The following is a 288,358-nucleotide window of genomic DNA, read 5'->3' on the forward strand; positions in this document are numbered from 1 at the left end:
AAAGTCTTATGCTCTCTCTGGAGCTACCATAAGAAATGAACACCCCAGGCTTATGTTATATATGGAGGTGGGGTCAAAATTTACCCTCTTGTGTGCTATGGAAACCACATGCGGAAAAATTAAAGTGAAAATGGGAGCAGAACCATTCAAATCTCTAGAACCCCAGCGAGAGAAAATGTACATTTTTATAATCCAGGGCACATGGAACCTCACAGAAAAAGACAATATCTGCTGAATATGGGTTCAGAAACGAACAATAGAAATATACTTGCAAAAGAAATGATACACCATGAAGGAGAGTCACCAGGTGGCACAAGGAATAGAATTAGTATCCCCAAGAAATACTGATGAGAACTACTAGTCTTTTCTTGAGAGTGAAATAAGGACATTTTCAGAAAAAACAAACCTAAGAAAGTGTAGCAATAATAGACTGTCACTAGAATAACTATTGAAAGATATACTCTAGGAAGAAGGTAATTGAAATCAGGAAGAAGGGGTGAACAGGAGGCAAGGAAGAGTGGACAAAAACTGACAAATGTCGGGAAATCGAAGTAGGTGTTAAGTATATAAAACAATAACATGGAGGTATAAAAACAAGCTGGGACCAAACAATGGAGCACAAAAACATCTAAGACAGTGGGAGACTATTAATATTTAAAGCATTCTGAAGCTCTTGTGTTGTTTGGAAGAAGGGTAGGGATATTTGACCTGAATTTGGACCTAGTTAAGTCAAGTATAAATGTTTAAACATTTAAGAATATGGGCTTCTAGTTTCTGGCAATGGCAGGCTTGGTTATTTGATTCAACTTCTCTATTGAAGTAATGAAGTATGCTGGATAAAATCCTTCAAAACCACTTTTTAAAAAAAAATATTTACTTTTGAGAGAGAGAGTGCACGTGAGTGGGGAAAAGAGGCAGAGAGAGAGAGGGACAGAGAGAACCCCAAGCTCCACTAACAGCACAGAGCCTGACTCTTGGGGCTCTATCTCACCAACCCTGAGATCATGACCTGAGCTGAAATCAAGAGTCAGACACTTAATTGACTGAGCCACCCAGGCGCCCTGTAAACTTTTTTAAATAATTTTTTTCAATGTTTATTTTCGAGAAAGAGAGGGAGAGAGAGAGAGAGAGAGAGAGAGGGAGTACATGTGTGCACACACAAGTAGGGGAGGGGCAGAGAGAGAGGGGACAAAGGATCTGAAGCAGGCTCTGGGCTGACAGCCCAGAGCTGGATGCGGGACTCGAACTCATGAACTGTGAGATCATGACCTCAGCCAAAGTCAGACGCATAACTGACTGAGCCACCCAGGTGCCCCTCAAAACCACTTTAAAAGGACTGAAGAGCCAAGAGGACAGAGGAAAATGTCCAGGCCAAATTTGGATGAAAGCTTGTAACCAGACAGGTAAGCAGAATATTGGTGCACCAAAGCAATTTGCTCTGAGCATATTTGCCTACATTGCCCACCTGAGCATTGATTCAATGGCCACATAGGGCTAGAGAGAGAGAAGTTAAGGCTTAGGGGCAGCCCAAGGTAGGAGTTTAATAAAAGAACCTCTCCACATTGAGCTGAGACCCCAATGGGCTACATCCACTGCATAAGGGCCAACCAGAATGAACATGCCTATTCCCAGCAATCCCAGAGAACTGTACTGAACGGCTGCCTTGACACCAAGCAGAACTCTCTTGCTTAAAATAAAAGGGGGGGGGGTAAAAGGAGGGAGTGCATATACCTTTTTGAATTAGTGTTTTCATTTTCTTTGGGCAAATGCCCAGCAGTGCCATAGCATCCTATGGTATCTTTATTTTTAAGTTTTTGAGGCACCTCCGTACTATTTTCCACAGTGGCTGTACCAATTTACAATCCCACCAATTTACAGTTTACATCCCCACCATGAGGGTTCCTTTTACTCCACATTCTCACCAATACCTGTTGTTTCTTGTGTTTTTGAGTCTGGCCACTCTGGCAAGTGTGAGGTAATATCTTATGGTTTTGATTTGCATTTCCCTGATGATGAGTGATGTTGAGCATCTTTTCATGTGTCTGTTGGCCATCTGTATGTCTTCTTTGGAGAAAGGTTTATTCATGTCCTCTGCCCATTTTTAATTTTTAATTTATTTTTTTATGTTTATTTTTTAAAAAAGATTCTCCATTAAGTTTATTTTGCAAACATTTTGTATTTTATATTTTATTGGCTTACATGGTTATAAGGAGAAAAATGTATGCAATTTTAAACACTGAACTATTTATCATTGTAATATGAATTCATATATACTTTATGTTTATTTCTTTTTAATTTATTTATTTAAACTTTATTTTTTAAATTTACATCCAAATTAGCATATATCATATAACAATGATTCCAGGAGTAGATTCCTTAGTGCCCCTTACCCATTTAGCCCATCCCTCCTCCCACAACCCCTCCAGTAACCCTCTGTTTGTTCTCCATATTTAAGAGTCTCTTATGTTTTGTCCCCCTCCCTGTTTTTATATTAGTTTTGCTTCTCTTCCTTTGTGTTCATCTGTTCCAGGTCTTAAAGTCCTCATATGAGTGAAGTCATATGATATTTGTCTTTCTCTGACTAATTTTGCTTAGTGTAATACTTTCCTGTTCCATCCACGTAGTTGTAAATGACAAGATTTCATTCTTTTTGATTGCTGAGTAATACTCCATTGTATATATATACCATATCTTCTTTATCCATTCATCCGTCAATAGACATTTGTACTCTTTCCATACTTTGGCTATTGTTGATAGTGCTGCTATAAACATTGGGGTGCATGTGTCCCTTTGAAACAGCACACCTGTATCCCTTGGATAAATGCCTAGTAGTGCAATTGCTGGGTCTAGGGTAGTTCTATTTTTAGTTTTTTGAGGAACCTCCATACTGTTTTCCAAAGTGGCTGCACCAGCTTGCATTGCCACCAACAATGCAAAAGAGATCCTCTTTCTCCACATCCTCGCCAACATCTGTTGTTGCCTGAGTTAATGTTAGCCATCCTGACAGGTGTAAGGTGGTATCTCATTGTGGTTTTGATTTGTATTTCCCTGATGATGAGTGATGTTGAGCATCTTTTCATGTGTCTGTTGGCCATCTGTATGTCTTCTTTGGAAAAAGGTTTATTCACGTCCTCTGCCCATTTTTAATTTTTAATTTATTTTTTATGTTTATTTTTTAAAAAAAGATTCTCCAGTAATTTTATTTTGCAAACATTGTGTATTTTATGTTTTATTGGCTTACACTGTTTTAAGGAGAAAAGTGTATACAATTTTGAACACTGAACTACTTATCATTTTAATATGAATTCAGATATACTTTATGTTTATTTCTAGTTGACCTTCAAGTTGCAGCAGCTCATGAGTTTAGCATAAGTATTCTTTATTTTGTATTTTTTTATTCTTTTATTTTTTAATTTTAATTTTATTTTTATTATTTTTAAAGATAATTTATTGTCAAGGTAGCTAACATACAGTGTATACAGTGTGCTCTTGGTTTCAGGGGTAGATTCCCGTGAAGTATAGGTATTCTTGCCATCCCATCCCACTTAGTCAAAGAGTTCAAGATACATATACAAAACACACATGTAAACAGACAAAAGCCTTTGTAAAGTAAACAAATCTTTTATAATGTAAATAACTGTTCCTTTTTGGAACTTTCTACATGCAGTTCATGTCTTTTCTGAAACTGAGATAGTCACACTTATTTGACACAATCTTTATAAAGCAAAGTGTTTATCACTTTGCAAACTCAAGTAATTCTTGAGAGCAACATTTTTTTTATTGATCTAAAAAGAATGGAGTGTGGAAGGCCAAAGAGGAAAAATCACTTCAAATGATCAAAACAGAAGAGGACTGAAAATAATATACCTAATCGTGTAGGGAGTAAAATTTTAGGTATAGATTCTATTGAAAATATTGATATTCAAAGGAATAGCTTTGGACCCATTGCCAACACTTAGATTTTTTTCAGTTAATTAAAACCAAGCGTGTTGTTTTTATTTAGGAAGATACATTAAGTCTTTTTAAAAAATATATATTTTTTTATTTTTGAGAGAGACAGAGAGTGTGAGCAGGGGAGGGGCAGAGAGAGAGAGAGAGAGAGAGAGAGAGAGAGAGAGGGAGACAGAGTATCCAATTGGCTGGGTCTCCACACTGACAGCAGTGAACCTGTTGCAGGAATTGCAAGATCACTACCTGAGCCAGAGTCAGTCACTCAAAGGACTTAGCCACCCAGGTACCACAGGAAGATACATTAAGTCTTTGAAGTAAGAATGAAAGGGTTGTACAATTTAATTTCTACATAAACGATTGTTTGAATATACAAAGTATCAAATATAAACAGTAGTGTAGCAAGAAAATAAATTGGCAGAAATAATTACTCAGCCAGTAGCAATAATTAAGACCACCATTTGAAAGATCTTCTATACACAAAGAATGAAGGAATATTGTTATAAGATTTTACAGCACACAACTGAATTCAATCTTAATTCATTCCTATTATGCTTCTTTCTTCTTCAGTATTAGTGGACACCCACATTACCTCCTGTCAATACATTGTGTTTATTATGTGAACTATCGCAGGCAGGTAACATCTTAGAATGTGAACACCTACAATAAGCTGCTTTAGTGAGACCCAAATCTTCAATGTTTATTTCATTCACCACTTTGAGATTTTCCTTTTGTATTTTAAGGTTAATCAAGCTGTCCTGTTGTTTTTCCTTCTGGAGAAATGGGCGAATTGCAAGGTAGCCAAGTAGTACAAGTATACCAAGGAAAGGCAATAACCAAAGCCATTCTGAAACTGTGAGCTGAGTGAACTCGGTAATGCTCTCGGGGACAGGGCCGCTCTAGATACACGGAGAGCTGCACCTTCCTGATGTGGGCCACACTCTCCAGTGCTATCCTTGCCAGCAGCGTCCACTCCTTCCAGAGGCGCCCCCCCCCCTCCCAGTTGAGTTGCTGCATCTGCTGCCCAAGAGCAGAAGTGGTGGGCGGGATGCATCGTAGCCTAGGTCCCACCACTGGGCAGGCCTCTGCCCATTTTTAAATCAGATTATATGTTTTTTTAAAATGTTTATTTATTTTGAGAAAGAGAGAGAGGGCAGGAGGAGGGTCAGAGAGAGGAAGAGGAGAGAGACAATCTCAAGCAGGTTCCAAGCTTTCAGTGTGGAGCCCCACACGGGCCTTGATTCCACATATTGTGAGATCATGACCTGAGTTGAAGAGTCAGACGCTTAACCAACTGAGCCACCCAGGCGCCCCAGATTATTTCTTTATTTTGGTGTTGAGTTGTATAAGTTCTTTATATATTTTAGGTATTAACCCCTTATCAGATCTATGATTTGCAAACATCTTTTCCCATTCAGTAGGTTGCTTCCATGTTTTGTTGATAGTTTCTTTCTCTGTGCAGAAGCTTTTTACTATATGCATTGCAGCGCTATTTATAAGAGCCAAGATATGGAAGCAGTCCAAGACCATTGATAGATTAATGAAAAAAGAAGATGAGGTATATATGTATGTACATATATGATGGAATATTACACAGCCATAAAAAAGGATGAGGTCTTGCTATTTGCAACAACATGGATGTACCTAGGGGATATTATGCCAAATGAAGTAAGTCAGAGAAAGACAAATACCATATGATTTCACTTATATGTGGAATCTAAAAAACACAACAAATGAATAAACAACAGAAGCAGACATATAAACCCAGAGAACTAACTGATGTTTGCCAGAGGAGAGGAGTGTGGGGGATGGGCAAAAAGGGTGACAGGGAGAGGGACATACAGGCTTCCAGTTGTGGGATGAATAATTCATGGAATAAAAGGTACAGCATAGGGAATATAGTCAATGGTATTGTACACAGACACACATATATATTTCCTTCACCTAAGTATTAATACACTTTTTTTATAACATAGTTAGAAATAATGACCACAGTCTATAAAACAAGTCTCAATAAATACCACAGCATTAGTTTCATTCAGACTACCTTCCCTGATTATGATTAAGTTCTAAATAACAAACAATAAATAAAAAACCACAAAAATGTTAAAAGAGGTTTTTTTGGAATGTTTAAAAAACACTTTTATATAACTCATAGATTAAAGGTAAATCATAATGTGAATTAAAAAGTATTTAGAACTGAATGATCATATACATATCAAAACTTGTGGGATATAGTTGAAGCAGAACTTAAAGGGAACCGTATAGCCTTGAAATCTTTTTATTAGAACAGAAGTCTAAAGAGTTGGTCACTTAACTGACTGAGCCACCCAGGCGCCCCTAAAAAAAGTTTTCTAAGGTAAGATCTACCTACTTAGAAACCTACTTAATACAAACTGTTTCAGGAAATGTAAAAAGAGGAAACACTCCCATATCATTGTATGCAATTGATATATAGTCTTTATGGAGAATAACCAATCTCACTTACAAACTTAGATACAAAAATCCTTAAAATGCTAGCAAACCAAACTAGCAATGCATATGAAAAAGATACATCATGACCAAATTTAATTTTTCTCAAGAAAGCAAGTATGGCTTAATATTAGAAAATTGATTGAGACTTCTGGTCAAAGATGGAGGGTTGAATCTCACATTAGTTTTTCCTCCCTCCTGAGACATTACTAAATGGATAGCAAAGGGATTTTAGAAAGCAAAAAATCCACAAAGACAAGGAGAGAGTATGCAAGAGCAATAAAATTGGGGGACCTAGAAAGCTCAGTTTTCAACTCCAACATGTAAAAAATTTAGAAGTTATTGCTCCCATGCTTACAATAAGAATGCTGGGCCAACTGAAAAATAGATGATTTTCTTAGACCCATTGGAGAACTGAAGTCACAGGGCAACCTGCCACCTTGAAATCTGGAGACACAGGCAGATACAAAGAAATTCGGTACCTGAGTTGTGCTTATCTGGAATGGAAGCCAGTATAAGCAATAGAGCTAAGACCACGTATTTTGTAATTACGGAGTAATTTGGACATATTGCTGGAAACTGTGGGCTGGTGCACACACACACACACACACACACAGGGAATATATCATTATATCTCTATATATCTATCATTATGTCTATATATAGAGAGAGGGATAGCCTGTTGACCCTGATTCTTTGAATAACCCTACTAATACAAAAACAGAAGAAATAGTTGAAGCTATTTGAAGCAGTAATGGCAAAAATGGTCCCAAGTTAATGACTGACACAAAACCACAAGTCTGGAAAGCTCAGAGAACACCAAGGAAGATAAACACCAAACAAAACAAAATAAAACACAAAATAAAACAAACAAAATAAAAAGTTAGCCCACACCTAACTTCAGAAAACTAAAGACAGAGAAAATCTTAAAGGAATACAGAGAAAGCAGATAACTGACTTAGTAGTCCCAAGAAAGCTGAATCCTAAAATGGTAGTGGACCAAATAGAGAGGCAGTCCCATTTTACACAATGAGATTCTCAAAAACTTTTAGGAATTGATGGCATCAATAACTTCTGAAGGTAGGGGTGATGGTGAGACTAAAAATGGTAGGCTTGGTTAAAAAATTATTATTTAAGAAGCAGTGCACAAAGAAAAGCCGGGAAGCCAATGATTTCACTGGCAAATTTTACCAGATGTTCAAAAGAGAATTAGGAACAATCTTTTACAAGTCTCCCACAAAGTACAAGAGGATGGAACACTTCCCAGCTGATTATATGAAGCTTAATGTTACCTTCATACCAATGCCAGACAAAAACATTATAACAAAACTATAGACCAATATATTTTATGAAAATAGATGTGAAACTCCTCAACGAAATGCTAATAAACTGAGTACAGCAGCATATTAAAAGGATTATAAACCATGACAAAGTCGGATTCGTCCCATGGTGCAAGATTGAGTCAACGTATGAAAATCAAACAATGAAGGCACCTGGGTGGCTCAGTCGGTTAAGTGTCCAACTTTGGTACACGTCATGGTCTCAGAGTTTGTGAGTTCGAGCCCCGCATAGGGCTCTATGCTGACAGCTCAGAGCCTGGAGCCTGCCTCAGATCTGTGTCTCCCTCTCTCTCTTCCCCTTCCCCACTTGCTGTCTCTCCCTCTCAAAAAATTGAATAAACATTAAAAATTGAAAAAAAATCAATGTAATACACCCTATTGATAGAATGAAGTGAAAAAACTCCATGATAATTTCAGCAGATTTAATAAAAAACAGACAATATCAAGAGTTGGCAAAGATATGGAGAAATTGGAATTCTTGAACATTGCTGCTTGGAATATAAAATGATGCAGCTGCTTTGGAAAACAGTTTGGCAGTTCCTCAAAAAGTTGAAGACAGAGTTATCATATGACCTAGCAATTCCACTCCTAGGAATATACCCAAGAAATATGAAAACATGCACACACAAAAACTCATATATATACGTTTATGGCAGAATTATTCATAATAGCCCAAATCCAGAAAGAACCCAAATGACCCTAAACTGGTGAATGGAAAACAAAATCTGGCATATCTATACAATGGAATATTCAGCTACAAGAGGAATGAAGTATGTGCTACAACACATGTGCTACAACGTAGGTGAATCTTGAAAACATTACGAAGTGAAAGAAGCCAGACACAAAGTACCATGCATTGTATGATTCCATGTATAGGAGATGCTCATGATAGGCAAATCCATAGAGCCAGAAATTAGATTAGTGGTCACTTGGGGCTGAGGGGAAGGGGGAATGTCAGTGACTGCTAAGGGACAGGGTTTCCTTTTGGGTTGATAAAAATGTTCTGGAATTAGAAAATGGTGATTATTGCATAATCCTGTGAATATACTAAAATCCACCAAATTGTACACTTTAAAAGTGTGAGTTTTAGCTTCTGCACAGCAAAGGAAACAATCAACAAAACTAAAAGGCAACCAATGGAATGGGAAAAGATATTTGCAAATGACATATTGGACAAAGGGCTAGTATCCAAAATCTATAAAGAGCTCACCAAACTCCACACCCGAAAAACAAATAATCCAGTGAAGAAATGGGCAGAAAACATGAATAGACACTTCTCTAAAGAAGACATCCAGATGGCCAACAGGCACATGAAAAGATGCTCAACGTCGCTCCTCATCAGGGAAATACAAATCAAAACCACACTCAGATATCACCTCACGCCAGTCAGAGTGGTCAAAATGAACAAATCAGGAGACTATAGATGCTGGAGAGGATGTGGAGAAATGGGAACCCTCCTGCACTGTTGGTGGGAATGCAAACTGGTGCAGCCACTCTGAAAAACAGTGTGGAGGTTCCTCAAAAAATTAAAAATAGACCTACCCTATGACCCAGCAGTAGCACTGCTAGGAATTTACCCAAGGGATACAAGAGTACTGATGCATAGAGGCACTTGTACCCCAATGTTTATAGCAACACTCTCAACAATAGTCAAGTTGTGGAAAGAGCCAAATTGTGGAAATGTCCATCAACTGATGAATGGATAAGGAAATTGTAGTTTATATACACAATGGAGTACTACATGACAATGAGAAAGAATGAAATATGGCCCTTTGTAGCCACGTGGATGGAACTGGAGAGTGTGATGCTAAGTGAAATAAGCCATACAGAGACAGATACCATGTTTTCACTCTTATGTGGATCCTGAGAAACTTAACAGAAACCCATGGGGGAGGGGAAGGAAAAAAAAAAAGAGGTTAGAGTGGGAGAGAGCCAAAGCATAGGAGACTCTTAAAAACTGAGAAGAAACTGAGGGTTGATGGGGGGTGGGAGGGAGGGGAAGGTAGGTGATGGGTATTGAAGAGGGCATCTTTTGGGATGAGCACTGGGTGTTGTATGGAAACCAACTTGACAATAAATTTCATATATTAAAAAATAAATAAAAGTGTGAGTTTTATAGTATGTGAATTTTATCTCAATTTAAAAATGTAGATTATGGGGCGCCTGGGTGGCTCAGTCGGTTGAGCGCCGACTTCGGCTCAGGTCACGATCTCGCGGTCCGTGAGTTCGAGCCCCGCATCGGGCCCCTGTGCTGACAGCTCAGAGCCCGGAGCCTGTTTCGGATTCTGTGTCTCCCTCTCTCTGACCCTCCCCCATTCATGCTCTGTCTCTCTCTGTCTCAAAAATAAATAAACGTTAAAAAAAAAATTTAAAAAAAAAAATAAAAATAAAAAAAAAATAAAAATGTAGATTATAATAATAGAATCTTTCTCAAATTGTTGTTGTGAGGAGTCAAAGAGATGATGCATGCATATATAGTCTTTAGTACAATTCTTGACATTTCATAAGTGCTCAATAAAGTGTCAGTTATTTCCAAAAAAAGAAGCAGAAGCAGTTAGACTCAGAACCTCCCTTGTCTCCCCATCTTCAGCCATACAACTTCCTCTCTCCCACCTCAGCAGAAGACTTGAAGATTTACTCTTTGGAAAGGATTGAAAAATGGTCTCTAAACTAGGAGTCAAAACAGAGTTGAGGGTGGGGCGGATATTCTGAAAGCAGAGGGTTAAGTGAAATTTGACAAAACAAATGACCCCCTTAATTGCAAGGGAAGCTGCAAAAATGCTGTGTGCCCACTTATATTTGGATGAACCAAACAGCCTCTGCCACAAGGTCAAAACTCACAAAGACCTCTCCTTAACTAAACTGTAGTCAGCCTTTTCTGAGACCTCTTTCTGACTAGGCCTCATCCTTGGGCCCTGTCTTGGTAGTCCACTTTTAGAAAGAATCCCACTAAGTCAGTTCAGAGAGAATCCCTCACCCCGCATATCTGATCACTTTGGCTTACCTTCAGCAAGAATCCTGTTATGTCAGTTTAGCAAGAATCCCCCATGCTTGGTCTCCTTTTAGTAATTTTCCATCTACTGTTCCCTCATTCTCTCCTTGCCTATAAGTCCCCCTTTTCCTTGCTGTATTCAGAGTTAGGCCCAATCTCTCTTCCATATTGCAGTATTCTTGACACTATCACAATAGCCCTGAATAGCCTTCATTACCATATAGCAAATGTCAGAATAATTTTGCTTTAACAATATCAAAATAAAATAACATGAGTTGAAAGTGGTTACTTCTGGGGAGTGGGAAGTGGGTGAAATCTAGAGAGGAATGTAATTTTTCATAAGAAGTCTTATAGACTTAATTAAATGCCTGTATAATTTTGATGAGACACAAAGATAAATTTAAAAATTATTTAAAAGAAGGGGCTCCTGGGTGGCTTAGTTGGTTAAGTGACCAACTCTTGGTTTCAGCTCAGGTCATGCATGATCTCATGGTTTTGTGAGTTTGAGCCCTGAGTTTGGGATTCCCTCTCTCTCTCCCTCTCTGCCCCTCCCACACTTGCACTGTTTCTGTCTGTCTCAAAATAAATAAACTTAAAGAATTATTTAAAAGAAATCTGTAACAATTCATCACGTTAACAAATGAAAGAAAAATAAATGAATAATTACATTAAAATATTTAATAAAATATGATACCATTCATGGTTTTTTAAAAATTTCAAAGAGTAGAGGAATTTTCCTTAACCTGATAGGGTACCCAAAATTTACAGCAGAAATTGTACTTGGAAATAAAATGTTAATAGCATTTTCTTTAACGTCAGAAGTGAGAGTACGATGCTTTTATCACTCTATTTTATATTTACATTGCACTGGAGGGTTCTAACCAGTGTAATAAGACCAGGAGAAAAAGATGTAAGGGTTGGAAAAGAGGAAACAAAACTCTCATTATTTAAAGATTAACTAGATTAACCACTAGTCTTAGTGTTCCCCTAAAAGCAGACTCTACAGGATTTAAAAGCAGGTAGTGTATTTGAGAGCTAATCCAAAGAAGCACAAGTGAGGGAGTGAGGCTGTTATATAAGAATGAGAGAAAAGCCAGTGTAAGATGTATTAATGAGCTGGTTAGCACTGTGCATATCTGGGGATCAGGTTCACCAGGACCCTCTGAGAAACCATGTGGCACATGTGTCAGACCATCCTGCTGAAGGACAGGGAGACTAGAGCATTTCTCTACTGTCTCCTCCTACTCATTGGTTCAATCTTAACACCCCCGCCTCCAGGAAGAAGTGTTATCCCCTCTACAACCTTTCCAGTGGTGCCTCCAAGATCTTGTATTGCTGGAAAAAGCTGCCAAGCAGAGACGCAGAGAAGCTCATACCCTTCAGGTGGGAAGCAGTCATCCTGACAAAAACTTTCTACCACAGTTGTAGATGAACTCAGAGATGGGCCAAGTGGTATGGGACAGGCATTAACATTACCCCATTCAAGAGAGTTTACAACAGACTATTAGAACTAATGAAAGAGAGTTCAACAGTGTGGCTGGAGATAAGATCAGTATACAAAAATTAAGCATGCCTACATACCAACAACCTATTAGAAATTTTTTTTTAAATTTTCACAATAGCAACAAAATGTATAAGGTTCCTAGGAATATCTAACCAAAGATGCAAAACGTATATGGAAGACGGTAATATTTTCACTGTAACACAAATTACCTAAAAAAATAGAGCATGTTCATGGATTTTTTAAAAAATCTCACTAATGTAAAATTCAAAGCAAATTAATAAAAATTCCCAAAGGTTTTTTCATGTAACTAGAAAAACAAATTTTTGGATTTATATGGAAAAATAAACAACCAAGGATAGCCAAAATAATTTTGAAGGAGAAGAAGGTATAGGACATAGACACAGATCAATGGAGCAGAATAAATAATCCAGAAAAAAAAATCCACATATATATGGAAACTTGGGTATTCAACAGGGGTAGCATTACAAATTAGTGGGTAAAGATAGATCATTTAATAAATCAGATGGGGCAATTGGCTACCTACATGGAAAATTTTTAATTCAGCCAGTACTCAATGTCATAACACTCCAAAAGACTTCCAGATAAAGACCTATCTGTGAAAAACAGAATTTTAAAACTTTCAAAAGGAAATATAGGAGAATATTATAACCTCAGGACCTCCTAAACAGAAAATAACTGCAAAAAACACAAAGAAAAATATTTTAGATATAACTTGAAGCCAACAAAATCTTATTTTATATATGAATTCTACATACATTTTCTCTATACATTTATATATAAATTCTATCAGTTCCTTGAATAAAGTTTTATTATTGCAAGAGCAAATTCTGTTAATTTCATGTAAAGTGTGAATTTTATGTCAAAACCAATTAAGAAATTTCAAATAGTTAAGTGGGACATAGGTTGGCCTTTAATGTCAATATTAAGAGAACATATTAGCTAGACAATTTTAGGAAAGGCATTATATGCTTTTTGAACAGATGTATATGTTATTTTACATAATAATCCAAGGTACAATAACAGATAATTGATTATATAATAATTTTATTATACAAAGATAAGAGGTGTTTACCTATAGAACATTCATGTTAAACAAAGTAATTTTAAGTTATATTTAATATTAAGTTGCCGAATTCCATTTAGACTATAAATCTTTTAAGAAAAAGCCTTGAGAATTCCTCATATCTTGTGAAGTTTCCATCTTTTTATGCCATAAAAGCAAAATGTTAAAATTTCATGTGATGGAAAAATTCCAAAATGTTGTACAACTTTCATGATAAATCTTTAGTTCAGACTTAATAAAGATTATAAACAGTTCAAAGAAAGGGAAAAGGTTTAGAGAAAAATGAGAAACCCCTGCCCCAAATATCTCATTCTTTCATTGAACTCAATTGAAAGTGAGTAGGGGCTCCTGGGTGGCTCAGTCGGTTGAACGTCCTACTTCAGCTCGGGTCATGGTCTCGCCGTTTGTGAATTTGAGCTCTGTGTCGGGTTCTGTGCTGACAGCTCAGAGCCTGGAGCCTGCTTCGGATTCTGTGTCTCCCTCTCTCTCTCTGCCCCTCCCCTGCCCATAGTCTGTCTGTCTCTCTCTCAAAAATAAATAAACTTAAAATTTAAAAAAAGAAAGTATTTAGTACTGAACATATGCACTCTAGCGAGCATAGGAGTCCAGCTGCTGACGGTGCTGAGAAATTCATATTCTTGCATTGTGTCAAATTGTTAAAATCCCGTAATAAAATTGTGATTGTAAAAATGCTTACTGATAAAATTTCAGAATTATTCTTGCATTCCAAGAGTCTATTCTATAATAATTATATTCAGCTTTGGCCTTGACTTTGACTGAATGTCATTCATATGTGCTCTGTGTACCACTATTGTCCAGAATATAAAAATCTCACTCCCTTTTAAAAAATGTTTATTGAGAGAGAGAGAGAGAGAGAATATGTGCTAGCAAGGATAGAAGCAGAGAGACAGAGAGAGAATCCCAAACAGGCTCCTCGTTGTCAGTGCAGAGCCTGACTCAAGGCTCGAGCACACGAACCGGGATGACCTGAGCTGAAACCAAGAGTTGGTCGCTTAACTGACTGAGCCATCCAGGCACCCCTTAAAATCTCTTTTATAAAACAATAAGGATGCACAAGCCAATGGAAAAAATGAGCAACAGATGAATAGGTAATTTGCATAAGAGGAAACCCAGATGGATGATATTCAATTTTACTAGCAGTTAGGAAATGTACATTAAACAATATTGATTTACCATTCTCATACTCATCAGATTGGAAAATTTTAAAAGTCCGAAAATACCAACTTGGCGCTGGCAAGGATGTTAGAGTAACTAGGATTTTCATATACTGCTGGTTGTATATATTGGTACCACTTTAGAGAGCAGTTTGGAGGTTTTTTATTTTTTTCTCTCTCACAGGTTGTGAAAGGGATGTGGTACCATCCAGCTACTGCACTTCTAGGCATAAACCCCAGAGAACTCTTGCACAGACAGTATTGCTTTTTACAGTAAAATTTCCACCAGTGAGGGAAGGGATGAACAAATGTTGATATGTTAACACAATGGAATGCTTTATAGAAATGAAAATCAATTAACTTGATCTATATGTACCACCTGTATAAGCCCTACAAACATAATATTGAGTAACAAAAAACAAGTTTGGAGGTGATACATGGAGTTTGATGTCATTTATGTAGATTTAATTTTTTAATGTTTATTTCCTTTTGAGAGAGAGAGACAGACAGACAGAGCGCAAGCAGGGGAGGGGCAGAGAGAAAGGGGGACAAGAATCTGAGGCAGGCTCCAGGCTGTCAGCACAGAGCCCGAAGCAGAGCTCGAATTCACGAACCGCGAGATCATGACCTGAACCAAAGTCGGGTGTTAAACTGACTGGGCCACCCAGGCACCCCTGTAGATTTTAAAAATATACCAAACAGTACAGTTTTTATGGACACATCCATATAGTAGAAGTATAGAAACATTAATAGGAAGAATACAAATTAATTTCAGAATAATGGTTACCTTGGGGAAGGGACAGAGGGGAAGGGATCTGAAAGGAGTACAGTACAGAGGGAACTTCATCTGTATCTGGAAATTTTATGTCTTTAAAAAATTTTTTTTAATGTTTATTTTTGAGAGACAGAGAGACAGAGTATGAGCTGGGGAGGGGCAGAGAGAGAGGGAGACACAGAATCTAAAGCAGGCTCCAGGCTCTGAGCTGTCATCACAGAGCCAGACATGGGGCTTGAACCCACGAACTGTGAGATCATGACCTGAACCAAAGTCGGACGCTCAACTGACTGAGCCACCCAGGCGCCCATGGCACATTTTATTTAAAAAAAAAACTTTATGCAAACATGCCCCAAATAACAAAATTTAGGGTATATAGGTATTTGTTCTAGCATTCTGTGCACTTTCTATGTGTTTGAAATATTTAGTAATAAAAGCATGATTTATTGCTCTAATCCACCATAAGCAATGCCAAAAGACTGATAACAAACTGAAAAATAGTTACAACTCATATCACACTGGGTTTCTTTTTCTAAAATACAAAGAACTCCTACGAATCTATATGAAAAAGACCACAATAAATATGTGGGCAAAGAATATTGACAGTTCAGAGAGAAAAATTTGCTTTTACACATCAATGATTCTCAACCTCAATCATAATAACAGAAATGCAAATTAAGACTAAGTTGAAATGCCATATTATATATATCAGATTAACAAAGATGAAAATAAAAAAGTCTGCTAACTCACCAAATTGGTGAGGATGTAAAGAGACAAGACAGAGAGATGTTGGTAACTATTAAACTGGTGCAGCTTCTGTGTACAGAAACTAGTCACTTCCATTTGTAGGAATTTATCCTACATATATGCTTGCACACATGCAAAATGATGTATAAAGTTATTTACTGAACCATTGGAGACAACCTAAATGTCTATCAACAGAGATCTGGTTAAATAATTTATGGCACCTCTATACAATAGTCTAAAATGCAGCTATTAAAAAACAAATAAATTCTTGATGTGTTCACGTGGAATAATTGGCAAGACACAGCAAGTGAAAAAAAGCAAAGTACAGAATAATAAGCATGAAATGCCACCATCACATGTGAATGTATTATCTATCCCAGAGATATGGTTTCAATTATGTAAGCCATGTATGTTTACCTTGTATTAATCTCTGTCCACAAACACATGTGAAATAAATATAACCATATATATATATATATTTATAATATATGAAATTTATTGTCAAGTTGGTTTCCATACAACACCCAGTGCTCATCCCAAAAGATGCCCTCTTCAATACACATCACCTACCCTACCCTCCCTCCCACCCCCCATCAACCCTCAGTTTCTTCTCAGTTTTTTTTTTTTATTTTTTTTTATTTTTTTATTTTTTTATTTTTTTTTTATTTTTTATTTTTATTTATTTATTTATTTATTTATTTATTTTTTAATATATGAAATTTACTGTCAAATTGGTTTCCATACAACACCCAGTGCTCATCCCAAAAGGTGCCCTCCTCAATACCCATCACCCACCCTGCCCTCCCTCCCACCCCCCATCAACCCTCAGTTTGTTCTCAGTTTTTAACAGTCTCTTATGCTTTGGCTCTCTCCCACTCTAACCTCTTTTTTTTTTTTTTTCCCTTCCCCTCCCCCATGGGTTTCTGTTACGTTTCTCAGGATCCACATAAGAGTGAAACCATATGGTATCTGTCTTTCTCTGTATGGCTTATTTCACTTAGTATCACACTCTTCGGTTCCATCCACGTTGCTACAAAAGGCCATATTTCATTCTTTCCCATTGCCATGTAGTACTCCATTGTGTATATAAACCACAATTTCTTTATCCATTCATCAGTTGATGGACATTTAGGCTCTTTCCATAATTTGGCTATTGTTGAGAGTGCTGCTATAAACATTGGGGTACAATTGCCCCTATGCATGAGTACTCCTGTATCCCTTGGGTAAATTCCTAGCAGTGCTACTGCTGGGTCATAGGGTAGGTCTATTTTTAATTTTTTGAGGAACCTCCACACTGTTTTCCAGAGTGGCTGCACCAGTTTGCCTTCCCACCAACAGTGCAAGAAGGTTCCCGTTTCTCCACATCCTCTCCAGCATCTATAGTCTCCTGATTTGTTCATTTTGGCCACTCTGACTGGCGTGAGGTGATATCTGAGTGTGGTTTTGATTTGTATTTCCCTGATGAGGAGCGACGTTGAGCATCTTTTCATGTGCCTGTTGGCCATCTGGATGTCTTCTTTAGAGAAGTGTCTATTCATGTTTTCTGCCCATTTCTTCACTGGATTATTTGTTTTTCGGGTGTGGAGTTTGGTGAGCTCTTTATAGATTTTGGATACTAGCCCTTTGTCCGATATGTCATTTGCAAATATCTTTTCCCATTCCGTTGGAATATAACCATATTTTCAATAATTCAATCTAATTTGTGTCTCTGAGCCTTCATTTCACCAGTGATACTATTTCAGACCTATCCCCATCTACCACCGAAATCCAGATATTTTAGATAGTGCCAGGATATTGGAGATTGGCGGTTGGTCCTCAATCATCTGTCTACATAGTTTGCCACTAAGTAAATCTTGGGCCTCACAGTCCCATGAAGTCTGGTGGCTATCTGATGAATCTATGCCATGTTGGGAACATGTAATTTTCATAATGCTGCCTATGGTGCCATCTGTTGAGTTGTGCCACATAGCAATACAGAAAAATGTATGATCATGGCTGATTAGATAGATAGATAAATAGACGCATGGTACATAGATAACTACTATGTGCCAGACACTGTAATGAATGCTGGGTATATAGCAGTGAACAAAACATGTGAAAATCCCTGATTTAAAGAGTCTATATTCTAGAGGAAAAGGAGAAGACTAGCTCTGCAGTAGTTTTATGAGGAGGTTGGAATGGAGGTTGAAGCCTATCTTGCCAGTGGAATACCAGACAGGATTTGGGGGTTGGTAGGAATGAGAAAGGAGATGGAAAATAGAGGAATGAATGATAGATCTGTGTACAGAACAGCTTAGTCTGTTGTCCTCCCCCACGCTACCACAAATACACATAAGCAACCCAGCAAAAACCTCTTTTATAAAGATATTGTATCATAAAGGGCTTGAATCACATGAATCTGATGAATCAGTGGCAGGGGCAGGGAAGAGGTTGGTGGGGGGGAGAGCAATGGGAGCATTCCCTGGAGGGAGCAGTATTTTATCACTGATATTATTTAGAATTGCTCATACTTGGTGATAAAAAGCAGACTGACTTTTAGTTGATTATTATTATTTTATTTACTTCTTAATGTTTATTTATTTATTTTGAGAAACAGAGAGCGAGCAGGGGAAGGGCAGAGAGAGAGGGAGAAAGAAAATCCCAAGCAGGTTGTGTTCAGTGCAGAGTCTGACTTGGGGCTTGATCTCAACGAACTGTGAGATCATGACCTGAGCTGAAATCAAGAGTCAAGACGCTTAACCAACTGAGCCACCCAGGCACCCCTATTATTATTTTAAAATTATCTAAAGGTAATATACCCATTTAATGTCCTGCCACCCGGTGCGGAAAGCTATTCCCACCACGTTTGCCCTTGGTAAGGAATGACAAAGATAGAGGAGAGATGTTCTCCTAGAACAAATAAGCTGACATGATTTGAGATAGAGTATTTGATTCACTATACCTTTGTCAAGGATGTGGGCTGCTTTATAGTGTCTTCAACAGGTAGCCAGCCCATCAAAATATGAATGGTAATCAAAAAGGAACCAGTTTAAGACCTATGGGTAGAAACCAGCGGGGGAAATGAGGAAGAGAAAGGAACATAAGGAAAAGGCAAAAAACAAACAAACAAAACCCACAAACAAACAAAAAACAAAAAAAGGAAAAAGGCAAATGAAGAGCATACACAATTAGAAGGTTGACCAAGGAGGGGATCCCAGGTGGTTCAGTTGGTTGTGTCCTACTTTGGCTCAGGTCATGATATCACAGCTTGTTAGTTAGAGCTCCACGTCAGGCTCTGTACTGACAGCTCAGAGCCTGGAGCCTGCTTCAGATTCTGTGTCTCCCTCTCTTTCTGCCCCTCCCCCGATCACTCTTTGTCTCTCAAAAAAAGAAAAAAAAACTTAAAGAAAAGAAAGACGGTTGACCAAGGAAACACTGGAAGTATTACAGATATCATGATCGTGTATAGATATTATAAATATCATGATGGTATGTGGTTATTATAGGTATCACGACGGCTCTTTAAAAGGGAAGCAGAAATAAGGAAAAAACAGAGAGGGAGACAAACCATAAGACTTAAATACAGTGAACAAACGGAGGGTTGCTGGAGGGGCGTTGGATGGGGGGACCGCTAAATGCGCAATGGGCATTAAGGAGGACACTTGCTGGGATGAGCACTAGGCGCTATATGTAAATGATGAATCACTAAATTCTACTCCTGAAATCATTATTACACTATATGTTAACTAACTGGGATTTAAATTTAAAAAAATAACAAATTAAAAAAATAAAACAATAAAAAGAGCACAGTTAAGAAATAACAGAGTTTAAAGAAGATATGTAAGACAGTAGGAGATTAAGAAAACACGTTATACAGCTCAAAACAAAATAGAAAAGAAAAATAAATTACAAAGCCACATTAGAAGCAAGCAAGCAAGCAAACTCCACAACTGAAAATTTAGAAACATTGTGGAAAGGCTCAAGGAAATCACATGGAACAAAATAGAAAATATCAATAACATCATGATGATAGAACGTCTTCATTCAACTTCAGATACATAAGTGCTGGATAAATGGAAATAAAATGGATATACCCATGTTTAGAATTAAGAAGCAGAAATCTCCAAGTACCAGAGACAAAAAGGGAAGGCAAAGTTAGATCAGTGACCCTGAGCTGAAGAGGAAAATTAGTTAAGAGGGTATCAGATTTTGGCATACACTAGCAGCAATAATGGAAGGGGGGTCTGGTGACCTCTGTGGATCTCCATGATCTTTTCCAGGGTCCACAAAGTCAAAACTATTTTCACAATAATATGGAGATTTTATTTGAACTGATCACTCTCTCTGTCAAGTAAAACTAGAGTTTTCCTGAAGCTACTTGACCTATGATATTATAACAGATTGAATGGAAATAGACTCCAGCTGTCTTCTATTAAGCCAGACTTGAAAGAGATTTGCAAAAATGTAAAACAATGAGATTATATGTTTTGCACATTTTGAAATATATGGTTATTTTTTATTATAAGTAGGTTATTTATGTAACATGTTTTCAGTATTGTTTTTAAATGAACTAACAAATTAATATATTTTTTTATCACTTTTAACTTCCATTATGGCAAAACTGATAGATATAACCCATATAAACTGATACTATTTGGATTTTTAATAATTTTTTTATTTTTATTTTAAAATTAACATATAGTAAATGTACTTTGTTGGCATACAGTTTGGTGAATTTTAACACTTGTGTAGGTTCATGTAAACATCACCATAACCAGAATAAAAAACAATTCTATTACTCAGAAAACTCCCTTGTGCTAAAAAAAGACTCTTTTTAAAAAGATTTTACTTTTATGTAATCTCTATACTCAATGTTGGGCTCAAACTTACATCCCTGAGATCAAGAGTTACATGCTCCATTGACTGGGCCAGCCAGGTTCCCCCCAAACAGACTCTTAACTATAGAGAACAAACTGATGGTTACTGGAGGGGTGGTGGGTGGGGGTATGGGTGAAATGTGAGATGTGGATTAAGGAGGGCACTTGTGATGATGAGTGATGTATGGAAGTGTTGAATCACTATACTGTACACCTGAAACTAATATAACACTGTATGTTAAGTATACTGAAATTAAAAAATGAGTGATGTATGGAAGTGTTGAATCACTATACTGTACACCTGAAACTAATATAACACTGTATGTTAAGTATACTGAAATTAAAAAACCCTCCCGTATGCTATCCCTTTGTAATACTCCCTGCCCCCAACTCTGAAGCCCTGATAACTACTGATCTATTCCCTGTCACTATTGTTACATTTTTTGAGAATGGAACCATATAATATATAACCTCTGAGGCTTAATTCTTTCAGCACAATGCCTTTGAGATCCATTCAGGTTGAGATCCTTCAATAATAGTTCATTCTTTTTTATTGCCGAGTAGTACCAAAGTTTGTTTACCCATTCACCCGCTGAAGAACATTTGGGTTGTTTCCACCTTGGGGCTATTACAAATCAAGCTACTATGAACATTTGTGTACATGTTTCTTGTGAATATTTCACTAAGGTAAATATCCAGGAATGAGACTGTAGGATTATATGGTGAGTATATGTTTAACTTTATTAAAAAAAAAAAAACAAACCTTCAAACTGTTTTCCAAAGTTTCTAGAACATTTTACAGTCTGAAAAGCAATGTAAAAGAGCACCAGTTGCTCTACATTATTTGTTTAAAAGTTTATTTATTTATTTTGAGAGGGAGAGAGGAGAGTGTGCACAGAGTGGGAGAAGGGCAGAGATAGAATCCCAAGCAGGCCCCATGCTGTCAGTGCAGAGCCCACCAAAAGGGGCTCATGAACCGTGAGGTCACGACCTGAGCTAAAATGAAGAGTTGGACACTCAGCCACCTGAGCAGTTGGTTTTGCCCATACTTTTTATTTTAGCCATTCTAGTAAATATGTAGTTGTAGCTCATCATGGTTTTAATACGTATTTTCCTAATGGCTAATGGTGTTGAACATCTTTTTATGTGCTTATTTTCATCCACATATCATCTTTGTTGGTGTAATTGTTTAAGTCTTTTGGTCATTTTTTAAAATGGTGTTTTAATTTTCTCACTGAGTTATCAGCATTCTTTATACATGCTGGATACAAGTCTTTTGTCAGATGTGAGAATTGCAAATATTTCCTCCTGGTCTGGAGCTCCTCTAGCCATTCTTTTAATAGTGTCTTTTACAGAACAAAACACTGATTTTAATGAGGTTCAACCTATCATCTTTTTTTTTCTTTTATGGGTCCCACTATAGTGTCATGTGAAAAAAGCTTTACCTAACCCCAGGTCATGAAGCTATTTCTCCTATGCTTTCTGTTAGAAGTTTCATAGTTTTATATTTACATTTACATCTATTTATGATTTTTAGTTACTTTTTGTATAAAGTGTGAGGTTCAGGTTGAGGTCATTTTTTTAGTACATGGAAATCTAGTTTTTGCAATGTCCTTTGTTGAAAATCTATTTTTTCTCAGGGCACTTGTTGTGATGAGCACCGGGTATCGTATGGAAGTGGTGAATCACTAAATTCCATACCTGAAAATAATATTACACTGTATGTTAACTGGAATTTAAAGAAAAACTTGGAAGGAATGAAAAGACTATCTTTTCTCATTCGACTTGCTTAACACCTTTGTCAACAATTGCTCTTATTGGTATGGTTCTATTTCTGGACTCTCTATTCTGCATTGATCTATGTGTGTGTCCCTACACCAATACCACACTGTCTTGATTTCTCTAACTTCATAGTAAGTCTTAAAATCAAGCAGTGTGAGGGGTGTCTGGCTGACTCCGTTGGTGGAGCATGCAACTCTTGATCTCGGGGTCATGAGTTTGAGCCCCATGGTAGGTGTAGAGATTACTTAAAAAAATACTTTAAAATATCAGCATGATACCTTGAGTTTTTATCTTTTCAAAATTATTTTAGCTATCCAATTCCTTTGTCTTTTCTTATAACTGTTGGTATCAGCTTGTCAATATTAAAAAAAATATATTGCTTGGAGTTTGATTGTGTTGTGTTGCATTGAATGTATGAATTAATTTGGGGAAAACTGATATCTTTACTATGCTGAGACTTCCAGTCTGTGAACATATGTTCCTCCATTATTTAAGCCTTCACTGGTTTGTTCCACCAGCATTTTATAAACACTCTTGGTTTTAGACTTCCATGGGTCCATGCCAGGTTATACCAGAAGAAAGAAAGTGGTAAACTTACTCAAAATTTAGTGATACTACAAGATCTGGTCTTCTTCCCCAATACACTCTCTATTGTTTACTTTCCGAGTCCTAAAATAGCTGTTCCATACATTCTGTCCAAGTTTTACAGTTGTATTTGATGGGAGAGACAGTTTGGAGTTTGGAGTGCTTCTTACCAGAATGAAACCATAATTTTTAAGAGTATATGGGGTCCTGAGATGAAAGTTTGAGACCTGTGGCATTTTAGGGACTGGCATTTTAATATTTTCACAGAGACTGAAGATGAGGCCATGAAGCAGGAACTTATTTCCATCCATTAAGCCATGAGCCCCCTTTCACACAAAGGGAACTAGTAAAATTTCACCTACAGGACCAGAAATATGGCAAGGAAGCTCACCATTTGTTCAGGAAGATAGGTGGAAAATAGTCAACTCTAAAATAAAAGGCTATATAATGAACAACTTCGAAATCATTAGAGAAATAAAGATTTTTTTAAAAAGTGATTAATCCAAGGGAGGCAGGAATAGAGGGGGTGGGAAGAGGAAATATGGTTCAAAGAAAACACAGGGGCTTGTTTTTTTCTGATCATGATGAAGTAAAAGGGACAGGGTTTACCTTTTTGCCTTAAACAACTAAAAAGAATGGATAAACTATGTGAAACAATGGTTTTCGGACACTGGACACCAGGCAGCAAAGGACACTGGTCCTTGAGAGAAAGGAAACAACCAAAGCAAACCCTATGATTACCTCAGCTTACTGCTTAGAGACTTTTCAGGTCAGAGCACAGGCAGGGAGAATCTAAAGACAGTCTGGCAGTCTCTCTGAGTCAAGAACAGAGTTGAAAATTCAAGGAGCACAAGGCGATTAGATTCACAGCACAGAGTTGCATGTGTGCGTGAGAGAGAGAGCGAGAGAGAGAGAAGAAGAAGAAGAAGAAGAAGAAGAAGAAGAAGAAGAAGAAGAGAGGGAGAGAGAGAGAGAGAGAGGGAGAGAGAGAGAGTGGGGGAGAGAGAGAGGGCCACAGGCTCAAGCTCTCTGGAAGTATGCAGAGGGTTCTCCTAGAGTCTCCAGATAGTACTGATCAGCACATGTATATGAGGAAACTACCCAAGGCCAGTTAATGAATCACAAGAAATGAATATGGAGAACAAATGCTGGAGCTGAAACAGGGCTGGGAAGAGTTCATACCCCCAATATCTAGAGTGGAGAAATCTTGTAATACACAGGGCTTTGGGTAGAGTGCTGAGAAGAATAGTGCCTCGGTAGAGAACAATATTCACCATAAATTGCTGCTATGATCTATCGAGAGAAAATTAGAAATAAAATTTCCTGCCAATCCAGGAAATCCTCTTGTTGAATACAAAAAAGATAGAAAGCAGTTTTACTATTGAATATGCATTAAACCAGACTGTGATGCATTACAGACAATCTGCTAATGAGACTGCAAAGACAGAAATAAATCCCATTCTTATGGATGTAATTTATCCATTACATACATGTTCTTAAAGCACTGTTCTTGAAAGCACTGTTTGCTATACACTCTTTCATAGTTCATCCTAAGTTCACCTGGTAATTGGAATGGCCATCTGTGCTGGTTAATTGTCTTTATCCAAAGGGAAAACAAAACTTTTCATATCTCTACAACAAGCAGGTGGTTACAGCTTAGAGCAAGGTGCTTAGGCTAAAATCCCAGGATGATAGAGATATATAGGGGCACTATCCTCCTTAATGTTAACATTTCAAAGTGATGGCTCCCAGTCCCTTAACAAAAGCATTTTGGGTTACAAGGCTGGCAAGAGGCTTATTTAGTTCTCAAAAAGATTTATGTATATATCAGAGGGACAGAGGAAGGGTTCACAAATACTAGATTTCTTAGGAAATACTCTAAGAAAGAGGAGAGAGAAAAGTGCTCTTTCCTTTTTGGCAAGTTCTAAAGGGGAAGAGCAATTTTATTTTGATTGACCCTTCCAGATTTTACCTTACAAATGTTAGAAGCAAGCCTCAAAAGGATCAAAGTTTTGCCAAGTGACTTAACTTCCTCCCCCCAAAAAGCTAAAAATTATGAAAAGAAATACAGAAAATTTAGTACCAAACAACATAAAACTCACAATTTTGGCACCCAATAAAAAGTTACCAGGTATACAAAGAAGCAGGTATAAGAAGAAAAAGATAATCAATAGTAATAGACCCCAAAATGGCACAGATGATAAAGTTAGTGGAAAAAGCCATTAAAACAACTGTTAAAACATATTTCAGGGGCACTTGGGGTGGCTCAGTCAGTTGAGCATTCCACTTCAGCTCAGGTCATGATCTCACGGTTCATGAGTTCGAGCCCCACCTCAGGCTCTGTGCTGACAACTTGGAGCCTGGAACCTGCTTTGGATTCTGTGTCTTCCGCTTTCTCTTCCCCTCCGCAGATCTCTCTCTCTCTCAAAAATAAATAAACATTAAAAAAATAAAAATAATAAAAACATATTTCATATATTGAAAGCATATAGGAAAGCATGAATGCATTAAGGCGATAAACAGAAAATATAAATAAAAATCCACATGACTTTGTAGAGATGAAAATATATGTCTATAATATAAAATACATTGGATGAGATCAAGAGCAGATTAGATACGCCAATAGAAAATATTATTGAACTTGAGTATACAGCAATAAATATGATTCAAACAGAAACACACAGAAGAAAAGTCTGAATGGGTCACCTGGCTGGCTGAGTTAGTAGAGCCTGCAACTCTTGATCTTGAGGTTGTGAGTTGAAGCCCCACGTTGGGTGTAGAGATTACTTAAAAAATAAAACTTTAAAATCTCACAGTTCATGAGTTCGAGCCCCAAGTCGGGCTCTGTGCTGACAGCTCAGAGCCTGAAGCCTGCTTCGGATTCTGTGTCTCCCTCTCTCTCTGCACCTCCCCCACTTGCTATCTGTGTCTCTCTCAAAAATAAATAAACATTAACAAAACAAAATAAAATTTTAAAAAAGAAGAAATGTCTGAGAATAAATGAACACAACATTAGTGAGCTGTGCGACAACTACAGACAACCTAATACATGTATGATTCCCAGGAATGGAGAGAGAGAAGGGCAAAGAAAAATTATTAGGAGAAATAATGGCTGAAATTACACCAAATATGATAAATCCATAAACTCACAAATCTAAGAAACAAGAAACTCTAGGTGCAAGAAACATAAAGAAAACTACATTAAGGCACACTAAAATCAAATTGCTCAAAAAAAATTAGTGATAAAGAAAAAAAGAATCCTAAAAGGGACCAGAAAAAAGACATATTATACACAGAGGAACAAAAATAAAAATGATTCATATTTTTCAGCAGAAACCATGTAAGGCAGAAAATGGTGATGTAACATCTTTAAAGAACTGAAAGAAATTCTATTGTCACCCTAGAATTGTATGCCTACCCGGCAATAATATTTCAAAAAGAAGGAAAAATAAAGACCTGTGCAGACACACAGAAGCTGAAATAATTCATCACCAGCAGCAGCAGTACTACAAAAAATGCTAAAGGAAGTCTTTCAGGCAGAAAGACAATACCAGGTGGAAACTACGTGGGTAAATACAGTTTCTTTTCTTTATTTTTAAAATCTCTTGAATAGATGATTGCCAGCTTAAAGCAAAACAAAGAAGCAATGTATTATGGGGTCGATAACATAGGTAGAAACAAAACATATGAAAACAATGGCACAAAAGGCAAGGAGAAGGAACATGGAAGAATACTGTTGTAAGGTTCTTCTGCTACATGTGAACTGTTACAATTGATTGTGATTGGTGAAAGATCTATACTGTGTACATATACCATATAAATTAAAGATGTATACTGTAAATCCTAAAACAATCACTAAAGTAATACAGCAGAAAGTTATTAAAAAGGAGATAACGTGTAATCCAAAAAAATACCCATTAATCCGAAAAGAAGACAATAAAAGAGCAAAATGGGAATAAAGAACAGATGAAATTAAGAGAAAATAAATAGCAAGATGGCAGATTTAAATGCAACCATATCAACAATCACATTAAAGTCCAGGCAGAGACTGTCAGATTGGATGAAAAGGCATGACCCAACTATATGCTACCTATAAGATATCCACTTTAAAAATTTTTTTAATATTTATTTATTTTTGAGAGAGACAGAGCATAAGTGGGGGAGGGCAGAGATAGAGGAAGACACAGAATTGGAAGCAGGCTCCAAGCTCTGAGCTATCAGCACAGAGCTTGATGTGGGGCTCAAACTCATGGGCTGTGAGATCATGACCTGAGCCGAAGTTGGATGCCCAACTGACTGAGGCACCCAGGTGCCCCTAAGATGTCCACTTAGATATAAAACCACAAATAGACTAAAAACAAAAGGATAGATATTCCATGTTTATCATAAGGAAGCTGGAGCGGCTATATTAACAAAGGATAAAACAGATTTCAGGGCAAAGAATATTACCAGAGATCGGTGCTGTTTCATAATAATAAAGTAGTCAATTCATCAGATAACTGAACTTTAAAATGCATGAAGTAAAAACTGACAGATCTTCAGGGAGAAATAGACAAATTCATAAGTATGACATTTTTAACACCCTCTTCTCAATAATCAATAGAACAAGTCGAAAATCAGTAAGGATACAGAACACTTAAACAAAACTATCAACTAATATGTCCTAATTCACATTTATAGAACACTTCCCCCATAACAACAGAATATGCATTATTTTCAAGGGTCACACAGAATATTTACCAAGACCCCAAATTTTGAGCCAGAAAACAAGTCTCAGTCCATTTAAATGGATTCAAGTAAGACAAAGTATGTTCTCTGGTCCCAAAAGAATTAAATCGCAAATCAACAACAAGAAACCTGTCTGGATAATCTCAAATTATTTGGAAAGTAACGCATTCATAAATAGAGAAGAGAAATCACAGGGGGTGCTAGAAAGTATTTTAAGCTTAATGAAAATGAAAATATGACGTATCAGATTAGGAGGGTGACAACTAGGGCAGCACTTTGCGGGGATCTTATAGCACTAAACACATTAGAAAAGAAGAAAGGTCTCAAATAAATAACCCAAGCTTCCATCTTAGGAAACTAGAAGAAGAGAAGCAAATCAAACACGCTAAATAGAATAATAGAAATAATAAATATTAGAGAAGAAATCACTTAATATAAAATAAAAAATTAGGAAAAATATCAGTGAAACCAAAAGCAGTCTTTTTCAAAAAATCAATATAATTAATAAGGTTCTATTCATACCGACTAGAAAAAAAGAGAAGATACAATTTACTGGTATCAGGAATGAAACAAGCAAACACTACAGATTCTAAACGTATTACAGGGATAATGAAGGAATATTATGAACAACTTAATGCCAATAAATCCAGCAACGTAGATAAAATGGGAAAATAATATGAAAGATACAAACCACCAAAGTCCATGCTAGATGAAATAGATCATCAAAACTGACCCATAACTAATAAAGAAATTGAATTTTTGTTTACAAACTTCTCTACAAAGTAAACTCCTGGCACAGATGGCTTCAAGGATGAATTCTACCAAACATTTCTGGGAAAAATAATAAAAATTCTATATAAACTCTTCCAGAATATAGAAAAGGAATACTCTCTCTCTAATAGTATGTATGTGGCCAGCATTACTCTAATACCCAAACAAGACAAAACAAAAACAAAAGCTTTTAAAAACAGACTACAGACCAATACTTCTTCTGAACATAGATGCAAAAATTTTTAGCAGAATTTTTGCCAATAATCAAATATATCATGAATAAGTCATTCATTTCAAGAATACAAGAAGAGTTTAATTTTTGAAAACCAACTGATGTAATTCACAATATTAAATGATGAAAAATAACAAACCATGTGATCACAGTAGATTCAGAAAAAAGTATTTTACTTTCTCTGTATGACTTACTTCACTAGCATAACACTCTCCAGATACCATATGTTTTCACTCCTATGTGGATCCTGGGAAAATTAACAGAAGACCATGGGGGAGGGGAAGGGAAAAAAAAGGTTAGAGAGGGAGGGAGCCAAAACATAAGAGACTCTTAAAAACTGAGAACAAACTGAGGGTTGATGGGGGGTGGATGAGGGGAATTGAGGAGGGCACCTGTTGGGATGAGCATTAGGTGTTGTATGGAAACCAATTTGACAATAAATTTCATATTAAAAAAATAAAGATAAAAATAAGAAAAAAGTATTTTACAAAATCTAACATCCCTTCCTGATAAAAAAAAAAAGTCTCAGCAAATTAGGAAAAGAAGGGAACCTCCCCAATCTGTTAAGGAATGTCCACAAAAAACCTACATGTAACATCATACTTGTGATGAAAAACGTAATGCTTTGACCTGAAGATTGGGAAGAAGAGAAGAATATCTGCTCTCCACATATATTCATTATTCTATTGGGGGTCTTTGCTGATACAAGAAGAAACAAAGGGTATACAGAGTAGAAAGAAAGAGGCAAAACTCTCTTTTTATTCAGATGACATGATATAGTCTATGTAGAGAATGCAAAGGAATTCACAAAAGAGGCTATTAGGACTAATAAAGGAGTTTAGCTATGTTGCAGGCTACAAGATCAATATACAAAAATCACTTGCATTTCTTAATATTAGCTGTAATATCAATATCAATCAGGAACTAAATTTAAAAATCTATACCATTAACTATGGCACAAAACACTTAGTGATACAAATCTAACAAAATATGTGCCAGTTCTGTGCATTGAAAATGGGAAAACATAAGTGACAGAAATTACAAAATACTTAAATAAATTGAGAAGTATATTATGATTGTAGATATGAAGACTCAATATTGTTAGGATGTCAGTTGTCCCCAAATTGATCTAAATATTCAGTGTAATTTCAACCAAAATCCTACTGGAATTTTTTAGAAACTGAAAAGCTGATTCTAAACTTCACATTAATTCCCAGAACTCTGAATAGTCAAATATGTTTTTGGTTTTGTTTTGTTTTGTTTTTAGGGAAAATGCAATTGATAGATTGCAGGGTCAGATCCTGTCTTTATTTAAAATTTTATATTTTGTTCAATATGGATTTTTAGCATTAATTTTGATTTAAAAATACTGCATGAATCTATTATTTTATTACTGAGGTTTTGGTTCCTGATGAAATCTTTTTCCAGCTTTGAGATGTAATTGATATATAACATGGTGTACGTTTAGGGTGAACAATGTAATGACTTGATACACACAATTTTGGAAGAGGAGAATACAGTAGGAATAATTGCAACAACTGACTTCAGGACTTATTATAAAAGTACAGTAATCAAGACAGTGTGGTATTGGCATGAATATAGGTAAATAGATCAATGGAAAAGAACACAGAGTCCAAAACTAGGCCCACAGAAATGACTTTTGACAAAGATGGAAAGGCATTTCATTACAGAAAGGACAGCATTTTCAATCAATGGTGTTCAAATTATTAGATTTCCACATGCAAAAAATAAACTTTGATGTGTGCCTCTTTCCATTTATAAAAATGAACTCAAAATCTCCAAATGGTCATAAACCTAAATGAAAAACCTAAAGTTTTAGCAAAACCTAAAAAAAAAAAAACAACCAGAAGTTATAAAACTTCAGGAAGAAAACATAGTAGAAAAAATATTTTTACCTTGAGTCAGGCACATATTTCTCATATATAACATTGAAAGTAAATTGGACTCCATTAAATTTAAAGCTGTGCTTAGATAAATGCTGTCAGGAAAATGGAAAGACAAACCTCAGACTGGAATAAAATATTTGCAAATCTATATTTAACAAAAGACTTGTATCTAAAATACATAACTTTCAAAAGCTGAATAGACCAGTAACCATTAAATAAGTCAAACTGGTAGTAAAAGAAAAAAAAAAAAAAAGAAACTCCTCTTACAGAAAGGCACCAGATCAAAATGACTTTACCATAGTTTTTTGGGGGGGCGGGGTAGAGGGAGAGATTGAATCTTAAGCAGGCTCCATACCCAGCATGGAGCCCTATGCAGGGCTCAATCTCACAATCATGAGATAGTGACCTGAGCTGAAATCAAGAGTTGGGCACTTAACTGACTGAGCCACTCAGATGCCCCATAGTTTTGTTTTGTTTTTTTAAACTAACCTTCAAAATTATAACTTCAACTTTACTGGTGAATAAGAAAACCTAATCTATTAAAATTTTTTAAAATGTTTATTTATTTTTGAAAGAGAGAGAGAGAGAGAGAGAGAGAGAGAGAGAGAGACAGAGCACGAGTGGGGGAAGGGCAGAGAGAGGGGGAGACACAGAAATCAAAGCAGGCTCCAGGCTCTGAGCTGTCAGCACAAGCCCGACACAGGGCTTGAACCCATATACCATGAGATCATGGCCTGAGCTGAAGTCTGGCACTCAACCAACTGAGCCACCCAGGTGCCCCAACCATTTTTTAGCCTAGAATAATCTTGAAGCACAAGCCTGAACAAGACAGTGCATAAAAGTTTTTTTATATATTTTTTTCATACACACACACACACACACACACACACACACACACATATATAAGTAGGGTTTGTCCCATTATTTCAAAAGTAGCTTAATTGAAGAGTCTGTTACTGTAATTCACCACATTAACAGATAAAAAGGAGAAAAACCATGTGACCATCTTCATTGTAGAAAAAGCAAATGATAAAACTAAACACCCATTCCTAGTTTAAAAACAACAAAATACAACAGATACAGAGGTGGACAAGGGTATCTACCCAAAACTTACATCAAACCTAGTGCCATTGTTATCCAACATTATACTGGAGGTTTTAACAAATGCACTGAAATAATAAAAAGAAAGAAAACAGAAAGATTGGAAAAGAAGATAAAAATATAATTCACATGATATGGCTGTCTATGTAAAAAAATCTGAGATACTCTTGTATCTAGCAACCTTGTTGAATTCTTTTTTAAATTTTTTAAACATGTATTTATTTTTGAGAAACAGAGTGCAAGTGGGGGAGGGGCAGAGAGAGAGGGAGACACAGAATCCGAAGCAGGCTCCAGGCTCTGAGCTGTCAGCACAGAACCCGACTTGAGGCTCGAACTCACGAGATCATGACCTGAGCTGAAGTTGGACTGAGTCACCCAGGCACCCCAAGATAAGTGTGTTCTTAATAGGCTTCACCTATTTCATCCATTCCCCTCACCCACCTCCCCTCTGGCAACACCAGTTTGTTGTCTACAGTTAAGAGTCTGGTTGTTTTTTTTTTTTTTTTTTTACTCTTTTTTTCTTTGTTCATTTGTTTTGCTTCTTAACTTATACATATGAGTGAAATCGTATGGTATTTGTCTTTCCATAGAGCCTTTCTTGTAAGCCATGATAAGGGGTATAGATTTTCGTTTGAGTGAGATGGGGAAGCCATTTAAAGGGTTTTGAACACAGGAGGAGGATAATTTGGTTTGTGTTATAAAAGGATCATTTTGACTTCTGTGTTGTGAATAGAATATAAGGTGGCAAGGGCAGAATCAGGGAGACTAGTTAGGAGGATATTACAGTAATCTGAGTGGGAGATCATGGCGTTTAGGAATAGTGAGGTACTGGTGGAGAAGGTGAGAAGTAGTACAATTCTTGGTATATTTTGGAAAGAAAGCCAAAAGGATTTGCTAGTAGATGGGATGTGGGGTGTGAGAAAAACACACATACCAAAGAGAATCAGGGATAGAATTAGGGTTAAGGTTATGGCCAAAGTATTTTTACTTGAGTAACTGGAAGGATAGTTTTCCATCAGCTGAGGTGGGGCATGCTGGGGGTAGCACAACTTTTTTTTTAAGATTTTATTTATCTATTTTTAAAGTTTATTTATTTTTAAACAATGTTTCTTTTTTTAATCTTTATTTATTTTTGAGAGAGAGAAAGAGCGCAAGCAGGGGATGGGCAGAGAGAGAGGGGGAGACACAGAATCTGAAACAGGCTTCAGGCTCTGACCTGTCAGCACAGAGCCCGATGCGGGGCTTGAACTCACCAATGGTGAGATCATGACCTGAGCCGAAGTCGGCTGCTTAATGGACTGAGCCACCCAGGCACCCTGGGGATAAGAACAAATTTTTAAGGAAAAATCAGGGGCTGAGGGTTGAACGTACTAAGTTTGAAACATCTGTTAAACGTCTGAGTTCAGATGTCGAGAAGGCAGTTGGATTGTGATCTGGAATTTAGGTGAGACATGAGATTTAGAGTGATAAGTTTGGAAGTCATCAGCATATTGATGGTGAATAATGCCATGAGACTGGATGAACCCACCTGGGGAATGAACACAGACAGAATAGAGGAATAAGAGCCTTTGAGTAGTTAAGCACCACCTTAACCATTTTGTTCTAGCACAGTTAGGTTTGGGGATCTAAATGGTCATGGACTCTATATATTTTTCCCCCCTTCACCTTGGTATCTTCTACATTTATCAGTGTCAATGTGTTTCCCTATGGTTTCTGTTGGCAACACCACTGAGCCCCTTGTGTCTGCCATCCGTAGCTTCTCACAGCTGGGTCAGTTAATTTCCCTACCTGCAATCAGTCCAGTTCCAGCTCCTGAAATATTTTGTACTGGATGCATGAAGAGTTTCGGAAATATCAGGATCTTCCTCGGTGGGGCTTAGGATTGAGGTGCTTCCCTGTTGGTTAGGAATAAAATGTCCTTCTCTGGGACTCTGCATCTCCATGAGCAGGAGTGAAGGAGATCGCCTAAACACTCACCCATTTCTCCCTCTCAACACTCACAGACTTGCCACCACTAGGTGCCTCAATAGTACCAGAACCAAGCTCTTTATGCCCTTCAACTTTTTGTCAGTCATCACAAGAACCCTGGGACCCCTTGGTCACTACCTGCACATCTCATGTTATAATCCCATACAATTTTGTGTATTTACTTAACTTATCCCCACTTCTTAGCCCCATCCAGATCCTGAAATCCTCCTACTGTGCGCTCTAGAATCATAATCCTGGTTTGCCCAGGACAATTCCGGTTTACGCATGTTGTGCCACTGTCCTTCCCAGTTTTAATATTTGTCATTCTCAAGTGTCCTGGATCAGATAGTAAATTATATAGTCACCTTATCTTGAACCCAAAATCTTAAAAAATTTTAACTTTATTTATTTGAGAGAGAGAGAGAGAGAGAGAGAGAGAGAGAGAGAGTGAGAGGGCAGGGGAAGAGAGAGAGAGAGGGAGAGAGAATCTCAAGCAGGCTCCGGGCTGTCAGCGCAGAGCCCAATGCAGGGCTGGAACTCATGAACTGTGAGATCATGACCTGAGCTGAAATCAAGAGTCTGACGCTTAACTGACCAAGTCACCCAGGTGCCCCTGAACTCAAAATCTTTAGCAAAGTTCCCTATATTCTTTCCCGGTTTGCTGAAGGTTTCCCTCACCTTCTTGATCTGACTGAAATCTGGATCTACCCAAGGACTTTACAGCCCTCACCCGCAGCTTGAGGTCCCTCATGGCCACTTCAAAATCATTCTCCCTTTCCTCTAATTAAAAATTCCCATCTTTAGGAGCACCTGGGTGGCTTAGTTGTTTAAGCATCTGACTCTTGATTTCAGCTCAGGTCAAGATCTCACAGTTGTGAGATTGAGCCCTGAGCTGGGTGTGGACCCTGCTTGGGAATCTCTCTCTCCCCTCCCACCTCTCTCTGCACCCCTCCCACACTTGCACACATACTCTCTCTCTTTCAAAATAAAAAAAATTCCCATCTTTGAATTCTCTGTCACAGAATATATTATATATTATTTGATATAATATATCTGTATTTTTGTATAGACATATAACTATATTTTTGTATCCTACCTATGGTAGTTACCTATAGACCCTCAGGTTCCCCTCCAGTTTCTCAAAGATTTTAATTTCTGTCTCACTGTCACTCTTTCCAATTAATCCTGTCTTAATTCTTTGTGATTTCAATATCTCAATAGCTGATCCTTCCAACACCCTAGCCTCCAGTTTTTTGAAATCCTCTCTTCCAGTTTTGTCTTACACCTAATCATGGTCATTTGCCTCCATCATGTCATTACCAATAATTCCTACTCCTCTCCTGTATCCCCAGAGCTGAACATTGCTGGAGAAAAACACAAAATGACACTTTCACTTTAAATTCAAGACCACGAACCTGAAGTGGGCACTTAATGTTGCCAGGAAATCACATAATATTATCCTGGTCCATTTGCTCTCCCGGTTTCCTAGACAACTATTTCATATCTTCTCGTCTCCCTTCAAACCTCTACCACCTCCACACCCATCCTCGCTCTCAGCTCATGACCTTGCTTCTAATCTCACTGAGAAAACAGAGACAATTAGAAAACAAAGCCCACTACTCATTGTGATGAACACTGGGTGTTATATGTAAGTGATGAATCACCAAATTCTACTCCTGAAACCAATTTTACCTTATATGTTAGCTAACTAGAATTTAAATAAATACTTGAAATTAAAACAAAAGAAAGAGGGGCGCCTGGGTGGCGCAGTCGGTTGAGCGTCCGACTTCAGCCAGGTCACGATCTCGCGGTCCGTGAGTTCGAGCCCCGCGTCAGGCTCTGGGCTGATGGCTCGGAGCCTGGAGCCTGTTTCCGATTCTGTGTCTCCCTCTCTCTCTGCCCCTCCCCCGTTCATGCTCTGTCTCTCTCTGTCCCAAAAATAAATAAAAAACGTTGAAAAAAAAAATTAAAAAAAAAAATAAAACAAAAGAAAGAAAACAAAGCTCACAAATTTCAACCACTGCATCTACCCAGCTACCTAAATCTATGTGTATATCCTACCCTTCCTCCTGTGACTACGGATAAACTGTCCTGCTCCCAGCTCAGCCAACCCCTCCACCTTTTTGCTAGACTCCATCCTCTCTGGCAATTCCCTCCTCTGTTGCCCCCTTTTCTCCTCTACAGGTTCTTTCCCATCAGCTTCACCATGGTATTATTGCTCCCACTAAAAAACGTAAGGGGTGCCTGGGTGGTTCAGTGGTTAGTTAAGCATCTGACTCTTGATTTCAGTTCAGCTCATGATCTCACAGTTCGTGCGTTTGAGTCCCACATCGGGCTCTGTGCTGACAGTGTGTAGCCTGCTTGGGATTCCCTCCCTCCCCCTCTGACTCTCCCCCGCCCTTCCTCTCAAAAAACAAATAAACATCTAAAAAAATTAAAACATATTCTTTTGAGCCACTTTTCCTTGCTTAGAATCAACCCCATTTTTCTATTCCTCTTTACTAGAATTGTCTATACTTGACGTCTACAATTCTTCTTTTCCAGTTCTTTTAAAACAGTTTTATTATTTTGAAATAATTATAGATTTACAGGAAGTTGTAAAAATACTACAGAGAGGTCCTTTGTAAATGTTTATTTATTTTTGAGAGAGAAAGAGAGGGGTGGAGGGGCAGAGAGAGGGGGAGAGAGGATCTGAAGTGGGGTCTGTGCTAATACCAGTGAGCCAGATGTGGGGATTGAACTCACCAACCAAGAGATCATGGCCTGGGGCAAAGTCCGATGCTCAGCCGAGTGAGCCGCCAGGCACCCCAAGAGGTCTTTTGTAAACTTCATCCAGATTCTCCCGAGTTATATCTTACAAACTATAGTATAATATATAATCCAGGAAACCGACATTGGGATAAAGTATGTGAATAATTCTATGTCATCTTATCACAAGTGTAGATTCGTGTATCCACCACTGCAATCAGGATACAGAACTGTTCCATCATCATGAAGATCTCTCTCCGGCTTCTCCTTTACAGTCACACCCATTCCCTTCTCTCCACCATCCCTAAGTCCTGGAAATTACTAATCTGTTCTCCATCTCTATATTAATTAAGTAAATAAATAAATTAATTAAGTAAACAGAATCCTATAAGACCCCTTGAGATTGCATTTTTATGCTCACCATAATGTCCTTGAGATCCATTTAAGTTATTACATGCATCAATCTTTTTTTCCTCCCCTCTTGTTTCCATGTGTGTTACATAAAAAGGAGATGGGAGGGGCGCCTGGGTGGCGCAGTCGGTTAAGCGTCCGACTTCAGCCAGGTCACGATCTCGCAGTCCGTGAGTTTGAGCCCCGCGTCAGGCTCTGGGCTGATGGCTCGGAGCCTGGAGCCTGTTTCCGATTCTGTGTCTCCCTCTCTCTCTGCCCCTCCCCCGTTCATGCTCTGTCTCTCTCTGTCCCAAAAATAAATAAAAAATGTTAAAAAAAAAAAAAAAAGGAGATGGGAGGTAGTGCACCAGGGCAGTGGTGACAGCATTCATAGGTGCTGGATTAAATGGGTGGTGCCGTTGTGAGTCTCCATCAGGTGGTCCAGGATTAAGTTGGGCTTGGTGCTGATCTTTCTGTCCAGCTTGCAGTGCTCCACAGGGGAGAAGTGAAGACTGAAGTTTGGGCGAGGTTAGTCTACACGGAGTTCTGTGGGACATCACAGTCCACATGCCACATCTGTCCAGCAAGGGGGTTTGGGCCAGCAGCACTGTGGCCTGCGCATTCTGCAGTATCAGGAGTCACCAGTAGGTCTTGTCCTGCATGGGCAGTGAGGGCCCGATGCTGCTTTCCAGTGTGATGAACCATGAGATGTGCTTCTCCCACACCACTGACTTTTTGCTGGGCCCCTCAGTGCCCACTCTCCCTCCCTGCAGAGATCCTCTAGAACATGTTCATGTGGGTGCCCACGTGGAATTCTGCCCAGTATGGCAGGCACATGCCCCTAAACTTCCTAAGCTCCCAACAGGTACATGTGGACCATGAAGTTACTGTTTCAAGCAGACACCTTGAAGCCCAGATGGGCTTTGTCCACCAGGAAGTCCACGCTGAACACTGCAAGGGGCTTGGGGTCCCAGGACTGGAGGTTCAGCATCTTGCTGTCTTCTTGGTAGCATAGCAAGGAGATGCTCTTCATGACAGCCTCGGCCCGGATGGAGTGCTTCATGCTGATCAGCTGGTGGATGTATAGCTAGTTTTCAATGAAGCCCAAGTCCCTCAGCTCACTGGCCTGCAAGCTCCATGGGAAGCTCTTCTGGCTGATGGCCATCAGGTGTCAGTTGACACAGAGTAATTACGGCCCCTTCTCTTACTTCTCGTACAGGACCTTGAACTTCTTCTAGGTCATATGGTATGTGTATATTTAGTTTATTAAGACACTGCTATTTTCCACAGTGGCTGGACCATTTTACATTCCAACAGAAATATATGAAACATTGTTTCTACATATCCTTGCCAGCACTTAGTATTTTCACTGTATTTTACTTAGTTTAGCAGTCCTAGTAGGTATGTAGTCTTAATTTGCATTATGTCTTAATTTGCATTTCCCTAAAGGCTAGTACTATTGAGCATCTTTTTGTATGTTTGTATACCCTCTGTATATCCTCTTCAGTGAAATGCTTCTTGGTGTCTTTTGCTCATTTTCGAATTGGATTTTTTGTTTTCTTTTAATGTCCAACTTTGAGTGTTCTTTATATATTCCATTCTTTTAGGCCTTGGAAAATGCTGTGCCACTTCCTTCTGGCCTCCATGGTTTCTGATGAGAAACAATGGCTTCATTCAAATAATTTTGTCTCCCTGAGTAAGGTGTCATTTATCACTTGATTCAAGATTTTTACTCTCTCTTCACTTTTGAAAAGTTTGATTACAATGTGTCTTGGCATGGATTTATTTGGGTTTATTTTGTTTGTGGTTTGCTCAGCCATTGAGTCTGTAGGTTGATGTCTATTTATTTATTTGAGAGAGAGATAAAGAGAGAGAGACAGAGAGAGAGAGAGACAGAGAGAGATTGAGAGAGAGCAGGGGAGAGGGGCAGAGGAGAGAGAGAGAGAGAGAGAGAGAGAGAGAGAGAGAGAGAGAGAGAGAGAATCTTAAGTAGGCTCTTTGTTCAGCATGGAGCTCAATGCAGGGCTCAATCCCACAACCCTGGGATCATGACCTGAGTTGAAATCAAGAGTCAGATGTTCAACCGACTGAGTCACCTAGGCGCCCCTGTAGGTTGATATCTTTTCCCAAATTTTGGAAACTTTTAGTTATTGTAGCTTTTGGTCCCCAAATTTCCATTTGGTTCTCCTTTATGTCATCTATTTCTTTGTTGAGACTTTATACTTTTTCATTTATTTCAAACCTGTTCTGAACTACTCTTTGAAGCATTTTTATGTTGAATGTTTAAAATCTTTGTAATGTCATTCCAACATCTGTGTTGGATAGGTCTTGGTGTCTGTTGAGTGATTTTTATTAGTAAGATTTTCCTGTTTCTTGTTATGAGAAGTGATTTTCATTTGTGACCTGGACATTTTAGATGTTATGTGATGAGTCTTTGGATCTTATTTAAGTCTTCTGTTTAGCTGATCTTTTCTGATACCATGTGAAGAAGGGTGTGCCACATTGTTACTGCCAGCTGGAAGTGGAAGACCATGTTTCCTACCTTGTTTTCCCTATGGTGCAGGAAAGGCACGTGCATACAATTGGGAAGAGGTGAAAATTCAAGTTCCACACTAGGCCTCCAATGACACCACTCAAGCACTGTGTCATTCCTCAGGCTCCAAGGTCCCTAGCTGGTTTTATTTCTCTTTTTCTTTCAAAATCTTAGATTTATTTTATATCTAATGTCCAGGATTTTTGCTTAGTGAGAGGAGTAGGGATAAGTGTGTTTGCTTCATCATATCAACTGGAAGTTCCTCCTTTTCCATTTTTCTCCTAAATCCATTTGTACCAAGCTTCCATCTTCCATGGCTCTACCAAAACTGGCCTTGTCAAGGTCACCAGCAATTTTAACATTGCCAAATCCAATGTTGTCCTCATTTTACTTGACCCATCAGTTACCTACTTCGATCCTTCTTCTTAAAACTTTCTTCACTTGTTTCCAGGACACCATACCACTCTGGATTTTCTTCTATGATGTGGCTTCTCTTTCTTAGTTTTTTTTTCAGTTCCTTCTTGGCTTCCTGATTTTTTCATGTAGCAGTACTCCAGGGTTCAGTCTTATCCTATTCTCTCCTATATCTCTGCTTTCTCTCTTGGTCATCTTACCTGATTTCATGGCTTTAAACGCCATCTACTGTCAGCCTTTAAATTTGTATCTTTGGTCCAAACCTCTGCCCTAAGCTACATAGTAGTATATCCAGCTGCCTATTTAATATTTCCACTTGGATATATAATATGTATTTCAAAATGTAAAATATAAAAAACTAAATTTCTGATTTCTACCCTCTCCAAACCAGCTTGTACTTCATTATTCCCAATGGCTCAGGCCACAAACTTTGGGATCATTCTTGACTTCCCTCTTTCTCTAACACCTCACATCCAATCCATTACCAAATCCTGATGGTGCTACCTTGAAAATAAATGCACAATCTGACCAATTCTGATCATCCCCACTGCTATCACTTTGGTCCAAGCTACCATTATCTCTTGTCTGGATTGTTGAAAGAGCCTCCTAACTTGTGCTTCTCCCTCCCACATAACACAGTAACCAGAGCGATCTTTTTAAGAGAGCAGTCAATCAAATCACCCCTCTTCTGAAACCCTCCCATAATTCCCAAGCCATGGCTCAAGCAAGAGCAAAATCAAAGTCCTTATGCTAGCCTACATAATCTGGCCCACGGTGAGTTCTCTGACCTCATCACCAACTAGTGTCTCTCTTCCACCACACTAGCCTCCTCACTGTCCCCAGTCACATCAGGTATGCTCCCATCTAAGAGCCTCACACTTGCTTTCCCTCTGCTGGAAAAACTCCTTTTTTATGTTCCAGCATGAGCTATTCTCTCACTTACTTCAAGTTCTTCTCAAGTGTCACCTCTTCTCAAAATCTTCTCTGACAACTCTATTTTAAATTGTAACCCACCCTCCAGATCTCTGCATACCCTTTTGCAGATTCTTTTTTTAATGTTTATTTATTTATTTTGAGAGAGAGAGAGAGAGAGAGAGAGAGAGAGAGAGAGAGAGAGAGAAGGGTGGCGGGGGGAGAGAGAATCCCAAACGGGCTCTGCATTGTCAACACAGCCCGATGTGGGGCTTGATTCCACGACCATGGGATCATGACCTAAGCTGAAATCAAGAGTTGGACACTTAACCAACTGAGCCACCCAGGTGCCCTGAAGATTCTTTTTCACCTTACCTCCTACATATACCACATAGTATTCTTATTTATCTTGTTCACCATGTGTCTTCACCTCCTTCCAAAAAGTATAAGCTAACTGAGGGTATGGACTTTTGTTTTTCTGTTCAGTGCTGTACTTTCTGTACCTGGAACAGTATGGCACATGGTAAGTACTCAGTTTACAAACAAATGAATATATCACCGAACTTTGGCTGTAGCATCCCAGTTCTAATGGGTAATGGCCATTTCATGTTTTGCAGGCTTAGAGTCTTAAAGTTTTGTTTTAAATTTGAATTATTAGGGGCACCTGGGTGGCTCAGTCGGTTGAGCGTCCGACTTCAGCTTAGGTCATGATCTCATGGCTCATGGGTTCGAGCCCTGCATCGGGTTCTGTTCTGACAGCTCAGAGCCTGGAGCCTGTTTCAGATTCTTCGTTTCCCTCTCTATCTGCCCCTCCCTTGCTTGTGCTGTCTCTCTCTGAAAAATAAACATTAAAAATAAATAAATTCAAATTATTAGTATTATTTGTTTTTACCTCCATTATATCTTAGAGTCAACTTATCTATTTTTGTAACTATTGTTAGATTCTGGAGGTTGCCAGGATAATGGACCAATAGTAACGAAAAATAGAATGTATTTTTGTCATATTTTTATATTTTTATCTACATTAATAAATCACCATTCTGCATATTCTTTTTTAATGTTTATTTATTTTTAATGTTTATTTATTATTGAGAGAGAGAGAGCGAGCGCAAGTGGGGGAGGGGCATTGAGAGAGGGAGACAGAATCTGAAGCAGGCTTCAGGCTCTGAGCTGTCAGCACAGAGGCCAACATGGGGCTTGGACCCATGAACTGCAAGATCATGACCTGAACAGAAGTCAGACATTTAATCAACTGAGCCACCCAGGCATCCCAATGTTTATTTATTTTTTTGAGAGAGGGAGTGGGGGGGTGCGCAGAGAGAGAGAGGGAGACAGAGGATCCCAAGCAGGTTCCGTGCTGATAGCAGAGAGCTTGACTCAGGATTTGAACTCACAACCATAGGATCAGGATCATAGCCGAAGTCAGACACTTAAACGACTGAGCCACCCAAGTCCCCCAATAAATCACCATTCTGCATATTCTAAAGTGAAGTAAGTCAGAGAAAGACAAATAGTACATAATTTCACTCATATGTAGAAGTTAAGAAACAAAACAAATGAGCAAAGTGAAGTAAAGAGACAAAGCAAAAACAGACTCTTAACTATAGAGAACAAACAGGTGGTTATGGGGCGGGGGGGGGGGGGGTGCGGGGGTCAGTGAAACAGGTGATGAGGATTAAGGAATGCACTTATCTTGATGAGCACTGAGTAATAGATGGAACTGTTGAATCACTATGTTGTACACTGAAAACTAATATAACACCGTATGTTAACTATACTGGAATTACATAAAAAATAAAATGGCCTACAAAAAAATATAAAAAATGAGATAATGAAGGGAACATACAGACAGGAAAAATAGAACATAGCTCAAGGTGAGGTTAACACAAAATACAATCTATAAAGTTCTGTTCACTTACTAGGGTGGGCCAAACATTTGGCTCCGGGCTATCTAGTAGCCAAGGCAAAAAGAGAAAGACAAAAAGGGCACCATTCACGCTGGTCCCATTCCTGAGAGCAATGTTGCCTGGTCCACCAGTAGATGGCGTACACTTCACGTGATTAGATTACAGAGCAAGCCCTTTAATAGGGGCCTTCTAAACTCAGCCTGATATAGATAACAACAACCATTCTTTCTGAATTACATGCCTGGCTATTTACATACACCATTTACTTCTTAGTGCGGTTTTGGGGAGAAGCTGTTATTATCCCCGCTTTAGAGATACGGAGACAGTCTCAGAAGTAAAATCTCTTGCTCAAGCCTGGATTCCAAACTAGCTCTTATTCCAGAGTCTCTCTGCTTTTTCTATCATGCCACCCTGTCAACCTGCTGTCATTTGAAGAGCCTAAGGCAGATTTTCTTTTATCTAATGGGTGGAGCTCTTGGGAAGCTGTCTTTGACTGGAGGGCTTTCTTGTTTTAATTTTTAAATATTTATTTTTGAGAGAGAGACAGAGTGCAAGTGGGGAAGGGACAGAGAGAGAGAGGGAGACACAGAATCCGAAGCAGACTCCAGGCTCTGAGCTCTCAACGCAGAGCCCAACGTGGGGCTCGAACTCACGAACCGTGAGATCATGACCCGAGATGAAGTTGGACACTCAACTGAGTGAGCCACCTAGGCGCCCCTAGGCTCATTTATAATTGCCCTGTGTATGGACAGCTAGGTATCAAAATTAACAAATGGCGTCTATGCCAATAATGGTAACTAACCTCATGACTGGAGAAACACTAATGAATATTACAGTGGGATACCATTGGTTAAGTATAAAAACATTGATAATACACTGTGTTGATAAAGCCAGGATGAGGGAGAGCCCTCTCATAAATTGCTGGTGGGAGTGTAACTAACCAATCAAGGGCAATTTTGCAATAACTATAAAAAGTACACATACATGAGACTTTCATACCAAGATTCCATTTCTAGGAATTTCTTCTCCAGTTATGTTTGCATAGGTATAAACTGTTGTGTGTACAAGGTTATTCACTGTAGCATTGTGTGTAATAACAAAAAATGAGAAACAACCAGATGTCCATCAATGGAGGACTGACCAAATAAATACTGGTACATCCATCCAATGAGAAAACTCTTTATGTACTTATATGTAAAAGTCTATGAAAAAGCAAGATGTGGGAGCTGTGTACTTTCTCAATTTTATGCCATGGAAGTGTTTTAACTATTCAATGACATATCTGAAAGGTAATGTAGAAAAACAATGTGGATAGCCTGTCAACAAATAGTTTTTAGATTGAAAAGCCAGTTAGTCAGCGTACTGCCTTAGTATCAGTTAAAGAAAGATCCCATTAGCCTGTGAGCATATACTGGAAAGTCTATGATATGCAAAAACCCAGTTTTTACTGTTCTCTAATTGGTTCCAGCATAATTTTTCACAGATGGTTTCCCTGAGAAATTTTACTTTTACTTTTTAAAATTTTTTAATGTTTATTTTTGAGAGAGAGAGAGAGAGAGAGAGAGAGAGAGAGGCAGAGTGCAAATGGGGGAGGGGCAGATAGAGAGGGAGACACGGAATCCACATGGAATCTGTCAGCACAGAGCCCAAAGTGGGGCTCGAACCCGTTAGTCGTGAGATCATGACCTGATCTGAAGTCGGATGCTCAACCGACTGAGCCACCCAGGCGCCCCAAGAAATTTTACTTTTAGAAAATCACATGTCAGGGGCACCTGGGTGGCTGGTCGGTTAAGCGTCCGACTTCGGCTCAGGTCATGATCTCACGGTCCGTGAGTTCGAGCCCCGCATCAGGCTCTGTGCTGACAGCTCAGAGCCTGGAGCCTGTTTCAGATTCTGTGTCTCCCTCTCTCTCTGCGCCTCTCCTGTTCATGCTCTGTCTCTCTCTGTCTCAAAAATAAATAAACGTTAAAAAAAATTAAAAAAAAAGAAAAAAAAAAGAAAATCACATGTCAAATTGCCCTCAATCGGAGAGAAGTCCAATTCTATGTAGATTAGAGATGCTAGTATTCTGAGGGGGGGCAAATATGAAAGTTTGTTTCCTTTGAGTATTTGCAGGTCTCTAATCTGTAAATTCATCCAGTTCTGTATAGCCCACCGTTCCGTGAGGGAATTGGAGCACATGAAATAGTAGCAGTGATTTCTCAGAACCACTGTGATACCTGTTCACCCACTAGCATGAGAGCTCCCTGAGGGCATGGCCCGTGTCCCATATATCCTTTATATTCGTCACAGCTATGCTTTTCAAACCATTTGTGACAGGAAGGACCATTTTCCCCCAAATCCATCGTGTACTAACACTTTTATAAAATACAATACAAATGAATTACTAGAAAACTCAAATCAAAACAAACACAGACAAAATATAAGCTCAATGTTTTGATGATTATATCCAACAGACATAGAATTACTCTGTCAAATTGTTAAGGTTTTGAAACATTTACTCTCAATTTCTTGTTGTGAACCAGCAATAAACAGTTTGTGGACTGGCACTGAGCCATGGACCACACTTTTAAGTAGTATTGCCTTACAGCACTACCACGGCGCCCAGCTCATAGTAGGCATTCGATAAATGCCAGGTTCCATACATCATTCTTATGGTGTTTCCTATTTTGCAGAGTGTTTTCACATCCCTTTCCCCCTTCTATTCTCATACCACCTTCAGGATTCAGTGGAACAGATATTATCATTTCCATTTGGCAGAAGAGGAAGTTGAGGCATGCAGATTAAGTGATTTGCCTGGTGTGAAACAGCTTCTTAGTGTCAGAGCCCAAATTTGGTCTGTGACTCCTACCGCATTTTGGGGCAACAGCACTAAGAAAGCCCTCTGGTCAGGGCAGGGGTGGCTCAGTCGGTTTAAGGCTCTGACTTGGGCTCGGGTCACGATCTCACGGTTTGTGGGTTTGGGCCCTGCGTCGGGTTCTGTGCTGACAGCTCGGAGCCTGGAGCCTGCTTCAGATTCTGTATCTCCCTCTCTCTCCGCCCCTCCCCTGCTCGCGCTCTGTCTCTCAAAAATGAATAAATGTTAAAAAAAATTAAAAACAAAAACAAATGATCCTAGATCACTCTCTTTTCAGAATTTCCTAACCTGTTTCATTCAGTAGGGCCCCTAAACTAGAGAATTTTGTTCATTTCCTTTGATTCTGCCCCCATTTTTCTAGAATGATCCCACATATTTCTTGGGCACCCCAGATATTTTATTTTAAAACCAGTATCCCTATGGGCTAACACAGTGCCTGGCACAATAGGAAGGGTTCAAACAAAATGTGGAACAAATACATAAGAACAATACCATAATCATCCACTCGCTACTTCATATGGCTATGTACTCATGTAATTATTTGTCTACATTTGCAATGACAATTTCAAAATTAAAGATAAAGCTGCTTTAGACATTCTAGGTGCCACAGTGAGCTATTGCTCTGGGGCCTTTGCTTTTGCGAAATTCACATTCAAGTGCTACCTTTTATTATATAGAGAAGTTTACAGTTTTATTCTTTCGTTATAGTTAACTTTTAAGAGCACATTGTGTTTACTCTTTGCTTTATAAGACCTGAAATGGCTTTTGATCAAAAGTCTGTTGACCATTGTGGGAGGTAGGGTGGGAACATTTTTTTTCAATTTCTTCCACGCAAGGGGGGGGGGGTGGCGGAAAGCAGAGGACGTATTTATGTTGATTTATCTACACTCTTTTGGCCAGATTCGCTTGTGACCATGTACACACACTTGTAGGACGCCTGGCTAAGGATAAGGGTAAGAGAACACAGAGTTAACAGAATCTGTAACTTTTTTAAAAAAGGTGTTTAGCTATTTACTTTGAGAGTGGGGGGAAGAGGAGCAGAGAGAGAGGGATAGAGAGAATCCTAAGCAGGGCACTGGCAGTGCAGAGCCTGACGCAGGGCTTGATTGCACAACTGTGAGATCATGACCTGAGCCGAAATCAAGAGTCGGATGCTTAACTGACTGAGCCACCTAGGTGCCCCAGAATCTATAACTCTTGACTAAATTATTAACTTTGCTTCATGAGCACCACATTCTAACCACTTCACTCGGCAAGGTACTGTATAGGCATTTATTACTCACCACGTGAATAGCTCCTGCAAAACTCGGGGATCCAAAGGCTGAAAGAGAATTCATCATTATCATCATCAATAGTAATACTAGCTGACATTTACTGAGTGTTAATCTTCTCTATTTTGCATCTTTGAGTACATTTTACCCTATTATCCCATTTTACAAGTAAGAAACCCACAGCAGAGTGAAATTAGGTAATTTGAACGAGATGACACAGCTATTAAGTGTCTGAGTCTGGTTAGTTCTGAGCTCAGGAAGTCTGGGTCCAGGGCCCACTGCTATTACTATTTTGTTTTGCATTTCACAAAAGGTGAAATATTCTTTTTTTGAAATGTGCTCCTAAAGTCCCCAGTGGGAGCCCTCCAACCTGTCGGCGGCCAGTGGCGACACCAAGTGGTAATATGCATGTACTGCAGCCTTCTCCAACTCCAACGTAATTATCACTCTTGCTCAAGCTCTCCCAAATAAATTTATGTTCTAAGGTAGCTTCATGACAAGTCTGCTTCCAACCAGATTGCTATCCCTCAACCTCTCTTTTTATGGTCTCAGAGGAAAATACATCTTTTCCAAGGTTAGCTTCTCTTTTGCATTTCATTTCTATATCCCATGTATTTTACTCCATTATCTATCTATCCCCTCCTTTTGTCTCTTCAATTTCTGTTTCACCAGGGGCTCTTCCTGCTAAACCTGCAAATAAACTCTGGTTTCTTCTATCCTGCAATGACAAAAACAATAATGAACATTTCTCTGAATAATCACCCCATTACAATTTTTTAATGTTTATTTATTTTTGAGGGAGAGCGAGAGAGCGAGTGGGAGCGGGGGAGGGGCAGAGAGAGAGGGAGACAGAATTCGAAGCAGGCTCCAGGCTCTGAGTTGTCAGCACAGAGCCCGATGTGGGGCTTGGACCCACAAACAGATCATGACCTGAGCCAAAGTCGGATGCTTAATCGACTGAGCCACCCAGGAACCCCACCCCAGGTTCACCCTTTTAAAGAGGAGTTCCAATAACGGGGTTCCCTTGCTCAAAAACCTTAATACTTTTTCAATCACTTTCTTTTTTTTTTTTTTTTTTTTCCTTTTTTTTTTTTTTTTTTTTTTTTTTAATTTATTTATTTATTTATTTTTTAATATATGAAATTTACTGTCAAATTGGTTTCCATACAACACCCAGTGCTCATCCCAAAAGGTGCCCTCCTCAATACCCATCACCCACCCTGCCCTCCCTCCCACCCCCCATCAACCCTCAGTTTGTTCTCAGTTTTTAACAGTCTCTTATGCTTTGGCTCTCTCCCACTCTAACCTCTTTTTTTTTTTTTTTCCCTTCCCCTCCCCCATGGGTTTCTGTTACGTTTCTCAGGATCCACATAAGAGTGAAACCATATGGTATCTGTCTTTCTCTGTATGGCTTATTTCACTTAGCATCACACTCTCCAGTTCCATCCACGTTGCTACAAAAGGCCATATTTCATTCTTTCTCATTGCCACGTAGTATTCCATTGTGTATATAAACCACAATTTCTTTATCCATTCGTCAGTTGATGGACATTTAGGCTCTTTCCATAATTTGGCGATTGTTGAGAGTGCTGCTATAAACATTGGGGTACAAGTGCCCCTATGCATCAGTACTCCTGTATCCCTTGGATAAATTCCTAGCAGTGCTATTGCTGGGTCATAGGGTAGGTCTATTTTTAATTTTCTGAGGAACCTCCACACTGCTTTCCAGAGCGGCTGCACCAATTTGCATTCCCACCAACAGTGCAAGAGGGTTCCCGTTTCTCCACATCCTCTCCAGCATCTATAGTCTCCTGATTTCTTCATTTTGGCCACTCTGACTGGCGTGAGGTGGTATCTGAGTGTGGTTTTGATTTGTATTTCCCTGATGAGGAGCGACGTTGAACATCTTTTCATGTGCCTGTTGGCCATCCAGATGTCTTCTTTAGAGAAGTGTCTATTCATGTTTTCTGCCCATTTCTTCACTAGGTTATTTGTTTTTCGGGTGTGGAGTTTGATGAGCTCTTTATAGATTTTGGATACTAGCCCTTTGTCCGATGTGTCATTTGCAAATATCTTTTCCCATTCCGTTGGTTGCCTTTTAGTTTTGTTGGTTGTTTCCTTTGCTGTGCAGAAGCTTTTTATCTTCATAAGGTCCCAGTAATTCACTTTTGCTTTTAATTCCCTTGCCTTTGGGGATGTGCCGAGTAAGAGATTGCTATGGCTGAGGTCAGAGAGGTCTTTTCCTGCTTTCTCCTCTAAGGTTTTGATGGTTTCCTGTCTCACATTCAGGTCCTTTATCCATTTTGAGTTTATTTTTGTGAATGGTGTGAGAAAGTGGTCTAGTTTCAACCTTCTGCATGTTGCTGTCCAGTTCTCCCAGCACCATTTGTTAAAGAGACTGTCTTTTTTCCATTGGATGTTCTTTCCTGCTTTGTCAAAAATGAGTTGGCCATACGTTTGTGGGTCTAATTCTGGGGTTTCTATTCGATTCCATTGGTCTATGTGTCTGTTTTTATGCCAATACCATGCTGTCTTGATGATGACAGCTTTGTAGTAGAGGCTAAAGTCTGGGATTGTGATGCCTCCTGCTTTGGTCTTCTTCTTCAAAATTACTTTGGCTATTCGGGGCCTTTTGTGGTTCCATATGAATTTTAGGATTGCTTGTTCTAGTTTCGAGAAGAATGCTGGTGCAATTTTGATTGGGATTGCATTGAATGTGTAGATAGCTTTGGGTAGTATTGACATTTTGACAATATTTATTCTTCCAATCCATGAGCAGGGAATGTCTTTCCATTTCTTTATATCTTCTTCAATTACCTGCATAAGCTTTCTATAGTTTTCAGCATACAGATCTTTTACATCTTTGGTTAGATTTATTCCTAGGTATTTTATGCTTCTTGGTGCAATTGTGAATGGGATCAGTTTCTTTATTTGTCTTTCTGTTGCTTCATTGTTAGTGTATAAGAATGCAACTGATTTCTGTACATTGATTTTGTATCCGGCAACTTTGCTGAATTCATGTATCAGTTCTAGCAGACTTTTGGTGGAGTCTATCGGATTTTCCATGTATAATATCATGTCATCTGCAAAAAGCGAAAGCTTGACTTCATCTTTGCCAATTTGGATGCCTTTGATTTCCTTTTGTTGTCTGATTGCTGATGCTAGAACTTCCAGCACTATATTAAACAGCAGCGGTGAGAGTGGGCATCCCTGTCGTGTTCCTGATCTCAGGGAAAAAGCTCTCAGTTTTTCCCCATTGAGGATGATGTTAGCTGTGGGCTTTTCATAAATGGCTTTTATGATCTTTAAGTATGTTCCTTCTATCCCGACTTTCTCAAGGGTTTTTATTAAGAAAGGGTGCTGGATTTTGTCAAAGGCCTTTTCTGCATCGATTGACAGGATCATATGGTTCTTCTCTTTTTTTTTGTTAATGTGATGTATCACGTTGATCGATTTGCGAATGTTGAACCAGCCCTGCATCCCAGGAATGAATCCCACTTGATCATGGTGAATAATTCTTTTTATATGCTGTTGAATTCGATTTGCTAGTATCTTATTGAGAATTTTTGCATCCATATTCATCAGGGATATTGGCCTGTAGTTCTCTTTTTTTACTGGGTCTCTGTCTGGTTTAGGAATCAAAGTAATACTGGCTTCATAGAATGAGTCTGGAAGTTTTCCTTCCCTTTCTATTTCTTGGAATAGCTTGAGAAGGATAGGTATTATCTCTGCTTTAAACGTCTGGTAGAACTCCCCTGGGAAGCCATCTGGTCCTGGACTCTTATTTGTTGGGAGATTTTTGATAACCGATTCAATTTCTTCGCTGGTTATGGGTCTGTTCAAGCTTTCTATTTCCTCCTGATTGAGTTTTGGAAGAGTGTGGGTGTTTAGGAATTTGTCCATTTCTTCAAGGTTGTCCAATTTGTTGGCATATAATTTTTCATAGTATTCCCTGATAATTGTTTGTATCTCTGAGGGATTGGTTGTAATCATTCCATTTTCATTCATGATTTTATCTATTTGGGTCATCTCCCTTTTCTTTTTGAGAAGCCTGGCTAGAGGTTTGTCAATTTTGTTTATTTTTTCAAAAAACCAACTCTTGGTTTCGTTGATCTGCTCTACAGTTTTTTTAGATTCTATATTGTTTATTTCTGCTCTGATCTTTATGATTTCTCTTCTTCTGCTGGGTTTAGGCTGCCTTTGCTGTTCTGCTTCTATTTCCTTTAGGTGTGCTGTTAGATTTTGTATTTGGGATTTTTCTTGTTTCTTGAGATAGGCCTGGATTGCAATGTATTTCCCTCTCAGGACTGCCTTCGCTGCGTCCCAAAGCGTTTGGATTGTTGTATTTTCATTTTCGTTTGTTTCCATATATTTTTTAATTTCTTCTCTAATTGCCTGGTTGACCCACTCATTCGTTAGTAGGGTGTTCTTTAACCTCCACGCTTTTGGAGGTTTTCCAGACTTTTTCCTGTGGTTGATTTCAAGCTTCATAGCATTGTGGTCTGAAAGTATGCATGGTATAATTTCAATTCTTGTAAACTTATGAAGGGCTGTTTTGTGACCCAGTATATGATCTATCTTGGAGAATGTTCCATGTGCACTCGAGAAGAAAGTATATTCTGTTGCTTTGGGATGCAGAGTTCTAAATATATCTGTCAAGTCCATCTGATCCAATGTATCATTCAGGGCCCTTGTTTCTTTATTGACTGTGTGTCTAGATGATCTATCCATTTCTGTAAGTGGTGTGTTAAAGTCCCCTGCAATGACCACATTCTTATCAATAAGGTTGCTTATGTTTATGAGTAACTGTTTTATATATCTGGGGGCTCCGGTATTTGGCGCATAGACATTTATAATTGTTAGCTCTTCCTGATGGATAGACCCTGTAATTATTATATAATGCCCTTCTTCATCTCTTGTTACAGCCTTTAATTTAAAGTCTAGTTTGTCTGATATAAGTATGGCTACTCCAGCTTTCTTTTGGCTTCCAGTAGCATGATAAATAGTTCTCCATCCCCTCACTCTCAATCTAAAGGTGTCCTCAGATCTAAAATGAGTCTCTTGTAGACAGCAAATAGATGGGTCTTGTTTTTTTATCCATTCTGATACCCTATGTCTTTTGGTTGGCGCATTTAATCCATTTACATTCAGTGTTATTATAGAAAGATACGGGTTTAGAGTCATTGTGATGTCTGTATGTTTTATGCTTGTAGTGATGTCTCTGGTACTTTGTCTCACAGGATCCCCCTTAGGATCTCTTGTAGGGCTGGTTTCGTGGTGACAAATTCCTTCAGTTTTTGTTTGTTTGGGAAGACCTTTATCTCTCCTTCTATTCTAAATGACAGACTTGCTGGATAAAGGATTCTCGGCTGCATATTTTTTCTGTTTAGCACACTGAAGATATCGTGCCAAGCCTTTCTGGCCTGCCAAGTTTCAAAGGAGAGATCAGTCACGAGTCTTATAGGTCTCCCTTTATATGTGAGGGCACGTTTATCCCTTGCTGCTTTCAGAATTTTCTCTTTATCCTTGTATTTTGCCAGTTTCACTATGATATGTCGTGCAGAAGATCGATTCAAGTTACGTCTGAAGGGAGTTCTCTGTGCCTCTTGGATTTCAATGCCTTTTTCCTTCCCCAGTTCAGGGAAGTTCTCAGCTATAATTTCTTCAAGTACCCCTTCAGCACCTTTCCCTCTCTCTTCCTCCTCTGGGATACCAATTATGCGTATATTATTTCTTTTTAGTGTATCACTTAGTTCTCTAATTTTCCCCTCATACTCCTGGATTTTTTTATCTCTCTTTCTTTCAGCTTCCTCTTTCTCCATAACTTTATCTTCTAGTTCACCTATTCTCTCCTCTGCCTCTTCAATCCGAGCCGTGGTGGTTTCCATTTTGTTTTGCATTTCGTTTAAAGCGTTTTTCAGCTCCTCGTGACTGTTCCTTAGTCCCTTGATCTCTGTAGCAAGAGATTCTCTGCTGTCCTGTATACTGTTTTCAAGCCCAGCGATTAATTTTATGACTATTATTCTAAATTCACTTTCTGTTATATTATTTAAATCCTTTTTGATCAGTTCATTAGCTGTTGTTATTTCCTGGAGATTCTTCTGAGGGGAATTCTTCCGTTTGGTCATTTTGGACAGTCCCTGGAGTGGTGAGGACCCGCAGGGCACTTCCCCCGTGCTGTGGTGTATAACTGGAGTTGGTGGGCGGGGCCGCAGTCCGACCTGATGTCTGCCCCCAGCCCACCGCTGGGGCCACAGTCAGACTGGTGAGTGCCTTCTCTTCCCCTCTCCTAGGGGCGGGATTCACTGTGGGGTGGTGTGGCCCGTCTGGTCTACTTGCACACTGCCAGGCTTGTGGTGCTGGGGAGCTGGCGTATTAGCTGGGGTGGGTAGGCAAGGTGCACGGGGGCGGGAGGGGCAGGCTTAGCTCGCTTCTCCTTAGGTGATCCACTTCAGGAGGGGCCCTGTGGCAGCGGGAGGGAGTCAGATCCGCTGCCGGAGGTTTGGCTCCGCAGAAGCACAGAGTTGGGTGTTTGCGCGGAGCGAGCAAGTTCCCTGGCAGGAACTGGTTCTCTTTGGGATTTTGGCTGGGGGATGGGCGGGGGAGATGGCGCTGGCGAGCGCCTTTGTTCCCCGCCAAGCTGAGCTCTGCCGTCCGGGGGCTCAGCAGCTCTCCCTCCCTTTGTCCTCCAGCCTTCCCGCTTTCTGAGCAGAGCTGTTAACTTCTGACCTCCCAGACGCTAAGTCGCGCTTGCTGTCGGAACACAGTCCGTCCGGCCCCTCCGCTTTTGCCAGCCCGACTCGGGGGCTCTGCTTGGCCGGCGAGCCGCCCCTCCGCCCCGGCTCCCTCCCGCCAGTCCGTGGAGCGCGCACCGCCTCGCCGCCCTTCCTACCCTCTTCCGTGGGCCTCTCGTCTGCGCTTGGCTCCGGAGACTCCGTTCTGCTAATCCTCTGGCGGTTTTCTGGGTTCTTTAGGCAGGTGTAGGTGGAATCTAAGTGATCAGCAGGACGCGCGGTGAGCCCAGCGTCCTCCTACGCCGCCATCTTCCCTGTTTCCCGCATCCCGACCGCGAACCCGGCTCCGGCCTGGCTGCAGGCCCCGCGTGCGAGTCGTCTGCCGGCCCTGAACTTGGGGAGGGTAGCCCGGCGGGGGCGGCGGGGCGGCGTTGCTTCCGCTCCCGGGGGGCTTCGGTGCGCGATAAGCTCTTTGTTAGTTCAACCCCGGCTGCTGGCCGGCGTCGGGACGCCCGGCTCCCTTCTGCCCCTGTGCCCGCAGCATCTGCCTCAATCACTTTCTGAATGAAGGACAAATCTCAGTATGACATTCAGGATCTTCCAAAATTCGGCGTGAATTTCTGGTTGTATCCCCCATACACTTCCCTTCCGTAAGCTTCAATCACACAGGAGTACTCACACTAAGTCCTCATAGGTGATTTCCTTTGCACAAGGCATTATTTCCACTTGGATTTACCTTTATCAGAGGAGTCCGCATAACTTTCCTTGGATTTTTTCTAGTTAACTTGTGGCTGTCTCCCACCCTCCCACCCATTACACTATGAGTGCCTGAAGGCAAGGAGGGACTAAATGTTACCAGATAAAGTAAAAATAAGCTTGGACTGAGAAAGCAAAAATCTGGCCATTCATCAGGCTGGAGTATCAGACACAGATAACGCCAGCTGCAAATATAACAGGGAACAGTATTTCTCTCAAAGACACGCTGCAGCTATAAAATGATAACAACTCCCTTTGAGTGACCACCACTTTTCTTTATTCCCTGAGAAACTTTGTTCTCTACAAACATAGACTATCAGAGACTTTGCTGCTTGAAATCATGCCAGTGAGAATAAAACATCCCGCATTTGTGTGGAGGACATAAGGTTCTTGGAAACAAAGAAGCAGCCTGGAATTCCTATCCAGGTGCAGAACTTCGGATAAGGGCTATCTGGACACGACATTCCACCATCTATTTTTTACTTTGGGTTCCCAAGGAAACCAGTGTCTGGGTTCATTTCACAGCCCAGACTCGATGTTGTTGACCCCTTCACACAGTGCTGCTTTGAGCTTACGGAAAACAGTCCTTCATTAAAATTTATTTAAACTCCACCCTTCCCTCAAATTCTGTAATGATTGTTTTTTTTTTTTTTTTTTTTTTGGTTAGATGTCCCATGGTTTCTCTTGTGCATGGCCTTCTTCATTGCAATGGTCAAAAAGCCTGACTTTTAGATTGCCTGGATTGACTACATGGATTCTGGTCTCAGTTCTGCTGATAACTAATTAGGATCATCTTAAATAAGTCAGTGCACTCCATTGGCCTATTTCCTCTTCTATAAAATGAGGGGCCATTTCTTCCAATTCTACGGTAAGCACTTTGGCGTCAGGAAGGTCTATTTTGGACTCTCAGTTCTACCACTTACTAAAACCTATGATTTTTGCTTTTCCGAGCCTCTGTTTAGTAATTATTAAAATGGTGAGATAATACTGGGGCGCCTGGGCGGCTCAGTTGGTTAAGTGTGGGACTCTTGATTTAGGCTCAGTTCATGATGTCACAGTTTGATATCCAAAGCCTTGCGTTGGCCACAGGGAGCCTGCTTGGGATTCTCCCCCTCCCTCCTTCTCTCTCTCTCTCTGCCCCTCCCCTGCTCACGCACTCTCTCTCTCTCTCACAATAAACTTTAAAAAATGGTGATAATGGGGAAAACTGCTATGTAGATTATCCAGTGCTGCAAAATAAATAAATAAACTTAAAAAAAATGGTGATCATAGGGAAAACTGCCGTGTAGATTATCCAGTGCTGCAACGAGGCCCAAGTAGACTGTTATAAGCATCACTATATTTGATCACTATTCCTACTCCTGTTATGTGAGCTCAGAGAAGTTACCTAATCTGTCTGTGCGTCTGTTTTCTCATGAATTAAAGCGTAGAATGATAGTATGTACCCCAGTGCGATTATTGTGGGCACTAAATGAGATGAAAGTGAGTTAAGGGCTTAGCACAGTGCCTGGCACGTAATTAGAGGCTCAAAATATGTCAGCTAATGTAATTAGTATTAGATTACTACTAGCTATTCTGTCGGCCAGAAGCTCGGCATAAACAGTTTCATTCTAAGGACAAAACCCCAAAGAATCGTACTCCAGGTTATTAACAGTGAAGCATAATGGGAGCATTTCCTTTTCAAAAGCAATCGGCACGCCCAACACGGGGTTAGGGCCCGCCCAGTCCTCATTAAATATGGCAGCGAGCAGGGCCGACTTACTGCGGTTGCGCACGCGGAAACTCCTCCTACGTCGCTTTCTCCGCCCGGCCTCCTTCCCACCTCGCCTCACCCCCGCCCCGCCAGGGCCGAGGTGTCGGGAGAAGGCCGGGTAGGGCGCGCAAGCGCAGACTTTGGCTGTGTTTGGCCGATACTTGTGAGGCGCCTGTCACATGAGCCGCGCGCCCGCTCCGCTCCCCCTCCTCCCGTCTGGGCTGTGAATGAAGCTCTGCCGGCTACGTGGGGCGCTAGCTCGGCTTGGTGTACTGGACGCCAGAGCCGACTGAGCGCTCGGCCCGCCGGCGGCCGAGACGGGCTCCGCCGCCCCTGACCTCGGCGACAGGTAAAGAGAGATGGGCTGTCGCTTCCCCAACAGGTCCTTGGCGGGCCTCCGGCCCCCGACCCACCCGCGGAGCACCCCGTGGGCGCAGCGACACAGGGGAAGCGCTACCCCGATGGCTCGGTCCCCCGGAGAGGGGGGGTTCCCCTTGCCCGGACGCCGCCGCCTGGCACTCGGAAGAGTTAGACCGGCTAGTTCCAGCCAGTGCAGGGCGGCATCTTCCCGGGAGCCCTGCCCTATTCTCTGAGCCAGGGTCCTTGCGCTGTCCCAGCGAAGTTTTCTCGCGGAGCGGCGCCAAGCCCGTCCCGCTTTTGAATGGGGGGGGGGGGAGGCTGGCTGCAGGCGTCCCCTTTCCAGGACTGGGGCAGAGTGGTTTTGGCTGGTGAAGCTCTTTCGAGGCCCCGCTGTTCTTCCTCCCGCTCTGGACTCGCAGGTTGGTGTGGGTCTTAGCGAAGTGTACTGCAGACTCTCAGAAAAGTCGTTGTGGCGAGTTTTCCTTTTTCCCACTTAGCGCGGGTGGCTGGTTCTCTCCAGACATTCCAGGCTTGCGCTTGAGCGCCTTCACCCTGAAGGGGAAAGCTTTACCTTCACATTGATGCACGTTTACGTTTCTTAACATCTCAGAGCAAATCAGTTTCCTGGAGTGCTAAGCGAAATTGTACGTGTGCCCGTGTGATAACGTCAGTGTAAGCTACCCCGAGTAAGTGAGGGAAATCCTGAAGTGTGGAGCATAAAAAGCCAGTAAGAATCTGCTTTACATAAACTTCATACATTTATTAGCAACTACCCGGGTTTGACTTCAGAGATGTTAAATTTCTCCTGGTCCCACGAGGCGCGGACCACTACTTAACGCGAAATAAGAGAGAGAGAGAGAGAGAGAGAGAGAGAGAGAGAGAGAGAAACAGAGAAAGAAAGAAAGAAAGAGAAAGAAAGAAAGAGAAAGAAAGAAAGAAAAGGGCAAACCAAAACAAACTGTCCAGGGTTCTAGACAAGTCATCGGAGCGCTTTTTCCTGGTGAATTCATCCTTGGACTTGGGACTTCCTAAGTTTTCTTGGACTTTCGCAAACCTTTGCTTATCCAACGCATTGGTTCCCCCCCTCTATTGGTGCTGTTGGGGCTAGTGTCCACATTTACGCTCTTTTCCTTAAACAAAAGTCATCAAGGAAGACCCAAATGATGACTCTCAAGTTCGTGTTAGTCTTCACGCATGCATTAGAGCTTTCATTTCGCAGGTGGAGGTGCTGCTTGTGTAAAAGCTATGGAAATAGCAACCTACTTTCATGTTGACCAAGTCAAAAACTTGAGGTCTTTTGCTTAGAAAAAGCTGATGACTTGGGTGCTAAATAAGGAAGACCAATTTATTAAGAACTGGTTTAAATGGGCAGCACAGCGTTTAATATATTAAGCCCCTGAATCAAACGAAGTAGTCAGACATTATGTTTTTGTCCCTCTGATTCCTAGCTCCTTTCATATCCTTGCAAATAGTATTGCCCTAAGACCGAATTTGACTTTTTAAGTTTAGGAATTAGCTGAATTAATTGGTAGTACTTAAATTAGTATTCTATTTTTATTTTTTTTTCTTTTCTTCTTCTTACCCCTGATTATAAAAGCAATATATGCTTCTTTTAGGACATTGGCAAAGTGCGGGGAAGTATAGTGAAGCAGAGAGAAAGAACCACGACCCAAAGGGCATTGCTCTTAACTTTTTATTATGCTTGCTTGCTTCTCCATTCCTATACAAGATCTATTTTAAAACTTTAAATATTACAAAAGTTGTTCTCCTTTCTACTAAGTTTTAAATGGCAAGTTGGGTGCTGGGGTGGGTGGTAGGAGAGGGCAATGGATATTATGCTGTTCTTCATTCCCCAAACTGTGGAATGTGAATATAGGGAAGACATTTAATGGTTATCTCATCCAACCACGCATCCTTTGAGATTCTGAAACCCATTTACTGAAGATCCAGTGATTCACGCAGAATTGGACAGCACTCAGTGGCAATAGTAACTAACTCTGGATCTTACCATTCTATCTTTCTAAAGCAGTACTTCGCTGGGAAAAACTCGGCACTACCCATGTCTGCATGTCTTTGAAGGAGAGGTTCAAAGAGGGACAGGAGGTAATTCTTAAAGATTTGAATTTTTTTTTCATTTAGATATTCATTTTGCTATTCACATTTTTAGGTTGAGGGCTTGAACTTCTTGCAGAAAACAAGGCCACACAGCGGCTGGTCTGTCTACATCCCATTCAAGCCTTCTTATAAAACTGGAGGGCTTTGGGAAACCAAGTGTGTGACCCCAGCGTGGGAGAAGAAAAGCTGAAGATGGCCATGTGGCAGGGTAAGAAATCAGAACTTATTTCTCTAACTGGTTTTTCCTCCATCCCAACCCAACCCCCCAAGCCGGTGGCAGGCAGCCAACCAGTCCTTTCTTTAACCCTTTGTCTCCACAAAGACAAAAGTATATTAATTTAAAAGAAGATCAGGTGAACATAAGGGAAGCAAAACAAAAATAATATAAAAACGGAGGAGCACAAAACAGAAGAGACTCATAAATATGGAGAACAAACTGAGGGTTGCTGGAGGGGTTGTGGGAGGGCAGATGGGCTAAATGGGTAAGGGGCATTAAGGAATGATCTCCTGAAATCACTGTTTCACTATATGCTAACTAATTTGGATGTAAATTTTAAAAAATAAAAAATAAAATTAAAAAGAAGTTGCTGCTACCTAGAAGTTTCACCTGTTTTAAAGTAGGGGTGGAGAGGTAGGGGGACGGTGGTAGCAAGAAAATGTAATGCCAGAAGCCTTTTGAAAGAACTCCCTTCTTTCGAACATGTGCTTGTAGGGGTTATGTGTGAGGAAACAGGATTTTTTTTTTCATAGTTGTGTTTTTTATTTGTTTCTTGCAAATTCCTTATCATAAGGTTCTCAATGGTGGGGGAGACAGATGTCAGCACCTCCCTGGCTTCTTCTTCCCCGTAAAGACTTTAAAGCATATTTAATGTTATAGTGTTTATATTTGGTGATGGAAGAAAATGCCCGTTTTAATAGTTTGAACTACCCAAGAGCAAAACTCAACGGTGGTGTCTTACCTGATGGATTTACATCTCTTGTGAACCTAGGAATTCCTACCACCTGCAAAGTTATTTTTTATTTTTGGTGGGGTTCAGGGTCGTGTCCTTGGGGGAGTATCAGAATTTCTGGGGCTGTGTGGGATTTTTATGTTTTTCAAAAAGGAGTGTGGGTTTAAGAAATGATAGACAAACACTACCCAGACTGGTCTGTGACCCAGAAACGGTTAAGAACCACTTGGAGTCGAATGCAAGAAGTTATATAGCTATAGGTATTCATCAGGTAGGTTTGTTGGTTGCTAATGTATCTGTTAAAACTTTCTCCTGTTGGTTATGGCTTCAAATACGAAGGCACACAAATGCAACATGTATTTTTGATGTATGAGGATTGTTACTTTGAAGATGTTTGTTGAAATGGGAATTGGCTTGTATCACTCGCTTTGGGCGTTTATCAGGAGCAGTTTGGCAATTCTTGTTTATTTATTTATTTTTTTTGGCAATTCTTGTTTAAATCGTGAGGTATTCTTTCATTCAACAAACATAATACAGAGGTGAATAAGACACAGAGCCCTAGAGGGTTCTTTCTCTTATGGGAAAGGCAGACATATAGACAAATGATTGCATTAGGTTGAATTAAGTGTTAGAATAGGGAGAGGTGCAAAATGTGATGGAAGCCCAGAGAAAGGCATGATGAATTCTGAGTTTTGACCTGGTCTAAAAAAAAAAAAATGAGTGGGAGTTTGCCAGATGGGCGAATGAGAGAATTGCATTCTGGGCAGACAGAGAAGCACTGTTTGGGAACTTCCAAGTTGCTCCGTTTGCCTCGTGTGAGATGTGTGGGCCACGACCTCGGATGAAGCTGGGAAGGTAGTTGGAGGCCGGATAATAAAGGACCTTGTATGTTCTAGGAAGGATTTTACACTTTATCCGGGAGACAAAGATTCTAAACAGGGAAGTAACATAATCAGATTTTGTTTCAGAAAGATTACTTTGGCTGCAGTGTTGAGGTGGAGTTGGAGCTGGAGAGAAAGAAAGCCAAGAGCTAGTTGGGAGCTGGTTGGGAGGTTTCTGGTAGAGCACTTGAGGGAAGGAGTTGGGAGTCTGAGCAGAAGCGGGGGCAGCAAGGATAGAGAGCACAGGGTGAATTCTACAAATGTTCTGTGACCAGATGTGGGGGGAACAGGGCCTGGGTTGACACCCAGTTTGAGTGCTTGCGGCGGGTGGTGCCAGTCCCCGAGACTGGGGACCTAGCCTCGGGAAGATGTGAGAAGAGCATATGGGGATGGATGGTGGGGAGTTAGTGTACTAACTTTGGTTTGGCTTCTTTTGCTTGAGACACCTATGGGCTGTTAGGTTCATGATTAAAAGGTGGTGCTGGAAGTTTGTGAAGGTGGGGATCTAAAGTTTTGTTCCTAATGATGCATAAAGAGCTTGTGTTTTTTCTCTTTAGTGGAAACACCATTAGTAGTTAATGATTTATTTTCTAATAAAAACGTTCTAGTGAATACCAATTCTTAATAAAATGTCATAGTTTCTTCTTTTTTAACGTTTATTTATTTTGAGAGAGAATGATAGAGTGAGAATGTGTGAGCCAGGAGGGGCAGAGAGAGAGGGAGAGAGAGAGTCCCAAGCAGGTTCTGTGCTCTCAGCAAATGGAGCTCGATGCAGGGCTCAATCACATGTACTGTGAGATCATAACTGGGACCAAATCAAGAGTCAGACACTTAACGGACTGAGCCACCTAGGTATCCCTGTCATATATATTTTTTGCCCCTGTCGTATTTTCTTAATCATATATTTTGTTCTCTCAGGCCCTAAAATCGGGTCTGCTTAAAATGACATTGGAGTAAAACCAAATTTTCTTAGCATTAGTGAATAGGGGAGTATTCCATATAAGTAATTGCAACTTATTTTTTGTTATGTGCAACATCTAAAGTGACAAGCAATAGTGACAATGATAGTTTGGCTGGCACTATGGTAGAATAGTTAAAAATACAGATTTGGGTTCAACTCTGATGGGTCCATCACTTGGTAGCTGTGAGACCTGGGGCAAGTCCCTTACCCTCTCTGTGTCTCAGTTTCCTCCTCTGTAAAATGAGGATAATAATAGAACTCACCTTATAGGGTCATTTTGAAGATTAATATATACAAAGCACTTAGGACATAGTACGTGCCATGTAAATGTGTGCCTTTATTATTAGTAAGACATTTAGAATATTGCCCAGCATATAATACGTGCTCATTAAAATTTATCAGTAGCTGCTGTTGTTACTACTATGACTACTGCTACTACTTATACAACCACCATTATTGTTGTCACTATTACTTTGCTATATCCTGGGGTGACCCTGGAACCCTGTTCTGTTGAGGGAATTTCAGGTTGTCCTTGGAAGCCCTACCCTGTAGTAGTCTATTTGAGTCTTTAGGTAGAGGCTTAGATCTGAAGAGATCCTTAGAAAACATCTAGCCCAACCCCTAGAAGTGAAGTGACATGCCCATGCTCAAACAGGTTGATGGTGGTGACAGGACTAAAACCCAGGTGTCCTGGTTCCCTATTCCAGTTTTTCCATGGGCTCGGAGGAGGGAATGGGTGGGTCTATCCTCAGCTCAAGGAAGCTTGGAGTCAGTTTCTGGAGGTAGTTAAGGAACTCTAAGAGCTAGAAGAAGCCAATCCTCCTTAGTCTCTTGGGTCAGTGGTATCTAGTTCCTCCACAGAGAGTTTTATCAGAACTCCCATACCCCTCAAACATGGCCAACATTATTATTTTGACTTCATTTGATGAAGCCCTGTAACATATTTCCTGGCCGCTTTAAACATAGCCTCCTGGGCATAATTTAGTATTTTTGATAACTCAGGGTCATCATTAATACCATCAGATTTATTGATCTAATTGTCAAGAAGTTATTGACAAGAGAACTAGCCAGTTTGGGGTTGGATGAGGTTGGACACATATTGTCAGGTATTATTTATTCATTTATCATTAAAAATTTTTTAATGTTTATTTTTGAGCGAGAGAGAGAGAGCAAGTGAGCATGAGCAGGGGAGGAACAGAGAGAAAGGGAGACAGAACCCGAAGCAGGTTCCAGGCTCTGAGCTGTCAGCACAGAGCCCAATGTGGGGCTGGAACCCAAGAACCATAAGATCATGACCTGAGCCAAAGTCGGATGCTTAACTGACTGAGCCACCCAGGTGCTCCCCAATTATCATTTATTAGGTACCAGTTTTGCACCAGGCACAGTGCTGAGCCCTAGAGGTGCAATGGTTAGTAAAAATAGGTATGGTCTCTACTCTCATGGAGCTTGCCAACTAGGATAAAGGTAGCATTTCAAATTCATAAAATCATTTATTTAACAAATGTGCTGAAGTAATTTGGAAAAAAATGACAACAATATAAATTTAGAAGATTAAACTACTGTTTCTTAATAAAGGAGAGGGTGCATCAGAGTTGTCCAGGGTGCTTTAAAAACTATTCCTACTCAGGTCTCAGACTCCCCAAATTGGAATTCAGTCTTAGGACCTGCACATTAAAAAAACAAAAAACAAAAAACAAAAAAACAAAACTCTGTAAGCAGTTCTGATGTGTAATCCTTTTTGGATTACATGTACACTGCTACATTAAAGAATGAAAACTTTGAAAAAGAGAGATGATAGGAGAGTATATAGTGTTGGGGTAGGGAAGGTATTTGTATGCATAATATCAAAGGTAAAGTAATAAATAAAATATTAATATAATCAACTATATGCAAATTTAAAATCCTGCAAAACCCGTGAAGTTAATGACAAAACTGGAAGCAGTTGCAACAAGACTCATTATTCAGAGCAATAAGAAAAATACAAGTATCTGACTAGAAAAATGTGCCAAGGTTGGGAATAGGAAAATACGTAAAAGAAGAAATCTAAATGGCCAATAAATGTGAAAAAATGTTCTATCTCAGTGGTAGTCAAAGAAAGGAGATTTAAGATGGCATACCATTTTCTCCAATATAATTTGCAAAGATTAAAAAGGAATGACAGGGGCGCCTGGGTGGCTTAGTTGGTTAAGCCTCCAACTTCAGCTTAGGTCATGATCTCATGGTTCATGGGTTTGAGTCCCGTGTCAGGCTCTGTGCTGATAGCTGGAGCCTGGAGCCTGCTTCAGATTCTTTGTCTCCCTTTTCTGTCCCTCCCCTGCTCATGCTCTGTCTCTCTCTCTCTCAAAAATAAACATTAAAAGAAATAATAAATAAATAAATAAATAAATAAAATAAATAAAAGGAATGACAAAACTCAGTGTTGGCAAGGACATGAGGAAGCAGGCATTCTCTTGCACTTCTGGTGGGAATGTCCTTTTGGCATTATCAAAAGCTTTAAAAAACACGTTTACCTTTTGACCCAGCATTTTTTTTTTTTTAATTTATCCCAAGGAAGTAATTAAGGACGTACACAAAAGTGTGTCAATAAGGGTATTCATGGCAGCATTTTCTATAGTGGGAAAAATTGGTAACACTTGCATTCTGATGTAGTAATACAGTGGAATAGTATATCACTACTACAAATGATTATAAATGTATCATTCCTATAAATGTATAATCATTCCTAAAAATGATTAGTGCCGAGTTCTACATAGAAATAGGTTCAGGGGTGCCTGGGTGGCTCAGTTTGTTAAGTGTCTGACTTCAGCTCGGGTTATAATCTTGTAGTCTGTGAATTTGAAGCTCGCATCAGGCTCTGTGCTAACAGCTCAGAGCCTGGAGCCTGCTTCCGATTCTGTGTGTGTGTGTCTCTCTCTCTCTCTGCCCCTCCTGTGCTCACACTCTGTCTCTCAAAAATGTATAAATGTTAAAAAAAATAATAGGTTCATAATATGATGTTATATGAGTGGTGGGCAGGGGGAATCATATCCCAGATTATCGGTAGTTAAAAGCCTGGGATCTGGGGATGAAAGGTACATTGTAGGGAATATAGTCAATGGTATCGTAATAGCATTGCATGGTGACAGATGGTAACTACACTTATGTTGAGCACAGCATAATGTATAGACTTGTGGAATCACTGTAATGTACACCTGAAACTAATGTAACATTTTGTGTCAGCTATACTCAAATAGGAAAAAAAGTCTGGGAGGGGCCCTTGGGTGGCTCATTTGGTTAAGTGTCCGACTTTTGGTTTCGGCTCAGGTCATGATCTCCTAACAGTTACAGTGGGAAGCCTGCTTAGGATTTCTCTCTTCCTCTCTCTCTCCCCTGCTTAAGCTCTGACTCTCTCAAAAAATAAAGAAACATAAAAAAGTTAAAAAAGAAAAGAAAAAAGTCTGGGCTCTGGGCTTAGGGTTAGATCGAAATCCTAGCCTTATCAGCTGGGTAATGTTGGGAAGTTATTACCTGAGTGTTCCTCAGCTTCAATGTTAGTAAGAGAGGGATAAAATAGCAACAAACCTGATAGTTCCCAACACCCAGTCGGATCACCTGGGGATCTCTTAAACCCTCCCAAGGCCAGGCCTCACCCAGTCGATTAGAATCCTCAGTCCTTAGGGATTGGATGCAGCCCTCAGAGTTTTTGAAGCTCCCTGGGTGACTTCAGTGTGTAGACAAGTTTGGGAACCATTGAGCTAACATATAAGCTGGTTATAAATATGAGAAAATCATGTGGTAAGTAGTCAATATGTGGTAACTATTATTAGTGACTGTTATTTTTTTTATTAATAATATGACCCCATTTTAATATATGTGTTTGTGTCCATGTATGTATAATAAGAAAAACCTGAGGGGATGTGCACAAAAGTATTTAAAAAAAGAAATTAGAATTGACTTTATTTTTGCTTACTTGTATCTTCCAATTTCTCTGTAAATACCATGGATTCCTCACTAATTTTTGAAAAGTGTAACTTCTGAAGGAAATATCCAATATATGTGCATAGCTTTTATATGCTATTGTGTTTATAATAGTGAAAAACTGAAGACACAGTTTCTATAGTAGGGGAATGTAAGTAAATTATGGAAGGTCCATATAGTAAAATATGGGGCCATTAAATATGAAGACCAATGCTGAGGAAAATCATTATGATACAGTGTGAGAGTATATGGGATGGTGCCATTTCCATCTTTGTAATTTAAGTGTGCAGTTCTTTGTGTCTCTGTGTTTACATGTTACATATATATCTGTGGATGTGATGATAAATATGGAATGGAAGGAAAGGAACCAAAGTTGTTTTTGAGAGAGAGAGAGAGAGAGAGAGAGAGAGAGAGAGAGAGAGAGAGAGAATATATGAACGGGGGAGGGGCAGAGAAAGAGGGAAACACAGAATCCGAAGCAGGCTCCAGGCTCCAGGCTCCACGTTTTGAGCTGTCAGCACAGAGCCCGACTTAGGGGTCAAACTCAGGAACCATGAGGTCATGACCTGAGTCAGGCACTTAACTGATTGAGCCACACAGGTGCCCCTGGAAAGGAACCAAAGTTGTTAAAGTGGCTATCTCCAGACAGTAGGATGCCTTTCTGTTTTTTCCCCTTTTCATTCTTTTATTTTCCAAATTTTATACGATGAATAGGTATTACTTTTGTAATAAAAATGAGTTATTTGAAAATGAGATACACAATGATAGTGCCACCAACAAGGAGTGAATTGTGTGGGCTTCTGGACAACTGCTTCAGTCACTTTGTACCCCTTGCCCCTCCTCCACATTAAAAAAAAAAAGAAACCAAGACCCCAAGGGTTTGGTCAGAGCAGTTTTTCTTTTCTCTTTCTTTCTTTCTTTCTTTCTTTTTTTTTTTTTTTTTTTTGCTATTAATACTTCCTCAAGTCCTCTTGTAATTTTTGGCCATCTCTCCTATTGACTCCAGAAACTCTTTTGGGAGTGAGAGTGGGGACAGGCAGAGAGATTATGCAAAAATTGGGAAATTACACTTACTCTCATGTGGAGGTTACATAATGAGGTGAGGCGGCAACAATGCCAGGATAAGCATGAAAATAAGACAGAGGAAAACTGTAATAAAACTTAGTTGCAACGAGAAACTCAGATTTAAAGGAAGTACATTTCAACCTTACAGATTTTTTTTCTTAGCACATCACAGTGTATCTGTAAACACTCTGGTGATTTAGCTAACACATTGGGGCCAGGGGAGCATCACAAAACAGTTAGTGAGTTGGAGACAGAGTTTCAGTGTGAAATCTGGATAGCTGTGTGGCTTGATAGTTGGACCACCATCATCTAGGAAAAGCCATCTGCTCCTGCCTGTTGACCAAAATGTTAGTATCTGCACGGCTCTTAAACAAAAATTATGTTGTTAGAGCAGGAGTAAGGAAGCAGAGCACCCACCCTCCCCTTTTTTTTCTTTATCTGGCATAGTGTCTCAACTATTGTAGGTACAAGAAAATAATTCTTCATCTCTTTTCACTATTGCCTCTACAACTCCTCAGAGGGGCAGAAGAGGTGGGGATGAATAGGAGGTAAACAAACATGATCTTTGAGAAGATTTCTGTTTCTCTAAGAACCAGCCATTCCTTCTCAAGCATACAGTTGTGGAAGGAGCATGGACCGTGGAATCTGATACACCTGAATCTGAACCTGGCCCTGCCAGGTGGTGGCCAAAGTACCTAAACTCTGAAAGCCTCAATTGTCTCATCAGGGGTCAAGTGCGGTCTCTGGAGACAGACTCCCTGGGTTTGTGTATTCGCTGTCACTGCTACCTGTAGGCAAGTTATTTTATATACTGTGCCTCACTCTCTTCATCGGCAAAATGGGTTAATAATAATTGTACCTACTCATAGGATTATTGGGAAGATGAAATGAGTTAATACATATATAGCCTTTGAACACTGCCTGGCACAGGTTAAGCACTCACAAATGTTGACCTTTGCTATTAAAATATGCAAAAGTATATGACAATACTTGCCTCACATGATTGTAGATGAGAATGAGAATCACCAAAATGTTCACCTGTTGTAGCTGTTCTGACTGTATTATAATCGCAGCAGAAAAAAAAATCGATATATTCTTAAAGGGATTTAAAAAAAGTTTTTTTTAAGTTTATTTATTTTGAGACAGAGACAGTGAGCAGGGGAATAGCAGAGAGAAGGAGAGAGAGAATCCCAAGCAGACTCCCCACTATCAGTACAGAGCCCGATGCAGGGCTCGAACTCAGAAACCGTGAGATCATGACCTGAGCTGAAACCAACAGTCGGACGCTTAACTGACAGAGCTGCTCAGGCACCCCTTAAAGGGATGTTTTTAAACAGGAAAGGATCTTTCAAGGTGATCCATTTCAAACATTTCATCTTACAAAGGAGGAAACTGAGGCCCAGGGAAACTGTGAGTATCACAGCTGTCATATGGTGCCTTGAGCCAGGACGATGCCCCAGGCTACTGATAATCAGTGCTGCCTAGTATGCTCTCTCTGCCAGTCTGTCTGCCTCTTTAGCCCTACTGCAGTTATACTGCCTCCCCTAGGCTTGGCTGTTTTATAATTTTCTGCTAAACGTTAGTCTTTCCCTACTATGCATTATTGCTACTTTGAAAAGTTTAGGGTTTTTTTCCTCCCAAAGAATTGTTTTTTCACTGAGGCTTCCAAGGTGGTTTTTTTTTTCCTGTCACTCTGTTGGCATTTTTGAAATAAACTATAGGTTATGTTTTAACCAGAATTATGATTCAAAGCTTCCTGTTTCATGTAATGCTGTTCTGTGTGTGGCAGGATGGGAGGGGGGACTAGAAAGTTTCACTATGGGTGGCAGCAAATGCCAGATTCTTCTTATTTTTCCTACTTTCTGTTATAGACCTGTGGCCCAACCAGAGACGCTGTTGAGGAGTTAATAGGATGAGGTAACTCCCTTAAGTAATGGCTTATTTTGATGCTTTTCAACCCGATACCATTCAGGCATTAGGTAGCATTTTCTTATATGTATTTAGGATTTCTGCCCTGACTACTTCCATGAAGAGCAACCCAGAAATTGCAACATAGAGCAGTTAGAAATAAATTCAGGAAAGGGACTATCTGGTGGAAATGAAATAGGTATTACCAAGCATGTGAGATACTCAGGACACTGAATCTTTTTCTTTCCTTCTTCTGCACCCCCCTACAAAAAGATAAGCACACTAAATTCCATTATTATTATTATTATTACTGTTATTTGTTTTAGGTTTTTATTTTAATCCTAGTTAGTTAACATACAGTGTTATATTAGTTTTAGGTGTACAATATAGTGATTTGACAGTTCCATACATTAAATTACATTATTGACATCTTCTGGTCAAAAAAGGTGTTCAGATGTAGAGAGCTCTCCTGGCCCTGTGTGTGCTAAGTCTTCTGGTCCTCACACCACCCTCCACTGCCCTGGTCTGGCCTGCGGCCACCTACAGCTCAACACTGAATATTCTCAGGTTGAAGTCATGGTTTTTCCTATATAGCTTAAGAGTGGTAAGAAGCAGGTGGGCAGAGGAATCACTGCCATCCGAATTTTCAATTTTCTGCCAAGGCCTTCTTTTCCTTGGGTTCTGTACCCTGGTAATAAATAATAATAATAGAGCCTCATTCTCTCCATTGAATGACTGTGCACCATCCACCCAGATATCAAAGCCAAAAGTCTGAGACGCACTGCACAGCCCTTTCCCTTCTCTGCTTGCAGTCGCCTCCTGATGGCCTAGATCGTATTCCTAGCAAATGTCTACTTTCCGCCATCAGCTAAGGGTCCTCTATTCTCTGTAGTCTTTCCTGAAACCTTGCCCATCCTCTGGTAAAATTAGCCTTTCCCTTCTTTGCGTGTTTCCCCGCTCTCTCGTATATGTCTTGAGGGCATTGGCTGTATTTGTTCAGTACGTTTGTTTTCATGTCTGCTGTGTGCCAGGCACTGCATTGGGTAGGTGCTGGGGTTAGAGCAGTGAACACAAAAGCCATGATTCTTGCCCTCCTAAGCCTTGCAGTCATGTGGGGAAGCTGGTATTCAAACATATGCACAAACATTTCAGTATGAAGTATTATGATATGAAGTAAAGTTCTAAAAAAAAGAATAAGACAATTTATTGGGAGAAGGGGTCTGGAATGAAGTGACAAGTTCAGCAGAGGCCAAAAGATGGATAGGAGCTATCTAGGTGAAGAGCTGGTGGAAGGGCATACCAGGCGGAGGAAATGAAGTGGAAATCCCTGAGGTGGCAAGAACCTGGATTCTTCCCCAGTGTGGTGGTCCATTGTGGCTGGACAATCGTGAATGAGATATACAGGGGATTGGGATGAACTGGAAGGGTGGGCAAGGCTCTGGTAACACAGGGTTTGTAGGCCGTGTTACTCAGTATCCTAAGTGCAGTGTTAGGGCTTCAGGGATAGATTGCATGGGGCAGGGCAACAGTGAATGAGGGGAGGGCCTCATTCATCTTTGCATCCCAGCTACCTGACAGAGAGTACGCAGAACATACTATGTGCTCATGGGATCTTTGTTTAATGAGTAATAATTGCCTTGCCTTCCTACCAGGATTGTCATGAAGATTAAATGGGGTAAAATATGCTAAGGTGCTTTGCAACATACACAATGTTAAACAAGTGTTATTCTAGATGTGGTCCACTAGATTCTGTGCAGTGACGCTTGCAGATGTTCACTATCATTGGAAAAAACCTGATTCTCTGTTAAAGTAGCAAAATCTTTCAATCAGATCATCCCATACCATGAATATGCTGATATACTGAGGTGTACATATTCAAAGTGTGCCTGCATTGCCAGTGACTTTAATTATGGGTGAGTGAAAACCACCTTATGTGATACCATTATATGTTAGAGATAAATTACCAGGAGCAGTGTATGTTTCTCTTCTGTGCTAAATTCACTCAGTAAATCTCCGAACCTAAGGAATGCATTATTTAGGAGCTGGATTAATTCTGTGGAATGGCACCCTCTGAATTTGCATTTGGACAAGGGCAAGGTTAATCACAGCAAGGTGAGGATGCCACCAACTGTGGCATTTGGCTTTCCAGAGTATGTTAAAAAAAAAATGTAACAAAATCATTAGGGCTTTGCTATTTTTGTGTTAAAATATCTAGTTCCTTATTTGAGCTACAGAAACTTCAGATGAGGTGATTGGTTTAAAAGCCCCCTTCTGACTTTGTCTCAGGTCATGATCTCACGGTTCATGGGTTTGAACCCTGCGTCAGGCTCTGTGCTGACAGCTCAGAGCCTGGAGCTTGCTTCGGATTGTGTGTCTCCCTCTCTCTCTCTGCCCCTCCCCTGCTCATGCTCTGTCTCTCAAAAATAAATAAGCATTAAAAAAATTTTTTTAAAGCCCCTTTCTGTGCAGAGTCAGAGGAAGTATTAGAGCCCACTTGGAGGGCAGTTTGGAAGTTCTTATGAAAATGTAAGATGTGTATACCTTTTGTCTCAGTGAATCTAGTCTAAGAAGGAAGTGCACAAAAGTCACTTTTTACGAGGATGCTAGTCATTTCATTGTTGCTCCATTTTCACTACTGACAGTCTTGACGTCCGTCATGAGAGGCTGGTTATATTAATAATGGTGTATGTATGCACCCAATGGAATGCTGTGCATTTTATGAAAAAGAATGAGGTAGATCTATAGATAATGATAGGGAGTGGTGTCCAAGATACATTTTAAATGGAAAAAAAGGTACAGAATGGTATTGTATGATCCCATCCGTACAACTGAAAGAAGGGGGGAGGTAAAGGGTAGATGGATATGAGTTTGTATATACATATGCATGGACATTTTCTGGAATGATAGATGAGAAACAGCAGTTGTTACCTTAGAGTTTAGGGGTTGGCAGGGGTAGGGGTTTTCATTTTCACCCGATACCTTTCTATATTGCTTGACTTGTTTACAACAAGCTATAATGCCTTTAGGTAATAAAATTTGAATAAAACCTGTACCTCATTTGATTCTTTTCTTGATGCTATTCTAAGAAATAAAAGGTATAATAATGGCTGAGGTGAGAGGTCAGGTCTGAAGTATAGGAGGCAGAGTCTGGGCAAATCAAGGGCCTCTGAAAGCTTCCAGGGAATCATCATGGCCAGGGGGCTTAGGGGGGCTGTGGTTTTGTTAAAGCTTAATGCTAAGGGGTGCCTGTGTCACTCAGTAGGTTAAGCAACTGACTTCAGCTCAGGTCATGATCTTACAGTTCGTGAGTTCGAGCCCCACATAGGGCTTGGTGCTGTCAGCGCAGAGCCCGCATCGGATCCTCTGTTTCCCCTCTCTCTCTGCCCCTCCCCTGCTCGCTTGCTTGCCCTCTCAAAAATAAATAAACATTAAAAAAAAGCTTAATGCTAAGAAAGTAAGTGAGAAAATTAGGTGAAAAAACTCATGATTTTATTCATTTTTTTCCTTTGTTCTTTTTTTTTGATGAAGCAATTTTAATTGTGTCATTAGTTTTGATATGTAGGTATTTTAATACCTAAGTTGTAGAGTAATTGTATTCTAGGCCACAATTAAGCAGTTAAGTGTCTTCGTGTCTGGATAAATAGTTGTTGTTCTTGTCCAACTTGTTTAAATATTGTATAAGGGAATGCTGGGCTACAGTTCCTTGAGCTTTTTGCTCAAGGTCCTGACAAGGAATACAGATATAGTCTTATGTTTGAAATGAAGAAGATATAGGTTGCCTTCCATTTACATAAGAAAGTCTTGATTAAACCTTCAAATGCTTTAAGCTCATTTTAGCTCACTCCCCCCACCAAAAAGACCACTTTTGCCTGTGATATGAGAAGTAAAAGGGATGTTCAAATGAATGTCCTCTGGATTTGCTATAGTGAATAACTCTTTTACTCAGCTGTGTGTGTAGAGACCAGAGTCCCTAACCTCTCAACTGGCCCTGGTTTGCTAATATTTGGAATTGTGGCCAGTGGATTAAGAAGCAAGATAAGTTTTACTCTTGGATGTATAACTGTACACATACGATGTATAATTGGGCAGGTGGCAGAGACTGGAATGATGGGAACAACTGTGAGAAAGGAGAAAGGCTCAGTAATTTCAGGTTGTAGATTGGCGTAGAAAAAGCGACTCAAAGAGTTTAATTTTTGCGATATTTCCTGCTTGTGGAAACATAGAGCCCGAGGTGCTGCCTAGAGTGTGGTTTGAGGTTGAACCTGAACCTGGACCTGGAAGTTATGCTTAGAGAAGCAGACAGGAAGATTTGCTGATGATCAGAGAAGCTGTTAGAAATGGCCCTAGCTTGGAGTTGGCATAAATGAGGGAGGAACTGGGAGAAGAAACCAGATATTCTAGAAAGAGAAGACCCTGAGCCGAGAGTGGGCTGGACTTGGTATCTGCTGAGAGCCTGTGCTTGGCTGCCCTGTGTAGAAAGCAGAGGCTTAAATAAACAGTTGATGGGTGAGTGAAATGCAATTTGGTGGCCAAAATTCTGGATTATTTCTAAGTTTAAGTCATTTAGTATCTTATGTGTGGACGACACTATTAGGTGTCACATGTTCAACTAAGAGGAAAGAGAAGCAGACACTGTCTTCCCCACAGCTAATCTCTGAGGCAGTTAAAGCATGTGTACCAATTACCACGACCCAAGCTAGTGTTAGATATACATTATAAGAGAGGTTTAGAATACCACAGAAGTTAGACAAAGGTGAGGAGGGAGCATCTGAGGTAGACCGTGTAGTATGAGATAGGTTCTTCTATAACTGTTGATGTTAGAGATATGATTTCAGGCAGCAAAGTATAAGGGGCATTTGAGGGAATGGGAAAAAAAGATCATGCCAGGCCTGTTATACGCATCGTGTCATTAAATCCTTCTAACAACCCTTTATTGACTGAATTATTTATTGTCATAACTAGGGCACTTCTCAGAGTGAAGTCATATGCTAATCAGATGGGGTAGGCATAGACAGTGGCTGAACCAGATAGACCAGGACATATGAGGCAGTTGATATTATCCTCATTTAACAAATGAGAAAAAGGATGTTCCAAGTCACATAGCTAAGAAGTGATAGAGCCAGGACTTGAATCTAACTGTGGCCCCCAAACTAAGAGATTCGTACTTCTATGAGCATGGGGGCAGTTGAAGGGCTTGGAGCAGGGAATGCCATGGTTGGAACTATGTAAGACAGATGGGAGGGACATACTGGAGACTGGAAACCGGGAGGTTAGTTAGGACATTGCTGAAAGAGATGCAGGTAGAACTTCATGAGGGTCTGGATGTCAGATGTTGACCTTGGGGGTTTAAAGGAAGGGATAAATGGGAGATACACCACAAAGGAAGAAGTGACAAACCTTGAGTACTGCTCTGCTTTGGAGGGAGAAGAGTAAAAGATGACTCAGGATTTTAAACTCTTTTAGTGAAAACATCATGTAGCCAAAAGCAGCCATCATAACCTAGAAAGGTTATGTGAGTTTTCATTAGCCTTCCAGACTTCAGAGAAAATCTGCTTTGGGGCGCCTGGGTGGCTCAGTTGGTTAAGCATCTGACTTTGGCGCAGGTCATGATCTTACAGTTCGTGAGTTCAAGCCCTGGTCCAGCTCTGTGCTGACAGCTCAGAGGCTGGAGCCTGCTTTGGATTCTGTGTGTCTCTCTGTCTCTGCTCCTCCCCTGCTTTCTCTCTTTGTCAGACAAAATTAAAAAAAAGAAAACCTGTTTCTGAGTACAATTGACTTACTGACTTATAGTCATGAACAAATTATTTGATCTTTGTTTGCCCACATGTACTTATTTGTAAAATGTAATGTTATTTGTCACTAAAAAGCCTCCAAAATAGCAGAGCTGGAATTTTTTTTTTTAACCTCCACATTTTCGAAATTTCAATGCTGGTGCTCAGTAATGTGAAATTGAATCCCAGTGTTGAGTACACTCAGTCTTATATTATATTGGCAACACAATAATGATAATATTGGTAAATGATGTGTTGTCTTCTGCTTCTGTTAACACCTTTAATTGCCAGATGAATTCTAATGCCCACTCTATAACATCTTTTCTATAGTTGTCTTAAACTGCTTTTTAAATTATTATGATTTAACTTTTTAATGTTTATCTTAGCTCCCCAGACACCATAAAAAATACTCAAGGGACAGGAACATATACATCCCTCTGTTCTTCCTAATGCCTTGGAGGCATGCAGGAAATATTTATTAATTTGATTTGACCAGTTCATATGGCACAATAAGACCGTTTTACTTTTGTTTTGTACATTATACTTTGTTCATATGGTCTCAAATAGCATTGGGTTTTTGGTAACTACATCTTACTATAAGCTCATAATGAGCCCAAAGCCTACTTCATTCTCCAAGTATGTGTGTGCATGCACGCATGCACGCGCGCTTGTGTGTGTGTGTCTGTCTGTCATCGTCTTCTTCTTGTTAAAACTTTTCTGTCATGGCTTTTACTCTTTTTGAACATTAACATAGTTAATTTATATTTCTTTTTCCTCTTGTTAGGTTTAGCATTATCATATTTACTTCATAAATATTTTGATCTAAGTAACAAAATATTGCTTCATCTATTAGTTTTCTATTGCTGCATAATAAATGACCACAACTGTAGTGGCTCAAAACAATACTACCCACTTACTGTCTCACAGTTTCCATGGCTTATGAGTCTGTTGTGGCTTATCTGGATCCTTTGCTCAGTCTCTCAGGCTGCTGTCAAGATGTTGGCTGAGACCACAATCTCATCTGAGGCTTGCGTCTCTTTCCAAGTTTATGTAGCTCTTGGGCAGAATTTAGTTCTTTGTGGTTGGAGGTTTGAGGCCCTCAGCTCCTAGAGGCCACCTGTAGCTCCCTGCCACATGGTCCTCTTCAGAGGTACTTCACAGCAGCTTGCTTTCAGGCAAACAAGGGATAAAGTCTGTGTCATGCTAGCAAGAAGGAATCCCCTATACAGTAGTCCCCCCTTAACTGTGGTTTCAGTTTTCCCAGATCAACTTGGTTTGGAAGCAGATGCCTTCTTTCTGACATATTGTCAAAATTCATTCACATCACTTCATCTCCTCATGTAGGCATTTTATCATTTCCCATCATTACAAGAAGAAAAGGGTGAGTACAGTACAATATTTTGAGAGAGAGAGACCACATTCCCATAAATTTTATTGTATATTGTTATAATTGTTGTCTTTTATTGTTGTTGTTGTTAATCTTTTGTGGTGCCTATTTATACATTAAACTTTACCATAGGTATGTATGTATAGGAAAAAACATAGTATATATAGGGTTTGGTGCTATCCACGATTTCAGGCATCCACTGGGGGTCTTGAAACATATCCCCCATAGATAAGGGAGAGGGAACTACTGTATGTATGTACACAGTATGTATGTACACACACACACACCCTAATCATGGGAGTGACCTCTCATTACCTTAGCTGTATTCTGTTGGCTAGAAGCTAGTTACAGGTCCCTCCCACACTCAAGGCAAAGAGATTATATAAGGACATGAACACAAGGAGGTAGGCATTATTCAGGGTTACCTATAGGTGTCTGGTACACTTGGCATAGAACTAAATGAGGCTAATTGAAGACTTAGCAGCTTACCATTCATTAATGGACACTTACCGGGTAAGGCTGTTCTAGCAGCTGTGACTCTACCTTTACTGTCATCCGACAAATGCTTTTTTTTCATCTTGCTTACAAAGATGTAATGAGAGATGATGTTTAATAATATGCCTAAAATCATCATGCGAGGCCTTTTACTGAGACAGAGAGCACTGGAGCAGGAGTAGAATTGTGGACAGGGGGATTTCAGCGTGGATGGCTATAGATATTCAAGTAGAGATTCATCTCCTGTGGGCCTGTGGCTTAGGAGAGGGTTTGGGCTTAAATAGAGATTTGGGAATCTTTCATGTATAGATGGTAAATGGAGCCTAGGGTATGTGTATAGTGTGAGAGGGGGAAAGGTGCCAAGAATGGAGTTCTGGCGAAATCCAGGTACTCAGAGTGACTCCCCTAACCTTGTTATCTAACAACCCAAATGGAAAAGGAAACACATTATCCAGCTTCAGAGGGAAAGTTGTATTATTTTTGTTTGCTTCTGTCTTCATTCTCCTCTCTTCCTGTCTATTCCAGGTACTCCTTATCCAATTACCCTCCTTTTCTTCTGGTATCTTTTCTTCCTTTCCACTGGATCCATTTGCTAGCCTGTCCATAAACATGTTGTGGACTTCTTTGCTGTGCCCTCTAGCTACCAATACCCATCTAGCTAGCCACTTAACCTTTCTGGACCTCAGTTCTCTCAAAGATTGAGGGACATAATGGAGGGAGAAGGTTATGATTTTTAAGTAGCCTCTTTCAGATCTGAATTCTGCACTGCCATGTTCTTGGTCTCCCCTTTTCCCTTTTTGGTTCTGCTGACAGTTGAGTTCTTTTTTGAAACTTCCCTCCCTTGGCCACAGAGTTGTTGTACTCTTCTAGTTCTCTTTCTGCCTGCCTCTCCTGCTACTTCTTTGCTTTTGCTTTCTTCTGCTGCCTAATTACGTCCATATTTGGGAGTGTCAAGTTCTTCACCTTTTCTCTTTATACTCTCTCCCTCTGTGATTTTGTCTTCCCTCCTCACTTCAGCTTTTTTGGTTTTTAATTACAGAAGTAATACATGATCACATGTTTATCTTAAGAAGCTAAAATATAAATATCTTGAGTAAAAAGTGAAAGTGTCCCTTCAGCCTCCTCCTCAGAGGGAACCACCATTATCATGCTGGTGTCCTTTCTTCTAGGGGTTGAGTCCCAGACCCGTAGCTTGAGCTCTATAGTTTTTTCGTCTGTGGCTGCAATCAAGATACCCTTACTCAAATGCTTCACTCTCAGCACGTCAAATTAATTAGCCGAATGACTTTGGGCATGTGGTTGATGTGATTCTTTCTGTGGTTGTTTCTATTCTGGGGTTCTTTTCGTGTCTAACACGTATTTCTTTTGTGTCCCTGTAGCATTAAAAAGTAGATATTCCCTATATGTTTGTATGATCCTGTTATTTTATGGCTGATAAATTCTCAATTTGCTTATATGTACAGGCCCCATAAAGTAGAACAACTCTGTCAAAACTTTAGATGAAAAGGTAGTTGAATGGGCATGAGGCCCAGTCATTGGGAACCGGACTGTGATCAGTAAATTAAAGCCAGGGTGCTACCGTTAAAGAAATAAATCATGGGCTCTAAAACTTAAATATCTTAGTCTAAAATAATAGCTACCAGCATCACTATTTGTGTAGAAACATTATTTTGACTCTGAAAAAGGTATATGGGTAACCTCTGTAGTGTAATAGGTCATTTTACAAAATTATTTTCCACTATATGTTCATTAAATGCAAATTAATGGGAAAGGTTATCCCTTTTGAGAATCCAGATTGCCAGTGGAAGTTGATCACTCCATATTGTATTAATGAAGCTGTGTCACAAGTAATGATACACTGAAAATTGCAGGTCTCTGTATAATCTTAATTCCAAAGGAATTCAGGGTAGGCATGGTAGAGGATCCATGGTAGTGGTTCTCACCTGGGAGCAGTTTTGCTCCTCTGAGGACATTTGGCAATGTCTGGAGGCATTTATGGTTGTCACATAACCATATCTAACTTCTATCTGGTGGGTAGAAGTTAGGGAAGCTGCTGAATATCCTATAATGCTCAGGCCAGTCCCCCACAACTAAGAGTTACCTGACCCAAGATGGCAGCAGTGCTGAAATTGAGAAACCCTACTTCAGGGAATTTGGGGTTAGGGGGAGATCCATGGAGGTGGTCATTGATGCCCCTTTGTGTTTATGCTGATGTCCTATAGTTCTTAACCTTGGAGGATATGACGTTTGTTTGGATTTCAGTGATAGCAACATCAATATCAGATAGATGAATGCTACTTACTTTTCTAGGTATTCTAATTATTTGGTTATTAATGGAAATTATCCCCAAACTTTGTCAATACTCTTTTTTTTTTCAAGAGAAACTTCTCTTTAAGAGAGATAAACAAGAATGCTAAGATCTGATACAATTTTATCTTGAGATATTGCTCTGGTGTATTGCATTTTAACTCTTAGTCCTGAATATTGCAGGTGATCTTAAACTGAGATATAGTTCAGGAGTTTAAGTGGGTTGCCCAAGGCCGTGTACTGATTTAATCATAGAACCTGGTCTAGAAATCAGATAACTTAATTTCTAGGCCATTGTTCCTTCACTTCTGCCATTGCTTCTGTATTGCTGCTTCTCTGCTTTAAGTCTCCTGAAGAGCAGAATCAAGTATGTCAAAGATTGGATGGTCTTAGGTGCAGGCCATTTTGCAGATGTATACAAAAATATTCAACCTTACCAGTCATCTAAAACAACAACAGCAGCAACACAAAAATTACCCAAAATAATGCAAAGTGAAACTTTAAGGACCTATACTTTTTCACTTATCAGAGTGGATGCAGTATTACAGCAAATGGGGGACAGAGCTTAAAGGAAGTGGTAGGGTGAAAGGGTGCTAGTTTAACACAGCTGTATGGCATTTCTCTAAGCTACCATTTTGAAGAATGTTGCCTTTTGGGCTGGCTCCCAAACTGCATTTGGCTAGCACTTTGGAATTTTAAATGGGTAAAAAAAATATGATTTTCCGTTGCTCCCAGCTGTCCTGCATGGTTTAATAGACAACTGTTCGAAAGAGAATAGAGGCAGCATTGATTTGCTTTATGAACTTGGGATATATGCTTTCTTCTTCGTGTGCTCAGTTACTTCATATAGTAAATTAAGGATGATAATGATGAAGGTAGTTAATATTTATTGAGCCCTTACAATTTGCCAGGTACTGTTCTGAAGCCCTTGTATGCATATTATATTATTAAAATACAATACAGCTCTATAAGGTAAATGCTGTTATTCACATTTTTAAATGGAGGAAACTGAGGCAAGGAGACAATAAGTAACTAGCTTTTATAAGCTAATAAATAGTGCCTGGCATGAATTGAGATATGCTGTTAATGGAAAATACACACCAGATGTCAAAGAATTAATATGATAAGAATATAAAGTATTTTAATAATTTTTAAAATATTGATTACATGTTGAAGTGGTAATATTTTGCATATATTGGGTTAAATGAAATTTACTATTCAAGTTCATTTCACCCTATTTCTTTTTACTTTTCTTAATGTGTCTTCCAGGGAATTTAAAGTTACATATGTGGCTAGAGGTTTTATATTTCTTTTAGATGACACTTATCTAGAGCGTTTTATCAAGCTAGCTCCTGCGGATGGGTGATCTCCATCCTATCATCATGTACATGAGGCTAAAAGCTGAGGAAGGCTTAAAAATGTTAAAGATATTAGGCTATAGTTTGCTGCTGTAGTCAGTAAGGCTTTAAGGTGGACATTAGGTCCATTCTCTAATACTTTCATTATTAAGGGATGGGGAGGGAGGATGCTTTTAAACTTATGTGAGTTCTAAAGTTTTAGTCTTGTACACATCTACTGAATAACTGTGTAAGATACTCGATAATGTGGCTCAGATAAAAAGCAGTGACTTGGACTTTGCCATCACGGAGCTTATAATCCAGTAAAAGTACATGTACACACACGACTCTACGTTAAATCATATGTAATGAGTGGTAGAAACAAAGCGCTTAGAATCTTAAGTGAACAAGAGGTCATTTGCAGCTGTGGTGAGGAGGAGGGAAGGCTTGGGAAGGAGGTGACATTTGAGCTGGTTGGAGAAAGATGGATAGGATTTTAATAGAGGTCCCCTCTGTATTCAAAGGAACATGCAGAAATAGGTGACAGGTCATTGAGCTGGCATGGTTTCCTGCTTGCCAAAGGGAAGCTCTGGATGGTACAAGATGGAGAGAGGTCTGATACATTGAAATGAGGATTTTTAATGGCCCGTTTATGTTGTTATGCCTCATTCAGCAGACCCCTTTCTTGCATACACCTATGAGCTTCCAGTCGTGAAACAGACTACTTATCTAAGTCTTTTTGATTTCTGATCTCCTGGATCAGCTAGGCAGCAAGTGTTGCTTAAGCACATAGCTTGTGTCTATGCATATATTTTTAGGTATGTATGGATAGATAGGCAGGCAGAGAAGTTGTTTTTAAACTATGGTTACAGTGGGCCAACCTTGAAATTTAGACATAACGTGAATTTATTCTTATAAGTTGTTGTCTAATGTCTCAAGCAAATAATGGTAGCATGGAGAGGAGTAAGTATAGGGGCAGGAAGAGGCCAGAAATGTTACCCTGACAGAAGATTCTCCACTTTGAAATGGAAGACGTGGAAAAAAATACCCTCCTCATTGTTCACCAATACGACTGTGTTCAATTCTGTCCTTTCCTTCCAGCTACCAATTGTTCATCAGGTTGTTTGGTTAGTTTTGTGTGGAAGTCACTTGGCATTAAAAGACTTTGGAATATTACTTTTTTTTTTTTTTTTAATTTTTTTTTCAACGTTTTTTATTTATTTTTGGGACAGAGAGAGACAGAGCATGAACGGGGGAGGGGCAGAGAGAGAGGGAGACACAGAATCGGAAACAGGCTCCAGGCTCCGAGCCATCAGCCCAGAGCCTGACGCGGGGCTCGAACTCACGGACCGCGAGATCGTGACCTGGCTGAAGTCGGACGCTTAACCGACTGCGCCACCCAGGCGCCCCTGGAATATTACTTTTAAAATAAAATATAGCCGTAAGTATGGGGACTCTTTATACTTGCAGGGCCTTTGTCTTCTAGGTGGATTTTTGTTTGTTTTATGCTAATAGGGTTTTTCTCCATTAATGTAGAAGATGCTTCAGTGACTCCATCCTGCTTCATGGAGAATATCATACAGTTCATTGGCTTTTCCTTTCATAGAATCCTAAAATGTTAAAGCTACAAAGGGATACTTGTGTAGAACGTTAGTAACTAAGTCCCTAGAAATGATAATCCATCTCTTCTCTTTAAAAAAATTAGTATGTTCTTATTATAACCAGAAAGAAGTGGGGCCAGGGAGGCCTGCATTTATATTCTTGTCTCTGGCTTTGCAAATGTCAGGAATGGACCTGTTTCTCACAGTAATATTTATTATTTTAATTACATTTAAATCTTGACTCAATCTGGCATTTCTTTGGGATGAGATATGAAGTCAAAAACTAACTTTTCCCCGCAAATGTCGCCCCTCTTGTTTTATAAATGGGGAAACTGAGCCTTCAGTTGCAATTTATCCAGAGTCACTGGGCTGGCTAGTGGCAGAGCTGTTCATGACTGACAGACTAGTGCTCATTCTTTTGAGGCAGGTAGATTTGGGCTCAACTTTGGGGTTTGGTACTAACCGGCCTTTCACACGGTATATGAAACAGGTCTCTGATAATTAGATAAGAGTATCTACCCGCCCCTCTGCCCATGCACACTCACTGTTTCACCCAGCTGGCTGCATTTTCTTGATTCTGCCCCTGTGGTCAGTTCAGACTTCATCCTTCTACTGCCGGCTGGCTGCTGTCCATGTTTATAAAGCAGTCAAAACCCAATAGCCCTTCATTGGAACCTCTGCTCCTTAAACTCTAGCTAGAACTCAGTGGATGGGAGTGCAAATTATCTGTAGAAACCCAACAAAGCACTTTTATAAGACCAGTGCTCTAATCCCTGAACAATAGAGGCTTCTCTTCAGAGCACTTTTATTTTACAGAATTGGCGTGTTTGTTTTGAGACTTCTGACAAGCTGTTCAGACAGTTCCCCACCACCCCTCCCCACACCACCCACCCAACTCCCTTGAGGTGCCATAAGCATGGCCACTGGTAAAAGTCTGAGAAAATTTGGCTGCTTCCGAATACAGGCTGTTTATTGTGATGATCTCAGTTTATTTTCCTCTTATTTCTCAGAAATTTATCTAGATTTGACTCAATATTTTATCTTCTGTCTGTAGTTTTAACTATGTACCACATACTTCAAAGACAGTTCAAGTTAGCAACTATTAAACTGACTTTCAACATGTCAGGGTTCTTTCTTTTTTTAATCTTTAATGAAGGAAAACCCTACTCTATTTCCCCAGAGGTAGAAATACCAATTTATGTGGTTCGAGCAGAGAAAAATTGTTAATTAAAACTGTCACTTACAAAGTGTAGTGAGCTTTGTGATTTTAACGTATGTTGTGTCAGCTGATGGGGGCAGGGGTTGGAATAGGAAAAGTTCACAGATACTTTTGTGATTCAATTATGATGACACTAATCTTCTGTTGGATTTTCAAAGCGCAGATTCTGGTAAAGCCAAACCTGATCCAAATGTGTAGAGAATTGCGCTGCTATCTGCGAGGTCTGTCTTAGTTCTTTGGGCATTAATGCTGTTGCTTTCACTCTCAAACAGCCTACTTTAGGACCTTTCAAGTAGTATTCTCTGTTGTTTGTTTGTTTGTTCGTTCCACTTTGTCTTATTTGTTTTCAGTTTAGGGGCCAGGTAGACAGAACAGACGATATCTAGCTCATTTAGTACCTATTCACAATGCATTATGCTTTTTTCCCCCCTTACTCATAAATCTAGGATAAAACTAAAATTGTAGAAATGTGAAAATACTCTGCAAGAAAGCAAAAGAGAGCAAAGTTATAGTGGAATAACATAAAGAGCCATAACAAGATGGAAAAATATTATGTGTAAGAAAGGTTTTTGACAGCAGTGTCCCTTACCTTCCTAGTAAACTGTAGGTTTTTAAAAATGTTTCCTCTTGTTTTTCTTTTTGTTTTTGGGCTAGAGCCATACCACTTCCAGAAGGGCATCACTTTGTGTTTCCAGGCCAAACTAGCCCATCAGCCAAGATTCCTAGAATCCTATTATCTTACATTTGGTCTAGTCCAGGCTGTGACTCAGGCTAGCAGTCTGCTCACCCTGCTTTGGTTTTACCGGGTAATCATTCCAGTTAGTTCACAAGTAGTGGTTCCAGAGTGGGGATGCCTGAATTTGAATTCTAGCTCTGACACTTGACTAGCTGTGGTTATAGCCTTGGGCAGGTTATTTAACCCCTCTGTGCATTAGTGTTCTCATCTGCAAAATGGGGATAATGGTACACACATCACAGGATTGTTTTGAAGACTAAGTCAGATAATAAATGTGTAGTACTCATTATGTCTAGTAGCACATTCTTGTTGCTGTTACTATTATCGATATTCTACTGACACGAAGATTGGAATGTTTGAAAGTCCTTTATTTTGAGCCGAAATCTCTTTTCAATCTCTAACCATTGTGCTGCACAAAAAAAAATCGAACCCTTCCCTGAATTGCCAGCTTTCATTTATGCAGACAGGTAAGGAGATGAGTGTGAAAGCACACTGTAAATTGTGAAGTGCCATACTACCTACAGTGGAGCTTTTAGTACTATTCGATCATGTTCTACATTGTAATTATTATCTAACCTCTCCCTTCCACCTACCACATCTCATCTTTTTCAGATGTTCCTTCTAGTGTTCTAGTGTTCCTTCTAGTGTTCTTCATATAATAAGATTTCTAGATAATCATCTTAGTTGCCTTACTTGGGATAGCTTCTATTTATTCTTGTCTCCTTTAAATTTTTTTAATGTTTATTTTTTCAGAGAGAGAGAGACAGAGTACAAGTGGTAGAGGGGCAGAGAGAGAGAGGGAGATACAGAATCCGAAGCAGGCTCCAGGCCCTGAGCTGTCAGCACAGAGCCTGACGCAGGGCTTGAACCCATGAACTGTGAGATCATGACCTCATGAAGTTGGACACTTAACTGACTGAGCCACCCAGGAGCCCCTATTCATGTCTCCTTTAAAATAAGGCCTCTAGTACTTGACTTGGTCCTAGATATGCAGTGAGAATAGTGCAGAACATAGTGATAACATATTTATCTCCTCCATCCCTTAAAAATCTATACTTTGTAAGGGTGCCTGGGTGGCTCATTCAGTTAAGTGTCTGACTTTTTATTTCTGCTCAGGTTATGATCTCACAATTTGTGAGATTGAGCCCAGTGTTGGGGTCTGTGCTCTCATTGTAGAGCCTGCTTGGGATTCTCTCTCTCTGTCCCTCCCCTGCTCTCTCTCTGTCTCTCTCAAAATAAATAAATAAACATTTAAAAAAATCTATACTTTGTTAATGAAATGGAATATTGTGTCAGTTTGAGGGAATATGATCATTCTTCTGGCTCGAGCCTTTTCAGATGAAGTCCCATTAAACCTGTCGAATATTTTATTTTATTTTTTAAACCTGTTGAATATTTTAAAAACATAATTCACATATTTTTTTCATCAGATAATTTTTTCAGCCATCTCTGTGCCAGGTACTGTACTGTGTGCTGGGGAATGCAATGGTGGGTTCTACCTTTGTCTCTGTTATATTTCGGCTCCTAGTCTAGCCTGTTGATATTTTTGGACTTATGCTCTATTTGAAAACAGATTAACTGTGTCTCTGTGTTTTCTGTCATTCATAAATTTGGTGAACATGCTTTATCTGTCTTCTGTAATGTGTTGGGTTAAAAATGGCATGTCCGTTGTACCAAGTACAGAGCCCTGAGGTAAGCAGCTAGATCTCCTTTTGTGAAGTTGGCATTGATCTGTTAGTGTCCTTTAAAATGTTTTTTTTATTTTGAAATAATTATGGATTCAGAGGATGTTGCAAAGAAATGTATGGAGAAGTGCCTTGCACCCTTCCTTCAGCTTCTCCCAATGTTAACATGTTACACAAGTATAGTGCAACATCAAAACCAAGAAATTGACATTGGTACAATCCATAGAGCTTAATTGGGATTGTGTGTGTGTGTGTGTGCGTGTATGTGTGTGTGTGTAGCTCTATGCAGTTTTATCACATACATGAATTTGTGTAACCACCACCATAACAAGATACTTAATTCTACCATCACTACAAGGCTCCCTTGTTCTATCCCTTTATAGCCACATCCCTTTTCCCCACCATGCCTACTCCCTGGCAACTGTTCTCCATCTCTATAATTATGTTATTTCACAAATGTCACATCCATGGAATCATGCAGTATATATCCTTTTGAGATGGGCTTTTGTCAGTGTAATTTTTTGAGGTTCATCCAAGTTTGTTCCTTTTTATTGCTAAGTAGCATTCTATTAGCATTCTTTCTAAGTTATTCAGTCAATCATAAATCAAACTACCTGTATAACAGTGCAGGACATATCTCACTGAGTTTCACATGCATGTATTCTATGGGGAGAAATGACTTCAGTGACTTATTGAAACTCAAAATACTTAGTTAGGGGCACTACCTCAATCTTCCAGTCTGGCTACCTGATCTTTGCTCATAACCATCAGTTTAATACTCCACCACAGACTGTGTTTTCCATCAAGATCAGCAGTCTTCGATTTCTGAGCTGTTTTAGAAATATCTGGCTTTAGTCTACGGCCATACCACCTGAACGTGCCTGATCTCATCTGATCTTGGAAGCCTGGTTAGTACTTGGATGGGAGAAATATATGACTTTAAAATTTAAATATCTGACTTTGGCCATTGTCAAATTACAGTCTTCCTTCAGTTTTGTAGTGGGCCAGGATTTTTCAGAGGTTACCGGCAATGGTTTCTCGATCGGGAATGTTGGTTATGTCAGTACCACGGGCCATCCTCGATATGGGCCCATGGATCCAAATTCATTTTCAGCTGCTTGCTGTTCTCTATATCTCAGTATCTGTTGGGCTATGGTGAACTATTATCCATGTTTGTGCTACCATTTCCAGTTTGAAAATTATTCTTATCATTTAAGATGGAATAGAAGTAGGAACCGAGTCATCTCACTGGTATTCTTCTGTGCTCACTTGCTGTCTCTGTCATCCATTCACCAAGATCTTCTACTTAGGGTCAATGATCTTACCTTGAAAAATCCAAGCTTGCTATAGCTACATTAGTTCCTATAGCCTGCCAGACTATTTCCTGCATAGCTCCATTGTGTTCTTTAGTCGTTTCTCTTTTTTTTTTTTCCCTTTAAGATCATGGAGAATTGGTGATATTATGAAACCCCCCCACCCGTGCCCCTACAAATCTTTTATTAAAAATTTTTTTTGATGTTTTATTTATTTTTGAGAGAGAGACACACAGAGGCACACAGAGAGACAGACAGAGCATGAGCGGGGGAGGGGCAGAGAGAGAGGGAGACACAGAATCCGAAGCAGGCTTCAGGCTCTGAGCTGTCAGCACAGAGCCTGATGTGGGGCTTAAACTCGTTTACCGTAAGATCCTGACCTGAGCTGAAGTTGGAAGCTTAACTGACTGAGCCACCCAGGCGCCCCACAAATCTTTTATTCTTAAACAATAGCCCACTTAAGAGCCACTGTGGTCCCTTGTAGAAATTTTCACTCCCAATATCTGGGGAGTATCTTTGTACCTATCATTTTTTTGTCCTTGGTCATTACTGCATGGTAATTAAGATGACATGGCCATATTTCCTAAAGTTTTTTTCACTTCTACTTTTACCAATCAGTTCTTTTTTTCTTGGTCAAACTTATACAGAGTTGTAGTTCCCCTTGCTGCTTCCTTGGTATCCTAAAGAGTGAAATGTCCCTTTATAAGTTCAGCACAGCCCTACCCCTTTCATAGGCACATTGTCTCTTGGCTGGTACTCCCTTCTAAAATCTCCTGCGTTCCCCAGAACTCCTGTTCTTTGGTCATTCTTTGGTCAAGAAATGTATCTTTATTCTCAACCATTTTTCTGGATCTCCTTGTCTTGATGGCACTATTTTCTTCACTGCCTTCCCTCTTAAACGGAAGCTACTCATTCTCTCATAATTTCTCAATCTCAAAGCTGGTTTCCAGGGGCGCCTGGGTGGCTCAGTCGGTTAAGCGTCCGACTTCGGCTCAGGTCACGATCTCACGGTATGTGAGTTCGAGCCCCGCGTCAGGCTCTGTGCTGACTGCTCAGAGCCTGGAGCCTGTTTCAGATTCTGTGTCTCCCTCTCTCTCTGACCCTCCCCCGTTCATGCTCTGTCTCTCTCTGTCTCGAAAATAAATAAACGTTAAAAAAAAAATTAAAAAAAAAAAAAGCTGGTTTCCAGTGCCAGGATGTTGTTCAACAACTTTCCTTTTTCCTTATTCTTTAATATGAGTGACATCAGGTATTACATTGACTCTCCTCATTGGCATAGACCAATCTTTGGGTTACTTGCTCCCATTCTTAGATGCCTTTGACGCCTAGCTTAGGTGCCATAGTCTATGCTATGCGGACTCCTGGCATCATCTTAGATCATGCCAGTGGCCACATGGATGCATTCTCAAATGCTCCAGCATAACACCTTGACCTCCAATAATATGACCTTCATTTTCGATCTGCTTCAGCAATTTCCTTATATGGCCACACTTTGGGCCTTGTCACCATTTGGAACTGTTCTACTTTTGATATTTCAAACTCTAAAATTTAGCTTTTCAACTAAAACCTCTAGCCCTCCACATTCCTATTCCCTTGCTCTCACAGAAATTCTTTGACTTCATTGACCCTTCTAGTCCCTTCTCTTTTCTTGCCTGATTTTCAGTCCTTTCTTGCCTCTAAGGTCTTCTCCACTCAATCAACCATTTCCCATCCACATTCAACTCTGTCAGCCATTTGATATTAATTCCCACTAGTATCCTCAATTCCCTTATGTCCCTCTTGTTTCCCTGCACCTGCCCTGCCAATCCCCAAAGCTAGATGGACTTTAGCATCTGTTTTCTTCTTCCCCGTTCCCAGGCTGCTGAACACTACTCAGGAAAATTGCCTCACCATGCTGATTATATCCATGACCAAACTGTGATTTCTGACCACAGCTGGATCCTCAACGGCTGCTTACTAATCCTTTTTTACACATTCCTTGTTGGTTCCTTTTCCAGTTTCCCACAGCATCTGTTCCATTTTCTTACTCTGTCCTTTTGGTGCCCCAGTTTAGCCCTCCCTATCCCCAACTCCCCTGAGCAGATAATCTAGTTACATACTTCCTTGAAAAGATAGAACCCATTGGTTACAAACTCTTTCCCTCGAGAAAATATTTATTTCCATGGCTACTTTTATCTTCATTCTTTTTGTATTGTCTTTTCCAAGGCTAACCTGTCTTTTTGCCTATCTCCCTGTGCCCCCTTACAGGTATTCTTTTCCATTAATATCTCCTTTCCCTCTCTTTTATCTTTAGTATTTTTTCACAAAGAGCTCTTTTTCTTCTGTCTATAGACATCCAAGAATCCCCCTTCCACCTACTTCTCAAGCATCTTCTTTTAATTCTACCATCCCCATAGACTGATGGGATATCTTTTTCCTTCATTTTATCAGAAAATTTCTTGAAAGAGCCATCTATACTTCTTCATCTTTCTGTCTTCAACTCATAAAATCTGGCTTGTGCACCCTTCCCTCTACTAAAGACCGACCTTTCACAGGTCAGCAGTGACTTCAGAATTCAGATTGAGTGGATTAGATGTCAGAAGAAGGGTAAGGGACAGAGGAGGGAAGAGGTGTGTGTGTGTGCGTGTGCGTGTGTGTGTGTGTGTGTGTGTGTGTGTATAAGTACATATACACTGGTTTGCTCATGCCTGTTTAGAGGGGAAAGGAAGTATGAAGGGGAGGGGTAGAATTCAATACTGTACCTTTCTTCTGTTCCTGGGAAATTCATAGCATGATGTAATTAACATCCCTTCTTTCTTTATTCTTTTTTTCTCAACCAACTGCTATTTGCCATGTTTTCTCCATCTAATTTGTTGAACTCCATAACAAAGTACCATCATTTTATTGCAAGTAGTGATGATGATGGTGATGATGATGATGAATGATAGTGTCCACCTTTTGGGTGCTCACTGAGTACTGCACACTGTGATAGATATTTAAATGCATTGTAAGCTTTAATCTTCATAATACCTAACGAATTAACTATTCTAATACCCATTTTATGGATGGGCCAGTGAAAGGTCAGAAAGAATAAGTATCTTAACCAAGATCACATGACAAGTAAGAAGCAGCACAGGCAGTTCAGCCCTGGTCAGCCTGGCTTCAAATTTCTCTTTTACTATACTCTACTGCCTTCTATGATCTAGTGCCAGATGCCATCTCACTAGCTCTTGATTATGATAACTGTGAAGTCATATTTGCTTTCTGGTGTTTCAAGTACCCAGTGACTATTACCACTAACTCAGTTAAATCTGTCTGTGGGCTTCTTCAACCCTAGGCACGATTTCTAGCTCTTTTGTCTAGTTATCTCCTGAAGAATAGTAGGTATTTCTTCCAGTGTGGTTTTTCTTTCTATGTCACATTTTTTGTTAGTATTTTTACCCTTCCCTTAGCATTTTACTTTGAGTCCATATTCATCATGTTAATGAATCTCTAGAAAAATCATTTCTTGGGGCGCCTGGGTGGCGCAGTCGGTTAGGCGTCCGACTTCAGCCAGGTCGCGATCTCGCGGTCTGTGAGTTCGAGCCCCGCGTCAGGCTCTGGGCTGATGGCTCGGAGCCTGGAGCCTGTTTCCGATTCTGTGTCTCCCTCTCTCTGCCCCTCCCCCGTTCATGCTCTGTCTCTCTCTGTCCCAAAAATAAATAAAAAACGTTGAAAAAAAAAAAAAAAAAAAAAAAAAGAAAAATAATTTCTTCCTGGTCTATGTGAAATTCCCTCTCTCCCTTGCCAGAAGTCCATCATTCTGAGATCTTAAGTAATTATCCGGAAAACCACATCCTATTCTTTGACATAATCTAAGTAGCAAGATACCCATTTCCCATATCTTCCCTTCTAGTCAAAAGTTATGGCCTTTAACAGGAGGAAGGGGTGAAAAGCTTCCACACACCCTTAAAGTGTTCAGTTTTCTACCCCAGCTTTCAAAGTCCATAGATACAGTCTAGGTTCTTCTTGCTTGTATAATTTGTTCCCAGATCTAAACATTTGAAGGACTAAAAGTAAACTGGAAGGTGGGTAGCAACCATGTCCATCTCACTGAAAGAGTCAAAAATGTCCAGGATGGGAGAATCAGCTGAGGTGGGGGGGAAGAAGCCCTGATGTCACTTGGGCTGAGGACATACACAGATAAAGACAACTGCAAACTTAACAGTAAACACTGTTTCTCCCAAAGTCATGCAACAGCTGTAAAAAGCTACAAAGACACTGTTTCACTGAATACTGTTTTCTTGATGATGCACCAGACATGCTGTGCTGTATCCCTCTGTTACTGGAGATTCCTAATTTCTGAGCTGCCTTTACCTCAGAACAGCACCTAGTCAATCCCTAGTTTATCCCAGCTTCTAATCTTGTCTCATAAATAATAACCAATCCAGAACTGACCCCCATTTTCCTTATGTATTCCTCAGAATCATTCAGTAGGAACCCAAAAGATGCTTCCTTCCTCCATATTGGTTCCCTCCTCATGGTTCTTCTGGACTCCCCTCCCTTATGATGAGTAAATAAATGTGACTCTTTCAGACTATAGATTTGTCCTTGGTGGTCTCTGACATATTAAGCTTTAAATGTCACTCTCACCTTGAGAGGGCTTCCCCAAAATGAAAATTTGGCCTACTTAAATTAAGTTCAAGCCTAGCCCACTTCCAGATTTCTTGCTTTGAGAATGAAGGCCCCCTTCCTGGCTCAGTCTAGGTAAGGTGCTGGTATCAGATTGATATGATGCCATAGCATGAGCTAAAAACCCAGTAATAGAACAATATTGGGGGCTTGACATGCCAAGGTCAGTACTAAACATGGTGGTAAAAGGGATTCAGACATAATGAGCAGCCAGACAGTGAATCCAGAAGGAGGTGAGCAGTGAAAGAAGTGAGGGACATTCATTGGTTTAAAAAATATTTTAAGCAAGTGTTTGAGTTGAGGGACAAGAGCAAGCTATTCTGGGTAGAGCAGACTGACTTGTGTAAAAGGGTGGAAGGCAGAATGAATGAGTCATGTTGGAACAATAGCCCTTCTCTTGAAACTGGAGAAACAAGGAATGAGAAAGCTTGCATTTGTTGATCTTTCTTCTTGGTGAAGTATATGGTTTGAGGACTGGGGAAAGGCTGGTTAGGGTTTAAGAAGGTACAGCTGATGGCCATCATAGTAAGATAAATCTAGTCTAGAAAGGAGGAGGAATGGAAATGTCTAGCAGTACCCAGGACAGAGTGGTAACCACTTGGCTGCTTCTTTTGAAGGCACTTGTTACCTGTAGGGAAGGTGCTTTCAACTTCTTACCTGGACCACTCAGAGCAAGGAGCTATTACTTCCTGCTTGATTCTGGTCTTACATTAAGAAAAAGTGAAGACAGTGTCCCTCCTTAGAAGGGATCTCAGGACAAATATTACAAATCAGGTCAGTACTGCCCTCAAAAGAGAGATGACAGGTGAGTTCTGTCCTAGTTACCCTGAAGACCTGTGCTGTTTCCCAGTGAGGCTATTTAGGAGAGAGTCCACATTCTTCCTGTTTGTGGACCATTAAATCTTGTCTTTTTTTCTGATTATCACCAACAAGTGCTAAGCAATGCCTGCATTGTGTCATCATTTTGGCTGAAACCAAAGCCTTAATTCTGATGCTTCTGTAGTAAACTACCACCTTTCTTTTCTTGGGCAACTTCATTGAGGTTGGTTAACTGCTTAGGTGGTAACTCTTCCTCTTCTGAGTCTTTTTGTTTAAATGTTTATTTATTTTTGGGAGAGAGTGCAAATGGGAGAGGGGCAGAGAGAGGGACAGAAGATCTGAAGCGGGCTCTGTGCTGTCAGCAGTGAGCCTGATGCTGGGCCTGAACTCACAAGCTGTGAGATCATGACCTGAGCCAAAGTTGGATGCTCAACTGACTGAGCCACCCAGGCGCCCTCCTGAGTCTTTTATTCCCTATTTGGATGTGATGCGTGTTGCATTTTTAACTCTGACTTTATTTTTTTTTTTTAAAGTTTTTTTTTCAACGTTTTTTATTCATTTTTGGGACAGAGAGAGACAAAGCATGAACGGGGGAGGGGCAGAGAGAGAGGGAGACACAGAATCGGAAACAGGCTCCAGGCTCCGAGCCATCAGCCCAGAGCCTGACGCGGGGCTCGAACCCACGGACCGCGAGATCGTGACCTGGCTGAAGTCGGAGGCTTAACCGACTGCGCCACCCAGGCGCCCCAACTCTGACTTTAAAAATAACGTTAAGTATGGCAAATTTGGTTTGGAAGAATATTTGTTCAGCAACCATTTGTTGAGCACAACTATGTGCCAGAAAATGTCAAATGATGTTTTGAATAATTGAGTCACTTTGTTCAAATCAAAATGGTGAACTACTTACCAGATATGTTCTTTAGAAAGAGCTGTCAAAGGAGTAGTTGAGAGATTACACCTTGAAAAGAAAAACTTCATTAATTCCATCCAATTGTTAAGTAAAATCAGTGTATTTTAGTGAAAGGTGTAGCTTGAGATAGACTTTCAAGTTATAGCTTTAATGAACAAGTAGCAACTTAGTACCAGGCTCTGTTCTAAGCACCTTACAAATATTAACTCATTAATCCTCATGATAGCCCTATGAGGTGGATATTGTTTTCACGCCCATAAAATAGATGAAGAAACTGAGTCACACAGAGGTTGAGTACCTTGCCCAAAGTTAACAAGGCTATTAAGTCGTGATGTTGGGATTTGAATATGGGCAGTGTGTTTCCTTAGTTTGTGCTACCTGTACTGAGCGGCAGATTGGTTCTTTTTGAGGGATCTTTAAGGTCAATTTGCCCAAGTGGAGATATATATATATATAATTTTTTATTTTTGTTTTTTTCTTTTTTCTTTTTTTAAATTTTGCAATTGATGTTCTTATCAAACTCCTTTATCCCTGTATAAAGATTTTTCTACCCAACTGTAATTCAGCTTATGACAAATTCTGAATTAATGGTATTTATTCTTTTAGTTTTGTTATTTTTTGCTAGGTTTTCCAGTACTCATTCTGTGCCAGACAGTTATCTCCAGGTCTCATCGTTTCAGTTTCATGAGCACACGTTTCCATTGCTCCCTCAACAGCAGATTCCTCCAGACCCCATGTGGGATGATTTTATCTTGCCTCAGTCTATTGGTGACCGAGTCTCCAAAGTTGAGGGAAAAACCTTTCTTGAAGTATATCACTCTGCACTTTGCACAGTGACCAAAAATTGTGTCACATACAACAAAATATATGTGCTCTCAGGGCACCGAGCAGAGGGATTGAAATAAATCAGTCAGCAGTCACATGTTCCTCCTTCCACTTGGAAGGTGAATGCTTGTAATCCTATGTCTCCTCAGTTTAAAACCAGGAGCACCAAAGTAATAAAGGGGCTGAAGGACCTGCTTGGTCTTGGTCTAATGATTTGTGGGATTGTTTGGCCTTGAGAACATGTGATTTTTATGTGTTTTTTTTTATCAGCTTTATTGAGACATGGTGACATAAAGTAACCTGCACATATTTAAAATGTACAATGTGATAAATTTTGTGATAAGTTCTGAAACATGCATACATCTGTGAAACCATCACCATAATCAAGATAATGAAGGTATCCATTACCTCCAGAAGTTTCTTCCCAGTCTTCATTCCTCCCTACTGGCATTCTCAGCCAGCCCCCAAGCCAATCTGCTTTCTATCACGATGTGATAGAAATGGTAATTTGCATTTCTCAGAGTTTTATGTAAATGGAATCACACAGTATGCAGTCTCTATTGTTTGGCTCCTTTTATTCAGCATATTTAATTTTTTGAGATTCATCCATGTATGTATGAGTTCACTGGTTTTTATTGTTCTGTAGTGTGGACATTCCACAATTTGTTTATCTGTTCCCCTGTTGATGGACATTGGAGTTGTTTTTGGGTTTTAGCTACTGTGAATAATGCTACTGTGAACACTGGTGAGCAGATCTTTCTGTGGACATACACTTGTATTTCTCTTGGGTAAATAGCTAAGATTGGAATGACTACATCATACAGTATGTATATATTTAACGTTTTAAGAAACTGCCAACACATTACCTGAAGTGGTTGCTGATGGGAATGTAAAATGTAGAGTCAGTGAGTTTCAGTTGCTCCATATCCATGCCAATACTCAATGCAGCCAGTATATTTAATTTTAGCCATTCTGGTTATGTGTGTAGTGAGTGGTATCTCACTGTGGCTTTAGTTTGTTTTCTTACTTTTAACTTGTATCCTATCTTAAGTGTTGTTTTTTAATGGACAGCATACAGTTCTTGCTTTTTAAAACCAGTCTTTTTAAAACCATATTTCTGTCTTTATTTGGTTTGTTTAGACTATTTATGTTTTAAATAGAATTCTTTATGTAACTCACCTAGTTATACAATTTAATGGCTTTTATTATGTTCAGGGTTGTGCAGCTACCCCCATAATCTTATTTTAGAATGTTTTCATCACCCTGAAAGAAGCCCTGTATCCATTAGCAGTCAGTCTCACTCCACTTTCCTCCATGCCAGCCCTAAGCCAGCCCTAATCTACTTTCTGTCCCTGTATATTTGCCTATTCCAGGAATTTCCTTTAAGTAGATACCTAAAATATGTGGTCTTTTGTGACTGGCTTCTTTCACTTAGCATAATGTTTTCAAGGTTCCTCCATGTTGTAGCATATAACAGTACTTCATTTTTTGGCTGAGAAGTAATTCCATTGTGTAGATATGCCACATTTTGTCCATCAGTCGATGGGCTCTGGAGTGGTTTCTATGTTTTGGCTATCATGAATAATGCCATTATGAACATTCACATGTAAGTTTTTGGGTGGCAATGTGTTTTCATTTCTCTTGGTTATATACTTAGGAATGGAATTACTGGGTCATATGGTAACTCTCTGTTTACTATTTTGTGAAATTTCCAAAAAGTTTTTTTTTCCCCCTAAAGCAGCTGCATCGTTTTACATTTCCAGCAGCAATGCATGAGGGTTCCAATTTTAACACATCCTTGCCAGCACTTGTTAGTGTCTGTCATGGGATGTCCTTCTCATTTATTTACGTCTTGTTTAATTTCTTTTAAAAAGGTTTTGGAGTTTTCAGAGTACAGATTTTATACTTCTTTTGTTAAATTTATTCCCAAGTATTTTATTATTTTTGAAGGTATTATAAATGTAATTAAAAAAATTTTTTTATTAAAAAAATTTTAAATGTTTATTTATTTCTGAGAGAGAGAGAGAGAGATGGCAGAGAGAGAGGGAGACACAGAATCTGAAGCAGGCTCCAGGCTCTGAGTTGTTAGCACAGAGCACGATGCGGGGCTCAAACCTATGGACCGTGAGATCATGACCTGTGCCAAAGTCAGATGCTTAATCGACTGAGCCACCCAGGCACCCCATAAATGTAATTTTTATCTTAATTTCACTTCAGATTATTCATTGCTAGTGTGTGAAAATGCTCTTGATTTTAGCATGTTGGCCTTGTATTCTGCAGCCTTGCTGAAGTCATTTATTAGTTCTAATAATGTTTTAGTGAATTCCTTAGGATTTTCTGTATACATGATCATGTCCCTTGTATTTACAGATAGTTTTACTTCTTATTTTTCAGTCTGGATACTGTTTATTTATTTTTCCAGCCTAATTGCCCTGGCTAGAACTTCTAGTAACAGTACTGAATAGAAGTAGTAAGACTGTATATCTTGCCTTTTTCCTGATTTTAGGGGAAGCATTCAGTCTTTCACCATTAATTATGATGTTAGCTCTGGTTTTTTTGTAGTTGGTCTTTAATCATGTTGAGGAAGTTCTCTTCCATCCTGGGTTTATTGATTGTTTTATCATAAAAGACCCTGAGTAGCAAAAGCAATCTTGAAAAACAAAAGTAAGGCTGGAGGCATCACAGTTCTGGACTTCAAGTTATATTACGAAGTTGTAATAATCAGAACAGTATGGTACTGGCACAAAAATAGACACAGAGATCAATAAGACAGAATAGAAATCCTGGAGTGAACCACAACTGTTTGATTAATTAATATTCAGCAAAGCAGGTTAAGCTCAGTCGGTTAAGAGTCCAGGTTTAGCTCAGGTCATGATCTCATGGTTTGTGAGTTTGAGCTCCGTGTCAGGCTCTGTGCTGTTGCTCAAAGCCTGGAGCCTGCTTCAGATTCTATGTCTCCCTCTCCTCTCTCTCTGCCCCTCCCCTGCGTGCTCTCTCTCTCTCTCTCTCATAAATAAACAAACATTAAAAAAAAAAAAAGAATATCCAATGGAGAAAACACAGTCTTTTCAACAAATGGTGTTGGGAAAACTGACAACAACATGCAAAAGAACGAAACTGGACTACTTTATTACACCATACATAAAAACAAATTCAAAATAGATTAAAGACCTAAATGTGAGACCTGAAACCATAAAAATCCTAGAAAAGAGCACAGGCAGTAAACTCTTTGACATCTGCTGTAGCAACTTCTTTCTAGATATGTCTCACAAGGCAAGGGAAACAAAAGCAAAAATAAACTATTGCGATTACATCAAAACAAAGATCTTTTATGTACGCTTCTCCATTTGCTGCATGCTCTTAGGACAATTCCGGAGACTTTAAATGATTGCTTTTAAAAATAATTTTTACCAGTTAAGTTGTTGCTTTGGTGGGGAGAAAGCTCCTTACTCTGACATTCTGTAGGTCTCAATGATTACAACTTCTAGTTAAAAAGTTATATGGAAATAATTTCAAAGTTACAAAAAATTTGCAAAAAAAAAAAAAATAGTACAAAGGACACCCTTATACCCTTTACCCAGATTCACTTATCGTTAACATTTTACTCCATTTGCATATTATTCCATTTGCATGCTCTTGTGTGCATATGCATATGTGTGCATATTTTCTGAGCCACTTGAGGGTAAAACACGTACATCATGGCCATTTACCCTAACTGAGTGTGCATGTTTTAGGAATAAGATACTCTTACATAATCCTAGGATAGTTACCAATTTCACTAAACTTAATATTGATTCTTTAACCTACCATAGGAATTCTAATCTTCTATTTTTATCTCATGCTTTCTGCCTCTGGTTTTGTATGTGTTTTATATTGTAGATAATATTAATACAGCGGCACATACATGGGAGTCCATACTTGAATGTTTTCCTACTGCTAGGCCTGTACAATAAAAGAATTTGTGGAGCAACTAATCCAGAGTTTGACAAAGTGCTTTTATCATATTTATTGGCTCAGCTGATCCTACTACCACCTGTGACATAAGCAAGATACATTTCCCCACCCATATCAAACATGAAGAAACACTGAGGAATTCACTAAAGATCTAAAGCTTTGCAAGTGTTAGACCTGGGCCTCAACATCAAGATTTCTGACCCCAGAGTCCATACTCTTTCTGCACCAAATGACATTGCTGAATAAACTCTTAGCATCTACATGTGACTTTTCTGCTTAAGAATTCTAAAGCAATTTAAGGTCATATGACTCTAAAACCTGTGCCAGATGCTTCCAGCATGTAAAGACATTGTGGGTTAGTGAGGTTAAGTGACTGTCATTCCCTACTCACCTCCCACCCTAAGCAAAGTAGGGAAAAGGAAATCTTATTGCCGTATCCCTTCCTCCTCTCAAAATGACCCCCAGATAGTCTCAGAAATGTTTGACTTGATTGCATAGCAACAACGTTTATATGGCACTTTACTGACTAGAAAGCATTTTAATACATTCTTTCATTTTAGAGCCAGGATAACCCTGTGAAAGCAGAACCCCAGGGTGATGTGTGTGTACCTTCAAGTCTGAGCAGTGCTTCCTCTGGGGCACTGGCCCTTTGCCTCTACTCAACCCTGGCTCTCATTGTCCCCTCACCAAATTATCTGGCCACGCCCATGAATTCTTGTCACAGCCAGTGCCAGAGAGTCCTTTGAAGCCAATTTCTCTTTAGTCGAAGGTGGCAGTCTTTAGAGTGGGATATAGGAGATAATCTACTAGGATGTGGGAAGGAAATAATTAGAATCTTTTTTTTTTTTTTTTGCCATTTCCTCTAGCTGTTCTTTCATTCTCTGTATCTTCCTTCTTTCTTTTTCTTTTTTTCTTTCTTTCTCTTTCTTTCCTTTTTAAAAAATTTTTAATGTTTATTTATTGTTGAGAGAGAGAGCACGAGCAGGGGAGGGGCAGAGAAAGAGAGGGAGACACAGAATCTGAAGCAGGCTCCAGGCTCTGAGCTGTCAGCATAGAGCCCGATGTGGGGTTTGAACTCACAGTCAGATCATGACCTGAGCCAAAGTCGGACGCCTAACTGACTGAGCCACCCATGCGCCCCTCTTCTTTATTTATTTAAAGTTTATTTACTTATTCTGAGACAGAGAGAGTGCACAGGAGGGGCAGAGAGAGGGGGAGAGAGAGAATCCCAAGCAGGCTGTGGGGCTCGAACCCACAAATGGTGAAATCATGACCTGAGCCAAAACCAAGAGTCGGATGCTTAACTGACTGAGCCACCCAGGTGCCCCTCTCTGTATCTTCTTTTTTAACAGCTTTACTAAAATATAAATCACATTCTGTCAACCCCCCTATTTAAAGTATATGATTCAGTGGTTTTAAGTATATCCACACTGATTGCAAAACATTTGTGTCCTATCAAAAAGAAACCCCATGCCCTTTAGCTGTCACTCACTGCTCGTTCTCCCCAGCCCCCTAGCCCCAGGCAACCCCTAATGTGCTTCCCATCTCTATAGATTTGCCCAGTCTAGACCTCTCTTATAGATGGAACCACACAATATGTGATCTTTCGTATCTCGTTTCTTTTGTTCAGCATACTATTTTCAAGGTTCATCCATGTCACAGTATATAACAGAACCTCACTCATTTCTATTGCCCAACAATATTCCATTGTGTGACCATACCATGTTTCATTTACCCAGTCACCAGTTGATGGACATTAGGGTTGTTTCTACTCTTTTTGCTATTATGAATAATGGTGCTATGAACACTTGTGCACAAGTGTTTTGGTGGACATATGTTTTCATTTCTCTTGGAGATTACTGTGTTCCTTGGTTAGCATAAATGTTGTTTTCAACTCTGAGAGAAAAAAAGAGAAAAGAGAATGTGGCTCTTGGCAGGTTGGCAGGGAATAAAAGTTTTATGTGTTTTTTTGGCTTTCCATGTTATCCTTCTCACTCAGCCCTATTGTGTTGACCTTGCTGTTTAGCTCTTTACCCGTCTTCCTGCCTACGTCTTACTCCTGTCAAGGATGCTGGGAGGTGAAAGGAAACATTTATGTAGTAATGTTGAAGTACCAAGTACTTCACATTTAACTTTATAACAACCCCTTATGAGGTCATTGCTGTTGAACCCATTTAAAGATGAGGAAACTAAGGCTCTGAGACTGTGTGATGTGTTCAAAATCACCCAACAGTTAAGAGGCAGAAGTGAAATGTGCTCACCTCTACTTGATTCTGAAGCCCTTGCTCTTCCCATATACTCTGTCCCAGATGAGGTATTTATTGAGGTTCAGAGGACAGCCCTTGCCTGTCACTGGAAACACCAAGGTGGATGTATGGAGTGAGAAAAAAAAGGGAAGAGGATGCCAAGATTTTGATGAGACTACATAAGTGGGGTATGTGAGAGGTGGAGGGGATGGTAGGTAGATAAAAAGTACAAGCCGCGGGGAGGGGGGCACCTGGGTGGCTCAGTCAGTTGAGCATCTGACAGCGCAGAGCCTTCTTTGGATTCCCTCTCTCTCTGCCCCTCCCTCGCTTGTGTGTGTCTTCTCTCTCTCTCTCTCTCTCTCTCTCTCTCTCAGAAATGAACATTAAAAAACCCCCACAAAATTAGAAGCTGGTTTGGGGAAGGAAGATGTTGGTGAGTGCTCAGTTTGAGATGTGTGGAATTTGAGAGCATCATTCATTCAGCAGATGCTTCAGTGGCTTGTCTGTGCCAGGTGCATTGCAGGACACTGGAGAGACACTGAAGAGTAACACAGCCATGGTTCCTGCCGTAATGGAGCTTGTGGGCCTAGTAGGGCAGACAGACAAAAACCATAATAATCAAGTGTAATGGGTATCGCCATAGAAGAGAGGAGAAGGATTTAATTGAGGCCTCTGCAGAAAGTGATTCTATAAGGCTCTGAGATGAGAAGAATTTCAAAATGGCTATAGCCTAAGACATAAATTGGGGAATGACATGGAACTACCGGAGATTCACAGGAGATAAAAAGTTTTAGTCGACATTCATAGGAAAGTTGAGAGTTGATAATGTCGTTTCCCTCCACTTTCCTCCTTCCTACCTGGTGAGTTCTCCTCCGCTATCCCTTTGTCTAGGCAGCTCCTGCCCATCTTTATCATCTTTCAGAAAAGCCGTGATCCCCTGTTCCATGTCCCCAGTTTCCTGGGCCTACTTATCAATCACACTGTCTCTTCTATTAATTGCAAACACCCTAAGAGGGTGTGTTCATTAGCCTGAGTAGCCCCTCAGTGCCTGACACATAGTAGGATGTATGCGTGGATGGATTAAACAGAAAGGACCACATCTTGAGAAAGATCTGTATCTTGTACAAATAGGAGGAGGCTTTATCACGTCACAGAAAAGGAGCTTGGTTGCCAGTGTTTCGGTTGTGACAATTGGCTGCGGGTGGTGTGGTTACTGGCATGTGGTAGGGGCCAAGGGTGCTGCTAAACATCTGACGGTACACAAGACAGCTCGCAACAACAAAGAGTCAGTAGTGTGGAGGTTGAGAAACCCTGGTCTAATCTAAATCTAGTTTTGTACTGTTTTACCTAGAAAAGTGATCTCAAAGTGTGGACTCCAGGTAGTTGTGGCATCACCTGGGAACTCTTAGAAAGGCAACTTCTAGGGTCCCACCCCAAAGCCACTGAAGGAGAAACTCTGGGGTTGAGACCCAGCTCTGTTTGAATAAGCCCTCCAGGGGATTCTGTTGCAGGCTGAAATTGGAGAAGCACTCCTAAACTCCAAAACCTAGTTGGTAACAGAGCCAGCATCAGAACCTCCAGAGAAGCCAGAGTAGGAGTGGCCAAGGAGTAATGTTAGAACAGTCCCCAGGAAGTGAAGATTTCCAGAGTGAAGTGGTCACTGCTATTAAATATCCCTGAAGAGTTGATAAATATGAGAACTGGCAAAGGGAGGCAAGGCTGCTGCTCAGAGTTAAGACTCCTGAAATGGAGGGAGGTGAGGATAATGTCGTTAAGTGGTAGCCTGGAGTCGGAGGGGTGGGGACCTGAAAGCTTTTAGTTTGCAGTCATCTTTGCAAAATGACAGCTTTTTGAAATTTATATTTCAGGTTAGGCTTGTGGGAATAACTTGGCAGGTACTCTCATCCCTCTTAACACAGCGGCTCTTATTCTTTGTGTGATTTCTTTCAGGCTTTGTCTATGTTTGTAACTATTTTTACAGTGGAGCATTCTGCTCTCACAATAAATAAAAAGGCGTTTTCAAAGGTTATGCCAGAGCAATAGGCAGTGTTTTGCTATGGCAGCAAAGGTAAACTTGATCTCATTGTCAGTTTGTTCGGCTTGGGGGCAGGGTGGTTTGGCAGAATTTGATGTTCTAGGAAAAGCCAGCCTGGTGCACTGAGGCTAATTTTGGTGATCTGGGAAGAAAACAACAGAAAACCCAATTTCACGACAGAAATTTTTCTTAAGCCTCATTAAGGAAGCTGAGAATATAGATAGGTAACTGGGAGAAAGGTCTCCCTTAGGACACTAGCTCACATGATAAATAGCAGGTACACAGAGTGCTATTTCAGAGCCGTCCTGTGGATTTTCTACATTTTATTTGGATTGATAGTTGGATTGACTAGTTTTTTCAAGAAGCTTTTTCTTGAGTGGAGGTAGAGTAGAAAAGGATTTTACATCCTTATCTATTTTGGGGGAAGGAGAGTTAGAACAGGTGCTGGGGTTAGAGATTTGTTTCCCTAACAAATTGAGTACCTTAGGGAAATCCTCCCTAACGTTGGATATAATTTTTGTTCTAAAAAGCAGTTATTTTGCCTAGAGGATTTTTCCCCCTTCATTTAAAAAAAAAGACTTAATGATTATATGTGTGTCAGGCACAGGGCAATGAATCTTTGAGTACACTTTACAAGTCAGATAAATTAATGGAGGTATCCTTAGTTTATAGATGAGGAAACTGAAGTTCAAAGAAGTGAAATGAGTGGTCAGAGTCAGACAACAAATAAGTGTCAGAGTTAGAATTCTAAATCCTAGTATGTTTTTCTCCAAGTGTACTGTAATTTCCACAGTAATAGTTGCCCTAGCGATCAGTTTCTTAGAGGTACCTGAGATGCTTTCATAGCTCTCCTTTATTAGACTAAAATCAGTACCCAAGGTTGTATATCAGGACCATGGGGAAGGGGGAGACTTTTTAAAAATATGTGTCTAGACTGGCCCCAGAGAGGATCTACTGAAGGGAGACTAAAAAAAAAAAAAGAAAAAAAAAGAAAGAGAGAAAGAGAGAAAGAGAGAAAGAAAGAAAGAGAGAAAGAGAGAAAGAGAGAAAGAGAGAAAGGGAGGAAGGGAGGAAGGGAGGAACCAAGGAAGGAAGGAAGGAAGGAAGGAACCAAGGAAGGAAGGAAGGAAGGAACCAAGGAAGGAAGGAAGGAACCAAGGAAGGAAGGAAGGAAGGAAGGAAGGAACCAAGGAAGGAAGGAAGGAAGGAAGGAACCAAGGAAGGAAGGAAGGAAGGAAGGAAGGAAGGAACCAGAAGAAGAACCACCTCCCCCAAATTTCCTCCTAGTGCCTTTTCTTTCCCAGAAGCCAGGCCGTACAAAGGCTGATTTTAGAGTGTGGAGCAGGTGGTGGGCAGGGCTGGGCCAGCCAGCAGCAAGCCGATTCAGCTGTAATGGTGACAGCTGCTCCTCTCCAGTTGCCCATAACTGGCTGATCTCAATCACCTGGAAGAGGGACAGGGCGCTGTGGCCATGGGCAACTGGTGTCAAGCTTCTGGGGCTCATATTTTATCTCTGTTGTAGACCAATGCGAGACCTTGGGTAAGCTGATCCCTTAAATTCCCCAGGAGACACAGTAAAGTAGTGGTTAAGTGTAGAAACTTTGAGATCTGAGGAAGTGGGTTTAAGTTCCAGCTCCGCTACTTGTACTAACTGTACACCCAGGCTTAACTTCATGGGCATGTATGTGACCTGTGCAGTCCTTCAGAGCCAGGCAGTTGAAAGGGCCTTGCACTTGGTTTAATTCTCTGTTGCTGTGTTGAAATTCTTAATTTTTGAACAAGGGACCCTACATTTGCATTTTGCACTGGGCCCCGCAAATTGTGCAGCTTGCCCCGTGTTACTTTTGGGAAATTACTGAACTGTTCTGAGTTAGTTTCCCCAACTGTTAAATGGAGATTGTACTGAGGTTTATGCAGAAGACACATGTGAAGCATTTACTTGTAGGTATAGAGTGTGTGACTGGTTGATGTTAGCCATCCTTAACGAGGCAATGGGCCTCAGTTTCTTCATCTGTAAAATGAAAGTGCCAGATTAGAGTACGTCTTCAATTTCCTTTACAATATATAGTATACCTGTAACATTCCCAGTAAGAAAGCACTTCGAAAAACATAGTGGCTGCTATTTAAATGTAAGGGTTCTTTTCCTTTCTTTATGGTCCAGATTAAAAAAAAAAAAAAAGCACATTCACATTCATTTTCTCTGCTTATAGCCTCTACCTGCCAGTCTTGAAATCTCCTTTGAAAATTCTTACATAATGACTTTAACTCCTATTTAATATATTTTAAATCTGCCTTGTCAGTGATAAGATGAATATGGTCTGAAGATCTAATGTATAACATGGTGACTGTAGTTTATAACACCATATTATATAATTGAAATTCGGTGAGAGTGTAGAACTTAAATATTCTCACTAAAAAAGAAAGATAAATGTGTGAGATGATGGATGTATTAATGAACTACATGGGCAGAATCCTTTCACGATGTATTCTTAAATCACCACAATGTACACCTTAAAGATCTTGCAACATGGGGTACCTGGGTGGCTCAGTTGGTTAAGCATCCGAATCTTGGTTTTGGCTCAGGTCATGATCTCACATTTTGTGAGTTTGAGCCCCGAGTTGGGCTCTACGCTGACACTGTGGAGCCTGCTTGGGATTTTCTCTCTCTCCTTCTCTCTCTGCCCCTCCCTTGCTTGTTCTCTCTTTCTCTCTCTCTCTCAAAATAAACTTAAAACATTTTAAAGATCTTACAACCATTATTTGTCAGTTATACCTCAATAAAACTGAAAAAAATAAAGAATGTGTCCTTTATTTAGTGAGTAAAATATGTTAAGTAGGGAGGTTTGAACTGTAGACTCCCAAAAAGATAGACATTTTTTTCAACAAATGTGCAAGATAAAGGTAGGAGCAAGGTGTCTGTGGAAACATGGTGGGCGGGGATGAGGAGGAGGTCCTGGAGGGTACAGCAAGATTAAAGGAGTGTTTGTGGTTCTGTTTTAAATGGGAGAGTTGGACCACATGCATCACTGGACATAAAGGGGGTCCCATGGAGACATTTGAAGCACAGGCCCCACAAAGGCAAGGAAGATCATTGCTGAAATGCAAGTTAGAGGGCCAATTTTGGAGAAGATGGGGGGTACTTCATTCTCTGAAATGAGCAAAAATAGGTTGAAGATAGTATGAATTTTTTCTCCTTATATACTGAAATACCTTAAAAGAAAAGAGGGCTTTATCTTTCCCACAGAGTACCAACTATTTATACAACCGTGTCCTTTTTGTGTCCTTGTCATTTTTACCAAAAGACACATTTGTGTTCTATCTTTTTTTTATTCAAGTATTTGTCTCTTCTAACACTCCCCCACCATGGGCCAAACACTTTTGGTGACTAGATTTTAGTCCTTCACTAATGTACCAGAGTTTATTTAGCCATTGACCAATTTTTCAAACATTTGGGAAGCAGATGGTTTATTTGAGAGAATGAACTTAAACACGATTTTCACACATTGCTTATTTCTGTGTGCCACAGGGTAGTTCTGAAGCTTTTTACCTGCCTTGAGTTATTTCTGTTCATTCTTCAGAATCAACAAAATAAAATTCACTTTTAGCTTATCTACTTGCTTGGCGGTATCTTCATACGCTTAAAAAATTCCCTCTATTATTAGGCAAACCTTTAGGTGATTTTAAAATTTTAGCCTCTCTACTTGCTTTACCTCTTCAGCTGTGCTTTTCCTACCTTTTTTTGGTCCTATAATTCTTATTCTTTTATATCGAAACAATGCTTTTATAAATACTAATTAGTCACCTTAAAGGTTTAGTACTGTCTTAATGTATGTGGGATTAAAAATATAAACATTCTTGTGATCACTGGGATACTGAATTAATTATATGCCTGTATGTGTCTCTCTTAGTTTTATATTACAGAATTAAAATAACATTTTTATTGCTATAATTCACATATAGCATTGTGTAAGTTTAAGGTGTACAACTTGTTGCTTTGATAATTTATTATATATTGCAATATGACTACCATCTTAGTGTTAGCCAGCACTTCTATCATAAAATAACATTTAAAATCTAATGCCACCTTTAGAATAACCAACAATAAATTCAGCCCATCCTTCAACTCTGTTAAAAGCTTTGTTTTAATATGATCTAGGATTTACTGAAAAAAAAATAAAGTCCAAAATGCTTTTTTAAAGTACATTTTAAATGGTATAAAATCACCAGAAAGTGTCCAAAAATTATTTATCAATATATAAGCTTGTGATTGGAATTATTTATCACCAAATTTCTAAAAGCATTTTCACTTAATGGCAGAGATATAATGGAGAACAATTTAGGAAAGGTTGCCAAACAAATAGATAAAGGACAAAAAATAAACCTGAAATTAAAAAAATATGAAAGAAACTGAAATGCTCTAAACATGCGCTAAAAGTCACAGAACTGTAGTGGTACACGGAAATGGCCAGTATATAAAATGCCAATGACTGAAAATGTGGATTTTTCTCTTATTTGTTGCTTTGACTTGATCACCTGGAGCTGACAGAGTACTGTATCCTTAAAGACTGGTATCATTTGCCAGGAGAATAAACTGTGAATGTAGTGTTGAGTTTTATTATGAAGTTAATTGGTAGGCAGTGCTTTAATTGCTGATGAAGCTGAACATTTTTCGTGTTCCTTTCTTGTTGGCATAAGATTTTTATACCTTTTGACCACTTACCCGGAGGAAAGTAGTATTAACTATCAGGTTATATCAGATTTTAATGATTCTCTGTCTTCTTTTTCCACCAGAATTGTATCTGCTTTTAAATCTACATTGTTTTCCTTTTGAACTTTGTAATTTTTAATGTACAAAAAGCTATGTTTTTATTTAGTGATATCACCCATGGGTGATCATTTCTTTTGCTTTGGTAGTAATAAAATTCTCTCACACATTGAATGTAAAAGTATAAATGTACCATTCCATTTTCTTATAGTTTTTCATAATTAAAAAAGAAGCTTGAATCTTTGACTCATCTGGAATGAACTTTAATCATTTCCACAAAAGCATCTATTAAAAGTTCCTTTTCCAAATGATCCATCATTTCTCACACTATAATCCAAAGACACCGTGTGAATACTTTTCTGCTATCCATTTGCTCACATGGTTGAAGTTGCTTGAATCCTATTCTAATTTCTGATTTCTTTCTTTCTTTTTTTTTATATATGAAATTTATTGTCAAATTGGTTTCCATACAACACCCAGTGCTCATCCCAAAAGGTGCCCTCCTCAATACCCATCCCCCACCCTGCCCTCCCTCCCACCCCCCATCAACCCTCAGTTTGTTCTCAGTTTTTAACAGTCTCTTATGTTTTGGCTCTCTCCCACTCTAACCTCTTTTTTTTTTTTTTCCTTCCCTTCCCCCATGGTCTTCTGTTAAGTTTCTTAGGATCCACATAAGAGTGAAACCATATGGTATCTGTCTTTCTCTGTATGGCTTATTTCACTTAGCATCACACTCTCCAGTTCCATCCACGTGGCTACAAAAGGCCATATTTCATTCTTTCTCATTGCCACGTAGTATTCCATTGTGTATATAAACCACAATTTCTTTATCCATTCATCAGTTGATGGACATTTAGGCTCTTTCCATAATTTGGCTATTGTTTTCTTTTTTTATTTTTTTTATATATTTTTTTTTATTTTTTAATATATGAAATTTACTGTCAAATTGGTTTCCATACAACACCCAGTGCTCATCCCAAAAGGTGCCCTACTCAATACCCATCACCCACCCTGCCCTCCCTCCCACCCCCCATCAACCCTCAGTTTGTTCTCAGTTTTTTTTTTTTTTGTTTTTTTGTTTTTTATTTATTTTTTTATTTTTTTTATTTTTTAATATATGAAATTTACTGTTAAATTGGTTTCCATACAACACCCAGTGCTCATCCCAAAAGGTGCCCTCCTCAATACCCATCACCCACCCTGCCCTCCCTCCCACCCCCCATCAACCCTCAGTTTGTTCTCAGTTTTTAACAGTCTCTTATGCTTTGGCTCTCTCCCACTCTAACCTCTTTTTTTTTTTTTCCTTCCCCTCCCCCATGGGTTTCTGTTACGTTTCTCAGGATCCACATAAGAGTGAAACCATATGGTATCTGTCTTTCTCTGTATGGCTTATTTCACTTAGCATCACACTCTCCAGTTCCATCCACATTGCTACAAAAGGCCATATTTCATTTTTTCTCATTGCCACGTAGTATTCCATTGTGTATATAAACCACAATTTCTTTATCCATTCATCAGTTGATGGACATTTAGGCTCTTTCCATAATTTGGCTATTGTTGAGAGTGCTGCTGTAAACATTGGGGTACAAGTGCCCCTATGCATCAGCACTCCTGTATCCCTTGGATAAATTCCTAGCAGTGCTATTGCTAGGTCATAGGGTAGGTTTATTTATTTATTTTTTCAACGTTTTTTATTTATTTTTGGGACAGAGAGAGACAGAGCATGAATGGGGGAGGGGCAGAGAGAGAGGGAGACACAGAATCGGAAGCAGGCTCCAGGCTCCGAGCCATCAGCCCAGAGCCTGACGCGGGGCTCGAACTCACAGACCGCGAGATCGTGACCTGGCTGAAGTCGGACGCTTAACCGACTGTACCACCCAGGCGCCCCAGGGTAGGTCTATTTTTAATTTTTTGAAGAACCTCCACACTGCTTTCCAGAGCGGCTGCAACAATTTGCATTCCCACCAACAGTGCAAGAGGGTTCCCGTTTCTCCACATCCTCTCCAGCATCTATAGTCTTCTGATTTGTTCATTTTGGCCACTCTGACTGGCGTGAGGTGATATCGGAGTGTGGTTTTGATTTGTATTTCCCTGGTAAGGAGCGACGTTTAACATCTTTTCATGTGCCTGTTGGCCATCCGGATGTCTTCTTTAGAGAAGTGTCTTTTCATGTTTTCTGCCCATTTCTTCACTGGGTTATTTGTTTTTCAGGTGTGGATGTGGAGTTTGGTGAGCTCTTTACAGATTTTGGATACTAGCCCTTTGTCCGATATGTCATTTGCAAATATCTTTTCCCATTCCGTTGGTTGCCTTTTAGTTTTGTTGGTTGTTTCCTTTGCTGGGCAGAAGCTTTTAATCTTCATAAGGTCCCAGTAATTCACTTTTGCTTTTAATTCCCTTGCCTTTGGGGATGTGTCGAGTAAGAGATTGCTACGGTTGAGGTCAGAGAGGTCTTTTCCTGCTTTCTCCTCTAGGGTTTGGATGGTTTCCTGTCTCACATTCAGGTCCTTTATCCATTTTGAGTTTATTTTTGTGACTGGTGTGAGAAAGTGGTCTAGTTTCAACCTTCTGCATGTTGCTGTCCAGTTCTCCCAGCACCATTGGTTAAAGAGACTGTCTTTTTTCCACTGGATGTTCTTTCCTGCTTTGTCAAAGATGAGTTGGCCATACGTTTGTGGGTCTAGTTCTGGGGTTTCTATTCTATTCCATTGGTCTATGTGTCTGTTTTTGTGCCAATACCATGCTGTCTTGATGATGACAGCTTTGTAGTAGAGGCTAAAGTCTGGGATTGTGATGCCTCCTGCTTTGGTCTTCTTCTTCAAAATTACTTTGCCTATTTGGGGCCTTTTGTGGTTCCATATGAATTTTAGGATTGCTTGTTCTAGTTTCGAGAAGAATGCTGGTGCAATTTTGATTGGGATTGCATTGGATGTGTAGATAGCTTTGGGTAGTATTGACATTTTGACAATATTCTTCCAATCCATGAGCAGGGAATGTCTTTCCATTTCTTTATATCTTCTTCAATTACCTTCATAAGCTTTCTATAGTTTTCAGCATACAGATCTTTTACATCTTTGGTTAGATTTATTCCTAGGTATTTTATGCTTCTTGGTGCAATTGTGAATGGGATCAGTTTCTTTATTTGTCTTTCTGTTGCTTCATTGTTAGTGTATAAGAATGCAACTGATTTCTGTACATTGATTTTGTATCCTGCAACTTTGCTGAATTCATGTATCAGATCTAGCAGACTTTTGGTGGAGTCTATCGGATTTTCCATGTATAATATCATGTCATGTGCAAAAAGCGAAAGCTTGACTTCATCTTTGCCAATTTTGATGCCTTTGATTTCCTTTTGTTGTCTGATTGCTGATGCTAGAACTCCCAGCACTATGTTAAACAACAGCGGTGAGAGTGGGCATCCCTGTCGTGTTCCTGATCTCAGGGAAAAAGCTCTCCGTTTTTCCCCGTTGAGGATGATGTTAGCTTTGGGCTTTTCATAAATGGCTTTTATGATCTTTAAGTATGTTCCTTCTATCCCGACTTTCTCAAGGGTTTTTATTAAGAAAGGGTGCTGGATTTTGTCAAAGGCCTTTTCTGCATCGATTGACAAGATCATATGGTTCTTCTATTTTTTTTTTGTTAATGTGATGTGTCACGTTGATTGATTTGTGAATGTTGAACCAGCTCTGCATCCCAGGAATGAATCCCACTTGATCATGGTGAATAATTCTTTTTATATGCCGTTGAATTCGATTTGCTAGTATCTTATTGAGAATTTTTGCATCCATATTCATCAGGGATATTGGCCTGTAGTTCTCTTTTTTTACTGGGTCTCTGTCCGGTTTAGGAATCAAAGGAATACTGGCTTCATAGAATGAGTCTGGAAGTTTTCCTTCCCTTTCTATTTCTTGGAATAGCTTGAGAAGGATAGGTATTATCTCTGCTTTAAATGTCTGGTAGAACTCCCCTGGGAAGCCATCTGGTCCTGGACTCTTATTTGTTGGGAGATTTTTGATGACTGATTCAATTTCTTCGCTGGTTATGGGTCTGTTCAAGCTTTCTATTTCCTCCTGATTGAGTTTTGGAAGAGTGTGGGTGTTTAGGAATTTGTCTATTTCTTCCAGGTTGTCCAATTTGTTGGCATATAATTTTTCATAGTATTCCCTGATAATTGTTTGTATCTCTGAGGGATTGGTTGTAATAATTCCATTTTCATTCATGATTTTATCTATTTGGGTCATCTCCCTTTTCTTTTTGAGAAGCCTGGCTAGAGGTTTGTCAATTTTGTTTATTTTTTCAAAAAACCAACTCTTGGTTTTGTTGATCTGCTCTACAGTTTTTTCAGATTCTATATTGTTTATTTCTGCTCTGATCTTTATGATTTCTCTTCTTCTGCTGGGTTTAGGCTGCCTTTGCTGTTCTGCTTCTATTTCCTTTAGGTGTGCTGTTAGACTTTGTATTTGGGATTTTTCTTGTTTCTTGAGATAGGCCTGGATTGCAATGTATTTTCCTCTCAGGACTGCCTTCGCTGCATCCCAAAGCGTTTGGATTGTTGTATTTTCATTTTCATTTGTTTCCATATTTTTTTTAATTTCTTCTCTAATTGCCTGGTTGACCCACTCATTCTTTAGTAGGGTGTTCTTTAACCTCCATGCTTTTGGAGGTTTTCCAGACTTTTTCCTGTGGTTGATTTCAAGCTTCATAGCATTGTGGTCTGAAAACATGCATGGTATAATTTCAATTCTTGTAAACTTATGAAGGGCTGTTTTGTGACCCAGTATATGATCTGTCTTGGAGAATGTTCCATGTGCACTCGAGAAGAAAGTATACTGTGTTGCTTTGGGATGCAGAGTTCTAAATAGATCTGTCAAGTCCATCTGATCCAATGTCTCATTCAGGGCCCTTGTTTCTTTATTGACCGTGTGTCTAGATGATCTATCCATTTCTGTAAGTGGGGTGTTAAAGTCCCCTGCAATGACCACATTCTTATCAATAAGGTTGCTTATGTTTGTGAGTAATTGTTTTATATATTTGGGGGCTCCTGTATTCGGCGCATAGACATTTATAATTGTTAGCTCTTCCTGATGGAGAGACCCTGTAATTATTATATAATGCCCTTCTTCATCTCTTGTTACAGCCTTTAATTGAAAGTCTGGTTTGTCTGATATAAGTATGGCTACTCCAGCTTTCTTTTGGCTTCCAGTAGCATGATAAATAGTTCTCCATCCCCTCACTCTCAATCTAAAGGTGTCCTTAGGTCTAAAATGAGTCTCTTGTAGACAGCAAATAGATGGGTCTTGTGTTTTTATCCATTCTGATACCCTATGTCTTTTGGTTGGCGCATTTAATCCATTTACATTCAGTGTTATTATAGAAAGATACAGGTTTAGAGTCATTGTGATGTCTGTATGTTTTATGCTTGTAGTGATGTCTCTGGTACTTTGTCTCACAGGATCCCCCTTAGGATCTCTTGTAGGGCTGGTTTCGTGGTGACAAATTCCTTCAGTTTTTGTTTGTTTGGGAAGACCTTTATCTCTCCTTCTATTCTAAATGACAGACTTGCTGGATAAAGGATTTTTGGCTGCATATTTTTTCCTGTTTAGCACACTGAAAATATTGTGCCAATGCTTTCTGGCCTGCCAAGTTTCAAAAGAGAGATCAGTCACGACTCTAATAGGTCTCCCTTTATATGTGAGGGCACGTTTATCCCTTGCTGCTTTCAGAATTTTCTCTTTATCCTTGTATTTTGCCAGTTTCACTATGATATGTCGTGCAGAAGATCGATTCAAGTGACGTCTGAAGGGAGTTCTCTGTGCCTCTTGGATTTCAATGCCTTTTTCCTTCCCCAGTTGAGGGAAGTTCTCAGCTATAATTTCTTCAAGTACCCCTTCAGCACCTTTCCCTCTCTCTTCCTCCTCTGGGATACCAATTATGTGTATATTATTTCTTTTTAGTGTATCACTTAGTTCTCTAATTTTCCCCTCATACTCCTGGATTTTTTTATCTCTCTTTCTCTCAGCTTCCTCTTTTTCCATAACTTTATCTTCTAGTTCACCTATTCTCTCCTCTGCCTCTTCAATCCGAGCTGTCGTCGTTTCCATTTTGTTTTGCATTTCGTTTAAAGCACTTTTCAGCTCCTCGTGACTGTTCCTTAGTCCCTTGATCTCTGTGGCAAGAGATTCTCTGCTGTCCTGTATACTGTTTTCAAGCCCAGCGATTAATTTTATGACCATTATTATAAATTCGCTTTCTGTTATATTATTTAAATCCTTTTTGATCAGTTCATTAGCTGTTGTTATTTCCTGGAGATTCTTCTGAGGGGAATTCTTCCGTTTGGTCATTTTGGATAGTCCCTGGAGTGGTGAGGACCTGCAGGGCACTTCCCCTGTGCTGTGGTGTATAATTGGAGTTGGTGGGCGGGGCCGCAGTCCGACCTGATGTCTGCCCCCAGCCCACCGCTGGGGCCACAGTCAGACTGGTGTGTGCCTTCTCTTCCCCTCTCCTAGGGTCGGGATTCACTGTGGGGTGGCGTGGCCCATCTGGGCTACTTGCACACTGCCAGGCTTGTGGTGCTGGGGATCTGGTGTATTAACTGGGGTGGGTAGGCAAGGTGCACGGGGGCAGGAGGGGCAGACTTAGCTTGCTTCTCCTTAGTTGATCCTCTTCAGGAGGGGCCCTGTGGCAGCGGGAGGGAGTCAGATCCGCTGCCGGAGGTTTGGCTCCGCAGAAGCACAGAGTTGGGTTTTTCGCGGAGGGAGCAAGTTCCCTGGCAGGAACTGGTTCCCTTTGGGATTTTGGCTGGGGGATGGGCGGGGGAGATGGCGCTGGCGAGCGCCTTTGTTCCCCACCAAACTGAGCTCTGTCGTCCGGAGGCTCAGCAGCTCTCCCTCCCTTTGTCCTCCAGCCTTCCCCGTTTCAGAGCAGAGCTGTTAACTTATGACCTCCCAGACGCTAAGTCGCGCTTGCTGTCGGAACACACTCCATCCGGCCCCTCAGCTTTTGCAAGCCAGACTCGGGGGCTCTGCCTGGCCGGCAGGCCACCCCTTCGCCCCGGCTCCCTCCCGCCAGTCCGTGGATCGCGCACCGCCTCGCCGCCCTTCCTACCCTCTTCCGTGGGCCTCTCGTCTGCGCTTGGCTCCGGAGAGTCTGTTCTGCTAATCCTCTGGCGGTTTTCTGGGTTCTTTAGGCAGGTGTAGGTAGAATCTAAGTGATCAGCAGGACGCGCGGTGAGCCCAGCGTCCTCCTACGCCGCCATCTTCTTCCCTCCCTAATTTCTGATTTCAAAGCTAACTCATGTCTCTGTGAGCCTTATACACTTTTCTCTACTTTTTAATCTGGAGATTCAAACTTTATACTACACCCTATCCAGAAAAGAATGATAAACCAAAAACTACATCTTGAAATTGGATTGAAGGCCACAATGAGCATTTTATTTTGTTTTTCCATGCCTCAGCCACAGGGTCTCAGTCTTGGAAGGTTTTTATTTTATTTATTTATTTATTTGTTTTTTAAATGAAGTTTTCAAGTGCACACAAAATCAAGTCTTTCAAGATTCAGGGTTTATCTTTTTTTTAATATTTATTTTTGAGAGAGAGAGAGAGAGAGCAAGCAGGGGAGGGCAGAGAGAGGGAGAGACAGAATCTGAAGTAGGATCCAGGCTCTGAGCTGTCAGCACAGAGCCTAACATAGGACTCGAAATCATGGATTGTGAAATCATGACCTGAGCCAAAGTCAGATGCTCAGCTGACAGAGCTACCCAGGCACCCACCCCACTTTTTTTTCAGGGTTTAAATCTAAATATTACTAAATTAATTCCTTTCTATTACTAGCAGCCAGAGAGAAGTAGCTGTTGAACTTTTGAGAGACTAGCAAAAGCACAGAGAGAAGAATGTATTTGGACTACAGTTAATTGTGTTAAAGCTAAATGTGAAGCTGAAACGAACATCATAAACCCTCTCAAGATTAAATTCACCAAACTCTCTGTGGCATCATTAAGGAAATTAGCTGAAGTCCTTGGGTCCAATGCTCTTCGCCTCTCAGTCTGAAGGCTTTGTGATGCTCCTATTCTAACTGGAGCTGGTGGGCCAAGCATGTGAGGGATTTGGGGAGAATTATCCTGACTGTAGTGGCAGTTCCTCTTCCCTTTGACTGCCATTGTCACCCATGCTAATTTCTTTCTCTCTTTTGGTTCTCCTGATTTTGAGCTGTTTTTCTTTCAGAGTGGCAACAGAGACAAAACATTGTTTTTAAGGCAGGCAACATTTAGGAACAAAGTAAGTTGGAAGTTTAAAGAATAAACGTAAAAATCCCTTTAAATGTTTTCAAGGGCCACAGATAGCCTAAATGTATAGGCGTCCCCTGCCCCTGTTGGGAACCTTTTAATGTCTATTTACAAGATTTCTTTTTATATTCTAACAAATAGCATCCTATTAAACAGGATGGTGGGACTTTTTTTCCTACCAGGGACAACTGACCCACTGAAAGAATTCAATTAAGGCTCATAAGTTAAAAAAAAAAGGAAAGCAACTTTTGTTTTTCTTTTATTTTTTTATAATTTTAATGTTGATTTTATTTTATTTTTTTTTAATATATGAAATTTATTGTCAAATTGGTTTCCATACAACACCCAGTGCTCATCCCAAAAGATGCTTTCTTCAATGCCCATCACCTACCCTCCCCTCCCTCCCACCCCCCATCAACCCTCAGTTTGTTCTCAGTTTTTAAGTCTCTTATGCTTTGGCTCTCTCCCACTCTAACCTCTTTTTTTTTTCCTTCCCCTCCCCCATGGGTTCCTGTTAAGTTTCTCAGGATCCACATAAGAGTGAAACCATATGGTATCTGTCTTTCTTTGTATGACTTATTTCACTTAGCATAACACTCTCCAGTTCCATCCACATTGCTACAAAGGGCCATATTTCATTTTTTCTCATTGCCACGTAGTACTCCATTGTGTATATAAACCACAATTTCTTTATCCATTCATCAGTTGATGGACATTTAGGCTTTTTCCACAATTTGGCTATTGTTGAGAGTGCTGCTATAAACATTGGGGTACAAGTGCCCCTATGCATGAGTACTCCTGTATCCGTTGGGTAAATTCCTAGCAGTGCTACTGCTGGGTCATAGGGTAGGTCTATTTTTAATATTTTGAGGAACCTCCACACTGTTTTCCAGAGAAACTTTTAAAAAGTAATGTAACATGTTCCATTCATCTGGTTTTAAAATGAGGAAAAGGAGCATAAATTCCCCTACTTAGTGAGTACAGCAAGTAATTTACAAGAAGTAATTGCTTTTTATGTTATGGGCAGTTAAAAGAGAAACAGAGGAGAGGGAAAATAGTGTATGCTGAGTTACCTATACATAAAGCCTGGTCCCCTCTAAAAAATACAGAATGCAGATAGATAATGGCAAACTTCACTAGTGAAAGTGTTGTGGATGTTTCACTGAAAGTTTGTGTGCATACGTGGAAAACAATTATACAGGTTTAAAACACCCAACTGTTTATATTACAGTTTGTTTCTTTATTTTTGAGTTTGTTTATTTTTGAGAGAGACAGCACAAGCGGTCAGTGGGGGGAGGGGGCAGAGAGAGGGAGACACAGAATCTGAGGCAGGCTCTAGGCTCCGAGCTCTGAGCTGTCAGTACAGAGCCCAACATGGGGCTTGAACCCACGGACTGCGAGATCATGACCTGAGCTGAAGTCAGATGCTTAACCGACTGAGCCACCCAGGCACCCCTTATTTATTTACTTTTTTTACAAATTTTTCTCTCTCTCCTTTGTTTCTGTTTGCATATTAGAAAATCCTTTCACATTGCTTTTATCATTGGTTCTGCAGTTGTCGAGTTTTCATGTTGAGATTCGTTTTCAGCTGACCTTTTTTTATATTCATTTTCATGTTTCAGGTAGCATGATACAAACACTTATTTTAATGGCTCTGTTTTTAATTTATTTTTATTTACTTATTTTCAAGTGGGTTTCATGCCCAGTGCAGAGCCCAGTGCAGGGCTTGAACTCATGGCCCTGAGATCAATACCTGAGCTGAGATCAAGAGTTGGATGCTTAACTGAACCACCCAGGTGCCTTTTATTTTATTTTTTATTTATTTTTTTTGGAAGTCTGGATCTTTTTTTTTTTTTCAATATATGAAGTTTATTGTCAAATTGGTTTCCATACAACACCCAGTGCTCATCCCAAAAGGTGCCCTCGTCAATACCCATCACCCACCCCCCATCAACCCTCAGTTTGTTCTCAGCTTTTAAGAGTCTCTTATGCTTTGGCTCTCTCCCACTCTAACCTTTTTTTTTTCCTACCCCTCCCCCATGGGTTTCTGTTAAGTTTCTCAGGATCCACATAAGAGTGAACACATATGGTATCTGTCTTTCTCTGTATGGCTTATTTCACTTAGCATCACACTCTCCAGTTCCATCCACATGGCTACAAAGGGCCATATTTCATTCTTTCTCATTGCCATGTAGTACTCCATTGTGTATATAAACCACAATTTCTTTATCCATTCATCAGTTGATGGATATTTAGGCTCTTTCCATAATTTGGCTATTGTTGAGAGTGCTGCTATAAACATTGGGGTACAAGTGCCCCTATGCATCAGTACTCCTGTATCCCTTGGCTAAATTCCTAGCAGTGCTATTGCTGGGTCATAGGGTAGGTCTATTTTTAATTTTCTGAGGAACCTACACACTGTTTTCCAGAGCGACTGCACCAGTTTGCATTCCCACCAACAGTGCAAGAGGGTTCCCGTTTCTCCACATCCTCGCCAGCATCTATAGTCTCCTGATTTGTTCATTTTGGCCACTCTGACTGGCGTGGGGTGATATCTGAATGTGGTTTTGATTTGTATTTCCCTGATGAGGAGCGACGTTGAACATCTTTTCATGTGCCTGTTGGCCATCCGGATGTCTTCTTTAGAAAAGTGTCTATTCGTGTTTTCGGCCCATTTCTTCACTGGGTTATTTGTTTTTCGGGTGTGGAGTTTGGTGAGCTCTTTATAGATTTTGGATACTAGTCCTTTGTCCGATATGTCATTTGCAAATATCTTTTCCCATTCCGTTGGTTGCCTTTTAGTTTTGTTGGTTGTTTCCTTTGCTGGGCAGAAGCTTTTTATCTTCATAAGGTCCCAGTAATTCATTTTTGCTTTTACTTCCCTTGCCTTTGGGGATGTGTCGAGTAAGAGATTGCTATGGCTGCGGTCAGAGAGGTCTTCTCCTGCTTTCTTCTCTAGGGTTTTGATGGTTTCCTGTCTCACATTCAGGTCCTTTATCCATTTTGAGTTTATTTTTGTGAATGGTGTGAGAAAGTGGTCTAGTTTCAACCTTCTGCATGTTGCTGTCCAATTCTCCCAGCACCATTTGTTAAAGAAACTGTCTTTTTTCCATTGGATGTTTTTTCCTGCTTTGTCAAAGATTACTTGGCCATACGTTTGTGGGTCTAGTTCTGGGGATTCTATTCTATTCCATTGGTCTTTGTGTCTGTTTTTGTGCCAATACCATGCTGTCTTGAGGATTACAGCTTTGTAGTAGAGGCTAAAGTCTGGGATTGTGATGCCTCCGGCTTTGGTCTTTTTCAAAATTACTTTGGCTATTTGGGGCCTTTTGTGGTTCCATATGAATTTTAGGATTGCTTGTTCTAGTTTTGAGAAGAATGCTGGTGCAATTTTGATTGGGATTGCATTGAATGTGTAGATAGCTTTGGGTAGTATTGACATTTTGACAATATTTATTCTTCCAATCCATGAGCATGGAATGTTTTTCCATTACTTTGTATCTTCTTCAATTTCCTTCATAAGCTTTCGACAGTTTTCAGCATACAGATCTTCTACATCTTTGGTTAGATTTATCCCTAGGTATTTTATGCTTCTTGGTGCAGTTGTGAATGGGATTAGTTTCTTTATTTGTCTTTCTGTTGCTTCATTATTAAGTACAAGAATGAACTGATTTCTGTACATTGATTTTGTATACTGCGACTTTGCTGAATTCATGTATCAGTTCTAGTAGACTTATGGTGGAGGCTATCAGATTTTCCATGTATAGTATCATGTCATCTGCAAAAAGTGAAAGCTTAACTTCATCTTTGCCAATTTTGATGCCTTTGATTTCCTTTTGTTGTCTGATTGCTGATGCTAGAACTTCCAACACTATGTGAAACAACAGCGGTGAGAGTGGGCATCCCTGTCGTGTTCCTGATCTCAGGGAAAAAGCTCTCAGTTTTTCCCCATTGAGGATGATGTTAGCTGTGGGCTTTTCGTAAATGGCTTTGATGATGTTTAATATGTTCCTTCTATCCCGACTTTCTCGAGGGTTTTTATTAAGAAATGGTGCTGGATTTTGTCAAAGGCCTTTTCTGCATCGATTGACAGGATCATATGGTTCTTATCTTTTCTTTTATTAAGGTGATGTATCACGTTGATTGATTTGCGAATGTTGTTGAACCAGCCCTGCATCCCAGGAATGAATCCCACTTGATCATGGTGAATAATTCTTTTTATATGCTGTTGAATTCGATTTGCTAGTATCTTATTGAGAATTTTCGCATCCATATTCATCAGGGATATTGGCCTGTAGTTCTCTTTCTTTACTGGGTCTCTGGTTTAGGAAACAAAGTAATACTGGCTTCACAGAATGAGTCTGGAAGTTTTCCTTCCCTTTCTATTTTTTGGAATAGCTTGAGAAGGATAGGTATTATCTCTGCTTTAAACGTCTGGTAGAACTCCCCTGGGAAGCCATATGTTCCTGGACTCTTATTTGTTGGGAGATTGTTGATGACTGATTCAATTTCTTCACTGGTTATAGGTCTGTTCAAGCTTTCTATTTCCTCCTGATTGAGTTTTGGAAGAGTGTGGGTGTTTAGGAATTTGTCCATTTCTTCCAGGTTGTCCAATTTGTTGGCATATAATTTTTCATCGTGTTCCCTGATAATTGCTTGTATCTCTGAGGGATTGGTTGTAATAATTCCATTTTCATTCATGATTTTTTCTGTTTGGGTCACCTCCTTTTTCTTTTTGAGAAGCCTGGCTAGAGGTTTATCAATTGTATTTTTTCAAAAAACCAACTCTTGGTTTTGTTGATCTGCTCTACAGTTTTTTTAGATTCTATATTGTTTATTTCTGCTCTGATCTTTATTATTTCTCTTCTTCTGCTGGGTTTAGGCTGCCTTTGCTGTTCTGCTTCTATTTCCTTTAGGTGTGCTGTTAGATTTTGTATTTGGGATTTTTCTTTTTTCTTGAGATAGGCCTGGATTGTGATGTATTTTCTTCTCAGGACTGCCTTCGCTGCATCCCAAAGCATTTGGATTGTTGTATTTTCATTTTCATTTGTTTCCATATATTTTTTATTTTTTATTTTCTTCTCTAATTGCCTGGTCGACCCATTCATTCTTTAGTAGGGTGTTCTTTAACCTCCATGCTTTTGGAGGTTTTCCAGACTTTTTCCTGTGGTTGATTTCAAGCTTCATAGCATTGTGGTCTGAAAGTATGCATGGTACAATTTCAATTCTTGTGAACTTATGAAGGGCTGTTTTGTGACCCAGTATGTGATCTATCTTGGTGAATGTTCCATGTGCACTCGAGAAGAAAGTATATTCTGTTGCTTTGGGATGCAGAGTTCTAAATAGATCTGTCAAGTCCATCTGATCCAATGTCTCATTCAGGGCCCTTGTTTCTTTATTGACCGTGTGTCTAGATGATCTATCCATTTCTGTAAGTGGAGTGTTAAAGTCCCCTGCAGTTACCACATTCTTATCAATAAGGTTGCTTATGTTTGTGAGTAATTGTTTTATATATTTGGGGGCTCCGGTATTCGGCGCATAGACATTTATAATTGTTAGCTCTTCCTGATGGAGAGACCCTGTGATTATTATGAATGCCCTTCTTCATCTCTTGTTACAGCCTTTAATTTAAAGTCTCGTTTGTCTGATAGAAGTATGGCTACTCCAGCTTTCTTTTGACTTCCAGTGGCATGATAAATAGTTCTCCATCCCTTTACTCTCAATCTGAAGGTGTCCTCAGGTCTAAAATGAGTCTCTTGTAGACAGCAAATAGATGGGTCTTGTTTTTTTATCTATTCTGATATCCTTTGTCTTTTGTTTGGCACATTTCGTCCATTTACATTCAATGTTATTATAGAAAGATATGGGTTTAGAGTCATTGTGATGTCCATAGGTTTCATGCTTGTAGCAATGTCTCTGGTACTTTGTCTCACAGGATCCCCCTTAGGATCTCTTGTAGGGCTGGTTTAGTGGTGACAAATTCCTTCAGTTTTTGTTTGTTTGGGAAGACCTTTATCTCTCCTTCTATTCTAAATGACAGACTTGCTGGATAAAGGATTCTTGGCTGCATATTTTTTCTTTTCATCACATTGAAGATCTCCTGTCATTCCCTTCTGGCCTGCCAAGTTTAAGTAGAGAGATCGGTCACGAGTCTTATAGGTCTCCCTTTATATGTTAGAGCACGTTTATCCCTACTAGCTGCTTTCAGAATTTTCTCTTTATCCTTGTATTTTGCCTGTTTCACTATGGTATGTCATGCAGAAGATCGATTCAAGTGACGTCTGAAGGGAGTTCTCTGTGCCTCTTGGATTTCATTGCCTTTTTCCTTCCCTAGATCTGGGAAGTTCTCAGCTATTATTACTTCAAGTACACCTTCAGCACCTTTCCCTCTCTCTTCCTCCTCTGGAATACCAATTATGTGTAGATTATTTCTCTTTAGTGCATCACTCACTTCTCTTATTTTCCCCTCATACTCCTAGATTTTTTTATCTCTCTTTTTCTCAGCTTCTTCTTTTTCCATAATTTTATCTTCTAGTTCACCTATTCTCTCCTCTGCCTCTTGAATCCTAGCCGTGGTCGTCTCCATTTTATTTTGCAGCTCATTAATAGCCTTCTTTAGCTCCTCCTGGCTGTTTCTTAGTCCATTGATCTCTGTAGCAATAGATTCTCTGGTGTCCTTTATACTGTTTTCAAGCCCAGCGATTAATTTTATGATTGTTATTCTAAATTCACTTTCTGTTATGTTGTTTAAATCGTTTTTTATCAGTTCGTTAGCTGTTGTTATTTCCTGGACGTTTGTTTGAGGGGAATTCTTCCGTTTAGTCATTTTGGATAGTCCCTGGAGTGGTGTGGAACTGCAGGGCACTTCCCCTGTGCTGTCTTGAGTAACTTTCGTTGGTGGGTGGGGCTGCAGTCAGTCCTGATGTCTGCCCCCAGCCCACTGTTGGGGCCACATTCAGACTGGTGTGTGCCTTCTCTTCCCCTCTCCTAGGGGCGGGATTCACTGTGCGGTGGCATGGCCCGTCTGGGCTACTTGCACGCTGCCAGGCTTGAGGTGCTGGGGATCTGGTGTATTAGCTGGTGTGGATTGGCAAGGTGCACGGGGGGGGGGGCGGGTAATGGGGTGCAGGCTCCGCTCACTTTTCCTTCAGAGATCCACTTCGGGAGGGCCCTGCGGCACCAGGAGGGAGTCAGACCCATCAGAGGGATGGATCTGCAGAAGCACAGTTGGGTGTTTGCGTGGTGCAAGCAAGTTCCCTGGCAGGAACTGGTTCCCTTTGGCATTTTGGCTGGGGGATGGGTGAGGGAGATGGCGCTGGTGAGCGCCTTTGTTCCCCGCCAAGCTGAGCTCTGTCCTCCGGGGCTCAACAACTCTCCCTCCCATTGTCCTCCAGCCCTCCCGTTCTCTGAGCAGAGCTGTTAGCTTATAACCTTCCAGATGTTAAGTCCCGCTTGCTGTCAGAATACACTCCGTCCGGCCCCTCTGCTTTTGGGAGCCAGACTCGGGGGCTCTGCTTGGTCGGCGGGCCGCCCCTCCACCCCGGCTCCCTCCCGCCAGTCCGTGTAGTGTGCAGCCCCTCACCGCCCTTCCTACCCTTTTCCATGGGCCTCTCATCTGCGCTTGGCTCCGGAGACTCAGTTCTCCTAGTCTTCTGTCGGTTTTCTGGGTTAGTTAGGCAGGTGTAGGTGGAATCTAAGTGATCAGCAGGACGTGGTGAGCCCAGCGTTCTCCTATGCCACCATCTTCCCCAGGTCTCCTTGCCTACTTTTAAAGACAGAAATAAGTCTTGAATTTTCAGATTTTTTAAAACCATTATTTATCTACTTTATTTTTATTACTTCTTTCATGAATCATTGGTCTTGTTGAAAATCAGCCTTTAGGGGCACCTGGGTGGCTCATTTGGTTGAGCATTGGACTCTGGATTTTAGCTCTGTTCATGATCTCGCAGTTCTTGGGTTCAAGCCCCACATCTAGCTCTGCACTGTTAGTGCAGAGCCTGCTTGGGATTCAATTTCTCCCCCTATCTCTGCCCCTCCCCTTCTCTCTCTCTCTCTCTCTGTCAAAATGAATAAACTTTATTTTATTTTATTATTTTCAATATAATTTATCGTCAAATTGGTTTCCATACAATACCCAGTGCTCATCCTGACAAGTGCCCTCCTCAATGCCCATCACCCACTTTCAGGAGTGCTGATGCATAGGGGCACATGTACTCCAATGTTTATAGCAGCACTTTCAACAATAGCCAAATTATGGAAAGAGCCTAAATGTCCATCAATTGATGAATGGATAAAGAAGATGTGGTTTATATATACATTGGAATACTGCTTGGCAATGAGAAAGAATGAAATCTGGCTATTTGTAGCAATGTGGATGGAATCGGAGTGATATTATGCTAAGTGAATAAATAAACTTTAAAATCAGCCTTTACACCAAGCTCCCTAGACACTGCCATGTTATTTAAAAAAATAATAAAAATTAGCCTTGCAGCCTCAGGCTAAAACCTGACAGAACATGAAGAACAATTCTTTTAAAGTGGTTTGTTAAAATTTTATTTCAAATTTTGCATCTAGGTTCACATATAAGACCTATCTATAATTTTCCTTTTTAGATTTTAGCCTTAAGTCTGGTGTAATAACCAAGCTGACATTCACCTCATGAAAATGAATTTGATAGAACACTTTTAGGGACCATTTCTGTGATAGGATTATCATTCATTTAGTATTTATTTCTTTAGTTTTTTTTATTTTATGAAAAAATTTAATGTTTATATGTAAGAGAGAGAAAGAAAGAGTACGAGAGGAGGAGGAGTAGAGAGAGAGGTAGACACAGAATCTGAAGCAGGCTCCAGACTCTGAGCTGTCAGCACAGAGCCTGATGTGGGGCTCGAACTCACGAGCTTTGAGATCATGACCTGAGGTGAAGTCAGACACTTAACCGATTGAGCCACTCACCACCCCTTCCTTTAATATTTAAACATAAGTGAGATTTTTGTTTCTGTTGAAGTTTGTTGATAATATTGTTTATTTCTTTTTTAAAGTTTATGTATTGAGAGAGAGAAAGTGTTCTCGCATGCGCACGTGCGGGGCTGGGGAGGGGAGGGGGGCAGGAGAGAATCCCAAGCAGGCTCCGTGCTGTCAGTGCAGAGCCTGACATGGGGCTTGATATCACAAACTGAGATCATAACCCAAGCGGAAATCAAGAGTTGAAAACTTAACCATCTGAGCCACCCAGGTGCCCCAATATTGTTTATTTCTTTGGTCTGTTTAGATTCTCTAATTCAATTTACGTATGTAAGCTTTTTTTTCCCCAAGAGGTTATTCCTTTCATTCTTTAAAAAGCATATTTGCATGTGGAACTCCCTAACAATTTAAATAGTTTTGCATTAACTATATATCTTTAAAGTTAATAATTTGTGTGCTTTTCTCTTTTTGTTTAATTGTACTAGTAGTTTATTAGTTTTTTAAAACTGCTCTTAAGAGAGACATATAGAATTATGAATATATCTTGATTTACTGTTTATATTTTAAATAGCCCCTATTTTGATTCCATTGTCATTTAAAAAAGATATATTTTTACAGTTTCCATGTGGCTTGGGTATGTTCTTGTATTCCATTTCTTATCTTACTGTCTTGTGCTGTGTAAAAGTCCTACAGTATTCTACTTATTGAGAATGTAGTGAGTATATGATAAATTATTGTGAAAAAATGTTTTCCCAAAATTCTTCACTAGAATATTATGATTAACCTGGTGATTATATCATAGTGTGGTTGTTTTGTTTAGATATACTGAATTCTTTCATTGTTGTTTTGTTGCTAATTTGATTCTTTACATTCAAATGATAGAATACTCTTCAGGTAGGATTGTGTTTGTCGTATTAAATTTATCAGTTTTTTGTTTTGTAAAAAATCATTAGATTTTTCTTTTATTGAGTAAATATTTAAGAAATCATTATCCGGTGCTTTTGTTTATCATTTTATAATTCTGTGGGGGGATTTAAAATTTGCTTTTTTTCAGATTCTGTGACTAATGTCTTGACTCCTTAAAAAAAATTTTTTTTTAGATTTATTTATTTTTGATAGAGACAGAGCACAAGTGGGGGAGGGGCAGAGAGAGAAGGAGACACAGAATCCCAAGCAGGTTCCAGGTTCCCAGCTGTCAGCACAGAGCCTGATGTGGGGCTCGAACTCACAAACTGCGAGATCATGACCTGAACTGAAGTTGGACGCTTAATAACTGAGCCACCCAGCACCCCATGTCTTGCCTCTTAATTTGTATTAGCAAATATGAAAAGAGTAGCCATTTTTAACATGTATTTTTATCACTAATTAGGGTCAGATTTTGTTTAATTCAATCTATAATTATTTGTATTATATTTATTACATAAAATTTAGCATTATAAATATCCAATTTCACTTAACAATGGACTGTTTTTTCGTTTTAAATTCATACTCTTGTAGATTTGAGAGATGGTTCAAAATGATGTGAAAGGATGGCCTTAATTCCTTAACTTACGTTATTTTCTTATTGCTATGTCCAGTAATTGTTTTATTTCTAATAATCTAATGGTTATTTGCCATAGAACTGTTGTCTTATGTACTTGTTAGAACATCCATCTTATTCTGCTTTTCTTATGCCATCTTAATTGCTGCTATTTTCATTTTGTCATTGTGACTTTGCTTATTTACTTTTAGTATTGCAAACGTTTTAATTGAACCTGGTTTGCTTTTTTTTTTAAATCTTTTTTAAAAGTTTATTTATTTATTCTGAGAGAGAGAGAGAGAGAGAGAGAGAGAGAGAGAGAGGCAGAGAGGCAGAGAGGTAGAGAGGCAGAGAAGCAGAGTGGCAGAGAGAGAATCCCAAGCAGGCTCTGCACTGCCAGTGCAGAGCCTGGCGCAGGGCTCAAGCTCGTGAACCATTAAGATCATGACCTGAGCCAAAATCAAGAGTCAGATACTTAACTGACTAAGCCACGCAGGCACCCTGGGCCTGGTTTGCTTTTTAAAAAGTCATAATAAGTGAGTCCTAACTTGATTATTTTTTAAATTACTAATGCTTGTTATTCTTTGAGATTAAAAAAAGTTGATGTGTTTAATTTTTTTTTGTATTTTATTTTTATTATTTATTTATTTATTTTAATATATGAAATTTATTGTCAAATTGGTTTCCATACAACACCAGTGCTCATCCCAAAAGATGCCCTCTTCAATGCCCATCACCTACCCTCCCCTCCCTCCCACCCCCCATCAACCCTCAGTTTCTTCTCAGTTTTTAAGAGTCTCTTATGCTTTGGCTCTCTCCCACTCTAACCTCTTTTTTTTTTCCTTCCCCTCCCCCATGGTCTTCTGTTAAGTTTCTCAGGATCCACTTAAGAGTGAAACCATATGGTATCTGTCTTTCTCTGTATGGCTTATTTCACTTAGCATCACACTCTCCAGTTCCATCCACGTGGCTACAAAGGGCCATATTTCATTCTTTCTCATTGCCACGTAGTAGTCCATTGTGTATATAAACCACAATTTCTTTATCCATTCATCAGTTGATGGACATTTAGGCTTTTTCCACAATTTGGCTATTGTTGAGAGTGCTGCTATAAACATTGGGGTACAAGTGCCCCTATGCATGAGTACTCCTGTATCCGTTGGGTAAATTCCTAGCATTGCTACTGCTGGGTCATAGGGTAGGTCTATTTTTAATTTTTTGTGGAACCTCCACACTGTTTTCCAGAGTGGCTGTTGATGTGTTTAATTTCAAAGAAGCTGTTGTGTTGTGATATGTCTGGCCAGCTTCACCAAGTCATTTTTTTCTTTTATTAACAATTAACATTATGTTTTAAAAACACCTACATGGATGGGGCGCCTGGGTGGCTCAGTCAGTTAAGTGTCTGACTTCGGCTGGGGTCATGATCTCGCAGTTCGTAGGTTTGAGCCCCACATCAGGCTCTGTGCTGACAGCATGGAACCTGGAGCCTGGAGCTTGCTTGCGATTCTGTGTCTCGCTCCATGGTCTGTCTGTCTGTCTCTCTCAAAAATAAATAAACATTAAAAAAATTTAAAAAGTTACATGGAATTTCTTTTCTAGGATATGAAAATAAATTGCTTTTCCCTTAGTCAAACATATAAAGATTTGTTTGTTCAAAAAATCCGTTCGGTGTTTTAATCTTTATGTTTGAAGATATTTAGCTCATTCTTATGTGGTAAAACTTTAGGGATGATTAAGAGTTTCCCTTTGCATATATAGTGTCATTTTTCATCCTTTCTTATTCTTAATTTAGAAAAGAGCAGTCAGTTATTGAAGAAAACACAGTGTTTAGAAATTGACTTTTGTGCCTCCACTAGGAGATCTAATAAACTGTGCAAACATTTAGCGAAATACAAAAGTTTTTTCCTAAAAGCAAAGTGACTGTATGGTCTTCCAGCTTGATTTTTCCATAACCTAACATTTAAAAAATAAAATCCTATCAAATTATCTATATCTATATATTTATAAGCCTTAAAAATATATCCTCAGTTAAGTCTATATATGAATGGACGGTTTGTGGCTAACTTTATATCCCACCTACTTTTCTTCTGCCACCAAGTCTAATGTTTTGGAAAATGCTGTCCCCCACAGTCAGGAATAGAAACAAAAAATATGGAGAGTACAGCTGGGAAAGTAAATATACTTTAAAAGTGTGAAATTAGTTCTAATGCTTAATATAAATAACTTTATAAATATCACCTTTTATTTTTTAAAAGCCTTTTATCATTATTATTATTTTTTAACGTTTATATATTTTGAAGGAGAGAGAGCATGTGCGTGGTGGGGGGCAGAGAGAGAGGGAGAGAGAATCCCAAGTAGGCTCCATGCTGTCAGTGCAGAGCCCAGTGTGGGGCTCGATCCCAGGAACTGAGAGATCTGACCTGAGCTGAAATCAGGGGTCATACACTTAACTGACTGAGCTACCGAGGCACCCCAGTATCTGTTCTTTTAAAATAAAATGATCTCTGCTATTCTTTCCACCTCATTCAAATGCATCTGAAACATTTCATTTTTGGTTAGCATAATAGAAACTTAAAGATACAGTAATAGTAATATTATATATTTTCTCCAAAAAATTTACATGAATACTTTTTTTTCCTTTTAATGACCTACTTCCTTTAGTTTTTATTTTAAATACTGTGCATAGGCAAATCAGTACTTCCTATGTAAAACATAGTGTTTGCTGTGAGTTTCATAAACATTCTCAGAGAGGCAAAAAGGTTTTCTGTGCATTTCCAAAATTATAAGGTAAGTAAAAAGTTTAGTGAATTTGTTTACTGCAGGACTTCTTAGAGTTTTTAATGTGTTTGTATGTTTCCCAGACTTTTTGTTGACCATAGGACAATCACACTTTTTTTTTCTTTTGAGGAATACAGTAACATCTCCTAGAACCAAGTGGTCCATAATTCACAGTTTACAAAATGACAGTCTAGGGAGTATACACTTACATTCATTCAAAATGGAAGGTTATATAATAAGGAAAAATGCAAGGCACATTCAGGAACAGTTAATTCAGGCATAGTATAGGCCAGAAGCTTTAGTGGTGACAAGAGAATCAGCTTATATTGCCAACACATTTTTTTTGAAATGACATAGTCTCACCCCACCCTAGGTCCACCATTTATTAGAGTTTCTTGAAGTGTGACCTCTTAAGACACTGTAGCCCCATAGTCCTTCCTTAGCTTCTTAATCTGTTCTAGGTTGTTGGTTGTCTGATGTACCCTTAGGTGCTTTCTTATTTTCCATAGTCCCTGGGGTAAACAATGCATTTCTTATACAAGATAGATGGTGTCTTATCTGGTAAAGCTTTCTCCCCAGCCAGATTCTGGGACAATTTGTCTGTATATCCTTTTGGAAAATTACTAACAGTAATACACTTAGATAAAAGCAGTCTACTAAATACTGCTTATTAAATCATAAGAATCAACCCCTTACAGGTACAAGTTTGGCAAGGGGGAAAAATCACTACTTTTCATATAAGATGCCCTTGGAAGTACTTATGTACCATAAACCAAATGTTAACAGACTTGTGGTGTTTAAAAAAATTTTTAAAAAATGTTTTATTTATTTTTGAGAAGCGGGGGGGGGGGGGGGTGCTAGAGAATTCCAAGCAGGCTCCGTGCTGACAGGAAGGAGCCCAATATGGGGCTCGAACTCAGGAACTGTGAGATCATGACCTGAGTTGAAATCGGGTGCGTAACTGACTGAGCCACCCAGGCACTCCCAGACTAGTGTGTTTTAATTGTAAACTTTATATGAGGGTATTTTCAAGGCACAATAAAACATTCTTCCTGAAAGTTCTCAAGCAGAGGTCATCTTAATTAGATTCTGTTAAATCTCAGGTACCATTCTGTTGCCTATGCCTGTAAGAAGGAGTCCCAGGGAAGCATTGCTATTTAAACCTTTACAGAAAGGCTCCTCCCCTACAGTGTCCTCTACAGATAGCCATTAAAAAAATTTTTTAAGCTATTTTAGTTTTTGAGAGACAGAGACAGAGAGCGAGCATGAGAGGGGCAGAGAGAGAGGAAGATACAGAATCCAAGGCAGGCTCCAGACTCTGAGCTGTCAGCACAGAGTCCAATGCGGGGCTCAAACCCATGAACGTGAGATCATGACCTGAGCTGAAGTCGGACGCTGAACAGACTGAGCCACCCAGGTGTCCCTACAGGTGGCCATTTTAACGTATATGAATTCCAGTGCAGTGGAATCTCAGGGTGGAAACCATGTGGGTTAGTTTATAGATGATACAGATTTGATGAGGTACAGATCTGTAGTCTCAGTTTTTGAAGTGCTACTTTTCTAGCCCTTTCTTGTGTCCCATGATTATACCCCTTGCCCCACCCAGCCTCCCCAGAAAAACCTCTCCATCCTCCAAGTAATTCCGTGTTTTGAGGTTCCCCGCATTCCTTACTAGCCTGTGTTTACTTGTCATCCTTGGTCGAGGCTTAGCTTTTCCACTTAGAGAAGTGAGGTCTCTCTGTGTTCAGCTTACAGCTAGAAACTTTGGAGATCTGTTTCTCCTTTCTTACCCCCAGATGGCCAATGTCTCTAAATTTTGCCTCTTGTGGCACCTGGGTGGCTCAGTTGGTTAGGCGTCCGACTTCGGCTCACGTCATGACCTAACAGTTTGTGGGTTCAAGCCCCACGTTGGGCTCTGCTGACAGCTCAGAGCCTGGAGCCTGCTTCCGATTCTGTGTCTTCCTCTCTCTCTGCCCCTCCCCTGCTCACGCTCTGTCTGTCTCTCTCTCAAAAATAAGCATTAAATAAATAAATAAATAAATTAAATAAATAAATAAATAAATAAATAAATAAATAAATAAATAAAATTTGCCTCTTGTTCTACAGCGCTACTATCCATCCCTCTGGGCTAGGGGCAAGGAGTCAAAGTCAGCATCCTCACCAGATTACTGCATTAAGTCTAATCCCTGGGTTTCTCCAAGAGATTGATCTCAAACCCAGCCAACTGCTGCCAGGCTCTGCCTCACAAAATAACTTCTTTTTTCATGTCACTTCCTTATTTGTGAACCTATGAAGACTTTCTAATGCTTAATATCTCCAGTAGAAATTCCTCCAGGCCCTTGGTATCATATCATGCCTCCTCCAGCTTTCCTCCCCACCCCAGCCATGTGAGTCAGATATATCTTCACTCTTCTCCATCAGTGCTTCTCAAAGGATCTGTGCTGAGAGACCCGCTCTCTGTTATTTTTATAACTTCTCACCCATCAATTCAACGGATTGATACTATAATACAATAAAAATCATTAGTAGAATGAAATTATAAAGACATCTAAAATGTAAGCTTCATGTTTATTATTAGATTCACAAAACATAATTACTATGTCAAATTGCAATAAAAGTCTCTAGATACTTATTAATTTCTGGCCTGGTCTTGGTGAACACTGGTAATAAAAAGTTGGGGGCTGGCACTAGGCCAGGAATTACACTTTGAGTAGCACTGTACCTGCCCCAGCTTGGAATACCCTATCTCTTTGATCAGTCTTACCTGCCCTTGCTAGAAGGCCCAGACTGTGTGCCCCTTCCCACTCCCATCCCTGCAGCTGTACTAAATCTATACTGAATATACCCCTTCCTTCAATCACCTACAGTTAATACTGCACTGCTTAGCACCTGATAGCACATCACATTTTATTTTTCTGTAATTGTTGCATCTCTGTTAGTACCTTTCACCTCCTGCGTTCCCAAGTAACTCGAGGTCCCAAAGACATAAAGTGTGTCTTCCAAAAAAAATATTGCATCCTGGCACCTAGCCATGTAAGTCTCTTGATACATATTCGTTAAATGAATAAATGAATCTTCTTCTATCCAAATAAAAGTAACATTTTTCTCCTCCCCAAATGCATTTTCCATAATACATAGCAGGCACTTAATTATAGCATATATTTAAAAAGTATGTTAAATTGACCATAGTTTGGGCACATACGGAGTACTCACTTTCCTTTTCCCTGTTGTGTAATCTTTTAGCTACTGTATAGGGTTATACCTGTGGCAACAGGTTTTGGTTGGGTGTCCTGTTTCTCATAGGTATTTTCTGCTGATTCAGATTGGTTATTCTTGGCCCAGATTTTATGATCCCATGGCATGTCACATGTTAGGAATGTTTTGAAACTTCAAAAATGGATTCCTGTTGACCCAATTTCTTTCTTTCTTTCTTTCTTTCTTTCTTTCTTTCTTTCTTTCTTTCTTTCTTTCTTTCTTTCTTTCTTTCTTTCTTTCTTTCTTTTCCTTCCTTCCTTCCTTCCTTCCTTCCTTCCTTCCTTCCTTCCTTCCTTCCTTCCTTTCTTCCTTCCTTTTTTATTTATTTTTTTCAATATATGAAGTTTATTGTCAAATTGGTTTCCATACAACACCCAGTGCTCATCCCAAAAGGTGCCCTCCTCAATACCCATCACCCAACCTCCCCTCCCTCCCACCCCCCTTCAACCCTCAGTTTGTTCTCAGTTTTTAAGAGTCTCCTATGCTTTGGCTCTCTTCCACTCTAACCTCTTTTTTTTTTTTTCCTTCCCCTCCCCCATGGGTTTCTGTTAAGTTTCTCAGGATCCACATAAGAGTGAAACCATATGGTATCTGTCTTTCTCTGTATGGCTTATTTCACTTAGCATCACACTCTCCAGTTCCATCCATGTTGCTACACAGGGCCATATTTCATTCTTTCTCATTGCCACGTAGTACTCCATTGTGTATATAAACCACAATTTGTTTATCCATTCATCAGTTGATGGACATTTAGGCTCTTTCCATAATTTGGCTATTGTTGAGAGTGCTGCTATAAACATTGGGGTACAAGTGCCCCTATGCATCCGTACTCCTGTATCCCTTGGGTAAATTCCTAGCAGTGCTATTGCTGTTGTTGACCCAATTTCTATTAATTTCTGTTATGCATACATACACCATGCAATGCTTTTTCTCTTTAGGGGTTAGAGTAAACTCTGAACTGGGAGAGTATTACAGTTGTCCCAAATTTGGAAATGGCTGAATCAGCATGTCAGGTTAAGCAGCCCAGTCTGCATACCCCTTAATCAATGGATAATTTCTCCCCTAGGCATTTAGGTGCAATGTGGGTTCTTATCGCCCATGCGCCAGTAGTCCTCAAGTAGTCAGTTTATTCCAAAAGCCAGAATGCTATATGCTGTTCAAGCATTTCTGCAGCAGTGTGTAATGATGCCACTAGTTTAGCCAAAGGGTGCCGGGAAGTTGTTAAACGTTTCTATTAAGATATAACCCATGGACAAAATAGCGTGCAAATCCAAAGTTACAGCGCAGTGGTTTATCACCAGGTGAACACACTCATGTAACAGAGGGTGGTGAGGATTTGACTGGGAACTGTCTTTCTTTCACAGACCCGGTGATGGTTTCTTGAACGTACGGCGTTAGCAGAGTATATGTTATGAAGCGTAAACTGTAAATCCTGTGCAGAGGTACAGCTCAGTTGAGTGAATTAAGCCTTTGACTGTGTCTCATTGTCCTGAGAGCATTGACGCCATCTGTCTGGCAGCACAAATTCTGACAACTGCTCCATTCTATAAGGTCTTTCAGTTCATTTTAGTCAAAAAGCATTCCAGGTGTTTCAAATTATATTTAGTTGAGGTTAGTGGCAAATTTAGGAGCTGGCTGGCTACATCTTCTTGACTTGTGCCATAGAATCTGCAAAAGGGTCTTGGGGTTGGTGTCTTCCACCTCTATTTCTCTTCCTCCTCCTCCTTTTTTTTTTCTTTTTCTTTTCTTTTCTTTTTTTCTTTTCTTTTCTTTCTTTTTTTTTTTTTTTGCCTTCGGATTTCAGCTTGGAAAAATTACCAAAAAGGTTTCCATATCCCCATTTTTCCACTATTACTACTTTCTTTGGGCTTTCAGAGTTTGAAAATTCTGACATACTATTTTATGCATCTTACCGTAGGATTAGACACAAACCTCATAAAGTACCTGTGTTCAAAAACCTGCCTGTTTTCTTCCTTAACATCCTCTGTGGTTTGTAGGGTAGGCCTTTTAATCAGTACCCATATTAAAATACCCAGTGACTATCCAGGCACATCACTGGAGGAATCTCGAAGTCCTCTCTTTAGGAATAAAAAAGGAACAAAGAGAAGAAATACTGTGGTTTGTGTCAAGGAGAAAAATGGCCACACTGCTAAAAAAGTCTTTTGCAACAGAACTAGCACTTTGCTAGGACAATATGCTGAGTGTTCTGTACGTTGTTTTCTTCATTTTTTTTCCTAGCAATAATTTCTTAACTCAATGATATATTAGCCTTGTGGCAAGCTAGCAACTTTTTAAGATTGTTTTTAATGCAAGTCATTTGCTTTCCCTTATGATGAATTCAGGGATGTATTGAAATTATAAAGGTTTGCGTGTATGTGGAGCTATAATTTTTCCTTGGTTTATAATGTAGTTAATTAAGTTCTGCTGGCCCATAAAAACCTAGCTGTTACAGTTATTCTTAGGCAGAGCACAATAGGGTACGTGACTTGGTGTGCTGTTCTTTCCTTGAACTAACTGGGAAAGCCTTGTTACTTGGTGGCTGGTGGGCAATGGGAGAATCAGGACAATAGCTTAAACAGATTTAAGCTAAGAAGTGTGAACCTCCCTTCAACTTCTGGCATCATATGCTGGGCCTCTGTGGATTTCGGTCTCATTCTTCCCTGGCTTGAGCCCGAGATTCTAGGCAGTTAAGATTTCCTCCCCACACCCACCTTCTCCACCACCCGGGTCAGCCCCAGAGCAGCATTTCCCCAGAGACCCAAAGAGGAAGGATTTCCGGTTATCCTTACTTTTTAATTTAAGGGCTTTGTTTAACCTGAATGCTATGGGGGGGCAGTTTTTCAGTTTAAGGGAAGTATCTAGCTGGATTTTGTGGTCCTTTGTTACTAAAGTTCTCAAATTGCAGAACTTTTAGTATCATATACTGTGTGTTTTTCATGTGTTAAATTACAAAAGGGGAGAGAAGAGTAGGGAGGGGAACCAGAGTGTCCTCTTATGTGCTCTTCTGAATTCAATATGCGATCACTGAGAAGAGAAATAAGGGCAGAGGTTTTCAAATTAAATAACTAGTTTGAACCCTAATCATTGTATAATCAAAAATCATTTCTTGAACACCTGTTATGCATCTAGCACCATGGATGAGGATACCAGAGAAAAATGTCCAAAACCCAGCTATTCTCATGCTTATTACTCAAGAAACAACAAGGGGTGTGGAGAATGAGAATATACTCAAGAAGCGAGGAGCATTGCCCAATGGGAGTTTAGGAAAGCAGAGTATCATGAAAGAAGTGAAATATGAGCTGGGCCTTTAAAGAGAGTCAACATTTGGGGTGCCCTGCTGGCTCATTCGGTAGACCATTACAACATTTGATCTCCGGGTTGTGAGTTCAAGCCCCACTTAGGGTGTAGAGATTACTTTTAACAAATCTTAAAGGCAGTCAACATTTGGTCAACATTTGGCCATGTGGAAAGGGAGGGTGACAATCCAGTCTGGCCCAGGAACACAAGTCTGGAGGCAGTGGGGGGTTGACCAGAGGGAAATTGGCTTGACTGGGCAAGAGGACTATAGAGAGTCTGGGAAGCAGGGTGGAGGAGTGTGAGATTGAGTGTAGCCAATAGGAGGGACCAGTCTTGGGGAGGAATAACAGATAACGAAAGGTGTAAAACCATCTGGACCAGACTCCAAAGGGAAAGGGGGGGATAGAAAGTAAGGGAAAAAATATGATATGTTGCAAACCAGAAAGTTTGGACGTGGTAACAAATCAAATGCAGGGATTACAGTAGGAGGGAGCAAAAGGTAATTAACATTTTAAACTCAAAATAGCAATAGTGATTGCAAGCAGTTTGGGGAGAAGAAAATCTGCTATGCAGAAAGGTAATGGGGTGAAGATGTATCTTCTCCATATATCTTGTCTCTTGGACCTAAATTCAGATCAAGCTTATTGATAAGCTTACAATGTAGAATTAGAGTGAGATGTAGGTGGTATTTGTCTTGCTAGCAGTCACCACACCTTGGGTGGGTGGTTAGGCAGAACAGTGACTGAAGGATGGAGTGTGTGCCCTAAAACCCGACACACCCTGAAATCTCCTTGAATTAGTAAATCGTTTTATCCATATCTTCTTGCACAATAACGGTATAGGGGAAGTGATTTGAATAGCTGCTGATAAGACAGTTTTGGGCCCTGGAAATGGCAATATTTCAAACAGAATGGGAGCAGCTGTACTTAGCCTAGAAGCAAACAGATTTATTTCACAGATAGTTATGGAGCGGCTACCCTGTATCTGAGGCCTCCAAATGATGTCAAAGCTGGTCTCTTCCCTTTGGGAGAGATAAGACACAATGCAAATAACTTGAATGCAGGGCAGGATGTGTGTGTTAAGTGCTATGTGAGCCACTCAGAGAGACATTCTTAGAGGGGGTCCTTGGAGGAAATGTAGAGTGCAAAGGCTTGACAGCTCTTAAGAAAAGCGTAAATAAAGAGATAATGAATCTATTCATTCTGCCAGTTCTCCAAGTTGTAAGACGTAATAAGTTTATGTACCAGATGAATGGTGTGACTGTGTCTATTTTTAGAGGGGACTTGAGTTCATGAGTAAAGTCCTTCCAAGTTGTCGTTTTTTGTTTAAATTTCACTTGAGCAATGAAATAAAATCCACTCAACTGCCAGCTTTATCATATGCTGTATCTTGGCTTTTGAGCTACAGGGGTTGGGAAATGAAGGAGAAAGGGGTGTTTCACATTGGGAACACCAGCACAGAATAGGTAGATTGCTCAGAATTAAGAGTAACAAAAGTATATTAAATGCGTTGTTATCTGTGCAGTGAAACAGCATTCCATTTCCATTTCAGTGAAGGATACTAAGACCCAAAATACCTAACTCTTAGCCCAAAGGCATTATTATCTGGGCGTTAATGCTGGAATCCTTGGCATTCTGATGTAATCATGCCCCTGCTTAATCAGCCAAGTTATGTAGGTTGTTTAAAGTGTCCTTCATGCTCCTCTCCTTTCTGTTGGCTCAGCCAGCACCCTCATTCAAGCCTTGCTCCGAACACTGTCACAAGATTCATCTTCATAAAACACCTCATAGCATGAGTTACCAATTCCTGCTCTTGAAATCCACCAAATCCCTCTTTACCACCCCATCACTTCCTTTCTACTCTCCCATCTACTCAGCCTTGTCCTGGCCCTCCTGAACTCTCTCTCATGTATCAGCTGCAAGGATCGAGCTTTAGATTGATCTCATGGCAATCCAGATTTCCATTTGCTGCTAGACTAAACTTCCCGAAGAAGCATTTTGTTCTCCAACTTCACCAACTTTGGTAACTGCCCATTGCCTGGAGCTGTGTTTTGTGGGCAGGCCAGTCATTTGTCCTCATGACCTTCATGTCCATGTGGACCTGCTGTCTTCTTTTAAATAGGCTAATGTAAGCAATTAAATATCTATTTTCATCTCATCCCAAGCAATAAACTCCATACCAAAGTGAATTGGGGGTTAGTTTTAGTTTAGTCCTCTTCACATTCAAGTAGACACATTGGGGGAGATGTCAGTGAGCCACCTAAACATTCCCTCTCCGGAGTGGTTGCTCACCACATGGAAGTCCAACTCATTGCTATTCTTGCACCATTTTAAGGACCACAGGATGGCATTGACCTTATTCACCCTCATCTTTCTGGCAGAACTCTCCATTCCAGCCATACTGGTTTATTAGTGACTTCTTAGGTAGCACCTTTAGGTCTTCTCCTCCCCTGTCTTCTGGAATACCCTCCTCCACCACCTCTTCTCTTGACCTGTTGACCTCTTTCCCATCCTCTTTGTTCATTCTCTGCTGTAACCTGTTTGGGTCTGCAGCAGTGTCTCTCCTTTCTAAGTTCCTGCATTTTCATCTATTGCCCTGTGTCACCGATTCAGCTTTTCATTTTATCTGGCTTAAATCCATCTGCATGGCATCCCCAGTCTCAGAGTGAGATGGACCTCAGAGAATGTTGCATAGGACTCTTACTTGGTGCAGACACTTCAGGCTCCCTGAGAACAGCAGTCACATTATCCATATTAAGCCCCAAATATATGTCTCCTTTTTAGAGTTTCTTCACTCCGGGTGCCATTAAAGTTACCATTATCTTGTGATTTTTCAGGAGCTCATTATCTAAGCTTATCCTGCTTATCACCAGCGTTTCCACCAGAAGTATCAAAGCCACAAGTTTATTATCGCACCTCCCATGTGTTGTGTCCCTGTTGTACAGTCTCTATCTTCACACCTTACCTCAGTACCTCCTCACTCACCTCCTCAATACATACGTACAGATGTCTTGGGCTTCAGTCCATTTTGCCACCTTCTCCTTTACTTCAGAATTGTAATAATGAACATTTTTATGGGAGATTCCACCTCTGTGTCTGTCTCCTTAGTTCTTATTCTCTCTCCTCTCCCTCTCCCTCTCATCCCCTCTCTTCACCCCCACCCTGTCTCCCTTACCCCCAGGTTGCTGAGCACAGAGTAAAGTCTGGGACTAAGTACCCTTTAGTAGCTCCTTCCTGGCCCTGACAGGGAGAAAGTGAGCAGTTGGGGTCACCCTTCTTACTCTCCTACCACCCTCTCTGTTCCTGCCAGCGTGTGGGTGCCCACATATACCTGCATAGAGCAGATTGCCACGTGAACCTTCTCACAAGCAGCTGCATGAAAAAGGTGCAGATAAACAAGCCTTCTCTCCTTAGACCTACAAGCACACCCACTTCCTGACCTGCTTGCCACCTCACAGGCCTAATATGTGTCAGAGTGTGAATTTTCTCAGCTTCCTCTCCCACATTGAAGGTTTGCAGGTAAATGAGCCTTTCTGTGACTTCTCTCTCTCTCTCTCTCTCTCTCTCTCTCTCTCTCCTTTCATGAACAGAGTGCCAGAGAAAAGAACCTTCTCACCCCATCACCCTTTCATATGGAGGCGAGTTCCAAATCCTGTTCCCACTTGTAGAGTTTGCAGGAGAGTGAGCCTGCCCCCAGCAGGCAGGATGGAGATTTCTTAATGCCTTTCTTGTAGGCATGATGAATAGGAATGAGCTTTATTACAGTGACACCCACCCCACCCCAATAGACACACATAGGTGATGCATGCAGGAGTGTAAGAGAAGGCGCCTTCTTATTACCCTTGGCATTCTCATACCTGTGTCTGCACGTTCTCTGTGAAGAGCAGAAGACTCTTGACCTGTTTGGTCTCACAAGGCTCACATATTGGGGTGTGAGCTGTCTCAGGTTTCCTCCCCCACATAAGCTTTACCTGCGTGCAGTCTTTCTGAGCTGTGCCCTGTCCCTTAAACCTAGCATGCCTTCTCAGTTCCCTTCCTACAAGCATGCTTTGTAGGACAGCAGGCTTTCAAAAAGTTGGCTCTGACTCACAGGTACATGATTGAAATTTTTTTTTAATGTTTATTGATTTTTGAGAGAGAGATAGAGTGTGAGCAGGGGAGGGGCAGAGGGAGAGGGAGACACAGAATCTGAAGCAGGTTCCAGGCTCTGAGCTGTCAGCACAGAGCCCGATGCGGGGTTTGAACCCACAAACTGTGAGATCATGACCTGAGTCGAAGTCAGGCATTCAACTGACTGAGCCACACAGGCACCGCTCACAGGTACATATTTATTCAGATTTGTACACAAACGTGCACACACATACAGTGAGGGAGAAGAACCCTTCTGAATGTTAGTGTTTGCCTTGTATGGTGGGGTGTGTGGAGGAATAAAAAACATCTGTTTCTCTTAACTTAGGGCAAAAAAATAGGATCAGAAACTGGAGTTTATCCTTCAAGGCTGGCAGGCAACTTCTAAGCTATAATTTGTTGGCCAAACAAGATCGAAGTCTAAAGAAAAAGTGTCAGGTGAATACACATTTGGCTCTTTGTGGTATAATTAGTGTTGTCAAGCCAACTGACATCTAAGGAAAAGAATACGAGAATTATCCTACGATTAATAAGTTTGCTTGCTTAGTCTGTACATTAAAAGCCCTTTGTCTTTTAGTTTCAAAAGCTTTGGAACATTGTTCAAATGATGATTATTTACGTCCTAAAAATAGTGTGAATATTTATGATGTTTTAACATTGTTATAGGATTCATCAGTAAGCATTCCTAGACCTGCCCCATTTCTGCCTCTGTTTCTTACTTCCCCCCAAAAGCCCCCCACTGTCTATGCAAGAGTGTAAGCCTCTTAAAGTGTCCCATCTTTTCCACCTTGAGCATGCAGGATTATGAGCTTGTTTTCTTTTAACAGGTTTCCCCAAACACACTCACTGGAGAGTGAGCCTGCTAATGGGTTCTCTCTCTTATGCGTCCTGTCTTTTGGAGTGTGTGTTCTCCCGTACTCCCTCCCACTTGCCTCTCTTACCTTACATACCTCTTTCACATGCACACACATGTGGTATGCTTGTAAGAGAGACACCTGAGCTCTCCCATTTCATCTGACATTGCATGACTATGACCTTCTAGTGCTGCCTTCCTCCCACGCCCATGCATGGCTTAAACTGAAGTAAAATTAACCTTGTTATTACGACCTCCCAGAGCACATACACTGATTGTGTCAGTCTGGTCTTTACTCCTTTCTTTATGTACATCCATATATACATTTATGTCAGGAGCTTGAGCCTTCTTATGATAGATTCTTGATCTTTCTCTCTGTCATCTTCCCTCTCCCGTACATGTACCCAGGATATGCCAGAGAATGAGTTCTTCTCACCTTTGGTTCTCATACACGCATGGGTATGCACTGCTTGGGGTTTGGTGGCTGGGTCTGCTGTCTCAGCAGGCAGATTGCCTGTGGTAGAATCCTGGTGCGATCCCTTACCAGCTCTGTGATCCTAGCAAGCGACTTTTCCTCTTTGTGTCTCAGTTTCCCCAATGTATATAATTTAAAAATTAAATTAAAAAATTAAAAAGCACTGCCTCCTTCTTTGGCCCAAAAAGTTCCTCCAGATTCTGCCCATTTCTCTGTTCTGCTTTACAGTTTATGCTTCTTCCATTCTCTCTTGAACACCCTCCAGTTAAGGCTTTAATCTTCACCACACCACTAAAATTGCCCTTGTCAAGATCCCCGATGCTCTTCACATGACCCAGTTCATTGGGCAATTTCATCATCTTACTTGACAGATTCACACACAGTTGCTCTTTCCCTGTGTCTTGAGACTCTTCATGGTTTCCAGGACTCCACACTCTTGGTTGTCCTCTTACCTCACCAGCCTCTCTCTCTCAGCCTCTTTTGATGGCTTCTCCTCTTCCCGAATTCTAAACAGAGAGATTTAGGGCTTAGTCTGTGGACGACTTCTTTCTACTTCTCACTTGTCCTTAGCAGTCCTCATTTTGTCCTATGGCTCTAAACACCATCCTATGTGGATGACCTTCAAATTTACATTTCCAGATTGGACCTCTCTCCAGAATTCCAGATGCATGCATCCAAGTGCATTCTCGACATCTGCCCTTGGATTGTCTACTAAGCAGCTCAAACTTTAACACAAACAAAACTGAAGTCCTGATCTTCCTGTCCCCTCCCTCCAAAAGGCTTCCTCCTCCCTCAGTGTTTTCTCAGTAAATGACCCCCCCCCCCCAAAAAAAAAAAATTGCTCAGGGCAAAGATGCATAGGATTTTAATATGCTGGTCTTTGGATTCATCCTTGACACTTACTTTTTTTTTCCTCCACATTCCAAATCTACCCATTGTCAAATCTTGTTGGCTCTTCTTTCAAAATATATGCCTCATCTGACTGCATTTCATACAGCCTCTTGTCACCTCCTCCATTACTTCCACCCTAATCCAAGTCTTCTCTGTGCTGACAGGTGAGTGAGTCTTCCACTCCCACTTCTCTCTCTCTCTCTCTCTCTCTCTCTCTCTCTCTGACTCTCTTTCCTCTTGCTGTTCCCCTTTCCTACACTCTGCTTTCCTTTAAGTCCTCCCCCACATGCAGCTTGAGGCTTATTGCAGTCCCTCCCCTACCTCCCAGCCACTATTTCACATATGTATAGGGATGCATGTGTTCCGGACAGTGAGCCACCATACTGCCCCAGGCCCTGGCCTTGCTTGTCCACCTGCCCACCTGTGGCTTACTCCACATTCTTTCTGCATCTTGCTTGGGGCCTGTGTGTGTGTGCACATGCGCGTGCACACACACGGAGACAGGAAAGTGAATACCTGCTACTGTTCTCCCATCTTTTGCCAGGCAGAAGGTGTGCTTTCTGACATCACTGCCAATGTGCAGGAGAGGGAGCCTCAGCTCATCTAGCTCTCATGCCCTTTCTCACACACAGGTGAAGAAGGTTTTTCTTCTGTTCTCTTTTTTATATCCTTCGCTTGCAGAAAGCTACACTTTTTGAATCTCCTTCCTATGATTGGGCATGAAAGTGAACCTTCCTAGCAAGTATATCACCTTGTTTCTCCCTCTGACACTCGGAATGGGGCCCTCTCACATGCTTGCATGGTGTACACTCGTGTGCTCATACTCTCTCTCCCTTTGTATGCATATGATGGTCAGGAGATTGAGCCTTCCTTGTTGTGTCTTCTTTCTAGAAACACTAGTACATAAGATTCTGAGCTTTCTTACCATGTGTTTCTATGCATAGTCCAGTGTGGTGTCATCTGTCAAATAGGGATAGTGATTGTCTTGTAGATATATTACGGGGATTTAATGAGTTAGCACATGAAAAGCACTTAGGACAGGGCCTTGTAAATAATAAACACCTTAATGGTGTTTGGAATAAAAACAAAGAAAAAAGAAAGAAGGAAAATGGGAAAAAATCGGTAGTAGTGAACATTCCTGAAGGTACATCTGTGAATGTATACACAGACATACCTTCTCATTATAGCACATCTGGGGCACAGTCCCATACTACCTGTCCAAGTGGGACACATGCACCCACTCGCATGTACACTGTACAGGAGAGTGGATCTCCTGACTTGCTTTCTCTCTTACATGCCTTGAGTGTAGGACCGTTGACATCTTAATTACCCTCCCACACCCAAGGCTTGCAGGAGGGCAAGCCACCTCCTTCCTGTCCAGTGCACAGGCATGAGCATGAACACATACACACAGAAGGCAATTGAGGTCTCGATGGAGCCCCTCCCTCGTAAGCCCCGTATATGGGATATATACCATTGCCACCAAATCCCCCTCTAGATGACTGTCGGACTCCATGTGTGCCCCTCCTGCCTTACCCACCAGTGCTCTGCCCTTGGCTTCCTTACCGCCTCTAGGCAGCCCTCAGGCTGATGCACCTTGGTTTCTAGAGCATACCCACACATTGTGCCAAGAGAGTGAGCCTTACCTTGCTCCCTCTCTCACATCCCTTGCATGGTGGAGGGTGAGCTTTCTGAAAACCCCTCCCACATGCAGGGTTTGCAGGATGGTGAGCCTCCACTTTCCTTGCTCTCTTGTGCCTGTGTGCATACACATACACGCACCTTCACAAAAAAATAGATACACATAGATGGTGGGAAGGAACACAGGCCTCTGCCTGTGTTCTTTCTCCCATCTCAGTCATGGATAGATTTTCAGGAGGTCTATGAGCATCTACTATGTGATGGGCACTCTCCTGTGCACCAGGGGTACATCAGTGATCAAAAGACAAGAATCCTTGCCCCAGTTAGGGGATACAGGTAGTGAACAGAGGGAGTAAATAAAATACCATAGTATGTCAATTGGTGATCAGTACTCTGAATCATAAAGCAGGAAAGGAGATAAGGAATGGGTAGGGGCAGTGGCAATGGAGACCATGGTAAAGAAGTTTCAGGATCAAGGAACACAACAAAGAGGCCATTGTGGCAGGAGCCAAGAGTTGTGAAGTAGTAAATAATTGAAGAGACAGAAAGCTGATGATTAGTATGTATTCCCCAAAGTTAAGAACTTTCATTAAAAAAATCATAACCATAATACCATTATCACACTTAATAATTAACAGTAATGAATATAATCAAATATCCATGGTTCAAATTTCTAATTGTCTCAAAGTATCATAAATTAGGATCCAAATCAGGTCCATACATTGCATTTAGTTGATAGGTATCTGAGTCTTTTAATTATAACTTCCCTCCTTATCTGTATTTTTTTTCCTGCTTGTAATTTATTTGGTAGAAGAAAGTAGGCCATCTGTCTTGCAGTTTTCCCACAGGCTGGATTGTTCTGATTGCATCCCTGTGGTGTAGTTTACATGTTCCTTTTCCTTGTTTGTATTTCCTGTAAGCTGATAGTTGTATCTAGAAGCCTGATTGGATTTAGGCTTAATTTTGAGGATGGGGTCAGAAGTACTTCCATCATGAGGCACATAATGACTTGTTGTCTCTCTTTCTGGAATGTTAGTTCCTAGAGCCATTATTTTATTAGGTTTGCCAAATGATGATATTCTAATTCCATTATTCTCCATTTATTAGCTAGGATGCTTCTATAAAGAAAAACTTCCCCTCGCCTACTGTTTGATTACCCAATGGTACAGGTCTTTTTTAAGGAAGGGCAAGATCAATGCTTGGTTCTTTCTGTCAGCACTCAAAATAATGAGTTGGCTTGCTAGTGTGCTCCAAAGAGGATTTAAAAAAAAAAATTATTGTGATAAGTTCATGGATTTAAATACATTTGATCTTTTAACCTGTTGCACTTCTTATCCTCAGTGAAGCTCAAATGTCCCATCTTTAGCCAGGGGTAGCATCTTCAAATTGGCTCCTGAGTTCCTTGACATGGCCCCAGTAGCTATTTAATAGCTTCTCTGTCTTCTGGGTTGAAAAAAATGTTCCAGGCTCATCTCAAACATCTCTTTCCCCAGACTTGGAATCTGCCATGTCTTCAATAAGCTTTGGTTCCTTTCATTGGATGTGGTATTTAGAGACTACATTCTGGGCACTAAGTGTGCTCATTGCCTTTGGATTGGTCATTGTTTTCAGGCTTTTTCAATGATCATAAAATAAAATAGTTTTGTGTTTGGTGCTTTATCTTGTGTCCAGATAGAATATATGAATTCATTCTTTTAAAAAAATTTTTTTTAATGTTTATTTATTTTTGAGACAGAGAGAGACAGAGCATGAGGGGAGTGGGGGTCAGAGAGAGGGAGACACAGAATCCGAAGCAGGCCCCAGGCTCTGAGCTGTCAGCAGAGAGTCCGACGCGGGACCCGAACTCACTGACTGTGAGATCATGACCTGAGCCGAAATCGGACGCCCAACCGACTGAGCCACCCAGGCGCCCCTATATGAATTCATTCTTACACTTCCAATTAAAAATCAGTATTCCAGGGGTTGTACTTGCTTCCTTTCAAAAGTATTACTCTAACTGTTGTGTTGCAAATAGACTATAAGAGCAAGTGAAGAAACATGGAGACCAGTTAGGAGGCCACTGAAATAATTCAGGTGAAAAATTGATGGAGACGTGGTGGTTGTGTGGAAGTATGAGGGTGATTAAAACTAGTTAGATATGGATATATTTTTAACTGTTTATTTATTTTGAGAGAGAGAGTGTGTGCAAAAGTGGGGAAAGGGCAGAAGGAGAGAGGGAGACACAGAATCTAAAGCAGACTCCAGGCTCTGAGCTGTCAGCACATAGCCCAACGCCGGGGCTCAAACCCAGGAACCGTGAGATCATAACCTGAGCTGAAGTCAGATGCTGAACTGACTGAGCCACCCAGGCGTCCCAGATATAGATATATTTTAAAGTTAGAGCCAATGGAATTTACTGATATATTGGATGTGAGATAAGAGAGAAAGAAGAGTCAAAGATTGAACCTTCTCCTTCCTCTTTTTCATGTATGAGTTGGGCACTTGAACTGACACTGGGTGTGTGGGTGCCTGAGCCTTCTACCCTATTCCCTCTTTCTAATGTTAGTACTCAGATGCAGGTGCTGTCCCAGTGCAGTGCACTTGGCAAGGATTCCCAGAGGGTGAGAAGTTCAGACTTTTCAGAGATCTTCTTGAATGTCTCTTGGATTTGGGAATTCAGTAGTGGGCAAAACATTAGGGGCCCTGGACTTACTGCCTCATGAGCTTGTGCCTGAGAATAAAATTCCTCACTACCATTAAGCCTGCCTTCCTGTGTTTAAGGGGCTAGGAAAAGTGAGCTTTTTCTGTTGTTCCTACCACGCCACCCCTGAGAGCCCCCTCATTTGCTCCTTGTCTCTAATCCTTCATGCCTATACCTGGTTATTAGTGCTCTTTACGTGCAATTCACCTGGGCAAGGTTTCAGAGCAGGCTGAGCCTTATCTGCTGATGTACCTATACATGACCTCCTGCTGTTATTTATTTACTTATGACTTTGTGACAGTCTGCTGTTTGTAGGGATCCAGCAGTAAACAGGACAGTCATAGTCCCCTGGGTACACTGGCTAGTGGGCACATATAGGAAGATGCATCGCATTTGTACCCACTGTGCAAGTGTGCACATGTGCCGAGGATGGTGGCGAATGAGTTTACACTTTAGTCCCCACTTGCTGAGCACCGTGTCCCCATCCCCAGGACAGATAGGGATATCTCGGGGTGTGGAACTGTCTGCATAGAGTCCCAGAGGGGAGCAAGGATACAGCCTTTCTGCCCTGACCCTGCACTGTTGAGCTGTCTCAGTTTTCTTCCCTGAATGGGGAAGTTGCTGAATGATGGTGCACTTGCTTATTAGTGCTTTTTCATGCATTCACAGATACAGATACCTGGATGTACATATATGCACAAGCCAGCTAGCCAAGAGGATGAGCAGGCATCAGAGGCCCACACTTAGCTAAGTGCACAACATCCATAGGCAGTTGAGTGTTCAGAGATGGGAGACCCCAGAGCTTTTTGATTTCATACTCACAGGGGCAAATACCCTCATTTTCACTCATTCATTTGTAATTTCTTCTCTATTTCTCTCTTTTTCATACACACACACTCACTCACTCACTCAAGGAATTCACTTTCTGGGGGGTTCCTGGCTGACTCATTTGGTAGAGCACATAACTCCGAATCTCAGGATCATGAGTTCAAGCCCCACATTGGGCATGGAGCCTACATTAAAAAAAAAAAAAAAAAAAGAGGGTCACCTGGGTGGCTCAGTCTGTTAAGCACCCAACTTTGTCTCAGGTCATGATCTCTCAGTTTGTGAGCTTGAGCCCCACGTGGGGCTTGCTGCTGACAGTGTAGAGCCTCCTTGGCATTCTCTCTCTCCCTCTTTCTCTCTGCCCTTACCCCCGCTTGTGCACATGCACATGCGTGCTTGCTTGCTCTTTCTCTCTCCCCAAAATTAAAAAAAAAAAAGAACAAAACAAAACAGAAAAAAAAAGAATTCACTTTCTGAGTCATTCTCCTCTCTCTGAGTACTTTATAATACATGCATGCATGTGAAACATTCAGGAGAGTGATCCATCTTACATATTTCTTCCCTGGGGGAGAGTGGGGTTTCTCAAACTCCCTCCATCATGTGGGGTTTGCAGGAGGGCAAGCCTCAGCTTACCTCACTCTCTTGAATGGGCTGCATGTGCTCACTTCCCCCACCCACACAGAACTATATATACACAAATGCATGCCCAGTGTGAAGGCACAGCCCTCTCTCTTGCAGTTGAACTTGAGATTGTTCTTGCAGTTAAACTCTTACCTGTTGAACAATGAGCTCTCCAGATGCCATTCTCATGGTGGATTTGCAGGAACGTCCACCTTGTTGCAGTGGTTTCTCCCTGCTCTAGCATTCTCTCTCTCTGCCTCTCTCTGCCTCTCTCTGCCTCTCTCTCTCTCTCTCTCTCTCTCACACACACACACACACACACACACACACACACACACACACACACACTGTAGAGGAGAGGGAAACTTCTAATGTTTTCTTTCATATTGTTTATATGTGAAGGAGTGTGACCTTTTTGATAAGCAAGATTGAAAGATAGACTCATCAGTTCATGCACACACAAGGAGTTCAAGAGAATGAATCTATTCATTCTCCCCATGCAGGTGCTTGGTCTGATATACATTCAGACCTCTTTCCTCTCACATGTCCCTTGCATACAGGAGTGTGACCACTGTCCTTAAAATGCACCCTCATTCAAATCCATACACCCCTCTAAATGGAGGGTAAGAAGTATAAACAATAATAGCTGTGTGCCATCAGTTGTGCTCCACTTCACCTTGATTTGTCATCTTGTTTCATTTTCCTGTCACTATGAAGAGGTAACTTATATATTACCAAACTCTCTGTGTGGTTCTTTTTTTAAATGTTGTTTATTTTTGAGAAAGAGAATAAGAAAGAGAGAGCGGGGGAGGGACAGAGGGGGACGGGACAGAGAATCCTAAGCAGGCTTTGTGCTGTCAGCAGCGAGCCCCACGTGGGGCTTGAGCTCACAAACTGTGAGATCATGACCAGAGCCAAATTTGGATGCTTAACTGACTGAGCCACCCAGGTGCTTCTCTCCATGTGATTTTGATGGAGGTTGAAGTTTAAGAACAACAGCACTTAACTGTGAAGGATATGAGGGATCATGAGCTTGGTGGTGGCTCATAGTCATTCTCTTTTTCCTTTTGCTCACATTCCCCTCTCCTTTGTCTCTTTGTCCATGTGAGTTTATACCTTTTTGTCATTGTTTTTGTTGTTATGTGAGGGAACCAACAAAAACAAAATGAATGGGTGTTCAACCAGACACCTTCAACGTGAAGTTCAGGAACCTTCTCTGTACTTCTGCATCATCACAAGTATCTTCTGTGAAGAAGAGTGAGGTCTCTTGTTAAACCCCTGTAGGGCCTTCTGGTCTGGCCCCCCCTCTCTAATCCTTGCTACCTGGGTGAGAGTGCTTTCTGCATGCAATGCACCTGGGCAAGGATTCTGAGAGGGAGAGCTTCATCTTCATTTCAGACAGAGTATTTTTCTAGCCTCCTTCCATTCCACAGGTGTTTATGATCACCTCTTCTAAACATGATAGCAAGTCAGGCAGCAAGCACGCATGAGCACACAAGGCACATCTGGTTCCTGTCCTTGTATTGCTTACTGTCAAGGGAGAAGAATAGAATTCCTTATCAGTCATTACACCTACTTGCCCTGAGAGTGGGAGGGCCACTGAGTAGACTTCTCATTGGCATTGTCACCCACCAATACACACACACACACACACACACATGCAAAAGCCTGAGTCTTCTCTGATCTCACACAGAACAATTCAGGAGAGAATAGTCCCTTTACATGAGATTAAGACTCTCCCATCATAGGTTCACATACATGCGCTTGCACATGCGTGCGCACACACACACACACACACACACACACACACACACACACAAAGGGCAGGTGCCTGAGCCTTCTTATCTGCTCCCCCTCTCAAATCCTTGGAACCTAGGTGTGAGTGCTGTTTCCATGCAACACACCTATTCAAGGATTCAAAGAGGCTGAGCCTTGTCTGCATGTAGAAGGACCGAACACCTGTATATCACCTCTTCCACTTTCTTTCAAATATTTGAGTTTGCTTTGAGGTGCGGACCCTGCACTGGGTGTTAGAGATACAATGGTGAATAAGATAGATGAGGTCCCTGGCCTGGAGCCCTCATTCCTGGGCTCTCCAGAGGACACCCGTGGGAGAATGGGCATCATTCCCTGTGGACAGACTTACGCTTATGTTAGGGCATGAACTTTCTTTTTATTTTGGCTTACTGTGTATCAGATACTGTAATGGGGAAACATACATTGGGTGATAAGACTCACACAACCAGGTGTTGCCCTCAATGAGCTTATAGTTTACTAGAGGAATGGAAGGGAAGAAATATCCCTTTACTATACCATCCTCCAATGTGTTCATGCACATGAGTGCCCATATACACAGGTTGTCCCAGTCTTGTTTAAACCCCAACCAGACAGCCAACACATGCAGACTCTCACGTGTGATCTGAAAAATGTGCTGCTCACAGTGCATGTTCAGAGGCTCAGAGAGAATGGCTGTGTGACTTTGTGCATGGGGATGAATACATACGCACACCCTGGAGGTGCATCAGTCTTATTAAATGCACATAGTGATGCTTTGTGGGAATGGAACCCTGAGAGTTAAGTATGTACATACGCACACACACAAGGTGCAGGTGCCCAAGCTCTTTGCTCCGTCTTTGTCATCATTTGTCCCTGGGTGAGAGTGCTTTCTAAATGCAATGCACAGGGGTAGGGGTTCTGGAGGGCAAGTGTCCTCTGCATGGAGAAGGACAGAGGATCTGTACATTACCTCTCAGCTGCTTGCTGCATGTCAACCTGCCATCTATCCCTCATTCATTCTTTCCTTACATGAATAATATTTATTAGGCACTGTGCTAATTGGACATGGAAGAGTGGACAAGACAGACTTGGCCCCTGCCCTCCTGGATATCATAGTCCAGGGAGGAAAATGGACTTTGTCATTATCCACAACCCCTGCATGTGCTGGGAGTAAGTGTGTCACATAGGGGACTTCTTATCTGCCACCCCCCCCCCCACAACTTATAAACACATGTGACTGATATATGTAGGAAAACCTCTTTAGTTCAATCCTACATCAATGCACTGGGCAAGAACGGTAAGCCTTCTCATTAAACACACACATACAAGGCATGCAGGTGCTGGAATCTTCTGGTCTGGCTCTCCCTCTCTAATCCTTGCTACCTGGGTGAGAGTGCTTTCTGAATGCAGTGCACCTGGGCAAGGATTCCGAGAGGGAGAGCTTCATCTTCGCATAGGACAGAGCACCTCTGCATCCTCCCTCCTCTCCTTTCTGCGACTACCTATTGAGTACCTCCTCTATTTCACGTGTTGTGCTGAGAACACAAGATAATGAGCCATGGCTGGTCTCTCCCTGCAAGTTGGAGAATGGACTCATTCTCGTTTGTTATGCCTGAATTTCCTGGAGGTGGGTGGGCTGCATGCTGGGACTTGAAATGCCCTGCTCTGGTCTCACAAATGTGTGTGTAGGAGAACCTTCTAAATCTCAGTACAATCCCACATAAATGCACAGTGTTCAGGGGAAGGGCCTGAGTACACACACACACATACACACACATGTATCACCAGTGGGCCCTGACCAGGTGCTTCACTCTCCTTCAGTTGGTCTAGCTGCCAGTGCTATCTTGGATCACTGTCCTTGTTCGAGGACTCCAGGGGAATGAGCCTTGTCTACATTTAGAAGGACACAGCTCTTGTGCAGCAACTGTCTCTTCTCCTTTCCCTTCCTTCCACAGATAGCTGAGTGTCTCCTAGATGTCAGGTACATATGTCAGTCACAGAGGATGAAACTGAGATCAAAACGGACAAGGCTGCCTACCTGACATTCTGGTAGGGGACTGATAAACCCACTATGACTCACAGATGCTATGGACTAATAGGCCACTGTTCAGAAGAATGAAGTAGGTCTACGTGTTGCTTGCTATCCAGTGTGCAAACATGAGCATGTATAGGTTATGCCAGAGTGAGATTTCTCACCACCCCACTTCCCAGACACACTCAGTGATGTGGACCTGCCTGCAGACTCCCACTTGCAGAGAGGGCAGGAGAGCGAGCATGCTGTACTGCCCCACTCCCATGTCAGCATGCAGACCAGTGTGCTTTCCTAACCCTCCCTTCCCTAAGGACTCAATGAGGGAGTCCTTTACTGCTGTTCTCTTCATGCTGCCGTGCACAGAGATCTTTTCTTTACCTTTCTGTATACTCCCATGTGAACACACTATATGCAGAAAAGAGAGCCTTCCCCATACACACACACACACACACACACACACACACACACACACACACACACACTCACACACACTCAGGTATAGAAACATAGAGGGTGTGTCCCCTGCCCACAGAACTGCACCCACAAGACACTGAGCATCATTAGCAGCAGCCTCTCACCTGTGTCCCATGTGCAGGGCAGTGAGCTTTCTACATGCTCCTTCAACAGCCAGAGCTTGAATGAAAGTAGCCCTTAATGCTTACCTCACATGTGCACGTATGGGAAAAGCATGCCCCTTTGTACAGTCATAGGCAGTCACCCATGAGCACAAGAGTGATGTTTCTTGCACACACATACACGGTCCAAAGATGCCTGAGCCTTCCATTCAGGTTCCCCTCTCTCATTCTTGGTGCTTGGGTACAAATGGAGTCCCAGTCCATTGCCCTTGTACAAAAATCCAGAAGGGATCTCATCCATATTTAAAAGTAGAGAGTTTTACATCACCCCTCTCATTCTTCAATTTCTTTAATATCTATTTAGAATAGTGGTTCTCAAAGTGTGCCCACTGGGCCAGCAGCATCAAGTATCACCTTGGAACCTGTGGGAAGTGCAAATTCTCAGACCCCACTCCTGACCTAGTAAAATTTTGAACCACAGAAGTCTGTATTCTAACAAGCCTTCCCACTGATTCTGATGTTTCTTCAAGTTTGAGAATCACTGGTTTAGTGTAAGTGCCGGGGACACAGTGATAGGCAAGTCAGGTGAGAGCTCAGCCTGCAAAGGACTTAGCCAGTAGTGGGTAGGAGGGAACGAGCTTCCCCATTTTTCATGCACATTCTCGGGGCTGTGTCCCTGCAAGCTGTGGCAGGGAGTACATCTGCTCATGACTGTCCCTACCTCCTCCAAAACCACACACTTGGCCAGCATAGCAAGCTAAGTGAACTTACAGCCAAGATTGTATTAGGGGAGAGCTTTATCATTACTTTTCAGGGCATGAACTTAACACCATAGGTACACACAGACACACGTGTGTGCTCATGGGGTGCAGAAGAAGGTACTGCTCCTTCTCCTATACCCATTGCATATCGGAGTTGTTAATTCTCAAAGCACCTCCTGTGTGCATGGATTACAGGAGGATGTGCCTTGTCATCATGAACCTTCTGCCAAGCAATTCAGTCAACACATGTCTACTGATCACGTTTTATGTGCCATGCATTATGCTGGAAGTGTCCTGCTGAATACAAGACAACTTCTCTCTTTATAGAACTTCCTGTCTAGTGGACGTGTGTAGCAAATGAACTTCCCCAGGCCTAGAAAGCACGAATGCAGGGTGTGCCAGGAATAGAGCCTTTTCATTCTGCACATATCCATGTTCATCCTGTGCACATGTGCAGATATGTACATATATAGAGACACATTTCTGCCCCAAATCAAAAGGCAAGAGATAGACTTCATTTTTCATTATGTTTGAAGAAGTGAGAACTTCCTTATTACATACACACTTGAATGCATCTATGTTGTGCAGGTGTCTGGACTGTGACTTTTGGCTGCCCCCCTTCCCCTGTCTTTGTGACCTAGGCACGAGTGCTGGCTTATCAGTGCAGGGGAATTGTGCAAGGATAAGAGATTGTGAGCTTGGTCTATGTGTAGGACAGAGCCTGTACAACACTTCCTTTCCTGTGCTTGTTCATTCAGTTATTTGTACGTGCATTTCTTTGCCCATCATTTCACAAGGGTACTGAGTTCCTGCTGTTTGGGGGATGTCATGGTAAACTAACTGGTCAGGGACACCAGCCTTACAGTCTGGCAGGTTCGTGGAGAGTCAACTTCCTCCTAAAAATGCCTGTGGATACTTGGGCTCAGGGTGCAGGAATCGGGCTTCTCCTTATTCTCTCACAGAGATGTGCACATGGTATGCACATCCTGAGCCTTCTTCTCAGTTCCCCCTTTCATATCCTTGTGAACTAGATGTGAGTACTATCCTGGTGCAGTATACCTACTCCAGGACTCTGAGAGGAGCCTTTTTCTGCACATAGGATGACAAAGCACCTGTGAATCACCCCTCTCTCCTTCCTTTCTTCTTCTCCCTTCCACAAGTATTTATTGAGCAAATGTGCTAAATTGTGCTGGGCAATGGTAGTACACAGGATGGTCTTGGCCCTTGTCTCAAAGAATACGTACAGGAGAGTGGACTTCCATGTCACTGAATATCCCTGCCTGTGCTGAGTTTGGGTGGGCCACAGAAGGGAGCCTCTTCTTAATACCCCCTCCAAGTGTACACAAACCTTGAGACTTCTTCCTGCTCTCATGTGGATCTATGTAACAGAAAATCTTCTCCACCTTGAGCACTGCAGGTGCTTCAGCCTTCTGCCCTGCCCCCCCTCTCTAATCCTTGCTATCTGGGTGCTAGTGCTATCTCAATGCAATGCACCTAGGCAAGGATTCAGAGAGGGTGGGCTCAACTGCACCAAGAAGGACAGACTATACATCTTCCTCCCTCTCCTCCCCTCCCCTTCCATTCCCTCTTCTTCCCTCCCTCCTTTCCTTCTTCTTCTTTCCTTCCTCCCCTACTTTCCTCCTCTCCTCCCTCCTTCTTTCTCTCTCCCCTCCCTTTCTTCCCTCTCCTGTCCGTCCGTCCTTCCTTCCTTCCTTCCTTCCTTCCTTCCTTCCTTCCTTCCTTCCTTCCTTCCTTCCTTCCCTCCTTCCCAGTGAGTTTTTCAGTAACTGGTGGGTGTTGGGGAAGCACAGAAAAACAGAATAGTTAGGGATTTGGGGCTCTCTGTCTGGTGGGCTTGTCTGTGTTCTAAAAGAAATGTCTTTATCAAATAATGTCAGTGTGCTCAGGTGCCCAGAGTACTGGATAGTGAGCTTTCTCTTTTTTCCTCTGCTATCCTCCACATGTAGGGTGCTGGCCTTGGACCAGAGCTTTCCCATCTGCTCCTTCCCTCACTTCCTTTCAACCTGGATGTGAGTGCTATCTCAAGTATGGTCTCTAGTCAGGGCTTCAAATAGAGGGAGCCTTGCCTACATATGGCAGGACTGAGTGCTAGTATGTTCCCCTACTTGCCTTCCTGAAACTGTATGGAGTTTCTGGAGTGTGTCAGGCACTGTATCGAGTGTTAAGAATACAATAATGAGCAAGACAGGCATAATCAGTGGCTGTGCCCTCTGGTGACACCTTTAGGAGATGAAACTTCATCCAGATCCATGGTGCAGATGGGCACAAATGTTGGGGATACTAAAGAGTAAGTCTTGCCATCCCCTCCCAACTACTGAGGGTACCCTCACGCCATACCCTCTGAGGATAGGGAGATGTGCCCATTGGTGGAGAAGCATCACACCTACAGGATGTGTAGGAGTCTGAGCTCGTAAACTGTCCCTTAGCTCCCAGGAACTGCAAGAAGAATTGTGAGCTTCCTTAAGATGCCCACCATAGACTCTTCTTGAATTGGAGAGGGGGTGAAGAGCAGGGGACCCTTCTTATTGCTGATCTTGTATGCACATCATGCTTTATGGAAATGATAATAGCCTATATCTTTATATTACCTTACTATCTGCCTATTTCCACCCCCTCTTTCTCCCTCCCTCCCTCCCTGTCTGTCTCTCCTGTCCTTAGTACCTTGTCGTAAGTGCTTGCTGTACAGTGCTCTGGTACAAGGACTCTAAGAAGGTGAGATTCATCTGGTATGGACAGGTGCACAGTGCCCTTAGATTGCTCTTCTCTCCCATTCATTCATTTACTTCTTTGATACATATTTATTGAGTGATCTCTGGGTGTTGGGGATTTAGTGGCCTGGATGTGCTTATTACCTGTTATGCACACCTATGGTGTGTCAGGTTGGGCCTTGTCATTGTAGACAGACATACGTATGCATACACACACATCCAGTACTGGAGCATTCTGGTTGCGTGCGTGCTCTCTGTCTCTCTTTCACATTCATTGCACATAGGTGCCATGCTTTCTAAATCCATCACCTATATGCCTGTATCTTAAAAAAAACATGCATCATGATCATATAGGAGGACTGTTGACCCTTACATCACTTCCCTCAGATTTGGTTATTCTCTCAGCACTTATTTAGGGAGCATTTACCACATGCCAGCCACTATGCTGCTTGCTAGAGATACTGCAGTGAACACCCAATAAACAGCATTGGGTGTTTGGCCTTGTGGGCACATATAGGGGTTTCTTAGAAACTCTTAATATGTTTTCTGTTCACTTTTTAACTTCATTTTTGTGTGTAAAAAGAGAGGTAGAAGGAAGCAGAAGGGTATTGTCCCAGAGTTCAAAGTTGTGTATCAGCAGCACATTTTGTCTCCTGGAAATGAGGGGACAATCCAGTGAGTTAAGAGATCTAGGATAAATCTCTAAGAGAAAAGGTGGGGAGGGGTGGCAGAGTTTGGATTTAGCCTAGCATTTTTAGCCTGTCCCTACTGTGGCTTTAGCATTATTCTCCAGTACTTACTCTTTCCTTCAGCTAGGCTGATCTGTTTATTCCTACCTTTCTCAATGCCTTTGCCCATTGCCCATTACAGATATATGATTTTCAGGTCAGCATAGCAATACAGAATTACAAAAGGTGAAAGAGAGAGACAGACACTACATTTCAGTCTTCTTTCTCAACTTCCTAAATAGGTGGGACTTAAAAATTCTGACTCTTGAGGGGCTCCTGGGTGGCTCAGTTGGTTAAGCATCCAACTTTGGCTCAGGTCATGATCTCGTGGTTCATGGGTTTGGGCCCCGCGTCGGGCTCTGTGCTGACAGCTAGCTCAGAGCCTGGAGCCTGTCTTTAGATTCTGCATCTCCCTCTCTCTGTCTGTCCCACCCGTGCTTGCTCTCTCTCTCTCTCTCTCTCTCTCTCTCTCTCTCTCTTGCATGCGCGCGCTCTCTCGCTCTCTCACTCTCTAGCTCTCTAAAAAATAAATAAAAAACATAAAAAAAAATTTAAAAATTCTGACTCTTGGTTCTTCTCTTCCAACTTCTCCCAATATATTCTGCAGAAAGGACTCAGACTATGTAGTATGTACCCCTTAACTTCTCTATACCCTAAAATCCCTTTATGTTTACTGCTCAGCTTTGCTCTTATATTCCTTAGACTTTATCTCTCTCTTTAAAACTTAAAAAAATTGAGTGTAATTAACATATGGTGTTATGTTAGTTTCAGGTGCACAATATAATGATTCAACAATTCTATACATTTGTATTTCTCTTGATGTACAGGGCCAGCAGAATCAGCATTCCCTGGCACCTGGTTAGAAATGCAAATTGTGAGCCCCACCTCAGACCTAGGGAATCAGAAAGTTGGAGAGTAGGCAGAGGTCTGAGTTTTAACAAGCCCTGGTGCAGGGGTTCTGATGCATGTTGAACATTGAGAACCACTGGTTTGAATAACGAGATTTCTGCATTCCACAGGATGATTTTTAGAGTCAGAATTTCCTATGTGTAAATTTCCCTTTTACTTTTCTTTGATTTTTTTTAACTTAAAAGCCCTTTTTTTATGTTTTTAAAGTTTATTTATTTTGAGAGAGAGAGAGAGAGCATGAGCAGGGGAGGGGCAGAGAAAGAGAGAGAGAAAGAGAATCCTAGGTAGGCTCTGCACTGACAGTGTGGGGCTCGAACTCACAAACTGCAAGATCATGACCTGAGCCAAAAACAAGAGTTGGACACCCAACTGACTAAGTCACCCAGGTGCCCCAAGATATTCAACACTTTATGAGATAGGCTTTGTGTTAGATGATTTTGCCCAAGTGTAGACTAATGTAAGTGTTCTTAGCACATTTAAAGTGGGCTTAGGCTAAGCTGTGATGGTGGGTAGTTTAGGTGTATTAAATGCATTTTCAACTTAGGATATTTTCAACTTATGATGGGTTTATGTGACAAAACCTTATCATAAGTCAAGGAAGATCTGTATTTCAATAAATATGACTGTGCTGGTCCTTATTATTTATTCTTCTTTTATTCTAGTGTTTTTACTTTTTATTTATTTATTTTTTATTTTTTTTCAATATATGAAATTTATTGTCAAATTGGTTTCCATACAACACCCAGTGTTCATCCCAAAAGGTGCCCTACTCAATACCCATCACCTACCCTCCCCTTCCTCCCACCCCCCATCAACCCTCAGTCTGTTCTCAGTTTTTAAGAGTCTCTTATGCTTTGGCTCTCTCCCACTCTAACCTCTTTTTTTTTTCCCTTCCCCTCCCCCATGGGTTTCTGTTAAGTTTCTCAGGATCCACATAAGAGTGAACACATATGGTATCTGTCTTTCTCTGTATGGCTTATTTCACTTAGCATCACACTCTCCAGTTCCATCCACGTTGCTACAAAGAGCCATATTTTGTTCTTTCTCATTGCCACGTAGTACTCCATTGTGTATATAAACCACAATTTCTTTATCCATTCATCAGTTGATGGACATTTAGGCTCTTTCCATAATTTGGCTATTGTTGAGAGTGCTGCTGTAAACATTGGGGTACAAGTGCCCCTATGCATCAGTACTCCTGTATCCCTTGGCTAAATTCCTAGCAGTGCTATTGCTGGGTCATAGGGTAGGTCTATTTTTAATTTTCTGAGGAACCTACACACTGTTTTCCAGAGCGACTGCACCAGTTTGCATTCCCACCAACAGTGCAAGAGGGTTCCCGTTTCTCCACATCCTCTCCAGCATCTATAGTCTCCTGATTTGTTCATTTTGGCCACTCTGACTGGCGTGGGGTGATATCTGAGTGTGGTTTTGATTTGTATTTCCCTGATAAGGAGCGACATTGAGCATCTTTTCATGTGCCTGTTGGCCATCCGGATGTCTTCTTTAGAGAAGTGTCTATTCATGTTTTCTGCCCATTTCTTCACTGGGTTATTTGTTTTTCAGGTGTGGAGTTTGGTGAGCTCTTTATAGATTTTGGATACTAGCCCTTTGTCTGATAAGTCATTTGCAAATATCTTTTCCCATTCCGTTGGTTGCCTTTTAGTTTTGTTGGTTGTTTCCTTTGCTGTGCAGAAGCTTTTTATCTTCATAAGGTCCCAGTAATTCATTTTTGCTTTTAATTCCCTTGCCTTTGGGGATGTGTCGAGTAAGAGATTGCTACGGCTGAGGTCAGAGAGGTCTTTTCCTGCTTTCTCCTCTAAGGTTTTGATGGTTTCCTGTCTCACATTCAGGTCCTTTATCCATTTTGAGTTTATTTTTGTGAATGGTGTGAGAAAGTGGTCTAGTTTCAACCTTCTGCATGTTGCTGTCCAGTTCTCCCAGCACCATTTGTTAAAGAGACTGTCTTTTTTCCATTGGATGTTCTTTCCTGCTTTGTCACAGATTAGTTGGCCATACGTTTGTGGGTCTAGTTCTGGGGTTTCTATTCTATTCCATTGGTCTATGTGTGTGTTTTTGTGCCAATACCATGCTGTCTTGAGGGTTACAGCTTTGTAGTAGAGGCTAAAGTCTGGGATTGTGATGCCTCCTGCTTTGGTTTTCTTCTTCAAAATTACTTTGGCTATTCGGGGCCTTTTGTGGTTCCATATGAATTTTAGGATTGCTTTTTCTAGTATCGAGAAGAATGCTGGTGCAATTTTGATTGGGATTGCATTGAATGTGTAGATAGCTTTGGGCAGTATTGACATTTTGACAATATTTATTCTTCCAATCCATGAGCAGGGAATGTCTTTCCATTTCTTCATATCTTCTTCAATTACCTTCATAAGCTTTCTATAGTTTTCAGCATACAGATCTTTTACATCTTTGGTTAGATATATTCCTAGGTATTTTATGCTTCTTGGTGCAATTGTGAATGGGATCAGTTTCTGTATTTGTCTTTCTGTTGCTTCATTGTTAGTGTATAAGAATGCAACTGATTTCTGTACATTGATTTTGTACCCTGCAACTTTGCTGAATTCATGTATCAGTTCTAGCAGACTTTTGGTGGAGTCTATTGGATTTTCCATGTATAGTATCATGTCATCTGCAAAAAGTAGAAGCTTGACTTCATCCTTGCCAATTTTGATGCCTTTGATTTCCTTTTGTTGTCTGATTGCTGATGCTAGCACTTCCAACACTATGTTAAACAACAGCGGTGAGAGTGGGCATCCCTGTCGTGTTCCTGATCTCAGGGAAAAAGCTCTCAGTTTTTCCCCATTGAGGATGATGTTAGCTTTGGGCTTTTCATAAATGGTTTTATGATGTTTAAGTATGTTCCTTCTATTCCAACTTTCTCGAGGGTTTTTATTAAGAAAGGGTGGTGAATTTTGTCAAAGGCCTTTTCTGCATCGATTGACAGGATCATATGGTTCTTATCTTTTCTTTTATTAATGTGATGTATCACATTGATTGATTTGCGAATGTTGAACCAGCCCTGCATCCCAGGAATGAATCCCACTTGATCATGGTGAATAATTCTTTTTGTATGCTGTTTAATTCAATTTGCTAGTATCTTATTGAGAATTTTTGCATCCATATTCATCAGGGATATTGGCCTGTAGTTCTCTTTTTTTACTGGGTCTCTGTCTGGTTTAGGAATCAAAGTAATACTGGCTTCATAGAATGAGTCTGGAAGTTTTCCTTCCCTTTCTATTTTTTGGAATAGCTTGAGAAAGATAGGTATTATCTCTGCTTTAAATGTCTGGTAGAACTCCCCTGGGAAGCCATCTGGTCCTGGACTCTTATTTGTTGGGAGATTTTTGATGACTGATTCAATTTCTTCGCTGGTTATGGGTCTGTTCATGCTATTTCCTCCTGATTGAGTTTTGGAAGAGTGTGGGTGTTTAGGAATTTGTCCATTTCTTCCAGGTTGTCCAGTTTGTTGACATATAATTTTTCATAGTATTCCCTGATAATTGTTTGTATCTCTGAGGGATTGGTTGTAATAATTCCATTTTCATTCATGATTTTATCTGTTTGGGTCATCTCCCTTTTCTTTTTGAGAAGCCTGGCTAGAGGTTTGTCAATTTTGTTTATTTTTTCAAAAAACCAAGTCTTGGTTTCATTGATCTGCTCTACAGTTTTTTTAGATTCTATATTGTTTATTTCTGCTCTGATCTTTATTATTTCTCTTCTTCCACTGGGTTTGGGCTGTCTTTGCTGTTCTGCTTCTATTTCCTTTAGGTGTGCTGTTAGATTTTGTATTTGGGATTTTTCTTGTTTCTTGAGATAGGCTTGGATTGCAATGTATTTTCCTCTCAGGACTGCCTTCGCTGCATCCCAAAGCGTTTGGATTGTTGTATTTTCATTTTCATTTGTTTCCATATATTTTTTAATTTCTCCTCTAATTGCCTGGTTGACCCACTCATTCGTTAGTAGGGTGTTCTTTAACCTCCATGCTTTTGGAGGTTTTCCAAACTTTTTCCTGTGGTTGATTTCAAGCTTCATAGCATTGTGGTCTGAAAGTATGCATAGTACGATTTCAATTCTTGTAAACTTATGAAGGGCTGTTTTGTGACCCAGTATATGATCTATCTTGGAGAATGTTCCATGTGCACTCGAGAAGAAAGTATACTGTGTTGCTTTGGGATGCAGAGTTCTAAATAGATCTGTCAAGTCCATCTGATCCAATGTCTCATTCAGGGCCCTTGTTTCTTTATTGACCGTGTGTCTAGATGATCTATCCATTTCTGTAAGTGGGGTGTTAAAGTCCCCTGCAATGACCACATTCTTATCAGTAAGGTTGCTTATGTTTGTGAGTAATTTTTTTATATATTTGGGGGCTCCGGTATTCGGCGCATAGACATTTATAATTGTTAGCTCTTCCTGATGGAGAGACCCTGTAATTATTATATAATGCCCTTCTTCATCTCTTGTTACAGCCTTTAATTGAAAGTCTCGTTTGTCTGATAGAAGTATGGCTACTCCAGCTTTCTTTTGGCTTCCAGTGGCATGATAAATAGTTCTCCATCCCCTCACTCTCAATCTAAAGGTGTCCTCAGATCTAAAATGAGTCTCTTGTAGACAGCAAGTAGATGGGTCTTGTGTTTTTATCCATTCTGATACCCTATGTCTTTTGGTTGGTGCATTTAATCCATTTGCATTCAGTGTTATTATAGAAAGATACAGGTTTAGAGTCATTGTGATGTCTGTATGTTTTATGCTTGTAGCGATGTCTCTGGTACTTTGTCTCACAGGATCCCCCTTAGGATCTCTTGTAGGGCTGGTTTAGTGGTGACGAATTCCTTCAGTTTTTGTTTGTTTGGGAAGACCTTTATCTCTCCTTGTATTCTAAATGACAGACTTGCTGGATAAAGGATTCTCGGCTGCATATTTTTTCTGTTCAACACATTGAAGATCTCCTGCCAATCCTTTCTGGCCTGCCACGTCAAAAGAGAGATCGGTCACAAGTCTTATAGGTCTCCCTTTATATGTTAGGGCACGTTTATCCCTTGCTGCTTTCAGAATTTTCTCTTTATCCTTGTATTTTGCCAGTTTCACTATGCTATGTCATGCAGAAGATCGATTCAAGTGACGTCTGAAGGGAGTTCTCTGTGCCTCTTGGATTTCAATGCCTTTTTCCTTCCCCAGTTGAGGGAAGTTCTCAGCTATCATTTCTTCAAGTACCCCTTCAGCACCTTTCCCTCTCTCTTCCTCCTCTGGGATACCAATTATGCGTATATTACTTCTTTTTAGTGTATCACTTAGTTCTCTAATTTTCCCCTCGTACTCCTGTATTTTTTTATCTCTCTTTTTCTCAGGTTCCTCTTTTTCCATAATTTTATCTTCTAGTTCACCTATTCTCTCCTCTGCCTCTTCAATCCGAGCCGTGGTCATTTCCATTTTATTTTGCATTTCGTTTGAAGCGTTTTTCAGCTCCTCCTGACTGTTCCTTAGTCCTTGATCACTGTAGCAAGAGATTCTCTGCTGTCCTCTATACTGTTTTCAAGCCCAGCGATTAATTTTATGACTATTATTCTACATTCATTTTCTGTTATATTATTCAAATCCTTTTTGATCAGTTCATTAGCTGTTGTTATTTCCTGGAGATTCTTTTGAGGGGAATTCTTCCGTTTGGTCATTTTGGATAGTCCCTGGAGTGGTGAGGACCTGCAGGGCACTTCCCCTGTGCTGTGGTGTATGACTGGAGTTGGTGGGCGGGGCCGCAGTCAGTCCTGATGTCTGCCCCCAGCCCACCGCTGGGGCCACAGTCAGACTGGTGTGTGCCTTCTCTTCCCCTCTCCTAGGGGCGGGATTCACTGTGAGGTGGCGTGGCCCGTTTGGGCTACTTGCACACTGCCAGACTTGTGGTGCTGGGTATCGGGCATATTAGCTGGGGTGGGTAGGCAAGGTGCACGAGGGCAGGAGGGGCAGGCTTAGCTCACTTCTCCTTAGGTGATCCACTTCAGGAGGGGCCCTGTGGCAGTGGGAGGGAGTCAGACCTGCTGCTGGAGGGGTGGCTCTGCAGAAGCACAGCATTGGGTGTTTGCGCGGAGCAAGCCAGTTCCTTGGCAGGAACTGGTTCCCTTTGGGATTTTGGCTGGGGGATGGGCGAGGGAGATGGTGCTGGCGAGCGCCTTTGTTCCCCGCCAAACTGAGCTCTGTCGTCCTGGGGCTCAGCAGCTCTCCCTTCCGTTGTCCTCCAGGCTTCCCGCTTTCGGAGCAGAGCTGGTATCTTATGACCTCCCACATGCTAAGTCAGGCTTGCTGTCGGAACACACTCCCTCCGGCCCCTCCGCCTTTGCAAGCCAGACTCAGGGGCTCTGCCCGCCAGTCCGTGGAGTGCCACCGCCTCTCCGCCCTTCCTACCCTCTTCCGTGGGCCTCTCGTCTTTGCTTGGCTCCGGAGATTCGTTCTGCTAGTCTTCTGGTGGTTTTCTGGGTTATTTAGGCAGGTGTAGGTGGAATCTAAGTGATCAGTAGGACGCGCGGTGAGCCCAACGTCCTCCTACGCCGCCATCTTCTCTTTTCCTCTCAGTAATGAGTATCTTTTATGTTTTTTCTTAGTTAACCTGGCTAGAGCTTTTGTTGATTTTTCTCTATTGCTTTCCTATTAATTTTATTTCTGCTATAATTTTTATTATTTGTTTTTTTCTGCTTAATTTGGGTTTAGTTTCTTCTTTTTTTCTAGTTTTGTAAGGTAGAAGCATAGGTGAATGATTTTAGAGCTTTTCTTCTTTTCTGATATATTCATTTGATGCTATAAATTTTCCTTCTAAATGCTGGTTTGCTGCATGCATAAATTTTGATAAGTTATTTTTTCATTTTCATGTAGTTCAAAATGTCTTTAAAATTGCTCGTGCAACTTCTTTGACCCATGTGTTATTTAGAAGTGTGTTGTTTAATCTATAAGTATTTTTACTTTTTTCCAGGTATTTCTGATATGGATGTCTCGTTTAATTCCATTGTGATCTGAGAACAGACTTTGTATGATTTCCATTTTTTAAAATTTGTTAAGCTGTATTTCATGGCCCAGAGTGTCATCTGTCATGGTGAATGTTCCATGTGAGCTTGAAAAGAATGTTATTATATGAAGCATTCTACTGATGTAAGATCCATTTGATTGATGATGCTGTTTAGTTCAACTATGACTTTACCTATTTTCTGCTGTTTGGGACTGTCCATTTTCAGTAGAGGGGTATTGAAGATTATCATTATAATATGGGTTCATCTGTTTCTCCTTGCCATTCTATAAGTTTTGTCTCATGTATTTTTTTATGCTCTGTTGTTAGGCATGTATATATTAAGGATTGTTATAGTTTTTTAAGAGAATTGGCCCTTTATCGTTATGTAGTGCCCCTTTTTATTCCTGATAATTTTTCTTCCTCTGAAGTCTGCTTTGTCTGAAATTAATATAGCTACTCTAGCTTCCTTTCTCCATATCCTTGCTTTAATCTATTTGTGTCTTTATATTTAAAGTAAGTTTCAGGTCACCTGGGTGGCTTAGTTCAACATCCAACTCTTGACTTTGGCTCAGGTCATGATCTCACAGTTGTGAGATTGAGTCCTGTGTCAGGCTCCACACTGAGCATGGAGTCTGCTTAAGATTCTCTCTCCCTCTGCCTCTTCCCTGCTGCCATGTCCTCTCTCTAAAAAAAAAAAAAAAGTTTCTTGTAGAAAACATAGTTGGATATTGTATTTTTATCTACTCTGATGGTCTCTGTCATTTAATGCATGTATTTAGATCACTCACATTTAAAGTGATTATTGATATGGGTGAACCTCTATATCATCTGCCATATTGGTTGTTTTTTCCTATTTGTTGTCCTTGTTTTTTTATTGTCTTCCATTCCTTTTGCCTTCTCTGGTTTTAATTGCACATTTGGTGTGATTGTATTTTTTCCCTCTGTTTAGCATAGTAGTTATACTTCTTTTTTAAATGTTTATTTATTTATTTTGAGAGAGAGAGAGAGAGAGAGAGAGAGCGAGCGAGCAAGCAGGGGAGGGGAAGAGAGAGAGAATCCCAAGCAGGCTCTATGCTGCCGGTGCAGAGCCCGATGCAGGGCTCGAACTCCCCAATGGTGAGATCATGACCTGAGCTGAAATCAAACATTGGACACTTAACCAACCATAATTATGCTTCTTTTTAAAAAACTTTTCTTAGTCGTTGCCCTTGTGTTTTCAATATACATTTATATCTAATCCAAGTCTTCTTTCAAATAACATAACACTACTAAATGGGTAATGCAAGTGCCATATAATAGAGTATTCCCACCTGCTCCCTTCTGTCCACTATAATATTGCTGCCTTTCATTTCACTTATCTATACCTGAAACTAGCATGTTGTATGTCAGTTATACCACAAAGCAAAAAAGGCAGATAGGAAAAAAAAAGAATGAGGAAATATTTTATTTTACTTTCATTTATTCCTTCTAGCATTCTTTATTTCTTTATGTGGATCCAGGTTTCGAACCTCTATAATTTTTCTTGTTTCTGAAGAATTTCTTTTAGCACTTCCTGCAAGACAGGTCTTTCAACAAATTCCCTCAATTTTTTTTTCCTGAAAAACAAAAAAACCTATTTCTTATTCAGTTTTGAAGTATAATTTCTCTAGATTCAGAATCTTGATTCATGGTTCTTTTTAACATTTCATGCATTTCACTCTTCTTCCTTGATTGCATGGATTCTGAAGCGAAGTCTGATTTAATTCTTATTCTTACTCCTCTATAGGTAAGGAATTTTTTTCCCTGCTTATTTTTAAGAATTTTTCTTTGTCTTTGATTTTTCACATTTCAAACATATATGCATGGTTGTAGATTTTAAAAAATATTTTCCCTCCTTGGTGTACTTTGAACTTTCTGGATCTGTGATTTGGTGTTTTTCAGTAATTTTAGGATATTCCCATTCATTTCTGCTTCAGATATTTCTGTTGTTCCTTTCATCTCCTGGTATTCTCATTATGCATATGTTACATCTTTTGTCATTATCCTGCAGGTTGATACTCTATTCATTTTTAATTCTTTTTTCTCTTTGCATTTTAGTTATGGAAGTTTCCACTGACATTTCGTCAAGCCTGCTGATTCTTTTCTTCTGTTTTTTTTTTCTTTTATTCTGTTTTATCCAATCTATTGATGAACCATCGAAGACATTCTTCATTTCTTTTAGAGACCTTTCACATTTCATTTGATTTTTTTCAGTTTCCATCTCTCTACTTACATTATCCTTCTGTTCTTGCATGTTGTCCACCTTTTCCATTAGGGCCCTTAGCATATTAATCATAGTTATTTTGAGTTGTTGGTGGGATAATTCTAACATTCCTTCCATATCTGACTCTGGTTCTGATGCTTGCTCTGTCTCTTCATGCTTTTTTTGTTTTGGTGTTTCAGTATGTCTTATAATATTTTTGCTGAAAACTGGACATTACATACTGATAAAAGTAACTGATTAGGTATATAGGCCTTTAGTGTGAGGTTTTATGTTTATCTGGATAGGGGTTGGTATGTGTTTACTGTTTGCTGTAGCTGTGTGTCAGAGACTAAAATTTTCTCCAGTGTCTTTGTTTTTGTCTCCTGTGCACTTAGTTTCTCTAGAGGTGACTTCTTAAATAAGGTTTAAAACATATAGTTTTGGCAGTTATATTCCCGTGTTGTTAATCAGGATCCCTGTTGATGTGGTAGTAAGGTGGGGGGGGAGTGTTATTTGATAGTCTTATGATTAGTTTTCAGTCTTTTAGTGAGCCTTTACCCTTTAGTTGTGAATTTCCTAAGTGTTTCTCAGTTTTATTTCATTTTGTCGCCTCCTATACTTAAGTGAGACAGGAAGACTAGAGAGAACTAGAATTGAGGTTTTTTTTTTTTCCTCAAAGTTGATTAGGCTCTGGTAAAATAGTCTCTCATGAGGGCCAGCCTTGATAAACAACACAGAGTGCTCTGGTTCATTTCTATGCCCTCAATTGAGAAGCACAGGGGAGTGTTCTCTGGTCCTCACTGTGAGAACTAATAAGGTTCCTAGGGGTATAATTTATAGAAGTTTTGGGTTTCCCTAAGACTGGGCCCCCTTAAGTTCTTAACTCTCAAACTTGTGTACCCTGAGCTTCTGCTAATCTTCAGTTATATCTTATGTTCTACTCCAGTACTGGTTCTCATGGAGGTTTCTGCTTGTGTAAGGTGTGATTCTTTGTATCCACGTCTGTCTCCCCAGTTTAGGGAGCAACAGTTTTCCTTGTGATCTCAGTTCTCTGATGGGTCTAGGAAGAATTGTTGGTTTTCACTTTCTTCAATTTTTTTTTTTGTCATTGTGAGGATGAGAGTGATGACTTCCAAGCTCTTTACCTGCTTGACCAGAAACCAAATCCTCCTTTGATTCTTATTACTTGGATAATGTATCCACCTTTTCTATTACCTTTGTTAGTGATGACACAGATATATTCTATTTCTGTTCCTTTCACTTCATTTTATTGCATACATTCCCTGATGGAAAAGGTTGCTTATTTTAATACATACAAATCCATTTTATATCTTTACATAGAAATAATTTTGTGTATTCTCTATATCTGGAATAAATATACTGTTTTGTGTTCTTTAAAAATCAACTGGGGGCGCCTGGGTGGCTTGGTCGGTTAAACGTCCGACTTCAGCTCAGGTCACGATCTCGCAGTCTGTGAGTTCGAGCCCCGCGTCGGGCTCTGGGCTGATGGCTCGGAGCCTGGAGCCTGCTTCCGATTCTGTGTCCCTCTCTCTCTGCCCTTCCCCCGTTCATGCTCTGTCTCTCTCTGTCTCAAAAATAAATAAACGTTAAAAAAAAATAAAAAAAAATCAACTGAAAACCCACCCCCCTGCATAAATACAGGGCTATCAGTGGGAGATAGGGCTGCATAGACACTTGTTGCCTAACCTGCTAGCAGTATGCCATGCCCACCAGTTCTCCTGAGGACTTGCCCCCTCCAAGTCTGCTACTGTTGGCCCTGCACTCAGGGCAAATTTTGTTAAAGCTTTGAATGTGCCTCACCCACCCACAGGGTGCACACACAGTCTGCTGCTGCGCAACACCCAGTCACCATGCTGCCTCCAGCCACCTTTGCATTCTGAGCCTAGCTGTGCCCAGCCATTGCTGTGCACTGTGTCTAGTCTTCTGCCCCTGGCTGCCTGATGGAACAGCCCCCAGATGCTACAGTGATTCAGGGGATCTAGATTATGACTAGTGGCTCAGCACAAATTTTGGTAACACCGCCATCCCACTCCCAAGTTCCCTAGTGAGCATGCCCCATCAGAGCTGTCCTGCCTGGGTCCCCAGTAACACCACAGAGAGCAAGCACAGCCCACAACAGGCAGTGAGTCAGTTAAGACAACTGCACTGAAAGGAAAAGTGACTCAGACAAAACAGCAGGGCATAAGCAACACACATGGGATACTCTCCTAAAGTACAGGTTCTGGTAAACAAGGGACACTGCACTGCAGGGCACTCCAGGGCCTCTTTTTCATAAAGTCACTACTTTCAAGAGCAGAAGACATGCTGACTTTCTTCATACACATACACAGATACAGAGAGGCAGACACGAGTAGACAGAGAAATTTATGCCAAATGAAAGAACAGGGCAAGGCCACGGGCAGAGATCTAAGCAAAACCGACATAAGTAACATGCCTGATAGAGAATTTAAAACAATGATCATAAGGATACTCACTGGACTTGGGAAAAGAGTGGAAGACATGAGTGAGACCCTTAACACAGAGATAAGGAATAACATAGCAGACATAAAGGGCTCAATAAATGAAATGAAAAACAGGCTTAATGGAATAAAGAGCTGGACAGAAGAAGCAGAGGAATGAATTAGTGACCTAGAAGACAGAATAATGGAAAATAAGATGAACAAAATAGAGGATTATGCAAAACAAGAATAGACTTAGGGAACTCAGTGACTCCATCAAATGTAATAACATTCATATTATAGGAGTTCCATAAGAAGAAGAGAGAAAGAGGGAGGGCAGAAAATTTATTGGAGAAATAATAGCTGAAAATGTCACTAATATGGGGAAGGAAACAGATATCCAGATCCAGGAGGCACAGAGAACTCCCATCAAAATCAACAAAAGCAGGCCCACATGAGGTGTATTGTAGTTATAGAGGACTCTTTGAGTGACACCAAAAGTGACAGTATGAAAGTATGAAACATAAAAGCACTAAAAGTGAATATTTCTATAAAAAATAGTCAAGGAACTAAAAAATAAAAGGGCGTAAAATATAAAAACATACCTAATATGTAGGGAGAAGAGGAGAAAAGAATGGGCTTAAGCTTAAACAACCATCAACTTAATATAGACTGCTATGTGCAGAAGAGGTTATATACAAGCTTAGTGGTAACCATATATCAAAAACCACTAATAAATATGCAAAGAATGAAGAGAAAGATATCCAAATATATCACTAAGGAAAATCATCAAACCGTGAAAGAAAGACAAGGATCAGAGAAAATCTTCAGAAACAACCACAGAACAAGCAATAAAATGGCAATAAATACATATGTATCAGTAATTACTTTGAAAGTAAATGGATTAAACACTCCGGTCAAAAGGCATAGGGTGACAAAATTGATAAAAAACCAAGACCTACCTATATGTTGCCTACAAGACATATTTTAGACCTAAAGACACCTGCAGATTGAAAGTGGGAGATGGGTAAATATCTGTCATGCTAGTGGGTGTCCAAAGAAAGCTGGAGTAGCCATATTTATATCAGACAAAATAGACTTTAACACAAAGTCTGTAAATAGAGACAAAGGACACTATATGATAAAGGGGACAATCTACCAAGAAGATATAACAATTGTAAATATTTATGTACCCAATATGGGAACACCCAAATACAGAAAACAGCTAATAAGAAACATAAAAGAACTAATTGATAGTAATACAATAATGGGTAGAGGACTTTAACAGCCACACTTACATCAGTGGATAGATCATGTAAACAGAAAAGCAACAAGGAAACAATGGCTTTGAATGACACACTGGACCAGCTGGACTTAACAGATATATTCAGAACATTTTACACTAAAACAGCAGAATACACGTTCTTTTCAAGTGCATACAGGATATTCTCCAGAATAGATCACATATTAGCCCACAAAACCAGCCTCAACAAATTCAAGAAGATCGAAGTTATACAATGCATCTTGTCTGATCACAAAACTATGAAACTAGGAGTCAACCACAAGAAAAAATTTGGAAAGACCACAAATACATCAAGGTTAAGTAACATGCTAACAAACAATGAATGAGTCAACCAGGTGATAAAAAGAAATAAAAAAGTACATGGAAACAAATGAAAATGAAAACACAATGATCCAAGAAAAGTGATACAACACTTTTGAGATACAACAAAAGTGGTTCTATGAGGAAAGCGTATAGCAAGACAGGCCTATGTCAAGAAGCAAGAAAAATCTCAAATGAACAACCTAACCTGACACCTAAAGGAGCTAGAAAAAGAACAACAAACAAAACCTAAAACCAGCAGAAGGAAATGATAAAGATTAGAGAAGAAATAAGTAATATAGAAACTAAAACAGATCGGGGCGCCTGGGTGGCTCAGTCAGTTAAGCGTCCGACTTTGGCTCAGGTCATGATCTCACGGTCTGTGAGTTCGAGCCCCACGTCGAGCTCTGTGCTGACAGCTCGGAGCCTAGAGCCTGCTTCCGATTCTGTGTCTCCGTCTCTCTCTGACCCTCCGCTGTTCATGCTCTCTCTCTGTCTCAAAAATAAATAAGCATTAAAAAAAAAATTAAAAAAAAAAAAGAAACTAAAACAGATCAATGAAACCAAGAGCTGGTTCTTTGAAAAAATCAATAACATTGATAAACCTCTAGCCCCCAAAAAGAGAAAGGACTCAAATAAGCAAAATCACAAATGAGAGAGGAGAAATAACAACCAACACCAGAGAAATACAAATGATCATAAGAGACTATTTTGAAAAAAACTATATGCCAAAAAATTGGATGACCTAGAAGACATATTATAAACAAATTAAGAAAAGTTGCAGGATACAAAATCAATGTACCAAATCTGTTGCTGTTCTGTACACCAATAATGAAGCAGCAGAAAGAGAAATTAAGAAAATAATCCCAGTTACAATTGCACCCAAATTAATAAGATACTTAGGAATAAACCCAAACAAAGAGGTGAAAGACCTGTATTGTGAAAACTGTAAATAGCTAATGAATGAAATTGAAGCTGAAACAAAGAAATGGAAAGATATTTCATGGTCATGAATTGGAAGAAGAAATACTGTTAAAATGTCTACACTACCCAAAGCAATCTACACATTTAACAATCCCTATCAAAATACTAACAGCATTTTTCACAGAACTAGAATAAACATTCCTACAATTTGTATGGAACCACAAAAGACTCCGAATACTGAAAGCAATCTTGAGAAAGAAAAGCAAAGCTGGAGGCATCACAATTCCAGACTTTAAGCTGTATTACAAAGCTATAGTAACAGAATGGTACTGGCACAAAAATAGACACAGAGATCAATGGAACAAAATAGAAAACCCAGAAATGAACCCAAAACTATATGGTCAATTAATCTTCAACAAAGCAGGGAAGAATATCCAATGGGAAAAAGTCTTCTCAATGAATGGTGTTGGGAAAGTTGGATAGAAACATGGACAAGAAAGAAACTGGACAATACACAAAAACAAATTCAAAACAGATTAAAGACATAAATGTGACCTGAAAGCATAAAAATCCTAGAAGAGAGTACAAGCAGTAACTTCTTTGACATTGGCCATAGCAACTTTTTTTCTAGATATATTTCTCTGAAGCAAGGGAAATAAAAGCAAAAATAACATATTGGGACTATATCAAAATAATATTGCTTCTGCAGAGCAAAGGAAACAATCAACAAAACCAAAAGGCAGCTTAGAGAATGGGAGAAGATATTTGCAAATGATATATCTGATAAATGGTTTATATTCAAAATGTATAAAGAACTGACACAACCCAACACCCCAAAAATAATCCAATTAAAAAATGGGCAAAAGTCCTGAATAGGCATTTCTCCAACAAAGACATCCAGATGGCCAACACACCGGAAAAGATGTTCAACATCACTTATCAACAGGGAAATGCAAATCAAGACTACAATATGATATCATCTCACACCCATAAAAATGGCTAAAATCAACAACACAAGAAACAACAGGTATTGGCAAGAATGTGGAAGAAAAGGAATTCCTACTTTAGTAGGAATGGAAGCTGGTGCAGCCACTGTGAAAAACAGTATGGAGGTTCCTCAAAAAGTTAAAAACAGAACTACCCTACTATCTAGCAATTGCACTACTGGGTACTTACTCAAAGAATACAAAAAACACTAAATCAAAGGATACATGCACCCCTATGTTTATAGCAGCATTATTTACAATAGTCAAGATATGGAAGCATCCCAAATGCCCATTCATTGATGATTGGATGAAGACTAAGTTGGGGCGCCTGGGTGGCGCAGTCGGTTAAGCGTCCGACTTCAGCCAGGTCACGATCTCGCGGTCCGTGAGTTCGAGCCCCGCGTCAGGCTCTGGGCTGATGGCTCAGAGCCTGGAGCCTGTTTCAGATTCTGTGTCTCCCTCTCTCTCTGTCCCTCCCCCGTTCATGCTCTGTCTCTCTCTGTCCCAAAAATAAATAAACGTTGAAAAAAAAAAATTAAAAAAAAAAAAAGACTAAGTGATATGTGTATATATATATATATATATATACATACACGTATATATATATATATATACGTGTATGTATATATATGTATATACGTGTGTATATATATATGTATATACGTGTGTATATATATATGTATATATGTGTGTATATATATGTATATGTATGAAGAATAAGTGGCATATATATATGTATATGTGTGGCTATATCTATCTATCTATCTATATATATATATATATATATATATATATATATAATGGAATATTATACATCCATAAAAAGAATGAAATCATACCATTTGCAACAACAAGGATGGAGATAGAGATTTTCATACGAAGAGAAATAAGTCAGAGAAAGACAAGTACTGTATGATTTTACTTATTAGTGGAATTAAAAAAAAAATAAGCAAAGAGGAGAGGGAGAGAGAGAGAGGGAGGGAGAGAAAGAGAGAAGGCAGGCAAACCAAGCAGCAGACTCTTAACTATAGAGAACAAACTGATGGTTACCAGAAGGGAGGATGGTGGAGGCATGGGTGAAATAGGTGATGGGGATTAAGGAGTGTACTTGTTATGATGAGCATCGAGTGATGTATGGAATTGTTGAATCACTGTATTGTACATATGAATATATTATAACACTGTAGGTTACCTGGAATTAAAATTAAAAAAGAAAAAAAATCAACTTAAAACCCATCTGGAGTTTATTACAGTGTTGTATATACTGTAGTTCTATATTATTTTCCATTTTGATATCCAGCAATCTCTCAATTGTTTACCAAAAAGCAATTCTTATGTTTGTGTTGATTCTGGCTTATTAGCACCTACGTTCTTATAATAATTTGTATCCATTGCTGGAATCTCTATTGTTATTCCAGTGTCACAAGTTTTTAATGATTGTTTCTCTGTAGAAGGTTAAAATCTGACAGGATGTTTGCCATATTTACATTTAAGAAAATGGAAAATTCATAAATATGTGGAGTTTAAATTACATGCTACTGACCTGCTACTGACATGCTACATGCATGGATCAATGAAGAAGTTGAAAGAGAATTTTAAAACTACCTTGAAACAAATGAAAATAGAAATGTAACACACCATAATTTATGAGATGCAGCAAAGGCATTTTTAAAAATAATTTTATTTTATTATTTTATTTTTATTTTAGAGAGTGTGCAAGCAAGGGAGAGGGGTGGCGGGGGGAGAGAAACCCACAGACAAAGCTGAAAGTTATTAGGAGGAAGGAAATAACAGAGCAGGAATAAGTACAGAAGAGATCAATGAAAGTATGATTTGATTCTTTGAAAAGTTAAAACTGACAAACATTTAGCTAGACTCACCAGGAAAAAAAAAGAGAAAGGACTCAAATAAAATCCAAAATTAAAGGGGAGATGTTACAGGTGATACCACAGAAATATAAAGATCATAAGAGACTACTATAAACAAACATACGTTAACAAATTGGACAACCTAAAAGAAACGGAATAACTCCTATAAACATACAATGTACCAAGACTGAATCAAGATGAAATAGAAAATCTGAACAGACTAATTACTAGTAAGGAAATTGAATCTGTAATCAAAAACCTCCCAACAAACAAAAGTCTTGGACTAGATGGTTTCACTGGTGAATTCTAGCAAACATTCGAAGAAGAATTCATTGTAATCCTGAAATTCTTCCATAAAAATAGAAGAGGAAGGAACTTTTACAAATGTATTTTATGAAGACAGCATTACCCTGCTACCACAAGATGAGAAAACTATACAAGAAAAGGAGATTACAGGCCCATATATCTGATGAACATAGATGTAAAAATTCTCAACTAAATATTAGTAAACCAAATTCAGCAATACATTGAAAGGTTCATATACCATGATCAAGTGGGACTTATTCCAGGGATACAAGGATGTTCAACATCTCAAATAAGTCAATGTGATACACCTCATTAACAAAATGAAGGATAAAAATCATGTGATCATCTCAGCGGATGCAGAAAAAGCATCTGACAAAATTCAACATTCATTTATGACTAATACTCTCAACAAAGTGAGTATAGAGGAAACATATCTAAACATAATGAGAGCCATATATGAGAAGCCCACAGATAACATCATACTCAATGTTGAAAAGGTGAAAGCTTTTCATCTAAGATCAGGAACAAGACAAAGATGCCCACTCTCACCACTTTTGTTTTATTAAGATTTTATTTTTAAGTAATCTCTACACCCAATGTGGGGCTCAAATGTAGAACTCTGAGATCAAAAGTCACATGCCAGCCAGGTGCCCTAGCCACTTTCACCACTTTTATTTAGCATAGTATTGGAATTCCTAGTCAGACCAATTAGTCAAGAAAAAGAAATAAAAGGTATCTAAAGTGAAAAGGAAGGACTAAAACTATGCAAAGCAATCTACAGTTTCAGTGCAATTCCTGTCAAAATTCCAATGGCATTTTCATAGAAATAGAACAAATAATCCTAAAATTTGTATGGAACCATAAAAGACCCCAAATAGCTAAAGCAATCTTGAGAAAGAAGAGCAAAGCTGGAGGTATCAGGCGCCATGATTTATTTTATTTTATTGTTTACATGAAACTTAATGTCAAATTGGTTTCCATACAACACCCAGTGCTCATCCCAACAGGTGCCCTCCTCAATGCCCACCAACCACTTTCCCTCCTTCCCACCCCCCATCAACCATTAGTTTATTCTCAGTTTTTAAGAGTCTCTTATGGTTTGCCTCCATCCCTCTCTTTTTTTTCCCTTCCCCTGCCCCATGGTCTTCTGTTAAGTTTCTCAGGATCCACAAAGAGTGAAAACATATGGTATCTGTCTTTCTGTGTATGACTTATTTCACTTAGCACAACACTCTCCAGTTCCATCCACATTGCTACAAAAGACCATATTTCATTCTTTCTCATTGCCAAGTAGTATTCCATTGTGTATATAAACCACATTGTGTATATAAACCACAATTTCTTTATCCATTCAACAGTTGATGGACATTTAGGCTCTTTCCATAATTTGGCTATTGTTGAAAGTGCCGCTATAAACATTGGGGTACAAGTGCCTCTATGCATCAGCACTCCTGTATCCCTTGGATAAATTCCTAGCAGTGCTATTGCTAGGTCATAGGGTAGATCTATTTTTAATTTTTTGAGGAACCTCCACACTGTTTTCCAGAGTGGCTGCACCGGTTTGCATTCCCACCAGCAGTGCAAGAGAGTTCCCATGTCTCCACATCTATAGTCTCTTGATTTGTTCATTTTAGCCACTCTGACTGGTGTGACGTGATATATCAGTATGGTTTTGATTTGTATTTCCCTGATGAGGAGTGACATTGAGCATCTTTTCATGTGCCTGTTGGCCATCTGGATGTCTTCTTTAGAGAAGTGTCTATTCATGTCTTCTGCCCATTTCTTCACTGGATTATTTGTTTTTCAAGTGTGGAGTTTGGTGAGTTCTTTATAGATTTTGGACACTAGCCCTTTGTCTGATATGTCATTTGCAAATATCTTCCCATTCCGTCGATGTCAATACTACCCAAAGCAATCTACACATTCAATGCTATCCCAATCAAAATTGCACAGCATTCTTCTTGAAGGTAGAACAAGCAATCCTCAAATTTGTATGGAACCACAAAAGACCACAAATAGCCAAAGTAATATTGAAGAAGAAGACCAAAGCAGAAGGCATCACAATCCCCAGGCTTTAGCCTCTACTACAAAGTTGGAATCATCAAGACAGCATGGTATTGGCACAAAAACAGACACATAGACCAATGGAATAGAATAGAGACTCCAGAATTGGACCCACAAAAATATGGCCAATGAATCTTTGACAAAGCAGGAAAGAATATCCAGTGGAAAAAAGACAGTCTCTTTAACAAATGGTGCTGGGAGAACTGGACAGCAACATGCAGAAGGTTGAATCTGGACCACTTTCTCACACCATTCACAAAAATAAACTCAAAATGGATAAAGGACCTGAGTGTGAGACAGGAAGCCATCAAAACCCCCTGACCTCAGTCGCAGCAATTTGTTACTTGACACATCTCCAAAGGCAAGGGAATTAAAAACAAAAATGAACTCTTGGGACCTCATGAAGATAAAAACCTTCTACACTGCAAAGGAAACAATAACAAAACTAAAAGGCAACCCTGATTTAGAACTATATTACAGGGGTGCCTGGGTGGCTCAGTTGGATAAGTGTCTGACTGTGGCTTGGGTCATGATCTTGTAGTTCACAAGTTGGAGCCCCGCATCAGGTTCTGTGCTAACAGCTCAGAGCCTAGAGCCTGCTTCATATTCTGTGTCTCCCCCTGTCTCTCTGCCCCTCCCCTGATCATGCTCTGTCTCTCTCTCTCTCCCAAAAATAAATAAATGCTGGAGAAAGGGAAGATGGCAGCGTAGGAGGATGCTGGGCTCACTGTGCGTCCTGCTGATCACTTATTCCACCTACACCTGCCTAAATAACCCAGAAAACCTCCAGAAGACTAGCAGAACGGAGTCTCCGGAGCCAAGCGCAGATGAGAGGCCCATGGAAGAGGGTAGGAAGGGTGGAGAGGCAGTGCACGCTCCACGGACTGGCGGGAGGGAGCTGGGGCAGAGGGGCGGCCCGCCGGCCAAGCAGAGCCCCCGAGTCAGGCTTGCAAAAGCGGAGGGGCCAGACGGAGTGTGTTCCGACAGCAAGTGGGACTTGACATCTGGAAGGTTATAGGCTAACAGCTCTGCTCGGAGAACGGGTGAGCTGGAGGACAATGGGAGGGAGAGTTGTTGAGCCCCGGAGGACAGAGCTCAGCTTGGCGGGGAACAAAGGCGCTCACCAGCGCCATCTCCCTCGCCCATCCCCCAGCCAAAATCCCAAAGGGAACCAGTTCCTGCCAGAGAACTTGCTGGCACCATGCAAATACCCAACGCTGTGCTTCTGCAGATCCATCCCTCTGATGGGTCTGACTCCCTCCCGGTGCTGCAGGGCCCCTCCCGAAGCGGATCTCTGAAGGAAAACCTAGCTGAGCCTGCCCCTCCCACCCCTGTGCACCTTGCCTACCCACCCCAGCTAATACGCCACATCCCCAGCACCACAAGCCTGGCAGTGTGCAAGTAGCCCAGACAGTCCACGCCACCCCACAGTGAATCCCGCCCCTAGGAGAGGGGAAGAGAAGGCACACACCAGTTTGACTGTGGCCCCAGCGGTGGCCTGGGGGCAGACATCAGGTCCTGCCCACCAACGCAAGTTATTCAAGACAGCACAGGAGAAGTGCCCCTTAGTCCCGCACCACTCCAGGGACTATCCAAAATGATGAAACGGAAGAATTCCCCCTCAGAAAAACGCCCAGGAAATAACAACAGCTAACGAACTGATCAAAAATGATTTAAGCAATATAACAGAGAGTGAATTTAGAATAATAGTCATAAAATTAATCGCTGGGCTTGAAAACAGTATAGAGGACAGCAGAGAATCTCTTGCTACAGAGATCAAGGGACTAAGGAGGAGCTTAAAAAGGCTATCAATGAGCTGCAAAATAAAATGGAGACAACTATGGCTCGGATTGAAGAGGCAGAGGAGAGAATAGGTGAACTAGAAGATAAAATTATGAAAAAGAAGAAGCTGAGAAAAAGATAAAAAAAATCCAGGACTATGAGGGGAAAATGAGAGAACTAAGTGATGCACTAAAGAGAAATAATCTACGCATAATTGGTATTCCAGAGGAGGAAGAGAGAGGGAAAGGTGCTGAAGGTGTACTTGAAGAAATGATAGCTGAGACCTTCCTGATCTGGGGAAGAAAAAGGCATTGAAATCCAAGAGGCACAGAGAACTCCCTTCAGACGTCACTTGAATCGATCTTCTACACGACATAGCATAGTGAAACTGGCAAAATACAAGGATAAAGAGAAAATTCTGAAAGCAGCTAGAGATAAACATGCTCTAACATATAAAGGGAGACCTATAAGACTCGTGACCGATCTCTCTACTGAAACTTGGCAGGCCAGAAAGGATTGGCAGGAGATCCTCAATGTGAAGAACAGAAAAAAATATGCAGCCGAGAATCCTTTATCCAGCAAGTCTGTCATTTAGAATAGAAGGAGAGATAAAGGTCTTCCCAAACAAACAAAAACTGAAGGAATTTGTCACCACGAAACCAGCCCTACAAGAGATCCTAAGGGGGATCCTGTGAGACAAAGTACCAGAGACATTGCTACAAGCATAAAACATACAGACATCACAATGACTCTAAACCCATATCTTTCTATAATAACAATGAATGTAAATGGACTAAATGCACCAACCAAAAGGCATAGGGTATCAGAATGGATAAAAAAACAAGACCCATCTATTTGCTGTCTACAAGAGACTCATTTTAGATCTGAGGACACCTTCAGATTGAGAGTGAGGGGATGGAGAACTATTTATCATGCCACTAGAATTCAAAAGAAAGCTGGAGTAGCCATACTTCTATCAGACAAACGAGACTTTAAATTAAAGGCTGTAACAAGAGATGAAGAGGGCATTATATAATAATTACAGGGTCTCTCCATCAGGAAGAGCTAACAATTATAAATGTCTATGCGCCGAATACAGGAGCCCCCAAATATATAAAACAATTACTCACAAACATAAGCAACCTTATTGATAAGAATGTGGTCATTGCAGGGGACTTTAACACCCCACTTACAGAAATGGATAGATCATCTAGACACACGGTCAATAAAGAAACAAGGGCCCTGAATGAGACATTGGATCAGATGGACTTGACAGATCTATTTAGAACTCTGCATCCCAAAGCAACACAGTATACTTTCTTCTCGAGTGCACATGGAGCATTCTCCAAGATAGATCATATACTGGGTCACAAAACAGCCCTTCATAAGTATACAAGAATTGAAATCGTACTATGCATACTTTCAGACCACAATGCTATGAAGCTTGAAATCAACCACAGGAAAAGGTTTGGAAAACCTCCAAAAGCATGGAGGTTAAAGAACACCCTACTAACGAATGAGTGGGTCAACCAGGCAATTAGAGAAGAAATTAAAAAATATATGGAAACAAATGAAAATGAAAATACAACAATCCAAACGCTTTGGGATGCAGCAAAGGCAGTCCTGAGAGGAAAATACATTGCAATCCAGGCCTATCTCAAGAAACAAGAAAAATCCCAAATACAAAATCTAACAGCACACCTAAAGGAAATAGAAGCAGAACAGCAAAGACAGCCCAAACTCAGCAGAAGAAGAGAAGTAATAAAGATCAGAGCAGAAATAAACAATATAGTATCTAAAAAAACTGTAGAGCAGATCAACGAAACCAAGAGTTGGTTTTTTGAAAAAATAAACAAAATTGATAAACCTCTAGCCAGGCTTGTCAAAAAGAAAATGGAGATGACCCAAACAGATAAAATCATGAATGAAAATGGAATTATTACAACCAATCCCTCAGAGATACAAGCAATTATCAGGGAATACTATGAAAAATTATATGCCAACAGACTGGACAACCTGGAAGAAATGGACAAATTCCTAAACACCCACACTCTTCCAAAACTCAATCAGGAGGAAATAGAAAGCTTGAACAGACCCATAACCAGCGAAGAAATTGAATCGGTTATCAAAAATCTCCCAACAAATAAGAGTCCAGGACCAGATGGCTCTCCAGGGGAGTTCTACCAGACGTTTAAAGCAGGGATAATACCTTTCCTTCTGAAGCTATTCCAAGAAATAGAAAGGGAAGGAAAACTTCCAGACTCATTCTATGAAGCCAGTATTCCTTTGATTCCTAAACCAGACAGAGACCCAGTAAAAAAAGAGAACTACAGGCCAATATCCCTGATGAATATGGATGCAAAAATTCTCAATAAGATACTAGCAAATGGAATTCAACAGCATATAAAAAGAATTATTCACCATGATCAAGTGGGATTCATTCCTGAGATGCAGGGCTGGTTCAACATTTGCAAATCAATCAATGTGATACATCACATTAATAAAAGAAAAGATAAGAACCATATGATCCCGTCAATTGATGCAGAAAAGGCCTTTGACAAAATTCAGCACCTTTTCTTAATAAAAACCCTCGAGAAAGTCGCGATAGAAGGAGCATACTTAAACATCATAAAAGCCATTTATGAAAAGCCCAAAGCTAACATCATCCTCAATGGGGAAAAACTGAGAGCTTTTTCCCTGAGATCAGGAACACGACAGGGATGTCCACTCTTACCGCTGTTGTTTAACATAGTGTTGGAAGTTCTAGCATCAGCAATCAGACAACAAAAGGAAATCAAAGGCATCAAAATTGGCAAAGATGACGTTAAGCTTTCCTTCTTTGCAGATGACATGATATTATACATGGAAAATCCGATAGACTCCACCAGAAGTCTGCTACAACTGATACATGAATTCAGCAATGTCGCAGGATACAAAATCAATGTACAGAAATCAGTTGCATTCTTATACACTAATAATGAAGCAACAGAAAACAAATAAAGAAACTAATCCCATTCACAATTGCACCAAGAAGCAAAAAATACCTAGGAATAAATCTAACCAAAGATGTAGAAGATCTGTATGCTGAAAACTATAGAAAGCTTATGAAGGAAATTGAAGAAGATATAAAGAAATGGAAAAACATTCCGTGCTCATGGATTGGAAGAATAAATATTTTTAAAATGCCAGTACTACCCAAAGCTATCTACACATTCAATGCAATCCCAATCAAAATTGCACCAGCATTCTTCTCGAAACTAGAACAAGCAATCCTAATATTCATATGGGACCACAAAAGGCCCTGAATAGCCAAAGTAATTTTGAAGAAGTCCAAAGCGGGAGGCATCACAATCCCAGACTTTAGCCTCTACTACAAAGCTGTAACCCTCAAGACAGCATGGTATTGGCACAAAAACACACACATAGACCAATGGAATAGAATAGACCCCAGAACTAGACCCACAAACGTATGGCCAACTAATCTGTGACAAAGCAGGAAAGAACATCCAATGGAAAAAAGACAGTCTCTTTAACAAATGGTGCTGGGAGAACTGGACAGCAACATGCAGAAGGTTGAAACTAGACCACTTTCTCACACCATTCACAAAAATAAACTCAAAATGGATAAAGGACCTGAATGTGAGACAGGAAACCATCAAAACCTTAGAGGAGAAAGCAGGAAAAGACCTCTCTGACCTCAGTCGTAGCAATCTCTCACTCGACACATCCCCAAAGGCAAGGGAATTAAAAGAAATAATGAACTACTGGGACCTTATGAAGATAAAAAGCTTCTGCACACACAAAGGAAACAACCAACAAAACTAAAAGGCAACCAACGGAATGGGAAAAGATATTTGCAAATGACATATCGGACAAAGGGCTAGTATCCAAAATGTATAAAGAGCTCACCAAACTCCACACCCGAAAAACAAATAACCCAGTGAAGAAATGGGCAGAAAACATGAATAGACACTTCTCTAAAGAAGACATCCGGATGGCCAACAGCCCATGAAAATATGCTCAACGTCGCTCCTCATCAGGGAAATATAAATCAAAACCACACTCAGATATCACCTCACGCCAGTCAGAGTGGCCAAAATGAAGAAATCAGGAGACTATAGATGCTGGAGAGGATGTGGAGAAACGGGAACCCTCTTGCACTGTTGGTGGGAATGCAAATTGGTGCCGCCACTCTGGAAAACAGTGTGGAGGTTCCTCAAAAAAATTAAAAATAGACCTACCCTATGACCCAGCAATAGCATTGCTAGGAATTTAGCCAAGGGATACAGGAGTACTGATGCATAGGGGCACTTGTACCGCAATGTTTATAGCAGCACTCTCAACAATAGCCAAATTATGGAAAGAGCCTAAATGTTCATCAACTGATGAATGGATAAAAAAGTTGTGGTTTATATACAAAATGGAGTACTATGTGGCAATGAGAAAGAATGAAATATGGCCCTTTGTAGCAACATGAATGGAACTGGAAAGTTGATGCTAAGTGTAATAAGCCATACAGAGAAAGACAGATACCATATGGTTTCACTCTTATGTGGATCCTGAGAAACTTAACAGAAACCCATGGGGGAGGGGTAGGAAAGAAAAAAAAGAGGTTAGAGTGGAAGAGAGCCAAAGCATAAGAGACTCTTAAAAACTGAGAACAAACTGAGGGTTGAAGGGGGGTGGGGAGGAGGGGAGGGTGGGTGATGGGTATTGAGGAGGGCACCTTTTGGGATGAGCACTGGGTGTTGTATGGAAACCAATTTGACACGAAACTTCATATACTGAAAAAAATAAAGTTAAGGTTATACAAAAATAAATGGTAAGAAAAATTTAAATAACTGTATTACCAAGCAATAGTAATTAAAACATTATGATATTGGCATAAAAACATATATATATATATATATATATACACACACACACACACACATACATACATACACACACACACACACACATAATCAATGAGTGGAATAGGAGAGAAAACCCAGAGTTAAGCCTACACATATATTGTCAATTAATTTATACCAAAGGAGTCAAGAATATGTGGTGGGTAAAGGACAGTCTCTTTAATAAATGGTGTTGGGAAAATTGGATAGCTATACACATAAAGAATGAAACTGAGCTACTGTCTTATACCAGAAACAGAAATTAACTCAAAATGTTTAAAGATTTGAATATAAGACCTGAAGCCATAATCATAGAAGAAAACAAAGACAGTAAGCTCCTTCACATAGGTATTGGTGATGTTTGGTTAAACTGACACCCAAAGCAGGGGCAACAGAAGCAAGAACAAACAAGTGGGTCTACATCAAACTAAAAAGCTTCTGCACAGCAAAGGAAACCATCAACAAGATGGAAAAGCAACTTACTGAATGGGGGAAAATATTTGCAAATCATATATGTTAATGGACTAATACCCAATGTATATATAAAGAACTTATAAAAGTCAATAATAAAAAATCCAATTAAAAAATAGGCAGAAGATCTGAACAGACATTTTTCTAAAGAAGACCTACAGATGGTCAACAGGTGCATGAAAAGATGCTCAGCATCATTAATCATTAGGGAATGCAAATCAAAATCACAATGAGATATGACTTCACACCTGTCAGAAGGTTCATTATCAAAAAGACTAAAAATAAGTGTTGGTGAGGATGTGGAGAAAAGGGAACCCATGTGCATTTGTTGGTGGGAATGTATATTGGGGCCATCAGTATGGAAAACAGTATGGATGTTCCTCAAAAAATTAAAAGTAGAGCTACCATATGATCCAGTAGTTCCACTACTGGGTATTTACCCAAAGAAAACAAACACATTGGTTTCAAAAGATATATGTGCCCCTCATGTTTATTACAGCATTATTTAGCTAAGATGTGGAAACAATCCAAGTGTTCATAAATGGATGGATTGACAAAGAATGAAACACACGCACACGCACACACATATGATGGACTATTACTCAACCAACAAAAAGAATGAAATCTTGCTATTTGCAATAATATGGATGGACCTTGATGGCATTATGCTAAGTAAAATAAGTCAGAAAAAGATAAATGCCATATGATCTCTCTTATATGTGCAATCCAAAAAGTATAAAATCCCTGAGCTTCTAGATGCATGTGGTTTATAGATTGGTCGTTTCCAGAAATTAGGGGGTGGGAGTGGCAGATATGGGTAAAATGTTTGTGTTTTTGTTTTTAGTTTAAATAAATTGAATTTTAAAAAAGATAATGCACACACTAGTATCCTTGCCTACTTATTCTTTTAGATGAATTTCACTATCAATCTTTTAAGTTGTATGAAAGATGCCATGGGGACTTTAGATTAATATATAGATGTAGTACAATTCAAATTAGTATCTGTTTCATTTTTACTATATTTAGACTTCCCATCCAAGAGCATGGTAGATCCTTTGATTTATATCTTCTTTTTTTCCTACTATTTGAATTTTTAAATTTTTTAAATGTTTATTTTTGGGATAGAGAGAGGGAGAGAGCAGGGGAGGGTCAGAGAGAGAGGGAGACTGGATTTGGAGTGGGCTCTGCACCAACAGCAGGACCCTGATGTGGGGCTTGAACTCAGGAACCATGAGATCATGATCTGAACCAAAGTTCAACATTTAAATGACTGAGCCACCCAGGTGCCCTTATAAATTTCGAAGTAATATTTTATTTTGAGTTCATGTCTCTATCATAAATAATTGTATTTTCTACTTCTATAGTAGTACCTAGCAAAGTAGTTGTTTCTTGTGTATTGACCTTATGATTTCTGAATTCATGCATTATCTTTAATTATTTTAATTAATATTCTTAGTGTTGTATAGCTATCTTATGCAGTCCAAACATCAGAATTTTGTCTTTCTTCCTTGCCTGTATATATTCTTCACTTTTTTTCATCTTAAAGTATTTCTTGTACTGTATTAAATATAATTGGCAACAGGAGGCATCGTTGCTTTCCTGTATTAAAGAGAATGCTATTTTGCAGCTTGGTTTTAATTTAGATATTCTATATCTAATGTCAAGAAAGAAATCCTCTACTTGGAATGTTAAAAAATTTTTAATCCAGAATAATTGTCAATTTAAGAAATCCATTCTTGACATCTGTTAAAATAATTATGGCTTTTAAAGTTTTATCTGTTGATTTGATAAAGTATTTTCATAGTTTTCTCTCATGATACCAGTCTTGCAGTCTCAGAAAAAAACTCATTTATAGCAGACAGGTCTTTCAATGTGATGCTATATTCAGTTGGTTAACGTTTATTTAGGAATTTTACTCGTTTATTCCAAAGTGAAAGTGATCTATGAATTTTGAGCATTGTCTTTGTCAGGTGTGACAGACCCTTGTCCTTGAACCACATGGCACTTCTCTAAGCATCTCATTAATTTCTCTCTTGAAATCTTTTTTATAACAAAATGTTCTCACATTTGAAGAATCTCTGAGAGAAAACCAAAGAAAAGCTGATCTACTAAAAGAAGATACCACATTATTTTAATTTTAGTTTCTCTGAATTTTTAAAGCCCCCTTGTTTCTTTTCTTTAATTATCTACTAATGTCTTTTTTCTGTTCATCTGTTTGGATCCAGTTTTAATGGTTTGAAATATCTCTTTATCGAGGCTATTACTCCTTTGGGGAAAAACATATAGAAAATATTGGTTTGTCACTTGCTTTACTGTCACAGCAGCCCACATGGTCTCTTCTGACTGGCTTGTCCTCTTCCTCTGTCTGACCAGTCTCACCCAAATATGGTTTCTCCATTCTGTGTTCTTTCTCTGGTTCAACAGTTCTCAAAGAGTGGCCTGGGGGCTCCTGAGACTTTTGAGGGGTCTGAAAGGTCAAAAATTATTTTCGTATGAAGATATGTTTTGTCTTTTTCACTTTCATTTATTCATGAATAAACAGTGGAGTTTTTTAGAGGCTGTGTGACAGGTGATGTCATTGCTCCTGTTGCTAATGGAAGATGTGAACCAGGATCCAGCTGTCTTCCATTAAGACAGACATTAAAAGATTTTCAAAATGCCTCTCATTAATTTTATTTTGGAAAACGTACAAGTTATTCTTTCCAAAAAATGTTAATATATAGTGATTTTAGGATTGTATTTAAATGCATTAAAAAGTATTTATTTTTTTTAACATTCCTGGGTTTTAATTTTTAATACAGGCAATAGCTATGGATAGAACCCATATAAATAAAAGCTCTTTAAGCTCCTCAATAATTCTGAGGACTAGAGGGATCCTGAGACCAAAATGTTTGAGAACTGGTGCTGTGGTACTGCCTGCTTTGTATCCTGTCTTTTCTCATAACCCGTACTTATCTGCGAGGAGGACTCCCAGATGAAGACTATGTTGTGAGACGCAGCACTATTATTTCCTCCTGGGATTTTTTTTTTCCCCCACAGTTTTGACAGACAAGGTGCCTTGGCTTAAGGATTGGCCCAATCCTCTGAAATGCACCTGCTAGCATCTTCGAGGTTTGCAAATCACTTCTGCTTCTTAAAATAAAGTAACTAAAACTGGAATTGGACTATAAACTAGATTATTTACTGAGTTCTCTCTTTGTGTCAGGCACTTGGGAACAAAGATTTAAGTTACCCTGTCCTCAGGTAGCTCAAAGTATAATGGGTAGCCAAAAGCTGATTTTATATGTGTGCCAGTTCTTATCACCTTTAGTGTTACACTTAGGATTGTCTTAATATTTTTTTAAAAAATTTTAACATTTATTTCTGAGATTGAGAGAGAGAGACAGAGACAGAGACAGAGAGACAGAATCTGAAGCAGGCTCCAGGCTCTGAGCTGTCAGCACAGAGCCCAATGCGAGGCTCCAACTCAAGAACCATGACATCATGACCTGAGCCGAAGTCAGATGCTTAACTGACTGAGCCACCCAGGTGCCCCTAGGATTGTGTTAATGTTTTATTTTTAATAACATGATAATACTTGTAGCTTGGTAGATTCTATAATGCCTCTCTTAAGTTTTTCTTCCTCTTGCATTTTTTCTTTTCCACCTTGGCAGCATCTGGCATATATTACACAACATGCCATGTGCAGGTCAACAGATATTTTTGTGGAGTAAAAATAAGAAATAAGAAAGTTTATTGCTTCTTTGTGCTTGTTAGCTTTGGAATGTGTGATATACTTTTATATATTCATTGAAGGGCTATATGTATCAGCCCACCCATTGGTTTACACATTTGTTTTTTCCAAGTGGGCTAGTTGAGATGGAAATATTAATTTATATAAACCAACATATGTCACTGTCACTAGTAAAACAAGATGTCAGTATGGTATACCGTAAACTAGTACCATCCCCTGCCACACACACCTGGCTCTTTCAGTACAGCCTTCAGAAATATGTACCCCTCCTCCTTCCCAAATCACCTACATTTAAACAGGAAGTAGCGAACTACCTTCCTAGCCCTTTACCCCTCTGTCTTCCAGCCCACTGCTGCTGTATGTACCTCTTAAAATCATGTTTTTATCATGTTGCTCCTCAAAAACGGTAGTGACCCCATTGACTTACCAGGTCCTTCATGATGTATCTCCATCCATTTGCTCACAAACAGCTACCCTGTCTTCTAGGCAAGCACAAATGCCAGCCTCATTCTCATCTCAGGCCTTTGATCATTTTTTTTTCCTGGGCCTGGAATACCCTCTCTCCTCCATGAAGCCTTCTCTGGCTTACAGTCTCCTCTCCCTTTTCTGAATGCCAATTGTACTTTCATTCTAGCAGTTTAGCACTTAGCTATGGTGCAAATTGCATTATGTGAAAGTTTTCTCCCCAACTATATCATAAATTCCTTGAGAGTATTGAAAAGGTAACTAATGTTTTTTTTGTATCCCCAGTTCCCTACCATCACAGTGCAAGGCATAGATTTATTGAGGGCCAGCCATATAAATATGTTGGTTGGCCATTAACTCTTCCTCCCCAACTGGAATCCTCCTTAGTGAGGATTTATTGAACACCTACTCTGGAACAACACTAGAGTTGCTGGGACAACAGAAATGAGAAGGGCTTGGTGTAGTCACAAGACTTAAGTGGTAGAGATTATGTAATTAACATAGATACCTCAACAAAGGAGGTGTTGAGGGAAAAGCCTGTTTGAGCTGGTCCTAGATGGATTGAATGGGATTTAATCAGGCTGAAAAGACATGCAGGACTGGATGGGATTCCAGATAGAGTACCTGGCTTAAGCAAAGGCATGGGGGTGTAAAAGTACATGGCTTATATGGAGTATAATAAATTTGTGGCAGAGGATACGTCTATCTGGGTAGATGGGATCTAAATTTGATAGGGCTCAGAATGCCTTGCAGAGAAATTTAAACTTGACCCTATAGGCACATGTACCCCAATGTTTATAGCAGCGCTTTCAACAATAGCCAAATTATGGAAAGAGCCTAAATGCCCATCAACTGATGAATGGATAAACACAATGGACGTGTTTATATACACAATGGAATACCACTTGGCAATGAGAAAGAATGAAATCCTGCCATTTGCAGCAACGTGGATGGAACTAGAAGGTATTATGCTGAGTGAAATAAGTCAGTCAGAGAAGGGCAGATATCATATGTTTTCACTCATATGTGGATCTTGAGAAAATTAACCAAAGACCATGGGGGAAGGGAAGGGGAAAAAATAGTTACAAACAGAGAGGGAGGGAGGCAAACCACAAGACTCTTAAATACAGATAACAAACTGAGGGTGGGTGGGGGGTGGGGGAGAGGGAAAATGGGTAATGGGCATTGAGGAGGGCACTTGTTGGGATGAGCACTGGGTGTTGTATGGAAACCAATTTTTTTTTTTTTATATTTAGTCATACCTAGTTAGGTATATATATATTTTTTCAATATATGAAATTTATTGTCAAATTGGTTTCCATACAACACCCAGTGCTCATCCCAAAAGGTGCCCTCCTCAATACCCATCAGCCACCCTCCCCTCCCTCCCACCCCCCATCAACCCTCAGTTTGTTCTCAGTTTTTAAGAGTCTCTTATGCCTTGGCAACTTAACAGAAACCCATGGGGGAGGGGAAGGGGAAAAAAAGGAAAAAAAGAAAAAGAAAAAGGGGTTAGAGTGGGAGAGAGCCAAAGCATAAGAGACTCTTATGTAAACCAATTTGACAATAAATTATATTAAAAAATAAACTTGACCCTATAGGCATTGGGGAACCAGCTTTATGATTTTAAGCAAGAAAGTGGCAGAAGGCACTAAAAGTGCCTTTAAGCTGAAAGTGTGAAGCTGTTTAACACAAATATCAACCAAACATTTCTCCTTAATTGCCCTCCTCCCCAACCCTCCATTATATGACAAGCCCTATATGCAATCTACTAGTTGGGATAATATATAAAATCCCCTTACTTTGTTCCTGCCCTACCCTAAATTCTGGCTGATCTCAGGTTTGTGGCCATCTGGAGGTTTGATTTATTCCAGACTTGCCATTTTCTGGACTGACATGTCATAGTGAAGTCACAAACTTGTGGAAAGACCACTGGGCTTGGAGTTTAACTGCATGTGGGTTTGAATCTTAACTGTAAGGAATTTATTTCCTCATTATTCTGCTGCTTTAACTTTTTTTCTCTTGAACTTTTTTTAAAGTCTATTTTATTTGAGAGAGGGAGAGAGGAAGGGAGAGAGAGAGAGAGAGAGAGAGAGCGAGCGCGCAAGAGAGAATCCCAAGCAGGCTCCACACTGTCAGCCCAGAGCCCAACAGGGGGCTTGAACCCACAAACCATGAGATCATGACCTGAGCTGAAATCAAGAGTTGGATGCTTAAACAAGTGAGCCACCTAGGTGCCCCTCTCTTGAAGTTTTTTTTTTTTTTAATGCTTACTCATTTTTTGAGATAGAAAGAGTGTGAGTGGGGGAGAGGCAGAGAGAAAGGGAGAGACACAGAATTGGAAGCAGGCTCCAGGCTCTGAACTGTCAGCACAGAGCCAGACCCGGGGTTGGAACCCACGAACTGTGAGATCATGACCTGAGCTGAAGTTGGACACTTGACCAAATGAGCCACCCAGGCGCCCCTTGAAGTTTTTTATATCTGCAAAATAAAACCAATGGCTCTGCCAGAATGGATTATCCATAGGCAAGTATCACTTTTGAGTTTTAGTAACTGTGCTTATTTCCTTTGTTGAACTCCTATTTTTAGCATCTGTTTTGCTTGACTTACTTGCTACTTCTAATTTTCTTTTGTTGACCCTTTATTCCTATGTACTTATTAAGGAAGCACTTTATAACCCAAACAGTGAAGCAGATAGCTGCTCCAGGAAATGTTTAGAATGAGGCAGCTCAATTTAGCTGGATTCTTCTGTGTCAGTGGGTTACAGTAAGGAGTTTGTAAGGTCCCTATGGGGAAACTGAAAAGTTTTCCAGCTTCTCATTTGTGAGTCTTCATCCTGTAGTGTCATCATTTTGTTTTAATGAATTCCCAAAACAATAGGTACACCCATCTGAAAATATGACCACAGGACATATTCCAAATCCAGACGTAAATTATTTTTGGACTCCCTATACTTTTTCTTCCTATGATTTTTGTGGCTAATGTAGATTTGCTGGCACTATGTATTTTACCTCATTTCCTGAATGAAACATGTAAGCAGTGGAGAGAGAGGGAAAGGATTCTGCATCATTTTGTAACTTTTCTTGATTTTTTTCAGTGCTAGTCACTGTATGGACTTCATGGGAATTTAATAAATTTAAACAGAAAGAAAACCTCTTGAGTTGTGTTACCATATTGGCCTGAGTTCTTCTCATAAGCTAAAATGATGCTTGTTTTTAGCTAAGATTTCTAGAAATTGGAATACCTACTCTTGAGATAAAGTGCTTTTGGTGGGTTCGTTGAATGTAGTAAATCCAGAGCTAGACAAATATTAACTACAAATATGGACTCTGATGCCAACCTGCATTTAAGAAGGAAAGTTGAGGTGGAGGGTGAGGGCAGGGAACATGTCTTGTGTGGATTTTGTGATTTGCATTTAAGTTGATGTTGTTTCTGCTGTATTTTTAATTTTCATCCTGTTGAGTTTGAAGTAGCAACAGAAGTGTCAGGGTAGAGTTCTTGGGAATTCAGGACCAGAGCTTGAGGTAGAGATAAGAGCTAGAGATAGTAGGCTTTTTTAAAGAATCAAATAAAATAAATCAGATTAAGGTGGAGAAGGATCTGTGATCTCAGCCAGATACAGAGCAAAGTAGAGGGGCTCTTTTTCTTCTTAAATAAAAAGTAAAACACTTATTCCTGGATGACACAAGGGAAGACCGAAGTTCAAGATTTCCTTTGTGTTGTCAGTAGTTGGAAAAAAACTGCTCAGGATCCTGTGGTGAGTCAGTTTCCCTAGAAGCAGAAACTGAGACAAGGCATTCTGTGTAAGCATGTTGTGGGAATGCTCAAAGAAGGGGAATGAAGGAAACAGGTAGAGCAGGGGAAGGGGAAAGAGTCCAGTGAGGATGAAGGATTGGCGAGCAGCAGTGAAGGAGCTCAGCTAAGGCCATAGAACATGGATTCTTAGTACCCTAGTACCTATTTGATCCACATAACAAAGTTAGAATTTGTGTAGCTAAGGAAATGGTTTCATGATCAGTCATTTTGTACATTATTAGTACCTTTGCATAAATGACCCTACCTTCTCTACTTGACCATTTGTCACCACACAAGCATGGTAATGTTCCTGGGGAACTTACTGTTCCTGTATGTACAGACTTCAAGCTGTTTGTGCATATTAAGGGAGGAGACTGGGAATGCATTTGTTTTCTTTATATTTGTCCTTATCCATAAATGATGGAAAGTTTCCCTTGGGATATCTGTTCTCTTGGTTTCAACCAACACCTTGATATTGATAACTCTCAAATCTTTGTCTCTCAATCTTCATCTCATCTGACCCATCTCGCATCATATTTGTGTCTGTCCCATGATGATTTGTACACAATAGGTGGTTCATAAATGTCACTCACACTTCAGTCAAGCTGGTCTCTATTACACATGAGGTATTAGGAAGTTGAACACATGATTTAGAGCTTAACTTTTTAAAAAATAATAACTGGGAAAATAGCCTCTCTGAGTTTGTTTCCTTGGGTGCACTAGGAGTGATAATGCCACAGCATAGGAACATTGGAAAAGTTAAGTGAAATAATTCAGTTTAAGCACATAGCCCAGTGCCTAAAAATTGATAAGTACCTGGTAAATGTTGGTTCTTTATCCTTTTCGCTCAATGTTTAAAATATTTAATTTATCTGTTCCAATTTTCCAGCCCTATTGCTTAATTTATCCCATCTAATTTTAACACATTCATTACACATAATTCAGATAACCTAAAGTAAGAAGTTTCTTAAGAGAATTGGAATACCTCAAAACGAATATTGTTTGCCAAATCCAAAAGAACTATGCTGACTATGATTTTGGATCAAGATCTCATCAAAAAAATGGGAGGAGGGGGCAGGGCTAGGTGAAGTAAAGTTGACTCTAATGTTTTTTAAAATCAACATACTAAAATTTTTTGAGTAAAATTTATAATCTGAAGATTCACATTTGGGGTGTAGGAAATGTTTAATCTTTAATATTAAATTCTTCAGCAGAGAACAACATTAAATGGCATAACATGCCTCTTCATTTCTGAGCATCTGCATTGTGTTATGAGCTCTGGGAGAATCAGAGCCATAAGATAATGTTTCTCTACTCCTAAATGGACAGAACATTTCTCAGTAGTGATGTCTAGTTTTTATTTCCATTGATTACTTGTGAACTCCCATGAGTTTTGTACACCTATCCTCATTTGGTTTGCTCTTTTGCATGGTTCTCAAAAAACTGCTATCAACTACATGGTAAGGGTAGAGGAACATTACATCTGAAGGGTCATTGAATACACTAAGTGGTTTGCATGTCTATATTGTCCAAGTAAGAACATGAAAGAAAATATAAGAATAAGTGGTAACCCTGATTAGACATTTTTCCAAAGAAGACCTACAGATGGCCAACAGACATATGAAAAGATGCCCAACATCACTGATCATCAGGGAAATGCAAATCAAAACCACAATGAGATATTACATCACATCACTCAGAATGTCTAGTATCAAAAAGACAAGAAATAATAAGTGTGGAGAGGATGTGGAGAAAAGGGAATTCTAGTGCACTGTTGGTGGGAATGTAAATTTGTGCAGTCACTGTGGAAAACAGTATGGGGGTTCCTTAATTAAAAATAGGAATAACATATAATCCAGTAATTCCACTATTGGGTATTTACTTAAGGAAAATGAAAACACTAATTTGAAAAAGATATATGTACCCCTATGTTTATTGCAGTATTATTTACAATAGCTAAGATATGGAAGCAACCCAAGTGTCCATTGACAGATGAATGGATAAAGAAGATGTGGTATATATACATAATGGAATATTATTCAGCCATAACAAATAATGAGCTCTTGCCATTTCAACAACATGGATGGACCTAGAGGATATTCTGCTAAGTGAAATAAGACAGAGAAAGACAAATACCATATTATTTGTCTTATGTGTGGAATCTAAAAAACAAAAACAGACTCAAATCCAAAAAACAGATGGTTACCAGAGGGGACGAGGGTTGGGCAAGATAGGTGAAGGGGATTAAGAGGTACAAACTTCCAGTTATACAGTAAATAAGTCACAGAGATAGAAAGTATGGCATAGGTAATAGCGTCAATAATATTGTAATAATGTTGTATGGTGATAGTGACTACACTCATTTGGTGAGCACTGAGTGATGTATAGAATTGTTGAATCACTGTGTTGTACACCTGAAACTAATATAACATTGTATGTCAACTATATTCAACAATAAAAAAAATAGAATAAGAAGTAACTCAATGGGAATGCAAGCTGGTGCAGCCACTCTGGAAAACAGTATGGAGGCTCCTCAAAAAACTAAAAATAGAACTACCCTACGACCCAGCAATTTCACTACTAGGCAATTATCCATGGGATACAGGGGTGCTGTTTCGAAGGGACACATGCTCCCCCATGTTAATAGCAGCACTATCAACAATAGCCAAAGTATGGAAAGAGCCCAAATGTCCATTGATGGATGAATGGATAAAGAAGATGTGGTATATATATACAGTGGAGTATTACTTGGCAATCAAAAAGAATGAAATCTTGCCATTTGCAATTACTTGGATGGAACTGGAGGGTATTATGCTGAGCGAAATTAGTCCATCAGAGAAAGACAAATATCATAAGACTTCACTCATATGAGGACTTTAAGAGACAAAACAGATGAACGTAAGGGAACGGAAACAATATAAAAACAGGGAGGGGGACAAAACATACTCGTAAATATGGAGAACAAACAGGGTTACTGGAGGGGTTGAGGAATGGGCTAAATGGGTAAGGGGCACTAAGGAATCTACTCCTGAAATCATTGTTGCACTATATGCTAACTAATTTGGATGTAAATTTTTTTAAAAAATTAAAAGAAATAAAAAGAAGTAACGCAAAAGGTGGAAACTAACTAAATGTCCATCAACTGAATAATGGATAAACAAAAATGGTGTATCCATACGATGGTATTATTCAGTCTGAAAATGAAGTAAAGTACTGATACGTGCCAGAACATGGATGAGCCTTCAAAACATTATAAGTGAAAGAAGCCAGACACAAAAAGCCACAATTTATATATGATTATATGAAATACCTGGAATTGGCAGATCATTGAGACACAAAGAGGCAATTGTAAGGGGTTGGGGGTTAGGAGGGAGTTATGTTTACTGGGTACAGAGTTTCTGTTTGTGATGATGAAAAATTTCTGGAAATAGAGTGATAATTGCAAAACATTGTAAATGAACTTAATGCTACTGAATGTCTAGTTTCAAATGGTGGAAATGATAAATTTTATGTGTAGTTGCCACAATGAAAAAAAAGATAAGTGGTAAGGGGCTTGAAGGTCATTGTAATGAGCCTCTTGTTTTTCTTTCTGCACAGGGGCCATGGATAACAGAGGCTTTCAGCAGGGGAGTTTCAATAGCTTCCGGAGCAGCTCCAGTGATGAAGACTTGATGGACATACCAGGGACAGCTATGGATTTTTCCATGAGAGATGATGTTCCTCCCTTAGATGGGGAAATAGAAGGTATCATTACTGTTGATGACAGTTTTTCTTTTTAAAAATTATTTTTAATGTACATACAGTAAAATTTATTTTCTGGTCCAATCTTAAGAGTTTTCAGGATCCACATAAGAGTGAAAACATATGGTATCTGTCTTTCTCTGTATGGCTTATTTCACTTAGCATCACACTCTCCAGTTCCATCCACGTTGCTACAAAGGGCCATATTTCGTTCTTTCTCATTGCCATGAGAAACTTAACAGAAACCCATGGAGGAGGGGAAGGAAAAAAAAAAAAAAGAGGTTAGAGTGGGAGAGAGCCAAAGCATAAGAGACTCTTAAAAACTGAGAACAAACTGAGAGTTGATTGGGGGGTGGGAGGGAGGGGAGGGTGGGTGATGGGTATTGAGGAGGGCACCTTTTGGGATGAGCACTGGGTGTTGTATGGAAACCAATTTGACAATAAATTTCATATATTGAAAAAAAAATAAAAACTTCAGAAAAAAAAAAAAATAAATGAATGAGAAAGAAAATAATAAAAGTGATTCTAGAAAATATCATTGATAATATTCTTTAAGAATGAAGCAAATAAATACAATTTCAGATTAAAAAAAAAAGTTTTAACACATGCATAGATTTTTGTAACCACCACCACTGACAGGATACAGAACAGTTCAGCACCCTCAAAGAATTCCCTCCTGCCCCTTTGCAGCCAGACTTCTTCTACCCCCAATCCCTGGTAACCACTGATCTTTCTCTGTGCCTGTATTTTTTTTTTCTTTTCTAGAATGTCATGCATGGAGTCACATAGTATGTCACCTTTGAGACTGACTTCGCTACTCAGCTTAAGGCCTTGGAGATTAATTCAAGTTGTTCATTCCTTTTTTTCTTGCTCAGTAGTGTAGCCTGAAGTGGGATCACTGGGTCATGTGGTAAATGTATGTTGAACTTTATAAGAAACTGCCAAACCATTTTCCAGAGTAGCTGTAACCGTTTTATATCTGAACTAGCTATGTAATGAGAGTTCCACTTGTTCCCCATCTTCAACAGCTCTTGGTATTTCCAGTAATTTTTATTTTAGCCATTCTAATAGGTGTTATCCCATCATGGTTTTATTTTAATTTCCCTAATGACTTCTGATATGAAACATCCTTTCATGCACTTATTTGCTAACCTCATATCCTGTTTGATGAAGTGTCTGTTCAAATCTGTTCCCTCTTTGGGACACCTGGGTGGTTCAGTTGGATGACCCACCGACTTCAGCTCAGGTCATGATCTCACAGTTCATACGTTTGAGCCCCACATTGGGTTCTGTGCTGGCAGCTCAGAGCCTGGAGCATGCTTCTGATCTTGTGTCTTCCTCTCTCTCTGCCCCTCCCCCTGCTTGCAGTCTGCTCTCTCTTTGTCTCAAAAATAAATAAACATTAAAAAATATTTTTTAAAAAATCTGTTCTCTCTTTCATAATTGGGTTTTTATTATTGGGCATGCATTCATATAATAATAATTCCCTTCATCTATTATTTGGTTAGCCAGTACCATCATTCTTTTTGATAACTGCATATAATTTCATGATATAGCTGCCAGAGTTTACTTAACCAAGTTTCTTTTTTTTTCAACTTTTTTTTTTTTTTAATTTATTTTTGGGACAGAGAGAGACAGAGCATGAACGGGGGAGGGGCAGAGAGAGAGGGAGACACAGAATCGGAAACAGGCTCCAGGCTCCGAGCCATCAGCCCAGAGCCTGACGCGGGGCTCGAACTCACAGACCGCGAGATCGTGACCTGGCTGAAGTCGGACGCTTAACCGACTGCGCCACCCAGGCGCCCCACTTAACCAAGTTTCTTTTTTTTTTTTTTTTTAACCAAGTTTCTATTGATGCACATTTCAGTTGTTTTCAGTCTTTTGCTATTACAAACAATACTGTGGTGTGTGTGTGTTTATTCTTTAAGTATATTAGAGCATTTCTGTAGCATGAGTGTGTGAGTGCTATTTGACCACAGCCTTGCTGGTGCTGAATAGTCAAATTCTTTTTTCACCTTTACAATAGGATAGGCAAAATAAATAAAGAAAGAAATATTCATTATTGTTTTAATTTTTACTTTTTTAAATTAGTGAAGTTGAACATATTTTCATATGTTTACTAACCCCTTAAATTTCTTTTTCTGGAAGTTTCCTGTTTATATGATGTTCCTATTTTTCTGATAGGCTGATTATCTTTTCTTAAGTTTTTCTAGGAGCCCTTCATATATTATTATTATGTTTCATCTAATGTAGGTTGAGTGTATCTTTTTCCATTTCTGGTTTTGTTTAAATTTTTTTTTAATCTACAAATATTAAAATTTTTACATAGCCAGATATATCACCCTTTTCTTTTGTGACTTCTGAGTTTCTTGTTGTATTTAGAAAGGACTTTAATTAATAAATATAATATAATAAATCTATATAATTCCTTAAAACTACTGTCTGATTCTTTAACTGATTGGGATTGCCATTCTCAGCGTAAAGTCAGAGGACAAGAAACTACTGTCAGAATTTATTATTTAGCAAATTTGTATAAGAGGCATATGACATTACAGAAACTTTGCTAGGTTCTGGGAATTAGCAAAGATTTAAGGCACCATCCCTGCCTTCATAAAGTTGATTCTAGCTGACTAAGCAAACATTAAGTACTTATGATAATACCTACCTCTTAGAGTTCTTTTCAGGATTAAATGAAATAGTAAGATAAAGTGCTTATAATAATACCTGGCATGGAGCTAATGCTCAATAAAATGTTAGCTGTCATTATTATTATTGTTATTTTATTTTTGTTATAAGCCTATATTGTAAGTGTTATAACTCTTATAAGAACTTAGCAGAAGCATCCTGTATGTTTGTGTGTGTCTAGGATTGGAAAAGTTTTCACAGAAAAGGTGTGTTTGAGAAGGCCTTGAAATATAAGTTATTTGGTAGGAAGAAGAGCATTCCAGACAGGAAGCAAGCTTTTATAGAGATATCAGCAGGCACATGATACAGAGGTATAAATAAGCAAAATATAAGCCCAAATAAATAAAGTGGGGCCTTGAATGTCATGCTAGGAAGTTTTAATTAACCTTATTGTCACTGTGAGGACAAACTCCTCCACCCATTCATTCAACAAATACTTTTTGAATACCTACTATGAAGCAGGCACTTTTATAGGCAGTGGAGATACAGTGGTGGGATTAACATAGATAAGATCCACATTGATCTGAAATTTAGATCTAGTCAGGTAAATGAGTAAGGGAATAGACTACTTAGTTAAGTATCCATTATAATTAGTATGAGGATGGAAAGAAAGTGAAGGACAATAGATGGTAACTGAGGAATACTACTTTAGAAAGGTCAAGAAGTTAGAAAGGTCAGGGAAGGCCTTTCCAAGGAGGTGACCAATTTGGGAAGAACATACCAGTAAGAAATTGTCTAGTAAAGGTGCCTCAACACAGTAACAGTAGAAGAGAGCCCCTGAATTTATTTTATTTTATTAAAAATTTTTTTTTAACATTTATTTTTTGAGAGACAGAGTGTGAGCGAGGGAGAGCTAGAGAGAGGGGAAGTCACAGATTCCGAAACAGGCTCCAGGCACTAAGTCCCATGTGGGGCTTGAACTCACAAACCATGAGATCATGACCTGAACCGAAGTCTGTCACTCAACCCACTGAGCGACCCAGGCGCCCCATAGACAGCCCTGAATTTAAATTTCATAAAAGAAAGGTACTCATGGTTTGATATTTTATGGTTTTTCATATTTGCCTACTTCTGTGAAAGGGACTTGTATTTGTATATCACTTCCACTATGTGTAGTTAAAACCCTCGTGAGTCAGTTATGACAACTACTAGCCCAAGTGAAGTGGTCAGTCCATAAACTGAAGCTGGCCACCTCTTTTTGGGGGGGAGTGGGGAAAGATAAGTATTTTTCTCAATTCTCATTTTTTTATTATTATTTTTTAATATAATTTATTGTCAAATTGGAAGCTGGCCACTTCTAATAAGCCTCCTTGCTAATCCAGATTATTTCTTCTGATTGAAAATAATACCATATAGCATCCATATCACCAAAGTGCTTTTTGTGTTCACATTGCTCTCAATAAATGATGGAGGCAAGTGAGTGTCTATTATTCCTATTTAATAGACATGAAAGCTGAGGCAGGCAAGATTTTGACATTGCTTGTGATTATAGAATGTGTTTTCACCACTTTTCATTTGCCTGTACAGGAGAATTACTTCTTGTGATTTACAAGGTCTGACCATAAAGCGACAAAGGTGTTTTCTATGAGCCACACACAAAAATCAGTCCATTTACTGTCCTCTGTAGTGATATAATTTTCTTGCTTAGCTTATTAATTGTTCTTATTTTATTTAATGTTTTCACATGGGGTTTCCTAACATACACAACAACAACAACAGAAAAAGAGGTCATAAAGTCCTTGATGTCAGTGGTGAGATTGTGCATAAAATACTAACATTTTGTACCAGGCACAATAGCACGTACTAAAAAGATTAGTTAAAAGGAGCTTGAAAGGCAGTAGAAGTGGTTCTTGTTTTCCAGATGGCTAGAGGGATTGATTTATGAGGAATGAGTAAATAAATTATGCATGATGTGGTTAAATGAATCTGAGGTAGTGTTACAGCAGTCTGTAAATGAGAAGAAACATAAACATGGAGGTCTCAAAGAAGGGGAGAGGGAGGAAAAGAGGAAAAGGGTTTAAGTAATAAGAAAAACTCCAGAGCTGTTCTCATAATCCATCTGTTCTCACTTGCCTGCTTCTGCAGCCTGGACGTTATGGTCAGCAATTCATTCATTCAGCCATTCAGTTATTTAGTATTTATGGAACACCGAGATAGGAATGTAGCGCTGTGCAGTTTTAGTAAAGCTTATCAGTTCCCTTGTTTCCCTCACCCCCTTGTCTTTCTACCTCACATGCCTGGCTACTCCTCTCTGAGTGAGGACACAGGTAAAGGCACAGACGCATGAGAGAGCCTTTTCTAATCATGAAACAGAATCTGTGCATCTGAGTTCTGAGGCTCCCGGGACAGAATGACTGACAGTTGGAGCAGGAGGGAGGATAGCAGGGGATAGGGCGGGAGATCTAGTTAGAAATCTGGGTGAGATCTAGACTGTCTGTGCTTCTGGACCTTTTCTTGTAACCAAGGACTCATCAAATAATTTAAAAGCAGAGGAAGGATATGATCAGAGTGGTACTTTAGGGAATTTATGGCTGTGTGGAGGATGGATTCAGGGGAGGGTGGGTTGGAGACTGGAAGACCAGTTAAACTGTTATTTTTTTTTTTTAAAAAACATCTATGTAAGAGATCAAAAGGCCTGTATTAAGACAACAGGAATGGGAGGGACAGTGGAATATGGCGGCGTAGGAGGACAGTGGGCTCACCGCGCATCCTGCTGATCACTTAGATTCCACCTACACCTGCCTAAAGAACCCAGAAAACTGCCAGAGGACTAGCAGAATGGAGTCTCTGGAGCCAAGCGAAGACGAGAGGCCCACGGAAGAGGGTAGGAAGGGCAGCGAGGCGGTGCGCGCTCCACGGACTGGCGGGAGGGAGCCGGGGCAGACGGGCAGCCTGCCGGCCAAGCAGAGCCCCCGAGTCTGGCTGGCAAAAGCGGAGGGGCTGGACAGAGTGTGTTCCGACAGCAAGCGGGACTTGACATCTGGGAGGTCATAAGTTACCAGCTCTGCTCCGAAAGCTGGAAGGCTGGAGGACAACGGGAGGGAGAGCTGCTGAGCCCCGGGAGCTCAGTTTGGCGGGGAACAAAGGCGCTCGCCAGTGCCATCTCCCTCGCCCATCCCCCAGCCAAAATCCCAAAGGGAACCAGTTCCTGCCAGGGAACTTGCTTGTTCCGTGCAAACACCCAATGCTGTGCTTCTGCGGAGCCACCCCTCTGGCAGCGGGTCTGACTCCCTCCCACTGCCACAGGGCGCCTCCTGAAGTAGATCACCTAAGGAGAAGCCAGCTAAGCCTGCCCCTCCTGCCCCCGTGCACCGTGCCTACCCACCCCAGCTAATACGCCAGATCCCCAACACCACAAGTCTGGCAGTGTGCAAGTAGCCCAGATGGCCCACGCCACCTCACAGTGAATCCCGCCCCTAGGAGAGGGGAAGAGAAGGCACACACCAGTCTGACTGCGGCCCCGCCCACCAACTCCAATTATACACCACAGCACAGGGGAAGTGCCCTGCAGGTCCTCACCACTCCAGGGACTATCCAAAATGACCAAACGGAAGAATTCCCCTCAAAAGAATCTCCAGGAAATAACAGCTAATGAACTGATCAAAAAGGATTTAAATAATATAACAGAAAGTGAATTTAGAATAATAGTCATAAAATTAATCGCTGGGCTTGAAAACAGTATAGAGGACAGCAGAGAATCTCTTGCTACAGAAATCAAGGGACTAAGGAACAGTCAGGAGGAGCTGAAAAACGCTTTAAACGAGATGCAAAATAAAATGGAAATGACCACGGCTCAGATTGAAGAGGCAGAGGAGAGAATAGGTGAACTAGAAGATAAAATTATGGAAAAAGAGGAACCTGAGAAAAAGAGAGATAAAAAAATACAGGAGTATGAGGGGAAAATTAGAGAACTAAGTGATACACTAAAAAGAAATAATACACGCATAATTGGTATCCCAGAGGAGGAAGAGAGAGGGAAAGGTGCTGAAGGTGTACTTGAAGAAATAATAGCTGAGACCTTCCCTGATCTGGGGAAGGAAAAAGGCATTGAAATCCAAGAGGCACAGAGAACTCCCTTCAGACGTCACTTGAATCGATCTTCTGCATGACATAGCATAGTGAAACTGGCAAAATACAAGGATAAAGAGAAAATTCTGAAAGCAGCAAGGGATAAACATGCCCTAACATATAAAGGGAGACCTATAAGACTTGTGACCGATCTCTCTTTTGAAACTTGGCAGGCCAGAAAGGATTGGCAGGAGATCTTCAATGTGATGAACAGAAAAAAAAATATGCAGCTGAGAATCTTTTATCCAGCAAGTCTGTCATTTAGAATAGAAGGAGAGATAAAGGTCTTCCCAAACAAACAAAAACTGAAGGAATTTGTCACCACGAAACCAGCCCTACAAGAGATCCTAAGGGGGATCCTGTGAGACAAAGTACCAGAGACACTGCTACAAGCATAAAACATACAGACATCACAATGACTCTAAACCCATATCTTTCTATAATAACACTGAATGTAAATGGATTAAATGCGCCAACCAAAAGACATAGGGTTTCAGAATGGATAAAAAAACAAGACCCATCTATTTGCTGTCTACAAGAGACTCATTTTAGACCTGAGGACACCTTCAGATTGAGAGTGAAGGGATGGAGAACTATTTATCATGCTACTGGAAGCCAAAGGAAAGCTGGAGTAGCCATACTTCTATCAGACAAACTAGACTTTCTTTTTAACGTTTTTTTTTTATTTTATTTTTGGGACAGAGAGACAGAGCATGAACGGGGGAGGCGCAGAGAGAGAGGGAGACACAGAATCGGAAACAGGCTCCAGGCTCCGAGCCATCAGCCCAGAGCCTGACGCGGGGCTCGAACTCACGGAGCGCGAGATCGTGACCTGGCTGAAGTCGGACGCTTAACCGACTGCGCCACCCAGGCGCCCCCTAGACTTTCAATTAAAGGCTGTAACAAGAGATGAAGAAGGGCATTATATAATAATCACAGGGTCTATCCATCAGGAAGAGCTAACAATTATAAATGTCTATGTGCCGAATACGGGAGCGCCCAAATATATAAAACAATTACTCATAAACATAAGCAACCTTATTGATAAGAATGTGGTCATTGCAGGGGACTTTAACACCCCACTTACAGAAATGGATAGATCATCTAGACACACGGTCAATAAAGAAACAAGGGCCCTGAATGAGACATTGGATCAGATGGACTTGACAGATCTATTTAGAACTCTGCATCCCAAAGCAACAGAATATACTTTCTTCTCGAGTGCACATGGAACATTCTCCAAGATAGATCATATACTGGGTCACAAAACAGCCCTTCATAAATATACAAGAATTGAAATTATACCATGCATACTTTCAGACCACAATGCTATGAAGCTTGAAATCAACCACAGGAAAAAGTCTGGAAAACCTCCAAAAGCATGGAGGTTAAAGAACACCCTTATACTAAAGAATGAGTGGGTCAACCAGGCAATTAGAGAAGAAATTAAAAAATATATGGAAACAAACGAAGATGAAAATACAACAATCCAAACGCTCTGGGATGCAGTGAAGGCAGTCCTGAGAGGAAAGACAACACGAATGGAGAGGAAGGAATAACTTTTGGAGGAATTTCAAAAGGGGGCTTGGTAGGACCAATTAGATATGGGGAATAACCTAGAAGAGTCACAGATGACTTCAAAGCCCAGTGGAGTATGAGGGCAGGCTGAGTCCCCCTCGTGTGGGATAACATGCCCACACCACCCCGCAAGCCTCAGTGTAACCTCCCAACATCCCACGGAAGGAAAAATGTCATTTACATTTTTAAAAAAAAATTTAATGTTTATTTTTAGAGAGAGAGAGAGTGCATGCGAGCGAACATGAGCGGGCGAAGGGCAGAGAGAGAGGGACACACGGAACCCAAAGCAGGATCCAAGCTATCAGCACAGAGCACGACACGGGGCTTGAACCCACGCACGAACTGCAAGATCACAACCTGAGCTGTAGTCGGATATGTAACCAACTGAGTCACCCAGGCACCCTAGAAAAGTGTCTTTTAAAATGAAACACATGGCAGTGTGTGAAATCCATCAAGTAAGCTATGAAACAGTTGCATTTGTTCTGCCCTGCTGCAAGGAAAGATCATAATATTCCTCCAGAAAGAAATGGAAAACATCTTGGGCTCTGGCTCATGAGCAAACCTGTCAGCACTTCAGTTGACTCAAGCAATTGTGTGGATGGCACAGGGAGAATAAGTAAAGGGAATTTGGGATCTATCACCCTCATAATGCTATAACTTGCCTAAACACTTAGCCTGGGAGAATAGCAATTGTCACTGCTGCTTTTTGAGCTGGAAAAAAAAAAAAAAGTGGCCTGTATCCAAAGCTCCATGGGGTGCATAAACCACACCAGTTTTATATGCTGAAGCCTCCAAATGAGGCTTATTATGATGTCCACAGGCTTTACAGGCTTCCTTTAGGGTACTCGATAGGAAAATACCTAGTCAGATTTTAGAATCTGTGTCGCTTTATCTCTCCCCATTTATTTATGGTATTTGTGTCTTATCTAAAATACATGCTTTATGCAGATACACAGTTTTTACCTAATGTCCCATCCAGGATACCACATTGCATTTAGTCTTTATGTGTCTTTGGTCTCCTCTTGGCTGTGATGGCTTCTTAGACTTCATTTGTTTTTGATGACCTTGACAGCTGTTTTTTCAGTAGCCTTTAAATTTCATTGCATACCTGTGTCCTTTTTCCTCCAGTTTCAGTGAGAGATAATTGGTAGACATCACTATGCAAGTTTAAGGCTTACAGCATCATGGTTTGATTTATGTATACTGTGAAATGATTACCACAGTAGGTTTAGTTAAAATCCATCATCTCATATAGATGCAATCAAAAGAAAACGACATCTCCTTGGGATGAGAACTCTTAGGATTTACTCTTAACAACTGTCCTATATATCATACAGCAATGTTAACTGTTAGTGGTAGTCCATCATGTTGTACATTACATCTTATTTATCTTATAACTGGAAGTTTATACCTTTTTGACCACCTTTCTCCAGCTCTCCATCCTCCTACCCACTGCCTCTGGTAATCACACCTCTGATCTCTTTTTCTATGAGTTCGTTCTTTCTTTCTTTCTTTCTTTCTTTCTTTCTTTCTTTCTTTCTTTCTTTCTTTCTTTTTTTTTTTTACATTCCACATGTAAGTGAGATCACAAAGTATTTGTCTTTCTCTGTCTGACTTATTTCACTTAGCATAATGCCCCCAGTGTCCATCCATGCTGTCACAAATGGCAACATTTCCTCATTTTTAATGGCTAAATAATACTCTATTGTGTATGTATATACCACAATTTCTTTATTCATTCATCATCGATGGGCACTTAGGCTGCTTCTATGTCTTGACTATTAGAAACAATGCTGCAGTGAACATGAGAGTGCAGATATCTTTTTGAGTTAGCCATTTTGTATTCCCATCAGGAACGAATGAAGAGTTCCTGTTCCTCCAGATCATTGTGAATGATTGTATTGTCAGCGTTTTAGATTTTAGCCATTCTAATAGGTGTGTAGTGGTATCTCATTGAATTTGCACTTCCCTGATGACATAGGATGTTAAGCATTTTTACATTTACTCTTTGCCGTCTGTGTATCTTTGGTGAGGCCTAGATGTTTCTATTTAGACCCTTCTTTTCTAATATAGGTGCTTAATGCTGTGAATTTCTCTCTCAGCACTATTTTGTCTGCATCCTACAGATTTTGATATCTTATATTTTCATTTTCATTTACTTCAAAGTAGTTTTTAATTTGTCTTGAGACTTCTTTGGCCCATGGGTTACTTAGAAGGGCGTTGTTTAATTTCCAGGTATTTGGGCAGTTTCCAGCTATTGCTCTGATTGGTTTCTAGTTTAATTCCATTGTGGATTTATGGAAAATGGCTAGGAGTTGGGCTGTTTAATTTGGGGCTGTTTAAAGTGTAACTGTTTGTGTCAGAGAGTTAAAATTTTGTAGTGTCCTTGTTTTGGTTTCACCTCCTGGTTCTGAGTTTTCTGTAAGTGCAGCTTGTTGAGAGAGATTCTGTGGCATGTAGTTCTCTCAGCTGCCATCTGTTGCCATTATACTGGAGCCACTGGTGTGGTGGTAAGGTATGGGAGCAGGTCATTTTATAATTTTCTGTGAAATCTCGGTGTCTGCTGGGCCTGTATCTTGTGGCTGTGCCTTCACAAGGTTTAGTCCAGTGGTATAGTTTTTGTTTTCCCTGCCCCATACTTCTGTTCAGACCACAGCATTCACCATCCATTTCCTGGAAGCCCAGGCCCCTGTTGACTGTTCTTTTTTGTTTCCTTTGGGTGAGATGAGAAGGCTGGCCTGGTGTGTCTGCTGGAGTGAAAGGAATGCCCTTCCCCCAGCAGGGATGAGGCTCAGGCAAAGTATTTCCCCCTGGAGCATAGGCCTTTGGTGTAGAGAAAGCTCTGAGGTATTTCACAATGATTACTCTTCCCCTCCCCTTGTCAGAGCCAGGAAGGAATATTTCTCTTATCTTCCCTGTGAGAACTTGGTTGGGTTCCCGGAGGTAAAGCCCACAGAAGGATAAGCCTCAGAGGTTTCTCATGCTCACACAAGTCTACACACTCAGCATTTCAGCCGTTCCTCAAAGTTGCCATTCAAGTGTCCCTGCCAGTTTATGTTCCCATTGGTTTCTACTTCAGGTAAGCAGACCTCTTTGTGTCTTTTTTGGAGAAACCTGTTTCTTCAGACTTGGGTGTTTTGGTGGCATTTTCCCCTACAACCTTAGTTCTCAGAAGGGGCCATGACTTTGCAGGTTGTCCATTTTTTTCTTGTTTTAAGGATGGGAGTGACAGATCCTAAGCTTTTTACTTGCCAGAGCTGAATCTGGAAGCTCCCCCCCACCCACCCTTTTTCTCAATTAGTGAAACCACTTTGGTCCCCTCTTGAAGGGAAAAAAAAATCAGAGACCCTTTGGCAGTACTATAATCCAGAGTGGATTATTTTTAACCTTACTTTGTTCTGATTTATAGCATGTGGTAAAGGGTTGCTGTAACATCTTAGGAGTGTTTTTGGGGTCTGTGGCTAGCAGGTACTCCACAGATACTGTGGCCACATTGGTACAGCTATAGTTAGCCATATGCCAGAAGTGATGGGTCCCAGGTTGTAGTATACTTCACAGGTGAGCTGACTCTTTCTTTTCTAGGGATTGTAGTGCCATTTTATGATCCTGCCAGAAGAATGAAATCAAAATACCATTTGGAATTCCTCAAAACTTAAGAAGTGTTCTCAAAAGTCATTCAGTACAATGTATGAGTGACAAAAAAAAAAATCATTGCTAAAATGATAGAGTATCAGAGTTGGAAGGGACCTTAAAAATCATACTTGTTGGGGCGCCTGGGTGGCGCAGTCGGTTAAGCGTCCGACTTCAGCCAGGTCACGATCTCGCGGTCCGTGAGTTCGAGCCCCGCGTCAGGCTCTGGGCTGATGGCTCGGAGCCTGGAGCCTGCTTCCGATTCTGTGTCTCCCTCTCTCTCTGCCTCTCCCCCGTTCATGCTCTGTCTCTCTCTGTCCCCAAAATAAATAAAAAACGTTGAAAAAAAAAATTAAAAAAAAAAATCATACTTGCTAATCTTCCCTCATTTTACAGAGAACCTGAAACCTGAAACCCACAGAGATTAAGGCAATTGCCCAAGGTGATACAACTAGTGATTTGTGGAGTAGGGTTAGAATCTGTACCTTCTCACTGCTGGACAACAGGGCTGATGGCAAAGACTTTCTTTGCATTGTCTTTCATTTAACAACTTTGTAAGCCATCTTCCTCACGGTGTTTTCCTCCTGGTGTTCTCCAGAAACTGTCACCTGCTTTGTTTCTAAATACTCCAGTGATCTGCCTCTCAGAATGAAAGTTTACCCTTTGCAATGTCCGGTCTCTGCTCTTCTGGCTGTGTTCTCATTCTTTTTCTTTTTAGCCATCACTATGTAACACAGAGATACACCTCACTATTGAAGACTCCAACAACACACGTGTATATAAAATGTGAAAGGCTCCCCTATACTAAGCATTCCAGAGATAACCCCTCGAACTAATTCAATGTGACCCTGTCAATGCTTTTTCTATCCAGTTAACACATAGGCACACAATTTAAAAAAATTCTACTTAATGATTCTGTGACTTTTTTCACATAATGTGTTTGAGAGACTTTGCTATTTCAGTACACATCAGTTTACTCCTTCCCATGAGCTATTCCCCCATTACCAGACTCCTTCACTGTTGCCAGGTTTTCACTACTAACAGTGCTGCAGTGAATAACACACATACATTAGTGTGTACAGGTACCAGTGTTTCTTTGATAGCAGTTCCTAGATTTTATATATCTAACTCATTATTTCTGTCCATGACATCACATTATTTCCATGAGTCCAAGACGAATCTCCTAATTGGTATTTCTTCTTGAAGCTTTTGACCCTGCCAAAGAATAATTGCTAATCTCTTGTCCCCAACTTCCTTTTGGAGATTAATAGGTAGAAACCAATGCAGACTCAGTAGAGAAGAACTGGAGAACTGCTGCTTATGGAACAATAATTACAAGTTATTACACAGGATTGTGCTACCCAGCAGGTTATGCATTTTAGGGCAGTGTCTCCCTACCCATTACATTCCCCAGTCCTTTCGTCAATCCCATAAATGTGTAAATTTGAGAAGGAAGGAGTGAAGAGTGAGTAATGGAGCTAAGGGATGTTTTCTTTATATAGACAACCCCCTCAGCAACTTTGTCAAATCCAGCCCCTCTATTTCCAGTTCTACATTGATTTTAGTGGCATTCTAGTCCAGCGAGAGTCTGTAGATACCAAGCCATAATCCACATGCTATTTTTCCTAACTTTTGTTATGTCTGGTAGTTAGCACCCTGGTTCCAGTGGTAAAGAAGGTGGGTTGCGTTCAGAACTCCCAGATTAGAGCAGATGCTGGGAGTAGGAGGCATAAAAGGGACACCCCGAAGCAAATGTCTACAACCCAGTGGGGATAGAGCTGTATCCACTGGGAAACGAGTCCAAAGGTGATCTTAGAATCTAGATTCATGCTTGGCTCTTAAGTCTTTTTCCCTATCCCTTGCTGCCATGCCCCATCTTCCTGTATACTTCTCAGAATCCTCAAACTTAGTTTTGTAGATTTGCATTTTTTGCAGTCCTATTACCTGCATCTCTCACCACCCCTCATACTGTCTAGCTTTCAGCAGAGTTGAGATAGGTTCCTCTTAGTTGTCCTTCCTACTTCTTAGACAACTTTAAGTTGTCTTTCTTTCTGCAAACAGAAGCCAAAGCAGTCAGTCCTTAAATGAAATGTGTGCAAAACAACATAGGCACTGACAAGTGATATTGGATGTGTGATGCAGTGCTTGGCAGTATCCTGCAGCATCCTGATGTTTCAGCTGCTGGATCAGGGGAACATTCAGGAGCTTCTAGGGGATGGTTGGCAGGGAGAAGAGGCCTCAGGAAAAAGGAGTTATTTATCTATAGCTCTGGAAGCATTTCAATATTTAACAACCAATATGGCTGTACAGATGTGTACCAATGGATAGTTTCCTTGAACATGTGTCCCAGAGACCAAGCTAAGACAGTATTTTAAAGCATAGCATGGTCCTGTGGTACTTCCCAGGGCTTAGATGGGAGAGCTGCCCCACCAACATTTGCTTTTCAGCCACTGGGTTTGAGTAAGTTTGAAAGCAAAATAGAAGCAAAAGGGAGGCACAAGTTCATAGAAAGGTCCTAAAAATGTTGACTAATTATTGGGGTTTCAGCTGTAATGTCTCAAACATAGAGATGAATGTAATGTGTAAGTGTTCATAACTCTCTGGGAGATCTAGAATGGATGAACCAATACAAGAAAGGGTAGAGGGTGCAGGTATGGAAGTAAGAAAAGGCATACATTAGGCTCTTAGTACTTGCTGTTGAATGAAGGTAAAATTTAAAAAACCGCAGGATGAATATCTGCTGATGTATGCTAGGTAGAGTGTTGAAGTTCTTGTAGATGTCCTTTCAGCCTTGCAAACATACAACTTATCCCTGTAACACCTGAAATACATTTTTTAAAAAATTGGACTATTTTTGGGTCCTGTGATACGTACCAACAGCCTTGCCTCATTTCTTTGAGTGTTTCTTTCTTTAGGCCACTTTCTTTAGGCACAATAAGTGTGCCCTCCTGCAGCTGCGCTACTACTAAAGCAGTATTTCAGGGTCTGTGCACGAGGTTTCTCTCTATCCTCTTTCCCCTTGTGTTTTTGTTAGTGTTTAACTCATTCACTTAATCGGTTACTGTTAAGCCCCCCAGGTAAATTTCTAATGGCATATTGGTTAGGGGTTGAAACAAACATTATTCTCAAATTGGAATTTCTTTTCTTGTTTTTTAAGGGGTTGCCTAGTTTTAAGCGTCATGTGAGTTTTAGAAAAAAAAAAAAACAACTGTACAGTAGTTTCCATAAAGGGAAATGAGCTAAATGCATTCATTTATTATGCCTCCTCATCCAAGCAGTGTGCTTCTAAAGACCCATTGTTAAGTTTTTAGACCTAAGTGTAACCTATGGGGAGAGGTGTTTAAACATTGACTTTTTTCTGACTGGTTTTCTGGGTATTTTCCCCAGACTCAAGCAGTGCAAATTACCCTTTGGAGCCTTTTAAAAAATTATTCAAACTGAGATCTAATTGTACTTTAACTTGAATCATTTTCCTATCAGAGTATTAAATTGTTTTATATGTAACTTAGAGCACATGATGCCTTCAAAACTTACTCAAGTTAAGTTTTATCTTTATCTTTTTTTTTTTTTTGGTATGGAGGCAAAACTCTAGACTTACTTAAGTACCTCAATATGACATGTTGCATCCTTGTTCAATTTCACTCTTCCTTCCTTGGCAGAGAATTTACACACCAGAAGCTTAACTCTTAATACACTGGTTTTGAAAAGGCTTTTTGCATCTTGTTGCTGTCTTTGTACCTCACTAGTTGGTCCCGAATGGGATAATCTCTGCTGCCATTCTTGACAATGAAATTTTATGAATTTACTATTTCTTTCTAGTAAGTTAAAAAAAAATGCCACGAAAAGAAACCAACTGGATGTGGCATATGACCCACAATTTAAGCTGTTTGTCATCCAGTCAGATATGGATACCTCCATGAAAGAGTGCAAACAGGGGCGTCTGGGTGGCTCAGTCGGTTAGGCGGCCAACTTCGGCTGGGGTCATGATCTCGTGGTCCTTGAGTTCAAGCCCCATGTCGGGCTCTGTGCTGACAGCTCAGAACCTGGAGCCTGTTTCAGATTCTGTGTCTCCGTCTCTCTGACCCTCCCCTGTTCATGCTCTGTCTCTCCCTGTCTCAAAAATAAATAAATGTTAAAAAAAATAAATAAAAATTAAAAAGAAAGAGTGCAAACAATTTAATCCCTCTCATTGATGAAACCTAAAATAGCTTTAATATCATTGTTATTATTATATGCTAAAATATTTTATTTTTCCTATTATAAAAATTATGATGGATATTTAAAAAATCCTGGCCTATGTTTGTGCCAAATGCCCATTAAGTGGTCTTTCTATACTGAAAGTTTTTTTTTTTTTTTTTTAATTTTTTTTTTCAACGTTTTTAAATTTATTTTTGGGACAGAGAGAGACAGAGCATGAACGGGGGAGGGGCAGAGAGAGAGGGAGACACAGAATCGGAAACAGGCTCCAGGCTCCGAGCCATCAGCCCAGAGCCTGACGCGGGGCTCGAACTCACGGACCGCGAGATCGTGACCTGGCTGAAGTCGGACGCTTAACCGACTGCGCCACCCAGGCGCCCCTCTATACTGAAAGTTTTAAAAACCAACAAATAGAACACTGTATGTTAACTACACTGTAATTAAAATAATAATAAAAAAAAAACAACAAAACAGGGGCACCTGGGTGGCTCAGTCGGTTGAGCATCCGACTTCAGCTTAGGTCATGATCTCACAGTTGTGGGTTCGAGCCCCATGTCGTCCTCTGTGCTGACAGCTCAGGGCCTGGAGCCTGCTTCAGATTCGGTGTCTCCCTCCCTTTCTGCCCCTCTGTGGCTCGTGCTCCATCTTTCTCTCTCTCTTTCATAAATAAACATTAAAAAATATTTTTTTAATAAATTAAAAAAAAAAAACATTGTTGCAGGAGCCACTGACACTTTTGAAATCAGAAGATGATCTGATCAGCTCTGTGTCCCAGAAAGATAACTCTGTTGTCACGAAATGTTAACCCTATTATTGTGTTTTTACCATAGGCTGCATTAAAAACTGGTCAGCATTTCTTTACCTTATTTTCACAGTAATATTAATTGAACCTACACCTGGCAGTCTGTATAACAAACATATGCTAGAAATTACAAATTTGGCAGAAAAGGGAATTGTAATTAAATATCACTTTAGTACAAGGACTGCATCATAGCTACCAAACCTAGTTTTCAAGGGAAATAAATTTACATGGAATAATAAAGTCGCTCCCCTAGAAGCTGTGATGTAACATTTGAAAAATACATGAACTTACATCAGTTATTAGCATGGTACTAGTTCTACCATCCAGTCATTGTACATTGAGGAACTATAGATTTTTTAAATACCAAAACATATAGTATCTTGAAGTGTAAAATAATCTAGTAAGATAATGTAAATCTTATCAGATAATGTAAGTGAATTCTGCAGGTGTCTTCAGAAACTATATGTAGGATTCTATTTAATAAAGAATGACTTTGAGGGTCGCCTAGATGGCTTAGTCGGTTATGCGTCTGACTCGATTTCAGCTCACGTCTCTATCTCAGAGTCTTGAGTTCAAGCCCTGCATTGGGCTCTATGCTGGACATGAAGCCTACTTAAACAAACAAACAAAGAAACAAATAAATAAAATAAAGGATGACTTTGAAGGAGGCTTATGAGTTTGGGCATACAATTCTCTTTGAGTAAGATATACACACTTGTCTAAAAGTACAGCTCTATAACATAATTACACTTGGGCCACAAATAGCTTTTGATTTTTAAGCTTTGTAGTTCATTGCCACAACACCATCAGTTGCCACTTCATTTTAATTCTTCTCATTAATGCTAGTTTAGTTCATCAAGGGACTGAGGTGTCATGATAATGACAGACCAGACTGAAAGCATACAGGTTTCATGAAGTTCCTCACATTTTGTAAGGTTTTGTTGTAATAACATTTCAGGATGCTTTGGGCCCTAAGAATTGATGACAGTGATCACAGCATTTGAAAGCCCTCCATTTCGGTCTGATTATTGGAGCACACTGACTGGATTAATGTTTAACAGCGGCTGTCCTGCAGATTCACTAAGGAAGTTGAGAGATGGTGATTTCATTCTTCTTTACTCGACCAGCCTTGTTGCACAGTTAATTAAGGACTGCTGAAGAATAGCCTTAGGAATAGGGCCTGGGAAGGGAAAGCCTTTTAAATAATGCAAATAGAAGAGTGAGTTTATTTTCACAGCTGAAATAGCTGGTTTTCCCCAGTTTGGATTAGTGAGATCAGATTTGATGTTGCTGGCTGGGTAGAGAACTAATATAAAGAAACAACTCCTTTTCTGGACCGTAATCTGAATTTTACATTACTACGTGCTATTAAAGAGCTGAGCTTGTAGAGTACATTCACATGCAGTTCCATATTTCATAATTTTCTGTAATTATCATATATACATAGAAAGACATATAACACATGTGTACAGTTTAAAGAATGATTATAATATGAACACCCAGTTAACCACCGCTCAGATAAAGAAAAATTACCAGCATTCCAGGAGCCCCACCTTCACCATGTGCTCTATCCAGATGGTGACCTCTTCTCTCCTCTGGGTAGCTACTGTCTTTACTTTTGTCATTTTCTTGCTTCTCTTTGTAATGTAGCAACTTATATTTGTATCATAACACGCTATAGTTTAGGTTTGCCTGGTTTTGAACTTATATGAATAGAATTATGTTATGTGCTCTCGTGTCTGGCATCTTTCAGTGTTACACGTCTGAGATTTTCTCTGTGTTTTTGCCATCCAGTGCAATTTCTTTAAAAAGCCTTTTCTATATTTGATCCTCTCCCTTTTTTACTTAGGATCCCTCTAAATGCTTTCAGTTATTCCTCCTTTGCCTTCTTGGATTTTCTGCTAAATAAGGTCTAAAGACTCAAAGTTGTCTGGACCCCAGTTTTGTGAACATATCCGACTGCCCCAGTTTGATGGCATTCGTTTAGATGAGACTACATCTTTAAGGCTTCTGTGCTCAGTTAAAAATCTTCCTTTCTCCAAGCTGGTCCAAGGGTCTGGTCACGTGATGCCACCAGTGACATCACATTCTGACCGCGGGGAACACTGGTGGTTCTTTAGGTGGCGTTTGTTCCTGAGAAAGGCAGAAAACGCAGCAAGTGCCCTTCTAAAGCAGTTCATACCGGAGCTCCTTCTGTAAATCTCCTCAACCTAAATGACCAAATGCTGGCTGCCAAAGTTATTTCTTCCTTGAGGCAGAAAAAAAGAAAGCTGTGATTGAAGGTAAGCAGACTTGAGCCCAGCCAAGGACCGACGTGTGACCCCAGGGAGAAGGGGATCTGGAGAATCACAAGCAGTCTGTTGTTGGCTTCTAATCACTGCCTGCTGTTTCAGAGCTGCCTGACAATTTGCGTTTCTAACAGGAGACTACAAAGGAGGATGATGCAGTGCTCATGTTACCTAGTGATGTAATAGGATTCTTTCTTTCCTGTTAGGAAGCTGTTGCAGATCTTCATTTTGTCTTAATATCCTTAGAGCTGGGGGCCTCATTTGCTATACAGTGTAACATTATATAGCTATTGGATGCTTTTAAAAATCAGTTTCACAAAATCCTTTTTAAATTTCTCCTGAAAGGAGAGCCCTTAAACCAGAGCAAATTCATTTGGAGCATTAACCTGATTTAAAAAGTAAATTTCTGGTTGTTTGGTGTCCTGTGTTCATGTCAGCATTTGTCTGGAGAATTGAAACAGCTTGGTGGGGTTTTTTTTCCTTTTTTTTTTTTTTTTTTTTTTGCCCCTCTCACCATACTTTATTTCCTTTCTGCCCTCATTTCCTAGCTGGCTGTTTCCGTCTAAGCTCTCAAACACACAGCATTAATCTTTATCAGTATGCCACTGTCACGATAGGAAATGCTGGGCTGGTGATTCAGCAGCCAACCATTTTACAGCCAGGTAGGCTTGAAGATATGGAAAGGACTTTGGTTAGGGGTTTTAAGATTAACTTGTTAACCTCCTCCACTCCAGCCCCACCCCCACCCTCAATATGATTTAGATTCTGCAGAGCTTTTCCTTTTAAATGTGTGTGTTGCCGATAAAAGGTGCACTGAATTAGGTATTTGGAAGACTTAATGATTTGTAAATCAGGTACAGCTTGGGAGTTAATTCCCACTCACCCTATGAGAGTGCTAAAGTTGTCTGTAGGAGTTTAGAGTGAAGATGGGGATGCAGATGTGGGGAAATAGGTGGCAGCTTGGACCTACTTTGGCCTTTTCTGCAGAGGGATCCCATCACCAAATAGTCTGGGTAAAGCTTTGTCCCTGCCAAGGTTGATGCTGCAAATGTGAGCTTTGGCTGGTTGCATTAAATGATAGCATTACTCTGCATTTTTCCTCAGTGTGCATTTGCATAAATTCCTGAATACTGTTCTACTTTTTGGGTTTAATAGTGAAATACTGTTTCACCAGAGGATGGTGGAAATATTTTGAACAAGTTTGTCAAGCAGTACTGAGTAACCTTGTGTGTGTACAACTTCTGAGTTTTAATACTTCTTGCTCATCCCCACTGTTCAGCGAATAAACCTTGATTCCTCTGATATTTATTGAATCTCAGATATGTGTTAGACATGAGAAGGCAATAATGACTTGGATATGGGGCTGCCCTCAAAGAACTTCCAGTCTAGAAAGGAAGACAAAACATTTGCATAAGTAATTATAACAGAAGCGCTAACAGCAAAGCAGATAAAGGACTGTGGTTGGGCAAGTGGATATGTTTCTTCCATTGAAAGATCAGGGACAGACATTTCATCACCAAGCCATGCAATGGTCTTTAAATCTCTACTTGTAAGTCTTAGACTGTTCTGACATACTCAGTAAAAGTTTCTGTAAGCCCATTACATTAGGGATCAAAGTCTACCTGTTGAAGGGAAATATGTACATTCTAGCCAGCTTAACTCTTAAAGAGGCTGGCATGCTTTCTTTGGAACTCCCACTCAGGCAAAAGCTACCTCTTAGAATTGAACTACTGCCTTATAAATGTAAAATGGTTTCTGATGTGCTATGTCTACAAAGATCTTTGACCCTTTTGTCTCCCTTCCGTAACAGAAACTGAAATACCTAAGGGGCTCCAAGCTCCTGCATTTTGTTTCATAAATCCTTTTCCACTAAGCTTCAACTCCTGTCACTTCTCCCTTTGTGCTGTCATGCTCATCTGTCCCTTTCCATTCATACTGCCTTAAGACACTCATCATTTTGTGCCTAGATCACAGAAACTTTCGAATGTCGTGGATGTTCCCACCAGGTGATTATATTGCTTTATCAGCACAACTTAACTATAATCATCTGATAGTTTAAGGACTCACCTTTTGGTACTCAAAAAGGAGATATTAAAATGTTTAGTGTCCAGGGGCACCTGGGTGGCTCAGTAGATTAAGTGTCTGAATTGATTTCAGCTCAGGTCTTTATCTCATGCTTCGTGAGATCGAGCCCTGTGTGGCAGGGGTTGGGGGTGCTGTCAGTGCAGAGCCTGCTTGGGATTCTCTCTCTCTCTCTCTCTCTCTCTCTCTCTCTCTCTCTCTCTCTGCCCCTCTCCTGCTTGCTTGCTCTCTCTTTCTCTCTCGAAATAAATAAACTTTCAAAAAATGTTTAGTGTCTGAGGTACTAATGTCTATTTCCTGTTCAATACAGAGGAAAAATCATACAATGGTGGAGGAATAGGTTCTTCAAATAGGATGATGGACTTCTTGGAGGAGCCAATCCCTGGTGTGGGGACCTATGATGATTTCAATACAATTGACTGGGTGAGGGAGAAGTCTCGAGACCGGGATAGGCACCGAGAGGTAAGACGAAAGATGGTCCATGTGTAAGTGTTAGAAAACAGCAGGGGAGGGGCGCCTGGGTGGCTCAGTCGGTTAAGCGTCTGACTTCGGGTCAGGTCACGATCTCGCGGTATGTGAGTTCGAGCCCCGCATCGGGCTCTGTGCTGACTGCTCAGAGCCTGGAGCCTGTTTCAGATTCTGTGTCTCCCTCTCTCTCTGACCCTCCCCCATTCATGCTCTGTCTCTCTCTGTCTCAAAAATAAATAAACGTTAAAAAAAATTAAAAAAAAAGAAAACAGCAGGGGAAAAAGTTGAAGATCTGTAATTCTTAATATGTATGCTCTCCTTCAGCCCTGAATGTGGCTGAATCTCAGGTTTCCATTGGCAATGTAGGGTTTTATTTTCTAATTTATTTTTATTTTTAGGGTATCTTGTATATGATTTCAAGAAGAATTTATAATTAATGGTGATTTATCTTCCTATAGTAAGTAGTTGAACAGGATCCTTGCAGCCCTGAAATGGGTATAAGTGCCTATGTAAAGAGGTGAAGACAAACTTGGTGGAGGGGACCAAAATAATTTTCAAAGATCTTCTTCCTCTGCCTCATTTCCCTTTTATGGTTTTCCTTTGAAACAGGGTTTTTAGAACTAAGAAAAGAAAGGGGGCTTCTTTTAAAGGAATAAAAGAAAAAAAAATTCAGAGCCTTGGTGTTTACTGAAACATATGGGATAAAGTCCTTGCGATTATGGCTCTCAGACAGCCATAAAAGAAAATGTGTGCATTCAACTCAAACCCCCAAGGCCAATCAGATCCAATTTAAGGATATTAATTTAATATGATAGGTAATAGGTGGCATTTATGGCTAAGGCCCAGATTCTTTAGAATTTGGTGAAGTTCCCCACCTTTCTTTTTTCAGAGTACCACTAAAACTTCTTAAAGCAGTCTGCCAGGGTCATTTGCCTTTAACTTGTTGCTGTGTATCATTAAAATCAGGGAATCAAAATTTCTAGCTCATGTCAGGGCCACATGAAGAGCTTATGAAAAAGGTAGGGCCCAAGCCCCAGTGATCCTGATTCAGTGGGTGATCTCCTGGTGAGACATTTCTTCAACCTTAGGTGCTGTTATTTTTCCTTTTGTATTATTTCTGTTTTGAGTCCAAATTTAAAATTTGATTTTTACCTTGTCCCTTTCTCTCCTGAGTTCATGATTCCCTTCTTTCAGAGCCAGGCAAGTCTCCTGACCAGTCAGGTCCAGATTGCTTTTTATTCTTAAGCCATTACCAGCTCCTGAGTGATCTTCTCATGACCACTTGAACTCAGGGGTCAGGTTGTCCCAGGTACAGGTTTTGAAAAATTCCTCTGTAATCTTTGGACTTGTGATAATCTTACGGAGTTTTCTATCCTAACTAAAGAAGGGGATCTCTACGAAACACTCTTATGTTTTTCACAAGGTTTCTGATATTTGGGAACACACACATACCTGTCCATCATATCTATTCATCACTCGGGCTTTAGAATTTTTGCTGTCTGTAATTCAGAGTTCAGTTTGTCATCAGTTGCATATTCAACATGTTATTTACATTGTGAAAGTCACCCATGATATGACAAGGGCATATTTTCCCACTATATGAAAATGGCTGCATCTGAGACACATTATGCCAACTAATGACAATTCAAAATCAATTAGAATGTGTTTATTAAGTGTTCAAAAGGGACTGTTTTCTTTGCATTAACTGCTCATCATCAGAATGGAAACACTGTCACCGAAAAATGTTACCTCATCTACTTTGAGCACTAAAACTGGAAACTTAAAGTCTCAGGTCAAAATGAATTTTGAAACTGCTTTTAAAAGTTTTATAATAATTTGTGATTGTGATGTCACTGTAGATGAAGATGGGGCAGCTAAGTCACAGTTTCAAAGATAAGAAATAGAGGTTCAGAGAAGGGGGAAGCCCAATGACAAAGCTGTCAGAATACTTGGTTTTGAAATAAATGTGGGGACTGAAGGGCTAAATTGACAAGGCTAGGGCCTAAAAGGCAAAACTTTCTGCACCTCTTGATAGTCTCAGCTATTCCCAGCAGGTTTTTGAAAATAAAGCGAAGCATCCCTATTACCATTTAATATCTGTGATCAGTGAGGGGAGCAAGTCCTGGAACTTGCCAGCCCTGAAGCACTGCCCTAGGTAGCAAGCCTCATGTTGTCCTTTCACCACTCAAATAAGTCTGTGTTTGTTGATTCTTTGCAAAACAATCCAGAAACCATCCCTAGAATATCTGATGTCTATGGCAGAAAGAGACCACTGCAATGAGCAAAACAGATTGACTGACGTGATACAAAATTAGCAGCTGAATGGGGGAATCCCTGACTAAGGTACTTGGAGCCATTGCTCCCGTACTGTCCATGAAGGTGGTGGGGTTCAGTAAGACAAGGCTCACTAAGCCTCTCAAGTTCTTGGTGATGTTTGTTCAGCCCGGGATTTGAGCAGTAACTCCAAATTGGTCTCTGTTCCTGATGAATAGATTTGTCTTTGTACCTCTTTATTGTGTGTTTTAAGGTGAAAAAGTAAGGGTGTGTGTAGAGCCTACCAATTTTTTCTCATTTCTCCCTAGATTACCAATAAAAGCAAAGAGTCAACATGGGCCTTAATTCACAGTGTGAGTGACGCTTTTTCTGGCTGGTTGTTGATGCTACTCATTGGGCTCTTATCAGGTATGGTAAACTGTGTTTGTTTCTTAAACAAATCTCTTAAAATCATGGTGTGCCCCTCCCCCAAGCCATGAACCAAGTTGAGTGCTGTGCTTTACTGTTTTCCTACATGAAATAAATTGCTGGTAGACCTTTAGGAAGCTTGATGTACCCATATGTAAAGGGATACTAATACCTGTATCTCTTTCCTTTAAATGAGGTTAAACAAGGAAATGTATTTAAATGCATTTATATGCTATAAAATATTGTATCCGTTTTAAGGTGCTGTTAGCATGCCTTTCAGTGATTGTCTTGAGGAAGAGCCCTTCTGTTAGAGACAGTCATTTTTTTTATTAAAAAAAAATTTAATGTTTATTTTTGAGACAGAGCTTGAGCAGGGGAGGGGCAGAGAGAGGGAGACACAGATCTGAAGCAGGGTCCAGGCTCTGAGCTGTCACCACAGAACCTGACACAGGGCTCGAACCCACGAACTGTGAGATCATGACCTGAGCCAAAGTTGGATGATTAACCAACTGAGCCACCCAGGTGCCCCGACAATCATTAAAAAACAAAAAAACAAAAAACCACATACTACATGAGGTTTATAAGAGAAGATACAGAAGAGAACTTCCTGAGAGACCTTTGTAGCTCTTTCTTAAACATCTCTCTCATTTGGTGGTGAAGAGCAGTATGAAAGATGTGGCTCATACCCTCAGGAAGTTTACAATCTCAGTCTTTCATGCTGGCTAAGGAGTGGGATGGTCCTACCCTTTCCTGTCATCTCCGGCGACTTCCCAAGTCACTCTAAACAATATATGATCTAACTAGGAGTGGTACACTTGCTATACTCGTACAACTTGAAAACAGGCTCCCAAGCAGGCTTCCCTTCCCACAGGAGAAGCAGAAAGCCAAGAACACGTGACAGAGATTCTGAGTTGTATCCTTGTGGCATTAAAAGGTGGGCCTAGGAAGACCTGGAATATTGAGCTGAAAGGGACGTTAAGTGGGAAACTTGGAGGTAGAGGGCATGAAATAGCCATTAGCACAGGCTCTACTTTGCAGCTACCTGAGTTTGGACCAACCCCATGGCTTGCTAGTTTTGTGACTTTTGGCAAGTTTCCTAACCCCTGGAAGCTCTAGAGGCTAATAAGAGTTCCTATAGTACATGTTTGTTCTGAGGACAGAATAGTAGATAAATGAGATCTAGCACAGATAGCTCTCAGCACAGTGCCCACAATTGCTTTTTTTTTTCCCCACAGTTTTTAACAGTGCCACTGCTGCTATTACCTAGAAAAAATTTATGAGCCATGGAGTATAAATAAATAAATGTTATATACATATATATAGATAATACATACATATACATATATACATATATGTGTATATATATATATCATATGATTGCTGCAATGAAGGATGGCTCGTCCATAGCCAGGTTTTCAAAGATTATCTAGGGAAGGGGTCAGCAATGTCTTTTTGTAAAGGGCCAGATGGTAAATATTTTAGGATTTGTGTGCCACATGGTCTCTGTAGCACGAAAGCAGCCACAGACAATAGGTAAGTGAGCATGGCTGAGACCAGGCAAAACTTTATTTACAAGCATAGAGGCAGATTTGACCCTTGGGCCATAATTTGCCAACCTGTGGTCTAGGGTGTTAAAGCTACTCCTTCTGGATTGCACAGGAGAGAGAGAATGGTCTGGCCAGTTTTTTAATAATTTTTAATGTTTATTTTTGAGGGAGAGAGAGACAGTGTGAGCAGGGGAGGGACAGAGAGAGAGGGAAACATAGAATCTGAAGCAGGCTCCAGGGTCTGAGCTGTCAGCAGAGAGCCTGATGTGGGGCTTGAACCCACGAACCGTAGATCATGACCTGAGCCAAAGTTGGACACTCAACCACCTGAGACACCCAGGAGCCCCTGGTCTGGCCAGTTTAGAGTTGGATAATAATAGACCAAGTGGTCTATAATGCTAAGTACTGCAGAGAGGCTGCAGAGAAGGAAGAGGGCTGAGAAAAGGTTATATAATTTAGCAGTTGGTAGGATACCCATGATCTTGGAAAGCTATCTCATAAATACTAGGAGTCAGATTTCAAGGGGAAGCAACACAGTGTAGAAATTTTGGAGATATTTGGGGGTCATTAGAAGGAGAGAAGGGACAGAAGCTTGAAATGGTAACAAGGACAAAGGAAGGCATTTTATTCTGTAGGGTAGGGGAAACATATTAGGAAAAGGAGGAGAAATAGCAATAGAACGGAAGATAGGATTGAGGGTACCGCATTAGGTAGAATAAGACATGGACACGTGAGACAACATGGGGAACAAGCCTAACTCTGTAACACATGTTAATTTTTGAATCTGGGCAGTAAGTGCAGTAAGAATTAGAAGAAGGAGAAGGTAGGCATGGCCAAGAGGAGGTATCAAACAGCGTGTTAGATTTGATTAGGTTATTCAAGTATGTAAATAACCTGTGTTAACACTTTTAGCACCTACCCAAACATACATATGACATGGCTTCCAGCCTGTTGGAATGTAGGTATAATATCCTCAACTTTGTAATGTATTTCTTATCACTAGGTGGCCAGTGAATATTTTTCTTTCCCTTGTACACACAGGGCATTTTGTTTTTAAGTATTGCAGAGCAACAATAGAAGCAGTGTGCTTGAATACAGAAATAGTCTGGGAATTCAGAGGCTGTGAATTTTATGATGTCTTTGCTATTTCCCTCAAGCATGATTCTAGACCATTTAATTTCTTTATGCCAGAGTTTCTTCATCTGGACAACAGAAATGATGAGAAAGCCAGAAGTTTCTATAACTATCTTAACCCTACCAGTCTATTAACCATAGCACATAAATCCCCATTCACTATTCATCTTCTCATAATTTTCTTTGATGGATGCATAATAAGTTTTCACTACGAAAACTCCAGGATGTTCACATCCTAGGTTCAGAAGGCTTCAACGTGTCTATAGCTTCATCTAATTTTCCACGTGCATTGCAGTCTACGCTTTTACTGATTCAGTTCCCTTAGCCTAGAATGCCTTCCTGCCACTGCTCAGATTCCCTCATCCATGGAGCAAAATTGCTAACAAGGCTGAGCTCTTCTCCCCATAGTCTTCAACAGCTCCCTTCCTTCCCCCAGCCATGTCAAATAAATATAATATTCTTCAATGCAGGCAATCCACATTTTCTCAGTCTTATATAATAGTGAGAATAAAATGATCTTTAATAAACTCGACTGTATTCATGGATCGGTATCCATCAACTGTAAGTCAAAGCAGAGTCTTTGCCATGTAAATCAACTAAAAGGCAAATATTCAGGCTCCTTGCTCCCACCTCACCACTTTGCCTCTCCTCAAGTTCCCCGTGTATAGAAATTCTACTGACATGGTGTTTAATGCAGACAATGTTTTGTATTTTGTACACTCTTGAACAGGCATGTAATGACAGGTGAAATCTATTAGAGGTGATAGGTGGAAATCAAATAGACCATCAGAAAGAGGTTGCAAATGGAACAGAAAAGTTTATGATTATCCATTATTGTGATGCCCTTTTCCTCGTTTTCTCTGACAACTTTGGCCTTCCCTTCCCTCCCCTCAAATCAGGCTCCTTAGCTGGCTTGATAGACATTTCTGCTCATTGGATGACAGACTTAAAAGAAGGCATATGCACAGAGGGATTCTGGTTTAACCATGAACACTGTTGCTGGAACTCTGAGCACGTCACCTTCGAAGACAGAGACAAATGCCCTGAGTGGAATAGCTGGTCCCAGCTTCTCATCAGCACAGATGAGGTAACATGTTGTCAAGATCGCAGAACCACTTACTTTTATTCTTTTTTCTTAAAATTTATTTATTTTGAAAGAGGGAGAGTTCAAGTGTGAGTGGGGGGACAGCAAGAGAGAGAGGGAAAGAGAACCCCAAGCAGGCTCTGCACTGTTATTGCAGAGCCTGACACAGAGCTCGATCCCACAAACCGTGAGATGATAATCTGAGATAAAAGAGTTGGACACTCAACCAACTGAGCCACCCAGGCATCCCCCACTGACTTTTATTCTTACATTTGCTTCATTTCTTTTTTTTAAATTTATTAAACATTTTTTTAATGTTTATTTATTTTTGAGAGAGAGAGACAGAGACAGAGAGAGTGTGAGCAGGGGAGGGACAGAGAGAGAGGGAGACAGAATCTGAAGCAGGCTCCAGGCTCTGAGCTGTCAGCACAGAGCCCGATGTGGGGCTTGAACTCAAAGACTGTGAGATTGGGGTGCCTGGGTGGCTCAGTCGGTTAAGCATCCGACTTTGGCTCAGGTCATGATATCACAGTCTGTGAGTTCAAGCCCCGTGTTGGGCTCTGTGCTGACAGCTCAGAGCCTGGAGCCTGCTTTGGATTCCATGTCTCCCTCTCTCTCTGCCCCTCCCCTGCTCATGCTCTGTCTCTCTCTGTCTCAAAAATAAAATAAAAACATAAAAAAAAAAGACCGTGAGATCATGACCTGAGCCAAAGTCGGACGCTTAACCGACTGAGCCACCCAGGTGCCCCACATTTGCTTCATTTCTTATACTGTAGTCATGACAATTGTGGAATGTGCCCCCATTTTCCTTTTCATGAAAAGGAGAACCAGTGCCAGCTGCCTTTCTCTGTGGTTTAAGCGCAGCCCTATTTCTATCCATCTCTTCTGCCATGCGGAATCATTTGATGCTTACATAGTGGCTTAAAAGTTTTGCTTTTTTTAAAAACAGTCCTGGTGTTTCTCCTCAGTTGTTAGTACACAGTGTGACTGAATCTGTCTTTCTCTAGTAATTCCAGTAAAAATGTCAGAGCCAGCCAACAGGCATGCTATAATTTCTGACTAAGATGGAGTGGGTTAAAAATGTATCCATTGTATAGACTCCAAAAGTAATTTTCCCCTGAGAATTGCATTAGAACATTTTTTAATTTTTTTTTTTAACATTTATTTATTTTTGAGATAGAGAGAGACAGAGCATGAACGGGGGAGGGTCAGAGAGAGATAGGGAGACACAGAATCTGAAACGGGCTCCAGGCTCTGAGCAGTCAGCACAGAGCCCGATGCGGGGCTCGAACTCACATACCGCGAGATCGTGACCTGAGCCGAAGTCGGACGCTTAACCGACTGAGCCACCCAGGCGCCCCTAGAACATTTTTTAAAAAAGGAATACATTCCATATCAAAATAACAGAAATGCAGGAATAAAATTGCCCATAGCCTGCTTTGGAGATTAAATCAATATTTTCATTTGTCCTTGTCTCCTAGCATACATTTTTCAATATAAAAGTGACTGTTTTTCAGTTCCTTCCCTTTCTATTATTACCATTTGGGTTGTTTGTTGGATCTCTCCTACTAAAAACAAAAACCCACAAAACAGAACAAAGCAACTCTTAATTCCCATTTCTTCCACCAACTAAGACAGGTACCATCTCAGCTTACTACTCATTTACTCTGTTGGCGAAGTGACTGAGACAAGACTAGGATATTTATTTATACATTTTTTTAAAAATTTTTTTAATGTTTTTATTTATTTTTGAGGCAGAGACAGAGCATGAGCAGGGGAGGGGCAGAGAGAGAGGGAGACACAGAATCTGAAGCAGGCTCCAGGCTCTGAGCTGTCAGCACAGAGCCCGACGCGGGGCTCGAACTCACAGACTGTGAGATCATGACCTGAGCTGAAGTCGGACGCCCAACCAACTGAGCCACCCAGGCGCCCATATTTATATATTTAGAATGCATTTTTATTCCTACTTTGGTCCATAGACGATTTGAAATGGTGTGTGTGTGTGTGTGTGTGTGTGTGTGTGTGTGTGTGTGTTTGTGTGCACGCATACATACACACGTCAAGGGAAAAGAAGGATAGGAAAATAATAAATCAGAAATCAGAGTGTTTATGTACCTATATGACTGTACACATTGGCTTAGGGAAAGAGCTCATTAAAAGGGTTAGACACATACCATATGTGTGAGAGGGTTTAGATCTATCCTTCTCAAACTAGAGTAAGGTCTGTGTGCCAGCTGGTGGGTGAAACCACAAAATAAATGCTGTGTGCCTTCTCAGAATATCAGGGTTTTTTTCTGAATATTTTTTTTGAAATTACGTTTAATTACAAAGGAATGCAGAAGTCCCATGTTCATTAATATTAAACAATCTATGTTTCAGCTCTGCTCCTGAGTGTCCTACCCCAACCCTCTCTCCTAGATTAGGAATACTTGGGTAGAAAAGTTTGAGAAGCCCTGGAATTTAGGGTGAGTGTGTGTGTGTGTGTGTGTGTGTGTGTGTGTGTGATCCCCTTGCGTTTTTTTGATCAGTGGTGAAACAAGAATATGATCCATAGACTTTATTTCACCAGTTTTACACACATAGATGTGTGTGTGTGTGTGTGTGTGTGTGTGTGTAGTTCTCTGCAGTGTTACCACATGTGTAGGTTTGTGTTATCACCACCACAATCAAGACATAGAACTATTGTTCCATTACCACAAGGCTCCCCTGTGCTACCCTGTTATAGCCTTGCACATGTGTTTAAGTGTTCCAACTATAGCGTTCAAACTGGAGCTTGAGATTTGCTCAAATGACAGATTTCTCTGGCTGGTTTTTTTTGTTTTTTGTTTTTGTTTTTTTTTTTGAATGAAATCCTTGCCTGGAGAGAGTCTTCTAGATTCTGAGTTCTCCTGCCAAGAACTTGGCCTCCAGGTCTCTGCCTCTAGTCAGTTTTAGCTACTTGCCTTTCCATTCCCTCTCTCTCTCTGTTTCCCCGCTCTGGAGCCTTCTTCCTCCCTAGCTTCATTTGAAAGGCCAAGAGAGAGCAATTATCTATTCCTCTGAGGGACTAAACTAATGGAAAAGTTGTGTCAAAGCTATAACTCAGAAAAAAAAAATCTGAGCAGTTTGGCTCTCCTTCTCTAGGTCAGTGAATTATTTTAATTACGTTTTATGTTTAAATCAGAAGTCCAGTGAGTTGTGTTTCATATACTTTGAGTGAGTTTCAACTTCTAATATTTTTATCAGTAAGCATTCTCTCCTAATGTTCAAAATAGCTTTCTTTGTAAGATGTAACTGTTTGTAAGCCCTTTATGTTGGTGACTCCTTATTCGTGGTCAACATTAGATTTATTTTCTGGCCATCTTCATTATCATAGGAGGATAGTCTCAAAGGTGTATTCTCTCCATTTTAGAAATAGCTGTTGCTGTTTTATTCTTTGGGACAGCTGGTGTCTCACTGGTTTCGTTTTATGGTCAGAGCCTGAAACTTTCCACTTGCATATTCTTGTTGCTGAGTCTGTGATAGCAAAACTCTTGCAAAGATATGGTGATTCTCTATAGAACTGAACTGTGTATTTAAAGAAAAACCACTCAGGAATTTTCAACACTCTAATCTCCCATGAGAATTTGACACCAATGTAGGTAGCCAGCTGGTCTTCACCTCAAATGTGTAGCCAAAGTTCAGCCATTCCAGTAAAAGAGCTTTCAAGACTCTTAATAAAATTGGCATAAAATCATATATATTTGACTTCAAAACCTATCAAAGTGTTCATAAGGAACAGGAGTTTGCTTCAGGTTTTTGTTCGTTCTTCATTTTTGTCCATCCTTAGAAGCTGGTGTTGGTTTCCTTTGGGTGTAGCAAATCCTCTCTTTTTCAGTACCAAGTGGGCTGACACTATTTCAGTATTGCCTTTCTGACAATTCTGGAAGGAACATCTTGAGCTATTTAATACTGGTCTTTTTCTTTCTGATCTCCTTTCCCGAAAACCGATTACTCAGAAGGGCGGCATGCCTCACTAAAACAAGCTTCTTTCTTTTCCCTTGTTCCAGGGAGCCTTTGCCTACATAGTCAATTATTTCATGTACGTTCTCTGGGCTCTCCTATTTGCCTTCCTTGCCGTGTCTCTTGTCAAGGTATTTGCGCCTTATGCCTGTGGCTCCGGAATTCCTGAGGTAAGTCTCTCAAGTGGTTTATAAATGGACAATAATGATTCCTTCCTGGTTAAAAGCCTTTAGTATGTATTCCAGCATATACCACAATTTGAATATAAAACAGGATCAGACTCTGAGGAAATCTAGAGTCTCTCTAGGTCTTTCCACAAGTCTTCTCTCAGTCTGGGCCACCTGGAAACTAAAGGGAGTTGATTCCTAGCCCCCCTGGGGGTTCCTGGTGAATTAGGCCCCTTGAAGACCAACCCCCACTCCCTACCCAAGAAGCTCCCAGGGTCCCAAGATCCTGGCCTGAAAAAGTAGTGGTATTGTCAACTTTGTTAGAGTTGAAGAAACAAAGCTATTTTGCTACATTTCCTACAATATGATTCAGGCTAGGAAGGTAGTTGAAATCCTGTTTCTAACTACTTTGGGTTTAGATTGCTTGACAGTGACTGAAACCATTGAGATTTGAGGTTGCCCAGATGACCTTACCCCTCTCTGTTTCCTGACCAAGTCATAGTTATAAATTTCTTTGGCAGAGAATCAAGGCTATACTAGCCTGTAAGGATATAAGTAAGGAAAACACCCCCTCCCTGCCCCTCTTCTCCATATACACAGACTCCCATGCTTGTACTCCCTTGCCCAGCTAACACATGGCCCACCAAAATATAAGGAACATGAAATCTTAAAGAACAGTTCTTGCTTTCCTGGGCTCCCAGGCTTCCTCCCAAATTGGGGTCACTGTAGGTCAAACATCTATAGGTCATTTGTTCAAAAGGTGCAGTTTCTATAATGAGGTCCGGATTATTGCTTCCCAGCCTTGCTTACTTGCTTAGCCTATATTCAGTCTCTCTGTTTTTGGCCCGCAGATAAAAACTATCTTGAGCGGTTTTATTATTAGGGGCTATTTGGGTAAGTGGACCCTGATTATCAAAACCATCACGTTGGTGCTGGCCGTGTCATCAGGCTTGAGCTTGGGCAAAGAGGGCCCCCTAGTGCACGTGGCTTGCTGCTGTGGGAACATCCTGTGCCACTGCTTCAACAAATACAGGAAGAATGAGGCCAAGCGCAGAGAGGTAAGAACAGGTGGCCCAAGTAGTTTCTTTGTTGGTGAGAGCATAAATGGAACAGTCTTAGGGATGAGAATTTGGGGATTCTCCCAATGTCAACACAGACACCCTTTGACCCAGCAGCTCTACCTCTAGGAATTTAACCTACAGACATCCTAGCGTGTGTGCATGTGCACAAAGGTATGCATTTGGGAATAGTTCATGTGCAGCATTTGTCAATATCATGAGAAAATTAAACCATCACAATGTCCATCAATAGGACTGATTTGAATAAACAGTATTCTGTCCATGCTGTAGCATATTGTGCAGTCGTTAAAAAAAGAGAGCCTTATGTACATTGACATGGAATGATGGCTATAAAATATCATTCATTTTCAAAAGCCAGTTTTGGAACAATGCATACAAATAATAATTCAATTAATGTTTTTTTTTTAATTATGTAAATGTGCACCTAGAAAGAAAATGTCTGGAAAGTGGTTTTACTACAAACTATTAAAAATGTCTACCTGCAGTGAGTGGGGAAGTGAGGTGGCAGTGAAGGACTTTAACTGTAATAACTTTTACTATATATAACTATACAAGTATGTGTTATTTCTATTACAAAGTAAGTTACAAAAATAATAGTAGATTTTTAGAAGCAGTCGTTTATTCCTGTGAACGAATATGAACTCAGCCTGTTTCAGATGCCAGCTTTTTCATCTTTTATTTCTACCTACTGCCACACTGAATGAGTTTCTCTATGTATTGGATCTCTCTATGCCTTCTGCCTCAATCCCACCAGAGTAGTCCTGCCACAACATCTCTGTAGTGGTTCTCATGTTTATGTAGTTGCTAACGTATATCATTTTGAAGAGGAAGAGCAGTTTTTAAAAATGTTCCAAGTCATTGGTTACTTTTATCCTGATATAATGAAGGATTTAAGAAAATAATGGTTCTTGCTCTATTTTCCTTGAATTACAAAGAAATCACATATGAAATGGGTCATGGCCAAGGTCATCTCATTAGAAAGGATTTTTCACAAAATGGGAACCTAGTGATTTATTCTGAAAACCAAACAAAACAAAAAAAACCATAAGGCCCAGAAGGAAGCTCAAAGATGTTGAAACTTCAAATATGGAATACATTTTGATAGTCCAAGGGGGAATGTTTTTGGCAGGAGAAGAAGGTGAGCAGGAGAGAGAGAGGGAGAGGGAGATCTGAGTAACTTGTTTAGCTACCTGTCAAATGGTAGAAGGGCATAAAGGCAGTATTCAATTGCTGAGGTTGTTGGATGGTAATAATGCACGACAGAAGCTAAAGAGATGGAAAAAAAAAACATTTTAACTGGCAAGAGTAAAGTGTTGATTGCTGCTGGTTTTGCCTGGGCAGGGGTGACTTTGAAACTACAGATTGCCAGTTACTTTCATTCCATAAAATTGGCATTTCTGTTCAAGTAGTTCCTTATAGAAGGGGAGTAGTTCCTTATGAGAGGGAGTTTGGGCTATTTCTCTGTACAGATGTCATTTATTCCTCTAACTAGACCCAGGAATATTTGCATCTTGAGCTCACTTCCTATTGTTTATTTTAGACTTTCCAGTTATTTCTTCCTGTTGTTCTCACCATCGGCAGCCACCCTTTTGTGTCCTGGGGCCTTGTGAAAGTGGGCAGATGCTTGAAGGTAGAACAGGGATTTGAGAAGGAAGGGCATGGACAGACTCCACTCGGTCAACAAAAAAAAATTGAAGCAAACTAGCCACCACGATTCTTTCTTTTTTCTCATAATTCATCCCAAACAGTCACTGAAATGCTTTCAATGAAAGCCAATATATAGCTGTGGATTTTGAAGTCCTCCCAAGTTAGCCCTGGACATCTCACTCTTTCCTCCCCTTCATTTTCCTGCCCTGCACCATCCTGCCCAGAGAATCCTGCCTATTTATTTTGCCAAGAACCATTTTATTCTTCAAAAACTCTTAATTTTTAATCATCTTTATTTTTTTAATGTTTATTTATTTTGAGAGAGAGCACACATGCATGAGTGGGGGAGGGGCAGAGAGAGGGAGGGAGAGAGAGGATCCCAAGCAGGCCCCACACAGTCAGCACACAGAGCCTGATGTGGGGCTCGATCTCAAGATCCGTGAAATCATGACCTGAGCCAAAATCAAGAGTCACACGCTTAACTGATGGAGCCACCCAAGCGCCCCTAAACTTTCTTTTAAAAATTTTCCTTACGAGTACAAATCACTTCTCACTCCACAGCAACCAGAATCTAATGAAAGGACCTTTTCTTCCCATTAATTCGGTGTGTTTTTCATGCATATTTTACATGCACATGCATATGCCTGCCTACAAAGGTAGGGCTAAGTATATTACTTGCTCTCTTTCTCTGTCTCCTTGTCCCTTTTTATTTCCCCCTGATAGCTTCTTCCCCTTCCTCTTCCACCTAGCCCTTTTCATTGCCACACTGAAACACCCTTAGGTCTTCTCTTCCCTTCAAAATCTATCTCCTTGCTTCTAGTTGCTTCTAGTTGCCTCCCTATTTCTTTTTCCACAGGTCACTATGTATGGAGTAGGGCACATAGTACAGGAAACCCCAACTACCCATTGTATGAATATTTGCAGCTCCTGAATAGATGTGAGCCAATTGTTATTTCAGTTTTGTATCATCACAGCCTTCTCTAAACTCTCGTTTAAAAGGCATTCCTTAACAGAGAGTGCTGTGTAAATACATCACTGAAAATTCTTCATTTAGGTGGTTCCTAGGTCTACAAACTCAATTTCATTAGTGAATGGAGAGTATTGGGGCTGGGGGGCATGATGTGGAATAAAGTACATGCCTGAATTAATTACAGAGGAAAGACCCTTTGCCTGTTCAAGCATTTGAACTGTGTTCAAAATTTAGCATGCAGTGTTTGCTCTCAAATAAATATAAATTGAATTTTGTCTTTGATAAACTGGTTACAGAGCATGTAAAGTTTTAAAAGAAATGTCAACCACTAACGTTCCTTTTAAACATGCGATTGACAGAAGAAAGGTGGCATTATTTCTGTCACTAATTTTGAGTTTTGGATTGTAGGTCTTGTCGGCTGCAGCAGCAGCTGGTGTATCCGTAGCCTTTGGGGCACCAATCGGTGGAGTATTATTCAGCCTAGAAGAGGTAACTACTTTTAACTGTCTGTAGAACATGCATGTTGCTTTTGAATCAGGAATTCTGGCCAGTGTGTATGTATGGTGCAGTCCCAAAGCTCTCTGATCAACTCCGTGTTTACCACGTGACCAGAGATCTCTGGGCAGTTTTTTTGTCCTGAGCTCTCATTCCTGCAGCACCAGCTTTTCACCTGGAACTGTGTCTGCATACTGCTCTAAGTTTGCTTTCCCACCTTCTTTCTTACAGGTCAGCTACTATTTCCCCCTCAAAACGTTGTGGCGTTCATTCTTTGCTGCCTTGGTGGCAGCATTTACTCTACGTTCCATCAATCCATTTGGAAACAGCCGACTAGTTCTGTTTTATGTGGAGTTTCACACCCCATGGCATCTCTTTGAGCTTGTGCCGTTCATTCTGCTGGGTATATTTGGTGGTCTGTGGGGTGCTTTGTTTATCCGCACCAACATCGCCTGGTGTCGGAAGCGTAAGACCACTCAGTTGGGCAAGTATCCTGTCATAGAGGTACTTGTTGTGACAGCCATCACTGCTATCCTGGCTTTCCCCAATGAATACACCCGCATGAGCACAAGTGAGCTCATTTCTGAGCTGTTTAATGACTGTGGCCTTCTGGATTCCTCCAAGCTTTGTGACTATGAGAACCGTTTCAACACAAGCAAGGGGGGTGAACTGCCTGACAGACCGGCTGGTGTGGGAGTCTACAGTGCCATGTGGCAGCTGGCCTTGACACTCATACTGAAAATTGTCATCACTATATTCACCTTTGGCATGAAGGTGAGGAGATTCTTTTGATGTTCAGTGGATATATGTGTGGCTATGGGTTGAGGGGTAAAGCCAAGATATAAAATCTTCAAAGCTCCTGTGGCACTTCCAACCCCACACAACATTATCCCCCACCCTCAAAAGTCCTTTTTGCCCCCACATGTCCTCCTAACTTCCTAGAGAATTGAACTTCTATCGAAAATTATCTAAGCCTAGTTTTAGGCCAAATGCACACCTCAATGATGAGATGTAAGTGGAAATGTTTTCTCCTTTTCCGTGGAGCACATATTTTGCCCTCAGAAAGGATGGTGAGGTATTTATTCATGTGCATTTTGTATTAAAACAATATCTGCCCAACATGTTTTTGGTCCTTATAGGGTGGCTTTAGAGTTTGCCAATAAAGCAAAATATTAAGTTGAACCAAATGAAGTAGCCAGTACTCAACCATTTTGAACACTAAAAGAGCAATCTCATCAAGTTCAACCTGATGTATACCTAAATGTATTCTTTACAGTCATTATCAGTGCCTGTTTATTGAGAACTTCACAGGTGATCCCAAGTTAATATTGAAACTCTCAACAGCAGACATCAGGCCAGCATCTTTTATTTTCAGTACCTGTTATCATTTCTGTATTTCAGAAGAAACCAGAAAGGAACATTTGTTAAGGTATTTTCCTCCTCCTTCCTAGATTATTTGTCTTTCCTTTAGCACCCAACTACTGAGTTATTCCCCTCTATTCAAACCAGACAATGAGAGACAAGCGCTCGCTGTAGGCAGTGCTAGAAACCTCTGAATTGTCATGCATCTTCCTAACACCCTGGAAAAGTCTTGCTGCGCTTCTTGAGTTGTTTGTTTGTTGTTTGTTTGTTTGTTTTTTCCTCACGGCTTCCTTCTTTTAAAGTGAACAGTCAGACCATCAAACCCACCCAGTTTCAAATGCATTCCAAAATTGAACACAAGTTATTTAAAAATAATCTGCTGTTTCAATGATTTTGCCCTTGTCATAACTTCCTTCCCCTAACACAGTAAATTGAGATTTCACTGTAGTATCCTAGGAGTCAAGAAATAGAGCAGGAGACAGATGAGAGGGTTTTTTTGTCATTGTTGGTTTTGTTTTGTTTTGTTTTGTTTTTTGGATAGTCATGCAATCCATAGTTACTACCTCATTTTTAAAATGTAATCATTGGGGCGCCTGGGTGGCGCAGTCGGTTAAGCGTCCGACTTCAGCCAGGTCACGATCTTGCGGTCCGTGAGTTCGAGCCCCGCGTCAGGCTCTGGGCTGATGGCTCGGAGCCTGGAGCCTGTTTCCGATTCTGTGTCTCCCTCTCTCTCTGCCCCTCCCCCGTTCATGCTCTGTCTCTCTCTGTCCCAAAAATAAATTAAAAAACGTTGAAAAAAATTAAAAAAAAAAAATTAAAAAAAAAAATAAAATAAAATGTAATCATTTCGTCTTTATACTGTTACCAAGTAAAATGAAACCTCATGTACCATCCTTTTCATGTGAGCAATGGGTTAAAATTCAATATATGAGAGTGGTTTTAAGCATTGCATTTAAACCCCAGCACCAGTATTTACTGTGTCTTGAGCTTGGGTGAGTTACTTAACCTCTCTGAATCTTAAGTTCTGTGCGATTTGGGAATAATAATGCCTATTCCTGGGGTGGTTATAAAGAACTGAGGAAATCTTGTTAGTGGAGTATCCAGCATAGAGCATGGAAGATAGTCAATAGAGGGTAATTGTTGTTGATAAGAATTCAGCATTGGGGGAAAATGTCTGCATATATGAGAAACTCCATCTATTTTCCTTTTTCTTTGGGAAAGGCTTAATTTCTGCCTCCAGTTCTGTGTTGGTCTGGAGAGTTCAGGCTCTTGCCTGATGGACCCCGAATCAGGGTAAGCTTCTTTGCAGTTGTACTTGCCTGCGCGTCCCGGAGAACCTCTAGCCCCTGTAGCATTACACAAATATTTATGGCCACTTGCTAGCATAGTGCATAGTTAAATTGTCATTGGCCTGTTTGCTTCGCAGAGGTTCAGTCCTCTAGCCCTTACCACATGCCAGGCAAGCGCATCATTTCTCACTAACCATCTGTTGCTTTCTCTTTGCAGATCCCATCTGGCCTGTTTATCCCCAGCATGGCTGTTGGTGCTATAGCAGGCCGACTTTTAGGAGTAGGAATGGAGCAGCTGGCTTATTACCACCATGACTGGGCCATCTTTAATAGCTGGTGTAGTCAAGGAGCAGATTGTATCACCCCTGGACTTTATGCGATGGTTGGGGCTGCAGCCTGCTTAGGTGGGTAGTGTTTGTATTGATTTCAAAGAAGTTGCCACACAGGTGACAGAATAAAGACATGTGATATTAAACACAGTCGACTGCAGAGGTTGAGAGCACAAGCAAGCACACATGAGCAGAGGAGGGGCAGAAGGAGAGAGAGAGAGAGAGAGAGAGAGAGAGAGAGAGTGAGAGAGTGTGTCAGTCTTAAGCAGGCTCCACGCTCAGCACAGAACCTGACGCAGGGCTCCAGAGGTCATGAGATCATGACCCGAGAAATCAAAAGTCAGATGTTCAACCTACTGAGCCACCCAGGTGCCACTGAAGGTTTTTTTTTTTTTTTAATGAGCATCCATTTCCTGTTGGGTTTGCCATTTTTCAAGTGCTTTAAGAAAGCATTCTTTATCCTATAGCTATATTCCTCCCTTTTGAGAGTAATTTTACTCTCAAATTTCATCCTACTAAGGAAATTATCAGAAACTCGGATAAGGATATCTGCCCAAGAATGTTCATCACAGTATTATTTATGATAGCAAGAAATTGGAATCAACTTAAATATGTACAGTAAGGGACTGGTTAAATAAATTATGGTGAATCCATATAATGTTATACTATATAGCCATTGAATGTGATGCTAATACTTAACATCTTTAAATCCAATGTTAAATGAATTTGTAATAATATATGAAATGTTCCTGACATAAAGTGGGGGGAGGGGAGCATGGTGGGGAATTAAACATATAATATGAGCTCACCTACCTACAAATACATATTTTTGCATAGCGAAAAACTTGAAAAAGTCATTCCAAATTTTCACTCTGCTTATTTCTAGGCAGTGAGCTTATGGATAATGACTTTCTTTTATATACTTAAAAACAATGTTTGAATTTCCTACAATGGCCTGTACATTCCAGAGAACCTATAGTCCTAGCAGTGTTATACCAATTGTGGATATCTTTTGCAATTACTTTTCTAATTAGGGGGGAGAAAGCAGCACACAAATAAGAAACAAAAGAAGAAAAATCCAGATGGCATCTGGGTCTTTTATAGATATTATTTTGAGAAATCTGACTCACATCCATTATAAACTTACTTTAACCCAGCCGCTGTGCAGTTATAGGTGAGACCTCCTTTTAGCAATGCTTCTGGTACATGGGCTTTGCCTGGATGGGCTCCTGTCACAGGCCCTTAATTGTAATGAATCTGGACTTCTGTTTTTAGTAGCTTATATCTGTTTCCTTGTAGGTGGGGTGACTCGGATGACTGTTTCTCTCGTTGTCATAATGTTTGAACTAACTGGTGGCTTGGAGTACATTGTGCCTCTGATGGCTGCAGCCATGACAAGCAAGTGGGTGGCAGATGCTCTGGGGCGGGAGGGCATCTATGATGCCCACATTCGTCTCAATGGTTACCCCTTTCTTGAAGCCAAAGAAGAGTTTGCTCATAAGACCCTGGCAATGGATGTGATGAAACCCCGTAGAAATGATCCTTTATTGACTGTCCTTACTCAGGACAGCATGACCGTGGAAGATGTAGAGACTATCATCAGTGAAACCACTTATAGTGGCTTCCCAGTGGTGGTGTCCCGGGAATCCCAAAGACTTGTGGGTTTTGTTCTCCGAAGAGATCTCATCATTTCAATCGGTAAGGATTTCAGAAAGGGGATAATGGAATCCACTATGGAAATAAAATAAATATGTGCAAAATGGGGGACGACACAGGGAGGACAGGACCAATGAGGGGCCAGAAGGATTGAACTGGCACTTCTATTTTCAACTTTTTTTTCTACTTCTCAAATAGAAAATGCTCGCAAAAAACAGGATGGAGTTGTGAGCACTTCCATCATTTATTTCACTGAGCATTCTCCTCCGATGCCACCATACACACCACCCACCCTAAAGCTTCGGAACATCCTGGATCTCAGCCCCTTCACTGTGACTGACCTTACACCCATGGAGATTGTAGTGGATATCTTCCGCAAGCTGGGACTGCGGCAGTGCCTGGTTACGCACAATGGGTGAGAGCTCTTTGGTGAAGGCAAATTGGATCATGGGAGGAAAGAGTGTAGAGAGATAAAGAAGAACCCAATTCATCTGAACATTAGTAGCATGTATAGGGCCTTTTGAAGCTCCGAGGTGAAGACAGATGTGTTTCTTTTATCATCATGATTAATAGAAAAGGAGTTTGGGGAAGAAAGTGTGATTGGGAAATGTGAACTGCTGGCTGCACATTATAAATAACACGGCCCCTCCCCCACAAAGGAAATGGCTGTGTTCTTGTGAAGAGACAGCACCAAAATTATAATGATATTAGGTATTATTCGTATAGTATTTGGTCCTTATGATACCTGTGCTGTTATCATTGGAGGATGATAAAGCCAAGTTTCAGTGAGGTTTAAAGATTTACACAAGAGTCCACAATCAATATATAGTAGGGAGAGGCTTTAAACACAAGTCTTCTGACTCCCAAGGCCAAGGCTCTTTCTTTCAGGGATATTTCTTATGCAGTAAAGGAAGCCCTGCTATTTTTATTGGAAAAGAAGGGAAGTTGAGGAGAAGGGTGGATTTTTTTCTAAACATGGTATGCCAATCCAGCAATTATATGAGAATTTCACTCTCTAAAATTTCTAAATGTTGTAACAGATGTCTTGCAGGATTGAAATCAGCAAGGGGACTTTCCCTAACTGATTCATTCAACATTTACTGAATCCCCTACTTCATGCAAGAAGGTATTCCACTAGACTCCATAGAGACACAAAAGTGAATAAGGCCCTTCTCTGCCCTCAAGGAGTGCACAGTGTCACAGGGAACCTAAGAACACAGGAGCATGCATTCCACAACAGCAAACAAGACAAGTGTGTAGATCATGCCATTGCTGCAAGGGGGTCATGGTCATTGCTGGCCTGTAGGATCAGAGAGAGTGTTCTGGAAGAGCAGCATTTGAACTGAGTGGCAGGAGATAAGGTTCAGATACGTAGGGAATATTTAAAGCAGAGGAAATAGCAAGATGTGAGATGTGAAGCAGAAATGTCTGCAGCCTGTTTAGGGACCCATGTGCCGTCCCATTTGCTGGGCACACATAACACTGTAAGTTGCAGTTAGTGTTTGAAGACAAAGTTGAAAAGGCCTGAGGAGGAAAAGCATCACCATTGAGAATGTTAACTACCGATTTGTTTTTGTTTTGTTGCCTTGTTTTCTTTTAGGCGATTGCTTGGAATCATTACCAAAAAGGATGTGCTAAAGCATATAGCACAGATGGCGAACCAAGATCCTGACTCCATTCTCTTCAACTAGAATCACAGGGTTGTGCTAGATATAAAACAGGAAGGACATTGCAGACCATGGATGTATTTTATTTACTGGGTACCCAAAACACATTTCCCATATTTGGATGGTGAAGTTATATCAGTGTGTTGTCTCTTTCCTATAAGTTAACCAGTTGCACTACATAATCTCTGGAATTTAATCTTCTCTTTAGGAGAAAATACAGTTAGGCTTCTGTGATATCGCATTAGGAAGATTTCATGAGAGAATAAACAAGATTGCTAGGGTTTAATTCTTTAAATTTTTTTTTTTAATTTAAAACATAATTGTTAGCCAATATGCAATCACTGAAAACTATGCAAGAAAAATTCCAACCGTCCTGACCTATAGCCTGCAGAAAGCTCATGACCAAGTCACTTTTTTGGACTCTGTCATTGGTGGAAGATGAAGTGTAAACTAAGGGGCTTTGCTTTTCCGAACACAGAAAGGAAAGCCAGAAGGAAAATAGTAATGCTGTTTTTCAGACTGTGAAAATTCAGTTCAAATGTTTTCTTGTTCCTGTTACAATATTTAGCATTATTAGTTTGTGTGTGTGTATGTGTATGTTAATATCTGATTATAAGACAATGCTGCTTTGGTTAACCTCCTCTAAACAAATTTAGAGAGGTTGACTTTTATAGCTTGCTTGTTCCTGGTACTCTTTTGAAGTGCACAAAGATAAGTTATGGAACTTTCTCCTTGTCTGCCAAAAGGGTGATTTTCCAGATGGTTTTTGTTAGTCCAGTAGACAAGGACTTTGCCATGAATTTGTTAGTAAGGAATGATTTCTCCAGCTTCCTTGAAATGAATGATTAGTAAAGTTCTAAGCCAAGTCAATGACTAGGAATTTCACGTTTTTTTGTGAGGTCCCAACTAATTCTCTTACCCAGATGCCACCTCCATGAGTGATGGTGCTTTAGGCTTCTGGAATATGTAAGAATAGTAAAGGGAACCAAATCTGGACTGCATACTGATAAACCAGGGAAGATCCTGAGCTGTATCTGCATTCTCATGCATTCCTTCCTAAAGACCACCAGTACTAAAATAACTGGGCACTCATGCCTCCTTCCAGTGTTAAGTACATATAACAGGCCAGTTGTTGTCCCTGTGAACATGAATTTAGGCTTGGGGTACTTTCAAATCCATTCGAGGCATTGGAATAGGATAGGCAGCTGTGACTCCCTTGGGGTTCCTTAGAATTCTAAATAAAATACAGAACCATCCTAAGACCCAGGGGTGTGGACAAGGCCTGGTGACACCAAAGGTGCTTGTATCCAATTGAAAAGGTGCCTGTCTCAATTTTCTACCACCTTTACTGCAGTAGAAAAACATCACACTGTAGGACACCCGGTGGAGAGCTACCTCCATCATTCCGATACCGGTTTCATTTTCTGTTGTTGTCCCCATGTGCAGCTGGTACCCCTTGTTTTCCTCCATTCTTTTCCCCTCCCTCTCCTCAGTCCTGAGTCCTGTCTTTGGGATTGAGCGCCATGCCTGGTTAATCATTCCGATTTCAAAAAATAACTTCCAGGGCTAGTTAAATTGTAAACCAGGGCTCAGCAATCTTAGGGCACATGGACCAGAGGGAACACACAGCCATTGGCTTTGCTCTGTAGCCCAGTTGCTGCCACTGTGCCTCCCTCCCTTCCTGTGCCCATGCCCACAGCAGCAAGACTTAACTGCCAGGGCTGCAAGTTCAGCCTTTCCTGTTTGACAAATCTGTTACCCCCCACCCCTTGCACCACCATTCCAGCCTAGAACCATCAGTCACTAGGGATATCCTCCCCCGTCCCCTACCCCTTCCCCCAACACCTCAGGGTTCCTCATTTTAAAAGTTGCTGAGCCCTGAATCTAGAATTTCTTTTTCTTCCTTTTCTTTCTTTCTCTTTCTTTCTTTCTTTCTTTCTTTCTTTCTTTCTTTCTTTCTTTCTTTCTTTCTCTTTCTTTCTTTCTTTCTTTCTTTCTTTCTTTCTTTCTCTTTTTTCTTTCCTTCTCTTCTTTTCTTTTCTTTTCTTTTCTTTTCTTTTCTTTTCTTTTCTTTTCTTTTCTTTTCTTTTCTTTTCTTTTCTTTTCTTTTCTTTTCTTTTCTTTTCTTTCTTCCCCTAGTTCTTATCTTTCCAACATCTGAAATTCTTTTATTGCCCAGAACTGGACAGCCAAGGCTTTTATTGATTTTTATCTTTCAAATATCAAGGCAGTCACCAGAGTTTCTTTTTTAAAGTATATCACTCTAACATTTTAATGAAAGAGAAAAAACTCCCTAGGTTATATTCTATCATAGTCATGACTCAGTCACTTTACATCTTTTGTCCCTTCCATGCCACTGATTTCCTTGAATGAGATGAGGCTATGTGCCAGACCACCCCTGTGTATTGCGTAGAAGTCATTCTTATCTATGTATTTCTGGTTCACTGCCTATCTTTTCTTATTAGCCGTCCAGCTAAAGTTTGCAAAACAGGAAGTGTTAGTATTTCTGGTATTTGATGACAATGAAAAGTTTGGTCTCATTTCATAGGGCAGCAGTGATATGGAGGGTGCCTAAGTTTGCCTTTGTGTTTCTTCTAGGCTCTGTTTTTGATTTTAGACAGATGAGCCAGTGTTAAGGTGCTACTTCAGAGAATTATTTCGAGAAATCAGATAACACTGTGCCAAGGTATACTTTCTAGATGCTAAGCACCGATTGGCCCTCCAGAGAATAATAGCCTTTTGATACCTCACTCCTGATAAATCTCATCCATTAACCTCAGCTTCTCAGGAATCCTTGTAACACATATGCTAGAAGTAGCTATAGTGTATGGTATTCATTATATGTCCAATCCTATGGTTTGGCTCAAAGGTTGGCTAATTGTGGCTACAGCTCTCCGCTAGACTGCTAGCTCAGCACCTTAACACTCAAGAGTTTCTTGTCTTAAGGCAAAGGAAAATGTTCTTTCTGCTATTGCCAATTCAGCAGTTGGACATACTTAACCAACAAACAAAGCTGATACAGGGAGGTCTGTCAGTCGCCTCAAATGGCCACATACCTCAATGGCAAAAGGCTAGATAATCTGTGATTGGCAAATTAATTTGAGTTGAAACTAGTCTGTTTTGGCATTAAGAAAATTGCCCAACACAAGGGAAGGAGCTATAAAAGAATGCCAATAAGTGCTTCAAGAGAGTTAGGATTTTCCGAGGGAAAATATACCGTAGACATCCAGCCATTAAAAGAGTGGGAGTCTACAGGTTCATTAAAAGTCTAACTGGTATATTTTGTATAGTCAGGTCTTCAATGTAAATAATTAAAGAAGCCAAAACAGATAATGCATGGTTATACCGTTGGAGGGAAAGAAGCAAGGGACTGAAAATGCAAACTAATGGCCACTTTCAAGGTCGTTTCTATTTGGATGTTTGTTCAGACACTCTCCTCTTTTCTGGCCCCAGCTTCCTTCTGGTTCAGGCCAACTGTCGAGTGGAGGTGGTATAGTCCAAAGAACTGATAGCCTCTGGTGGATAATCTGACACTGATGACACTTTGGATTTTGCCAGTAGGCAGAACAAACGATCAATTCGCTGAACGAACAGCAAAGCAGTTCAGTTGTTTTGGCACCAGAGGCTGAAACTGAACCCCTTTTCAGGAAAAGCTGAGCATAGTGTAAATTTCTCTAGCAAGTCTCCAATTTCATTTGAACATGAGAAAGAGAAAGTAATGGGGATTTAGTGTGGTCTAAGGCTGTGAAGTAACTCTGAACCATGATGTTATGAACTCACTCAGGTGTGGGGGGAGCAAATCTATTTTTAAAAACTCATCATGCAGTAGAGTATGTCATGCACAGAAATCATGGCATATTATACTATAGGTTTTAAGTATTTGAATCACCTGTCTCCATTGGGTCTCAATCTTGGTTTGTGTTGTGATGTGATGAACAGGAAGGTGAACTTGCTACCCCATGGTATCTTTGTTTTTGTTTTTTTAATCACAAGGGGTGCAGCTTTTGAAGTTGAGTTTTTAATGAAGACAGCGAAGACAATATTGAGAATTTGAAATGGCCAGTGTGTTTTACATTGCCAAAGTACTTACTGATGACTGGCCATGTTGCCACCCATCAGTTCAGAGAAAGCAGGAGAACATTTTTCAGGGTGGTACACAGAATATTGAGCTTGAGAAAACCCTGAGAAAAATTAGAAATTTAGAAAGTAGATGGGAAGTAGGATATTTAGTCCTGAAAAAAATTGATGTCTAAATATGTGGTCTGAACTTAAGTGTCCTAAAACCTTGATTTTTTTTTAAACCACCTCTGGGTTTGCCTGAATTCCCTTTGGGGAGAGAATTGAAGGATGTGGCAGTGGAAAAGCCCCAGTAAGAAAATATATGAGTTCTTACAAGATGGTTGGAGGAAGGCCATCCTGTGCCCCAAGCCATACATCCTAGCATTTATAAACTGCTCGATCATGTGCCTCAGGTAGAGAAAAAGTCAAGTGGTCTTTCAAAGACTGTGTTTTCCATGTCGGGGACAAGCTCAAAGCAACATTTAGCTGGAGGCAGTCGGCTTTTATGGAGAAGGCTGACCCATGACATCTGCTCACAAAGGAGGGCAACATCTACTGCCATTGCCTAAATGATAAGCTTTAGGTAGATTGTCTTGAATTTTGATAGCAAAATATTTTTTTAAATCTCTATTTTAGCCTCCCTAGAACATACTTATTGAAATGTATGTATGAAAAAGAAAAACGTGAGGGTTTCTCAGATCAGAGCTCAGGGAGTTGTGTCAATTTGCAGTGAAATTAATGTAATGGACGTGTGGCGACCATTCAGTTTTGCTCTGCCTCAATTTCAGTTGTGTGCTCCAAGGAGAGAAGTTCTTGGAACAGCAAGTGTTTAGCAACTTCACGTTACTCCACAAATGTTTGCTGGCTGCAGTCTCACTTCTAAACATCTGGATCTGGGCAAAGTTTTAAAGTGATGTAAGAAACAAAATTGTTTTTTCCACTGTGCAGTCCGATTTTGCCAAATTGCCCAGGAAAGAAAGTATACGATGTACAGAGTTCACATTTCTTGGATGGGACCTATCAAGTCACCCTGCCTAATCCCACAGTCATAAATTCCTACCTCTCAGTTCCAGCCAAAGGGTCTTCAGCCTTTGAGTGCACTCACTGCATGCCCAAAGTTTGGCCTTTTAAAAGGAGAAACAGCATATGATGGTTTTTAAAAAATGATCTTTGCCTCTCCTTCTCTCTCTTCTCCCCCCCCCCTTTTTTTCCTGTCATCCACAAATTCACATTTTTCTCAGTTTGCAAGTGTGCTGTTTTGAATGTGAACCTTGGGGAAAGGACAGCATCTCTCTGAGAATAGAGAATGGAAGATGCTTCTGAGTTGGTGGGCCGAACAGGGCTTTGTGCCACTGTAGAGGCCAAAGCAGTAGTATTTGTTGAGAGTGTTGAGGGCTTTAGCATCTCAAGGCAGACATATGAAGTAGTCAGAGCTAAACATTATCATCTACTCATCCAAACATATTGAAAGTCAGCGGCAGCCTAGGATTTAGTGAGTGAAATGCCATCTGGCAAAATGGGGATGAGGGAGTGGCCTGAGATGGTTTTATCAGGGTGGGAATGTTCAGTCTCATTATCATATTGAGTGTACCTCAAAATACATGGTCCTTCAAGAGTGCTCATTTTCCATTCTCCATTTCACTTCATCCTTTTTCCTCCCTCCTTTCTCTCCCATTGCCCTGCCTTTTAAGTACTCAGCTTTTCAATAAGTATTTACATTTTTATTATATATTTGGTCCTTTAGGACTATGTAATGATTAAGAATTAATTGCATTCTAGATTTAAAACAATGATGTTTAATATTTTGTTCTTTTAAGCTGTCTTTTGAAGCTATGCTGCTAACCAGGTACAGGCCAGAAAGGAGTTGGACCTGACCGACAGCACCCTGGTCATGTCACCTAAGGGTGACGTTGATGTCATGATGGTGACTCTTCTCTATTTGACCAAGGCCAGCCTCCTGCTCTTACCTCTGTTCATTCATTCCTGGCTCTGGTAAAAATATTACCCATTGTGTGAGCTGATGAGGCCAGGAAGGTAAGAAAAGCTGGGTTCCTGCCCATGGGCCACATATGAATTCTCTGTAATACGCTCATTTGTAGGGCTGGCTCCAACTGCAGTAGCCAAAGAAAACCTGTCTGACTCAACATTTTAGTTCCTAAGTGTTGGTAAAAGTTCAACTGAAGCTAATGTGTAGATATCGGCAGTAGCTAGGCAAATACAGAAACTAGCATCAACCAAAGCTAATATAGCCCAAGTTTCCCTAGGAAGCTTGGTGCTGAGCTGTTCAGAGCAATTATTTATTGGAGTGTTGCCAACCCTTAAGTCATGCTTTCTTAGCTTTATTCTAGCTTATGGAGATGTTGGTCCCCGTTCATAGGCACAGCCGGTACCAAAGCTATAGCTTACTGCTCACTTCATTTTGCTCCCTAGCCATGCATAGCAACATAGTCTAAAAAGGAAGACATAGGCTGGGGAGTTAGGAGACCTGGTTTCTATTCCTTATGCTTCTACTAACTAGCCTCGAGATCTTAACCGCTCTGTGCCTCAGTGTTCCCATCTGCAAAATGGGGATAGTGTTAATTGCCCTACCTACCTCACAGGGTTGTTGTGAGGATAAACTGAGACAATGAATGGAAAGTACTTTGACAAGTAAGTGCTATGCAAATCATAAGAAATGGAAACAATCATGTTAAAGGCAATGGAATGGACATTGGCAGAAGGGTTAATGGGATTGTCCAGCCCTTTCTCTGTGTGGTATAAACCCGGGTCGCCATTGCTTTATACATTTTCACTTAGCACAGATTTGTAATTATGCATGTAATAAAGCACAGCCTTATCCAACCTGGTGTCTGGTGTGTTTTTGAAGATTCCAAGTTTTATAGCTATTGATTTCTGATCACAGAAGCAGGGAGCAGGGTGGAGGGAATCGGGGAAGTATAGTATAAAAGGTACCTGCAAACTCCTATGAGCAGGCTCACTTCTTAAAATGATTCATAAGGAGCGCCTGGGTGGCTCAGTTGGTTAAGCATCTGACTTCGACTCAGGTCGTGATCTCATGTCCCATGAATTCAAGCCCCGCATCGGGCTCTGTGCTAACAGCTCAGAGCCTGGAGCCTGCTTCGGATTCTGTGTCTCCTTCTCTCTCTCTGCCCCTCCCCCACTCACACTCTCTCTCATTCAAAAATAAATAAAAATTTTAAAGACTTTTTGAGTGATTCATTAGATACTTAATTGTTTTTACATTTATAGATTTAGTAGGACTTTTTACCATAAGGAGACAAATGAGGGGCAGCTTGGCATTTTCTGAGAGATCCCAGATACCTCATTTGTTATGGCTACTTAAATGTTCCTGTCTCATATGTTGGTGATACTTTCCTGATGACATGAGAATTAACAGGGAGCTGTATTCTTTTTCTGTCTTTTTGAGCTTTTAGTGATGTAAGATGGTGGGCTTTTACAGGCCTCTTGCCTACAGTCACTTCTTAGAAGGAGTAGGATGGGTGATTGGAATGTTCCTCCAATGAAAAGTAGGGTTGGCACTACCCTCTTTATGGTATATGGAAATTAAATTGTTTTCTGTGGGAAACCCTCTGAGGTGACCAAGGAGGGGGGCTTTGTGGGGAGGTGGTTGAATATGCAAACATTTTCTTTTCACATTTTTGTGGAACACAGAAAACAAAGGAAAGGTATACTTTGAAGTATGGCTTTCCTACTTTCTCTCTTTTCCTGCATCTGATTGCGCCCCCATCCCTTGCCTGTTTCTGTTAGCCAGATCGCTAATAAGGCAGTTTACCACATGTTCCAGTTTTTAAGGTTTGTCGCGTTGATATTTGGTCACACCTGCACTGGTGTTGACTTGTTGCTACTAAGAACTTTAATGCCTTTGGCCTACTTGGTATCATTTCAGGAAGGATACCTCTATATAAAGATAACTCCCTTGTAAGCCTGAAATTCCACAAAGAAATTTGAGTTTCTGATGTTATTTATCATTTTCCTAGACCCCTTCCACATTATCACTATTCTTGCCTCTAATCTCAATATCTTGGGTAAAAAAACAAAAAACCAAAAAACAATACGTCTAGATATTCCCAGCAATCAACAACTTACTGTGAATTAGAGTGTCATGTCTGGTCACTGGAGGGCTCAGATAAAAGTAGCTCTGGTGGAGTTTGAGGTACAGATCAATCCATCATCTGGTACAGGAGCTGTGCAGAGAAACACCTGGAAATGACCACCAGATGTCAGTGCAATCATTAAAATACCAATGTAGCTATGGTTTGGTCAAAAGAGAACTGTGTCTGAGGGTAGGTGAGGCAAGAAGCATTAATTCATACCTACAGTTAGATGGTGGGAATACAAAATTCAATCATAAGGTATTTATCAGACATTCTCTCTTTATTGTGTGTTAATAAGCCTTATGCTTTTCTCATTATTAAATCAATCATGGCATTCCTTACTTTTAAGGAGCTTATCTGAATGCTGTCATTTCTTTTTCAGAGCAGTGTCCTGAAAAAAATGAGAAAAGAAGGACTCTGGTCCTTCCCTCATTAGGATGGCTAGATGGTATATGATTAGGATACTTTTGACATGGTGGTGTTAATAGTTACCTAGGGAAACAGGTGTAAATTGGAGCTATTGTACATATCTTAGTTTGGGCTGCTATGACAAATTATCATAGAGTGGGTGGCTTACAAACAACAGGAATTTATTTCCCATTGTTCTGGAGGCTAGAAGCCCAAGATCAGGACGACACCATGGTCGGTCTTGGTGAGACCCCTCTCCTGGGTCAGACACTAGTAATAGCTCATTATATCCTCACATGGCAGAAAGAGCTAGAGAAGTCTCTGGAGTCCCTTTTATAAGGGCACTAATCCCATCCATGAGGGCTTCACCCTCCTGACCTCATCACCTCCCCATGTCCAAATACCATCACAGTGGGAATTAGGTTTTTAATATATGAATTTTGGAGGGACACAAATATTCAGTTCATAACACCATGCAAAGGAAGAAGTGTGGTAGAAGTAGGTAACTATTATTCTCTTCCTCAGGGATCTCCAGCTCTTGGCCTTTGGACTCTAGTTCCAGAACTCCCAAGCTCCTTCTCTAGGATCTCAGGCCCTGCCCTTCCCTTGAGCTCCCAAGGCCCATCTCCTAGCCTCTCTTCCCTCCTTCATAATAAGCAATCTCAACTGCTACTGGGATGTGAGGTAAGAGAGGTGTTCGAACAACCACAGATGATAAAGTCTTGTTCTCAAAAAAGAATAGCAGGTCTCTGGGCAGAGAGCAACATTCAGGGTGGCAGAAGATATTTTTGGCTTTTGAGTCCCCTTAGGCCTCCTTAAGCCTAGGAAAAAGTTCCCTGTCTATACATTACCCACTGCGAGTGTCTTGATTTAGGAGGCTGAAGATAAAATGGAAGATGGTAGATAGATAGATAAGAAAGAAAGAAAGAAAGAAAAAAGAAAGAAAGAAAGAAAAGAAAAGAAAAGAAAAGAAAAGAAAAGAAAAGAAAAGAAAAGAAAAGAAAAGAAAAGAAAAGAAAGGGAAAAGTGTAGGATTTGGAACCAGAGGACCCAGACTCAAGGCTTACTGTAAGGGAACTGCTGCCTCCCTCAATCAAACAAAACTCGGGATCTCTAAGATTGACTCTGAAGGAAGAATCTCCTCTTGAAAATGGACTTCTGGGGGCACCTGGGTGGTGCAGTAAGTTGAGTGTCTGACTTTAGCTCAGGTCATGATCTCTCGATTCGTGCATTCAATCCCCACGTCGAGACTTGTGCTGACAGCTCAGAGCCTGGAACCTGCTTCAGATTCTGTGTCTCCCTCTCTCTCTGCCCCTCCCCTGCTGATTCTCTCTCTCTCTGTCTCAAAAATAAATAAACATTTTAAATGAAAAAAAAAAAAAGAAAATAGGCTTCTGGATCTCACAATATGGCTGTGAGCTCCATAAGATTCTCCTTACCGTTTAGACAATTTTTCTGGTTATTTCACTGGCCTAGGGGTGCATGGGAGATCACTTCTCTTTAAATATCCTGGCCTAAGTGTGCCTCTATAGTACAGCTGAGATGGAGGTAGAATTTTTAATCTAAAAGCTCAGGGAAAATAAAATGTTATGTGCAACAAGCTCATTGGGCATATCCTGACTATGCATCAGAATGATCTGAAATAGGTATTAAAATACAGATTCCCAGAGGTTTGGTGCTAAATCTTGGACTTGTACTTGGAAAACCATACAGGAATATTACAGGCTTCACCTCCCAACCCTGAGCCTTATCAGTGTCCTACATGGTGGGAGCCATCTTAGCACCACCTGGGAGAACTCATTATCCTACCTGTGAACTCTTTTGTCCCAAGTACTAGATACAGGGCCCAGCCCAGAGCAGGACCTCCAACAATACAGCACTAGTGGGATGGCTGTTTGTGTAAAGCTTGCCTTCTTTAGTTCCTGTTTCTTGCTTGAAGATGTGTCTCTTTCCAAAATTACACCACCTTCCAGGGTCACCACATTTACCTACCCACAGCAGTTATTTTAGAAGTTACTACCTAATGATCACCATATCATACAACCCTTTGCAAGTGATGGAGGGCATGTTTATTTCAGGCTCTGCTACTCATTTGGCTCATGGTTTGACCTCTCTTAACCTCAGGAATCACATCTGAAAAGTAGGAATGGCGATAAAAACTGCCTTATTGGATTGTTGAGATGAATTGAAACTGGGAATGAAAACCGAGCTTTATAGGGTGCCTGTGCGGCTTAATCGGTTAAGCCTCCAACTTCGGCTCAGGTCATGATCTCAAAGTTTGCAAGTTCAAGCTCTGCATCAGGCTCTGTGCTGACAGCTCAGAGCCTGGAGCCTGCTTCGGATCCTCTGTCTCCCTCTCTTTCTGTCCCTCCCTCCTCCCCCAACCCTCTCTCTCAAAAATAAACATTAAAAAAATCTCTAAAAAAAAGAAAACTGGGCTTTACAAGTTGGCTATACAAACATCATCACTATTCACTTGCTCATGAGGGCTAAAGGATAATGTATGAGAATAGTCAATTTATCTATGGCTATAGATAAACCACCCTGAACACACCCCATCCCATCTGATCTTGGAAGCTAAGTAGGGTTGGGCCTGGTTAGTACATTGATGAGAGAATAGTCAATTCATAAACAATGTTTATTGGGCACCACGAGGTATTAAGGATTCAATGAAAGGAAAACACAGGCCCATTCCCTAGATGACAATCTAAATCACAGTCAATTTAGAATTGCAGAAACCAGTAGTCTATTTCAGTGACAGAATATTTTTTTCCAAGTCCAGTATTTATGGGCTTGGCAGCCTCTCCTGAATATTAGCAGAATTTTGGCACCTCCTCTCCCACCAAAATATTTCCTGATCATTTCTGCCTCTGAGACTGGAATATAACACCAAATCAGGACATCCCAGGTACACTCAAACCAATCTGTCAGCTATGGTTCTCAAGAAGGATGCACCCACTTCATTCTTTCTGGCTCTAATGCCCAGTTGGCCACATCCAAAGCTGGCAAAGCTACCTGGAGAACTATTCCTCACCCTAGGTACCACCCAGCCTGACAAAGCCAATTTTACCTCTTTCCTCTTTGCCTGTCCTCCAGCATAACTCCTGTTTCTAGTTCCAGTCACAAAACAAAAACTCCATTGTATGTGGATAAATACCAACAGCATGGCTGTGTGTATGTGGAGAGTGGAGAGGAAGGTTGTCTACACTAGCAGCCATATGCTAGAAATGATTTATTACACAAATACCCTTGAACTTCACAACAACTCCATGAGACAGGCAAAATATGAGGAAACTAAGACCAAGACTTGGTTGTGATTTGTTCAGTATCTCAGAGGCAGGAAATGCCATAACAGAAACTGTCTCTCATTGCTTTTGATCTCAAGTCCAATGAGCTTTCTACAACTAATCTTGTGGCTTAGTGCTGTTTATCCTGACCATTTCCAGATCAGTTTATGGGAAGGAGGTAATAGGAGCCCATCTGGTTGGGCAGTTGGCCTAGTGTTAAAAATTTACTGTGGTAAGAATCTGTGTATAAACTGTGTAGAGATCATCAGAGACAATTCTAGGAAGGGGATCTCCAAAGGTTTCTTTTAAAATGTGGATGTGGGGGCGCCTGGGTGGCGCAGTCGGTTAAGCGTCCGACTTCAGCCAGGTCACGATCTCGCGGTCCGTGAGTTCGAGCCCCGCGTCGGGCTCTGGGCTGATGGCCCAGAGCCTGGAGCCTGCTTCCGATTCTGTGTCTCCCTCTCTCTCTGCTCCTCCCCCGTTCATGCTCTGTCTCTCTCTCTCTGTCTCAAAAATAAATAAACGTTAAAAAAAAAAAATAAAAATAAAATAAAATGTGGATGTGTAGGGGTGCCTGGGTGGCTCAGTTGGTTGAGCGTCCAACTTCGGCCTAGGTCATGGTCTTGCAGTTCCCGAGTTCGAGCCCCGTGTTGGGCTCTGTGCTGACACCTCAGAGCCTGGAACCTGTTTCAGATTCTGTGTCTCCCTCTCTCCCTCCCTCCCTCTCTCTCTCTCTCTCTGCCCCTCCCCCGCTCATACTCTGTCTCTCTCTCAAAAATAAATAAGCATTAAAAAATAAAATGTGGATGTGTAGAAGAGTGAGGCACGGGAATGGATAGGGCTGGGGGAACAGTGTTTCAGAGCCTGTATTTGCTAATTTACCTCTGTTGGTATTATTTGAGGTTTTTACCAGGCTTTTATAATTTTTTTAAATGTACACATCCAGGAAAAGAACACAATATTTTTATTTGTAGTTATACAAATGTGTTCATCTCCTCAATTGGAAGCTAAATTTGTTTTTCCTGTGAACTAATGATAAATAATGAAAACTAAAGCCTCAAGTCCAGTAAGTGGTTGTTATGAGAATTCCCATCCCTAGCAGGAAGGCCATATGACTCATGCAGGCACAGGAGGCTGTATTCTCTCATAATCTAACATAGCAGCAAGAACGATCCTTTTAAAACATAAATTTTATCATGCCACTTGCCTGGTTTGAAAGCCTTTGGTGACTTCCCATTACATCGAGGACAAATCCAACCCCCTTACCCTGGCCTCTCAGGCCTTCTGTACTCTTCATCTGGCCTGCCTCTCTAACCTCATGTTATGCATTGAATTGTTTCTACCTAAAATTTATATGTTGAAGTCCTAACCCCAGAACCTCAGAATGTAATCTGATTTGGGAATAGGGTTGTTGCAGATGTAATTAGTTAAATTACTATGAAGTCATAATGGAGTAGGGTGGGCCCTACTCCAATATGACCAGTGTCCTTATACAAAGGAAAACTTTGGGGGCACCTGGGTGGCTTAGGTAGTTAAACATCTGACTTCACCTCAGGTCATGATCTCGTGGTTTGTGGGTTCGAACCCTGCATCAGGCCCTGTGCTGACAGCTCAGAGCCTGCTTGGGATGCTCTTTCTCCCTCTCTCTCTGCCCCTGTCCTGCTCTCTCTTTCTCAAAATAAATAAAAAAACTTAAAAAAATCCTTTAAGTAAAAAAAAATAAGAAAAAAAAATTGGAAACAAGCACACATACAGGGAGAATACCATGTGAAGGTGAAAGCAGAGGTCAGGATGATGCTTCTTGAAGGCATGTCATAGATTGCCAGAAAAGCACCAGTAGCTAGGAGGGAGGCATGAACAGATTCTCCCTCGTGGCCTGAGAAGGAGCCAGCCCTGCTGACACCTTGATCTCGACACCTTGATTTCGAACTTCTGGCCTCCAGAACTCAGAACAACTCCTGTTGTTTATGCCCCCTGGTTTGTGGTACCACTTTGCTATGGCAATGCTAGGAAACTAATACACCTCATTTCTCAGCACTTACCCCTTCTGTTACTTGCTCTTAGCACACTATCTTCTTTTTCTGATTCGCCACATGGTTTATTCCTGCCTCAGGATCTTGGCACTAGCTCTTTCACCTCTCAGATGTGTGTCCCTCAGACTTTTACGTAACTTGCTCTTTCTCGTTATTCAGTTTAAATGTCTGTTTTAGAGGCCTTCTTTGACCTTCCAGTCATTCTTAATTGCTTCATGCTCTTTTTTTCCCTCTTGTGTACTCATCATCATCTGATGTTTTCTTGTTTATTTGTTTATAGTCCCCCAGTTAGAATGTAAGTGCCATAGGGAGTTTGTTCACCACTGTATCCCCAGCTTCTAACCAGACACACCTGGTACACTATAGGAACTCAATAAATATTTGTTGAATGAATGAATGAGGGAATGAGTGGGAAACATTTGATAAATTCTTTTTATTTTTTTATTTTTAAAAATTTACATCCAAAATTAGCATATAGTGCAACAATAATTTCAGGAGTAGATTCATTAATTCCCATTACCCATTTAGCCCATCCCCCCTCCCACAACCTCTCCAGTAACCCTCTGTTTGTTCTCCATATTTATGAGTCTCTTATGTTTTGTCCCCCTCCCTGTTTTTATATTATTTTTGTTTCCCTTCCCTTATGTTCATCTGTTTTGTCTCTTAAAGTCCTCGTATGAGTGAAGTCATAGGATATTTGTCTTTCTCTGACTAATTTCACGTAGCATAATACCCTCCAGTTCCATCCACGTAGTTGCAAATGGCAAGTTTTCATTCTTTTTGATTGCCGAGTAATACTCCATTGTGTATGTATGTATGTATGTATGTATGTATATACACATTTTCTTTATCCATTGATCCATCGATGGACATTTGGGCTCTTTCCATACTTTGGCTATTGTTGATAGTGCTGCTATTAACATGGGGGTGCATGTGTCCCTTCGAAACAGCACACCTGTATCCCATGGATAAATGCCTAGTAGTGCCACTGCTGGGTCGTAGGGTAGTTCTATTTTTAGTTTTTTGAGGAAGCTCCATACTGTTTTCCAGAGTGGCTGCACCAGCTTGCATTGCCACAAACAATGCAAAAGAGATCCTCTTTCTCTGCATCCTCACCAACATCTGTTATTGCCTGGATTATTAATGTTAGCCATTCTGACAGGTGTAAGGTGGTATCTCATTGTGGTTTTGATTTGTATTTCCCTGATGATGAGTGATGTTGAGCATTTTTTCATGTGTCGGTTGGCCATCTGGATGTCTTCTTTGGAGAAGTGTCTATTCATGTCTTTTGCCCATTTCTTCACTGGATTCTTTGTTTTTTGGGTGTTGAGTTTGATAAGTTCTCTATAGATTTTGGATACTAACCCTTTATCTGATATGTCATTTGCAAATATCTTCTCCTATTCTGTTGGTTGCCTTTTAGTTTTGCTGATTGTTTCCTTCACTGTGCAGAAGGTTTTCCTTTTGATGAGGTCCCAGTAGTCCATTTTTGCTTTTGTTTCCCTTGCCTCCGGAGATGTGTTGAGTAAGAAGTTGCTGAGGCCAAGATCAAAGAGGTTTTTGCCTGCTTTCTCCTTGAGGATTTTGATGGCTTCCTGTCTTACATTTAGGTCTTTCATCCATTTTGAGTTTATTTTTGTGTATGGTGTAAGAAAGTGGTCCAGGTTCATTCTTCTGCATGTCGCTGTCCAGTTTTCCCAGCACCACTTGCTGAAGAGACTGTCTTTATTCCATTGGATATTCTTTCGTGCTTTGTCAAAGATTAGTTGGCCATACATTTGTGGGTCCATTTCTCGGTTCTCTATTCTGTTCCATTGATCTGAGTGTTCCTGTGCCAGATAAATTCTTTTTTTTTTAGATTTGTGCTGGTTTTTTTTTGAAATTTTTAAAATGTTTATTCATTTTTTGAGAGACAGACAGAGAGAGAGAATGAGTAGAGGAGGGGAAGATTGAGAGGGAGACACAGAATCCGAAGCAGGTTCCAGGCTCTGAGCTATCAGCACAGAGCCTGATGCAGGGCTCGAACCCAAGAACTATGAGATCATGACCTGAACCAAAGTTGGACACCCAGCCGACTGAGCCACCCAGGTGCCCCATAAATTATTTTTTTTAAGTTTGTTTATTTTGAGAGAGATAGAGACGGCACGAATGAGGGAGGGGCAGAGAGTGAGGGAGAGAGAGAAAATCCCAAGCAGGCTCTGCACTGCCAGTGCAGACCCGATGCAGGGCTTGAACTCATGAAACCGTGAGATCATCACCTGAGGTGAAACCAAGAGTGGGGCACTTAAACTGAATGAGCTACCCAGGCACCCCTTGATAAATTCTTAATGAATGAGTCTATCATTCATGATAGACTCATTCATTCATTAAGAATTTATCAAACCTAGGGACACCTGGGTAGCTCAGTCAGTTAAGCGTCTGACTTCGGCTCAGGTCATGATCTCATGGTTTGTGAGTTGGAGCCCCGCATAGGGCTCTGTGCTGACAGCTCAGAGCCTGGAGTCTGCTCCAGATTCTGTACCTCCCTCTCTCTGCCCCTCCCCTGCTCATGCTCTGTCTCTCTCTGCCTCTCAAAAATAAATAAATGGTAAAAAAAAGAAAGAATGTATCGAATCTAATGATATTCATTCATTCATTAAGAATTTGTTGGGGCGCCTGGGTGGCTCAGTTGGTTAAGCGTCCGACTTCGGTTCAGGTCATGATCTCATGGTTCGTGAGTTCAAGCCCCGCGTCGGGCTCTGTGCTGACAGCTCAGAGCCTGGAGCCTGTTTCTGATTCTGTGTCTCCCTCTCTCTCTCTGACCCTCCCCTGTTCATGCTCTGTCTCTCTCTGTCTCAAAAATGAATAAACGGTAAAAAAAAAGAATTTGTCGAATGTCTACTACTTGATAGCCACTGTGATACAACTCAAGGCACAAAGGCAAATAAGATAGGGTCTCTGCCCCTTAGACTTTCTAAAAGTCTGTGGCTACTGCCAGGTGCCAGTACTGGTGTAAGAGAAAGAGCATGGGCTTTGGAGTCTGATAGGTCTAAGTTCATATCCTAGGTCTGTCACTTACTAGCTGTGTGATCCCAGGAAAGGCACCTAACCTCTCTGTACATGAGTAATCTCTTTTGCCAAATGCAGATAATATTAATACCTGACCCAGGAAGTTGTAGTAAGGCTTTAAATGACATAATGTGTATAAAAAGCTTAGCATCTGGAACCCAGTAGATGCTTTAAAAATGGCATTCCACTTCTACTTTAATTAAATAACCAGAGTCCATCTGCTTACAGGTATTTGCTTCCTTTTGGGGGGAAATTAGCAGTTCCCTAGGACAGTAGTAGAAATAATTCAGCCTAAAGGGAGCCCCTGAGTGGCCCCAGTGCTTTTATCAGGGATCTCTGAGGAGCCATTCAGGTGGAGGAGCCCCATATTGGAAATAAACACCCGACCTATTTCCCTTCATATCCCATATATGAAGTAGTCATTCAATCATTTGTTCATTCATTCATTTATTTAGTAATTACTTATTGAACATGTATTCTGTGTCAGGCACTGTGCTCAGCGCTGGGGATAGAGTAGCAAACAACACAGATATGGTCTTTATCTTCACAGGGCTTAGAGTCTAGTAGAGGTATTTTTGTTTTGTTTTTTAGGTACCCTTTCATCAAATATTCATTGGGCCTGACAGTTTTTCTCTATCTAGGGGGAATGGTGACCATGGTCACCAGTTGTCATGCCACCACCAGTGGTTACCCAGATGAACAAGTGGTCCTGGATCTGGGGCAGGTATTGGCAGTGGTGTCTATCCTTGGGATTTTTTGGGCTTGGGAACCCTCTGAAAATTATCTTCAAAAAAAAGTTCCACATATTGAGTGCTTGGTCTGTTTCATGCACTAGACTCCTTACTTCACATCTATTATTTCATTCAATCCCCATGACAACCTTGAGAAACAGACACTTTTATTAAAATACTTTATGTCGGGGGGCACCTGCATGACTCAGTGGTTTAAACATCCAACTTTGGCTCAGGTCATGATCTCATGGTTTGTAAGTTTGAGACCCATGTTGGGCTCTGTGCTGACAACTAGGATCCTGGAGCCTTCTCTGGATTCTGTCTCCCTCTCACTCTGCCCCTCCCCCACTTGTGCTCTGTCTCTTTCTCTCAAAAAAATGAATAAACATTTAAAAAATTAATTAAAAAAACCTTTATGTTGGGGCACATGGGTGGCTCAATCAGATAAGTGTCCAACTCTTGATTTTGGCTCAGGTCATGATCTCACAGTTAGTGAGTTTGAGCCCTACATCAGGCTCTGCACTGACAGCGCAGAGCCTGCTTGGGATTCTCCCTCTCTGCCTCTCTCTCTGCCTCTCCCCTGCTCATGTTCTCTCTCTGTCTCTCAAAATAAATAAAAATAAACCAAAAAAATAAAATATTTTATGTCAGGTGAGGAAAGGGAAGCTCATGCTGGTGAGAAAGTGAAAGTGAAGTGACTTGCCCTAGGTTACATCAATAAATCCAAGTCCAGATCTGTATGATTTCTGAGCCTCTTTTTATACCACAATCCTTCAATTTTTCCATAGGATATTTCTGCTAAGAAAGCATTGCACAGGGTTGACTTCTGGAAGCTAGGAGATCCCTTGAAAGAAAAAGTAAAGGTCCACTATATAGACAAAATTCCCTAAGTTTCCATACCTTCTTGTATTAATTATCTATTCCTGTGTAACACCAGTGCCATAAACCTAGCAGCTTAAAATAACACACATTTATTATATCACAGTTTCTGTAGGTCAGGAGTCTCGACACAGATTATCTGGGTTCTATGTAAAGGCTGTGATCAAGATGTTGGCCACATCTGGGATCTCATCTGAGACCTGACTGGGGAAGAATCCATATCAAAGCCCACATGATTGTTGGTAGAATTCAATTTCCTGTGGGCTGCTGGACTGAAGGCCTTAGTTCCTAGCTTGCCAACAGCTGGAGGGCACCCTTGTTTCCTCACTGCGTTAGGGTTCTTCAGAGACACAGAACAGAGAGAGAGAGAGAGACAGAGAGAGAGGGAGAGAAGGAGGGAGGGAGAGATAGAGGAAAGAGAGAGAGAGGGACATATTTTAAGGAATTGGCTCATGAAATTATGGAGGTGGCCAGTTCAAAATCTGCAGGGTGGGCCAGCAGCCTGCACACTCATGTAAGAGCCAATGTTGCAGTTTAAGTCTAGGGCTGTCTGCTGGCAGGATTCTCTCTTGCTTGGGGGAAGTCAGTCTTTTATTTTATTTGGGCCTTCAACTGATTGGGTGAGTCTTCAGTGGATTTAACTGGTGTTGAGTCCATTAGAAAAAAAGACATACCCACAGATCTGTTCAAGATAAGCCCTTCTCTATCTTGGACTCCTGAGATGGCCAGGTACACAGCTCGTAAACTTTCTAAAGGAAAGACCCTATTGTTCAAGACGTTCCATGAGGCACACCCTTAAATCTCTTGAAAGGGCCTTTTGTGTGACTGAACACCACTCTGATCCTTTGATCTTTCTGAAGACTAACAAAAGTTTGTACAGTCACTCTCAGCTTTTTCTCTGTGTCATCCTTTCCTACCAGTGTTCTGAAGCCCTTTCTTTCTTTCTTTCTTTCTTTCTTTCTTTCTTTCTTTCTTTCTTTCTTTCTTTCTTTCTTGTAGAGCAGATATCTAAGAATTTATTGATCCAGAATAACTAAAACTTTTATCCATTGAGTAACAACTCCCCATTTCCCATACTCCCTCACTTGTGAAAACCACTATTGTATTCTCTGCTTCTGAGAATTTGGTTATTTTTAGATGCCCCATATAAGTGGAAACACCACAAGTGCCAACTGACAGATGAACAGATAAAGAAAATATGGTACAGACACAAAATGGAACATTATTTGGGCGTCAAAAAGAAGGAAATCCTGCCATTTGTGAAGCCATTTCTTAATTTTAGCATCTTCTGCCATCTGGAGAGACTGAGAATCATCAAGTCCTGGTTCCTTTTTGGTTTAACAGTTCTCCCTCAATTTATCTCTCTCATTTCACATCTTACTATGAACAGCAAGAAGAAACCAGGCCATACCTTTAACACTTTGCTTGGAAGTCTTGTTAAGCAAATAAGCAAGTTCATTACCTAACGTGTTCTACTTTCCATATAACTTCAGGCAACAATTTCAATAAGCTTTTTTCCACTACTTAAAAGGATTCCCCAACAGCCCTGTGCCTGCCACATGGTAAGTGCTTAATAAATTTTACTATTGCTATTACTCTGTATACAGTAGCAAAAATAACACCTATCTTCCAACGTTATTCTGAGAATTCCATGAGATCATTCATGAAACTTCTTGGTATATAGTAGGTATGTAGATCCCTTCCCTTTATTTCTGCTAGAGACTGAATGTTTGTGTCCTCCTAAAATTCATGATGTTGAAGCTCTAACCTTTAGTGTAGCTGAAATTGGTGTAAGGAAGTAACTAAGGTTTAATGATGTTATAAGGGTGGGGCTCTGGCCCAGCAAGATTAGTGTCCCTTTAAGAAGAGACACCAGTTGCCTATAAGAGATATAGAGAGAATACTGTCATGTGAAGACAGAAGCAGATACTGGAATCATACTGTCACAAGCCAAAGAATGCCTGGGGCCCCTGGAAGGTAAAGAAAGCAAGGAAAGATTCTCCCCTAGAGGTTTTGGAGGGAGCTTTCTTGGTGTACTTCTAGCCTCCAGAATTGTGAAAAAATAAATTTCTGTTGTTCTAAGCTAAAAGAAAAAAAAAACCCGAAGGAGAAGAGACACCAGAACTCTCTCTCTCTCTCTCTCTCTCTCTCCTTTGTCTTCCTTTGTGTGCATTCACTGAGGAAGGGCTATCCATGTGAGGACACAATGATAAGGCAACTGTCTCCGAGCCAGAAAGGGATCTCTCATCAAAAATTGAGCATGTTGGAGGGTGCCTCAGTCTGTTAAACGTCCAACTTTGGCTCAGGTCATGATCTCGCAGCTCGTGAGTTCAAGTCCCGTGTAGGGCTCTGTGCTGACAGCTCAGAGCCTGGAGCCTGCTTCAGATTCTGTGTCTCCCACTTTCTCTGCCCCTCCCCTGCTTGAGCTCTGTCTTTCTCTCTCTCCAAAAAATAAAAAGCATTAAAAAATAAAGAATGCAAATACTAAAAATAAAAAATAAAAAATAAAATAAATTGAGCATGTTGGGGGCAGCTGGGTGGCTCAGTTGGTTAATTGTCCATCTCTTGATTTGGGCTCAGGTCATGAACTCACAGTTTATGAGTTAGACAGAGCCCTGTGTCGGGCTCTGTGCTGACAATTTTGAGCCTGCTTGGATTCCCTCTCTCTCCCTCTCTCTCTGCCTCTCTGCTACTCACTATCTTTCTCTCAAAATAAATAAAAATAAACTTAAAAAAACTGAGCATGCTGGCACCCTGATCTCATACAACTTCAAGAACTGTGAGAAAATAAATTTCTGTTTTTTAATCCACCCATCATATGGTATTTTGCAATGGCAGCCCAAGCAGAGTGACACACTTTCCTTGGGTGAAGCCATTAGAATTCAGAGATCAGAACTCACCTCCCTCAGCTCCGACTGTTCAACAGATGACATTTGGACATGTGAAAAGCAACAATCTGCTTTTTAAATTATGGTGTTTCATTTTCTATGATTAGAAAATATAGGATCATTGTAGATAAAAAAGAGGAAAATGCAGAAAGTCATAGTGGAGAAAGTAAAATTCCGTACAATTCCTTTACTCACAGATACCACTGTTAAGGCTTTGGTGAACATATTTTTAAAATTTTTTTCTCAATCTTTATTTTTGAGAGGGAGGAGGGGCAGAGAGAGATGGAGACACAGAATCTGAAGCAGAATCTGAGCCGTCAGCACAGAGTCTGACACAGGGCTCGAACCCACGAACCGTGAGATCATGACCTGAGCCAAAGTCGGAAGCTTAACTGACTGAGCCACCCAGGCGCCCTGGTGAACATATTTTTATTATTTTTCTATATATGCCAATTTTCACACACACACATGCACATAGAATTGGAGTGATACTAATCCATGGTGCTTTATATTCTTTTTCTCCCACTTAATATCTATTGGAACAGATTGCTTTCCACAGATGTCTTTTCTTCCAGAATGATTTCTCTCCTGGGCTTTTGACTTCCTGTTCTCCAGTCTATTCTGAGCCAGCTTCAGTCTGTTTCAGGCCCTGGCTCCAAGCCCAAAGGAGCTGTGCCCCTGTGGATTTGCCTCAGGACATGTGACTGCTCAGTGACTATGTTTTCACCTGCAACCTGGCTGGGGAAGATGACAGGAAATGACAGCTCTGGGGGAACAGGTAAAAGGAGCAAACCAGACTCACAGATTCCAGTCTTCATTTACTAAAGCACAGCAATTAGAACCAAAGCCATAGGCTAACATAGAGTGAGGGAATGCAAATAGACACTGGGATGACTGAGAAAAACCCAAGGTTAAAAATGATCCTGTGATAAATGTCAAAAATTACACCCCAGCTGGGATTTCAACTTTGGCAAAATACACATGGGTTAGAGACTGTAGTTCTCCGTACTTCAAGAGTGGTTTCATTAGCATTCCACCGTATTTTCCATTTCATTCAATATTCTTTGAAAGAATGGCTTTTAAAAAGAGTGGCTGTTAAAGAACACATGGGTAGCTTAGTTGGTTAAGTGTCCAACTCTTGATTTTGGCTCAGGTCATGATCTCATGGTTTGGTTGGGTTCATGAGATGGAACCCCACCTTGAGTACTGCGATCACAGTGTGGAGCCTGCTTGGAATTCTCTCTCTCCCTCTCTCTCTCTGCCCCTCCCCAGCTCTCTCTCTCTCTCTTTCTCTCAAAGAGAAATAAACTTTATTTTAAAAATGGCTTTTTAAAAACAGCTTGCTTTTGGGTACCTGGGTGGCTCAGTCCATTAAGTGTCCAACTTTGGTTCAGGTCATGATCTCATGGTTCATGAGTTCAAGCCCCATGTTGGGCTCTGTGCTGACAGTTTGGAGCCTGGAGCCTGCTTCAGATTATGTGTCTCCCTCTCTCTCTGGCCCTCCCCCAGTTGCGTTCTCTGTCTCTCTCAAAATAAATAAATAAACTTAAAAACAGCTTGCTTTTCATATTAAGAATGAATATGAAAATATATTAATAAATATATTAATAAAATAGAATATTTTACACAAATAATGAGATTAAAGCCTCCAGTGTTGGAGGTATATTTTGAGCCTGGTTTTGAGCCTGATATACCTAGAAGGAATTGAGGCTGGGAGTAGTTCAAAACACGAACGGCAGGGGAGTGATGCATAGGCAAAAAGTATAAAGAAGGAATTCATAGAAACAGCACACATGGCCCATAAGCACATTAAAAAGCCACTCAACCTCACTCATAGTCAAGGAAATAAAAATTAAGATTGAAAAAAGTTTGATGTTTAGGTTGGAAAGAGAACAAGGAAAGGGACATCCCCAGACAACCTGTGGTGGAATATAGATTGATGCAACCTTTATAGAGGTCTGTTGGGCATGATCTCTTCAAGTTGTAAGTGCACTTACCCTTTGTCCCCAGTATTCCTCTTCTGGGAACTATTGCTACAGAAATAAACAATTGTGCAAAGCTTTATGTAAAAGTGTATTTATCTCAGCATTGTCTGTATCATGGAAAGGTAGATATAGCCTAGATATATATACCAATATAGGTGTGATTAATTAATTATGGTACAGCCCTATTGTCTTGTAAAATACCCTATGGTATTTTAATAGATGGCACTAGAATTCTCTTAGGGAGGGGAACACAATTTTTAAGGAAACTTGCTTGATAAGCCTCCTGTAATGTGGAAATTGAGGTCCTGAGGAGTTGGGCAAGATGGTAAGAAGACAGTGAAAATTTTCTTAGGGAGATGGACAAAGGATTTTAAGGACAAGCATATCAAGTTGTTGTTTTTTGTATTTCTATAGTATCAATTCCCCTTCATTGCTTCAAACTTTCAGTAAAGTCTGCTACACACACAAATATGTTTTGGGATTAATTTTGGTGGAAATAAAAGAGACTGATCACATGTAGTGGTTGCTTCAGATAAAGGAGAAAAGATCAGCCACAAGAGGTAAAATGTAATTAGGACACAGAGTAACTCATCAACAGTAGATTCTTCAAGCCAAAAGTGACCAGGTGACATTGAGAATATAGACATCTTGGAGAGAACATTGAACGTCTCAGGTCTGGGATAGGGAAAAATTTTCAATTGACATATGGAATTTAAAATTTTTTAATGTTTTTTTTATTTTTGAGAGAGAGAGAGAGTGCACAAGCAGGAGAGGTGCAGAGAGAGGGAGGCAGAGGATCTAAAGCAGGCTTTGAGCTGACAGCAGTGAGCCCAATGCGGGGCTTGAACTCACCAACTGTGAGATCATGATCTGACCCAAAGTCAGATGCTTAATGGACTGAAGCACCCAGGAGCCCCTACATATGGAATTTAAGCTTGTGGTCTCTGGAGTCAGATATACTGGATTGAAAACTTTTCTCCAATACTGACTAGCTATGTGAACTTGGGAAAGCCAATTAAACACCTTGTGTCTCAGCTTTCTTATCTGCTAAATGAGGATGGTAACAGTACCATCTCATAGGTTTGTTTTGAGAGACTACAAATTATTTGAAGGTTAAATGAGATCCTATCTGGAAACCACTTAGAATAGTGCCCGAAACAAAGTAAGTGCTCAGTGAAAGTTAATCATCATCATCATCTACTTGGGTTATAAAAGTAATAGATGTATTTATTGAATATATAACTACCATGTTTCCTCAATCCTATGATTTGCTATTCTTTCAAATTTCTGAAATTGGGACTCATCATATAATTATTTTACATTTACATTTAAAATCATTTTTCTCCCCTTTTGAATAACCCAAAAACTAACTGCCTCCCCAAACCATGCTGAAATCTAGTGCTTCTCAGGCTTTAACATAGGGGCCTTGCTAAAATGCAGATTCTGATTCAGTAGGTCTGGGGTGGAGCTTGAGATTCTGTAGTTCTAATGAGCTCCCAGGTAATAACAGGGTTGTTGGTCCTTAGACCATGCTTTAAGTCACAAGGGTCTACATCTCTGAACTCTAACCTGTCAGAGGCCAAAGATGTCACTGGTTGGAATGGGAGCCATATTGGAGTCAGGCCTGTTGAGGGAGCCTTCTTGATGCAGCAAACTCCTGGTCCTTCAGTCACGGGACTGAGGTTTTGGAACAGTGTGGATATCTCTAGGTGAAAAACAAAATCTGAGGAGGATAGTGAGCATCTTTGGTAACATGGAATTTTTATGTCAGCCATTCTGAATCCAAACTGCTTAGATGTCAGAAATTCTGGAAAAGAGACCCAAAGACCTTGGCCTTGTTGGGTTTCCCTCTAGTCAAAGCTTACTAATGAGTCTTCTGCAGTCACCTCACACAAACTCAATATGTATTATCTCAGCTTCAGGTCTCCACCTAGAGTAAAATCAGCCCTTCCAATTAGGCATCAAGGCCTGGGGATTCTTTAAAAACTTTTTCAAATTCTTTTAATTTATTGTGGTAAGATCACTTAATGTATCTACTCTCTTAAGACATTTTTAAGTGTACAATACAGTAGTAACTATAGGTACAATGTCGTACAGCAGATCTCTAGAGCATATTCATCTTATTTAAGTGAAATTTTATGTCCGTTGATTAGGAACTCCCCATTTCCTCCCTCCCCCCAACCCTTACACAACACTATTTCCTCCTTTATGAATTTGACTATTTTAGATACCTCATTTAAGTGGAATCGTGCATTAGCCTTTTTGCGACTGGCTTCTTAGCATAATGTCCTCAAGGTTCATCCATGTTGTTGCATATGTTAGAGTTTTATTCTTTTTTAAGGCTGAAGAATATTCTGTTGTGTGCACAGACCACATTTTATTTGTCAATTCCTATTAATTCACAACATTTTTGCCCTCTGGTTCCTACTGTGCTGGTATGTCCTTTACCTCTCTCTTGTGCTGTCACAGCCTCCTATTGCTGAACCAGGTTCCTGGTTTCCCCATCCCAAACTGGTCTGCCCACTCTTCACAATGATTTTTTTCTAAAATATTTCCATTTTCCCCACTGCTTCAATACTTTCCTCAGCCACTCCTTTCCCATCTACTGCACAAATCTTCCACTTCTACTCAGGTCTCATCATTGTCCTTCTGAGTACATCATCCCCATTCCAGAATCCAAGCTTTGATTCATTCTGTACTTCCCACTCACAGTACCTTCCCTCTTCCAGGAAATGTTTTAGGAATACCTAAGAGTAACTACCATTTATTGACCACTTACTTGATGCCTAACTCTGTGCTAAGCACTTTACATAGATTATTATTTATTACAATAGCTCTATGAGATACATATTTTACAATTATTCCCATTTGATGTGAGGAAACTAATTTATCCCAGACTATCTCTAGACATGTAGACTCTGCCTTTGTCTTTTCTTGCTGATTCCCAACCCCCCTCCATTTCTATTTAAATACCATACCACTACTTTCAAAGAATATAGGAGATAAATTAACTAGGCTTTGAAGTACTTCTGCATTCTGATTTAATAAACTCATTATTTATAGCTTGCATTTTTGTTGTAAAGAAATGATGCTTCTAAAGATTTTGAAAGACTTTTAAGCCATTTTGTTCAAATAGACTGTTTAGACATTTTCTCTTTAGTCGTTTTTATTCTTGAGGTACTCAGCAAACCCCTTCTTCCTGGATACAGTAAAGCTGAACTTCAGCTATGCCCCTGTCACAAACATAGTAGTCCCAAACAAGAGACATCAGAATGAGTGCCTGATGCACTTGCAAATAACAGAATGAAACTCATGGGCACACAGTAATGTCTCTGCAGCTCTGAGGAAGAAAGTGGACTGATGGTATTGGGGCTGGGGAGTGGCAAACTGGGACTTATGAGGTTTCCTTTTTTACTCTTTATACCTCTATATTGTCTGATTCTTCTTTTTACAATGAATGTTATTTGTTACTTGTGTAAGAAAAAGCGATGCATTTACTTATTCAAAAATAAATGACAATAGGCAAAAAGGAAAGGTTAGAGAGAGACTGCAAAAGACTCATAATCATCCAAAGCTAGTTCTCTCCAGCAATAAACAGGTGATGTCTTTTGTTACCTATTAGAATGGTAAAAAGATTTTAAAGTTTGATAATGCTCATGGCTGGAAAGCATAAAGAGAAATAGATGCTATTCTCTACTGTTGGTGGGAGATTGGTACAGGGTCTTTGGAGGAAATTTTGCAGTGTGCATCAACATTTACATACATGTATCTTTGGCCCAACAATACTACGGCTAGGAATTTGCCACATGCATATATACTCAAAAGCGTGTCAAGATGTAAATATATAAGGACGTTTACTGCAGAGTTTGTTCATATTGGCAAAAACTAAATGTCTATCATTCAAGTTTGGTTAAATATACTGTGGTTCATCTATTCATATTAAGAACAGTAAGCAGAGAGAGAGAGGAAGATGGCGGCCGAGTAGGAGGATCCTAGGTTTGTCTTGTCCCATGAACACAGATAACTATCAAATAAACTGAAATACCCCAGAAAGAGACCTAAAACTGACAGAACAAACCCCACAACTAAAGAGAGAAAAGAGGCCCCATTGAAGGTAGGAAGTGCAGAGACATGGTTAAGGGGAGAAATGTATTGCAGGTGCTGTAGGGGAAGGATCTGTGGTCACAGAGAAGGGCAGTAGAGGAGCACACGGGGGAAGACACAAGGAGAACATTTTCCCAAAGCCATTGGCTTGGAAAATGAGAGGGGCTGAATTTCATGAGTTCTTACATACAACCGGGGGCTTAAAGTCTGGAGCTTTAAAGGTCATCAGGATTCACTGAAATAGAGCCTAGGGGGCACTGCAATGCTCCAGGAGAGAAGGCAGCAAACATCCTGGGAGCAGTTTGGGAACAGTGATCTGAAGAACCCCTGAGGCACCCAGTAAGGGATTTTCACTCTTCTCAGAGTGAGTCCCTGAGAGGCAACTTTCACACAGAAGCTTCTCTGGGAAAAAGGAGCTGGCTGATGCCATTTCCCTCTCCCACCCCTCAGCATAATAAATACAGAGCCACCTGCAGGAAGCAGCACAGCACACACACTGGCTACCTAACTTGCTTACACCAAGCCCCACCACCTTGTACTCTGGTAGGACTGCCCTTCTCCGTCAAGCTTGCAATTTCAGTGCAGTGGGCCCCTCTTCTAGGAGACCAGCAGAAATCCCTTCCCACACTATGTCTTCCAACCCATGAGTGCTGCAAAGCCTCAGTTCTGGTAGAAGTGGTGTCAGGTCTCATTTCACAAGCAGACTAGAGCACACCTAGTTAAAACTCACCACTTTCAGGCTAGGGACCAAACACTGCCCACAGCAGGCAAGGAGTGCCTCTGCAGATAACTTGCCTGAAAGATAGACAAGTCAGAAAACAATAACAGATTGCATGAAGCACACACCAGAGACACTCCCTGAAGTGCCAGGCCCTGGGCACTATATGAATTCTTATTCATAAAGGCATTACTTTCAGGAGCAAAAGACACAACTGGCTTTTATAACACAGAGAAGAAGACAGAAACTTATACAAAATGTAAAGATAGAGGTATTTATCCCAAAAGAAAGAATAATATAAAGCCAAAGCCAGAGGTCTAAGCAAAACAGATATAAGTAACATGCCTTGTGGATAATTTAAAGCAACAATCAGGATACTCACTGGGCTTGAGAAAAGAAGACACCAGTGAGACTCTTATCACAGAGATTAAAAAGTTAAAAAAGAGGAGCACTTGGGTGGCTCAGTTAAACATCTGAGTCTTGATTTCAGCTCAGGTCAAAAAATAGAAAAATAAAGGCAAACTTCCAAATTTATTCTATGAGGCCAGCATTAACCCAATACCAAAACCAGAAAAAGACAACACTAAAAAAGAGAACTATAGGCTCCTGATGAACATGGATGCAAAAATTCTCAATAAAATACTAGCAAACTGAATCCAACAATACATTAAAAAATAATTCACCACTGTGGGGAATAAGCTTAGGAATTCCCTGAGCCTGCACTGATGGGTTAACAAGGCATAAAGAATTAGAAAGCCATAGAATGAACACACCCAAGTTTGGGTAAACAAGGTTAGGTAAATAAGATTAGGTAAAGGTCAAGGCCTCCAGTATGGGAAAAATGTATAGGACATCAGAAAGCTGCTTTCACAGGAAAGAAGGACCAAATTATGTAAACAGGTAAATAGGGCTATAAGACCACAGCAGTGAAGTTGCCCAGAGCGGAGCTAATTAGCAAAAGAAAGATGCCTTGTTGACCCTGAGGTAGCATGCTCTTTCTTGTCCCCAGGCCAGTTTAGGTAAACCAGAGGTGGGGCCTCAAGTTTGCTGTAAATAATCTTCCAGCACCAGAATCTTGTTTTGTATTGACCCAAACCCCTAACACTGTGTACCTCCAAAACCCCCTTTTCCCCACGCCCATGACTTAATGGTCATGGTTTCATTGTGCACACCCATCACACTTGTAAGCCTTCTGATCCTAGTAAAAATGGAGCAAGGACCCTTAGGGCTTTTGTCTCCTCCAAGACATTAGCCTCTCTCGCATTTTTAAAAAATTTGTATTTATTTTGAGAAAAAGAGAGTGTGAACAGAGAGAGAGGGAGACACAGAATCTGAAGCAGGCTCCAGGTTCTGAGCTGTCAACACAGAGCCTGACGTGGGGCTTGAACCCATGAGCCATGAGATCATGACCGGAGCCTAAGTCGGGCACTCAACTGACTGAGCCACCCAGGTGCCCCAAGCCTCTCTTTCATTTTTAATCCTTCATCCCTCTCTTGCTGGACAAGAGAGATCTCCAGACACAGAGTCCATAACACTTCACAATCAAGTGAGATTTATTCCTGGGTTGCAAGTTCAATATTCACAAATTAATCAACATGATACACCACATTAATAAAATAAAGTTAAGAACCATATCCTTTAAATTCATGCAGAAAAAGCATTTGACAAAGAACATAAATTCATGATAAAAATCCCTCAACAAAGTGGGTTTAGAGGGAACATACTTCAACATAATAAAGGCCATATATGAAAAACCCACAACTAACATCATCCTAAATGGGGAAAAACTGAGAGCTTTTCCTCTATGGTCAGTAACAAGACAGGGATGTCCACTCTCATCACTTTTATTCAACATAGTACTGGAAGTCCTAGCCACAGCAGACAAGAGAAAGAAACAAAAGGCATCCAAATAGGCAAGGAAGAAGTAAAACTTTCACTATTTGCAGATGACATGATACTATAAATAGAAAACCCTAAAGAGGCCACCCAAAAAACTGGTAGAACTGATAAATGAATTCAGTTAAGTCCCAGGATACAAGATCAATGTACAGAAATCTGTTGCATTTCTATACACCAATAATGAAGCAGCAGAAAGAGAAATTAAGGAATCAATACCATTTACAATTGCACCAAAATAATAAGATACCTAGAAATAAACCCAACCAAAGAGGTGAAGAAATGTACTCTAAAAACCATCAAACACTGCTTGAAGAAATTGAAGATGACACAATGAAATGGAAAGATATTCCATGTTCATGGATAGGAAGAACAAATGCTGTTGAAATGTCTATGCTACACAAAGCAATCTATACAATGCAATCTGTATCAAAATGCCAGCAGCACTTTTCAGAGCTTAAACAAAGAATCCTAAAATTTGTGTGGAACCACAAAAAGATCCTGAATAGTCAAAGCAACCTTGAAAAAGAAAAGCAAAGCTAGAGGCATCACAATACCATTCTTCAAGTTATATTACAAAGCTGTAGTGATCAAAACAGTATGGTACTGGAATGAAAATAGACACAGAGATCAATAGAACAGAATAGAAAGCCCAGAAATGAACCCACAATCATATGGCCAATGAATCTTTGACAAAGCAGGAAAGAATATCCGAAGGGAAAAAGAGTCTTTTCAACAAATGGTATTGGAAAAACTGAACAGTCACTTTCAAAAGAATGAAACTGGACCACTTTCTTACTCCAAAAACAAAAGTAAATTTAAAATGGATTAATGACCTAAATGTGAGATAGGAAACCATAAAAATCCTAGAGGATAACACAGGTAGTAACTTCTTTGACATTGGCCATAGAAACTTTTTTCTAGATATGTCTTTTGAGGCAAGGGAAACAAAAGCAAAAGTAAACTATTGGAACTACATCAAAATAAAAAGCTTCTGAGGAGCAAAAGAAATAATCCACAAAACTAAAAGGCAACCTATGGAATGGGAGAAGATATTTGCAAATGAAATATCTGATAAAGGGTTAGTATCCAAAATATATAAAGGACTGATAAAACTCAACACATGAAAAAAGAAAGAATACAATTAAAAATGGTCAGAGGAAATGAATAGACATTTCTCCAAAGAAGACATCCAGATGACCAACAGATATGTGAAAAGACGCTCATCATTGCTTATCATCTGGGAAATACAAATAAAAACTGCAATGAGATTTCACCTCATACCTGTCAGAATGACTAAAATCAACAACACAGGAAACAACAGGTGTTTGTGAGGATATTGAGAAAGGGGAACCCTCTTGCACAGTTGGTGAGAATGCAAATTGGTGCAGCTGCTCTGGAAAACAGTATGGAGGTTTCTCAACACTTGTGCTACAGTATTTACCCAAAGAATACAAAAACACTAATTCAAAGGAATATATAAACCCTAGTGTTTACGGTAGTGTTATGAACAACAGAAAAATTATGGAAACAGCCCAAGTGTCCATTGATGAACATTGATGAACATAGATGAATGGATAAAGAAGTGGCATGCATGTATGTGTAAATATATATATTAATATATATATATATTCATATATATATATATTACTCAGCCATAAAAAAGAATGAAATCTTTATTTCATTCATATATATTTATTCATATATATATATATTACTCAGCCATAAAAAAGAATGAAATATATATATATATATATATATTACTCAGCCATAAAAAAGAATGAAATCTCACCATTTGCAATGACATGGATAAAGCTAGAGAGTATTATCCTAAGTGAAATAAGTCAGTCAGAGAAAGACAAATACCATATGATCTCACTTATATGTGGAACCTAAGAAACAATTGAGAAAAAAAAAAAATATATATATATAGAGAGAGAGAGAGAAACCAGGAAATAGACTCTTAACTATAGAGAACTGTTGGTTACCAGAGGGAGGTGGGTGGAGGAATGGGTGAAACAGGTGATGGGGATTAAGGAATTCACTGGTTGCGATGAGCAATGGGTAAGGTATGGAATTGTTGAATCATTATATTAAACACCTGAAACTAATATAGCACTTATTATATATTAACTATATTATTATATAACACTTGTTATAAAATAATAATATATATAACACATAACACATAGTATGGTAACCACCCTGGAATTAAAAAAAATTTTTTTAAGAAGTAGGTTAAAAATATATGTCTAGAAAATGATACACTGATCAAAAAAATATGTCATGGTTATACTAATATCAGATAATGTAGACTTCAGAATGGGCCAGCTCCTGGAAGAAATATACACTATCAAAACTCACCCAAGGTGAAATAGATAATCTTAAAAGTCCTACGGTGATTAAAGGAATTTTATCAGTAATTTTTAAAGCTTTGGAAAAAGATATCTTAAAGCCCAGATGACTTCGCTAGAGAATGCAACCAAACACTTATGGGGGAATTAACATTAATTTTATGAAACATTTTCCAGAAAATGGAAAAGGAGGGAATGCTTCCCAATTCGTTTTGTGAGACCAGCATCACCCTGATGTCAAAATCTAAGATGATGTTTTTTTTTTTTTTTAAAGAAAGCAACCAAAGACCAGGATCTCTCAGAACATAAACATAAGACCCCTTAACAAAATAGCAAACAGAATTCATTAATATATGAAAATAATTATATAGTACATTCCAGTATAATTTATATCAGAAATGCAAGGCTCATTCAATTTTTAAGAACCAATCAATGTAATCCATGATACTTACAGGCTAAAGAAAAAAAAATCCCATAATTATACCAGTTGATGTGGAGAAAGCATTTGATGAAATGTAACATTCATTCCTGAGGAAAACTCTCAACAAACAGAATAAAAACAGAACTTCCTAAACTTGATAAAGAGCACCTATAAAAAAAACCTACAGCTAATGTCATACCTAATAGTGAAAGACTTAATGCTTTTCACCTAAGATCATGAACAAGTCAAGGAGGTCAGTTTTCATCACTCTTACTTATCATAGTACTAGAAGTCTTAACCAGTAATACAGGTAAGAAAAGGAAATATAAGGCATACAGATAGGAAAAGAAGAAATAAAACTGCACTTATTTGTAGATGATATGATTTGTTACATGAATAAACACAAGTAATCTATAAGAACTCCAAGAAATAATGAGTGAATTTAACATCACAGGAAACAAGGTCAACAAACAAAAATAATCTACCTCTTTATACTATCAGTAAACTATTGGTAACCAAAATTAAAAACACAGTGCACTTACAAACATTTCACCAAAAAAAAAAAAACCAGAAAAAAAACACCAGACACACTTAAATATAAATGTAAGAAAACATGGACAGAATCTTTATTTTGAAAACTATAAAACTTTGATGAAAGAAGTCAAAGAAGGAAGATGGCCGTGTAGGAGGACGCTGGACTCACCGCATCCTGCGAATCACTTATTATTATTATTATTATCACTTATTATTGCCATTTATTATGCATCCACTTATTGAAATGGTACTGCAGTGACTGCTGAATGGGGCTATGCCACCTTCTCTGAGAAACCTATCCCAACACCCTCCCTCTGCCCACCCCTCCCCCTAGTTAGTTCTTTTCTCTATGCTCCCTCAGCGCTGTATGCATGCTTTTACCTGTATTATAGTTTGTTGAATGAATGAGTGATGAAAGAAAGACAGAAAGACAAAAAGAAGCTTATCTCAGGTTCCAGAATATGCAGACATCACCCTGCCATTAATGACTAATGGAAGTGATGATCAAGCCACACTACCTTGCCTAATTTCATCCATAAACATGATTCATGTCTGTTTCTGTTTGATTTTCAAGGTGAAATTGTGGATTAAGTTGGAAGCTGATTCTTATTAAATAGATATTTATGATACCTATTCCTTGCCAAACACTACGCTACTAGGCACACTGGAACTACAAAGAAAAATAAGACACAGAGATCCTGGGAAGATGGCAGCGTAGGAGGACGCTGGGCTCACTGCACGTCCTGCTGATCACTTAGATTCCACCTACACCTGCCTAAATAACGCAGAAAACCACCAGAGGATTAGCAGAACAGAGTCTCCGGAGCCAAGCGCAGACGACAGGCCCACGGAAGAGGGTAGGAAGGGTGGCGAGGCGGTGCGCGATCCACGGACTGGCGGGAGGGAGCCAGGGCGGAGGGGCGGCCCGCCGGCCAAGCAGAGCCCCCGAGTCTGGCTGGCAAAAGCGGAGGGGCCGGACGGACTGTGTTCCGACAGCAAGCGCGACTTAGCGTCTGGGAGGTCATAAGTTAACAGCTCTGCTCAGAAAGCGGGAAGGCTGGAGGACAAAGGGAGGGAGAGCTGCTGAGCCCCCGGACGACAGAGCTCAGCTTGGTGGGGAATAAAGGCGCTCGCCAGCGCCATCTCCCCCTCCAATCCCCCAGCCAAAATCCCAAAGGGAACCAGTTCCTGCCAGGGAACTTGCTTGCACCACGCAAACACCCAACGCTGTGCTTCTGTGGATCCACCCCTGCGGGGTTCTGACTTCCTCTTCCTGCTGCAGGGCCCCTCCCAAAGCGGATCACCAAAGGAAAAGTGAGCTGAGCCTACCCCTCCCGCCCCTGTGCACCTTGCTGATCCACCCCAGCTAATACGCCAGATCCCCAGCACCACAAGCCTGGCAGTGTGCAAGTAGCTCAGACGGGCCAGGCCACCCCACAGTGAATCCCGCCCCTAGGAGAGGGGAAGAGAAGGCACACACCAGTCTGACTGTGGCCCCAGCGGTGGGCTGGGGGCAGACAACAGGTCTGACTGCGGCCCTGACCACCAACGCAAGTTATTCAAGACAGCACAGAAGTGCCCCACAGTCCCGCACCACTCCAGGGACAATCCAAAATGACCAAATGGAAGAATTCCCCTCAAAAGAATCTCCAGGAAATAGCAAGAGCTAACAAACTGATCAAAAACAATTTAAACAATATAACAGAAAGGGAATTTAGAATAATAGTCATAAAATTAATCACTGGACTTGAAAACAGTATAGAGGAGAGCAGAGAATCTATTGCTACAGAGATCAAGGGACTAAGGAACAGCCAGGAGGAGCTAAAAAATGCTATTAATGAACTGCAAAATAAAATGGAGATGACCACAGCTTGGATTGAAGAGGCAGAGGAGAGAATAAGTGAACTAGAAGATAAAATTATGGAAGAAGAAGAAGCTGAGAAAAAGAGAGACAAAACAATCCAGGAGTATGAGGGGAAAATTAGAGAACTAAGTGATACACTAAAAAGAAATAATCTATGCATAATTGGTATTCCAGAGGAGGAAGAGAGAGGGAAAGGTGCTGAAGGTGTACTTGAATAAATAATAGCTGAGACCTTCCCTGATCTGGGGAAGGAAAAAGGCATTGAAATCCAAGAGGCACAGCGAACTCCCTTCAGACATAACTTGAATTGATCTTCTGCACGACATATCATAGTGAAACTGGCAAAATACAAGGATAAAGAGAAAATTCTGAAAGCAGCTAGAGATAAACGTGCTCTAACATATAAAGGGAGACCTATAAGACTCGTGACCGATCTCTCTACTGAAACTTGGCAGGCCAGAAAGGAATGGCAGGATCTTCAATGTGTTGAACAGAAAAAATATGCAGCTGAGAATCCTTTATCCAGCAAGTCTGTCATTTAGAATAGAAGGAGAGATAAAGGTCTTCCCAAACAAAAACTGAAGGAATTTGTCACCACTAAACCAGCCCTACAAGAGATCCTAAGGGGGAACCTGTGAGACAAAGTACCAGAGACATCGCTACAAGCATGAAACCTATGGACATCACAATGACTCTAAACCCATATCTTTCTATAATAACACTGAATGTAAGTGGACTAAATGCGCCAACCAAAAGACATAGGGTATCAGAATGGATAAAAAAACAAGACCCATCTACTTGCTGTCTACAAGAGACTCATTTTAGACCTGAGGACACCTTCAGATTGAGAGTGAGGGGATGGAGAACTATTTATCATGCTACTGGAAGTCAAAAGAAAGCTAGAGTAGCCATACTTATATCAGACAAACTAGACTTTAAAGGCTGTAACAAGAGATGAAGAATGGCATTAGATAATAATTACAGGGTGTCTCCATCAGGAAGAGCTAACAATTATAAATGTCTATGTCCCGAATACGAGAGCCCCCAAATATATAAAACAATTACTCACAAACAAAAGCAACCTTATTGATAAGAATGTGGTAATTGCAGGGGACTTTAACACCTCACTTACAGAAATGAATAGATCATCTAGACACACGGTCAATAAAGAAACAAGGGCCCTGAATGAGACATTGGATCAGATGGACTTGACAGATATATTTAGAACTCTGCATCCCAAAGCAACACAATATACTTTCTTCTCAAGTGCACATGGATCATTCTCCAAGATAGATCATATACTGGGTCACAAAACAGCCCTTCATAAGTATACAAGAACTGAAATCATACCATGCACACTTTCAGACCACAATGCTATGAAGCTTGAAATCAACCACAGGAAAACGTCTGGAAAACCTCCAAAAGCATGGAGGTTAAAGAACACCCTACTAAAGAATGAATGGGTCAACCAAGCAATTAGAGAAGAAATTAAAAAATATATGGAAACAAATGAAAATGAAAATACAACAATCCAAACGCTTTGGGATGCAGTGAAGGCAGTCCTGAGAGGCAAATACATCACAATCCAGTCCTATCTCAAGAAACAAGAAAAATCCCAAATACAAAATCTAACAGTACACCTAAAGAAAATAGAAGCAGAACAGCAAAGACAGCCTAAAGCCAGCAGAAGAAGAGAAATAATAAAGATCAGAGCAGAAATAAACAATGTAGAATCTAAGAAAGCTGTAGAGCAGATCAACAAAACCAAGAGTTGGTTTTTTGAAAAAATAAACAAAATTGACAAACCTCTAGCCAGGCTTCTCAAAAAGAAAAGGGAGATGACCCAAACAGATAAAATCATGAATGAAAATGGAATTATTACAACCAATCCCTCAGAGATACAAGCAATTATCAGGGAATACTATGAAAAATTATATGCCAACCGACTGGACAACCTGGAAGAAATGGACAAATTCCTAAACACCCACACACTTCCAAAACTCAATCAGGAGGAAATAGAAAACTTGAACAGACCCATAACCAGCGAAGAAATTGAATCAGTCATCAAAAATCTCCCAACAAATAAGAGTCCAGGACCAGATGGCTTCCCAGGGGAGTTCTACCAGGCGTTTAAAGCAGAGATAATACCTATCCTTCTCAAGCTATTCCAAAAAATAGAAAGGGAAGGAAAACTTCCAGACTCGTTTTATGAAGCCAGCATTACTTTGATTCCTAAACCAGACAGAGACCCAGTAAAAAAAGAGAACTACAGGCCAATATCCCGGATGAATATGGATGCAAAAATTCTCAATAAGATACTAGCAAATCAAATTCAACATCATATAAAAAGAATTATTCACCATGATCAAGTGGGATTCATTCCTGGGATGCAGGGCTGGTTCAACATTCGCAAATCAATCAACGTGATACATCACAGTAATAAAAGAAAAGATAAGAACCATATGATCCTGTCAATCGATGCAGAAAAGGCATTTGACAAAATTCAGCACCCTTTCTTAATAAAAACCCTTGAGAAAGTTAGGATAGAAGGAACATACTTAAATATCATAAAAGCCATTTATGAAAAGCCCAAAGCTAACATCATCCTCAATGGGGAGAAACTGAGAGCTTTCTCCCTGAGATCAGGAACACGACAGGGATGCCCACTCTCACTGCTGTTGTTTTACATAGTGTTGGAAGTTCTAGCATCAGCAATCAGACAACAAAAGGAAATCAAAGGCATCAAAATTGGCAAAGATGAAGTTAAGCTTTCACTTTTTGCAGATGACATGATATTATACATGGAAAACCCGATAGACTCCACCAAAATTCTGCTAGATCTGATACATGAATTCAGCAAAGTTGCAGGATACAAAATCAATGTACAGAAATCAGTTGCATTCTTACACACTAATAATGAAGCAACAGAAAGACAAATAAAGAAACTGATCCCATTCACAATTGCACCAAGAAGCATAAAATACCTAGGAATAAATCTAACCAAAGATGTAAAAGATCTGTATGCTGAAAACTATAGAAAGCTTATGAAGGAAATTGAAGAAGATATAAAGAAATGGAAAAACATTCTGTGCTCATGGGTTGGAAGAATAAATATTGTTAAAATGTCAATACTACCCAAAGCTATCTACACATTCACTGCAATCCCAATCAAAATTGCACCAGCATTCTTCTCGAAACTAGAACAAGCAATCCTAAAATTCATATGGAACCACAAAAGGCCCTGAATAGCCAAAGTAATTTTGAAGAAGAAGACCAAAGCAGGAGGCATCACAATCCCAGACTTTAGCCTCTACTACAAAGCTGTCATCATCAAGACAGCATGGTATTGGCACAAAAACAGACACATAGACCGATGGAATAGAATAGAAACCCCAGAACTAGACCCACAAAAGTATGGCCAACTAATCTTTGACAAAGCAGGAAAGAATATCCAATGGAAAAAAGACAGTCTCTTTAACAAATGGTGCTGGGAGAACTGGACAGCAACATGCAGAAGGTTGAATCTGGACCACTTTCTCACACCATTCACAAAAATAAACTCAAAATGGATAAAGGACCTGAATGTGAGACAGGGAACCATCAAAACCATAGAGGAGAAAAGTAGGGGGAAACCTATCTGACCTCAGGTACAGCAATCTATTACTTGACACATCCCCAAAGGCAAGGGAATTAAAAGCAGAAATGAACAATTGGGACCTCATGAAGATGAAAAGCTTATGCACTGCAAAGGAAACAACCAACAAAACTAAAAGGCAATCAATGGAATGGGAAAAGATATTTGCAAATGACATATCGGACAAAGGGCTGGTATCCAAAATCTATAAAGAGCTCACCAAACTCCACACCCAAAAAACAAATAACCCAGTGAAGAAATGAGCAGAAAACATGAATAGACACTTCTGTAAAGAAGACATCCGGATGGCCAACAGGCACATGAGAAGATGCTCAACATCACTCCTCATCAGGGAAATACAAATCAAAACCACACTCAGATATCACCTCACACCAGTCAGAGTGGCCAAAATGAACAAATCAGGAGACTATAGATGCTGGAGAGGATGTGGAGAAACGGGAACCCTCTTGCACTGTTGGTGGGAATGCAAATTGTTGCCGCCACTCTGGAAAACAGTGTGGAGGTTCCTCAAAAAATTAAAAATAGACCTACCCTATGACCCAGCAGTAGCACTGCTAGGAATTTAGCCAAGGGATACAGGAGTACTGATGCATAGGGGCACTTGTACCCCAATGTTTATAGCAGCACTCTCAACAATAGCCAAATTGTGGAAAAAGCCTAAATGTCCATCAACTGATGAATGGATAAAGAAATTGTGGTTTATGTACACAATGGAGTACTACGTGGCAATGAGAAAGAATGAAATATGGCCCTTTGTAGCCACGCGGATGGAACTGAAGCGTGTGATGCTAAGTGAAATAAGCCATACAGAGAAAGACAGATACCATATGGTTTCACTCTTATGTGGATCCTGAGAAACATAACAGAAACCCATGGGGGAGGGGAAGGAAAAAAAAAAGAGGTTAGAGTGGGAGAGAGCCAAAGCATAAGAGACTCTTAAAAACTGAGAACAAACTGAGGGTTGATGGGGGGTGGGAGGGTGGTGTGGGTGAGTGATGGGTATTGAAGAGGGCATCTTTTGGGATGAGCACTGGGTGTTGTATGGAAACAAATTTGACAATAAATTTCATATATTGAAAGAAAAGAAGTCAAAGAAGATTTAAATATGCCATGTATAGATTGGAAGGCTCTACATCATAAAGATATTAAATCTCCCGAAACTGATTTATACATTCATCGGATTTTTTTTGTAGATAAAGACAAGCTTAACTTATGTTTTTAGAGAGAGAGAGAGAGGGGATGCAAGTGAGCTAGGGGAGAGAGAGAAAGAGAGAGAGAATCCCACGAGGGGCAGAGAGAGGGAGAGAGAGAGCAGGGTTCAGCCAAAGTGGGGCTTGAGCTCAGGAGCCATGAGATTATGACTTAAGCCCAAGTCAGATGCTTAACTGACTGAGCCACCCAGGTACCCAAAGACAAGCTTATCTTAAAACTTGTCTGGAATGGCAAAGATGTTAAAATAGTTAAACAGTATTGAAATGGAGAGAGAAAGTGGAAGGAATCACACTGCCAAGTTTTAAGACTTATTATGTAGCTACAATAATCAAGTGTCTGTGGTATTGGGGGATGCACAGACCCAGAGAACAATGGAACAAAATATAGAATCCAGAAATAGACACACACCAATCTGCTCAGCTAATTTTTTACAAAGAAGCAAATACAATCTAATGGAGAAAGGATAGTCTTTTCAACAAATGGTGCTATAATAACTGGACATCAAAACCTCACAAAATATGAGCCTCTATCTAACTCTCATACCTTAAACAAAATGAACTCAAATGAGTCATAGATTTAAATGGAAAATGGAAAAATAGAAAACTTTTTTTTGCAGAGAACATAGGAAGAAATCTTTGTGACCTTGGGTTAGAGGAAGAGTTCTTAAACATGACACCAAAAGCACAATCCATTAAAAACATAAATTGAAGTTTTTTGGGGGCACCTGAGTGGCTCAGTCTGACTTTGGCTCAGGTCATGATCTCACGGTTCATGAGTTCAGGCCCTGCTTCAGACTCTGCTGACAGTTGAGAGCCTGGAGCCTGCTTTGGATTCTGTCTCTCCCTCTCTCTCTGCCCCTCCCCAACTTTCACTCTATCTCTCTCTTTCAAAAATGAATAAAGAAATAACAAGACAAGGTGTAAACTGGGAAAAAATATTTGCAAACCTCAGATCCAACAAAAGACTTATGTACAGAATACAAATAATGCTGTAAATTCAACAGAAGGCAAACAATCTGGTTCAAAAATTGGCAAAAACTTGAACAGACACTTTACGAAAGAAGATGATTGGATCTAAAAACTCATTAAGAGATTTTCAACATCACTTGTTATTAGTGAAATGCAAATTAAAATCATAATGAGATATCATTATACACCTATTAGAATGGCTACCATGAAAAATACTGACAATACCAAGTGCTGACAAGAAAATGTAGCCATTGGAACTTTTATACATTTCTGGTGGGAATGAAAAATGGTAGAACTACTCTGGAAAGCAGTCTGGCAACTTGTTAGCATATAACTCAGCGGTTGCACTCCTGGGTATTTATCCTAGAGAAATGTAAATGTATGTTCACACAAAAAACCTGGGGTGCCTGGGTTGAGCATCTGACTCTTGATTTCAGCTGAGGTCATGATCTTATGGTTTGTGGGATCGAGTCCTGCATCTGGCTCTTTGCTGTGCCTACTTGGGATTCTCTCTCTCTCTCTCTCTCTCTCTTTCTGCCCCTCACATGCTTGCTGCTCTCTCTCTCTCAAAATAAATAAATAAACTTAAAAAAACCACCTGTACATGAATATTCATAGCAGCTTTATGTATAATAGCCCCAAACTGGAAATAACCTCCTTCAATGGCTGAATGATTAAACAAATTATTATACATTCATACAATGAATTACTACTTAGATGTTAGGAGAAATAACTACTGATGCAGGCAACAACAGGGATGGATCTCTAGGGATTCATGCTGAGTAAAAGAAAGCTAATCCCAAAAGATTACATACTTTGTGATTCCATTTCTATAACATTCTGAAAATGACAGAATTATAGATGGAGAGCAGCTAAGATAAGATAGGGAAGGAGAGGGAGTGTGTAATTATAAAGTGGCAGCATGGGGAGTTCCTTTATTGTGACAGAACCCTTCTGTCTCTTGATTGTGGTGAGGATTATATCCATCTGCACAGGTGATAAAATGTAATAGAATTAGACACAAACACACACTAAAAATGAGTCTGTGCAAAAACTGCTAAAATCTGAATAAAAGCTATAGTCTAGATAATTGTATTGAGCCAATTACTTTCCTGGTTTTAATATGCACTTTAATTATATAAGATTCCACTGTTAAGGGAAACTGGGAAAGGGGACACAGGACCTCTCTGTGCTAATTTTGCTACTTCTTGTGAGGCCATAATAATTAAGAAATAAAAAGTTAAAAAGAGAAAAAAACCTAGAGTTGGCTAGTTAAAGCTATCCTCTAATGTTGTTGCACTCATATAGCCTTTGTTTTCTAAAGATTATTTGCCCAAGGGTGACTTTTCAGAATGTAAATCTTGTTGTCACTGAATAGCTCTTGATTTTTAGGAGCTACCAGACTGAAAAAATGCAAAATCGAATACTTGGGCAAATTATTAGCCCTAAAATAAAGGTTCTTAACCTGGAGTCCATGGACCAGGTTTTTCAAGTCTGATAATGACCTCTTTGATATTTTAGAATGGTGTTTTGGGGTTTATTTAGAAGCTATATGCACACATGAGAAAATATTTGTCAAGTACTGATAATTAAAATTTAAAATGAAAGTCTCCCAGTCCCAGAACTCTAGTCTTTCTATCCAAATGTAATTTCACATTTGACACTCTTTGTGTAGTGTCCCAGGGAGAAAAAAACCCCACAAATGGTAGCATACTATATCCACAGTCCCTTGCTTTTTACAGTTAAAAATACATCATTAAGATCATTCCATATCAGCACAGCTCTACCTCTTGCTTTTAAATAGCATACTGTTCTTTTTTTAAGTTTTTATTTAAATTCCAATTAGTTAACATATAGTGTAATATAAGTTTTAGGTGTACAGTATAGTAATTCAACACTTCCCTACAACACTCTGTGCTCCTCACAAGTACACTCCTTAATCTTCATCACCTATTTAACCCATGACCCACCCACCTCCCCTCTAGTAACCATCAGTTCATCCTCTATAGTTCAGAGTCTGTTTCTTGGTTTGCCTCTCTCTTTTTTCCCATTTGCTCATTTGTTTTGTTTCTTAAATTCCACATATGTGTAAGATCATATGGTATTTGTCTTTCTCTGACTTCTTTTGCTTAGCATAATACTCTCTAGCTCCATCCATGTCATTGCAAATGGCAAGATTTCATCCTTTCTTATGGCTGAGTAATATTCATATATATATATATATATATATATATATATATATATATATTGTTTGTTTTGTTTTGTTTTGTTTTCTTGGTTGACCCACTCATTGTTTATTAGCATGTTGTTATTTAACCTGCATGTGTTTGTGTGCTTTCCAGGGTTTTTTTTCTTGTTGATTTCCTAGTGTTGTCAGAAAAGATTCATGGTATAACCTCAATCTTTTTTAATTTGTTGAGGCTTGTTTTGTGGCCTAATATGTGATCTAATCTGGAGAATGTTCCATGTATACTTGAAAAGAATGTATATTCTGCTGTTTTAGGATGGAATGTTCTGACCAGTTCATCTGGTCCAATATGTCATTCAAATCCATTATGTCCTTGTTGATTTTCTGTTTGGATGATTTATTGAGGTAAGTGGAGTGTTAAAGGCCCTTACTATTATTTTATTAGTATCGATTATTTCCTTTATATTTGCTATTAACTGCCTTATGTTTTTGGTGTTCTCATGTTGGGTACATAACTATTTACAATTATTATATCTTCTTGTTGGATTGTACCATTGTTGCATCCACACGACTCCTGAAACAGAATGCTATGGGCACCAGTGACAGTCACAACAAAATTTATTGCAATGAGAGGCAAGGCCAACCGATTGGGACCGACACTCTTGACCAGAGTGCAGTCTTGAACAGCTGGGGTACGGAGTTTTTATAGCCGACCACATCGTCTTATCATCACCTGGGGACAGAACAAAGAAATAGTTCCCAAATGGGGGTGGAAACAGTTCAGACATCCCCTTGCCCCAATCCAATCAAACACTAAACCAGTTGATTTTCCTTAAACTTTTCTTCCTTTGATTGATAAGACAAGGCTGTTATCTCTTAATCTACAGTGTTAAAACAAAGCTGTTATTTCTTAAGGCTACAAGTTAGCCCTACACTACAATTTAACCCTTACATTATGAGTGCTTTATCTCTGATATGTTCTTTTTTTATCTCTTTGTCAAGAGTCTCACTGATGTCCTCCACCCTTCTCTGGAGAACTTTTATGATCATTACTTTAAATTCTCTGTCAGACATATTACTTATTTCTGTTTTGCTTAGATCTTCTGTTGTAATTTTGTCCTGTTCTTTCATTTGGAACATATTCCTCTGTCTCCTTGTTTTGTCTACCTTTCTGTGTCTGTTTCATGTGTTAGGAAGGTCAGCTACATTTTCCACCCTTGAAAGTAGTGGACTTATGAAGGAGAGGTCCTGTAGTGCCCTGCAGTGCAGTGTTCCCCATTCCCCAGGACCTGTGCTTCAAGTGTGTCTCCCATGTGTGTTGCTTTCATCTTGATGTTGTTGTGTGAGTTGCTTTTTCTTTCAGTCCAGCCATCTGCACTGACTCTGTTGTGGGCTATTCTTGCTCTCTGTGGTGTTAGGGAGACCCAGGCAGTCTGGCTCTGATGGGGTATGACCACAGGAGGGCTCAGGGGCAGGGTGGCAGTGTTAGCAATATTTCTGCTGAACCACTCGTCCTAGGCAAGATTTCCTGAAACAGGGTGGCCAGAGGTGCAGCATATGTGCATGAGGTGGCTGGGTAGGGGACGTGCACAGTGTTACCAAAGTTTGGGCTGGTCCCAGGGACAAGGCCATCATGCTTAGAGTGGGCGAGTCCTCAGGAAAATGCATGGACAGGGTACACTGCTAGCAGGTTAGGTAGCAAGTGTCTGTGTAGCACTGCCTCCTGCAGGTGGCTCTGTTTTAATGCTGAGATGCAGGGGAGGAAAATGGCACCTGCAAGCTCCACTGTTCCTGGAGAAGTTCCCCAACATGCTCCAAAATCATTATAAACAGATCTTCTTCCTTCTAGTCCCATTGTTATACAAAGTGTTGCTTCTGTGTTGCCTCAGGCTGCTGTCTCTTTCAGGGAGGGGAACCAGCTATCACTTGCTATCCAGGCTTGGGCAGTGCTGAGTCAGCTGACTTTTAAAGCTCTAGGCTCCAAGTTCTGCTAAGTTATACAAACTCACAGATTTAGCCCCTCTGGTTTTCAAAGACAGACATCATTGAGACTTGTCTTCCCCTTGTGGGCTCCCTGGTGGGAGGGCCTGTTTCTCATACTTTCTGTGCCTAAAGCTCTCTCCCTCCTGAGGGCTGCTCCTGACCATACTTCTGTCCTTTCTAAGCTCTCAGATATGGCTTATTCTCTTCACTTAGTTGTGGAGATTGTTCTGCCAGTCTTCAGCTCACTCTCTGGTTTGTTTAGACAGATGTGAGTGATATCTAGTTGTAAACATGGGACAGGGTGAGCTTAGGGTCTTCCTACTCTACCATTCTTCCAAGCTCCTCCCTTATTTTTAGTTTACTTCTATTGTTATATTTGAAATGAATTTCTTGTAAACATCAAATAGTCTTAAATGACAAAAGAGAAAGTCTCAAACAAAGAGATCAAAATATAAAGAAAAGCCAAATGGAAATTTTAGGACTGAAAAATATAATAACCAAAAAATTTTAAGCACACCATAATGACAGAATGGGGACAATAAAGGGAAGAATCAGTGACTAGACCAATAGAAATCATCCAGTAAAACCAACAGAAATCAGACATATTTTTTAAAACATGAACAGGGCCTAGAAACATGTGGAACAATAATAGAATATACAACATTCATATCACCAGAGTCCCAGAAGGAGAAGCTAAAGATGAAGCTGAAAATATTAGAAGAAATAATGGCTGAGTTTTTTTTCCAATTTAGTCAAAAGACATAGCATACAGGGGCACCTGGGTGACTCAGTGGGTTAAGCATCTGACTTGGGCTAAGGTTGTGATCTCATGGTTTCTGAGTTCAAGCCCCTCATTGGGCTCTGTGCTGACAGCTCAGAACCTGGAGCCTGCTTTGGATTCTGTGTCTCCCTCTCTCTGCCCCTCCCCACTCTCAAAAATAAATAAATATTTTTTTAAAAAGACATAGCATACGGATTCAAGAAGCTGAGAGAAAACCAAACAGGATAAACCCAAAGAAATTCATGCCCAGACACTTCATAATAAAACTTCTGAAAACTAAGACCAAAAAAAATCTTAAAAAACAATTTTATACAAAATCATAGATCCAAATGATAGTGGAATTCTCAAGCCATGGAGGCCAAAAGGAAGTGGCACATTTTTTAAGTGTTGGAAAAAAAAAGGCTGGGTCAATACAGAATTCATGATCTATCAAAAATATCTTTCAGGAAGGCACTTGTAGTGATGAGCACTGGGTATTGTATGTAAGTGATGGATCATGAAATTTAACACCTGAAACTAATGTTACACAATATGTTAACTAACTGGAATCTAAATAAAAACTTGAAACAAAATCCTTCAGGAATGAAGAGAAAATAAAGACATTTTCAAATAAGGAAAATTAACAAAATTTGTCACTAGTGGTACTGTTTTAAAAGAATGACCAAAGGAATTTTTCATACAGAAAGGAAACAGCAATGAAAGGAAAACTTGGGACATCAAGAATGAAGAAAGACCAACTGAACAAGTAAATATAATAGATTACATATGAACAGGTAAATATAATAGATTACATATCTCCTTCTAAGTCTTAAAAATTGTTTAGAAATGTTTTTATGTTTTAAAAAATTGTTATATTATTGAAAACAAAACTACATTGTCTGATGTGGTTCACAATGTATGTAAAGGAAGTATCTAGGATAAGTTAATTATAATGTGAGAACATAGGGACACCTGGGTGTCTCAGTCGGTTAAGCGTCCAAATTCGGCTCGGGTCATGATTTCCCTGCTCATGAGTTTGAGCCCCATGTGGGGCTCTGTGCTGACAGCTTAGAGCCTGGAGCCTACTTTGGATTCTGTGTGTGTCTCTCTCTCTGTCCCTCCCCTGCTCTCTCTTTCTCTCTCTCTCTCTCTCTCTCTCTCCCTCAAAAAGAAATAAACATTAAAACAATTTTAAAAATGTGGGAGCATAATAGGACCAAAATGGACCTATATTTCACATGAAGTAGTAAAATGTCAATACGAGGAAGATGTGATAAATTACATGTATATACTACGATTCCTAGAACAAGTAAAAGCAAACAAAAAACAAAACAAAAAACCTGTACAAAGATGCCATTTACATCTGGCATTACAATTTTCCCTCCAATTTCAGATAACCTTCCTTTGACCATTTCACAATAACTCACAAACTGCAATATTTCAACACTTGCTTCACACTTTTTTGCCTTTCCTAGATTGTCAATCTTTCCTGAATAGAATGTAAGCTCTAGAGGGCATAAAACTTGTCTGTTTTGCCTATTACTGTGTCTCCAGAATGTAGAACAACGGCCTGGCACATAGTAGCTGCCTTGCCACATAGCAGCTGACAAATATTAACTGAATGAAGAATGAATGAATGAACTTTGGCAAAAAAGATAAATACTAAAAAGGGAAATCTAAGACTAACATTATTTGTAAACAATATGATTGTTTACATAAAAATCCAAAACAATCAACTGAGAAACCATTAGAGCCAATAAAAATAATTAAGCAAAGTGAAAAAATACAAGAGCAACATACACAAAGCAATAATGTTTTTATATACCAGCAATAATTTACTAGAAAATGTAATAAAGAAAAGATCCCAGGCACAATAACTCCCAGAACTATCAATTGCCTAGGGGAAAAAAACTAACAATATGTGTACAAAATCTAGATAAAGAAAAATATAAAACTTTACTGATGGGCATAAAAGAATATATGAATGAGGTGAGAGAAATATGATCTTTCAGTATGGTAACATCAATATTGTAAAGATGTCAGCTACTTTAAAAAGTTTATAAATTTAATCCCAATCAAAATCCTAATGATATTTTTTGCAGAATTCAATAAATTGATTCTAAAAAATTTCTTGGGATGAATATTTATTTGGAGAAAAAAAAATTAAAAATCCCTTGGAAGAGAAAATGTAGGAGAATAGCTGAGACAATTTTTTTGTGCAAATACACAGCCTTACAGACCACCAGGAATCTGTGAAAGCCTACTATGCCTGTCTCGTTCCTCAGATACCCGTTACATTTCCGGTTGTTCTGCCAATCTGTTACTTTCTCTAGCCTGTCCAGAGACCTCAGATTACTTGAGATATTTGCCGAATTCCCTTAGCTTTACCCAAGACTCCACATTTCTTCTTAAATGCTTCACAATTTGTTGTATGCTTTTGGTCACCTTTCTAGCTCCCTAAGGGAACTGGCAGGAGATTTGCCCTACCAGATAATCAAAATGTACCACAGAGGTGTAGTAATTAAAATGATGTGATAACGAAACAAAAATTGACAAGTAGATCAATAGATCAGAATAGGGAGTCCAAAATAGATACAAAGATATATGGGAATTCAGCTTTTTACAGGGGAGAAGGGATGAAGTACTCAATAAATGGTATTAGGAAAACTGGTTATCCATGTAGGTCAAATAAAATTATAACTTTACATCACAACTTTTAGAAATGTAAACTTCAGATAGATTAATGGCCTGAACATAAAATATAAAATTATAAAAGGAAATATAGGAGAGTATTTTAAAACTTAGGGTAGGGTAGGCATAGAACAGAAAGATACAGGTAAATAAATTTGACTGCATCGAAAGCATAAAACATCTCTAAGACAAAAACATGAAAACAAAAGTACTTCATAATGGCTAAGGACTATTTATTCTTCCAATCCATGAGCAGGGAATGTCTTTCCATTTCTTTATATCTTCTTCAATTACCTGCATAAGCTTTCTATAGTTTTCAGCATACAGATCTTTTACATCTTTGGTTAGATTTATTCCTAGGTATTTTATGCTTCTTGGTGCAATTGTGAATGGGATCAGTTTCTTTATTTGTCTTTCTGTTGCTTCATTGTTAGTGTATAAGAAAGCAACTGATTTCTGTATATTGATTTTGTATCCTGCAACTTTGCTGAATTCATGTATCAGTTCTAGCAGACTTTTGGTGGAGTCTATCGGATTTTCCATGTATAATATCATGTCATCTGCAAAAAGCGAAAGCTTGACTTCATCTTTGCCAATTTGGATGCCTTTGATTTCCTTTTGTTGTCTGATTGCTGATGCTAGAACTTCCAGCACTATATTAAACAACAGCGGTGAGAGTGGGCATCCCTGTCGTGTTCCTGATCTCAGGGAAAAAGCTCTCAGTTTTTCCCCGTTGAGGATGATGTTAGCTGTGGGCTTTTCATAAATGGCTTTTATGATCTTTAAGTATGTTCCTTCTATCCCGACTTTCTCAAGGGTTTTTATTAAGAAAGGGTGCTGGATTTTGTCAAATTATGGAAAGAGCCTAAATGTCCATCAACTGATGAATGGATAAAGAAATTGTGGTTTATATACACAATGGAATACTACATGGCAATGAGAAAAAATGAAATATGGCCTTTTGTAGCAACGTGGATGGAACTGGAGAGTGTGATGCTAAGTGAAATAAGCCATACAGAGAAAGACAGATACCATATGGTTTCACTCTTATGTGGATCCTGAGAAACATAACAGAAACCCATGGGGGAGGGGAAGGGGAAAAAAAAAAAAAAGAGGTTAGAGTGGGAGAGAGCCAAAGCATAAGAGACTGTTAAAAACTGAGAACAAACTGAGGGTTGATGGGGGGTGGGAGGGAGGGCAGGGTGGGTGATGGGTATTGAGGAGGGCACCTTTTGGGATGAGCACTGGGTGTTGTATGGAAACCAATTTGACAGTAAATTTCATATATTAAAAAAAATTAAAAATAAAAAATAAAATAAAAAAAAAAAAAAGAAAAAAAAATAATGGCTAAGGACTATCAGATTACCTAATGCTTGTCATTTTGTGAATTGAATATTAAAATGATTTTGACAAATTTTGTTTTGTTGTGTGCTTTTGGGCAATGAAGAAACAATCTTTGCCTTATGTTTTAAGACAGCAATTCCTCTTTATTTTGGGTCTATTTGAAAATTACACTATTTTTATGGATAAAGAATTTTGCACAACAATTAATAAACAATTGTAGAGACTTTCAGAATAGCTGGGCAAAGAGCTTGGAAAATACTCTCCCTACAAAAAACAATGATAAAACTTAGATTATCAAAAACAACCCCTTAGGGACTCTAGAAAGGTGACCAAAGGCATACAACAAATTGTGAAGCATTTATTTAAGAAAAAATGTGGAGTCTTGGGTAAAGCTAAGGGAATTCGGCAAATATCTCAAGTAATCTGAGGTCTCTGTACAGGTTGGAGAAAGCAACAGATTGGCAGAACAACTGGAAATGTAACAGGGGTATCTGAGGAACGAGACAGGCATAGTAGGCTTTCACAGATTCCTGGTGGTCTGTAAGGCTGTGTATTTGCACGAAGCTGCATACGTGCTCTGAAGAGACTAGACAGGGCCCTATCTATGCCAGGATGAATAAAAAGTCTTGCATACAAAGAAAATAAAAGCTTGGACAGACTAGTAAACTGCCCGAACATCGAATGTGTTCCTCAAACCACACCAGATTGACAAAGGGTGGCAGTCTTAGTGGCTAAAAGTGTTTAAGCACAATTTCTGATCAATTACATATAGGCTGACCATGAAGCTATGCTCACTCAGTGGCAGCCTCTATGAAGTCA

The 288,358-nt window shown here is 40.2% G+C and overlaps 1 protein-coding gene and 1 pseudogene across 4 annotated transcripts; one reads left to right on the top strand and one right to left on the bottom strand.

The window, feature by feature from the left end:
• Nucleotides 1-4,177: 4,177 nt before the first annotated feature.
• Nucleotides 4,178-4,965, bottom strand: LOC131502063 (CDGSH iron-sulfur domain-containing protein 2-like; annotated as a pseudogene).
• A 51,370-nt stretch (nucleotides 4,966-56,335) lies between these two features.
• Nucleotides 56,336-238,287, top strand: CLCN5 (chloride voltage-gated channel 5). 4 transcript variants are annotated; one of them, XM_058714458.1, is made up of 15 exons: nucleotides 56,336-56,591; nucleotides 57,213-57,288; nucleotides 58,770-58,925; nucleotides 194,384-194,530; nucleotides 216,168-216,319; nucleotides 218,908-219,007; nucleotides 222,588-222,775; nucleotides 226,801-226,923; nucleotides 227,772-227,978; nucleotides 231,025-231,105; nucleotides 231,343-231,885; nucleotides 233,980-234,166; nucleotides 235,391-235,789; nucleotides 235,946-236,162; nucleotides 237,348-238,287. In XM_058714458.1, exons 3-15 carry the CDS (start codon nucleotides 58,910-58,912, stop codon nucleotides 237,436-237,438), a joined length of 2,451 nt encoding a protein of 816 aa, XP_058570441.1. In that variant the 5' UTR covers nucleotides 56,336-56,591; nucleotides 57,213-57,288; nucleotides 58,770-58,909; the 3' UTR covers nucleotides 237,439-238,287. The 4 variants fall into 4 exon arrangements, with proteins under 4 accessions (XP_058570441.1, XP_058570440.1, XP_058570443.1 ...); XM_058714457.1 differs by lacking the exon at nucleotides 57,213-57,288; XM_058714460.1 differs by lacking the exon at nucleotides 57,213-57,288 and having other exon boundaries at nucleotides 56,337-56,591; nucleotides 231,736-231,885.
• The last annotated feature ends 50,071 nt before the right edge of the window (nucleotides 238,288-288,358 follow it).

Source organism: Neofelis nebulosa, chromosome X (genome assembly GCF_028018385.1).
Source record: "Neofelis nebulosa isolate mNeoNeb1 chromosome X, mNeoNeb1.pri, whole genome shotgun sequence".
In the NCBI taxonomy this organism is placed as follows: domain Eukaryota; kingdom Metazoa; phylum Chordata; class Mammalia; order Carnivora; family Felidae; genus Neofelis; species Neofelis nebulosa.

Coding starts and splice junctions, on each gene's coding strand:
- CLCN5 (XM_058714458.1), top strand. Junction 231,886..233,979: donor TATTCACCTTTGGCATGAAG/GTGAGGAGATTC, acceptor TTCTCTTTGCAG/ATCCCATCTGGCCTGTTTAT. Junction 235,790..235,945: donor AGATCTCATCATTTCAATCG/GTAAGGATTTCA, acceptor CTTCTCAAATAG/AAAATGCTCGCAAAAAACAG.